This window comes from Anser cygnoides, chromosome 7, assembly GCF_040182565.1.
Source record: "Anser cygnoides isolate HZ-2024a breed goose chromosome 7, Taihu_goose_T2T_genome, whole genome shotgun sequence".
NCBI classification, from domain to species: Eukaryota; Metazoa; Chordata; class Aves; order Anseriformes; family Anatidae; genus Anser; species Anser cygnoides.
Genome location: NC_089879.1, coordinates 18,871,839 through 19,160,196, shown reverse-complemented (window position 1 = coordinate 19,160,196; position 288,358 = coordinate 18,871,839). Strand labels below are relative to the sequence as shown.

General features: G+C 41.1%; 5 protein-coding genes across 20 annotated transcripts in view; 1 reads left to right on the top strand and 4 right to left on the bottom strand.

The window, feature by feature from the left end:
- The window catches only part of ARHGAP22 (Rho GTPase activating protein 22), a 151,310-nt gene extending 105,235 nt beyond the window's left edge, over window positions 1-46,075 (bottom strand). For 4 of the 9 annotated variants that reach the window (XR_010832988.1, XR_010832989.1, XR_010832990.1 and 1 more), the window contains exons 1-3: window positions 45,621-46,068; window positions 29,190-29,389; window positions 16,403-16,490 (exon numbers count right to left, since the gene is read on the bottom strand). Coding sequence is in view for 6 of the 9 variants with exons in the window: in XM_048069290.2 (XP_047925247.1) it covers window positions 16,403-16,490; window positions 29,190-29,389; window positions 45,621-45,654 (322 nt within the window). In the remaining 3 variants the exon portion in view is untranslated. Of the gene's footprint in view, window positions 1-16,402; window positions 16,491-29,189; window positions 29,390-38,502; window positions 39,020-39,725; window positions 39,749-39,881; window positions 40,165-45,620 lie in introns of those variants that run through there. The other 5 variants (XM_067000974.1, XM_048069294.2, XM_067000972.1 and 2 more) reach the window with 5 other exon arrangements.
- Window positions 46,076-61,325: 15,250 nt separating this feature from the next.
- On the top strand, window positions 61,326-196,024 carry WDFY4 (WDFY family member 4). Of its 4 annotated transcripts, none has more exons than XR_010832719.1 (63): window positions 61,326-61,483; window positions 66,145-66,406; window positions 70,813-70,927; window positions 71,518-71,621; window positions 73,012-73,158; window positions 73,780-73,969; window positions 74,457-74,646; window positions 76,327-76,487; window positions 76,837-77,289; window positions 78,923-79,027; window positions 79,894-80,084; window positions 82,444-83,054; window positions 86,056-86,149; window positions 91,835-92,049; window positions 92,907-93,019; window positions 93,749-93,956; window positions 94,234-94,310; window positions 95,041-95,259; window positions 95,628-95,812; window positions 97,738-97,969; window positions 99,727-99,878; window positions 100,417-100,528; window positions 100,654-100,844; window positions 101,916-102,068; window positions 102,979-103,052; window positions 103,854-104,015; window positions 106,962-107,053; window positions 108,071-108,170; window positions 108,943-109,148; window positions 109,695-109,864; window positions 110,435-110,560; window positions 110,995-111,156; window positions 111,267-111,464; window positions 112,995-113,112; window positions 113,656-113,813; window positions 114,255-114,493; window positions 116,794-116,903; window positions 117,849-118,040; window positions 118,574-118,713; window positions 132,597-132,674; window positions 133,576-133,779; window positions 134,601-134,652; window positions 135,909-136,075; window positions 146,397-146,545; window positions 147,666-147,786; window positions 150,102-150,187; window positions 151,647-151,709; window positions 161,112-161,154; window positions 161,962-162,081; window positions 162,728-162,845; window positions 163,532-163,641; window positions 167,920-168,073; window positions 169,691-169,782; window positions 174,707-174,919; window positions 175,432-175,579; window positions 176,350-176,507; window positions 178,279-178,437; window positions 182,249-182,428; window positions 185,744-185,926; window positions 186,759-186,846; window positions 189,175-189,286; window positions 190,380-191,251; window positions 191,814-196,021. XR_010832719.1 is itself a non-coding variant. In XM_048069285.2 (62 exons), exons 2-62 carry the CDS (start codon window positions 66,146-66,148, stop codon window positions 190,444-190,446), a joined length of 9,591 nt encoding a protein of 3,196 aa, XP_047925242.2. In that variant the 5' UTR covers window positions 61,326-61,483; window position 66,145; the 3' UTR covers window positions 190,447-196,023. The 4 variants fall into 4 exon arrangements, 2 of the variants coding, with proteins under 2 accessions (XP_047925242.2, XP_047925243.2); XR_010832718.1 differs by having other exon boundaries at window positions 190,380-191,956; window positions 195,892-196,008; XM_048069285.2 differs by having other exon boundaries at window positions 190,380-196,023.
- LRRC18 (leucine rich repeat containing 18) lies at window positions 152,296-157,415 on the bottom strand. Of its 2 annotated transcripts, none has more exons than XM_013197943.3 (2): window positions 157,276-157,415; window positions 152,296-153,238 (listed from the first exon to the last, which is right to left on the bottom strand). In XM_013197943.3, the coding sequence occupies exon 2, from the start codon at window positions 153,151-153,153 to the stop codon at window positions 152,365-152,367; it is 789 nt and encodes a 262-aa protein (XP_013053397.2). In that variant the 5' UTR covers window positions 153,154-153,238; window positions 157,276-157,415; the 3' UTR covers window positions 152,296-152,364. The 2 variants fall into 2 exon arrangements, with proteins under 2 accessions (XP_013053397.2, XP_047925256.1); XM_048069299.2 differs by lacking the exon at window positions 157,276-157,415 and adding an exon at window positions 154,782-154,917.
- Window positions 196,025-201,863: 5,839 nt separating the features above from the next.
- On the bottom strand, window positions 201,864-235,841 carry VSTM4 (V-set and transmembrane domain containing 4). 3 transcript variants are annotated; one of them, XM_048069230.2, is made up of 8 exons: window positions 235,683-235,841; window positions 229,976-230,374; window positions 223,847-223,915; window positions 222,195-222,302; window positions 219,023-219,056; window positions 213,443-213,549; window positions 212,549-212,610; window positions 201,864-202,078 (listed from the first exon to the last, which is right to left on the bottom strand). In XM_048069230.2, the coding sequence occupies exons 1-8, from the start codon at window positions 235,735-235,737 to the stop codon at window positions 201,953-201,955; spliced, it is 960 nt and encodes a 319-aa protein (XP_047925187.2). In that variant the 5' UTR covers window positions 235,738-235,841; the 3' UTR covers window positions 201,864-201,952. The 3 variants fall into 3 exon arrangements, with proteins under 3 accessions (XP_047925187.2, XP_047925189.2, XP_047925188.2); XM_048069232.2 differs by lacking the exon at window positions 201,864-202,078 and adding an exon at window positions 202,085-205,325; XM_048069231.2 differs by lacking the exon at window positions 201,864-202,078 and adding an exon at window positions 212,042-212,325.
- A 19,724-nt stretch (window positions 235,842-255,565) lies between these two features.
- TMEM273 (transmembrane protein 273) lies at window positions 255,566-276,595 on the bottom strand. 2 transcript variants are annotated; one of them, XM_013197501.3, is made up of 7 exons: window positions 276,365-276,547; window positions 275,988-276,096; window positions 271,021-271,071; window positions 270,089-270,199; window positions 269,466-269,490; window positions 258,618-258,644; window positions 255,566-257,960 (listed from the first exon to the last, which is right to left on the bottom strand). In XM_013197501.3, the coding sequence occupies exons 2-7, from the start codon at window positions 276,040-276,042 to the stop codon at window positions 257,915-257,917; spliced, it is 315 nt and encodes a 104-aa protein (XP_013052955.1). In that variant the 5' UTR covers window positions 276,043-276,096; window positions 276,365-276,547; the 3' UTR covers window positions 255,566-257,914. The 2 variants fall into 2 exon arrangements, with proteins under 2 accessions (XP_013052955.1, XP_013053038.1); XM_013197584.3 differs by lacking the exon at window positions 269,466-269,490 and having other exon boundaries at window positions 276,365-276,595.
- Window positions 276,596-288,358: the final 11,763 nt, after the last annotated feature.

The window sequence follows — 288,358 nt, the reverse complement described above, 5'->3', positions numbered from 1 at the left end:
TTATGATTATGTAAAATGTATTTATATTTACACACTGAGAATTCCAAGTAGGTATTGCCCTATTGCTATAGTAAATAGGGTAGGTATGTTCACACCTCTCCAGCAACAAAACCCACTTCATCTGTGGTAATATGCCAAGACTCATTTCTGTTAATGTACATAACATTCTGCACAGCAGCTGTTCAAAGTGGGATTTCAGTAATTCTCAGTAATTCGACCTTTTAGACGCATGGTTAATGGTGCATGTCTTTGCCTTTAACTGCACATACCAACTTTAGGCAAAGATTTACAAAAGCAGGAGCCCAGAGCTTTATACCTATCTTGAAACCAAGTACTAAGCAATTTGGGTGATCTTTCAAAACCACCAAGTACTTAACAAGTCCCTGTGAGATGAACTGGTACAGACCGAGTGCCCTAAATTTTTCTTAAAAAACAAAACAAAACAAAAAACCATTTACTGTGCACTTCATTCCAGCTACAGCTCTCCAGTTTTGCCATCTGAAATTCTTGATTTAAAGCTTATACCCCCTCCCATTTTTTCAGAAATATGATAGTGCATTGGCTTCTACGCTAAAAAGGAAAGCTGGCTGCTAAACAGTGCTGTGTATCTAATGAACTTTCCTATTTAAGGACCAAGCTGAAGATCTGGAAACCAGAAGTAAAGATTTAAGCCAAACACTTATATTCGGGGGGGGGGGGGGAAGAGTAGGGTAATATACTGTTCTATTTCAGTGATTCATTCCAGATGTGATAGCTCACTGATGGCTGAAGGCATTTATTTTTCATTCTCTTACTAGGAAACAAATGGCTTTTGTGATTCCTAAATCACAAAAGTCAGAGTTGCATCTCTAGAACCGAGCAAAATCTGCTTTTCAAATGTTTAGACACAAGACAAAGATTACAAAATTTTCTCTCAAAACCCTGAAGGCACAAACTGGTCTGAAGAACAAAAATATTGGCAACACTTGGAATCACTAATAACAAAACAGGCGATCTGCACTTGATATAGAACAGATCTCAGCCAGCCAGCGCAAAGCAGACGCACCAGTGAAAAGCTGACCATTTATACTAATATCTATATTCAAAAAAATATGGGCTAAAGTTGTGCCAGGGGCGGTTTAGGTTGGATATTAGGAAGAACTTCTTTACTGAAAGGGTTGTTAGGCATTGGAATAGGCTGCCCAGGGAAGTGGTTGAGTCACCATCCCTGGAGATCTTTAAGAGACGTTTAGATGTTGAGCTTAGTGATATGGTTTAGTGGAGGACTTGTTAGTGTTAGCTCAGAGGTTGGACTGGGTGATCTCGGAGGTCTCTTCCAACCTACACAATTCTGTGATTCTGTGAATCCAGAAGAATGGGGTTAAAATTATTCAAGTTTTGCCAATAAAAGCTTTTATCATTTGAACTGCAAAGTTATTTATACTGTGAATTTCTCCCTATCAAAGATCTCCAGGTCAAGGATTTGATCAACTATAGACTTCCTCTTCAAGCTCTCGTAAAATGGGGAGGTTTGTTGTTTTTTTCTTGTGAAAAGTCAAATTCGAACCAGTTTATTCCTTTAGTTGATTACCCATACACATGGTGAAACTCAAGCAGAACCAGCTTGCCAGGTAACAGAACCCCATTGCTCTCCTTTATTGGATGCACGGGCTAGAGGAGTCAGAAAAGAGCTGTACAGGACTGAATTTCAGCAGCAACATCTAGAAGAGTGTGCTTTGGAAAGCTTTTTCGTTAAAATGAGTAAAAAGGGGTCAAATTAGATGTTTTGCAACAAAGCTAACCACTGTAGCACTGAAAGGTAAAAATCAAAAGCAGAAGATCCACCCTGAATATTAGGCAGACAACCTATGCTGCTGCCTTCAGTGATTCAGGAGAGCTCTGGCTGGATCTGCTCAGGGTAATAGGGAAAAACATTTCTCAACACTTATCCGATTAGAGCATCAATGTCTATTTGATGAAAGCAACAATGCAGCTTACTTTGCCATGTGGATGTCTTTGCAGGCATTATAAACCCATCTCCAACCTACAGACAGGTTTTGCCTGATGAGCAGCGGGCTCCTACTGGGGCAGCAAAAGACATCAGTTGCTTTGGAAAAGACAAAAAACTGAGTAAAGCCAAGCCCCCTTTTGCTTCAGACATCCCTTCTGAGAGAGAACACCGGCATTTTCTTCAGAGCCTGTCACAACTACAGGAAGTCAGGCAAAGAACCAGCATCACTGCACATCTTAGCACACACTCACTCTGGTGCCCCAACACACAGAACAGCTTTGGCAAATCTCACAAAACTCTGTCCCTCCAACTCCTGATCTATGGCTCTTTTCCTTACGCAGCTGCCAAATTCCCTGTTTTCCTCTGGAAACATCAAGATGGCATTTCAAGAAACTCAGGACAGCATTTCTTGTCCACCGCTGGCCTCTCACCTTTTCCATTTGAGTAAGCTTTTTACACCAAACCAGTGTCCTGTGGTGCTAACATTGTAGCAGAGCACTACTCAGTTGGCTAACTTAACAGTTCGTACGCATTTCAAGATGCCTTCAAAAAGGTTAATTTAAAAGCCATTCCAGAAGCTTATTGCTCCACCCAAGAATTTAAAAATATATCAAGCTAGTACAGAATTTCTACTGCTTGCTGGCTCAGGAAGAGTATTTTGGTAATGTAATAGCACACGTAGAAGAGTATATGAGTACATTAAAGTCAACCTTAGCTTATATAAATCCAAATATTAAAACTCACTTAAAGGCATACTTCATCTCTTGTAAGTGCCTAAGACTAGATAGATTATTTAGTAATAAGGTGAGATGCTACCTCCCCCAACACTTCTTTACCCTGAGATGGTAGGAGTCTAAACCATCTTCCCCTTCCAGACCCCATCATCCCCCACCCCTAAAAGCCCAACCCTCTAAATACACACTTCTAAAGCCTTTAACATAAACTGTGAAAGAAATGTTTTTGCAAATTCCATTTCTCCAGCTTGGTAACAGTCTGAAAAATAGCTTGCTGACAGAAGAATCAGATCTTCATGGCTTAAAGGAATTTCCAGTTAGTTTGCTCTTCCACAAAAGAACGTGAGTTAGCACCAAACATATATCACTAGACTGTACGAGGTATTACTGCATGCTAGCTACGTCGTAATTTTGTGTTCACTCATTCCTTTTCCCAGGTGATACAACGCATTCTCTTTAGACAAGCTAGGCCTTTAATACAGCACACTTATGTTAAGAAAAGCATTATGGGCTTAAAGAAATAAGCATTTTAAAACACGAGATCAAAAGTCACCTAACTGGTGAGACACAAATAGCATTTCAGAACATATAACCTGGTCTTATTAAATGGTTTCCAGTCCAGAAAGCCACAAGATACTGAACTTATGAAAAATTATTCTGAGTTGACCGTGTCTATTCCCTTCCTCTTCCTTCCAATCGCTGTACTTCCAAGTGACCTTCAGCACCTGAAGTCATACCAGCAGAGAGCTACAGCTGAATAATTTGCACTGGCATTTTGGCATTTTTTCCCATAGCATTGACCATTTTTAAGAGAGATTCCCAGGTGTCCACCTCCTTTATTCCTTCCATTCAAGTAAAATCACTCTCCAACCTAAAACACTTGTTGAAATGAAAAGGAATCCTATGAAAAAGAAATGAATAGAGTCTGCAAATTCTAATGGACCATCTGGTGTACATGAAAAGCTCACAGCCTTCTAAGCAAATTCAAAACAGAGAAATTTTAGGCGCAAACAACAACAAGCAACGAAAGCTTCACTGTAAATTCCTATATACCTTTAGCCACATTGTGCTACAGGGTAAATCCTGTAACTGTAACTCTAACCCTTCCTCTCTTTAGGGTCTTTGCCCCATAGTCATCAGCATGCTTTTAGGGTTCTGGCATTAAAGTGCTGGTGAAGCACAAAAAAACCCAAGCAGTCAGCCTTGTCCATGGACAAAGTCTCCTTTTTAATGAGTCTTTCACACCTGCTCCTGGCAAAGCTGATGCCCTTACTGTTCCATTTTTGTTAGCAGAAAGAACGGGTGCACTGATTAAAGGAGTATGCTAGGACAGCACTTACTGCCGTGCTTTCATTTCTTTCAGTGGCAGGTAAGCACACTGCCTGACTTCAGCATCTCTCACCCTGCATCATAACCATTTCTCACCAGCGGCCCTGCATCCAGAGCTGCTCTTGCACAATTCGCCCCCACTGACAGCACGTAGGGGAAGAACAGTTAAGCACACAGAGTGGACCTATAGAGACCAAGGCAAAATCTGTGATGCTGTTAGCATTACAACTGAAAGCAAAGTTTTGTCTCTGATTCACATTCAAACTACATGGTCTCAAAGCAGAGCCTTTGGGGCCTCTGGAGCGGGAGAATTCTCACATCAGTGTAGCTAGAAATAAATATTAAATCCAAAACACCAAATCCAAGGAAACACAGCTTGTACAATTGCCTTTCAATACAATGCATATACATTTGGTTACAACACAGCCCTTCCTCATGTCCTCATAGAGGCTCCCCCTTTTAACAGGGTATTCTTTTGATTTCATAGCTCTTTTCTTTATTATCTCACACACACCCTTCCCAAAGTTTTCACAAGTCAGACACCTCATGATTAAAACCAACCCCCAGAACTAACAACAGTATTTCATGAGCTCAGCATGATATACAGCATCTTTGGTACCAGGTGGGGGCATGGATATCAACATCTTAAGTGGACTTCAGTGAGATGAGCAATGGTTTATAGATGCAGAACGCGTTGCCTAATCCTGCAGATACAAATACATCTGCCTCCATTGGCTGAGATTCAAAGCCAGACTTTGAAAGAATGTGTATGCACTGGGCTGTGCACCTGCCAGAACAGAGATGGGAGACAAACTTTGAGAAAGTAAACAGCCTGCTAAAAGGAAGACTTCTATAATAAGTGACCTGAACTTTGTCTTCCTAATGGAAGAAGTCACATTCACTTCAATTACAGTGCCTGAAGAAAATTAGGAAAATTATGCTTATCAGAGCATGCTACACTAAACAGAACATAGTCCTGATCCCAGCTGCCTCACTGCTTTTGTTTTATAAAGTAGTATCTTGAGCAGAACCCACTGCCATAGGTACTGTAGAGATGCTGTGAGGCTTTAGAAAAAACTCCACTAAATTCAACACAAATTAACCACACATCAGTAAGTGTTCTCAGTGCTCACCATGTTCTGCTCCTTTTAATTTTTTATTGAAAATAAGAGGAAAAAGGTTGGTTCAAAATACAGCTTTGGTCACAAGGTGCTTGTGGTCACAAGGAGTACTTTTCTTCAAAATCTGCAATTTTACACCTGTTTAGAAACATACTGCTAAAGTAATAAAGCCAAAGTCATTCCTAGTGTTGATAATATAAACACAGAGCTGAAGGGTTCTGTACTGGCATAACTCAGCTCTGTTAACGCAGTGCAACGTAAAATGGCATGATGTCCTCTACATAATAGAGTGCACATCTAGGCATACCTTAGAAATGACAAGCTCATGCATGACTTACCGAGAAGCTATACACGGGTTAAGAAGGAGTTAAAACTGTTCCCAGAACAAATCAATAGACAGGTGAAATACAGCCATGCTGGTTAGTAACTAGGTCTCAATAAAAATTATAATACCTCTCCTTCAAGCCAAAGATGTTTAAACCAGATCAACAGGCTCTGTTCAAGTCACTCTAATCCAGTGGAACTAACTTCCACCATAGAGCATAAAGCTGTCAGAAAGGAAAAAAATACACCCAATGTCCTGCAATAACATCTAAACCCAATACTCAAGAATCTACAGGATTCTATCTGTTAGGAGAGCTTGCATCAACACACAACAAAAAAACAAAAGCAAAACCAACACCCACACATTCTGGACGTGCCAGAGATTCCACATCCATCCCTCGCTGAATAAATTTCTTTGAATAACAGGAATTGACAGAAAGAGACTGATTCTAATAATTTATTGATTTGAAAACACACAAGTTTCTTTAGTTTTCCAACTCCATTTTCCAGGGACACCTTGTAGTAATAAAATCGCATACGTTTTGCTTTTATGTTGATTAACGTCAGCATCTCTCTTGGCTGTCCCAGAGAAACTAAATTGTTTTGCTTATTTCACATTTTTATCATTTTTTTGTGTTGCACTGGTCCTTCAGAAAGTACACAACCTGCATTGCCAGCATTTCAGCTGTCAGATGAACTTGCTTCCCTGCAGTAATTTGTATCTGTCCTGGTTCCAGTTAGGACAGAGTTAATTTTTCCTCCTAGTAGCTGGTAGGGTGCTATGTTTTGGATTAGGATGAGAAGAGCGCTGATAACATGCTGATGTTTTAATTGTTGCAGAGCAGTGTTTACACCAGGCCAAGGACTTTTCGGCTTCTCGCTCTGTCCTGCCAGCGAGCAGGCTGGGGGTGCAGCAGGAGCTGGGAGGGGACAGACCCAGGACAGCTGACCCAAACTGGCCAAAGGGGTATTCCATACCATCTGGCGTCATGCTAAACAATATATAGGGGTGGCTGGCCGGGGTGGGGGGCCGGCTGCTCGGGGATAGGCTGGGCATCGGTCAGCGGGTGGTGAGCAATTGCATTGTGCATCACTTGTTTTTTACACATTATTATTATTAATACTATTATCATTATCACTATTATTATTATTATTGTTATTATTATATTCCTGTCTTAATAAACTGTCTTTATCTCAACTCACCGACTTCACTTTCCCGTTTCTCTCCCCCATCCCAGAGAGGGAGGGGAGAGGGTGAGCGAACGGCTGTGTGGTGTTTAGCTGCCAGCCGGGTTAAACCACAACAGTATATTTTTAAGTTTATGAGAAAACATTAAGCCCAAGATGGACCTTTTTTATGACGTGCTCTGACTTCCTGCATAACACGAGAGAATCTCATGAACAAGATCCAGTGTGGAATATATTTTGTGGGCAGCCATGTTAATAGGATCCTGCCCAAGTGTAAGGCTAAGCACAGACATGAGCGTAGGATAAGTATCTGAAAATCGTTAATAAGAAGCACATAAGTCACTTTGACACCCAAATCTTCCCCCACTCATCATACCTAATCACTATTTGGAAATAACTGAAGTAGCATTCAAAGGCTAAAGAAAGTTTTTAGAACATAACATTAAGTTATTCTTACTTTATAGCATGGCAACTTATTTAACAAAGAATAAATCTTCAATGTTATGCCCTAAGCAATACATCTTTGCTGTATTTCCTCCTCCTCTCTATGAAGTTTAGATAGCCTGGTGCAAGCTGGTTCTCACTGATAGCACACTGGTTATCCCTAAAGCATTTCAGACAAACAACACTTCACGTTTTGCATGTGAATCCTCACAGCTGTTTGACAGCAGGCCAGCTGCCACTTCAAACTGGTATTAGTGCATCATTCACTAAGAAACAGTTTCATAAACATACCAGATAGCAGTTTACCAATTAGAATTTCTTTTGGATGCTGGAGCAGCACACTATCAGCTTTCTGTTCCTTCCCCCACGCTTTTGTGTGGGCCATGTGAAAAGGAAGTGTGTTTTCTTTTTCTTACCTTTACACCTCGAATGACTTCCAGCTGGTATTTTCAAGTCAGCATATTATCCAGAGCAGTTAAGCTACCAGCACTAACAGGTACCTTAGTCACATCAGCAGTGCTGCCTAACAGGTTTGTCAGTATATAGTGCGTTTTCACTCTCTGTTCTTTAGATAAGGGTTGGTGTGCATGTCAGAATTCCCTTCTGGGGAACAAATACTTCGGTTTCTTACTTACATGCTGTCCAGAGTTGGTTTAAAGACCACTCCTGCTTCTTACCCTATTTTTAAGGAATGTAATGTGACTGATGCAGTTCCACAGTGTGGGGGGGAAGATGTTTGTATATTCTGCATATCCTGAACCTGCTGCATACCACAGAAAATCAGATCCACAGCACCTCAAATCAGGTATGAAACCAGACTAAACCCACAGGTCATTAAATGCTACAGATGTTACAGCAGTTCTGTGATGACAACAGCAGGAGTGAAGCAGGTACACAAGAAATTCAGTTTGTTCTTTGTCCATGAAATTTTACATTTAAGAAGAGATGTTTTCTTTATTCCTGCTATTATACCAAACACAAAAGCAGCATGAATTCCACAAATAGATACACATGCATCTGCTGCCAGCTTCAGGATCCATAGAACATTTAAAAAAAAAAAAAAAAGAAAAACCTCAAAGAATCATCATCCATCACCCCAAAAATCAGCTATTTACTTCTAGTCTCAGAGCTAAAGAAAACACACTCAGCAGACATGCTGACCCTTTAAAAGCTCAAGTGCAGAAAGTCAAGAGGAATGCAGCCACCGGAATAACCTACGGAAAAAGGTGAACAAACCTAACTGCATCTCTAGCTAACACAACCAACAAAAGCCTACACGTTCATGGGTCCTATGAACTACATTGCCATATATTATGCCTTATTTTACTTTACTTCATTATGCTAGTGTACTAGAGTATCTTTATCTGAGGCATCCCAAACATGGCATAAAATGTGCGGAGAACTCACCCATCCTTCTTACAAATGGGAACACAGCTGCTTCTGGCACAGAACATAGCTTAACCTCCCAACAGCAGCATCAAAGCACACAAACTTCTAGACAGCGTTGAAGACTTGATTTCTGACAAATTAGCAAGAAATATAGGGAAGGCACTATATAATTGATCCTGTTGACAGACTGATAATCATATCTTCATGGAACAAAGCTGTTCCTGCACAGAAATGCTAAAAAAAGTATCTCTGCTAACCACACATGCCTTAGGGCTTAATATATTATCCTTAAGGCAGAATATTCAGAGCTTACACTGGAACATCTCAGAAGGAAGAACTCAAAATCTTACCTAATTTGCACTAAAAAGGCCAACCTGATGAGATTAAATGACGGCTTGTACATTCCAGAGACAACATGCCATCATCTCACTGAGCCACATTTCTACACCCAAAGGGCAGCCCACACAAAATGCTGTGCAGACATATTTGACTTTCTTGAATACAATGGGTTAAGGAAAACTGCTCAACAACAGTGAGATTGTGTCTTAATTATCTCCACTAGCAGAAAAAGTTATTCATGAAACCCCTTAAGCCTCATTCTCCTTCCCCAGTAGGCCATATGCTGTTGGAATTGAAGTTGTAAAAACCAGCATCCTTGCTGAAAGCCAGCACTTGCATTCCAGATAGCTAGATGCTACTGATCAGAGATCAGACGCAGAGTTTCTCCTGGAGATGAAGATTCCAGGACAGCACAACACATGCTGTCACAGCCTATTTCCGGGACCACTTTCAACTGCCCAGGGTCCCAGAGCACTGATGGATGTAGACAGCATAACAGAGTAGATCAAACACTTCTAAGGAAACAAAGGAACAATCTTGTTTATTTCACAAAGCAGCGTTTTTGCTTGCCAAATGCAAACATAGGCCTTGGGCATTACATATGGTGCAGGAAAAAAAAATACAACACAAAGCAAAAAAGCAATTACAGGCTGCAGGTGCCTCCCAGTGCCCTTCAAGATGTTTTAAGTTGATAAAATAAGGTAAGTCAAAACATTTGTAACTATCAGAGAGCATCACAGCCCTGAGGTGGAAGAGGAACCTCATAACATCTCTGTACAAAAGTCTGGATGCAGTCTGAAGACCTTAACTAGCAATGAGTCATTGCCTTAAGTAGGCAACAGTGTATTGGTCTAGTTACACAGATACACCACTGGACCTAATACAACATTTCTGAAATCAATAAGGTTATATGAATTCAGAGGACAAAACTTCACTTTTTTCAGGCTCTTTTCAGAAATATGCATCAGTGACATGGTAAGTCAAGCTTTCAGGGAACGTATGGATCAGGCTATCAGTAAGAAGAGACGCCTTGCCTGTGGAAGCTTTGAGTTGCTAGTGTCTAATGTCTGCATGAGTGAAGCCAGGGTCTCCATTAACTTTCCCAAATAAAAGCTGCTGAACTCAAATCAATTTGTAAAGCAAACCTAAAAATACTGGCTGCCCCTTGGTGCTTCTATTGATGTTAAATTGTCAGTGTCTGAACAGGTCATGATTTTTTTTTTTTTTCAGGCAGACAACAGAATTATAGTAGAATAGGAAAGAAGCTGCCCTGAAGAAGACAATTAGTATCTTTCAGACAAATCCCTTAGGTGCAATGCAGTGGGAGGTTTAATCAAACTCCTTCATGCCCACATTCAGGCAAAAGAGGCAAAATGCTGGTTCCTTAAAACTGTAAAAATCTGAAGATATATATTCTGAAAAATATGTTTATCATGTCCAGAAAGGGGTGGTGGTGGTGGTATTGGTGGTGGTGGTCCACAAGAGATGCAACAAAATAGCCAGTATGTCCCAGGTCAGGATGTTAACCTAAAAGAGCCTAGGTTCAAGTGGCTTCCCCATACAGCTATTCCTGTACAGAATGTGCTTTGCTCTTCTGTACACAGGAAATCAACCTAACGTGCAACAGGCAAAAAACATGAACTTGAGTGTTTTCAAGGACTGTTGATTTTGGCACCTGTGAGTGCACCTCTAAGCTTGCAGTGGTATCTTGTGAATCCAAGCAGAGTAAGCTGCTCGTGGTGGGACAAATGTGCAGAAATGTATGTTGTTTTGTATTCTATCTACAGGGCACAGCATTAGCCTCACAGGTAATAGCATTGTTTGGGAACTCTTTTGCTTGTTGCTTTGCTTTTGAGGATACACCAAGGAACAATTAGGAGTGGCTGATTTCCTCTTTCAGGATTAACTCACATTCAGACGATTCAGGACATAATGCCATAACCGTTTCCAAACACAAGGCAGAAAGTACCAGCACCATCTAGTGTTCAGGAGCAGAAGGAGCAAGCAGAACATATGCCAAGGTATCAAAAGTTTCTGCATTTTTTATTATGGAAGTACAGGTTGCACACTTCCAATGAGACTCAGGCTGCACTCATCTGGCATGTAAAAAGAGTCCCTGCAGCAAGTAAAAGCCAAGCAGGTGCATCTGGCCTTATCTTAGTGCTAAGACTACCATGAAGGACTTCAACACAAGCTACAAGGAAAGTAGTAAAGAACAGTTTCCAGATTGTACAACAGCAAAAAAAGACATGCAGTTTTATTGCGCTAGGCATACCTTTATAAAGGCAGTTCAGAGAAGACATCTTAGTTTCTCCCTCCTTAATAAACAAAAGTCAAACATTGGCAATGGTAGCTCCCTGCAAAACCAACACCAATCAACCTATTTCTACAGGTCAATACAGTGCCATAGATGCTCCCTGATGTCCGTAAACTCTCATTTGCTAAGTGTTTCCACAATGTTCCTTTGAAATAATAGTCTCATTCTCTTCAGTAGGTCCCAGAATTACTTTCTTTGCCATTTCCCTAGTCAATATGCAGAGTGCTGAAGCCCAGAAGCCTAAATAAAACCCTCTAATATCAACATCACATATCCAGGTAGGCTGTCAGTTGTGAGCCGTAGGCTTCAGTAGAAGAAATTAATTACCAGCAGCAAACTCAGTTTCCTGCTGTTAGTTAGAACTGCAATTTGCACTGAATAATATAGAATGATCTTTAATGTCTGAATTTCTAATTACCCCTCCAGGTATTTTCATTACACACCATGCCAAAGGGAGCTGAGATAAAAAGGCCACAGAAAAACTTAATTGGTGTTGATCACCTGGGACACAGAAGTGTACTGCAGAGCTCACCCTACTGGGGCAAGACAAAGAAGCTGCCACTCCAACTGCTCGGTAAGACACTACCAACGACCCTGGTGGACTCCTTGCACAACATGTAGGCAACGATAACTATCCCTGTAAGATTCCCATCTTCCAACTCTGCCTTTATTGAGCTCAGTCTTTAAAATTAATTGAAAATCATGCCACAACTCTGATTTCTAAAGCTTTGAAAATAACCTTCTAAATGTGAATCAAACATAGGCAGTCATCTTTTTTCTGGATAAGTCCGTAAAAAGCCTGAGACAACAGGTCTGAAAACTGAATTGCCTCATTAATGAGAGGGCTGGCAGCATTATTCAAAGGGAGCACAAAAAGCAACCCCAAAGTGCATTTTTCATCAAACTTGGTTTGATCGACCAGAAGTCTGATTGCTTTGAGAACTGTTTTTTCAGTCATAACAGCTGAAATGAGGGATGTGGTAGGGTATGGAGAAGAAGCCAAGAGGAAAGGGGAAAAGCAAGATCTAGCCCTTGAGCAGTGGTTTCCAGTGAAATCAAATTACACTTACCACAACACTGCACAATACTCTTATTTTCACATACAGACCTGGCTAAAAGCTGTCACTATTAACCTCAGCAGACAGCACTGTGGCAAGAAACAGAAGTAGCTGCTGTCAGGGACCAGGAGACATGGCAATGTGCACCATGATTTCAGGTCAGGAATTTTTCAGCAAGATTGCTTTCAATCACAACATACCGGTTTGCAAAAAAAACACAAAAGGACACATTTTCTTTCATCAAGAGGAAGGATTGAAGGGCTCTAGAAGGATTTCAGAGTCAAAAATGAAGCAAAACTACCCCTCATCCGGCTCATCCCTGGTAAGTTTCTTTTTCATGTTTCTATCTTTCCTTACTCACTCTTCGTGAAAAGATTGACTGAACCTATTCTAGAGCAGAATAGTAGTATCTTCTTAGGTCATCAAGTTTTCTACAAAGAAAAGCTATTCTCCTTTCAGTTGGTAATAACCCCTGCCCTACTTATTGGAAAACAGCACTTTTCACCTCCTATCTTCTGAACCTTTTTTTATTTTTTTAAACCACTCCCTTGACTCCGAAAATGTTATTAGATCAAAAAATATCTTATTCTGCAGAGGAACTTGAGCATCTCCTCTCATAATGCTGCAGACATCAGAGAACTAAAACTAGGCAGACTATTTGCCACAGAACATTAAAAGCATCAACTTCCTAAAAGATAAGACATCAGGAGCACTTAAGCCACCAATACTTCCCTAAGACATTCTCAAAGATCAATCCCCGTGTGTTTTACACACCACATTTCATCACTCTGATTACTATGGGCTGCAAAGCAACCATGAATTCACATGGGGTTACCCTGCATTTCAGAGTCAGCTGCTGTTTCTGTTACCGGATCTGGACTCCTTGCCCAGGCAACATACAATGGTTATTTTCTTCCTGAAATATCAGCTGCTATGTGTGATGATCACCCCCAATTGATTAAAACTTTGCACCTGACCTCAGACCACCCTGATAATTTTATAGAAACATCCCTCCCCCAACCTGCGAAAGTGCCCTGGAACATGAGAGCAACTGGTGAAGTATCCACAGTTTACCCTACCATTCTCCTATGAATTCTACGAGTTGTGAGGGAAGTATGAACAGCTTTAAAAGGATCTCAAAATGCACAGTTTCTCCATAAAAGACAATAGAAAACATCTCTGCCAAAGGAGGTATTTCAGGAAGTCCTGCCACCAGATATAACACTGGTTTGACTGTAGAACTGTTCTGCAGTCTCTCACGTCCCCACTTAACCCTTCTCCCAGCTGCACTATACGGCTTAGAAATGAACTCAATGAAACATGAATAATACACAATGCCCATCATTAGTTCTTGTTACTGAGCAGAAAATCAATACAGGCTCTCTTACAGTGCAGGACATGCTGTTAATCTAGTCCCTGCACTCTGAGGAAGCAGCTCCAATGGCAGCCTTTACACAACCTGCAGCAGAGAAAAGGTGGTAAGATCCAAGCAACAGTTCTGGCAATGAGGATGCTGAAAGCCCTAACTATCAAACACTAAACAGGTTTTGGAGATAATTGGTACTATAGTCCAAAGCTTGGGACGCTTCCTTGCCAGGAGATACAAGACAGATCTCTGCCTCTCCTTGCCAGCTAAGTTGATAACAGGACACTATGGAAACATTGTTAGGAACACAGCACTGTTCTGAATTTTGTTAAAGCTCAGCAGCTCACAAGCAGAGTAAAGTCTCGTACTTGTATTTACAGCTATAGAATGTGCTTGCATTCACAAGTTCCACAACTTCGTTAAAACAGACTAAAAGATCCTGTCATCCTTACAGAACCTACATAGTCCTAGTTTACACTGGGAGAACTGAGGCACAGTTAGGCAGCAATATGGTCATGGCTATACATACAACACAAGGGAAGATGGGAACTGATGGAAGATGTTATTGGTCCCACAGGATCATTTGTGCTCCCCTTCCTATCTGGCATCCAACCATGAGCTGTGCACTACGTGGGTGTTCTGCAGGCTGGCAACCACACAGAGCACAGTCATTTCAGAAGACGTGCAAAAAGGAAAAGGCATTTATGCCAAAACCAGAATAAATGTACTGTGAAGAGAATAGGAAACTCTTCAGGCCACATTCTCCAGTGACGTCTGTGCCGAGTCACATTGAGTATCGACTGGTTATTTATAGCACTTTTCAATACTTCCTATCCTTGTAGCAAATAAGCTCCCTACATACATGAATAGATTTAGCTCCACAAGGTAGGGAATACATCTGAATTTTGCAGGCAGAACAGTGGTTCACTAAGAGCAAGTAGTTTTTCTTGTCAAAAAGGCAAGCTGAACACACATGTCCTGGGACTCGCAACCACGCTGTGAAGCACTGCTTTTTTCCACCCCTTTGGATACCCTCTTTCAAGTAGCCACATGGCATTGTTTTTATCAACTCCACTGAAGCAACAGCCACTTGTGGTTCAGGACCATTCTTTTGTAGTCTACAGAAATAAAACCTGATGGGCTGGGCAAGAAGTGAAGAATGCCAATTTATCTAACTAGAACCAAAGGGCAAAACGCAAATCTGCAGGATACTCAACTGAGACAGTGAGTCAGTTAACTGTTTCTCTTTACTGCCATAACACATAGGATCATTCACAACCACAAAAACCCAAGTGCTTTCACAGCCCAAGTCCACAGTACTGCTACGATAGTATAGTGCACGATCTTTGTGAAGTGGTGCATAAGATCTGTCACTTTCAAGCCGTGAATACCACTGTCTAAGAGACATTCCACGTAATCAACACTGAGCCCAATGCACGCTGTTTGTGCAGCCCAGGCTATGAAGGCATGGAACAGTATATGAAAAAGGGAGCATTAACAGATAACGTGCAGCGATAAGGAAGAGAAAAAAAATAAAAATCTCTTCTCCCCAAGGAGCTTCTTGTGTGTCAAACAGAATGCTCTGACAGTTATTGCAAAACCCTGCCTGCTGGTGTAATTCAAAGCCTTTCAGTACCACCCATTCTTCTTCCATTGACTGATACTGTGTTAAAAAGAGCGTATAACATGGGCATTTTAAGTCCACCCTGATTAGGTGACAAGAAGAGAGACCCTAACGTGCAAGTAAATGTACATCTGCCTCCTCAACAGCAGCATTCAAATATGGGGACAAGTGTCCCCTGCATTGCCTATTCTGTTTGAAAGTAGTTACATTGAACTGCCTTTTTTAAAAAAAAATAAAAATAAAAATCTATTCCATCAACAGCACCAACACCACGGGGAGACAGACAACATTAAGAAACACAGAAGCTAGTCCATGCAAGAGAAAACGGACATGAAGTGAAAGCATGACTGAATCAGCGCACTCAATTTTTAGCCCAGTCAACTCCATCTCCCACCTTGCTTTCAGCAACTCAGTCTTCAGATATTGGTAGACAGCTGTGGAGAGACTTGCCTGGGCTTGTCTTTGCCACTCCTCTTGTCTAACACTGCTAGCAGTGCAGCAGCTTTCTTCTCTGCAGATCTTACCACCTGAAACTACCCCCCAAAATTTGTTGCCTTCAAGTCTATGCACAGGAACAATCCTCACCCAGACACAATTGGACCTGAATAAAGTGAAGTACAATTGCTTCTAGGCTGCAACAAGGAACTCAGAACATACTCCGGAGCTAGGAAACGTTTACACAAAATAATAACAAAAATATACACATATAATATCATACACAAAAAAAAAACGTTTAGGCAAAATAATTTGAAAAGCTTTGTATACTTTTTGTCCAAAAAAATGGTCTCTCTCTCAACGCTCCTATTACCAATTTGTGAAAGAGCAGGAGAATACATAGAAAAGAAATTACATCCGAATACTGCATACCTCTTTTCCATAAGTTTTGTGCATTAGCTCCTACCACAAAATATAACAATCAGAAAAACACAACAAATTGAGACCACACAGCACCCCAGGCAAGGTGTACCCCTGAAAAATCAAGGGGCACAATGCATCTCAACTACTATTTTCGTGAGGTATCACAGCAGCAGTTGCATCGAAAACAAAGATTACCACAGTAAAGAAGTCTGTCAAGTCCTATTCCACAAATTGGTCTAGACAATTTCACTAGTGTGTCAATACAGTGAGCCACGCAGCTCACTGATGTTAAGTACAAAATAGAAGGAAATGTTGGCCTACCTGGGGCAATTTCAAAAAGATGCTTTCCTGGTTCATCAGGATTAGGTGGCAGCTCGTTCACATGATTGCCTTGCAGTAGAATGAGACCCTGTAAGGAACACAAACACCAGTGAAATTGGAAGATGCATGAAGAGGGTAAAGAAAAAATAAACACAATATTGCAAACTTAAGCCCCCCCCTCTTTCACTAAGTCCTTCGTTTTTCCAACCCCACCCCTCCTGAGCAAGAAAAATACTTGAGCTGGTCATGCACTTGCCTCACCTGCCCCTTCTCTCACACTGGACACTTGTGGTCAAACGATCTTTCCTCTGTAGTAGCACTACTCTGAACTTGCACAGGTGAATTCTACTTGATTTCCTTAATTAATTATCCCTTATGAAAATTTTCTCATATCACATCTATTCTTCCTTCACCTTTTAATTTCTCACTTAACTGAGTTTCAAAACTGAGTTTTAATTAACTCAGAGTGCAGCCTGCAAGCTATATCATCAGGTGTCTTGCATAAGAGGATGCTAACTTAACTTTGACGTTCATCTCAGCTTCCATGAGGTAACTAAAAAAAGCCATAAACTGAGGTAAATTTCAGTCTTTAGTTTGTACCTCTGCCTGTCACATACAAGAAACTCATTTGACTCGCTGGAATTTTTCTAAACCTTGAGGAGTTTGGATGTGAGCAAAACCTGCGCTCTAGGCCCATCTCGGGAAAGTACTTCCAGTTCATAAGTATATAACATAGCAATGATCTTCAGATCAGCTTCACGTTTCAGTCTGCACATTTCAGTGAATTATCGCTTACACTGTAACCATTTTTTAGGGGACAACAAGTTTCTCTAAAGGGTAACAGAGAACCAGCTTACAGTTGTCCAATCTGTCTGACACTATAAAGCACTCTAAATAACCAGAATGTAGAAGACAAAAAACAATTCATAGTCGCAGGAAGGGCGTATCAGTTCTGACAGCTGCTGTCACTAGTAGAAAGACATTACTAAATTTAAACACATAGATGCGTCCTTGCCCAGCAGTCCTCAGACAGCATTAATTTACTTCCCAAGCAAGATCGCTAATGGTGGATTAAATCAGTTTAATTCTCCAAGGTCTAACTTGATATATGCCAAAGCATGCCCCAGAAATAAACCTCAGTCGTGACTAAGTTATTCCTCCCTCCCTGAGGCTTTGATAGCCATCCCTGAGATGACTGGACAGCTCAAGGGATGGGCGAAAGGTTTTATTGCTTCCAGTAAGCTGGAAGTTCAGATCTGGTTTTTGATAATAGCATTACCTTATGCTCTATTCCATAGGAAAAAAGTTTAAGGAGCTAGCATGCTTGAGCTTCGTCAAGCATGGGTCTAGGGTCCAGAGGGGAAGACATATGAGGAGCGGCTGCGGGCCCTTGGTTTGTTCAGCCCAGAGCAGAGCAGGCCGAGGGGAGGCCTCATGGCGGCCTGCAGCTCCCTCACGAGGGGAGCGGAGGGGCAGGTGCTGAGCTCTGCTCTCTGGGGACAGCGACAGGACCCGAGGGGGGGGGGGTCAGGCTGGATGTTAGGAAAAGGTTCTGCATGCAGAGGGTGGTCAGGCACTGGGACAGGCTCCCCATGGCAGCAGTCACAGAACCAAGCCTGCTGGAGCTCAAGAAGCACTTGGACAACATTCCCAGACACGTGGTCTGAGTTTTGGGTGTTCCTGTGTGCAGCCAGGAGCTGGATGCTATGATCCTTATGAATCCCTTCCAACCTGGGATATTCTATGATTCTAATTTCTTATGATTTAGCTTGTCTTTACTGAAGTTGTATGTGCATATCTGGTTTTAATAGCTCCTGTGAAGAGGGGAAGAAATGGGAGTACCGTCTGTTCTTTCATTACATAGCTTTATATTCTGAAAATGTTTTGAGTGACCAGCCCTTCTTGTCTTTGCTGTGCAATCAGCAAAAAAGGCCTGCAAAGTAAATTGTGAATAGAAAGATAAAATTGGTAACTACTTTTGCCTATGTTCAAGCAGTGCCACTGATTGCTTGGTTGCTGGCCTTCTGAGGTAATTGTAAGCATTGCGTTTCATGAATATCCAAGAACACTATAAATAAAACAGCAATTCTCTGGAGCTGTGTAAGTTCATACTGTTTCACAGATTTCAAGGGCAGAAGAGGTTAGTAGGGTGTCTAGCCTCAGCTATACCATTGCACATACAACTACAGCTTTGCTCCTTTGTCTTGCAAAATACACCCTAGATTGGAAAGAGAAAACAGGCAGCAACTAGGTGGCTTTTATTGACAAGAAGTGCTCAGAAGACTTGTGGATAAGCTGAGAGGACAGATATACAGGAACATGCAGACACCTTGGAGATGAGGAAGTATCAAAATGCCCAGCTACCAGGAGGTGTTGGTGTTACCTAACAGCTAGTTAATTTCTGTTACCAACCTCAGTGGCATTCTCCATTTATCCAGTGAAATTAATAAAAATATTTACCAAGTTTTTGTGATAAACCCCCTATGTATTAAACATGCAGCTGCCCTCCTCACATCCCCTTTTAGGTGTCCCATTATCAAACCTTTTACAGGCAGATCACATGGTTGTCATTTCTGTTCAGTGACTGCGTGTGTCTCTAATGTTCTAGCAGGGCCTAGAGATACTGCTGCAGAATGGAGTGTCAGGGCTCAGTTCCTGTCCCCTACATAGTGTAAAGGTTAGACTGTAGAAGGGCACAGTGTTGGAAGGTACCCAAGTTCATACTGAGTAGTTTATCTAGAATAGCTGTGAGATAAAATGAAGAGAAAGCAACAAGTCAACAGAACAGAATAATCTTTCAGCAATTTCCTGCCCAATCCTGTTGTCCTACATTTTTATTCTGAGGTTCACTTAAATTAGATGACGAAGACACTCCAAAAAGAACATGAAAACACTGAAAAGGCAACATGAGTAGAATGCTGGTGCATCACAAATTATTCCAAACTGGGGCAGGACATGATCTTCAGCTTTGGAGCCCAGCAGCCAGAACATGCTGTAGAAAATTCTGCTGCTTTCTGGCATGCACAGTTCAGTCTCACTCCAGATGCGCAAAAGCTTTTTATCATACCAAGTCAATACTGGAAAAAGATCAATGAATTAGATGCAGAGTAGCTTCCCCCCCCCCCCGTGAAACCAGGGATGGGCACATGCCACCTCCTGCCCTGCAAACAGAAGCAAACCTAAGGCTATTTTACAGACCACACATATTAGCAGTTACCAGGAACATCAAAAGCTCTTTGCAGGTCAGTCCTTCCTTCCCCCTTTACTCATGGGAGCACCTAAGAAAATATTCTAGAGTAGCAATAGCTGCAAGTTCACACTAGCTTTCAGCACAGAAGTCAGTCTGATGGAGTGGATTGTGCAGCTGCAACTATGTTTTACAGCACACAAGTGCACACACTTTCAACAGTACGTGATGCACTAAAATTGCTAAGTAATTCCTCTTCACTTCAGGAAGTCCATGGCATTCTCCTGACATCAAATCACAGCTCCATCTTTTTAGCATTGTTTTCAAGAGAAGAGTGTCTATAACTCCCCCTAAGGACCTGGAGGCACATGTTTTCATAAAAATAGGCAATACTACATCCATAAACAAGATGACATTGTTTAAGGTTTCTATCTTGAAGTGTTATAGCATAAATCTCATTTCACCTTGTCAGATAAGCAATAAGAATGTGACCCTCTTCCAGATCACATATAAATAATCAAGCAGGCAGAAGATCAATGGGAATTTCAGTTAAGATAGTTTTAGCTTTTGCACAAGCTCACAGGCCTGATTAATATTAATCAATTAAAACCTCCACATGGTCTGTAACGAAGTTTTCTCAGGGACACAATGTCTTCCTAAGTCATGCAGGCATGCCTGCATCATTGTCCTTTCATTCCCCAGAAGCAGGTCAGATGCAAATCCTAATTTTACAACTGTTACAAGAGTTGTAAGGACATGGTCCTGCAACATGCTATTCAAAATTGCATTCCCCAATAATGAATGTATGGTAACATTTACACTGGATGAAGAAAAAAGTTATTATCCCCAGTAGTTTTCTTCCAGACAGATGGAGTTCACATCCGTGCAACCATTGATATGAACAGCTTGGTGCACTATAAGTGACAGATAACCAAAGCACTGTTTCTGCAGAACTTTCAGAAGACTAAAAAAAAAAGCTAATGATACAATATCTATTAAATAATGTGTTTTAGTAGCCACAACTTGCTCAATGTTACATAGAAACAGAACAGATTCTCCAGGACAGAGCTTAACTAGTAAACTATTACAAGTAGCAGCACAGCAATATCATATTCTGCTAGCAGCCTATTAAAAAGGAAACTGAGAAGGTGGTCTGCCACTCAATAACAAGTAAAAGCCTGGACCAGGGAACTTAAGGCTTCTACAGGATATTTCACCACAGAAGCATTAAGTTCTTGGGCTTCAGCAAAGAGGTTAGCATCACATTCTCAAAAATAACAGGTGGGAATTCAGCTTTACATTGCCCCAAGCTTCTCCTTTCAAAGGGTTACTCCTCAGGGGAGCCTTACAGAAATTCCTGTCACCCAGGGTTAATGGCTTTTTAGCACCCTGGTTGAGTGCAGCTGGCTCTTTTCCCTCCTCCTAAAGCATCATAATCTTGACACAATTTCCACTCCTGGGACAATGACAGTAAGAAATTAAGGTTTCAATGAGTCACAGGTTCTTCAGCTTTGTCCCCTCAAGAAATTCTAGTTCTGCCATCTAGGCAGGATCTACTTCAGCAGGAGAATCAGGCACTTGCTTCTTCTAAGTACCGGCACTGCAAAACCTACTCGGACAAGTCGGGGCAGTGCTGTCTTTTTCTGTCTGCAACATACCTGGCTCCGGTTCCCAAATCCCATCTGTTATGCATACAAACCCCAAGGACCACAGAGACAAGTGGCAAAGCCAGATTTGATTATGAGGGCATTGGCTGCCTGTAAAATCCTGAAGTTTACAGTCTTGAACAGTAGAACAAAGCAGAAACTGGCCCACTGCAATAGCCCCATGAAGAGCTGCAGATAATTTCCACATCTAAGCAAGTGAGGGACAGTGTGAAGAGGAGGCCAGAAGGAATGTGCAGGGGGCAACCAATAAGCAGACTAAGGGTCACAGTTTTACCAGGGGCGTTAAATTTTGGTCATTAAAATCAAATTATCTTGAAGGCAAGAAGTGAGGAATGCAGAAACCTCCATTGCAGGTAAGTATCCGACTTGCAGTCTAGAAAGATTGCCAGTACTTACAGGGTCCTGAGCAACAACAGATTACATTAAGTTCAAGTCTCTCTAGCCTTTACATAGCAGTCTATCCATAACGATGGATCAAATTACTGAGCAGGTAGATGCAGAAATATAAGATGCTGCCAACATCCTCATCCATCTGCCATGGACGTTTCAGGCTCACAGGGGAAAAAACATTTCAGTGCTCAGTATACAATGAAATTTATGTGTAACAGTTTAGCATGCAGCTGTAGCAAGCAGTTTAATAATAGGCTATAATGTGTGTGTGGATGGCAATGGTACTACACAGGCTGTCTGTCACTGTAATGCCTGTACTGACTTATCAGGAGGCAGCAGTACAGGGACATTGTCTGGCTTATTCAATTACATTCCCTCTGTTCAATGACTCTGGTTAGAGGCCTGGCAGTCAAAACAATGACTACATGAAATATGCTGCCTAATATGCTACTTCAGCTAGGAAAGAACTTAGCTCAAATGCTGCAAGGATCTTTTACATACATACTGAAGAACTTGAATAAGAAATTCATCTCAGCTGGAAGCTTTATCCCTGCCTGTAATGCAAAGCATGTACCCACTAGCTCTGTAAATATAGATGGGTAAGAAGCTGAAAATCATCCTGAGTTTAGTAGTGCTTCCAGATTGACAATTAAGCATCTTCAGCACTGTGTTTAACCTAGGACTGCATTCCCTCACTATTACAATTAAATGTGGTTCTCTAAAACAGAAAAGAAATGGATGCTAGACTAGCAACACACAGAAAAAAGCATATGAAGCAGCAAGAAGTTAGTGAAGTATTAACTAATGGAATTCTTGAAGACAGACACACTCGGGCAATGCTCAGTGCATTAAACAATGGTAAGTATTCCCAATCAATAAGTTGCAAGCTAAACATGCTGTGTACACATGCAAAATATCGCATGGTGACTATTACACTGTATCATCAAGGTACCTACTGCTACTCAGCACAGAGTTAATTAGAATTTAAGTCTTCTTTTGCAAGCATAAACACATTTTCTTGCACATATCTGCTGTCCTATGGGCAAACTGATACATCTGACCTAAACATTTTAAGTAGCCCTGCTCTGGCTTGACTTATTCAATTATCATTTAGTAGTTGTTATTAATTCTCCTAACAGCTAGGTGATCTCTTCTCTTTGCAAGCTCTTAAACATCATACTCCCTTCCTCTAGCTACCCTACTGCTTTCTTTTTTCTTTCTGAAGTCTACTTTGGGACATCTTTACCACACTGTCCAATAGGTATTGTACTGTAGAACTTAAATGGTTTCCACAAGGACATTCCCCCCCCCCCCCCATTTATGGGTTGTGTGTTCCACTTATGTGCAAGAAATAATAAATTTGTCAAGTACTATCACAGAATTCGAAAATTCTTGTAACTTCCAGATATACTGTAAATTTTATAGAAGATTAAAGCCCAATATCATCATCTTATGGTTGTAGAACACATCACAGAAGAGCAGCAGGAACAGAACGCCACAGTCCTCCCTCCCCGCTCCTGAAGCATCAGATTGTATACCTCCTTATTCTAGATCATGCAGGCCAGTTCAGACACATCCAGTCTCTGCAGGTCATGTCATTAGGACACTCATTAGTAGCACGCCTCTACTTGTACCATCCAACTTAATACTGTAAAAGCAACTGTTTTAAATGCATGATTTATTTTTAAGAACTTCTTTTATACTCTTATACTAATATTTATTAGTCTTATACCCACTATATACCATCTTACACCACATACCACCAAGAAGTTTAGTCTCCAGTGATGATACAGTGAGGTCCTGAAAGCTTTTCTTATTCCATGGTCAAAGGAGGCTTTCTTTCTTGCCTGAGATCATTTCTTTCTTTGAGCTCTGAGACAGTAACTCAGCCAGAGACATCCCTGGGACAACTCAAAAATCTTTCTGAAAAGCACAGCATTCATTCAGGAAAATGAAACTGATTGCACCAGCCAATACTTCAAATCAAGGCACCCTGAGCAGAGACCCAGCAAGGCTTTTACATTGGTGCAGCAGCTGAAAGCCTCAGCCATAGTTCCTTTGTAATAGATACTGCACAAGCAACCAAAAAACAAAGAAGGATTTAGACCAAGACCAGCAAAGAAACCATACCCTCCCCTTCCTAACAGCTCACAAAAGAGAAATTTAAGCATGCAGCCACTCTAACATCTGCTTGATAAGAAGAAAAAAAACTAGTGATTTCAGCAAATAGTATCTTAACATGTTAGTGAAGTCCTTTCCCCTGCACTTAAAGTGAGTACTGAGCACAAATATTTCTTGCAGAGATCTTTATAGCAGCTTCAAGTGTTAAATTCTTTAGCAATCTTCAACAACATTCACTGAAGTCTATACAAATCTTACTGTAGATCAATAAAAACCAATGCACTACCTCTGCTGCTATATCCTGGGCATCTTTACCCAACAAAATTCTTCACAGGGGGCAACACTTCTGTTCTACATGAAGTTTGTCAGTTTCTTCTGATTCTCTGAGCTTCAGAGAAAAGTAAATGCAACCCACCTCTAAAACATGCATTCTGCTTTCTTGTTGCACTACTAGTATATCTGAACAGCAATAGCAACGTGCTGCAACATTATTTAGGAAAAACGGCTGTCATTTCTTATGTCTGCAGAGTACCCAGTAGCACAGAATTCATTGCTTTCTGCATTCTACCATGGTGCAAAACCAAAATGGCAGGCCTTCTTAGGTCCTTCTCAGAAATTACTCGTTTTCCCTTCATGTCTAACGGAGAAGTTAGTTTGGTACGTCTGGTCTCAAACTCTGACATTTGGGTAGACCTAGATACAGAACCAATAACCATAACTATAGATAAGAGCCATTCTTTAAAAAAAATCAGTCGTTTTGCAGAAGAAGTCTCCTTCAAGTAAAGTTTCCCCATCAACTCCCTGTGTGCTATCTTCCAAAGGAGCACAGAATAATTTCTAGGACATTTGACTAGTGATCAACTAACCTATTCCTCTTAAGGTATCTTCAGGATGTTTATTTGATACAAGAGGAGTCAAGCAAGGATCAATCATTGTCACACTGCTGCGCACACTGCTGCGCACGGTTTACTCTGCCTTGCAGGTGACAGTTAACCTTCTCCTGCATTAGTCCAAGAGCTGCAGAGATTTGTAAGATAGAAATACTGTGTTTTAAACTGCTGTGAACTGAACCAGGGAGAGCCCAAACCTCTTTACATGCAGCTGTGATTTTAACCTGGGAGGGGCTCATCTCAGATGTTATTCAGGGCCTTCAGAAATATCAGAGACTTATGTAAACACACATGTACATACAAACACACCCACACTCCTGTGCTGGAGAAAATCAGTCCTGTGTTTTAGTAGAAACAGCATCATGTAGAAAAGCTTTTAACATGAGTGATTTGTTAGCAGCTGCTTGTACAACATAAGGATAGAGATTTTAAGTCATTTTAGGGTATAATAGTCATCTGTCAAGACTAAGGCTTTCATATACACAGAATTGTTAAAGAAGACTAGAGACTGCTGTCAAGAGCTTCATGGGAGTTCAGAGATAAGCCAGACTGTCTGACATCTGTAGGAAGATAAGGATCCTTGCAGAAGTCTCCCAATCAGCAGGACGTAGAAGAAACTATGCAAGACATCCACCATTTCTAGAAGTGAAGTACAAAAACCATACAGCACTAATGAAGAGTTTTAGCAAGCTGGGGAGGCTGGGCTTAGGAGCTCTGAGCCATACTCAAATATCTAAGGAGATACAGGTCCTATTCTGCAAGAGTTATCTTATGCTTGCATACCCTTGCCTGTCAAATCATTAGCCAACAAGGCTAAAAACCCAGAAACAGCTCACAAAGCTATGCAGACAAAAAGGAAAATGGTGCAGGAGAGAGCAAAACCAGGAGATCATGATGGGAGAGAGACGGAAGAACATGAAAAGCACGTGGCTGCCAGACATACCACTGAGATATCCAATTGGCCCACAACAGGAACAGTACAAGCTGTGTCATGATCCAGTGGAGGAACCCAAACGGGAGAGGACCAATATGAGCCTCTACATAGCTTCAGTCCTTGAGTTCTGCAGACAGTATGCCACAAGGTCACTGGATTGTGGTACTTCTGAGCCAGCAAAATTAGAGAAACAGAAGCCTGCCTCCCATGGCCTCCCTCCCCCTAGAAGAAGGTCAAATTGTTCCCCAGCTTGCTAAATTAATTTTTGCTGACAGATACACACTCCTCCTTCGAGACACAGCACAAATCCTTGCCTAAATTTCTTCCCCTCAAAATTTGCATAGAACAGCAATAACTCCCAGGTGTATATAAAACATGCTAAAACACATTACAGCCCACTCTCAAGTCCTGCATGCTGGCATACAAAACCCATACACTCTACCCACACAGGCTAGCCCTAAGCAGCTGGCTCACCTCTCTCTGCTTAACAATGGATTACTTGGGAGATAATGAGGCCCAGCTGACTAAGCAAGGCTCTTCACTCTTGCCTCAGCAACCTGGAACACGGTAGCTCTTGATGTCAAACTCCAGCCTCACAGATGACCATACGAAGATTTGGAGGTCAGTCTAGGACAATGAAACTGTTTTCACATCAGTGCATTTTCAACAGAGAACTGGTTTAGGTGAATTGAAAGCAGAAAAGACTGAACAGGTTAAATGTCTGCTCACAAAGTACGCTTTTTTCCCCCGCACAGATTGTTGTGGTGCAGCATCTGCATTCATGGGCTTGCCAGAAGATACAACCCTAAAAAGTGGAATTTGAAACCTTTCGTGTGTTGAGAGGACTGTGACAATGCAAATACTGTAGACTAGTGGACATTGTGCCATTAAACTGGCGTACTTTGCAATTTTCTGAGTAAGGTTGCAAAGCAGCTGATTCTAGCTCATCTTTCCCCTGCAGGTCTACAGCAGCCTGAGAGGCAAGGCAGCACCTTCAGGAAAGCAGACTGTACGTTCCACCTCAGAAGACTGTGCAAAGCCTCCTGGAAAGGAACATTCCCCCCCTTCAATACAATCTCTCGTTGTACCCAATGTTTCCTTCACATTTACAATTCCTATAGATTTTCAAAGTTTAAAAAGACTCCCAAAGCATTATCAGACAAAATAATAGTCAGGTCTTGGTAAAAGCCTATCCTCCAAAAGCCTTCTTCTTGGGCTAGTGCATTTTGCCTGAAAAGAGAATGGTCAATCATAAAATTGCTTTCACTGAGACCTGTGTTTGGACCATTAGCATGGACAAGTGCAAAAACTGTTTTGAATGGTCTTCATAGTGCACCTTTCAGCTCCCAAATCTAACCTTAACTGAGCATAGAAGGAAAGCACAGTCCAGACCAAGTAAGACTAAAGTTGTTGAAGTGCTAAATTTGGGAGATGCAGATTCATTTTCCTACTCAGGATTTCTCAAGAATATACGGCCAAGTCACTTAGTCTCTGCATCACAGTTTTCCATGAGCAAATTCAGACTAACAACTTCACCTTAGCTCAAGGCAAGGCTTGCTGTGAGGATAAAACATTAATGCTGCCATGATGTGTATTGTTTTTTTAGTGTCATCCATTTGCATCAATGTCAGCCACTTTCTAGAGAAATACAAGCCTTGTTTCTGGCTTGCAGCTTCTGAAAACAGCAGCTGACAGCCTAGAATTACAGATAGAAAGAATATTCACTAATATTCTGTTTAGCTGTGAAATGTACTCAAATACTGTGAAGACAAGTTGCATTAGCAGAAAGAGACAAAAACAAAATAAAATAACCTGAAAAGCAGACAACTTTCAGTTGGTGAAAAATACTTAACTTTTGCTTTTCATGAACAATCAGCATCTGCTTAAAAGACTTTACTTCCAGATACTTAACAGAGCCTCCTGACAATCGTAGCTTTTACTAGAAGTCCTTACTTGAAGTAAATTGCACTACTATTTATTATGGGGTATTTTGAGTTGTTAACTGCAGTAGAAATAGTACATAAATGGTACTGACATTACTGTGATTCTAAGCAATGAGTTTTCTGTAATTAGATTTCTTCATGAGGAAAGCTACAGAACTGACAGGAAATGTAACTAATTCAGGGAAGATCAAACTTGATAGCACTTAGGGATTTAGTAGGAAACATTGCTGCTCTGTCAAGAGAGAATTAGCAGGTCAATAACATCATATGCAAAACCAAGAATGCCATTGCCTTATGAAATAGAGAAATACAGTCCGGCTACCTAGAGAAAAATTGTCTGGACTGCCTCACTCCACCCTTCTGCTCTTGTTACTGGTCAGGAGTTCATGCTGTGCTTCAAAAGTTGTAAGTCTGGTGACAGCTGAACCAAAGTGGTATTGGCTTCTAGATCATATTTTGACCAGTTTTGGGGGGAGCATCGTGCACAGTGGGAGTGGAGAAAGGGAAACTCTTAACCAATGTTGGACTGACAGCCAGTGGAATATATCGCTGCAGAAAGCAGCTGAGTCTAAAAACAAAGATTTGGAGAGGCACTATACACACAGATAACAAATTTCTTGAATGATTACAGATGAAGTACTGGATACAGCCTTAAGAAAACAGTGTTAGTAGGCTCAATGCTGTCCAGCAGATAACAAGAGTTAATATGACAAACCATTCCCTACGTGCTACTGCAAAGCTGCCACAGCTTCTAACTGCTAGATGCTGTCCTCACTTGCATGGAACATATAAGCTTAGATAGACCTCATATTGCAAAAATAACCATTACATATGATAAAATAATAGTTAGCTCAGTACTGAGCTTTGTTCAGACCTTTCTCCAGTAGCAGACAAGAACTGCAGGATTGCAATGGATCAGGAAAAAAATCTCATGGAGCCAGAAAAAACTTCAGCAAGACAAGATGGTAGCAGCTTCCAGCAATTGCTCATGGTCAAAGGAAAGGGTTACCAGTTCCCAAACTTGGCTACTTCAAGCCATTTACAGCATTATTCCACTAAATAAAGCAGGGTTATGGTAATCCTGTCTTTCATCCTACTTACACACTCCCAACTCTTGTCTTCAATCCTCTTCTCAATACCACAACCTAGAAAAAGGTTCTTCCTTCACTTCTGGGCTCTTACTTTACACCTTTCCAATTACACCTGACAGTGACAGCAATTTCTTTTTCATATTTACAGCTTACAATTCCTACTTTTCTCTCACATAACTACGCTCTTACTAAACTAGCCTCCCTGAAATGCTAACAGTGTACTGTGTAAATGATGCCTTATACTTAACACCTTGCCTTGCATCTGGTGAGATGTATATAGTAATGAAAGTTTTGACTAGTTACATGGCAAATAGTTAACAGGCAGAGGTAATTTGTTTTTTTTTAGAATTTCTCAGCATGCCACAGTAGGTAAATAAATAACTTCTGATGTTCTCCCAAACTCTGCAACTTATCCATGTGGTAACTAAGTCTCCTTGCAACATCTCTTGCTTTGAGCATTCTCAGTGCTAAGAACAACTGAACTGAGGTCTCAAACAAAAGTACCGACTGTGACCCACATAAAGTCACAGCCAATACACTGTACAATTCTAAAAATAGTCTTACCTGAGGTTTAGTTTCTTCCTCATCCTTATAATAAAAGAGCTGGTCCCCACGCAGCACAAACCACCGCTGCTGCCAGTTCTTCATAATGCTCCTCTGTTTCTTCAGCCAGCCACACTTCAGCACACGTTCTTGAGGGTTAGGAGAGGAAGGTCTGGAGGGAGGCCCAATCTGTTCACCCATCACCAAACTCTTTGATCGGGCTGAAAAAGCAATTACAGAGAAAGTAAAATAATGAAATAAGGATGAGAACAAACAAAGAGAACAGACCACTACTTGCACTCTCCTTCTTTCAGTAGGAATTTGCTTTTCAGGGTGTACATTCAAGTTAATGACAGCAAAACAAGACAAACATCAACCTTTTGGTACTGCTCGCTGCAACAATCTTCTAGGCAGCACAGTACCTCCACTGCTCCTACTCCCTCTTCCTTCATGGCAAGTCATTACTTGCCTCCAGCTGTACATGGGAACAACAATATTGCTCTATCCAAAAGAAGAGGATGTGCCTAATGAGGATGTGCAGGTGTTGTGAGGGGGGGGTACAGAAAAGAGAACAGGAGATACTAAAATGACATTCTTACCCCCACTGCCACTGAGATGGTTGGTCAGTGACACCAGCTGCCACAGGAGGAAACAAACACGCACCAATAGAGTCAGAACTGAGAAAGACTCAAAAAGGGAATAGGCACGTAGAGATAACATAGCTATACAGTATGATTCAAGTCACCTGAGTCTTTTGAGCTTTCCAACTTTGAAGCAGAAAAAACACACTGGAAAAATTTCAAAAGGACAAATCTACTAGTCTGGAGTAGCAAATAATCGTATATTGCAAGTAAAAAGTGAGCCCTCTAGAATAGAAAGGTTACATGATCTCATAGGTCTTTTCCATTTCTACTTCCTTTGAATTTATGAAGTTATGAAGTATCTTATAAAAAAAGTTATTTACTATCTGAGGTCATTTTCCTTCATTAGAGCAAGTCTGCTCACCTCTCCTGTAACCACCCCACAGGAGGTCAGCCTGTTCTCTGACAGTTTTCCAGTTTTACAGGAAGAGGGCATCACTTTATTAGGTTTTTTTTAAGTGTAAAACTCAGTGGGAAACCTTGTCTGACATGCAGATTTTTTCCATTTCTCTAAGTTCCTAGGGTGAGTTCCACTACAATAAAGTTTGTCTCATGCCTCCATCAAGAAAAAGTAGGGTTCAACCTATAGCTACTTCCTACTGTAAGAAGTTTGTTTTCAGTTGTATTCTAAAATTTAATTAAGATGTTGAAATGACGTAAGACATGCTGATAGAGAGTTACAGCTTTTTCAGAGTTATCTTTCCCTTATTTTTGGCTAAAATAATTTGCTGAATTTAAGCTGAACTCACATAAAGCATTAGTTCCACATTAGTGAGATCTACCAGCAAACTTTGTATTTGCTCAAGTAACCCAGTACTCCTCAAATACTTATTTTTACATATATATAAAAAAAAAAGCTTAACACAGAATTCACTTAAAGTCAGGCTCTGACGTATCTGGGCTTATTCTTTAAGTTTACTCACTATAGTCTGAGCTCTGATAAGACTTTCATTCTAGCAAAGTATGTAAAGAATCGCTTGCCTTCCACAAAGCTAACTGAAGTCTTCATGCCTTCATACATCCCTTTCTGGCAACACAGTGCCCTCTAGCAGATGATTACAAAAGTACCACATACAACTTTGCCTGCTCCCCCCATCACTCTCAAGAAAAAGAGGATCCCATTTCGTGTGTATGCAGTAAGAAAGCAGACTTCACATTTAAATCTCTACTACAGAGGTACGTAAGGACTTAGTTGAAGGAACAGCCTTTTCCTCATCCCAGGACATGTTTTATAGCAAGGACCAAGCTGTTATCTGTGACAGTCCCAGGTTCCTTTCCACATTCATGTTACAACACACCTTTTTACAAATATCCCAAGAATTTGCTTTTCCAAATGGAACTATGTTTCTTGGACAGTGCCTTGGCTATTAACCTAATTAGTCTAATACCACCAAAATCTATACTTCAGGAAGCACCTCAGTCACCTCCACACTACAGCACCTCAGCACCTTCCAGACCAAGCATGATTCCCAGTAGTTTCCAAATTCCCTGTCTGCATACAGTTATATAAACCCTCTCCTACTCCCCCACTCCTACCCAACAGGAATTAGATTTATTAGATTTAACTGGAAACAAACTGCCTTTATTATATCATCTACATTGACAAAAACCTCACAAAAGACATCACCTAGCTTTGGCATAACCCACGGTAAGCCTTCCTTCACACACCCTTTGGGGTTACTTGCACAGCCCTGCCTAGTAACAATTTATTATAGCAAAGAGTTGAGGCTTTTGCAGTCAGACACTAGAGGATGTATATCCTCATACTTTTATTTTAAGCAGCACCACACGTTAGTCAATTGCTATGGCTGTTAATTCTTCACGCTGTCTTAGCTTTTCATTTCCTTAGAGCTTCTAGTCGTGACTGTAATAGTTAATTTCATTATGGAGATACTTAGCAACCTCATCTGTAAGTCAACAACATGGACCAGACAGACATTTTTAGAAGGAGGAATTATTTATGGCTATTAACGGCATTGACGTTGACATTGCAAGCTTCATGGAATACAATAATTGCATAGAGAGGTCAGAAGAAAGTTTTCAGATGAGTACAGCCTGCCTTTAAAGGAGCTGGTATCTCATAGTACTTGGATCAAAATACCTACTTTGATAATCCAATCCAGTACATCAAGCCCCTTGTTCTTAACAGTAGCTATATAAATAGATGAGCACTAAGAATATATAACAGAATTATGGAAACAGCAAAGCATAAGGAAGAAAACAAATCAATAAATCAGGCATACAACAACTCAGCAAATACTTTACACACTCTAGAGTTCTAATCCAGTAATGCCTTTTCAATAACTCCAAACAGTTTGGTTTTGCTCTCCACATTTTCATGAATTGATTATTGACTCAGCCACACAGAAAAGCATTAAACAGAAATCAATGTAGAAAGGATTCAAGCTCCCCCTGGAAAAAAGGTTTAGGATTCACTTGCACAGAGCAACAGTACTGAAATGCCAGCTACAGGACATACCCACTCAGAAGCAGGAAAAATGACAATAACCACCCAGTAAGTTTATTACAGACCATATAGACCCACATCCTTGCTGCCAACAACAGTGAGCCAAGCCTCTTTTAGGAACCATTAGACGGCAGGAATCATTAAATGGCAAGAACCAGAATTGCAGACATTGAAAATACTCCTGCAGCTGGAAGTGATGCTCCATATGGATGTTGTCATGGCTAGATGAAGGTGGGAGTAGGCACTGTGAGCAAAGACAGTGAGGTGACCAACAATGACTGCTGTACTAACACCTGGGATACACCAAGTAAGCTCTTCAAAACCCCCACACTTGATTGCTATGCCTTTAATAGCAAACTCAAAGATTATCCCAAGGAGTGGACAGACCAACTCAGATGGAGCCATGCTGCCATTCCTTACAGAGACGGGAATCCCTATCTACATCCCAGCTTGTCTAAAGTTACTCTTCAGTTCTCCTCTTCACCCCATTACCAGAACATCAGACACCTACAAGAGTCCTCTGCCACTCAGACCTGCCTCTGAGCAATACATATTACCACTTTCTCATCACCTTGTCTACCTTAAGCATGCACATCAACACATAAATTCCTCTGCTACACTTCTTCCCTTCTCTGTCCACACCATTCCCCTTTTCTGAGCACAGTTCTCACTGAAAACACTTCACAGTTTCTTCTTTCCTTTCCCCGCTCAGACCACTACAGATTTGAACAGTTATTGAGAACCTAACTAAAACAGACATTGAATTGCATTGACTTGATTGATTTCAATATCAATTAAAGTTGTGGTCTTTTGAAATTTCATAGGCAATAAGACTAAATCAATACAGTCATTAAACAGATTCTGGCTGACAAACTGTCCTTCAGTGAAGGCACTTTGTTCTAATGTTCCTTCAACTAATGACAGTGACACCAGCTATTATTTCTGATAGTCTTTATTTAAAACACTAGCCACAAAAGGAAGAGATCTTACACACTATAAACAATATTCTCAGTTTTTACTTAATTCAAACAGTGTCAAAAAAAGCTCCGACAACACAAGAGATACTGCATTTCCTTTCACCAAGTTGTAGGAAAAAATATTTGCTTCAGATTTGTTTAGTCTCTAGTACACATCTGTATTTGTGTTTGCATTTGATTGCTGAGATACCACAGCCAGCAAGCACAAATGAAAACCAAGACACTTCCTCAACAACCTGAGAATTTATCATCTTGAAACACAGTAAAGACATTAATGGAACAATGTTTGAAATGATCGGTGATAAAATGTATTTAGACAACTAGAAGGATATCAGTTTATATCAGTTTAAAGAAACTGGCAATGGCTTTTTGTTCTCTGAAGCCAAATAGAGTAGCAGTCTGCACTGAATCAAGATGCTGCTACACAGCCATGTGCTTGCTCACATTTTGTGACCTGGAAGACACATACTACATTTAGGAGTACTGCCATAACAACAGGTTGTGCTCCATTAGTTGTAGTCAATGAAGTTACACCTCTCTATTCAGAACATTATATAGAATATTCCGGGATTATAGAGACCAAGACAATGTGCTGCATTCTACCACCTTTCCTTGGTTCCTTGTGAAGCACTAATGCAAGCTCATGCCATCAAACTCCAGGAAAGATGTACTAAAGCTGTACCAGGGTGCCTGGCAAACCAGCAGGTTCCTGAACAAAGCAAGTCCTGCCCAAGGGTGCCAGCTGCAGAACAGAAAGGCTGCAGACAGAGTCCAACAGGGGCCTGGCGAGCAGACCCAGCCACAAGGGCTCAGAGATCAGCCAGAACAAGAGGCTGCCCAAAGGATGACTGCATATAAGCCAGCACCCTTGAGCTGGAGGATTTAGAACTTTATTGCAACTACTTGGGACTGCATCATCTCTCCAAACATGCCCAGGCAGGACTGGTGCATGGTTTTACAACTGAAAAATCTCAGATAAAATAGAAAAGCCTGGAGATGCTGCTTTCACAGCCGTACTGTGAAATATTTCACAGCCCAGACTTGGTTTGTTTTTTAAGCCATGCCAGCTGTAAAGATACAATGAAGAAATGCACTGCTGAGCAGCCTAGCTCCTTCACTGATAACAGGGAAAGGGAAGGCAACCACATGCCAAGAAGCTCTGAAGCATTAGATTGCATACATTCTACATACCAGCATGTTTTAAGGGTAAGCATGCTGACAGTACCTGGCAAAACAGGAGGCAAGATTTCCTGCTAGCTAGCAGGTTAGTACACCCACACAACACTGCTGTTCTACACATACTCCTTCAGGTACAGAAAACTATTTAACACTGCCATGCCCTGAGCTCAGGCTTCTTCCAAGGTTTACTAGCTCATGCAAAGCAGCACTCAAAGCTGCCCATAACCTTCCTAGAGTCAGAGCAGGCTCAGATATTTGCATCCATCTTCAATAAGCATGCAGTATTTCCTTTTAGAACACGTGGAACAACTCTTCTCCCTATACTACAGCATTTACTTAACACCATCGGAAACCAAGAAGGCAAGACACACTGGTTTGAGGGCTGCTGCTTTCCGAGTGGCATGAAGGAATTAATCTTGGTCTTCTGTGTAGTTCAAGACAACAGCCATGGCTTTTCACCACTTTACAAACGGTATAGTCAACTCTGTATAAAGCATGCTCTAAATCAGAAAAGTTATTTTATACTCCAGTGACCTGTGCAATATGACCAGGAGAACCGCTTATACTCATCAGTTACTTCGCAAAAGTAGGCAGCTAGTGCACCTAAAAAAGGCATTGGGGCCATCAGGCTGAACAAAAGTAGCAATCAGTTTGAATCTTTGCTATCTTTTAGAGTGACCCAAAGGGTCGTGGCTTCAATGAAATATGCTAACGTTATTTTGGCTAGATCTGAAGCAGAAAGTACAGCACACTGGGAGCAGACAAGCATGGTGGAGCAGCTGGTGTCCCCCATGACCCACACAATACTTATTTCAGAGATTTTCTTTTTGTCTCAGTAGTTGCATCCCACAGAATGACCATGGAAGCACACTGTACATGGAGCACATTTATTCATCAGAAACAATCCAGAACTATGATAAAACACCAGCCAAAGCACAACAGTTGGTTTAATGTTGGAAAAAGCCTTCAAGATCATTAAGTCCTACCAAAATGATTCTATGATTCTACATTAGGGAGAAACAATCAGATCTGCTTCAAAAGCATGCCATTAATACAAACCAAAATGGTTATTTATGTAGACATCCCTAACTACTCCAAATGAAGACACTAGACAGGATCTGCCCACTGACCCAGTAGCTTAGACTAAGGACAGAGACACATGCAGTAGAACAGACAGTAAATAGTGAAACTTTTGGACATTATAGTAACAGAGACTATTAATATAATGGCTCTTCATTGAAGACTTAGTTTAAGCCTTAGCTGTTGCACCCATCCATTCTCATCTTAGTTCTCCTGCTCCCAGTGTATCTGAAGTAACAGCACAGCCCTGTCTGTACAAGGCAAATGAAAATGTGTATCAAACAGGTAAGCAAAGCCCTTGCAAAGAAAAGCCTGTGAAAGGACAAGGAATAAAAACATCATTCACTTAGCACCATAACTACTGGCCTTTTAACCCTCAACACAAGATACAATGTGGGGGCTGTAATGGTTATGTTATATTTTCAGTACCAGCCAGTTTGCTACTGATCATGTAGCAGAAGCATGCATTAGCTTCTCTATAACAGAATGCACAAAATACATCACAGCCCAACCATTCAATTTTGCCTTTCATCACTCTTACAACCTTTTCTTCGCTAACACTGGCCTCCTTTCCCAATTAGAAATAGGATGAAGTCGTTTTGCATAGCTTGCTGCACATCATATTTTAAGCAAGCCATTCAGCATTGCCTTTTGCATGTATGTTCCTCGGCTTGGAGAAGGCTAGGTAATACTCTACTCTTCAGGCAAGGTTAGAGAGCTACAAGCTCCTGCTGTTAACTGAACACTAGTCACTTGAGTAATACTCATATGCTTTATTTATTTGTTAAGCACTGAAAGGGACACAAAGAAGCTGGATAGCCAGTCCATTATAACTTCATGCTATTCTATCCCAGTAGACAGCAGGTTCAGGTTAGTTTCATTACCAAGAGAGATTCAACAATTGTTTTTGTTTGTTTTCAGGAAAAAAAAAAAGAATAGAAAGGAGACAAAAGATATGATCAGCAAGAAGAAGAGGCAAAGATAAGTAAATGCCAGTAGGTCAGAGTCCCAAATTCAACATGTTGTGTCCTTTGTTATTGTTAAAATCACAGTTACAGACCATACCATTGGGCAGCACAAGTACAGAAACCTGTTCCCTCCAGAAGTCTGCATTTTCAGGTCTGCACCATGCACTGACAGTTCCCAACTGGAACCACTGCAGCAGACTGTTCAGAGGACAAAGCAGCACTTAGTTCATATCCATTTGCTGAGTCCGTTTAAAGCATGCCCTTACCACCAAAGAGCACGCAATGGGCTACAGAACCGTTGCAAAGCCAAGCACCAGCTCTCCGCTCCCACTGAACCTTGGCAGCATCTCTTGAAAGCTGCCCATCATCTCCATCTGGTTAGTTAGAACTGCCTACCTGACAAGCACTGCTAAACTCACACCCTACTGCTGGCAAAGCTCTGTAGTTCCTTGGGCAACCACGCTGAGCTACAGCTCACCGCTGCCAGAAGAGGGAAGTCTTACTCCCTTCTCCCTACACCCACACCACTCTTTCCTTCTGATCCACCCAGCCTTATGTTCCCACACTTCACTGACAAGCTCAGACCTTTTTATAAGAATAGTTACTCTCTGGAATGCCAGAAAGTCATCTCAGATTCCTTTTCCCCCGCTATTTTAGTGAGTCAAATCAGGTCACAGAAAGAAGACTGAATAAATAGCTTGTGCCCCCTCCACAATCAGTGAAAACCTCTTGTAATCTTCCCAGTGGGTATGGATTTAAGACTTCATTTTAAATAGTTTTCCTAACCGTGGTGGACTGAGGGGCAAACAAAAAATGCTGGCCACAATCACATTCATGGTGGAGCAGGGACTGTACCTAAACATGTACAGCACCAAGCACTGTGGGATCCTGGTCAAAGCTGCAGCTCTTCAGCACTACAGATACAGCACATAGGTCTGCTGCAGCGTAATAACTTAGTCAGTCATATACCCTGCATTCACCCATGTGTTTATAACAAGTGTCAATACCCATGACGTGCCAAGTACTTAGTCCATATTCTTCAGATACTGCAGTGGCTGCCAGTATCACTGATATCTTATACTAACCCGAGACATTTGTATGCCACTCTCCATAGAATATCACTTCCCCAAATTATTCTGAACTGAAAATGATAACTAGGAGTAGAGAAAACTTCGTCAAGGCCTTTTATCAGTAACACTGAAGTGATAACGTCACCCAGCCACTTTCAAGAATAAAACCTCCCCATATTCAGCAATAACATATTTCTCATTTCTTTTATACAAATATCACACAGGTATTCATTCCTACACTACTCTTAGGGCATTACACCAACAGCTCAATGTACATTTCAACATTTGTTATGGCTGTTTTCAGTGTGCAAACATCACCTGTCCCTTTCTCTGCAAAACAGGTCCCTCAGTGACTTGCCTTAGTGACAGGGTTATTTATTTGGGGGACAAAACTAGAAGAAATCCAGGAATTCTTACTCCTACATGTCTCATACTCTGAACACAAGTACCCAACTTAAATTATTTGGCTGTTTGTAACAAGATGTCACTAGTTAACACCATAGGGAGGGGTCCTCCTAACTTGGAGGTCTGCACAAGGTTAAGCATTAGACTGTGAAACTCCCTGCCTACAGTTCTCCCACAGATCATGATTGATCCAATCCTTTCCCCTGCAGTGTAACCACTTCACCTTAGAACAAGCGTATACAGCTTCCTCCTCATTTAACACCACACATGATAGGTTTTTTTTTCCTCTTTAACTTCAATGAGTTCACAAAACAACTATCCTACTGAAGCATAAGTTGCTTTTAATTACACGCATTAAGAGGAAAGATACTCCGAGCAACTTTTTTCAACTCCAGAGGACACCTAGTATCTCCTTTGTTAAGCTATTCATAAAGACAAATTTACTCTCTTTTGGGCATGAGACACACACAGAGAAGCTCTGTTGAAGGCAAACACATTAGAAGGACTGTCAGCAGCAGCCTCCCTCCCCCATTCTAGTTTTAAATACCTTAAACACATGCAGGCCTGGGCACGGATCCTTCCCTTTCCTCTTCCAGCTCACCAGATGGCTCATACTGCACCCTCATCAAGGGGTTCCCCCCTGCCATCATGGTGTGGGAGGGCCTTCATCATTGCCTCAAACTACCTCTGCCTATTATGCAGGGAGCTGGAGAAAACAAATCAAGCTGTTTGTACTGCTGTGCTTGCCTATTAACTACCACCAATGTAAAGGGAAGCCAGCAAGGAAAAATAACGTATTTCTGGTAGTAGCCTTGCAATGAAAAGGAATACATTTATACAGGCTCTAGGAGGAGCAGGTGACTGACCTCCCAGGAGTGAGGTGCCAGCATTTGTAGTGCTACCACTGTGTTCTTTGCCAGCCTGCACTCACTCAGCAGGTGTTTTACGGCTAAATTAGAAAGCCTATGGCTTTTTCGTTTTTAAATATTTAATTTCCCCCCACACACAGTTTATCTTCCTGGCAGTCCAGCCACCCTTCGAGCAGTGTTATTGCTCCTTCTTAAGGCCTCAATGCTTCCCCGGGAGGTGAGGCCATAGTTCGTTATTTCAAATTCAAATGGCGTGTGCCCAGTAAACTGCTGCTTGCCTGCAAAGTTTCAGGGCTTGTCCTACAGAAGGTGATCTCCTGCCTGAGCCTTCAGGCCAGGACAGAACACTATTGCCAAAAGCTTCACCTAATTCAGCACACACCATGAAGCCCGTGTGGAAAGAAAGAGACATCTCCACATGGACAGAGAGGCTCACCCCTCTGAACAGCCCAGGTCCTTCTTTCATGGATCGTACCACTGAGTAACAGCAGGAAGCTGAACCTCTCTCTCTGGAGTTATGCCCCAGTTATCAGTTTCTCAGACCTTCCTGTACACACACACAGCCACTGAACCAGACAACAGAGACAGAGCATGCCAGCTGATAATGCAGCTCTTTGCGCTGCACACCCCTTACCAAAATAGCAAAGTGCTAGGAGACTGACCACTACCAACAGGGCAGGGATAATCCCCTGCTTCCTTCACCTCCCTAGGGCCAGACACAGCACGCAGTGACACCCACACCCTGATTTGTCCACCCCAAGCTTCCCCCTCCAGCTTGGGGCTGTTCTTCAGGGCACCTACATGCAGCTAGTCCAGCAGCATACCAGGCTCCAGCCCCAATGCCTCCCTCAGCAGCCTACAGCATTTTCTTAGAATTTTAAGCTCAACCCAGCAGCTTTACCTCACGTTTCTCCAAAGCAAGGAGATGAGGCCCAGACCTCAAGCAGGGCTTGCCCCACAGTGCCTCAGAGGCTCCTTCTCACACAAGTTCACAAACCACAGGCCATAAACCAAATTGGTTTTGCCAGCATTTTACTCTAGCCTTTTACCCACATACCTTTCTAGAACACAACTCCTGAAATTGCCTCTTCTGCCTCAAAGGAACACTCTTTCAAGGAAGGGATATAGTAAGCCTCCTCCTTGCAGCTGGGCTCCCCCAGTGTAACGTTGGCCCTGCCATGCCAGCTGCAGCTAGTGACTCTGATTGCTCCACGCCATGGGGGCTGGTGTGCTCCCACCTGTGTTGGTGGGCTCTCAGGGGCTCAAGGAAATTTCTGTAGGAGTACACAGCTTCAGGGCTATTGACTTTGGTTGCAGGAGTACTAGGCTGGGTGTTATTGTTTGCCTGGTGAGATGGAGGTGCCAAGGTGCAGGCCACCCACATGCTTCGGAATAGCTGTGTGCAACGTCAGCCCCTCAAACCAGAGCTGCAGCATTGGGGCTGCAGAGGCCCTCTGAGTTCCTCTCCGCGGAGCTAAGAGGCTGCAGGTGCAAAGCTGTGGTTTGTGAAGGGGACCAGGTGTCTGTGAGAGTTCCCCTTTTCTGCCTCTCACTAGCCAGAGAAACAAGCTTTTCACGCAGCATGATTTTGAAGGGGGTACAGCCTGAGGAGCCTGCACTAGGCAGTCCTTGAGGTCTAGGGCTTGCCTCAGCAGTGTGGTGCTGGCCCCTGCTAAGAGAGGTCGCTGATATGGCAGGAATTGAGGGCAAAGATGCCCCCAGTTTGCCCTGTATGCCTGAGGAAAATAGCAATGTGACACTGAACTGCTCTGCACAGGGCAGCAGGAATGCCTTCTGTAGAGGACTCAGAAAAAAGCCAGAGGGTTGACCCCTCAGTAACCAGAGAAGCCAGATTGCATTTGAGACTGTTTGGCTGCCTCTGGGATATTATGAACTCTATTTACTTCACTGTTCCTAATGTCTTCTCTCTGTCATATCCTTTTTTTTTTCCCCATAAACTAATTTTCACACTTTTTCTTCTCCTTTGTGTTGAAATCTCATTTAATCACTATTTTTTGTTCCCTTGTTAGGCCTCATCTCAGCTTTTCCTGTTGCAGACTGTCTTGCTATTGGCACCTGCTACTGGGCCTATGTGGCTGATTCTTAGATGAGGCCCAACCCCTGGGACCCGAACAGTATCAGTGCTACTGAAGAATTATTAGCTGGCTTAGCCAAATATGACTCTGAATAAGCAGCATCTTCTGACAGAGTCAGAGGTCACCTTCACTGGTGTAAAAATGCCCTATTCATTTTCCAGAGATGTTGCACATCAAAGTTCGTTCCTAAGCCTGGCAAACTCAGGCTAGATGAGACCTTCTGAAAGCCATGACTGGTTGATAGCTTTCTCCTGTCATTAAGGCTTCTTGAAGAAGTGATTAATAACAATTTTCATTTAGACAGGAAATCTTTAAAGGGACGACTCCAATCACTCCATATTTCTGGTACAGAAATAAGTTGCTACTGGCAAACCCCACAATTTCATACCAGTACATTCATGTTATTATCCTGATGTCCTCCATCCGCTCAAGAACTAAGGTTGCAGGGTTGCATTCAGATATCTAAGCCCTTAGCTGGTGAGTTCTTACAGAGTCAGATGTGTCAGTCAGAGAATGGCCAGTTAATAGCTGCTGAATAAAAAGGAAGGATAATTCAGTATTCTTTCACAGTACACTAAACTTCAGGAAACTTGTTTCAAGTCCTAGCTTTGCCTTGGAATGTTCCCTAATCCACAGAATGTAAATGTTAACTGTGAAATGTAGCATATGCAAAGGTAAATCCATTACAAATTGTGAAGTTCTGTGACATGGTAGTGAAGTGTTGGCCACAAGTAATGGATTGAAATAAAATTATCAGTTCCGAATAGGCGTGTTGTGACTGACAACTTTGGAGATGTTTACATTAGCAAATAGTGCAGATCCTTAGGAGTGGGTTTGTTAGACAGTTAATGGCATGTAACTAATATCCTTACTACATATGAATTTTAGGGGGCTCTGTTTTGCACCAGTACTATTTTGATCCTATACAGGATCATCCCCAACAACACAATACATTCCTACATCCCTTAATTTTTTGGCTAACTTGAACATGTGTGTGCATTTACAAGATCACCAATGTGTCTTTTGCATGGTCATTTGGACATTTTCTTTCAGAACATATATTTCTGTTGAGTATTATATGAGAGTTTTCCCTGGGTACACAGATATGGTTATCTTTCCTCTATCCTGCCTCCAATCTTCTTTGAGCTTATAGGAGTCAACTATATTTTGACATGTCTTTTCTCCTTTCAAGTCTGTCTGGATTTAGCCAACCAGCTCACAAATTGCTAGGATGGAGACTGAACAATCATGTATCCTTAGTGCCATAAGAAAGCAGTTTAAGTATAGGGTATCTGTGCTCCGGTAATCAAAGAAACAGCACTTTCATTAAAAATACAATGACACCATTGCAAAAGCACTGAATATTAAAACATAGCTGTCCTCACTGCAAGCACATGAAGCTTACATTGTACATGTGCACACTCCCAGAAGGGTATAATAGTACTTTACCCTCTAAAGTCCCTCCTGGCAAGATTACTATACATCATTCTTAGAAATGTTTTAAGTATGTTAAAGCCCACTTTTCATTAAAATTGAATTATGATGAGTTTCAGAAAATAAAAAAAAGAAAGAGGGGAATAATGCAATTTTACGACAGGCGTGTTGAAGGATACCTGAGGAAAAAACAGCCTGCCTGCAGCAGGCTAGCTAGCTAAAATGTTTCCCATCATCTTTTCCAGTCTCTAACTTTTAATTAAACGGGGAAAAAAAAGTAATTCTTATGACTGTGAATAACATTTTCAACATACTGTAACATATGCATGAATGTGCAGCCAAACAGAAATAATAGATCTGAGAAGTGCAGACAATTCCATAATGTCAGACACCCACTAGTACAAAGTCCTAGTAAGAAGAGAAGGTTAGTTCTTCGTGCCTATGTAACTGAGACAGACTGTGCTGAAGACAGGAATACGGTAAAGAATCTATCATGTCAGCAGTTCTTTTGCTATAGAGAGCAATACCATCATAGCACTTATTAAAAAACAAATGTGCAAACTTGTAGCCAGTCCAGCTTCTATTGCCAAGCACATTTAAATGCAACTGGTCAGGTATAGTCTGTTTAAGAATTTTTGAGAAAAGCAGCAAATGTTTTGCTTCATTTTTTCATACCTTAAGAGCAATGAAACAAAAATGCATTCCTTGAGACTGAAGGATGGAGTCTGAAAACTGCTTTCCCTGCTCTCCATACTTAAAGTTCTCTTGTCTCCACTTTGGAAGACAGCATTTTTATGCCCCATCACAGTAAGTGACAGGAAAGAATGTGAGAATAGGAGATGTTTTCCATTGCAGTCACTTATTTCAGAATCCTGGACTCCGCCAACTGCTGTACATAAAACACTGTAGATGAAAAAATAATGTAAAATCCATTCAGGCCTAACCAGGATGAATGATTTTCCAGAAGGCCCATTTAGGCACATTAAGATTTCCAGGCTGTGAGATTTTACACCTTACTAGGCCTTATGAAAACAATGTACCTCTTAAATGCATGTGTCTGAGTTACAGATGCCAGCTTGCTGATGAAATGGCAGGGACTGCATTACACTGACAGTTACCTCTAGTAAGGCCAATTATCTTTGTTCCTATCACGGATACTGAGAGCTACACCCCAGATGTCAGACTCAACACTCTGAAAAGCCTGAATGTCTTTAAACCCGGGACCTACGTGAACAGATGCAGGGAGCCTGCAGTAAAGAGCAGCACATAGACAAGGTAGCTTGAGTAATTCAGCCACAATAAATCTACAGTAAATACAAGAACATCCCTGGGTTCCACTTTATTACTGCCTCCCATCACACTCCAGTGAACCCAGAGACTGTAGCCAGAGCATTCTTTTTGATCCCTTCTCATCTGCTCAGAGAAGTCATGCTGCCTCCCTTACACAGCTAAGTCCTCACTGGCAGAGCTAACAGCCTGCCACTAACCTGAAGTCAGTAAAGCTCATGCAGCAGCTTGTGGCTCTCCAGACCTTGTTGATGTTCACCATCAGCAAAAGATTCACGCAGCCCTCCTCAATGATTTGCTTGCTCACCTTTTACTACCTGAACCTTCATTAACAACCCCAGCAGAGAGGTCAGGGAGCATGAACAACCATTTTATATTCACTTCAGTCTTGCAAGGCGGGATGCTTACCTTCAAAGAAGCATTCAGCCATCTTCAGCACTGCCTGTTTGCAGCTCCTATGAATAAGAGCTGTAGAAGAGCCTTGCAGGATTAGGCCCTGCCTGGTAACTAATACTTTGCCAAGGCATTAAAAAAGTAGGAAAATTCCTTACATTTCAAAAGGCATCAAGACAGCTCTTTCCATGAGCTCTAAATTTACTCAGAAATAAACCTACCACTGCACAGTTAATAAACCAAACTCAGAGCAAACCCTGAGAGAATGAGATATATTGCTATAAATTGAAATTGAATCACAGAAGTACACTACAGTTTGTCCTCTGAGCATCAGTAACCCACAGGGATCTAGGATATGCCTCATAACTAGACTTCAATATATATTTATATTCTCTTCTAGATGAATTGAAGTGGAAGTACAGCATATAGTTGTGAAAGCCTGTTTCCTTGCTGTGCCACAGATTTCCTGTACCACTTTAGTCACATCAGTTAGCTTGTCTCTCATCAGAGCTACAACAACCCACAGGAATGCTGGATAATAAATGTATTAAAATACTGGAATAAGATCAGGCACCTCTTAGAAGGGGAATGGCAAAGAGGCAGCACCTACAAAAGATTTGCTGAACTTCTACAAAATTGTGCAAGTAAAATATAAGTAGCTATGAATTACTGTGGATGAGATTGTACATATAGAGCCCAGGTAGCAGAAAGCTTCTTTTTTTTTCTAAGATACTGCTATTTAATGGACTGTTGGTATTTTAAGGACTGTTCAGAGCAAAACACTGCTTTTACATAGATATGTATGACCCAAAGTGACATTTAGCTGGAAGTGTCTGGCTCAGAATCACAGCAGTTAGAACCAGTGACGCTTTCCTATTTTATAACGCTGGCATGGCAGAGGAAAAACCTAATCTTTACATACTCTTCTGTGTCTGCTTTTGCTGCTAAATGACATTAATCTGTTTTTGTGTCTGATGGGCGGGAAAATATCCTCCTGAGACTGCCATTAGGCTGTGAATGGCAATGATGCTCAACAAATGCCATGTCAAGCGAGGAGCTGGAGCAGCAGCAGCAGCAGATCACCCAACGCAGCCCCTGCCACAGCATCTCCTCCAGGCGAGCCGTGCCCAGCCCTTGCCGGTCGCTTTTCGAGCACGTCTGGAGGACTGCTCTAAGCAGCTGTTGCAAACCCAGGGCAGGTTTTCCTTCCTTCCTTCCTTTGTCCTTGCCAGCAGCTCCCACCAAGTGACTTTCCCCAGCGCCTGCATCCCGCCCCGGAGGGGCAGCGCGCTCCAGCAGCCTGCTGCTGCGAGGTGCCGCAGGTGAGCCTGCCACACCTGCCGCCAGCAGCAGAATTTCGGCATTACAAGCGCAGCATTAGCAACCCCCACAGGGGTGCAGTGACTCCTCCGAGTCCCAGGACGGAATCCAGCGCTTCAATTCCCCCCCCCGGCACCGCAGACCACGGCGGGGCCAGCCCCCTCCCTCCCACCCCTCACTGCCCGGAGCCTCCGCCGCCGCCGCTCCCTCCCCTCGCCCTCCCGGGGAAGTTTCCCGGTGGGACCCGTGGCCCCCGGAGGACTCACCTCGCCGGGCCTGCCGGATCCGGGGGCTCAGCATGCTCCCTCCCTGCCGGCAGCCTCGCCTCGCCTCAGCGGGCGGCCCCGGGCCCGGCCGCCGCCCTCCGCCACCTCGCTCGGCTCCCAGCTCTGGCTCGGCGGCGACGCTTCACGTGGGGCTAAATAAACCGTCATGCATTATTTATCCGGCCTCGAATTAATTCCCGTCCAAACTCAGCGCTGAGTGCCTCGGCAATTACTGCCGATAAATCACTAGCATGCAGACACGAGGGCTGGACCCGGCTCCTTCTGCTAATTGGCCGTGCATCGGTGTTATTAATATGCCTCTTCCAGGGAGCAGCGTGGATCCCGCATCCCCCCTCCGCATCTTCCTGCTGTCTTGCTCAACAGACGCTTCAACTCGCCAAGGACGGAGAGCTGAATCTCTCCCAGCTCGAGCTGGGGGAAAAAAAGGGCACAAAGCACACGCCGAGGAGCTTGTGCATCTGCTAAGGTTGTGCGCTGAAGGAAACACAAAGTGTGCTGGGCCACAGGGCAGCGGCGTGCGGGGAGCACCCAGGGGCTGCAGCCCTTCTGGGGAGGGAATCCACCAAGCACCCAGGAGCCGGGAGAAATGACAACAGTTACTGCAGCGCAGAACAACAGCTCTTCCCTGCACTGACAGTCTGGTGGGATGGGCACGGGGGAATGCCAGCACTCCATCCTAGCACCCATCGTTTCTATCTGCACTCCTTGCTAAGCTCTCCTCCACCCCATCCTGGGAAGGAGCAAGTCAGCAGTGGGGAGAGGAAAGGACCGTTGACAAAATAGTTAGGTACTATTAACTAGTATCTATAAACTCATAGTTGGATGAAAATCAAATCCAATTGACACATTCTGCCCTTGGGCTGCTCGTAGCATGAACCCCTTCCTCACCATCCCCATCTCTTGCCTAGCAGGTCCTTTTGCAACATAGAAAAAGTGGGCAAACATCTCCCTGGCAAAGTGCATGCTCTGCAGCATCACCCTGCAGGCTTGTATTGCTGAGTTGCACTGACAAAAAGCACCTGAGATTGGCAGCTTCTTTCTTTGCCAAGAAGATCCATCGTATCTTGGATCCTGAACACTGGCCATGAAGTTGTATCTCCAGCAGTGGAAGAGGCTCTCTGGCCCTCCACAGAGGTTGTACATAGTGTACAAGGGTGCAGCAATGGCAAAGATGCTTTGGACCTTTACCTGCTTTAGCTGCCAGTGGAACCAGCTGCTTAGAAGTGATCATAAATCTGTTGAGCTCACAACGGCTGTCTCAGATTTACACACCTGTAAATGAGGCTGGAAGTGGGATCTGTTTTGAATATACAGGCTCCTGAAATTATCTCCCCACTAATTATCTGTGTTAGCTGGGCTTCAGCATGGTGAAGAGCAGCTAACTGGTGATCCCTTGGCCAATATGCTTAGCAAGTACCCTGACACCAGCGGGGGTAACCAGCAATAGCACGAGCTTAGGAAAGTTATGCTTCTGACTTCCTATCCGACCTCAGTGCCTGGATTAAAAGTCATTCTTCCTAACAATTCAGGAGACCTCTTTCTCTCTCGATATTTTCAGCTTTTCTTGTCTGATTTGATGCTGTTTAGATTGCATTATTTTGCACTTTGAGCAGGAAATCAAAAGGTGTGTGCAGTAACACATAGCAAGAAATAAAGTTAACTGAACTTCTAACCTCACGAGAAACTTGTGACACTTCTTCCTGCTAAGTCACTTACCATGAGAGCTTGATTTCATCTCTGGGGAAGGATATTATATATAAATAATTGATTATCATGTTCATGGGTGAAATGAAAACACTCAAATAACAGCCACGTTCAACCCTAGATACTAGCTTTGAAGTCTTTTTGGTTAATTGAAAACAAAGTACTTAGTGTAAACAGAAGCATTCCATTTGATCCTGTTTGAAATGTTTTGCTTTGACATAAAGATTATCAGCCCTTCTTAAAGCAATTTTCAAATCAAACATATTTTAAATCTTTTTTTAGATGTCAAAAAATTCCTATTTTTTCCACAGATTAAGCAGAAGAAATTCATATCTGAGTCTCCCAGATGTACTTTTATGGGAAAATAAACTGTCAGGGAGAAAAAAAAAAAAAAAAAAAGAAGCTATCTCCAGCACTGAAGGCTGCAGTGCTTTGCTCTGACGATTTAAAGTACTTCCTGACAGAAAAACTGAGAATAGGTCCAACAGAAAGGTAACCTAGCAAGTGTCAGGGGTGAACCAGAGCCTATGGAAATGTTTGACCATTGAAGACTGTATACCAAGCTTCATACACTGAGCAGGATAGCTGGAGCAACAGATCTCAATGGTTTGTACCTTAAGTTGCTCGCAAGTTTCGGAGCCAATTTCCATCCTACAGGCAGTTTCTTGGGATGCGTGTCCCTGAACTGCACCACCACCACTGAACCACATCTCAAAGGGCCCCAGCCCTTGAAGTATGGCTGGGGATGCCCTGGCTCTGCCTCAAGTGCTGCTTCATCTGCAGCCCAGGTCACCTCTTCACCTGTGCCTGCCCCACACCTCAGCCAGATGCTCCTTCCACACATGTACCTGGCAATATGGCTTCTTAACAAATACACATACACCCTCCTATATAAAAAGCAACTCTGTAAAAGGCCATGCAGTAGGGGAAAAAAAAAAAAAAAAAAAAAAAACTTGAGTAACAGCTGATTTGGCTTATTCTCTCTGTATCAAGCCGCTTCATTGCTAAATGGAAACTGAGAAAAATGGAAATACAGCTTTATGACATAATCTCTCCCCTCCTATTTGGTGTGGGTATCTTTGAGTAGAGTTTAAGAATAACCTGATCAGAGAATTTGAACAGAGATACCAGAAAATGCATCTGTGTGATCTCCCCAGCTTAAGAGTACCTGAAGTCATATGCTGAGCCTCAGTATAAATCTTAGTACTAGCGATTCTAAACAACATATACCTATTGTTTCTTTCTGAAACAATAGATAGCAAACTATTTGTGCCCTTGCTATGAAAGCCAAAAAACCCCAAACCCTTGCATATGTGTATAGGAAGAGTTCTAAGAGTTACAGAGACCTATATGGTCGTCACAGCACACAGACTTATTCCACAAAGATCATCACAAATGCCTATACCAGGCCCCTGAAGTACATTAATAGCCTTATCGGCCCTGACTAGTCTCACCTGGGGCCTCCACTCACACCCTCCACCCATAGGCCCAGGAGTTCCATTTAAGTTCAGGCCTGGAGTTTTACTTTTAATCTAGGTTGGGTTGTAAGAACGCTGATTTTTAGCTTAGCTATGCTGGCATGTGTGAGGTATTGACTCTAATCTATCAAGGAGCTTCTCAGTTTGAGTACATCTCTGCCTTATGATCTTTGTATTTCATTTGATGTTAGTAATCTTAATCTAAATTTGTGGCCTTCCTGGCTTGACTCTAGACCTGCCTTATCGTTATGAACTTGTTTGATGATCTAGGCTCTTAGTTGAACCTGACCACCACTTTTAGGCCTTGCCCTTGCTTACTCAAGAAATGTGGGGCTAGGCCTAGGTTGATGGGGGAAACACAGTGTTTTGGTTTTCTTCTCTGGTCTTTAGGGATCCTTGCTGGTCCCTGGCAGTCTGAGGCTTATCCTGTTCTAGAGCTAAGCTAAAGATGAACTAGTTCCCCAGGCTTCTTAAAAAGACCAGAGAAGCTGTGTGTTTGTAGGCAATTAAGACAACTATGACTGATCTGAGGCAAGAGGGGCCTTCCTGATGGCTTGAGATAACAACATTCATGTGTGTACCTGTTATTGGAAGTCACTGGTCTAAATACAGAATGGCTGTGTGTCACAGAGCAGTAACCATCTACAGGGCAAGAAAATAGGAATAGGCTGACTAACCAAGCACTAGAGAACTGTTATTATCTGTTTCTTATGTGAATCTAAAAATAAATGTGTTCCTTAATTATCTGTCACCTCTTTGGAATGTGGAAAAAACATTCGGTATGTCACAAGTGTTTACCATTGATTGTTAAGCACATAATGATAGCAAATGATATGGCCTAGGGGTTAGAAAACTTGAGTAGAGTGTGGAGGTGAAGCCTCCAGACTTAATGCTGACTCATTTCCCTTGGTCACATGCAAGACACTGAGCCCCAGGCCCTATCCACCTCCATGCAGTGTTTTGAGACCTGGGATTGGCAAACACTATCTAAATCCAGTGGATGATAATGTTAGTAAGTTATTGCAGTGGGGACACTCACAGAAGATATGATTCATCTGCTGGCGCCAGGGCTGATGGCTAGAGGCTATGAAACATGTCAGGTACTTGTGACGGAAGAGTGCGTGGGCCAGTGAAGTTGCTGAATCTGTGTGGGGGGCATTGAATGGAACTCTATTTCCCCAGGCTGCATGTGCAGCATGCTGTCACCCACCAATTACTACATGGCATATCCTTCTTTCCTCCTCCTCATCTTCTGCTACCATATGCAGGCCAAGGACTTGTTGTAACTAGCTGATTGATATATTCTCTTTACTCATCAGCAAGATGGGTCTGGATCAAAGCCCGAGATCTAATCACCCTGGACTTTGGCACCATTGAAAACCAGATCCAGTTTGTTTAGATTGCAACTTCAGTTGACTAGAATTTGTTCTCTTACTGTATAAAATGAAGTTGACGGAAAAGGGTCCAAAGAAGAAAGGACTCTGGTATGCATTTTCAGATCAATAATTGCAGCAGCATTGCTTTTGCAAGGCAAGCTGGAATAAATATGTGTATAGGAACTGTGGAAATTCTCTGGCTAAAAAAGATTGAGCAGTAAATAGATGTCATCTGAAGTATCTAATGACCAGAAGAAATTTCAATTTGATATGACCTTTGCTTCCAGGCTAAGCGATCGCCAGTTCAAAACCTCTTGAGGATGCTGCCATCTGGTTTTCCAGGCGAAAAGCATTACTGGTCGTTCAGCTGTCAGTAATCAGCACTTTTATTGGCACTCTTAGGAGACACAGCGAGAAATATGTGGACCTTTAAAAATGGCCTCTAGTACTAGGTAAGCTGATAATGCATGATGGAGGATGCTGGGTCAATGTTCCAGATCTGCTCTGGAAACACCTGAAAGCTTGAAGGTATTTTTGTGGTAGGGGAAAAAAAAAAGTCAACAGTTCAGGAAAAACTTCAGAGATTATCTGTGACTAAAACATAAATGGAGCAATTTCTTTAGGTTTGGGTTATTTATTTTTATTTTTTTTTTTTTAAATAAGCCTAACGGCATCTTGGGTCTCCCAGAAGTAATATTTTTCAGATGAGGCAGTGAATGTGCCAAACACTTCTAGGCTACTAAGAGAGGACAGAACTATGATCTTACAGAAATACAATCAGGAACATGGGATAAAGTGGAGACTATAAACAAGAATAACTTTGAATGTTTTGCAGAGTGAAACTAGGCAATTTCTGGGTATCTTTAACAATTTTTTGCAGTCGGTGTTCCTTTCTGTCTAGTCTCATTCTACAAGTAGGTCAAGAACATTCATCTTTCATTTCAGGCTATACGAGCTTCTCTAGAGAGCAGCAGCTACAGCCTGAGAGAAGGCTGTAATACAGCTGTCATAAACCTGAGTAGGGGAAGAAACTAAACAAGCAGCCATAATGCTGATGGCCAAAGATGGCTTCAATTTTTCCTCTTTCTGCAGTGATGAACATGCTGAATGCTTATATCCCTACAAGACCTCTTCTGCTACTGTAGCAAATACCTGAAAACCAGTTGACTTAATTTGGAAGTGTGCCCCTCAAGTAGGAGTATTAGGTATTTTGCTTAAGTGACCTGCAAACACATTTAGAGAATTGTGTTATTCTTCATGGTAGATAAAGAAAACATGAATTTGTATTTTCTTTCCCTCTTTTTTGTTTACTGCTGACAAACATCAAAGATGTTGATGTGCCCTTTTCTGGTCTTGCTATAAGCATAATGGTCTCTGACCATATTGAGGGGGTGTACTATACTAAGGAGAAGGAAAATCTTTAACAGAAATGTCTGACTTCCAATAAGTTATTATGCAATCGAAGAAATAACAAAAGAAAGTCTAGACCATTATGAATTATCTGAAAAAGATTTCTAACTTTGTTTTGTGATGTACATTCATATGTTGGAGGCAGACAAGACACAGATTATTAATGTAAAAACAATATATAAAATCAACACAATAATATAAATAATATAAACACCAATAATACAAAAAATACAAATACAATGCAATAAATACAAACAATAAAAACTTCTGAACAAGTGCTACTCAGATTGTTAGAGAGTTAGGGTACACTACCCACAAGGAAGAAAATGTTGAGGCTTGCTTAATCTGGCAGAGGGACTAACGGGGGGTCTAATATCAGTCCACAACAAGTTAAACGATTTTTCCAAAGACTATGTAACTCAGAGCTTCTCGGTAGTGGCAGATAATAAAACAAAAAGCAATGCCTGCCTGGTTTTAGCTTAGGAATTCAGTTTGGAGACTAAGAAAACTTTTTCACCAGGGCAATGGTGAAATACTGGGACGGATACAAAGAGAGCAGGTATTCAGAGGCTTTCAAGATGGCTAGGCTAGGCTAGTTTTGGTAGTAGGCCTGTTCCAAGGAGAAGGCTGGCCTAGATAACCTCCAAAGATTCCTTTCCTCCCCCATTTTTGTGAGTCTGTCTGAAAGACTGTTTTCTGCTGCTATACCTGTTGGCCTAGCAAAATGCTAGTTCTCTCTCTAACCCTTGCTTCACTGACACCCTCATATCATCACAGGTCTAACAGAACTGCTACTGCGATCACATCTGTCAGATCAGATAAAGAGCAGCTGAGGTTCTTCCCCACATCATTACCTCTTTCAAACAGATGAGTCTTTTCTTGGAATTTCTCTATGAAATTAATTCTGAATTTCCCTGAACTTCAGTGTTTTGCTATACTAGAATCAGGAAATTAATTTTTTAGCATGAAGTATGAGATTAGCATAACTGAAACCATAAGAAACTACTCACTTGTCTTACATCAAAATACATGCTTAACTGACCTGCTAGATCAGAAATTTTTGGAGTAAATCATATTGTTTGGATTTTGTATTATGTAAGCAAAGCATAGAGCCTCAAACTTCATGGTGAAAGGAAGCTGTATGTCTAAGTCCTAGGTAGCTCTGCTGTCTAGCCCAGGTCTCTGATTCTAACTGCATTGTCTATACAGCCAGGCCTCCAGTTGTATCTTGACATCAGTCTGCTCTCACTCAGATCTAAGAAAATTTGTTGGAATTGCTCTGACAGTCCCGGAACATGTCTGGAGAGGTTACTGTATTTTTTTCTCACTCACCTGTTCCTCTACGTGTCCAGATTCTCCCTGCACATTTGAGATCAGTGACAGGAATATACTCTTTAGTCAGGAGCTGCAGAACCTCATGAATCAGCTGCATTAAAAAGCAGAAACATGGGCAGTCACTTATATTTGTGGGCCTAAAAGAAATGAGGTCCTTGATTCAGAGAGGAAATACAGAAATGCATTATTTAAATGTTAACTGCTATTGTTGCAGAATGGATTATTTCTTTTAGTGGCAGGAGCCAAAGAGCAGTGCATGCATATTTTAGACGCTGGGTACTGAGGCTGGCATCCTCAGGAATATGTCTCTTCCTGCTGTCTCAGGCAAAATCATAGTCAGTCTGATCTGATTCAAAATGAAACTAGGGTAAAAACTGGAGGCTAGGTGAAAAATGTTGGGAGCTAAAAATTTCAGAAGTGATGTTATTTTAATAGTGACATTTTTTTCTATTTCAAAAAAATTTAAGCAGAAAGGGAGAAAATAACTAAATTAAAATTGAATTGTAAATATTAATGACGTCTGGACTTGGGTCTTGGAGGCCACATAGTATCTTTGGCTCTGTCACTGGGTGGCAACCTGGCCCTGGTTATGTCACTTCAGTTTTTAATGTCTCTGTTTTCCAGCCTGTAAAATAGAGATTATAATACTGACCACTCAGATGATAATTTTTTAGAGATGTATGCAAATAAAATGCACTATAGAATGGATTTAAAACAAGTAGTTTTACTTACTAAGCAAAACTCTGACCTGAAATTTTTTTCCTGTAAATTCTCTTGAATCAAAATGTAACTGAAAAATGTGAAACACATTTTTGTTTTTTAAATAACAATACCAGCATTTCCATGGGGGAACAATCATTTAGCAGTCACGTTCTTATAAAATCAGCATTCAGTTTAAAGCAGATACAATCCTAATAAAAGTGCTCTTCATTTTGGTAATCAACACCACCTTTTCAACGATTCCTGTTTCCTGGAAGATGACATTTACATCCTTCCGTTCCCTTCCCCAATATCAATATATGGAACATGCCTATTTGAACTACCTAGCTGTGTATTTACACGAGTATCTTCTCAAATATGATCTCATGTGCAGGTTGTCCATGTTTACAGACTCTCAGCAGCTGCAGTGTAATGAGTCTGCAGAGAGATACCACAACTGAATATCAGAAATATTGCAGCACCAAAAAAAAAAAGGTTCTAAATCCTTAGGAAGACAGTTCCTAAGCTAGTGTTACTGCAGGGAATTTACAGCTTGGAAAGTAATAACGCTGAAAAAACCTATTATTGGATTTATAGAAACAGAACTGTGCGAATAGGATTTTTTTCTTTAAGACCAAAAAAATAACCTCCCAAAAATGTGACTACGATTTAACACTCCCCAAATGACATTTGTCTCAGGATACTATTCTTTTTCTTTTTTTTTTTTTTTTTTTTTTGTGGTGCTTTAATCAGCATCTTACTTACATTTAATCAACTTACTTACATTTTTGTTCAATATTTAAATGCAAGTTGCCTTTTCAAAACAATGTCAACTAGGTTTGCTTCAAAAGTATTGGGAAAAAAATAAAAATAAATAATAATAATTAAAAAAAAGCTTCCTTTACATGTCCCTGATTTTTTTCTTCTGAAACTATTTGCCAAAGTTGACCAAGTTTACAAGCAATTTTCTACCACACCAAGCTCCATTCTTTGTTTATAATCTTTTATCTGTTCTGCTACATGCTGACAGCTTCTGTGCCCCTAGAATGGGAGGGTCAAAACAGACCACTGTGTTCCAAGTGGCTTCTCTGCTGGGTGCCCAACCAAAACGTGTCCATTCCAGAAGCTCGAAATGTAATTCTATAAAAGCTCAAATTGCTGAAAGTATATGCAGGAATGAAAGTCATAATATTTTGTTCTATGATGTACTCTCCTATCTCTTTATTTAAGACAGACTGAGGAAAAGCAATGGGAGCTGCAATTATAACATGAAAATGAACTGCCTACTTGCAGCTTTGCATGATTTCTAGGTTTTGTGTGGCACCAGACCTTGAGAGCCCTTCTGCTGTGCTGCCACCTGGTGACACTTGGAGGCGAAGGTGCCAACACATGAAATGCTCTGAATGCAGGCTGCTGATGCTACTACCTCTGAGAGCCAGCAAACAGGTCATGTCTGGAGCTGGGGTGGGGGCTAAAAGGCTGTAAGGTGTAGTTTCACATTTGTGGTCTGCATGGACAGAATAGCTGCGTGGGAAAGGAAGAGCTCTGAATACCTCTTGGAGGCATGCTTGTATGGGGGAAAGACAGGCTGAATTTTTCATCTTCTTTTCTCAAATAAGCAACAATTAAGAAATAAAAGAAATATAAAAGTTCGATGGAAATGATTTCAAATAGAAATAAAAACTACCACTAGAGCCTGGCCTGACCATGTTAAATATTTAATCGTACACTTGTCATCTGTGCATTCAAGAAGGCTCTTCAGATGAGTCCCACCTCTGAGCTACATCTCTAACTGTGGAGAATGAAACACAAGCCATGGGACTGACCTTGACCATTTGGTTTTTTATTTTTTTTGTAATGATGCTGGTAACTCTGTCAGTGCTCTGAGCATAGGTTCTGGTACAAGTTCGTTGCTATGTAGTTGACATGATGGAGACATAAACCTTACAGACTACACTCTGAATGCATGTTTATCCCACACTCTCATGAGGTAGGCCAAAGAACTTTCTGCTTCCTTCAAGAGGAAACTCCACTACCCTCTAAGCTTGTTGTAGTGACTGACTGATGCACTGAGCTACAACACAATGGTTTAAGTTTCACCTCAAGACTGGTCTCTTTTTGTGCAGCTTAAAAACCCTAAATACTGAGTAAGTCTTCTTAGACCCCCATGTGAGCCCTGCCATTCACATTCCTCTGCTCACAAAGAGGCAATAACCTCAAGCAGAAGCAGCCCAAGACCCAGTGTCTGGACTAGCATCCTAACACACAGACATCCAGAAAGAATTTTCTGGGCTGTCAGCTCTGAGCCACTGCTCTCCAGCCCTGGGATGATAGTGCAGCAAAAGGGATTCCTATCATACAAGCAGCTGCTGAGGAGCCTGATGCACTTCCTTTTTGTGGTGAGCCTCTCTGCAAGGTAACTTATTTTACCAGTTTCTCCTCTACTCCATGTGGTAGCAGCCTCTACTGCAAATTTGTAAGCGGTATTTTCAAGGTCTGAATACACTAAGCTAACAAATGATCATGCAGCTAATGACGAGTTTTTTATTGTTCAACTTTTCTCTTTCACAAAGTATTTTGACATGTTCAGCACAAGGATTTAATTTCAGCTCTATTTTTTTTTTTTCTGAGCAGCAGCAGCAATTTTATGTATTCTTATAGGTTAAGCTCCTAGCAGAAAAGAAACTATTAATGTACTATCTGGCTGTAAGTTAAGCAGAGCTTGTTTGATTTTTTTTTCCTATTATTTACTAGCCTAGAACAGTCATCTGAACACCCTAAAAGCAGTCCTTTCCTAGGAAAAGATGAAAACAGTTCCCAGGGACCTACTCAGTTTCAAGGATTGTTTTTAAACAAAAGAATATCAGATAGGAAACCTACTGCTTATATCAGTTTGTCCTCATTGCTTCTGCCCAAAATTTTGTGTGACAGTGAAATCTAGCAATCAAGTGCAATTGCAGTGTTCTGTAAATACTAATACTAAGTACTAACACTAAGTAAAAAGTGGAGAAGGTACATGAGTCTAGTTCAGAGAGCTAGAAGAATGTAGAAAAGCCAGGTTTGCCCATGAATAGGGTCTGAGGACTTGTTAAGCATGCTTATTAGCTATTTGAAGGTACCTGAGTAGTTATCACTGTGGGATAGCTGCCTTCCTGGATATATGCAGAGTCCCTCTGGGAGTGCAGCTTACAGGAGAGCAAGGTCAGGAGCGGGAGTTCATAAATAGAACTGAGAGCTAAAAAGAAAAAAAGGTTGTTAGTAGGGGATACATCAGAGATGTAAAATGTCTGCTTTCGCAGGTGTTTTGCAAGGATTTTGTTTAATTTGTTTAGCCTGAACTTCAGGCTCCCTATTTCTTCTGACAATAAAGAGTTACTGCAGGCTGTGCAAGCTAAAAATCCTTGCTGAGAGCAAATGGGGGTATTAAAAAGGAAGAAAAGATTTCTAAAACTTTAAGAAAGTGGTGTTCGCTAGAGGTTTTGGTGCTGATTCTCCAGACTGGAATAAGTAAATCTTCCTGGAAAAGAGCTCTTGGTCAATAAGTTTATGTAATTATACCTTGTGCTTTTGTCTGAGTCTGAGAGTGTTGTTTTCTGATGAGTGCTGTGTGTTTAAATCTACCTTTATATTTTGTAGATGTTTTGCTGCAGAACGTCTGCATCATGATCCTTTAATTCAAATACTCCTGAAAACAATGAATTCCTTTGTATCATGTAGTAGAATGTTAATCTGAGGTACAGGAAGGGGGGAAATGGTATGCCGTTATATGTTCCATTAGGCTTTTGACTTCCTCAGTCTCATTAGATGAATATACATGCCTTCCAGTGTGAACATCATGTGTTTAGCCAAGCCACCTTAAAAATTTTCATGCACAATGCATTTCTGGTCAGTAGGTGGCATTTAGTGTAAATAGCAACTTCCAGAGGAACTTTCAGATTTGATCCTTTTTACTTCTGGAAAAAAAAGTTTTAAATTTTTGTTACTAAATATGGCTGGTTTTTCCCCCCCCCCCCCCCCCCCCTTTTTTTTTTTTTTAGAAGTTGCTATTGCTTTACTAACTGGAATAACTGGAATAATTTTGGTGGAATATAGTTAAGGACAGAATCCAAATATTAGAGTTTAAATTTGTATTTCTGTGCTTATAGTCCAGTGATATTCCCTTCTTGACCATTCCTGACTACTTTTAAAGGAGCCACAAAAAATAACTAAGAAAAGGGGGGATTTAAAAGCGGCAGCCTTGAATTTGTTCTGTAAGGGTTCATAGGAAACTACTTCAGAATTTCACAGCTTGGAAAAGACTGAAAACCACTGCTCTAGTCTGACTTATGAGACCCAGCCTATTGGATTTACTTTGGTTCATTCTTGTTGAAACAAAAACATACAAAAATCACATTTTGATTTACGGACTTTTGTTGATAGAGGGAATTTTGTACCAATTTCCAATGAAACCCTTTGAAACAACAGAATTTCACATATTTCATATCCATGTTGTGGATATTATCCATGTCACAACACTGCCACTCCAAATCTTATCGCTGCCAAGATCCAGCCTGTACGCTGGGAGGCCCAGGGGGTGGCTCATGGAGTCCCCTAGATGTCTAGGGAAGAAAATGGACAGCTTTTGTGAGAGGAGTCTGGAGCGTGACTTCAGCAAGTTGCTGCTTCTGGTCATCATGGTGTCAGCGTAGTTAGTGGTGTAGCAGCACCTCCTAACTCAGAGCAAGTATGCTCGGGTCAGAGGGGCGCAGGCCGGCCACATGCAGAGGATGGCTGCCTGGCAGCAGCACATCACTACCGCCTTCATGGCTTCATCAGCATGAGCTCCATTTACCTTAACCCTGAACTTCAGCTACCTGTGCAGGCACACAAATATGCAAACTACTGTCTGCGTAGCCCGGCCCTGCTGATTTCCCCAGGGCTGGTAGTGCTGCCCACAGCCGCAGACCCCCTCAGGCCCGGCCGTGTGCTGCAGTGGGCAAGCCTGAGGAGCAGCCTCCTTCCCCACGGCCCAGGCCACCTCCAGCCGCACGGCCACCACCACCCAAGGCCTCACAGGCTTTCTGTTGCCTCTGGCTTTTCTTTTTTAGTGTGTGTGTGTGTTGCCTTTCTCTGCGGTCTCACTGCCATCTTCTGCCACTGAAGAGAGGAGAGGAAAGTGAAATGGAGCAATACCTTAGCAAGAAAGGCAAAGGGTGAAAAAACCTGCAGCTGGCCCAACTTTTGGACACTGCAATGTTGAAAGGCATGTGTCTAACCCACCTTTTTTCTTGATCAAAGGTTATGAATGTGAAGCAGAAAATGTTGCCGGTACTGCACAGGCATGGAACAGGGTTTTTCCTCTTGTGTTTCGAGGCAGGAATAGTGAAGAAAAGTTTCATGTGAATTGGCGTAAGGGATGTTATTTGGTGCTGTAAGACAGGTGGGTCTGGTAGTTATCCACAGACCCTTGCCTCAGATCGTCTGCTGCTGCTTAGTGTTATTGCAAAGGTATATGATCGGAAGGAGCTAGCAGCATTAGGATGACAGCCAGGGGAGAATTTCCTTTTGTACAGAAAAACTTTTTTCGGGTCTGTTTTAATACAGCTAACTTTTCCTTTTTGTAGAACTGAGAGGCCTGCTTTCTGGCATGCTGAACAGGCTCAGGAAATGTTCAGAGATAATTTGGTCTTGTGAGGCCGTCCTGGATTACACAGACTTCGGTGCTTGTATGTGTGTGGGGAAGCTGTATCTAGGTGACTTTCTTGACAGTGCTGGGTGTGAAGTGCAGAACTTCTTGAAAAGAAATGCCCCTATATCTACCTATCTGTCCCCCAAAGTGTACTAATTCTGGATCAGCTCAACTGGACAGAGGGAAGGCCTAAGAAAGGAAGTGTTGTTCCTCCTCTTCCTTGTGGGTGAAGGCATGGTGCAAGGGGATGTAAATGTAAATGGTACAAACTGACAAGGGGAGTTGTGGTGCCGTGACCTACTACATTAGTTTTTAGCTTGTCTTTATTTCTTGAGTTATTTTTACTACAGATAATTTGGTTACAGCTGTTCTGCTCCAGTGAAGCAGAGATGGAACAGGAGGGCGTGTTGAAACTCTCCACTTTCAGCCCCATCAGCAGATAGTGCAGAATGAAAAAGAAATGATGATTCCTCTGCTGCATGAATTAGAAATCTGCTAATGACTGTGTGGCTGCTTGTGGCCTGAGAGCATCCATGGAGAGGGGCACCACTACATAGGAGAAGGCTCCTGGGAAATAAAGCTCTGTGATTGAGCAGCATAGAGGTGCTGCTGCAAGTGACCTCATTTCTTGATTGTGAACTGACAATAAAAGGGGAAATGGAGCAGCAGTGGTAACATTTAGGCTCCTTCTGAGCTAGGAAGGGGAAAACAGTGTTCTCTCTTGGATGGTATTAATATTCTCTTCAGTGTCTCTGTGCTTGTCGTTCATCTCACAACTGGTTTGGGCTAGATTGCAACTGGGGAAGTATTGGTTAATATGTGAACAGCCTAAGGCAGGAAAACAGTGGATACGTTGGCACAACCAATGCAGGCTGCGTGGGCTTGTGCTCTGCATGTGCTCAGAGCTGCCTGGAAGCCTGCATGTGTGGCTCTCAGCTGAGCTTGCCAGTGCCCCAATGTCACATTCACTGGAGCCACCCCTGTGTGCGGGTAGCTCCAAGTGTGACCTTGTGTCACACAAGGAGATTGAGAACGATCTACTGGGACTGTTGTGTGCTAGAAACATCACTGCATTAATGGAGATCCCCATGTTATATAGGCAATCACTTTCCTGTTGTTCTCATGACCTAACCCTGTCCAAGAGTGAAATCAGACCTTTCAGTACTTGGTGCTTATACCATTGGAACCATCAGGAGTCTCCAGTCTGGGTACTGCTCTAGTTTAGCTGGAAGAGAAAGTTGTTCTTCCTCCTGGATAATTTTTCAGGCTTTTGGGAGAAGTATATATTAACAGAAAACTGGTGGCTTTAACTATGTAGAGGAAAATCCCCTTAGGTTTCAGTTACTGTAATGCCACAATCCCACTAATTCTCAAGATCACAGTAAAATTCTCTGGGAGAAACAGTTTAGGAACATTCTTATTTTTCCTCTGTAAAAAATGTTTACATCCCCTGACCTTAAAAAACAATTATAAAGCCTTTCGGGTATGTAATTGGGAAGCACAATAAAAGCAAACAGACAACTGAGAAGTAGTCTTCTCCCACCCCATGGCTAATCAAGACTTCTTTGTTGTCAGTGCAGTTTACAGTGCTCATTTGCCTCTTTGAATAGCTGCCTTGGCCATTTTAGTAGAGAGGTCAAGGGCTTGAATATTTACCTCAGCGTTCAAGTATATTTATTTTAAGGGTACTGCATTTGAGGAAGGACTCAGTTGTTGACAGCGCTTTTTACATATGTTGCACAGAGCGTGAGCTTTGTGGTGCTGTATTCCTGTAGTAGTTTGGCAAAACATTAAACTTAGAAACAAAATTAACACCACCACCACACAGACACACTCTTCATTGTGAATATGGTATGGAGGGGAAATAACTAGTTACTCTTTATCCAGACAGAGGAATGCGATGCCTGCCAGGTTTGTGCATCAACTGAATTGAGTTGCTTTGAGCGCTTGGTGGGTCCTGAACATGAGGTTCATTTGCTCTTTTCCACTTCTGCTTTCTTCAGGAAATAAGTGCAGCAGCTAGCTAATCAAGTGATTCACAGTGGAAAGTTTAAAGAGCGGAGTGGGAGCTGCTGCACGCACCAAGATGCGTAATAGGACAGAAGCAACAAAGCTCACTTCTCTGGATGTGGCTGTTGAATGCAAGAGGAGCTGCTGAATCCAGGAGCCCAGGTATGTCAAGAGACTTTTTCTGTGAAAGTGGAGGGAACAGATTTAGCTGTTGAAGGAAACTGTAGCATGATCTGCAATTGGTTTGTTGCGGTAGGATCATTTTTAAACAGCAAAAGTTTCAGTCAAAGCTCACCCTGAACTGCAGCACAAGGAAGAAAAAGGAGCAGAGCTGTTTGCTTGTATCTTTTATTCTAGGAATGACAATAGGGTGTATCTATTGCTGCTGCTAGTAGAAACTCATTAGATTTGGTCCTTATCAATGAGCTGCTGTTTTGAGATAATTACCCTGGTCTTACTCTTTTGAGTTTGTACAACTGTTTTGTCTGTGACTAACCAGAAATACTCTGTTTACTCTTGGGCTGGGGAGCATTTGCTTCCCTGCCAAGAAGACAATAACTCAAAAGCAATCTTTTTTTGGTATCTGGGCTTCTTTTCTCTTGACTTCATTAGTGGCATATGCAAGTCAGAGAAGAAACTGCTTCCAATTAGATATTTAGAAGCTACTTTTTTAAAACAGAAAAAAAATGATGATTGGGTACATGAGAGATGGTTTAAATTAGTTTTGTGTCCACTTTTGAACTGCATGGAAATGCTCTTCCAACAAAAGCAAAGATAAATGCTGTTACATGTTTGAGACAGAAATAATGATTTTGAGAGGTTGTACTGCACAGAAAGGCCTTGTATAACTTAACATACTCAAAACTAAAAATAAGCTTGGGCAAATTATGTTTTAGCATAAATTAAAGAAATTCCTTTGGCAGTAATAGTGTCATACCTTCTTGAAACAAGCTGAAATTATACTTATTGATGAAAAAGTAAGGACTGTGTCCTACTGAAATACAACTTGTTATTTGAACAGCTTTCAACTTTCTCTAAGCTGACAAGTATTTTAAAACTCCTTTGTATATTACTTTTTGACAGTCCTTGGTTCAAGTCATCACAAACAGATTAGGCCCCCATTGTATGAAGTGCTGTGCCAAAATTTATGAAGAGCGAATTTCTTCCCAAGGAAGGAATTAAAATTACAATTAAAAGGACCTGGCAATGATAGGTAGGAAAATGATAGCTTGAGGGACAGAGGTAAAATAGTAGATAGACAGCCTGGCACAGTGTTTTGTTTCTGAGGAACTGTTGTTAGTGCCTGTAAGGACAGAATAGTGTGAGCCACAAAAAAGGAGGTTGTGGCTGAATTCAGGGTTAACTAGAATTTGTGGGATAAACCAGTTCATAGAAGAAAGGAGATGCCTTCCACTGCTTGGATCATATAACATCAGAGAGCCTTCTGATGTTACTTTACCTGGGAAGTAAAGGAATCCTTGTTTTAAGCATTTCAAAAAATTGACTGGCATGACTGTTTAATGAACAGGCTTATCTTGGCTGCCAAGAAGGGGAAAGGGATATTGAGAGTCATCACCCAGTGGATTTTTGGGGTGCTGTGAGCTGTGCATTTCTGACAGTCACCAGGGTCCTGGGTTTTAAATTACTCTTTTTTTTTTTTGCAGACACTTACTATAAAAAGTGGACCAAACTCTGAAATTTGGTATCAGGCTTCACTGTGTTTTGCTTAACTATCCTAGTGTGAGACCTTTCTCAGATAACAAATGTTTTTTAATATTTAACGAAACTTTTTGATTTGGTGCAATTTGGGATTTTTGTAGCATTATGGGATTATTATTTAGATTTCTGTCAGAGACAAAACCCAAGGTAAATATAAGTAATGCTGAATTAAAAATGAGTCTTTACAAAAATCATGCTTGTTCAGCCATTAAGCTTTTAATATCAACATTATCTTTCTACCAGGTTTGGTCAAGCCTTTCTTCGCTTTTATCCTATCAGTCTGAAAAGGCATAACCCCACTGTAGTGTGATTTCACACAATCTTCATTTAGAACAAAAGGGAAAATACATGAATAAGTTCAACTTCCTCTCTGTTACCTGATACCACTTTCTGAATGATAGCATTAGGCTTCTTTGATATATTTTCACTTTCGGGTCTTTTTTTTTGTTACTCATTAGTATTTAAACTTTACTTTTTCTATTATTGTGGTATTTATAACATAACCAAAACTGAAATATGTCATTAGTTTACAATGAGGACCAGTACAAGTGGTGGGATGTAGCAGAGAATCAGCAGATTAGACCTTTTCAAAAATATATAAATTATCCTCAGTACCAAAGATACTTGAATCCTGGATCCTGTGATATGTTGATCAGTCCAGAAGAATAATTTTTCTTCAAGAGGAATAGAAAACACAAAGGATTTAGAAGCCCAAATGAAATTGTAGATCCAAGCAAAGACTATTAGGAGGCAGAACATGTAAAGTAGAAAGTGCAAGTGGAGAAAACGGACTAACACTAGGGGTCTGATGTTTATTTTAATGTGCCTCTTGTAGTCTGAACAGTTAGAGTAAATAAGGAGGCAAATTGTGATCCTCATTTTGCCATTACATAGCTTTATAGTCTGAAAATGTTTTGAGTGACCAGCCCTGCTTGTCTTTGCTGTGCAATCAGCAAGAAAGGCCTGCAAAGTAAATTATGAATAGAAAGATAAAATTGATAACTACTTTTGCCTATGTTCAAGCAGTGCCACTGATTGCTCAGGTGCTGGCCTTCTGAGGCCACCGTAAGCACTGCGTTTCACCTCCATGCCTCAGTTTCACCGTCTGTAAAATGACTGCCTCTGTCATGGATTTTGAGCTTCTTATACAAATGATCAAGGTAAATCTAGACAGTAGGAGTGTGGGTTACTTGTTACTTAGCATTGTTTCAGGCTTAGCGTGGTAGTTTCCACAGCAAGACACTTCCCTTAGGAAAGAGGATGGTGTCATTTGGGATGTGAGAGCAGCCTTCTTGAAAAAGTGACTGAACTATGCTATCACTGACTCCTAGAACAGTACCCAGGCTTTTTCAGTACATGGTACAGCTTTGTGATGACTGAAGTGGGCTGAAATCCTATACAAGGGCAAAGAATAATGTATGACAAATGTCTCTCCCACACAGTCATGAGGAACAGTGTCTTCCTGTTTACTCAGTGCCAACACAGTCGTCATACTTTCTCAGTTCGCAGAACTGTGTTGTATTGACACAGACAATTAAGGAAAACAACAGCAGTGAAACAAACTATTGTTGAGGTAGGGAGCTCCAGATTGATACCCCTGGAGACTGATTAAAATCTCATAGCCCCTCCATTTCCTAGCCATCTCCTAGTGAAGGACGGTGTATGGGCTATGGTAGAGTTACCCTTCTCTGTAGTGTGAAGGATCAGCATTTGCATCCCAGCGTAGGTGTCTTCTGGGACCATCAGCCTGTTGCGGGTGCTGTGGTGCCCAGTGAAAAGATAGTGTCACCCTCTTCATTTCCGCAGCTCAGAGCTGCTGCATGCTTGTGGAAGTGAAACTGGTTCATCTGGCTTGGAGTGGACAGGGTGCAAGCAGTAAGCAAGCTGCGTAGCTGATTGATGGCAAAGGAAGAGAATCCCAAATATAGTATCACTGTTGGCTCATAATTTCTAAACAAGGCTAATAAGAGTATTTTTATATCAAGGGGTCTATAAATGGGCAGTGCAGGAGAACTGACTCAGTTTTTGAATTACATTGCATTTAGTCATTTTTTATTGACAATCTACAATGGTAAGCAAAGAGCCACTGTACATAGAGAACCTATCTCCTAGAAACAGGTGTATGCTGTTTTTCTTTGAGAGAGTGTTAATGATGGGTTAAAGATTCTTCTAGGCTCTTAAAAAATGATCAATTTGTCAAGTAAAGCGATGGACCATGTTCCTCTTGCTGACAGCTGCCTAGCTGCCTGCTCACACTGTAATAGTTTGTGTCATATCCTTCAATTTTGAGCAGTCAGTGTCCTAGACACCACACAGTATATGGCTGATTTTGACTGAAACTGGAGAAGCCTAACTTCCACTCACGCAAACATAAAAGATTATGACCGCTCTGGGTAGCGGGGTGAGCTCACAGAAAGCTCTGACAAAGGTGTAGAGTTGCTGTGGGCTCAAGGCTGAATCAGTGACCTCCCAAAAGACTATGGATGAAAACAGAACTGGAAGATAGATGAGAGGACTTGGGGTTGAGATGAGTTAATCAGAGGGATTCCTTTACCTAAAGCACAAGATGGACCGATCGTAGGTCAAATTTAATGAACAACCAGTGTTTCCAGCTGGTGCTTCACCCCTGCTCTAGGTGGGGGATGCATCAGACACACAGCTTAGTTTAGCATTCACACTTAATGAAATGCATAATCTGGATCTTGAGTAGTGCTCTTCTGTTGTAAATCTGATGATGGTAATAGTTATGATTTTTCTTTTATAGCTGAGGCAACGGAAAAAGAGACAAAATCTGACTCTTAAAGCTGGGGCTAGAATCCAGATTTCCTGCCTGGTTTATCATTTTGTACATGAGTTGTGTAGAAAATGAATGAGCTCTCTCTTATGAAACATGCATGCATATGATTGCAAGGTAGTAATGCTGCTGTCCAGGAGCCGAGTGCTTAGCCATTAAAAGTGGAAAAGAATCAGTGGCAGCAAGCCTATAAGCTTCCCAACTCCAATAGCTAAGACTGTCAATGTCTGGTTTGGCAGGACAATGGGATGGTATGGGTTGATGATAGCTGTAAATAACACAGTATCTTTAACTTAATTTCTGATTTCAGCATGGACAAAGCAACTGAGCACATGGGGCAGCTGGAGGATTCACCTGGCAAAGCAGGACAGCAAGAGCAAAGCCCTGGTGATGTAGACAAAGCAGAAGCACTGGGACAGCCTGCACACAGCAAGGACGAGCTGCCCCACAGTCATACCCTCCAGTGGGAGACTCTAGGCAGACAGTTTGTAGAATATGAGCAGGTGGCTCCATTTCTCATCCCAGAGGAGCAACAGAGAAGGCTGATGGACTTTCTTCCTCTCTTCCTAAAGGTTTGTTCTTTTTATTGCCTTTGGTGCAGATGCCAAGGTCATGCATTTGATTTTCTGTTGCTCTGTGTTGTGTGGCCACCCTGCCAGCGAAGTTGATTAGTACACGATCTCTTTGGCTAGGAGGTGGGCACTTTTATTCCACTGGAAGCCTAGGGAAACAATTTCTTGTCCATCTCTCCTCTAACTAACCTGCAATCTAAGCACAAGAAAAGTAGATAGGGGAGCACTGCTTTATTTATGTGAATGGCTAAATTCTACCTATTGTGTCAGGGAATATGCTGATGATACAAGCATGTTTCAAAGTGAGTACCCTGTGAAGAGGTTACTTAAGTCACTCTACGCTGTTTTATTTACTTTGTGGAGACTGGGTGCAGTTTCAGTTTGGGGAAAATGTGGTTGTGACATGTTGCTAGCTAGGGGAAATGCAGGGGTATGGTGTGGAAGATGAAATTTTGGGGTTAATGACAGTGCAGATGTCTAATTCCGGTCCTTGAGAAAGGAGTTGTTACAGATGGGGAAACTGCAGCATGTGAGGAGAGGAAGGTCATACTCTGGGTGAGATAGCTCAGGAGTAGAACACTAGTTAACAGGCTGCCATGCTGCATTCCCTACAGCTCCTATCAGACAATAATTTCTGAGATGGCCGTATTGAAAGGTGAACCTGGAAGAGTCCTGTGATGAATGGGAGTCTTGAGGGTTGATTTTGTTTGAGTGCATGAAAAATACAGGGAGCTGTGTGAGTGGATCGTACAGTGGCAGAAGGCAGAGCATAATCCTGAGAGACACAGAAAACCTGGCCTATACTTAAATGTTTTCTGATCATGTAGTACAGCAGGATTGTCTTTCTCCGGAATTATCTAGGGTAGTACAGCAGGATTGTCTTTCTCCAGAATTATCTAGGGTATTTATGGGTATAGAATCTGAGTTTTTACACGCTCTCGTTATGTAAATATTTCAGATTTTTTTTTTGTGAAACCATATTTTAATGATGTTATATTTTATCTGTCTGTACTTGTGAGTTTTTGGTGTTCATGGGTGACCAAACTCAGACCCATCAATTCCCTACCTATCTGAGCCAGTTTTCTAAAAAAAAAAAGTAGTAAGTGGGTGAGAAAAAATATTGCTAGACATGGTCACTCTATGTGGAAGCATTGTGGGACACAAAAAGGGACCCTGTAGTACAAGGAATGTATTGAAATGTGCGAGCAAGGAAATCACTGCGCTCAGTTCTGTGAAATCTTTGGTGTCCATAATAGTAAAGAAGAAATAACTTCCAGACAGTCAAAAGCATTTCACTCAGCTGGATGAAACATGAACCTGTGAAGCCTACACGGAACTTTCCCCACAGAACACAGGGTTTCAAAACTGCTGTAGATGCTGGTGCCAGTTAACAGTACTAAAGCAGGTAACCCTTTGGTGTCAGTGTGATGCAAACAAATCAAGTGCAGTTCAAGTTGCTGATAGGGTCTGGCAAGACCTATGGCAAAGGCTTTGCTATATTTGAGTGCAAGCTTGCCCTGGTCCAAGGCACAATACACTTGTGACACTTGAGAAATAAACTTCAGTACCTGTGAGTCAGAGGACAGCAATTCCTCAGGAGGCAGGCTAAGTGTTGCCAAGGCACTGGAAATTTTGTGCGTACAAAAACCCATCTGTGCTTCCCTTCTGCAGGGCTGAACTTCACATGTTTTAGGGTTGTAAGAAATGATTTCCTGAAATGCAGTAATGATTTCAAATTCCTAAAGGATATCATGGCTACAGAATATATTCAAAACGGATGCTCAGATTTCTCATTAGCTTAATGCTTGCTTTTGTGCTCTATGAGAGGGATTTTTGCCTTCCCTTTTCTCAAGTTTTTTAACAGCAGAGCTTTGTGCTGTTTTGTAGTCTTTTAAGTTCAGATGCATGGCTAGAGCATTTTGTCATTGCATCATTGATTTAGGAGTACATTGTTGAAGGTCTGGCCCATTAGCTTTGAGTCATCATGTCTTTCCCCATACAACTTTACTACCTTCGTGTAAGAGCTTCCTGCTTTGTGTGAAGCCCTTGGTCTAGCCTGGGCAAACACATCTTTGTTCAAGTTCTTAGTTGCATTAACTACCCTGCTTCCTTGTATTTAACAGGGGATTGTGCATAAGTCCTCTTTCTCCCTTGAGGATTTTCATTTGTCTTCCTTTCCTTGTTGGATCATGTAGGTGCCGATGCATCTCTGTCTCCACCTGAGAGCTTTGGCTCTTGCTGGGCTGGCTGGAGAGAGGGCCCTAACCAGCAGCCAGTTGAGATGCAGGGGCTCATTGCTCCCTCACACTCCTTGATGCAGAAGGAAAAGGTGTAGGAGGAAAATGTTAGCTATCTGTTTGTGATCTAGGCATAGGCTGGGAGTGATTTTAATGTGACATCTGGTGCCTGTTGGTGTCTCGGAAAGCATCAGAATGTTCTATTCGATAGATGGCTTTTGAGCTAGCATCTCTCCATGAAGCATTGCTCAAACCTCAGAGGGAAATGTCATCCCCCTTAACTCTGAAGCAGTCTGTTACTCGGCATAGGCAATTCTAATGTAGTGCTCTGTATAAAACAGTTGAGAGTTTCAGTGTGTTGCTGCCTGCTCCCCCTACCCCTGAGCAGGAAGGACAGATGGTAACAGCAGACAAGGAACTTGTGGCAGAATCTTTAACATCTAGAAACAGCCAGGCTTCAGAGGAAGAACAGATTAGGTTGACACCGCATTATTTGAGTTTCCCCAGAAGGCAGACATTCTGGAATGGAGTCAGGTTGGGCTTCTTCCAGATACAGATCTTTATAGACTCATAGACCAATATGGAACTCATTGGGCCTGTTTTTAGAGGAGAGCATTTACTAGAGGTTAGTGTCTGACCCACAGGATGATCACCCAGGAAATTAAATTGGAACACGGGTGGTCTTCTCTGTAATGACACAGGCTTACTGAGCTTTTGCACAATGGCAGTAGCATTGTGCTGACCCTTTGATTAATTAATACTGTTGGTTGATTGAAAATGAATGTTTTAGAATGAATAGGATATATTTGAGAAAAGGAAAGTTTGTCAGACTTGGAGCAGGGAACCATCAAGTCTTGCTAATGATCTTTTTGCCAGTTTTGCATTGAATTGTTCTTCTGTACTTAAGCAAGTAATTTGTAAACTAGTTTATAAATTTGCTTTTCTAGGCTAGCTAAACATTTAGGGTAATACCTGCCTGCTTAGGAGAGTTTTATTACAGTGTAATGTAGGAATTATTTAGAAATTCTGGGCTGGTAAATGTTTACTGTCAAAATCTCAACATTTCAGATGAACATGTTTTCCTATAATAGAATTGAACTGTACTCATGATGTAGCTGGCTTGTAAAGTTGCAAGTTCATAGCCAGGCACAGGTGTCACTTCAGGCTAGGCAGCCCTTGTGTAACCTCATAGCCAGATGAGTTAGGCAACTCACACTGCTGTAAAATCATATCCAGTGCCTTTTGGGCTTCAATATTGCTCTTTTTTTTTTTTTTTTTTCCCTGCTCCTTTTCCTGTGTTTTCTTTTACTTCCTTAGTTTGTAACAAAGATTATTGTGGTTTGGCAAGAAATTCTGGTTTTATGAACCTTACTTTCCTCCCAGATTTGCATAGAATTTTAAGGCAGAAACTTTATATGTGCACAAAATAAAAAAGTGATGGATTTTGCTTTTTTGTTGTTGTTGTTCCGTGATTTTTCTAAATTTATTGACTTCAAAGAAATAGTTTCCAGTAAATATTGCCAGTATACTGCTGCCTTCATTCAGTACTTTATTATCATGGTTTGTTTGTGACAGATCTGTTGCAGTGCTCCATGAGAGCTGCAGCTCCAACCCCATTTCAGTTTCTAAGTATCTGAGGCCATACAATGACTTGCTGAACAGAGAAAATGCAACTTTTATATTTTTATTTAACTCAAAAATCTTTTTTATTTTTTGCTTATGACTATCCTTAGTTTTGGGAAACCAATTTTTGGAGAAAGATATTTAATTAAGTTTTTGGACAACGCTAGCAGTAACCTCTTTAAGGTACAGACTTGTATTTTTAAAATGGGCTAACAGTTATTTTGGTACAAATATTTATTGGCACAGGGGCTGTGACAGACATCTAAGCTGTTTTGATTATATCCATTGGAGAAAATAATGTAAATGCTGTCTGGCCAGTTGCATTACGTGAGTCAAATGTTGCCTGTTCCAGGTTAACTTCTGTATCTGTAGGGTCAGACTTCTGCTAGTCCATTAAACAGCATTTGCCAGACAACACTGTCTGGGGAGGGAATTTTGAAGGGAAATGTTAACTTCAGGTTTATGTGTATTTATTAGTACTTCTCAATCCACCAAACACATGCTGTATCAGAAACTTTTAAACAGTTTTTCACACTTGGATTTCAGGCCTGGGAAGAGTCTGCTGGAGTAATCGTATTTCCCAACGTTCAGCTGTTAGCCAGTGAAGTTTCCAAGCTTCTGACAAAGGAGATTAAGAAGAATCTCAGTGGCAAGCCTGCAGGTAAAGATCCCGTAGCATTTCTACAGGGCGTTTGCTGTTATTCAGCTGTCCTCTATGCTATGTTACACACTTAGCATGACGGAAATAAAGAGAATAGAAAATGCTAAGAATAGCATGCCAGATCTACCAATGCTAGCCCACACCTATTAGGTGTGACTGTGCTGAAGATCTGGACTTGTATGCCACACCAAACTTTATTTTGGAGCTTATAGGTAGAAATGTATAGCACTGCAGCTATGCAGTAAAAGAGTAGGCTACACTTAATATTCTGAAGAGCTTTCTTTAATGGGAAAAGTAGGCCAGTCCCATATGGCTTTCCTGGTGCCTTTTGTACACTCTTTGCACTGGTCAGCTGGCAAACTTCATGAACTGAGATGATATTCCCTGTGAAGCTTGTCAGCTTATGAAAAGTAGTTTACATGAACTGGCCTGAGCCTGTTGTTCGATCAAAATCCTTTCAAGTTTTTCCATTCACCTCTGGGTTTTTGCTAGCGTAATTTTGTAAAATTTGTCAGATCTGTTAAGAAAGGATCAATGCAGTGTTTTCACCTTTCATTAAGGAATTGAAGTTTAATGTTTTGTGGTAACAGAGGAAGCTCGGCTGGCTTTGGAGCAATTGCTGCAACAGAAAGGGGAAGTAGAAGATGGCTGTTTGCTCTTGAAATCAGTGTATCTACTCTCACAGACTGATGTGGTAAGAGAAATAATTACAAAGGGTTTGTTTTGTGATTTATTTTATTTTTATTTTTTAGTTCTGAAAGAGTGGGTATCCACCCCAACAGTGGAACATCTAGGACTTAAAATGTTTGTGTTGTCCCCAGTGCTTTATGCATCAGCATGTCCAGGGTATAGTCAGAGAGAGAACATGCTAGCAGGTTTATAGTCCAAGCTTTTCTAAAATAGGGAAGTAAGTGCTCTGTGATTTCAGATACCCTTTTGTTTTGATAACCAGACAGCTGTTTTTTCTAGTATTTATCTGATTTTTCTCCATTGTCTGTTGCTGCTCTTCAGCCTTTCTTTGTCACTCCAGCTTACGTATCAAGGAGATGACTGGTAATGATCTGTCTGTCTGATACTGCAGTGGTTGCATTCTCATTTTGCAGCATTTCAAAGCATTTCTGTATGCCCATCCTCAATGCAGACTGTCACCAGCAGTACAGCCTGCTGGTGGTGTGTGAGGGTGCATTTATCCCTGGCATTGAGCTGAGCAGTTTGTCTCCTTATTTAGATAAATGAAAACAAAATCTTACTGTTGGCTGCTGGTAGGCATGATCTGTGTCACAGGAAGGAGGTGTGTAAAATTATATATAGTTAGTCACAGTGTGAAGTTTCTTGATGAGGTTTGTGCTTTTCAGAAATGTTGCTATTTTTTTCTGGTAGACTCACAAAAAACTTCGTATCACAAACCCCACTCTTCTTTTTAGTTTGCTGATTTTGGACTTGATTATTGCATGCCAAATGGGCACCCTGGGATGCCACTTCTTTAAGTTGTACAGGGTCGTTAGTAGAGATAGAAGGAAACTAAGTGCTGAGAAACATTGTGAAGAAGCAGAGTGTCTATTTATAAAAGCTATAATTAGAAGTGTTTGTGCACTTACTGAATGAGTTGCAAAAGAAAAGGAATTATAGCTAAGTTGCTGCTATGCTGGGGTCAAGGATGGAATGGAGAACTTATGCTTTTAACATACCAGGCTTCTGTGGTGTCCTTTGAATTTATGATAAAGGAGGCACTGTCTGCCCCTGGATTTACTACTATTTTAGCTGCTAGTTAGTTTGCAGGTTATATGCTTTATCAGCTGTAGGTCTGCTTATGTAGGACACGGTAAGCATCTGTCAAAGCTGTATTTAATCTGGGGAGGGAATTTCTGGGAACAGCTGTGACAATGCATGGTCAGTATGTTTGCTTCTCCCAAGTGGGTCTCTAGAGCCATGGCATGATTGCCATGCTAGTGTGCCCTTGAGCACTCCTAAGAATAAAACACTTAGGTAGCTGGTTCACCTGTTAAGACTCTGCTTGGTGTGTAGAAACATATGGAAAGTGCAGTCAGCTTCTGGAGGGGCTGATTTTGGTTTTTCTTACTTAGAGAACTTTGTGGAACATCATTGGATCTGGCCTTCCAGCTGCTCTGATGCAGTGCCTGTACCTTTTCTTCACTTTTCCTCTGAAGAAAACCAGTGATGATGGAGAGACAAGTGAGAACGAGACTCAAACTCAGGAGATGCTTGTTAAGGTGAGTTGCCCCTCTGGCAGTTTCTTTGCCCAGACGGCTCATATTCATTCAGGCTTCAGAATGGAACTGGTGGTGATTCAAATGTCCAAAGAAAGGAATAAACTAGGACTGAAAAATCATTGAACAAGTATCAGAAGCATTATAAAACAATCTAGGTGATGCAGTTATCTCTTATTTTGTTATTAAGTGAAACAACATGACATATTCAAAAATCAAAAATTCAAAAAATATCCTAGTGGAAGTTACACTTGTTAATTTCACTGCATGTTATCTTCTGGCATCAGTAGCTAAACTGATTTTTTTTTCTTCCCCATTTAACTGCTCAAAAATTGGTGATGGATAGAACAATCACTGATTTTAGATTTATTTTTTTTCAGTTAGACCTGGCTCACTGTATCCAGTTTTCATTTCTTAGTTCCTGTGTTTACGTGTTTAGGAGGGCTTTGTTACTATAGTACTGTGGTCCCTCTATAAGCTCTGCAGTGACCCCACCCAGAGTTTTGTGCTGCTTTGCTTTTCATTGGATGCGTACATCTGTGGTCATGTTGGGTTACTGCTGGACTCTGTCTCCCCAGTATTTGTTGAGGTGTTTGCTGTAACTGATGTTTGTTTTCTTTTCAGATAATGCTTAGCATGTACAGAGAGGAACAAGGTGTAGAGGAACTTCTGGCAGCTGATAAGCTTCAGTCATTAATTATAGCAACTGCTTCCCTCTGGGACCAGTGTAACCGTTCGTGGAAAGTACCCACAGGCCGTGTGCTGCGAACAATTTCAAAGGCTCAGACTAGAAACAGCATCCTATACCTACAAGGTTTGGTTTAGTAATTTGGCTTCTCTTTTTCTCGTGGTTGTCCTGCGAATGAATTCTCAAGAAAATTTTCCCTGGGATAGATTTTTATCTCTACAGTAGCTGATACTCAGTCAACTGAAAACCATGGGCTCTTTACTGTCCAGACAGGAGCTTTATTTAGTGATGATAGACATCTAGAAACTGAGGATTTTTCCACACACAAAAAAAGAAAATTACTGGCAAGAGTCCATCCCACCTGATCACACTTTTGTAAACAAGCACAAAACTTTTTTTCAGTAATGTGAGGCTCATCAACATTTGAAATACAAGATTGATGGCACTGCCAGAGGAACAGTATCTTTTTTTGGATATCATGATTGGTTGTGAGTTATATCCTCTTTTCTTTCTAGACTATTTGTCTAACGTTAAAAACTTGTTCAGTTTTTGTCAGTAACTTCAAAATTGACTGTCGGTTCTTAAATACCTGCTTTTTTTTTTTTCCCTACAGCTGTGGACTGCATTAAAATAGCTATTCAGAATCTCTTTAAACTGGCTGATACCCTACCTGCTTGTGATGCGTGTGAAGCTGTTAGTATCATCTTATGCTTTGTGAAAGATTCCTATCCCATATCATCAGTTTTATTAACAGAGTTTGAAAATAATGATGGCTACCAACTCCTGCTAAAAGTTCTACTCAGGTAAGTGTAGAAGTTTTTTGTGGATTTCTAGAGGATGGTAAAACTTCATTTTCAGAAGGCATGTTGGTCTGCGTTAAAATGTTAGTCATATAAGTAATCTTGTGTGGATGCAAAGCCAGTAATAGTCTCTGACATTGGGTCTTTCATTACTATTTTGGGAGGGGAAGCAGTTCATAACTTCTCCTACTGAAACCATAACAGAAATTAACTGTAGGAGAAGTTAGTTTACAGGTGGGGTAGGGACTTACCAAACAGAAGGCAAAGGTTTTTCATCAATTATTAGGGTTAGAAGGGATCTGGGATGCTTAGAATCTTAGAACCATTCAGGCTGGAAAAGACCTCTAAGATCATCTAGTCCAACCTTGTTTTAGTTACGGTGAACTCTTAATCCAGAAATACACTCAGCTAGGGAGTGAAAGCAGATCTCCTTGCAGTGCAGAAGACAAAAATTCACACAAATTTATATCTAAAAAGATTAAGTTCTTCTGAACTGAGATGAATTTGAAAATATCAGATTAAATTCAAACTAGTCATCCTAATCAAAAGTGCAAAGCAGAATCTTTTAGTCTTCTTGTTATTCTCACTGCCTAAACAAGCTGTGAGTTTGCTACGTCAGAGCAGAATGTTATACCATTTCCCCAGAAGCGTTTAGCTTTTTTTCTTTTTTTCTTTAATATTGTATGAAGGGAGCACTTCCAGATCTTCTCAATACATTGTTTTTTCCATTATGGCTTTGCCTAATCTTGTACTTTATCTCTTACACTCGAAAGAACTTTGGTCCCTGACCAGTATGTCAGGCTTAGGAGGTATTTGTAATTTGAATCTAGAGTATTCATGGATCCAAACTAGGTGGATATTATTTCTGATGATTTTTTGCAGGGCACAAAATTACCGACCTACAATTGGAAGAAGCTTTGTCTCTTTTTCTGGCAGTGTTTTCTTTAGTTACCATGGAGTGTCTAGCTTTCTCTTCTAAATAAGTTGTGTTGAAAGATGGCTATTTCTGAAGAAAATCTATCCACATAAGGGAAGAAACATGATCTTTATCAGCAAGGGCTATGACTGTCTCACTCCTTTTTAACTGATAAAACTAGGCTGGGGAGACAGAAATAGTATACAGATGCTCAGGGCTTCAGTTTTTTGTCTCTTTCCAGCATATACTGGCAGCAAAGGGTAGGCTGAGAGCTTCCACTGAACTTTTTCTTTGCCAGATTTTTTCTTTTCTGATGCTTGGAATTTGTTCTTCAGATAAAGAAAATTCTGTTTACAGGATATTCTTCCCCACCAGGTCACATTCTTCCCTGCTAAAATTGAATGCTAGCATTTTCCCTCGCCATTCTTCTCCTTGCTTATAAAACATTGTTTTCTTTCTGAAAGACTTTCCTAACTTATAGTATCTATTGCTCTGCCACTAACCCATGCCCAGATACTGCAGTTTTCATTAAGAATTAATCCTCTCTATGCGGTACAGAATAGAATGGCATGAAAAGAACATGTCTCTGCCCTTTGGCAGTTGCTGTCTTAGGTCTAAACTATTACATATCTGGGGTGACAGCTCAAACTGTTTCATTACCTAGGAGAGACATGGTATGTTCATGTTTGATTCAGTATATGCTGCTATGTCCAAAAAGTTTGTATTACTAAGGCATGAACACATGACTGTCTCAACTTTGTTGCTAGATGTGAGGGGTTGCAGCAAAATGAAGGAGACCCCTATCTGAATGAGATTCTGGACATGCTGACTTGCCTTACAACCTGTGGAAAAACTGAACTGAAAGTTTCTGGCAATATTGTACACCCGCAATTACCGCACTTTGATTTTGAACGGACACGGTCTTCTGGTACAGTATATACATGTTGATATGTAGGTGGATCATAAAAAAAAAAAAAAAAGGTGGGGGGGAATCTGTTCAGTATGCCTCTTAAGAGCGAGGAAATGCTTAAAGTTTACAAGCTTGAATGTTACCTACATCAAAATGAACTGACCATATCAGTTGGATGGTCTGGTTGTAGGTGGAGGATGTGCCTCCCAGTCTCATTCTTCATATCTGTGATTCCTGTTTCTGGTCTCAGATGTGATTGAACGTTAATAGTTAAAGTGCTTGCAGATGAAAAAGTCAATTCTATTTATGATTAAAAAGGAGAAAAAATAAAAAACACAAAAGGGGATCTCACCTGTTTTTCTTGCAGGAATGACAGTGAAAAATCTCCAGGCTTTTCAGGTGTTGCAGTCCATTTTTCAGAAAAGTAATGATCAGCACCTTTGTGGAAGAATCTTAGGAGCAATTGGTACCATATGGGCCTGGAACATGGTGAACTTCTTTCTTCTGGAATGGACACTACAACCTATCAACAAGTTTACTGACATAATCCATTTCAAACCACACCCAGTCCAGGTCCAATTTTTCAGACTGGTGGAGTCAATAGTGCTAGACCTGTCCTACATCCCCCATGAAATTTTGAAGAAGGTTCAGTATTTGATAAAGGAAAATGTAGTGCCAATCTGCACTTTAACAGCTCTCCGGTGTCTTCTCAGCATGACCAAGAAGGATCCACTATTCAGCGACATATTCCGGGACTCAGGGTTATTAGGCCTACTGCTGGCACTTTTGAGGAAGCAAGCCAAGATCCTGAGGAAGTCAGGTACAACTTCTGTCATTCGAGATGACTGTTGAGGCAGGTATATCAATAAGAAAGAATACATCTTTCTGCAATCAATTAAAAAATATACTGAGTAGCTAGATTTATGTCTGGAAGCCAGCTGGCCTAACTTTAAATTTTAGATGTTTCTGTCATGCTAAGCCAGGTCCTCTCTGAATTCTTAGTGAACAGAATGAAACTATAACTATCCTAAACAGTTCATGTACTGTTCTTCACCGACGTACAGTAAATTACTCTGGAAGGGTACCATTCATCCTGCATTTCTAAACTGGTCTTGATTTGGGATCCTCTGAGATGCCAGCTTGATAGTAGAGAAAGAAAGCTTCTCACGGAACTTAGTTCCTCTGAAAACAGCACTTAGTCCTGAGGACTGATGATGGAAGGCAGTTTCTTGAATTTTGGACGTACAGTACTCACAACTACTACTATCGATTGTAGTGATATAGGTATCCGATATAGCTATCTCCCATATAGTTATTTGACAGGAAGGTAATGGTCCATGTGTGGTAACTGTACGATATAGCTGACTTCTGGTAAAGGCTCACATATTTAAAAGCTTTTTTTTAAACTATTTTAAATCATGTTAAAACTGCCTGTGCTGTATGAATCAGGAAATGCCTTTAAATTTCATTATAATAGTCATTTAACAGAGGAGGGACCCAAAGTACTTGGTATAACTTCTGCAATAATTTATATATGTTTATTCCAAGCAACAAACAGAATAGTAACAGAATAGTAATTGCAACAGAATTTCCAGCGTGTGGATGCCCATTACCTGCAAGGAAACTCAGCTTTGAGTTCTTGATATCAGAGAGTTAGAATTTTGTATGGCAGTACTTAAAGAGTGTCAAGATAAGTTGCCAAGAACGGTTGTATGTCTCTTCCGTTTATCAGCTGGCTGGTGTATTTTACTGCCTTAGATCACTTAGTGATGAAAATTGTACAGAATGAGTGACTGAATAGTTAGGTAATTTGTAACTTCAGATGAAAAGATGAAGAGGGGCAAGTGGGAACACACTGTGTGAAGGGATCACGGATTCCCTCTCTTGGTTTCTAGAAATTGCCTGCAAACTTCAGGGCCTTAGAGCTTAAAACAAAACAGAAACAAAACAAAACCAACCCCCTATCTTACACTGTCTGATTCTGGAAATGCTTGCCTTTAAACATGCAGACGTTTTCTGCTTTGCACTTTTAGTTTAGCTATCTATGTACTATCTGTTGCTATATTTTTCCACTTTGCAGCTCAGAAGCTCTAATGTTCTTTTATTTGTGTGTGCTCCTGCTAGGTATTACTGAACAGGTCACTTTACATCAGCTATATAAGTGGCAAGTAGAAACATAGCTATTACTAGTACTGTCTATAGTTATGCAAGAGTTTGGGATGCAGAGCCTAGAGTCATACCTGTGTTTCCCAATTCCAGACTAAAACCTGATTGCTAGACAGTGCCCTGGTTGTCTTTTGCTGCTCACTTTAGAGTTCAAGTAGTCTGCAAATAATATTTAATTAAACTAGAATTTGCTGGAGAATTGGTTTTATTTTTTTTGTTTATGATAATCTAGCTACAGTTAACTACATCTTGTATAAATTTTATTACTACTTCTAATACACTGACAGCTGGAACCCAACTGCCTGCTCCAGAAGAAGGCACTGAGAAGGAATTAAATGCTGTCATGCTGAAGATGGTGGCTGCACTTACTCTGGGGTCTGTAAGGAACACTGGTAAGAAATGACATGACTGCATTGCCTTTGCGATACTTGGTGATAAGTAGTCACGATGCCTCTTCAGGAACACCAACAAACTTTCTGGCTTTTGTGCTTCAGTGGGAAGTGTAGGGATGACAGTGTTACACCAGAAATACAGTAAAGATATCCACATTCTCCACAATGAGACTTACCCTGGTAGTTGTGCTACTTCCCTCATCCATGTGGATGACCCTAAAACATTTACACAGAAGATGTAAACTTTACTCATGGAAAACAAAATTGTGTGTGAGAGTTTTATGTATTGTTTGTTCATCCATGTTTTTCTTCCATGGTGTCTATTATGTGAAATCTTGACATGATCAGAGACATGATGGGTCACACTTGTACATTCAGTATTGGCACAATTAAGAGAGACGTTTGTATGGGGAGTCTTGTGGAACATAGTAAAATGACGTAGTAATACAGGAGTAAAAACAATCTTCTGAATACTGGAATCTGCTCATTTAATTCACTATTGAATTCTAGAGTCCTCATTTGCAACATCTTACACAATGCAAATGTATCATCACAAACTGCCTCAAAGACAAGTCTGCTTCATAAACTAAAGGAATGTTTAAGCTGAAAACTAATTAGGCACCTTTTCATGCATTATTGAATTGGGAAACTGTCATCTCTGATGGTTAGAGACTGTGATCATCCCGTGATTTTATCCCCTCTTGTCCTCTTCAGTTTGTGTCCATTAGCTTAATAATCTTTTCTTTCCTGCCTCTCGCGCTGTATTTGTAGAAATGTGGCACTGCACACCAACACTGAAAATCTGCTTCTAAAAACTACAAACAAAGGATCCTTTAAGTAACAAATGATAATGTATTTTTCCCCAGTTGTTTTAAAGGACTATGGAATGGTGCCATACATCAAGATATTTTTGGATGATGAGTGCTACAGGAGTGCTACTCTTAGCATCTTGGAGCAGCTGTCAGTCATCAACTATGAAGAATATATGAGCATTGTTATTGGAGCCCTCTGTTCTTCTACTCAAGGGGAACTAAATCTGAAGCTAGATCTGCTGAAGGTAATTAACATGGATTCCAAGTTGGTTGATGTTTTCTTGGAAACTGGTTGGCTTGTGGCAAATTGCTCTTAATCTTTCCCCAGCACTGTGTTTTTCCAGGAAGGTAAGTGCTGAAGAGGAAGGAGCTACGGACCAGTTTTTGATTCTGGTAGATCAGGCGCTTTGACTTTTGGTGGGGGCCGTCTGTGTGGTCAGCACCTTCCTTCAGTATCAGACTGAAATACCGTGAACTCAAATAGTAACACAGGACAGAGAAATGGAAGTGGCAAATATTAGGGCACCGTTGTATGTGCGGTTATATGTAATGTGACAGAAAGGGCAAACAAATGTGAATGAAAATGGAGATGTGAAGGGTGGATGTGGGAAGAGGTAAAAGAGTAAGATTGGAGGGGGCAGGGTAGGCATGAGATGGAACAGCTTGATTCTGATACATTTCCAAGGTTGTAGCTTTGCTGTCCTTAATTTGGTAATCTCTTGCATACACCAGTGTTAAGGGAAAAACAGAGGTGAGTTCATGGTAAGGAGGATTCTTATGGATGTTTATGGAGGGTCTGATCCATAAGCAACTGAAGCAGGGGAAAGAATCAGTGTGCTTTATTCTGGTTTAGGTCATAAACATCAAACTGAAAAGCAGCAGTGTTGTAAGAATTAATTTAAAGTTTCATTCTGCATTCTCTACCAGGTGTGAACAGAATTCACCTTTTAGCACAATATAGCAGCTGTTTTTGTGATAAAAGAACTATGTTACTTTAAATTTTGTCACTTTTTATAGCTTTGATTTGAAACAGTAAAGTTTAACAATGTTTGTGGAGAAGTTGAGTGCAGTGTCCAAACTAATATGAAAATAAATGTAGCTTCGGTGTCTAATTCTGACAAATGATAACTGTATTAAAACATAATGTAAGCAAATGAATTTATTATCTGCATCCATTGGGACTGTGATTGTGTTATACACAAATTCAGATTGATTTGCTAATATATATTTAGCTGTTAAAGCCTGAGCCCAAATGTAATTAGCACTGCCGTATTCCAGGGTGGCACGTGGACAATTATGAGGAATAACAAATAATGGAATGTGAAATAAATTCTGTTAACGTTAACTGAGTTAGGGGGTTTCCAACAGACATCAGTTTTATAGATTCAAGACAGAGGAATACTAACTCATAGGCGATTAAATTCTAACTGAGTTAGAGCTGGAGGAAATGTGGTTACTGTTGACCTTCTCTGAAATGTGTTAAAGCCATCCTGATAACTTCAACTCTTGAGTTATTAAATTTACTCCCTGTTCAGAAGTCTCTGCCTGGTTTGATGCATTATCATACAAAATTGAATGGCAGTAACGGTGTTTCCCTTCCCCCTCTAGTTCTGGCAACCTTTTCTCACAGTCCTAGATCCTCTTTCTGGGAGATACACTTGTTAGAACTGTTCCTCTTCACCAGGTTGTAAAGTGAATTTCTTTCCAATGTGAAAAGATACAGACTCAAATTTGGAAGCTCCCCAGTGCCTGAAAGAGCATCATCTTTACAAAATAAATTGTTGAACGTCTCCCAAACCTGGGGTGGATTGCATTCAAATACACTAGACTGCTTCCTCACAACCTTTTTTTTTTTTTTTTTTCCCACTGACTTTACTTCCACTGCTATAACTCTTAACATCTTTGCTAGATTTGTTTTGCAATGGCAAGCCCGTAGCATTTCAAATTTACAAGTGGAATAGGTTGGGTTTTATACCTGTGTAATATTGTCAAGTGGCATTCACTTATATCCTGCTTTAAGCCCACAGAAGTTAGAGAAAACTTAATAACTTTGTTGTCTTTGGGTTTGACTCTTCATGGCTGTTTCTCTTCTAAAGCGTTGTGCAGACTTTAAAAATAAGTCTACTGAGAATGGGAATTGTTCTTGCTTTTCTTAATGAGGAGAGCCTGCTGCTTGCTGTATTCTTTGGGCTATGCTTTGTCACTTTTTCTTTTTCATCTCAAGATTTCTTGAAAGTGTCTGAGAAGATTGATCAGAGATTAGCCAAAGGTCTGAAACAGTATCTCTGGCCAAACTAGCTAAGCTATGTAATGCAGGAATTTTTTCTTTACTTTATTCCTGTGAGCACCATTCTTCACCTCTCAGGCTGTGTGTTTTCTCCTGAGGGTATGTATGAATCTAGGATGTTTGACTCTGTGGGTACATGGGAGAAGGGAGGAGGAGAAAAGATGTGAGGTGGTGACCTTACCTTTGACTAACTTTTTTTCTGTTCTGAGTGAAATTTCAGTTAAAGAATTTTGCTAAAAACTTGCAATTTAAAAATATTCTATTTTTACCCTTTTTTAAAGTGCTTCTTTTGTTTCCTGTCTTCCCAATGTTTATAGTCACTCCTGAGAATATTGGAGAGTCCCAAAAGTCATTCAGCTTTCAGAACTTGCAGTGGATTCAATGGACTCCTGTCTCTTCTCTCAGACATGGAAGGTGCCTTGCAGGACCCTCCATCGGGGCTGTGGGCAGCAGTTGGACAGAATCGCATAATGGAGCTTGTTTTCTACACACTTCAGGGGATAACAGCAGCCCTGCACTTGGACCCTGTAAACAGTGACTTCTTTCAGAGGAACAGCCTCTTTGAAAAGATGGCAGAGGATCTTGGGTCACTCGGTTGTTTCTGGACACAAAGAGAATGGCAAAACCCTCTGAGCCTTGAGAAGAAAAGGACATTTGCAGAATTCTTGGATGCAGCTTTCTGCTCCTCAGAACCTTTCCCAGCATGGCTGAAGAACTGCATATGGATTTTGAATTTTCTTGATCATATGGTCAAAGGAACCCTCCATCTGGAGAGCTATTTCAAGGAGATAAAACCAGAGGTGGGTGAGCCATCGAGAGATGATCAGGAGGGACCTGAAGCTCAAGAAGAACATCCTGTTGCTTTCAAAAGATTAGTCAACAAATTACCTGCCTCGGCATACAGGTTATGGGAAAACCCTGAGGAGAAGTAAGTCCTGATTTTACTATAGGAAATATAATAGTAAGACTGGTATCTGCATTTTATATGGTAGTAAACTAAGGCAGGGTGTGGCAACATTTCCCTAGACCAAACAAATCAGTCATACAGTCCCAAATTCCAGGCCTTCAGACAGCAGAAATCCCGTTGTTTTGAAAGGTAAATGGTGGTAAATGTTAGGGCATACGTGTTTAGTGGAGCAGTGGGACACAGAAGCCTGAGAGTTGCCCAGTTAGAGCTGAAGGTTCTGGCACGCGCAATGTGTGAGCAGGATTGGATTCTAAGGAGGGTTGTTGGGACTTGCAACTAATAATTAGTCTTTGCTTGAACATCCCCCAATCAATTTTGACTTTTTTAATGATGTGAGTAGCTGTTTCCAGTCACCTCATATATTAAAAATAAAAGCTTTTAAATTGTTTTAAATGCTCCCTGATTTATGTGTGCCCAGGTGTGTGCCCACACATGCACACACTGGCTCATCTAGTTGTACAGCTTAAATAGAGAAAGCTGGGAAAGGAATAGTCATGCTGCATGCCAGATCTAGTGGAGTATGGCAGGAAGGAAAGACTACACCAGAGATCGATGTAGCTGTCAGCTGTGAATCAGTTCTAAATTATTTGCATTTCATAATTTGTGAGATCTGCCCCTTCCTGTGTCTGCAGCTTTATCTTGGATCTCCCAGTCTTTTTCTCAAAAACATTTCTGGTTGGAGTTACACTTAAAAAGGTTGAGTGCAGTGCTTATAACTGGGAGATTTCTTCAGCCCTTGCTTTAGACTATTCCTCAGCCATCACTGTATGCAAACAGCAGAACATATTCTAGCAAGCTGTCAGTTTTCATGATGTACAGCCTGTATCCTTTTCCAGCAGTAAATTTTCTGAAAATAAAACTAAGAAATCAAGTTCCCAGCATTCCTTCAAGCCTGTGGTTCCTCTTATGCAGCTTCCTCCTAGCTGTACTCCACACTCTCACTTCCTCCTGAAAAAGGCTTCAGCATGGAGCTAGACAGTTTGAAAGGAGGAACTTGAGTGCAGCCAGTGTAGGTGGCCTGTGATGCCCTGTCCTGTGACATGGATTTAAGATCCCCTGAAGAGGGAGAAAGGAGGTGATCTGGTAGTTCTAGGAGCCTGTGACTCAGACACGGGAATATCACCATTTTAACTGGGTAGTATTTTAGCCTCTTACACTGTTCTGTGGTGAATGATGCTGCAAGCTGCTGGGTAACAGGGGAATTCACTCTTTCATTCCTGTCTGAAAAATGGCCCTCTGAGTTCCTGCTCTTGTGTTACTGTTTGAACCACCTCCCGTTTTTCCTCTTGCTGCTGGGGATTTGAGATGGTTTGCTGCAAGCTGTGTTAGTGAGGGTGCTCTCTCTTTGGGAGGAAAGCTTCTCTTTGTTCCCACCCCAGCAGGATGGCTGCTGCAGCTGCCGTTGGACAGATTATGCTAATGGCTCTTCAGGTTCTTTGTGGCATCTAGTTTTGTCCCCAGGCCCTCTTTCTTGTCTTGCCATTAAGTAACAGTCAGTGCAGAGTGCATTTGGGATCCACACAGTGACAGTGATGGGGTAAAGGGAGTGGTATCATGGGGCTGACTGGATAGTCCTGAAGCTGGGGTATTTGCAAGGGTGAGGAGGTGGTGCATGGAGGCAGCTTTTCTGCTAAGACAAGCCAGGAAACGAAGGCCTCTTGGAAAACCACAGAGAGGGATGGAGATAAGACTGAAAGGATATGCTTATCTGATATTCTTGAAGGGAGTGAGTGTCCAGTGCTGACAGGGGAGCAGTGTGATGCTGGTCAGGGACACTGGACTCACTGTTTTCTTAGGTATTTATACCAGATCTGATTTTGATCGATTACACAGAAAATGGAGCAAACGAGCAACTGCTTTGAAAGTGTTATTTGGTATTTTCCTTGAGGGTGCAGTGAGAATTATTTGTCACTGTGTGGCAGTGTGCTACATATTACTTGCTGCTCTGATGTATCAGATGAGCCTTTTTCGGTCATGGCTAACAGGTGTTAATTACAGCATTTTACCCTCCTTTCAGGTCCCTCGTACAATTTTTTTTTTTAATGCTTGCTCTTTTACTTATGCCCTTTGATTTATAGAGACTGGAAAGCACGTTGTGCTTTATTTTTTCTGTCTAACTATGGATGTTAGATGTTGCCTGTGCTTTCTTCATAAAATATTTTTGGGATAGATGTTTCCAACAGTGCACATCACAACTCCAGTTCAGAGGTGCACCCAGAAATACTGATGATTCTGTGAACATGCTGATGAACGTGCAGTGCCTGGAGTAGAGTTACTGCTATGAAGTGCCTTTGTCTTAGAGGTACATCTGACCTCTAGCCTGCATCATGGCATAAGCAAGTTTTCTCTGTGGTAGCTTTGATGCCTCAGTTCTTTCCTGTGCCTGAGTGTGCAAAGGTGATGCATGGTGAAAGTGAAAACTGGTGGGGAAGCGCAGATACATAACTTTCTTTTACTAATTTAAGTAGATTCTGGTGTTAGAAGGGAAGGGTGGCATGCTGATTTCATCAAGGCTGTCTCATATTTTCATCTTGCTGTTTTGGTTTGAAAGCACTGAAGTTACTGTCTGACCAAAGTTACAAACTGCTTGGAAATAAAAAATATATGATACCTCTGGGCTGATGCCTCACAGAGACCTCTGGTTGTCTGTTCTCTGTAGTTCAGGTACCTTCAAAGGTAAAGTTTATTTAAAGAGGCTGCTGCACATCTTTCAACCTGCAGGTTCCTGACACATGAGATCATGAGCAGGTTATGCCCTGTCTTTGTTACTCCCAGGAGGCTCCCATCTGCTCCAGGTCATCTGTATTGTTTGCTGAGACATTTTCAAATTTTCTCCATTTTCAAATGCCAAGCCTGGTTACTGCTAAACAGGTTTAATACTGTACTCTGCTGGAACCTTGGTTATAACCTCCTTGCTGCAGTTAATGATAATTATAAGTCTTATGCATCTTTTTTCCTACAGGTGGGAAACGAGAGACTGTGTCATTGTACATCCAGGTGCTGTCTGTGTTATGGTGAGACTGCTGCCAAAGCTGTACAAAGAGGGACACTCTCAGGTAAGTCTGAGAGTGGGTCCTTGTGAATTTTGTTCAAATCAATCAGTGTTTCCTACCTGTGTCTTGGTGTCTTGTGTGTGTGGCTTTTGTTTGCAATCTTGGATGAGTTGGGCTTTGATTTCTGTTATAAATTCAGATAAACAATAACAAGGAATGAACAGAACTAGTCCACTGAAAATTGTTAAAATATTGCTAATTGATCTAGCAACCAGAACAATCTGGCTCTTTAGGTCTAACAGTCCATAAGCTTACAATTAATTTAGACTCTGTTTTGCTTTGTCTGGCCTCCGATACACCCTCACTGAACAAGTAAACTGCCTACATTGCATCTGCTATCTTGTCTTAAATACTTGAATATGGTTAAAATATGTGCAGAGGGATTGAAATAAAACCAGATTTTTCATCCAGAGTTGTGGAAGATGGGAGTGCAACTAACTGCCAGCATGTCCCAACTCTGTGTAGCAGAACCAAGGCAGCAGCTATTGAAATTTTGATAATTACAGTAATGAATTCCTGATAAACAAGTAGAATGGTTAATTGGATGAGAGAGAGTGCCATCAAGAATGTGAATCTGTGTTGGCTCTATGGCTGAGTTGTGTGAGAGAGAGTCTAGTCTGTCAGATCCTCAGTAGATGGCAGTGTGCTTAAAAATTTGAAGGACTGGAGCACAAATTTGAGATACTTCAGTCATGTATTTAATTGCGTTCATCTTTTTCCATCATTTCTTGCTCATTTTTTCTTTGCCAACAAGAAATTATTGTTGATATTTCTTGTTTAGTATTGCTGTTGTGAATAGGATTGCATTGGGTAAATTGGGACAACTGTTACATTGGGTCCTTGGACTTGGAGTAGGAATTAACACGGCCTGAAGATTTTTTCATCAAATGAGCCACAAAAAGGATAGAGGAAATAAGATTTTCTTGGTAATTCTGTTTAAAGGCAGGTGAGAGAATGATTGGAACTTTGTGTCTCATAGTTTGGGCAGCTCATTCATGCTACCAGGTAGTGACACAAAAGGCTGGATTTAAATACCTTTCCTTGTAATGTATGCCACTGCACAAACCCTTGTGAAACAAATTCCTTGGAAAATGCAAGTCAGGCAAGAACTGATGCAACAGGTGGAACTAAGTGTCTTAGTAAAAGAAGGAATTACCCTTTGAATTTCCCTCTGTACCAAACAGTGCTATTCTTTATTTTAGTGCTGCAATGTGGCAGTTAAGAGAGATGAAATAATTTCTTTGTGGATAGAGCTTTCTTGCTGAAGATTTTCATTCAATTTTAAATTAAAAATCCAAAGGAGTTTCTTGCTCTGAGTTTAGGACTGAGTCAAATAGCATATTTTTTTTTTTAGGAGCAATGGTGAAGAACAGTTAGTAGCTCATCTCTTTCAACTTGTTTTAGAGCTATAAATGATCTTTTAGGCCCACCTATTTGGAATTCATCTGGAAAAATCTTCAGAATGTGCAAATCATGTGCAGATCTTTTGCTTTCACAGAAATGGCAATGAGAAAGCACAGCCTTTAGAGAAACGTTAATGGAACTCAATAAAATTAATGTACTTTGACTCTGACCCTCAGAAATAATATCCATTTCCTGCCAAAGTTGCTGTTGCTTGGTGACCTTTGTCAGACCTAAGCAATAATGGGCTGAAGCAACGCTGAGCATGTAGGTATAGAAAAAACAGTGGTAGACAGCAAAACAGATGGTCTTGCAGTTCAACCATTTTTCTGACTGTCCAGAATGACAAGTAAGAGCTGAGAACAGATTTGTGGCTGTTTATTGCTCACATTCCTAGATATGATCAAAAATGATTTGAATGTCATATGGGTATGAACACTTGCTTAAAAGCCTTAAAACCCCCAAGAGACAGTCTTTGAGTCAGTAGTCAGTGTTTAGAGGTTATTGCTCATGTTCATACATAGGGTGAGTACATCTAAGGCAGTTCCCATCAAACTACATACAGTTTAACAATATACAAGGCAGATTTTCCTTTATGTTTCCTGTTCACTGATGAATGATGGCATTATCATGTGTTTCGAAAACTAAGTACAAGTCAGACAGGTTAACATCTACTTTAACTCTGAGGCTCAGGACACTCATAGTTTATTCTACCTTAAAAGTTCCCCTTGGACGTATCTCCTTGTCTGGCATTTTGGACCATGACTTTAAGATTTCCAAGTGTTACGCCAGATATTTTCTTTTTGCAATGTCAGATAAGGAGAGTTCCTAGATCTCACAAGGCCAGGAGGAGAAAGGCAAGAAATTTGTAAACGAGAATCAAAACATGATTCAGTTCTGCGTCATCTTCCTGGCTTGTTTCTTGGGTCTTCTTGTGAATGCAGACCAAAAAAAACCACAATACAAACAACCAAACAAAAAGAACCACAACAAAACTATCGCATCATTCATTATGTAAATTATTTATACACTACACTCTTGCTAAATAATATTCTTTCTGCCACAGCTGGATTTATCCTCTCTATTTATCCATGTCTCTTCTATGATGAACTGTTGTCATATTCACTGTTGTAAAACTAAAATAGTTCAATAAGGACTTAGCAACTTTGTTAGAAAGAGGTCTTTTATCTTTGTCTTAAAGTTAACCAAATCAAGTTGTTCTTACTGCAGATGTTAAGAACATAACACTTTCCAAATATTTACGCTTCCTAAAAATGTAATTCATTCTAACCCTAACAGGTCTCTAACACTGTTATATATGGCCTGCAAAAGGCTGTATGACAGTTGAGATTTGTCGGCCTTTAGACACCTATTAATGATACTACTGCTAATGTAAATGTTAATACCACACCAAGTTCCTGAACTACTGCAGTGAGCTGCACAGGGAAGTTCCTCAAGTTTTTGGCTAGAACTTCATTCCGTTTTGGGTTTCATTGCCAAGGCTTTGGGAGAAAGGGAGAATTGACCAGAACCCTGGCAGGAGAAGGGGACCACAAACACCCTGGCAGCAGGTCCTCTAGCCAGGGTTGGCAGCTGAAGGTCAGCTCTTTCCCCTGAGCACTTTTCTGCAAGCTTTGCTTCAGTCTTGTCCCCTTGAGGATTTTTTTCTTTTATTAACCTATTCTGATTACAGCACAGCTTTCTTTTTTTATTATTATTATTTTTTAAATGCATAGCCTCTCTACATGTTCTTTTTCAAGGTTATTTTTGGGCTTTTAGTAAGAAGTTTGCTTGCTTGTTCCTTGACAGAACAACTTCTGAAGCTTGGTAACAGCAATTTTCCTATTGTGCTTCCAGTCCTACAGCCTGCCACTTTATTTGTACCAATTCTCTTGCTGTGCACTTTCTCCTTAAAAAGCATTCAGTGTCTCTGAAGTTATCCTAAAATCTTGGTAGCATACCTTTGATTGAAGACGTACGGACTCAGCCCAGAATTCCTGACTAACTGTACTGAAGATCATTTTAACTATGGTGAATTTTGGAATGATTTATTTTTGATAACGTTTTAAAGGGTAAAACGCACAACTGATTTTTGGAAGTAGACCCAATCTCTTTATCGCCAATGGGTTTTAAACTCATGGGTGTCTACGTTTTTCTTTTAAAAGCATAATTTGAAGCCCTGAGACACTTCAAACTTCTTGAAAAATCTACTTTTGATGCCTAGTAAAATTAAAACAGTATTGTTAGAACTTAATTCTAATTTTCTTTGGGGGCTGATAGCTTTTCAAGCTTTTCAAGTGAAAGGTGCTCCAAGGTTGAAAAGTGTCGTCTTTTTCCAATTGTGCACTCAATTATTGACATATCATTCTTAATCCTAAGAAAATTGAAAATCCTTTTGAAACTAACCCCCACCACTGAAGGTTCAAAGTTCTTAGTCATCTTACACATCACGTGATCATTTTGAAGAGGAGTAACAATGAATTGAATTCAACTACCAAGTTTTGCAACTATGGGCTCTTAGGAGCAAGAATCTGGGAACTACTTAAGCAGACCAGGCAAATTGCTAGGTGACATTTTGCCCTTTAGCCTCAAATTTGAGGCAGAGCTGTGAGCCCAACTGCATTCTGATTGCACCTTCAATATCCTGATTCAAGTGCTGCAAGTGGTATGTGTTACGAAAATCAATCCATGCACATAGAAACACACAGCCTGGTTTCCTGGCCACCATTAGTATTTCCACTGATATCTCATTTTACTGGAACTAAGATCCATGAAAACAGCACATTTTATTCAAAACAAGGCAATAGTGGTATTGACAAAGCTGCTAAGCTAACGAAAACAATCAATGTTTTGTATGCCATTACGGTTTTATTGGATTTATTTTGGAGTAAACTAGTAGTTTCACTTAATCAAGACTTGTACTATTCTTTTTTTTTCCTTTTCTCATGGCTTTATATATGCAGACACTTTCCTTCATCCAGTCAAAAATGGTGTAAATAATAATTTAAAGTTCCAAAAAGTTACTGAGGCTTTGATACACAGTAGAAATAAATTCCTCCCCTTAGAAGAAGAATGATGTTGGTTTAGTCTGGTGGAGGATTTCTGCATGTAATTAGATGCACATTGAAACTTATGTTACTGGAAATGAACAGTCTGAGACAGGAGAAAAGATTATCTGAAGAACTCTCTCCTCAGGTATCAAAACCAGTAGTTGTGTTTACAAAACCAATGTATCTTACACATGATGCACTACTATTGTTGTCCAGGTGTTGCACTTGATGCTTTTGGTTGTTGAGCACTTTTTAAAAGAAATTACTTTTCAGCTTTGAATTTGTCCTGTACTGGTTTTGAGCTCTTCAAAGTTTGGTCTGCATGGAAAAGAGCTGAATTGCTCTTTACAGTTAATAAACTAGCGTGTGCAGAATCCAGTGAAGTTGCTTCTCTTTTGTGTCATAAAATTGAATCCAAATGTCATAATCTGTGTCTGCCACTGTCTGTTTTTCTTTAAAAATGTGTATAGATATTTCCTTGAAGAGTGTGTGAGAAAGCCAAAGGGCTCTTGAGGATGGGGAATAATGGAAAGATTTGTTTAAATATGTTGCATAGTTACTTTTGAGAGAAACCTAGTCTTGTCAGTGGAGTAGGCTTCTTTCCTAAGTGGGAACTAATTGTTCTAAAGATAGTGAAAATTCAGAAATTCTTAAGGGTTTCTTTAAAATCTTAAAGTAAAATAAATCTTAGAAATCTTAAAGATTTCTTTAAAAACTATTTAAGACCATTAAGAAGCAATAGTGAATTAAAGCATCAATTCAGCAAAATATGTAGACAAAGTGTTTTTGTTTCAGGACTTTGCTACATGTAGTTTTGTTTAAACAACAGTGCTTTCACAACAGTGCAGAAGAACAGAATATGTCAGCATGACTCCCCATGTTAAATACATTCTAAGTAAATGTGTTGGTCTTGAAAATTATGCCTAATAACCTGCCCTTGGTGGTGTTTCCCTCTTTTGCATGAGAGGTGATTGTTGACATCCCTCACTAACATAGTGGTGTTTTCAGAAAGCTCAGCTGTGGGTAGCTGAGCAGTTACTCAGCTGTGGATATATCCAGACTGTTCAGATGCACAGTTTTATAGAACAGCCATGCAGTTGCACTTGAGCCTTTTGCCTTAGAGGTGTCTTTTGGGGCCAGATTTTTGTACCCAGAGACTCAGCAACTGCAAAAACAAATGCAGTCACCATGTACAGTTTTAGTTCCAGGTCACTGACCTCAGTTCCTTGTCTTTCAGCTTTCTCAGGAAATCCAGTGTGCTGTGGCTGATCATATCCAGTCCCTGGTGAAGTCAGAGAAGAGTCGCCAGGTGATGTGTGGTTCTGGCTTGCTGAGCACTATCATAGCTTCCTGTCAGGATGCCTTCCGCAATGAGAGCCATCCACTGCATCTGCCCCTCACGAGAGTTTTTGAGAAGCTTGCCTCACAATCTATTGAGCCAGATGTGTTAAGGTATCAGATTATTTTTAATGGAACAAATTTCCCTTAGTGGTGCAAATTTTTGTAAAGTCTGTGTTTTAATTGGACACTTCATGTAGTGCCCATATTCAGCAAGACTTTTAGTTTCAAGACTCATTTAATATTTCTGACTTGTTAGTCACAGGTTATATGCTTAAATGAATTACTGAAAATGGTATAAGTCTGTAGTCTCCTGAATCATCTCTGCAAGGGTTGTAAAGCCATTTATGAATGGTAACTAAGTAACTGCAAAACACTAGGGTGATTCAGGATTATTCTCCCCTGGAGAAATATATATTCATATATCCATATATTCATATGGAGAAACTTTCCTGAAGAGTTGAAGTAACTGTCTCTTAGCTCAGATCAATAATGACAGATACAGAAATAAAGTATAGTCTTGTTTCTACTTTGAAGATGTGCTTTCTCCTTTAATGCTCACAGATGCTAGGCACGAAGTGTACCTTGTAAAGATAAAAGTGCAGATGAAGTTTGGATATGCAGTGGATTTATTTTAATAAAAAATTGAACAAATTCATTTTTTAAAGAATCCATAGTTTTTTTCCCCTGAAAAAATGGTAGTAATACAAAAGTATTGCTGAAAAAATAAAACTTCTGTTTTTTTTTATTTTTCGATAAGATGTCTTGAAAGGCGAAAGTATTAAAGCAAGACATCTATTTGTGATGATGCAATGGAAAGCATTCATTCTGTTTTATTTCAGATGTCTTTAAAATTTGGTTTCCAATGATAAAGTTGATCTCCCAGGGTCTGAATTGTATTTGCATGGTTGCTGTGACTCCCAAGTATCTGTATTTATTGTATTTTCTTTTTTATTGTTTTGTTTTTCCAGGCAATTTCTTTGGTTGGGAAGGCCTTCATCAATACCTTCCAGGCCCAGCACAAACAGGACTAAAGTACTTTCGTGTCAGGAGAGTGATTCATCTGAAGCAGCTTTGAATGAAGGTAAGCACTCAATGAACAGCCTGTTACTGATACTGTGGTTGGATGATAGATGTCTGTAATGGCAGGAAATTGCTGGTTCCAGCTATGTCTGGCTCCAAGCCAGTCATAGCTGGAAATAGTTAAAAATGTGAAAGAGACAACTGGTTTTTGCAATCCCTAGGATATCCCAGCAGTCTGCTTGCTATGGGCCATTTTCCATCCCAGTCCGTTCTCTGTTCTAACATATTTTGCAGTTGAAAGGCTTCTGTAGTAGTATTTTGCACCTACACCATTCTCATGCTTGAGACACCTGATACAGCATGGTGCAGATTTGGGCCTTAAATTCTTTGCAGTCATTCTTCAGATCTCCTCCCATGTGTTGGTAGTAACCATTACTTTATGGCGCTATTGAATAGTCTGTGTATGAGAAAAACAGAACCAGGGACTTAAGAACCTCTTTTACTAGAAGTGAAGTTTGGAGCTGCCTGAAGAGGTGTGGAGAGAAAATATGGCTCTCTCTTCTGTAAACTCATCTCTCTTGCTAGCCTACTATTCTGAGATTCTTTCAGTGGAATACTTTTGTGTATTGCTGAGGATTTCTGCAGGTTACTGAGGATGTATTAGTTGAAGAGCCAATGCCTCATGCAACACTAGATCTTAGCAGTGAAGAATTGAATATGGGCAAAGCCTGTGATTTTAAAAAAAGTAGTGCAGACACTGATCTCTTTTTGCACTATGTTGATCTTGTAGGTTCAAAGGGGATCACAATTGACAATAAAACTGCTCTTCAGACAGTTGTGCCTCTCAGTACCTCCCCTTGGCTGTCTAAGGGGTCTGCATTGGCACTCCAGACCGCAATGAGTCTCATCTCCATGACATCACCACGAAACTTCCAGCTCTGCAGCACTTCTTTGGCTCCATCGTTTGTGGAATTTGACATGTCCATGGAAGGATATGGGTACTACTGCTATTGCTTTCTTCATTAGTTGCTTTGCAGTCTTCTCAAGCCCTTATTCTGGACATAGCTAGTTACATCTCTCATCTGAGTTCTTCCTTGTGCCCTATAGCTGCCTTCCTTGAAGCAATGTTGCCAGCTTTTCTGGCCTAGAGACATTGCCTTATTGCTGTTAGCATAGACTCTTCCTTGCTGCCTTAACTGTGCAGTATTAAGTCACTGGTGACATTCAGGGATGAGTTTAAGTTTCTGATGAATGGGTACTTCCTTGCTTTTGTAGGTGTTTGTTCCTCCCTACCTTGGCCACTGTAATGGGCCCAGGAGCAGAGCAATCTGTCTCAGGTGGAATTGGCATGGGTAAGAACTTTCTGACTTACCACAGCTTTCTGAATGTACTGTTTTTTTTTTTGTTTGTTTGTTTTTTTTGTTTGTTTTCAGGCCAGTTAAAGGCGTTTGTTTGTAAGAAATGGTAGCAACTAAACTGTGTGTGCTTCAATATGCTTCTGTCTGTGTCCCAGTCCAGCTCTGAGCTGTACAAATCGTTTCTCCAAAATGCAACATCAGGTGCCACTTAATAGTGTGATACATTAACATTAGCAACACAAAGTGCTAAGAAAACAGTCTTAACAAGTAAGAACCACCAGATTTTAGGGTAGTCTCCCACGGAAGGAATAGAAACTGTGTCACTTAACGTTAAATGGGATTCTCCTATAGATGAAAATCCTCTATTTGGTGTACTGGAAAATGGTTATTCATACTGTACCTCTTGCTTCCTGAATTTTGTGGATTCCATAAAACTTGTTTCTGGCTCAGTGCTACCCAAGTGATGAGCTCTGTGAAACAGAGATCTAGCAATCATTTCTCATCAGTCAATTTTAGGTCACTTATATGTGCACACACACTTGCATATGCAGTCTCTATAACATTGAAGATGGGCAGTAAAATCTAGAAAAAAAATGAGAAATTAAACCTCAAATTCTAATGTTGGTTCTTATATGATTTGGGCTACAAATGAAGCAGCAAGCAGTTTGCTAATATCTGCATAGAGAAACCACTTTCCTAATTGCCTTTTGTTTCCTGTCTACAGGCACTAGAATGTTCCCTCCCTCCAGTGGTCTGACTCTCTCCTGCTGGTTTCTGGTTAGCAAGTTTGGTGTAGTGCACAACAGTCACCCAGTCCGTTTCCTCACTGTTGTAAGGCACATGGCAAGAACAGAGCAAGAATTTGTTTGTTTTGCAATAAGCTTCTCCCCTCAGGACCATTCCTTGGTCATTTCCACAGAGGAAGTGGAATTCCAGCCACTTGGTGAGGCTATTCTCAATCAAGCTGCAGTTTCATGTCCTGTGATTATCTGGATTTTTTTCATTAACAAGTTTTCTCTTTTTATAAAAACCTAGAACATTAATGACACTTTCTGTCTCTTTGGTTTTCTTTTGAACTCCTTTTGCATTTGTTAATCATGGTCGTATTTCAGTTTTAAGTTTGCTGTAGGTATTGAGAATTATCTTGTAGTATGCAATATATGATAAAACTCATAGACATTCTAGGAAAACTTTTGAACGTCAGTTATATGGTTGTGCAAAGCTGTGGGGACTGGACTTGAGGAAACAGCTAGTTCCTGCCTGTTCTGTGTGGCAGTAAGTACTGTTGACTGTCCACTGTTCTCGTTACAGATATCATGGAACCTGAGGGTGAGGTCTTAAATCCCTCCCTATTTCCAGGGCAAGTCCAGTTTGGCTGTGGCAAGCTGCTGGTCACTGGCCAGTGGCATCACCTCACAGTGACAGTTGCTAAGGAAGCAAAGAAGAGCTGCACTGTGTCAGCATATATAAATGGTCAGACGCTTGGCTCCGCGAAGGTAAGGACTTTCTACATAGAACGTGTGTCTGACAGCTGAGCGTTTGCCTATCATTGCTTTTCACTTTGGAATCCCTGTACACATACCGTGTCTTCTCAGTGTAATCACAATAGACTCAAAGCATGGTGATTTGCTTACTAAAGATGTATCACACAAACAAATGAGGAAATGTTTGTGCTCAGAAGTATATCAGTGTATACTGATGCTTTGAATTATTATTTTTTTCTTTGATCTCTCTCACCCACCGATAAGGAGATAACCACTCAAAATTGCCAACAGTTACACTCAGTTTGAGAGTGGTGTTTACCTAGTTTACAGGTGACTAAGGGTTATGTTCATGAAATGCAGTTGTACATTTGTTGCTATCTTCTTTCTACATAGAAGTAAAACCACAGTTATCACAGAAAAATGGTGAATTAAAGATTTCTCTGGTTGCACAAGACATGAGAAAACAATACAAAATGCACGTGAAGGGTTTAGAATCTAAAGGACAAATGAGAAGAACCCTTAGTTTATGTTGTCATCATGCTTCTGGTTTTGAAGCTAATCTCAAATAATTACTGAGATTTGACTTATGGATTTTGAGTGCTGGAGCCAGGCAGCTTTAAAAATGTAGCCTGTTTTTTTCGCAGCTCTAGTTGGTGTGGGTTGTTTTTTTTGTTTTATTTTTAAATAGATACCTTTTATTAATTACATCTTGTAACCTTGGTCTCTTCTTTCCAGTTCCCATATTTCAGGTCAGTCTCGACATATGCAAAGCTCACTTGTGTGTTTTATACTTCCCTTGTAAAAGCAACCTGTTTAATTCCAAATATTCTCTTTCCCATACTTGAGAAAAATGATCTGTCTTCTAAATGCCTTTTGGGACCTATATCCATTTCAAGAATGAAAATTTAATTTAATTTGCCTTCCTTCAAATGAGACTGAAAGTCATCAATAAAACTAGGCCTAAGCATTGCAATTGATTAAAGAATTCACAGCAAATGTGTTTAACATAAAGAGAAACAGCTCATAATAAATAAAAAAATGCATTTAGTAAATAAAAGATGGTCCCTGTGCTGGGGTCTCTGACATGATTCACACCTTCTTAATATCTACAGCAAAGAAAAGATTGTGTAAGAAATCAGAATTACACAAAGGCTGTTAAAAATATCAAAAGCTACTTCTGAGTTGACGAGGCTAGGGAGTGGGTGAGTATACTATGTTGTATCAGACATAATATTTGTTCATTCCAGTATCAAGTCCTGCCTCCTAATACTGACCAGCCCTGTCTCCAACATCTCAGCTGTGAGAGAGTGGCACGTGCTAGGAGTCTCTCATCCTAACAGCAAGTTGTTAAAGACTGGGCTAAGCACGAATTTCTATATGGTTTCTTTTCAAAAAAAAAAAAAATCTAGCTACTTCCTACAACAGCTGTTTGCATTAAACAAAATAAGACTCGGTTGAGGAGACTGAATCCTTATTTTGATACAAACAATAAATGGTCCTATTTCCTAGACTACGTAGCTTTCACTACAGCAAATTGAAACACTTGGACACTACGCTCTTCAAAAACTCTTTATTCTCTGAGTGGCTAATACAAGGTGCAATTTGTAACTTGGCTTCCTGCGTTGAAAGTCAGTCTGAGTTACTAAGTTAAGAACAGGAAAAATAAGTCTGGATAAGGTTGTTTGTTGACAACACCGGAAGTGATTTTTACTGTGTTCTGTAAACAAAAGAAGTAGCTTTGACCTTTCCAGAATGCTTATGCTTGTTATACTTCTGAAAGTCCAAATTCTAAACAGTAGATGGTGATAATCATGTTACACAGCTAACTGTGAGGCTTCTTGGAGGGAAGGGCAAGCAGGCAGTACCTTCTAGGGAAAAAGACCTTAAGGAACCCTGAGCGCATTGAATTCTCTCGGTGAATTCTTCCTCTGCTGCAGATGCGGTATCTCCAGCCCTTACCAGGTAGTTATATTTCCATGGAATCCTCTTCCTTTGTTGATGTCTATGGGTACATAGCTACTCCTCGAGTTTGGAAACAGAAGTCCTCCCTGACCTGGCGCCTCGGCCCCACATACTTGTTTGAAGAAGCCATTTCCGTGGAAACCATGGAGGTGATTAATAAGCTTGGCCCACGATATTGCAGCAATTTCCAAGCAGTACAGCTTCAAGGTATGCAATAATTCTTTTCTGGCATTATTTGTTTTTCAGGGCAATGTTCTTTTGATTTTTTTTTTTTGTAATCTGCTGTTAGAATTACAGCTGTGCCTGAAGCTCTCCCTAAAAGTCTGGAACTCTGTGTTAATAGGTGTTGTACAAGATTGTAGGAAGATACCATAAGGGTCTTGTAACATACTGTAAATGGGGCAGGAAAAGAAAGGGTAAGAATCAAGAAGCAGTTTAACCCTGATTTTTAAAGCTGGAGAATAAAAAGGGATAACATTTTGAAATGCAAGATTGCAATTTCTGTTGGACCAATATTAAAAAGGCAGCTTTGTAACTGAGACATTCTGAGACAGGGCAGAAGAAGAAGCATCTGCTTTCATTGCAAATGCCTGCAGAGTAAAGGAGAGGAGAGAGAGAGGAATAAGTTACATTCTGTTTAATGAAGAGGCTTTTTAACTAAAGCATATTGTTAGCTTCAATTATTAAACAGGCAGACAAAACATTTCACTTATTGATTACTGTTCAACAAGTAGCGTATTCACCTCTGGACTAGAAATCAAGGGTGAAATGGGATGATCTCCTGTTTGACAAGAACAGAATAATCTCACCTGGTGAAGCTCTGGCCTAAAACAAAGTGAAAAGACTCTCTGAGAGTCCTCCTTCAGGATGATGTCTGTACAGTAAAAAATAAATAAAAAGTCTCCAAGTCAGTTATCTGGGGGGGGGGGGGGGGGGGGGGGGGTGTTGAAAGAAAATTACATCACAAATATATCCCTAAAATAATAAAAATACTGATAGAAGTCAGATGGGTTTGATTTTTGAAGTGTTGAGTCTTCATGAAGTGTGTGGTACTTGTTCTCTGCACGCTGGTCTTCCTGGATGACTTCAGTACTAAACATGGATTGTGGCCATCTGATTCCAGCAATGCCCTGGTGCTGGGAAGTTACAGGTCACTATATAAGACATAATCGGATCTTTGTGAAATGATTCTTCTCTCTCTCCCCACCCTGTGAGGGAGAGAGGTAGGAATGAGACAATATCTAGTGTCTCCCTATTCCATCAAAACACCTGAAGAAACTTTCCAAATGGAAATTCTGAAGAGTTTTGGCACAAAACCCCCAAATACCATGATAACTGTTTCCCTTTAAGGGCTGTCTCAAGCATTAGTAAATGGTTTCAAAGATCAACTATTTTTCCATTTTATGAAATTATCAAATACAAGATTTGTATTTGTGTACAAGGCACACGTTATTTTTTGAAGTGCAAGCAGGAATAAAATTTTCTTTAAAGAAAAACATGATAATTTCATACAATTGTTAAGCTGCTGAACTTGGTACTTTTTAGAAACTTCCCACATGTTATCAGTTAGCAGCTCTGAACTTTTTCCTCTCTCCTTTTTTCTTTGACATGAATCCTAGCTCCTAGTACCCCTGAGAAAGTTCACAGTAACATGGAAGGCCTCTGAAATGTTTTCTCTGTCCAGACTGTTTGTATTGTGTGAACAGACAAAGTTTTATTCTGGACTTCTGAGCTTCAAGAGATACTGGGAGAGCATGTAGGATCTACACAAAGCAGACACGAGAAGAGACAAGCCAGGCACATCTTCTGGTGCTTGTGCTGGCAAGCTGCCATGGGGTGGGTTGCAGAGTCAGGGATTTTTCTGATTCTAGTTAAGTCCTCCAGTTATTTTTCAGCTGCTTCTCTCCTGTCTTACATGCTGAGTTTGCAAAGTTCCTTCAGAGGTTTATAGTTTCTCGTTTTAGGTGAGGACCAGTACAGTGAGCATAATCCTACACTGCTGGTGGCAGAAGAGAAGATTTGTTTTGGAATCAATGCTATGTGCTCATCTTTCACTACAATTCAAGATATAAAGAACTCCTGCAATGAAGTGGATGGCCGGCTGGTTGCCAAAGAGGTCACACATTCTCCTCATTTGTCTTTAACATAATTTCCCTTGTTTCTCATTAGTTTCCCTCAGCACAGTTTGACTTTTTCTTATTTCCATACCTTCGGTAATTTTTTTTGAGTTTCTCTTCCCATTCCTTAACTCTATTCTATTCATGGTTTTAGTTTTCTTCTGTAGAGAGAAATAGATTGGATAGCGTGAACACAATGCTGAAAGCCTTTTTTGAAACAGCAACAGATGCCATAGTTTTGAGGTCTAAGGATAACTGATTTCCTTAAAGCCTTCACAATGACCTTTCAGATGCTATCATTGCTTTCTTGCCTGTGCCAGGCCTGCTTTTCACATGACAAAGTGATGAATTGTGGGATATTTTAGGTGGGTTGATGTTTGTCCAAACAATCAACTTGGAAGAAAAATATTGGTTTTCATATGCAGAGCACTTTTTTTCATATTCTAAAAGTAAAAAAGAATTGGAGCCTGTGCTCGTTGCTTTTTGTCTTCCTAGTATTTCGACAGTTTTTCCTAGAATGTCTTTGATCTGTTTTAGATTGGGATTAATTCTCGGGACAGTTCAACTCCAATATTCCTGGCTAAAAATATTGCTGGACACCTCTCAGGTTCCTCGCGGACTATTGGATCAGTTGCTGTGGGCCAATATGGTAAATGCACGATGCTTTAATGTTTCGTGTATTCTTTTATTTTGAGAGTTGGGCCTATCTATCTCTGTGTTATAACAGATGTAGTCTGTATAACTTCTTGACCGAATAATATTGCAATTTCCTAGGGGTAAGAGTGTTCAAGTCCTCTCCAGCAGCTACTAGCCTGAACTTCATTGGAGGCCCTTCCATTCTCCTGGGTCTCATTGCCATGGCCTGTGATGATCACACAATGTATGCAGCTGTCAAAGTCCTGAACTCCATCCTGAACAGTAGCCCAATGAGTGAAAAATTGATGAGGCATATGGGTGGATACCAGGTAGGTACCATTTTTGTTCATTCTGGGTATTGTCTTTCCTTTAGGGGGACCTTATCTTAAAACCTGTTAATGGCAACGAACCAAGAATATCCTGGCTATCAGCCCATATGATTGGAACTGTGTAAGTTATGGGATCGCTGAGAGAGGAATATGGAATAGTGTTCTAAATCCTGTGCTTACAATTTCTGGAAACCTCTATAACAATGTGTCTCCTGATGGGAAGGTGAGGACAGATGTATCTTCGTCAGATGTGATCTAATAATGGAAGGTGTCATGCTCCCAATGCTAAGAAGACTATTGTTGGTAAAGTCAGTGCAGCAGATCTGTGAGTTCAGCTTTTGCCACCATACTTTATCCCTCCCACAAGAGACCACTTCTCAGGCAGGTCTGCTTCTTCCCTTTGACTCATCCAACCTAAGATTTTACAGTCTTTACACACTGCATAGTGTAGGTCTGACAGTGAATTCCTGTCTCAGTCTTCACTGTGTATTAGGAATTGTGCTGAGATAAATAAGTGCTGTCTGCATATCAAACAAGATTGATTAGGTCTGTCCTAAATTTGTCTTTCAAACCTGAAAGCTGTGCAGACTAAAGACTTTGGTTGTCTCGGGACTTTGATAGAACCAGGGCAAGTTAAAGCACTATGCATAATACTGGCTGGGTTAAGGCTGAAGTGTGAAGTTGCAGTTCAATATAACTTACTTTATGGCTCTGCTTAGCCTACACAGCGTAAATATGGAACAGAGAGACTTCCAAGCAAGAGACTGTTAACATTAGAGCTTCATTAATGATTAATTATAAAGTTTCCATTTTCCCAATTTGTGAATTGCTCATAATTGTTCATAGATTGATCCTGATTCCTATGAATATATTTATCTTAAGTACTACTTGCCCAAATACTGAGCCTCCTCTTCTCCAGACTAAACAATCCCAGTTCCCTCAGCTGCTCCTCATAAGACTTGTGTTCCAGGCCCTTCACCAGCTCCATAGCCCTTCTCTGGACACGTTTAAAAACAGTACTACAGATTTATACTCAGCAAATACTTGTCTTTTTTTTTTTTTTTTTTCCAGTTGCTAGCATACCTATTGAAGAGGAAAACACAGCTGTTGAACAACAGAATTTTACAGTTAATGTTCTCCCTAGTGGGCACAGCTGAACTTGGTTTTGAGTCTTCAGTCATCAAGAATTTTAGTGCATTCCAGTATATTCTCTGCAACTTTGAGGTAAAACTGTGCGTTTGACTGTATTAAAGATGCTTTTATAGTATGAGGTTTGTTCTTAGCACCTCCTGATTCCAATATTTGGGATGGAGTGGTATGTTATATTCTGCTGCATAGCTTGCTCACATGGTGAGGTGCAGGCTCCTGGAATGGTTGCTGCTCTGGCACTGTGGCTCCGTGTGCCCTGGTCCAGGTTCTGAAGTGTTCCTGCAGAGCCTGAGGGCCTGCTCCTCACAGGGTTAGCTCAGGAGCAGAAATTCTTCACACAGGCAGGGATTCCCCAGTGCCTGACTGGAGATAGCTTGCCTTGGTGAGAAATAGTCTGTGGCTCTGAGCTTCTCCTTATCTGTCGTATCCCTGCAGTGGGATCAGACACTGTTCCCCTCCACCTTTCTTGTTTCTCCCTCCAAGCAATATCTATATGGCACATAATAGTTGGGATTTATTGGGTCTGGAATAAAATCTCCCTTACTTGGGGGTATGTGAGAACTTTCTTCAAATGTGGCCTGGTTTTGGCTCTATATCCTGCAGAAGAGCACTGTGATATTCCTGCTCTCCTATAAACGAATTGTGAGCCCTGCAAGTGGATGTACTTAGGCATCCTTTCCTTCTTTCTTTGCCTCCAAAAATGTACTTGCTGCTCTGTTGTGTTCCCCTTTCCAAAACTGCAGAAACCATCGATACAATATTGTGAATATTATTTGTAGTTTTCTTTACAGTACACTCTTGCAGTATAATTTAATTCTTTTGCATTTACATAAAACCTAGAATTCTGTAGATTGTCATTCAGATGTGACTATGATAGTTTATGATGTTATCCCACCTGAACTATTTGTTACTCATTCTCTGCCACAGGTTACTGTCCCCTCAGCTCACCAGAGCAGTAAAATTTCTGCTTTCCTTTGTCTTTCAGCTTTGGATGAAAGCACCAGAGAACCTTGATCTTGTTCTTTTTTCACACCTTGCGGAGATCTTGCAGTCCTCCAGGTATGCAGCTAGCATCTAAATCAGAAGCACGTGGCTGTGACTGTGAGGTGTATGTGGAGGGCACAATCCTAGTTGTAATCAGTGGACCCCAGAAGTGAATGATTCTTCTGTACTACTCTTAAATTTCAAGACTGGAGTTAGTGATTTGATCAGCCTCTGAAATGACTATGGGACCAGACTAGGAAAAGCTATTTGGTGACCTGGTTCACATGGAACCTCTGATGTACGAAGAAAGTTAAAATGTATGCTGGGGAGAGAAATCTGAATGTTTGAATAGAGCATGGAATTAACTTTCTCTGTTTGTTTGTTTAAAGCCAGAATACAACCAGGAGGATTTTTCTTAGAATAGTATAGTGGTTCTACTGGAGTTAAATGCATCTGAAGAGATGCAGCAAGGCAGAGGGTCTGAATAGAGCAGGTTGCTAGATTCCTTTGTTTTGGCACCAGAAAGATCTCTGCAGAGCTGTCTGATGTCCCTCGCTGCGTTTTACAAGAATAGTGTTTATTACTACCAACTCACTCCTTGAAAAGTCAATAATGTTGTTTTCTTTGAACTCACTGAAATGCAGCAGGTTCCGGGGGAGAGGGCAGATGCAAAGGGTGGAAAACACAAAGAAGTCTTCAGATCTCCATTGCTGACACATATTCAATTTGTGTGACAGCATTTGATCAGTTGCCAAGGCAACATCAGAAGCCAAATGTGCAAAACATCAGTGCAACTTGAGAAACCTTTTAGCTGAAACCCAGCAAGTTTTGTTCTTTCCAGTAAAAGCTTTTAAAAGTCCCTGTTCTTTTATGCAGAGATGGGTGTCGGAATGCTGAAGTTGCCTACCAGGTGCAAATGGTGCCCAAGCTCATTTTCCTCTTCAATGATCCTGAAATCAGTGACTCCAGGATCACTGTGGCCTGCACTATTCTCTCCCACCAGTTGCAAGGATACTTTAACACAAGGGATGTTCTCAGGTAACATTCAAGTCTGCAGCTTTTTCTCTGTTTGCAAATGACCTGTTCTCCTGAGCTTCTCTCACCTTATCTTTGATAGGAACCCCAAGTCTCTATCAGCTCCAAAGTCCCTGGTAATTAATGACTTTCATTCCTTCGAAATAGAGTTCAGTCCAAGCTTGTATTTGTGTGTGAGGATCCTCACAGGTTGGGTGACAACCTTTACAGTGATGGCACAAATAGTTCCAATGCTATGACTGGGACTGCACAATCTGTACTTAATATTTGTTCTCACTGAAGCCTGTCCGTGAAGTATTACAGCATGGCCCTAAATGGCTATGTACTAAATCCCATTGGCTTGGTCTATATCCCAGTAACTATACTTTTTGTTTTTGAATTTTTATCGGTTAAACGTGCAATAGTCAGGATTTCATGGCATGTTTCAATACGTGCTTACTTTCCACAGAATGTAAACAATGCTCCAGTTTATATCCCCAGTCCAGCTGCATCAGCCTATAGCCTACGAACTGAGGAAGGTCCACACAGTGTTATGCACAGCCACTCAGCTCAAGGGAAATTCACTGCACAGATGACAGCTGTTTTATAGCTCTGTCTTTGACCAAATGAAATGTAGAGACAAGCATCTGCAGTAGTTACTGTGGAGTAAAGTAACATGAACTTACTGCTAGCCAGCTTCTTTGTGAAACCGTCTGTATGCATATTCCTACCCTCAGCTCTATGAATTAGCCTATTCTTTTTTCAGAGGTATGAGTAATGGATTTAGTATATCAAATTGGTCTTGTGGTAAGGAGCGTACATGATCATTTTTCTTAAAAGCTCATGAACGGTTATTCCTTGGTAATTTTGGTTGGTTGTCAGGCCCATTGGTGCTCAGTAAGTGGATAGAGATGTCACCATCCTCCCAGCTCCTGAAGAACAGACTATAGCAGGCTCTCATCAGAGCTGAAAAGTGCTGGGGTTTCTATGGGTCCCAGATTTTTAGCACATCTATTGGAGTTTGCTACGTGGACCAGTCCTGCAGAACAAGTGGTATTCTGTCCCTTTAGAAATGCCCTTCTTGTGGGCAGGAGGTCATGCGCTTGCGCTAAGTGTGTATTTCACATTTACCTGTAGAACCAGGTAATTACCATGGATTCATGTATATTGGTTGAATTGCATGGCTTGTTGGAATCATGGTCATGTTCGCATGAAACGCTGCTTGGCCCAAGCTCAGAAAATCCCCTGAATAATCCCCTGTGCATCGCGTGGAAGCTGCCACACTGGAGCTCTGATCCTAGCCCAAGACCTGGAGGGGCTCGTGTAATACAGAACAATTAATTCTGGCCCTGTTGAAGACAAATAGGACCTTGGCAATTGATGTGGCTGGCTGCAGGATGCCCTCTCAGGCAAGAAAGGAGCGTTAATTACTTTTCCTTTTCACACAAGTCAGACCTTTCCAATAGTGATAAATGCAATTGTCAAACCACAATATCTTTTCTGTCCTGACAAGGTGCACTTTACCTAGCTCAGATATGAGGCAAGGTCCCCACTCTGCAACACCGTGACCTTCATGCTTTCCTGATCGTAAACCCTCGATAAGGACGAGAAGTTACAGAAGCCCCTTTGGCCCCCCAGCTCATACATGTCCTCCGAAGCACATATAAATTGTAAATCCATTTTGTGTAAAAGCAATGGCCACAAAACACGTGCAGTGAAAACCTTGTCACACTCAGCTCTCACTGGGGAAACAAACTACTGCAACTCTCCCCAACTTTCCAACTGTGCCTGTGCTTGCCCTAGCTCTGATACACTGCTGTGCTTGGTACAGTTGGGGAACCACTGTTCTGTTGTCTAGCAAACTAACTCCATGGCAATTTGAGCTTCTATTGGATTATCTTGACTGAATAAATAGCTAGCTCAATCTAAGCAATGTGCAAAGTCCATAGCAAGATTACAACTCGATTTGCTTAAATGAGGCCCTGTGGTTGATCCACCTGTCCTCAGTGTGTAAGAACTTAGGTCTGACCCTACAGCAACTTTTCATTGTTTTCCAGCAGCTGCGGGCAGCTCAGGGCGCTGGCTAGCCATTTCCAGCAAGGTCAGCACCCATTTCCAGCTTGGGTCAGGCTCAGAAATTCATTTAGACATATTTCAGCCCACTTAAAGTTAGGGAACTTGTTTATCTTTAAGTAAAGGGAAGTGGTGTCACTGAAATAAATCGAAATATCACTTTCTGAAGCATACCAAACTATTTCCACATGTAAACGTGCCAATTAACTCACATGAAACAAGCTCTGAGAGCACTGTCTCTTTGAGACACTCCAAAAGGGTTTACTTAAGCTGACCTACACAGCAGCAGAGAATTCTTGGCGTAGCGCAATGAAGGGCATTTGTCTTCTAAACAATTAGTCTACCGAGATTAGGGAAACAAGGACTTTTTGCACTCTGGGGTGCGTTAATAGGAATTCTCTCAAACTAGAGATGAAAAGCATTTGCCAGTCCTCCTACCTGAGTAGCTGCTGAGGGTTCTCTGCTTTCCACTGTGTGCTTGGAAACCAAGTGATAATGACAGTAATATCTAAATGCTACAAATTCAGAATCTGTTCCCACCCTCAGCTTTGTATAAATAGTACTTAACTCAGTTTTGCTGTCTAGAGGGTGAAAGACATTTAAAATTAGAAGACAGATAAACAGAAAAACTCTTCCATAGTAGAATAGACATAACTTACATTTATAGGTATCTTTTTCTTTCTTTTTTTGGGGGGGGAGGGATAGTCTCTTTATTTGCTTCCTAGTTTATGAACTTTTGCATTCTTATTTCAAGCCTATTTCTGCAGCCACTAGAATTTCAAGCAGTCATCATTAACAGTCATTGTTAATTACTGTTGAGATATATATGTAACCTCAAATTAATTAAATGAACGTCGTTCATTCTGTTGACCAAAACTGGTTCCTTCTCTCTGGAAGGGTTGCTTTGTTCCTTGTTTACACTTTGAAACCCTCTTCTGTGGATGAAAATCAGCTCTGCCTGGAAGGTGTGGCTGAGACACCCAGTGAAGGTGAGGAACTGCCTTTGGTGTGTGTGTTCTCATGGATGGCTAGGTGCATTCTCTCTTCCCCAGGGCACAATGAACCCTAAATGAAATGTAGTGCTTCTGCCTCTAGTGGTGGGAAGAGACACAATTCAAATGACTGGCAAGGGGCAGGCTGCATGGAGGTGACCTGAAATTGTAGGGAAAACTTATATTGCTACAAAGTCCTCTTGTGAAAAATACTGAAGTGGTAGTTGCTATGTATATTCAGGAAGGCCTGATCTGTAGCACAATCCTCCTACTTCTAAGGGAGTTCCGCTTTTGTCCTCTCTGCTTAGCCAGCAGTGCTTTAACTACTTCGTCTAGAATCTACGCACAACATTGGATTTCACAAATACACACTGAGATGAAGGCCAATTAAATTGAAATTGCCTCCAAAACCAGTATACCATGATGTTAGGACGAATAAATTTTCATTTGGCGTCCTGGATTTTCTAAGAATGCTTTGCTGCACTTGTAGTTGTAGCAAATAATTATGTGGAGCTCTGCACCTTCTAAAAACATCCATCCACTTATGTCTGCTTTGTGGGGGGGAGCTTCCAGTCAGCTGGCTCTTTCATTTTCTGCGATCTTTCAGTTTAGACTGTATTGGTTATTGCACCTCCAAACAATATATTAAGGAGACACTAATAACTGTGGTTTGTACCTACAGACATCATAGCTAGGAAATGCATGTCATTGCCTGTTTACATTTCCCTCTCTAGTTAACCTGAGATTGCTTGATGTGGATTAGTATTCAACATGAAGTCTGGATGAGTTTTGAGAAGCTCTAAAGACAGGACTTTTACAATTTAAGCACTGGTTGTTTCTGATTTTGCAGGAATTCTTAAGACTAAAAGCTGATGTTTGCATCCTTTTACTCTGCATAACGCTGCTATAAGTACTTCCATTGGGCTAATCTGGTGCAAACAAGGTTGTTCATCAAAGCAATGGAACATGTGTTTTGTCTCTTCATTGCTCTTTATTACTTTCTGATATTTGTAGCCTTAAGCCAAACATCTGGGAAGACAATCTGGCTTCGAAACCAGTTACTGAAGATGCTGCTAGATGTAATCTGCTCAGACAAAACTCATCTGTCTGCTGAGTAAGTAGAAACAATTTAGGAAGGCAGGAGTAAGTGACTCTTCTAGGCTTTGTCTTTCATGGTGTTTGATAATGACTAAACACAACGATAATATCTGAGTGTCAATAAAATGGTAAGTAAGAGCAGACTAGATTCAGAATTATGTCTTGGCAGTGATTTGTCTGGGATTCACAGTGATCTCCATTTTGAAAAATGTTGAGTGTTTTCAGAAAATGATCTCAAAGAAGGAACTTGGAGATACTGTTTCTTCTTCAATTGCAAGGGTTGGAACAAAATCACAGCTGTTACCGAAAATCAATTGAATATAACTTGGGATTCCTTGTGTCCCTGTATCACAGTCATAAGCACGCAGTTATAGTTCTACCTTGTGTAACTAAAAGGCAGAGTTCATGCTGTTGGATGCTGTAACTGCACTTCCATCTGTTAAAGTGTCTTTGACTTCAAAATTTAAACTTGAATTCTGAATGTTCTAGGTTGAAAGACCTAGTCTATGACGAATTTTTTATCAGTTACTGATACGCACTCTCAGAGGGAACCTCATGTTAATGAGCTTTTGTTTTGTAATATAAGATTGGATTTAGTGGGAATGAAGTGGCTTGAGCTGTGTATGTCATTAAATCTTCATGATTCTGTGTTGTGGTAAAACCTTAATCAGAAATTTTCCAGAGAAGCTTGAGCTTCTGAACCACCTAGAGATAATTTTAAATAAAATCCTCTCACCGTCTTTTCCTATGTCTCCTTTCGTATTCTTTTATTTCCCTCTCTTTTCCAGGGCACAACAAGAGACATTTTTGGCGCTGGGGTCAGACTGGTTTCTGCTGTTCACACAGAGCTACCTGCACTCTAGCACGGTTGTGCTAGGAATGAAACTACTTCTGTGCTTCCTCCACAATCGTTCACTGCTAAACAAATTCAAGGAAGGGATGGTGGCTGGGCGCTGGCTGGAAAACAGCTCTACAGGGTTGAATATTCTGATGGGTACGTGTTGGTTTAATGCTCCTGAAACAATCCCTTAATCAAGCTCAGTGGATGAATTCCCACTAATCTCAATAGACCAATAATTAGTATTGCTTTCTAGGGCAAGCTTGTCTTGGTACTTCAGGTTTTCTGTGCTGAAGGGTAGAAAACACTGCTGCTTCATTGCACTGTAGTTGGCATCTCTGGTTAGAAGTTGCAGGGAGATGGGTCTTCCTGTCTTACTTAAAATCAAGCTAGTTCGTAAGCATGTGAGAAGTTCAGATGTCAGCTTGTACAGTGAACCCTTCTTTTTCTTTAAGATTTGTTCGGTTTGCATTTTGATAACTAGACCTGTGGTTATGAGAGAGGGAAGAGAAGGGAGGAAAATTCTGGGAGAATCTCCTCTTTGAAGTTTTGTGAAATGTTGATATTGCAGTCTAGAAGAATCCTGAGTGGCCTGGAACCACAGACAAAGGAGGATGAAATTGGGTCAGTAGTCCTTCTTCCAATATGGCATTCATTTTTAGAGACTTTCTCAGAATGTTTTCATTTTCTTTTCCTTTACAGATAATTTAAAAACTCATCCTCCAGTAACTGAGAATGGCCCCTTCTTGATTTTTGGATTTTCTGTGTTGCAAAAATGTCTGACTGATCATGTCCACATCCCTGAGATCTACTTGCTGGTGGCAAGGCTCTTTCTGGCAACTCCACATTGTGAACCACCTGAAACAGCCAAGGTAAGAAAAACGTAGTGGACAAGCATGAAGCTGCAATTACTTTATTACTTTGTCATTTTCTGGCCTTTTCTATAAGAGGATTCCCAGGCAATCTAACCCTATTTAGTTTTTGGGATAGATAAAATTAGCCATCCACACTTAAAAGATGAAGTAAATTAAGTTTGATTTAAGGAAATTTGTGTTCTGAGCAAACTTGTTCATGTAGGTCTTTAGTACAATTCAACTAATGCATGTTAGAAGGTAATTCCAATTAGTTTTTCTGTCTGTTTTTATGTTGTCAGTACTCATTAAAATCTCAGAATCAGTGGTTATGTGTATTTTTCCCTGGTGCCGTGAGAAGCCATAAGGCTTTTTTTCCCCCCAGGAGTAACAAAGATATCTTTCTGAAGAGGACAATCCATTAATGTTATTCTGGAGAAAGACATTTAATAGGATAGGAGAGGGAGGAGCAGGTGGGTGTGAAGATGTTGTGGTGTTTTTTTTTTTCCTGATGTGGGAGAGCAACCATTGTTCTTGATGTAGCATAAATAATTACAATCTCTTCTTGAAATATATCTCTTCCTGTTGTAGGGAGATCTTGACTCTATGTTGCAGTGGATCTTGCAACACCACATTACAGAGAATGTCCTCAAAACTGGATTGTGTGCAGAGGCAGCTGCTTTACTGTTGGAGATGGTTAGAGTCACTGTGGACAAGGTAAGCATTTTATAGCAAGGTCAGTGCAACATGAGTGGCACTACCTGATGTACGTGGTGATCTTCACCTGTAAGCTCTAGCTTTCATCTGCCCTCACAGGCAGTACTAAGTCTAAAAGCGAGCAGGGATTTCAAAGCATCAGCATAGCTCTTGGCCTGGTTGTTACATAGCAGATGATGTGATAGGCTCATGTTTACTAACTGAACACAGAGATGGGTCTTACCCACAGAATCACCTGTTCTACTGATTCTTGGCGATAAGGATATGTAACCTTTCTGTAACCTGGTCTGCAAGCTGGGAGTTAGCTACTTGTGCCTTTTATGACTTCTCTGCGGCCATGCAGTGTTTGCTTAGCTGCTTAGGGAACATCTGGAAAGGACCTTATCTGAATGTGGAATGCAGCCTTGACTAGATGCACATTTGTCTGTGTTCAGCCCATTGCAGATGCAGAAGCCTCCTGGGAGATTAACTATCCAGGGAATGTTATCCAGTTTCTGTGCTTGGTCTATCATAGTTACACTCAAGATCCAGTGTGGCACTGTCCTGACTTCTTGAAAACTTTGGCGATGGTTGCCTTCCATTCTGGAGCACCCAAGGTATGTGTGTGTGAATCAGCCCAAGCCCTTCAGATGTGTTGCCAGGAGGAAAAATCAACTTAAAGGAGGTTATAAATTAAAATCCCTTGCTTGTTTGTCTGTGTCTACAGGGAGGTTCTGAAGGTCTTTTGTCCCCTGAAGGTCCAGCCATTGCTGAAGGGAAAGGCTGTGTTGATTCTTCCTCTCTCCCACTCCTGCCACACCCTGCCAAGAAACAAGTGTGGGATTTCATAGGCATCCTCCTGATGGACAGTCTCCTCAACATCCCAGCAAACAAACAAGGACATCCACTTGAGCTGCTTCTTGAGGTTTCTGTTGTAGTCCTCAGGCTTTGCTGCTCTGCTTTGCTCTGGGGGTGGAAGGACAGGAGATATCCTGCTAGTAGCCTAGTGAAGGGCTAACAGTGATGAAGAATTGTATTCAGTAAGCATTTCCAGCAGTCCAGGATAAGGCTGGATCACAGCTCTTAGCATGCATTACTTCCTGCCAGATCTGGACAGCATACATAATAGAATGGAATTCCTCCTACCTGTTCTTGCAAGGAAGAGACTTCTCTTTCTGCCTGCTCTGCATTCATGCTACACCTAGACTCCAACGAAGGCATTTTTCAGGCAACATTTAACATTAAAGTAAGGCATGAAAATTTTCCCTTTCCCTAGTAATGCCTGCATGTCATTAGAGCAGCCCTTGAATTCTAGAGAGAACAGAATATTTCACAGAGCTTTCCTGTGTACTGTTTTTTAGACAAGAATTTCTTTTCAGTGACCAAATAAACCAAAACCAACCGTCTCTTTGCTCGTTTTTTAGGACAGCTTAATGAAATCTGTAACAACTGAACCTAGGATTTGAATTCCAACCACTCAAAGCACTGGAAAGAGTCAATCGACGAATTGTCAATAGTTCAGGTGTTCCAGACATAATCATGGAATGGCTTGGGTTAGAAGGGACCTTAAAGATCAGCTAGTTCCACCCCCCCCCCCCTGCCATGGGCAGGGATGCCACCACTAGATCCCCACTAGATCAGGTTGCTCAGGGCCTCATCTAACCTGGTCTTGAACACCTCCAGGGATGGGGCATCCACAAGCTCTCTGTTCCAGTGCCTCACCCCCCTCTGAGTGAAGAATTTCTTCCTAACCTCCAATCTAAATCTCCCCTCTTAGTTTAAAACTGTTCCCCTTGTCCTGTCATTATTTGTTTGAGCAAAGGGTAGCTCAGACTTAGCTTAGTAAGACAAATAGTAACAAACACAAGAATCTTTATTGCAATTGTCATCTTATGAGTTAAATCACATTGTGGAGCAGCAGTTCCCTAAAGGCTTACATAATAACTTCCCAAGGCTTAATCATGATACAATTGAAAATAGAGTGGCTGCTATGACTACCTGCATCATTTCTATGACAGTTACTGATTTGCCTTTGCACAGAGGAGTACAACAGTCTTCTGCACTAGTGTTACTGTGGGTTAGCTGCTGAAGATAACTGTTAACCTTGCATCAGCTTTTCATCTGCCCATAACAAAGGCTGAAGTGTGGAAGTGAGATGGAGTTCTTCTCCTCTTTCTTCTTGTGCTGTTTTTCCCCATCTCTTCCTAAAGCAATGCCTAGGGGGTTAAAGGAAATGTTAGGCATTTTGAATTATCTCAGGTTGTGTTGAATTTATTTTGGAATCTCTACTTGTTACCTTGAGCAAAACTTTTACCAAATCCCAGTCTTTGATAGCTATAAACTGCCAAAGATCCAGTGAAATCAAAAGCCCTTGAATAGAGGCTGAGTGTGACTTTCAGAATCTGATTTTTTGCTGTTTTCTTGCTTTAGTAATGTTTATATGGTGACTGTACAGGCTTCTCCAGAGGATGCCACCAGTGAACAGAAGAGAGATTTTCAGACAAAAGTCTTGCTCTCTGCTATGGATGTCTTCCATGTTATCAGCCAAGGCGAGGGGAAAACAAGACCAAGAGGTGAGTGGTGAGATTCAGATCATTAGGTAGCTGATATTTGGCATTTAGCTGTCCTTGTTAGACAAGCCTGGAAACAATAGGTAGAACTCAGCTCGTCAGGCTGGCCTGTCCATTTACTCCTGTCATAAATTCACATACAGAAATTACTGCAGTTTTACTCTGTTTCTAGAGCTTTTTTTGAGAACAGATTCTGAACATTAAAAGGGAGTACTTAACAAGAAAGAAACCTAGGCTTATCTTTAAGTGCTTCTGGAAACAACCCTGGTAACTTTGTTGTTGTTGGTTTACTTTCTGAGTCATTGGTTGGACTAGTCCTTCAGGACAGTGTTTCAGTGGGATTGGTTCTGTCCCTAGGATGGAGCAGTCATACCCAATCTAATTAACACGTTTCTGCTAGACCTAGAGTTTTCTTAGACATGTCCCACCTCTGATAAATTGACTTGATTTTGTTCTTTCTCAACTCTGGCATTCTCAGATCTTACATTATATTTTACTGCATTTCAAGTTGTTGCAGGATAATCAACTCTCTTGTATTATCTCCAGGGAGCAGTGATCCTCGTGGCACTTCAGAATCAACTGCATCTGTATCCGTGATGAATGTTGCTTATTTTGCTCAGAAGCTGATTGAGAAGCTGAGCAGCAGAATGTTTGCTGCTGACCCCAAGCAAATCCTGCTCTTCACTGCTAAACAGATTGTGGGGGTGAGTCACATGAAAGATTTTTTCAAACTGTTATAAACATTTTATCTGTTTCACACTGAGATGGTGATTTGACAAATCTCAAGAAGTTGGCTGCAATCTAATGATTCTGATTATTTCTGTTCTCTTGCATGAGCTGATAATGGCTGTAAATGACAATCAGAGCTAGATTTTGCTGAATAAAGAAGGGAGAGTTAGCTCTTTCCCATGTACCACTCTCTGCTGCCTATGTATATATTGCTGAATGAGAATAAATTAATCCTTTCTACAATTCAAAGGACTTCAGCAGAGCTACAGGAAAATTGAATTTGTACCTAACAGGTAGTTAGGGGGAATATTGCCGAAATAAGTTTAGAACAGCTTAAATGAGGTGAGAGGAGTGAATCCTTGGGGAAGAAGTTTTTTTGAACAAGCCAAGTACACTGCTGTTTTGTATTTTCACAGGTCTTAGAAGGCACGGTTTCTCAAAAGGAAGTTTTCCTCAATACCCTGTACAGCTGTCTAAACAGAGCCATCCTCTACTGCCTGTCCAGACCACAACAGTCACTGCCTGAAAAGTTTAATGTCCTGAACACTCTTAATGTTCTACAGGAACAGTGGGACATTATTTTTGCAACTTACAACTCGAGTAATAATTTTGTTGTCTGCCTAATGCACTGCCTTTGCCAGCTGAATTCATGCAGGTACAAATGTTTGTCTTGGTGTGACGTCTGCTTAACACTCTGTACTGTAATTTATGGCAGTGGGTGCAGCAGGGGAGATCTTGCATGTTTTTTTTATTTTTTTTTCTTCACAATGTTTAAGTAATCTCCAATTTGGAGAGTCCCTAGATGCTGAGATTGAGATGGATACACCTAGACTAAGGATTTTGGTTGTACTGTATCCTAGCAAGACTTTGGCCTATTGGGTCTCAGTGCTCTGGGGATTTAAAGCACCATTTTGCAGCTGTCTGCCTTGGGCAGAGCTTCTTGTCTGAGCTGGTGTCTATTGAAGTTACAGAGTAAAGCTCCCTGGGGAAAGATGGTTGTTTTCCCTTGTACATTTTACCAAAAAAAAAAAAAAAAAGGCAATATTTTATCATTTAATTTCGAGGGAAAGTTTATTCATGTGCTCACTGTTCTGGGGACAAATGATTGGTTTTTAGCAAGAAAGTGGAAGAGGTACAGTTCTTCAATCAGAAAACTGTTTTCTCCTTGAAACACTGGTGAGCAGAAAATTTCCTCCCACCTCTCTGGTTTAGAGGCAGATTAGTATGCATATTTGTGGATGTAATAAGCAAGGCACAGTAGAAGGTAATAACACTCAATTCCATTTCTTTCATTTTGAAAAGGTTGTTTCATTTCAGAGGCACTCAGGCAAGCTTGCAGGTTTGTCTAAGAAGAACCCTTGAATTTGCACAGAGGTTTAATTGCTGCTTTGTATTAACTAAGATATTTATGTGTATCTGTTTTACTCATCCAGCCTTTCTAGCAGCTCACTCACTTTGGAGTAAACTGCAGTTAACAAGTCTCAACTGATTTCAGTGGAGCTAGCTCATGAGCATGCCAGTAAAATGAGAATCTGGAAATTTTGGGGTGTAAAATCATTCCACAAGCATGCAGGTGGCTGTTTTCTGAGCTGTCTGCACTGAGGTAGTTTAGGGAGATGGTTGTTCTGATTCAGGAGTCATTCTTATGTGGGTACACTTAAAACATACGTAAAGTAGTGCATTGATATTGTGAATCTTCTTGTTTTGGTTATCGTTACTTGGATATGAATTACAAAGTCCTGGTTCTGCTGAAATTGTTGGGAGTTTTGCCCTTGACTAAATAGGACTAGAACATTCATAGGTATTCTGTTTGTTATTCTTACAGGTTTTGTGTCAAAGGTACTTTTTTTTTTTTTTTAAATGTAAACTGGGGAAGGTTGGCTTTTGTTGTTTTTTGTTTGTTTTTGGACACTTCTGTTTCTTTAAAAGAAGCAAATAATGGCCAGGGCTTTATTCACTTTGATGTTTGCTGTTTCAATGGAAACCTTCTGTGCTGCTTCGGTGTGCTGAACTGAATGCAGTGGTAAGGTATCATAATAGAAATGATCCACAGTTCCTGAGATTTTCTATAGCTCCATGATTATTCTTATTCCAGTCAGATAATAATTTCTAGACAAAAACTGTGGAGATGGAGTAAGGATTGCTTGTATATAAGAGTATAAATATTGACAACAATAAAAATTACAGAAGTTTGATATTATCCAAAAGCCAAACATAGCAAGTCCTGTGAATCAGAATTGTTGCATTTTAAAGAAAACCAGAAATAGGCAGCTTTGCATACGCAAGAGGCTTTACTCTCCCTTGTAGTGGTGCCTATTTACTCTTGAAATAATGTAGTGTATTATGAGTGGCTATAGTGGGTCAGAACAAGGATCTAGGTGGCTCTGACTCCTACATTGGCTAATACTGGTGCTTAGGGACGAGTGAAAATAGGGCGAACACTAGGTGCTAAAGTATGTGGCCTTGTTATGCTGAGTGCTTTATAAACTGTATGAGACTAAGTGAACAGATCATCTGTAGGATATGGCAACACAGTGTTTCCCAAACAATGGGAGATAACTCTAGTGAAGAAATTCGGAGCAAAGAGACTGCACAAAGCTTTCCTGTATCTCCCCTGAGCACCCTGCGTGCAATCTGGATACCTCAGTACAACCCTGTGCTCGAGCTAACTGAGGTAAATAGTAGATAAAATGCACCAAGGACTGCAGGGATAAGGCTTGTAGAACACAGTGATTCATAGGATCTTGATGAATGCTTTGAGTTTGAAAATCAGACTGACAGGAATTTAATTCCCATTTCATGTAATTTCTGCAGTGTCATGTAATTGATGTAGGCCTTTGAGCCTGGGAATGTGGCCTGCTACATGAATAAAGTAGGAGTGGATGAGTAGAAATAACTAGCTTTTTCATTGTCCTTGGTTTGTTCTACATCTGCTCTCCTTTTCTTTCGTCACAGCTATCCAGAAGGTTTTGGGGTGGATGCCAAACCAAGACTGGCTTCTCATCACCAGATTTTCCTTGCACCCAGTGAAGAGGAGAAAGGCAGCCTACCTACTCCAGATGATGGTAATTTATTGCACATTTGCTTCAGCTTACAGGGTATGAAAGTGCCTGATCTAAACAGCTATCCAAGCAGCTTGTGCAAGTGCTGCTGAATTCCTTCTTCACAGTGTTTAGGCACTGCAGGCACAGCACAGAGGAAGATTGTGCTAAAAACAGCTAGTGTCTTTACACGGTATGTTTTTATTCCAAATTCATACCCCACATCCTCAGGAGTAATGGATATGTTTGGAGATATTTTCCCCAAGTTGTGGCCAGTATCAGTGCCCAACTACCTGCTATTTGGAGTTCTGTTTCTCTTTTCAAGGCCTATGTAGCTTGGTAGCTGAAAGAAACGTGGTTCTTTTTAGAAAAAACAATGAAAACACTTGGGCTGGATTCAGTGTGTGGGCTATCAGCTGAACCTTACTGCAGAGACGTGTGTGTTGTTGTTGTCTTTTTTTTTTTAAATGTATTGGTTTGGGTATGAAGCAGTCAGGTCAGTCTGATTTGCAGGGAAAGACAGCAAAACAGCTCAGCACTTCCTTGTACAGCCCCTGTTGCCGTATCAGATTTTTTCATGACTTGGTTACCTTCCTCCTACTGTTTCTGATGACATTTGACAATATAAAGGAATGGCCTTTATGTGCTTTAAAACTCTGTGTGATAATAAGCTCATCAAACTTCTGATGAGATGGTTTTCCAAGGCAGGAACCAGATAGAATCATCTGTCACTCCTACTCATTTCATTCAGGGAATTGAAATATAATGAAAGAAATGTCCTACTCTTTTCTGTATTAGACTAAATGGTCTGGCTTAGAATGTGTGTAGACACTGGACAGAATGGAGAAACTCTATGCACTCCAGCAGTTATTCTGGACCAGAACTGTTCAAAATTAGATGCTTTTGATTTATCTGCTGCTTGACTTGTTACATAAATTACAAATGAGTATTTTTTCTTTTGCTTCTTAGTCCATCAGGAGATTCTGAGAACAGTAGAAATCATCTGGAAGCAGCTCATCTCTCAGAGGCGGCAGGCTCTGGAGGACATTTACAAGATGGATCTCTCTGTAAAAGGAAGTGACAGAGAGAGGGACATGAAGATAACTGAGATCACTCCTTTATGGGAAGAAATGATGACAAAAGCTTGGCAAAACTTCCTAGGTCTCTGCTCTTTAATTTAACACTCATTGTAGTAACCAAAGATATTGCAGTGCTTAATGGAGAGCTGCTAATTCCTCGGTTGTACTCTTCCTCTGCATGTCACCTGCTAGATGAAACAGGTTCTCATTTTCTGTAATCCAGTACTGTGACTGTTTTCTGTGTCATGCCCCAGCCCTTCTGTAATCATCTGGTGATGGATTAGGGCTGGTGTTGTACCATAAGAAAGAGAGGTGTACTTAGACAAATGTATCCCACAGGAGAATTTAATAAGAGGGAGGATATTTAGGTGAAAAGGGGCATCCCAGTGATGCTGGTATATGGCAGACCTCAGTGAGGCTTTTAAATAAAGGCTTTTGAAAAGCATATGTTAACTCACCTCTCTTGTAAAGAAAAGGACAAGCCAGCTGAAGTGAGGTGCTACCACGTTGTATCTTGTGTAAGACTGATACACATTACACAAAACCTCCCTACAAGCTCCACTTCAAGTCGTACAAGCTCTTTTTCTATTTTTTTTTTCCTTTTTTGGCTCACAGCATCTGAAAAGAGAATTCTCCAGAACAAAGGAGGGCCTGGCTCATCTCAGAGCAAGCACAATTCCTGGAGTGAAAGTCTTTCTTCAGCTATTAGGCTGATGCCTGGCCGGAATACAAAGGAAATGACATACAAATCTGAGGTAACATCTCCTTTTTGTCCTTTCTGTCTCTGTCACCTTCTCTGCCTTTGATATGGTTCTGGAGAGCTTGTCTGGACTTGTGAGGCTTCTGTGTATGTCTGTTGGTGTGTTCCTTTGGAAATTAGACACCCATGGCTGTTAAGGTTCCTTTCCTAGACTTTAAGACTAGAGTGAGACAATTACGAATAATTTTGTCTGATCTCCTGGATGGAAGGGGCCAGAAAGCTTTACTTGGCGTTTGCCTAAAAGTAGAGATTTCAGTGAGTAAGGTGAGACCTTTATTTAATAAGCTGTGCTAGACTCTTGAAGACCAGGTCAGGTGTTTTTGCTTCCGTATTGGGGAGCACTCATCAGCACTGGACAGAGGTGTCAGCTAGGGTTTATTAGGTCAGTTTCAGAACGTCACTGCTGAAGGTGACATGGTATGAAATAGCTTTAGACCAACAGATGGTCTGCCCATGTATGGAGTGATTGTGTAGCTCACATGGAGTGGGAAAACATTTTTTCTAGAAGCCCTTTGTCCTTCTGTGTGCAACAGTAGATATTTCTGCTGGAGAAACTGCATGCATGCCGTGTTGTTTAGGAATCCCGGTCTGTGTAGAAATGCAACCTAAAAAGTTGTGCCTTCAGTTCTACTCACTGGATTTATTAATCTGTCATCTGTATAATGTTCATATTCCTATTGTACCTTGAATTTAGTGACTTAAATCCTGCTTGTCAACATTGTCTGTTAGCAGTGTACTTTTAAACAACCGAGGCCCCAGCATGGCAAGGTGCATGGTAATATCCATAACTTTAAATCTGACTAACTCTGATGTTCAAAAACTCCATCAGCTTTCTAAATATTTAAAATCAAATTTAAAAAGTAAGCCACAAAAGAGAAATGGGGTGGTATATCTTTTTGGTGGCAGAGTGGGGAACAGAATAGCCAGAGAGCAAACTGAAGATTTGGAAGCCACTGAGATCTCATTTCATGAGCTACTTGTGTGGGCAATATTCATGAGAATGGTTAAGCCATATAGGTTTTCCCTGCTTATCTGGGTGGAAACACAATGTTTGTGTTTCCAGGCTGTGGCTCTAATGACAAAATTGGTAGTGCCTGTCTCGAGATACATTTTCACTTTATTTATTTGCAGTAGTCTTTTGTATGATGTTGTGTAGTTTTATGAGTCTTGGTGAATCCTACAATGCTAGCTAGTAAAATACGTATTCTTACAGTACTCCATTTTATGAGTGTGATACCTCAGAAGTTTTAGCAGTCAAGGCTCTGTTATAATTTCTGATGCTATAGTAAGCCATGGTCATAGTAGAAATGCAGAATAAAGAAATAGTCACTGATGTAAAGAACTTAGGTTGACAGCCTTAACAATTTCTGTTTTTCACAGAATGACAGAATTGTAGGGGTTGGAAGGGACCTCAAGAGATCGAGTCCAACCCCCCTGCCAAAGCAGGTTCCTTAGAGCAGGACATTTGTCTAGAATACAAACAACACACCAGTTAGTTGTGTACATTGGGGCTAGAGTAGCTATAGGGTACAGCAGCACTCAATTGACAGAATATTCAGAGCTTTGAACTGTTTCAGTGGGGCACTTCGAACTGGGCATTCTCATCTTACTGCAACGCTGAATGTATCAAGGTCTTTTTTTCCTCCTGTTGAAGAGACAGTCTGTTACAGCATCACTTTAGGGAGTTTTAACCCTGTAGCGCTTAAGCTGCAGCAGGTTGAATCTTTATCCCCAGTGAATTGCTTCAGTTCTAGTAGTGTTAATCGGTAAGGCTATGATACCTAAGTAATACCTAAGTCAGTGCCTGACTGAGCTGTAGTTTTTTTCTCACTATGCCACAGCATCCTTTTCATTCCTTAAAATCACGTTGCTGCTTACAGTGAGCAAGTTCTTCCCAGGTACATATGTAGACTGTGATGTCATACTGCAAGAGCATCTACTATTTGCCCTGGGGTCTGTTTAATTATTTTTTAAAATTAATTTTGATTATTACAGCTGATTACACCTCAGTGAGCAATGTAATTGATATTTGTAAATGTATCCCAAGGAACATTTTGTACAACATGCTTTTTGCTGTTGAAGGTTAAAGACTCCGTTATTGGTTTTTCCCTAAATATGCCCACATCATTAGTTCCTCCAGTGAAAAGGTTGCCATCTGGAAAAGGCAGCACGGAGACATTATTCAGGCACAAGTGCATGAAATTGGTGTTTCTGCATCTTCTGTCTCTCTTCTATAAGGAAGGGGCTTGTAATTAAAGGAGCTGTGTTTGAAGGAAACATTACTCATTTGGTGTTATTCCTTATCATGTCAAAGACTGACAGCTCTGTAGCTCTGATAAATTGTTCCTTTCAATGAGATGCAAAGCTACGGTTCCAAATATTCTTCTCTACTTTCGCTCTCCCTGCTTTTCCCTCCAGCCTATATTTGAAAGGACTTGCTGTAAGTTTCAGAGATAAAAATTGAGGGGGAAGAAAATGAATTCCTTTGCACTTCCACCATCCTTTCTTCACTTTCTTCATACACTTCACAACAAAGATAAAAGGTGAGATTCTCAGTATCAAAGGAAGCTGTGAGCACAAAAATTGAAAGTAAATGGGATTCCTGTCTAATGCAACATAAAGCTTCTGCAAATTTCATATAGTCTTATTTTAGCTGAGGTAGGATTTTTTTTGGATTTTAAGAATGTCTCTACACTGAATAGGATTAGGCTTTTGGTGTGATTGTTGCTGTACCAATATAGAAATAACCTAACTATGGATTACAACTAGGGTTTGGCAAATGAAAATAGTCACTTATTAATAGTGTCAAAATGTCTGTAATGGAAAGCACACAGATAATGTCAAACAATGCTTGGAATTTAATTCAGTATTATATTTTGGCCTCTCATCTTAAATGTATATGTTGAAGGAAAAGATGACAGAATTGCAGAATGGTTGAGGTTAAAGGGGTTCCTGGAGGTCATGTTGTTCAAACCTGTTGCTCAAGCAGGGTCCCTAAGAGCAAGTTGCCAGGGACCGTGTCCAGATGGCTTCTGAGTGTTTCCAAGGATTTAGATTCCACGAGTTCTCTGAGCAACCTCAGTGCTCAGTCACCTTCACAGTAACAAAGTGTTTCTTGATGCTAAGGCAGAACATAAGTGGAGGTGGTTCCCTGCTTTTTGATGGGAAATGTCAGAACGAGCGACCAAATACAGCTGTGTTTTCTCCATATTCCTGGATCTGTTTTGCTGTCTCATGCTCTGCTCAGGTCTCTGACTGGAACACACAAGCATTCAGAAAGCAGAGTCTGATCGCATTTCTAGGAGTGGAAGTGCAATTTGTTCTGGTAGTTGCTACCTTGTGCTTTCTTGGAAGTCTGAATAGCCATGCAGGGGCAAGAGGAGCACTATACAAAGTCAGGTGCTCCTTTAGCACTTAGAGGTGACAGAGTTGGATAAGCTCACCAGCTGGAGGGTCTATAAAACTCTTGAATACAGTACTAGAGGTTTCAAAATCATTGACTTTCCTGTTTCAGAGCATGTCTTCTGATCTCTTGCTCTTCTGCCTTCCCTGTTCCCTACCCTTCTCCCCTCATTTTGCTGTTGGAATCTTAGGCTATGTAATTAGTTTTTAGGTTAGCAATGACCAGTTGTTTTTGTTGTCTTCAACAAGCTGCAAGAGCAGCAAGAGACCATTGTAGCCAACCATTTACAATTTCAGTAAATTGTAAATCTGTCGTCAGCTTCTACCATGTTGAGTGTCTTAAGGTTCTTCCTGAGGATGAATGCCTGACCAAGGTTACAAGCAGAATACTTCTAACAACTGTAAGACACGCTGCCTCAGGGCTGTAGATATAGTTGTTATGCTTTCCAGGAAATGCACAGCCTCCTGAGTGGTACAGCAGGCCTGATCATGCCTGTCCTCTCTCACTTGGGTTCATTAATTACATTCCTTTGCCAAAGGGTGATAGAGTGCTGGGACTTCATTCTCTCCTGGCTGTCAATCTTCCTTCCCATTTTTTGCAGCCATATATACTGGTGTTTTGCATTAAGTGTGAGGGAACACTGAGAAATGACCTGTTTGAAACTAATATTCTTAGATCATATTCGCAAACTATTGAGTCAGACATTTGTGTGCAAAAGTCTGTATTTTAGAGGGTAGTTTTACACAAGACTTTTCAAGCAGAAGTGTTTCATATTGAACTGAAGACTGATGGTGCGCCTACAGACTCTTGTTGGGGTGTAGAATACTTGGCCCCAGCACATAAAATCAGCATTAGCTCAAAATGCTGTCAGTGGGTTTTTGAGTTTGGTAAGAAAGAAGCTTCATGTCAACTTGATGGACATGAATTTAGAGACTTCGCCATGATCACACAAGATGGTTAGTGGTAGAACTTAGCATTTGGTTCAACTGCTAATATTGGATCAGCACTTTCAAACACTAATTGCTTATTTCCTGTATTATTACAACATCTTTCAATAACCAACTGTAAAATCAAGAAAGATGCTGACCAGCCTGGGTTTTCAAACAATACTGAGGCAATTAAATCAGAGAATGTTTAAGGTGTGGAAATACGTGGGTTTCATCCAACACCAAAGAGGTGTTGGATGAAATGAGCTTGTTATTTTAGATATAACAGTAAGGATGCAGGATGGACAAGCTCATCTTAACAGTCCATGATATGTGAAATGAAGTTTAAAATATAGATATATTTGAAGCATAATCACAATTCTTATTTAAACAAATATTTTTCTTACTAATTACTCTGTTGGTCTTTTACCTGCTTTTTGGGTTAACTAAGTTAAAATAAGCAAACATAAAATGGTATTTCTTTGAAAAGTGTAACATCTTTATCTTCAAATAGAAGGATAATTAACATCACTAATTATCTAATTAAGTTCATTAACCATCCACCAACAGTGCACTGTGAAGTTGACATTATGTTCTACTGTCAACAAATGCTTTGATTTCTTAGGAAGTAATTAAAATGTAAATTAGCATGTCATTAAATGCACAAGGGAAGATTGGAATCAAATATTCATTTCAAAACTGCTCATAGCACACATTTTTACTTCAATGAAAGCAGGCTCTTTGCTATTAATGATGTATATTAAACAATTTCCATTATAATATTATTGTCTTGTTTAATAACTGGCTCAAAGCTAAATTACAGTATGCTGCAGCAAGCTGGAAAAAGTTTCTTTAACTTTGAACAAAGAATTTTTTTGTCCTCTTAAGCAGTTATCTGATGCACTGTTCATTTTTCATTTTCAGATGGCTTAGAAGATCATAATGAAATAATCCAATAGGTCAATAGGTTAGATAAGAACTGCATGAAAACATACAATGCAGAGCTACCTAATTTTATATAATACAAATTACTGAAATACTTGAAATATTTGGGATAATTTCCACATTCATTGAAGATACCTGTTTAAAAGTGAAAATGGAATATAAAGGTTGCATAACGATGACTACAAATTATTAGGCTAACTCAGATCCAATAGCTATTCACCCCATTGTCCTCCCCTAAAACGCCAATACCGATTGCTAAAGGAGATGGTGTGTTACAGCACAATGCACAGTAGACAATCTATCCTACCAAAGTTGTTCCTTTCTTGATTTTTATCAGTTATAATTCATCTAAAGCCTGTAACACAAGATCCAATATCCCTTCCAAAACTTTTTATAGGTAACTATTCAAATGCTTTTTTTTTTACTGTTATCCTGTGCTAGTGAAGTTCCTTTATTTAATTACATACTGTGTTAAAAAAAAAAAAAAGTTTTCATTTCCTGCATTTTTATTTTTTATTTTTTTGGAAAACGTGGTGTTGTTTTGTTTTGTTTTTCTTTCAAGTTAGAGACTGTCTGATTCAAGTTTAAGCTTGGATATAGGATTTCAGCCAGTGGAGCTTAAGGCTTAAAGCTGCTAGCATTGTAGTCTCAACTTTCAGCTGCTGGTTGGAGAGTTTTATTTTCACATAACAGAGATCATGCCAAATGAATAGTATTAATGTGGATGGAAGCAGAGCTTTATTTGGATGCAGAGAAACCTTAGAAACAAGTGGTAGCCAGTGAAACAGAATTACTTTTTCTGTGCTGAAAATAGAAAGAAAAATCACTTTTCATACTTCTTGTTTTAGAGATGTCCATTTGCTTCAGGAGTTTTGATGCAACATTTCATTTATAATAATTTCAGGAGGATTATTTGAAGTCAATTACTTCATGACTTATGCTATTTTTCAGTAGAAATCTTTATAAGGAGAAGAATTATGACCAACTTTACTTATCAACAAGTTATGAAAGTATATATGGTGTATCATCTCATTCAAGGAGCAGTATAAAATGTACATAGGAGTTCAGATGCCCAGAAAATTAAGTATGCATTTCCACTAGAGAACAGGGATTTAAAATAGCAGAGTATAATTTGATGACGGTGCATACAAGAACAGGAAATCAGGGGAAGTTCTAGAAATCTCTGCAGGATGAACTTAAAGGTTTCTCTTAAAGAAGGGCATAGGTTACCTGCCTGTGTCCTTATTCCCTTTTGTTATTGTCCTTGCTAGCCAGATTAAAGCTTGGTTGTGCTTGACTGTTCCATTCATACTCTCTGTTGCTATGGAATAATCATGTCACCTTTAAATGAATGTCATTTTAAGAAAACTGTTAATTTTGTGGGCTATGGAGAGATGTTTCTTTGTATTCTGGACTCCGAGCTCTAAGCGTATACTAATATTTACAAATTCCTTTCTTCAGCTAAAGGATTAGAAATGCACATTTTTCTTAAACGAAAGCCATAATTCATATATAATCAGAAAATTCCAATGTGTGAAGCTTTCAGATAAATGTATTGTGATATGTAGTAATAAAGCCCTAAGTTACACACGACTGTAGCACTTGTTAGAAAAATCACCACTTTCAACAGAAATAAGAAAATGGTGAGAAAGAACAAATGAAGGAAAGAGAGACCTTATTGCTATTCCCAATATCGCTGAAGTCTGACCTTCAGTACTCGCTAGAAGTGGTAACACCTCTTCTGTAACTGGAGGGAAACTGCGTGCTCAGGAGGTTGAGTGAGTTATCTCAAAGTCACAGAAGTCATTCTCAGAGACAGGAATAAAGAACAGTTAGATCTCAACTTATATTGAACTTCTTAGCTATTAGGAGGCAACTTTACTGTTCTCACAGGAATTATCTCTTCAGTAGTATCAGCTGTTGAAAAGATGTGTGTGTGTATGCATATATACACAATTTATAAATATATAGTTGCTGTAGGAGTAGGGAAGTTTCTGTGCTGCTCAAGTTTAGCTGAAAATACTGTGTTGAAACCTCAACACATGTACACTGTACTTTGGGTTTATCCTCTTGAAACTCACCCTTGTGTTTGGGTACATTTATGGTGCATTGAAATATGGAGGTTTTTCTCATTAAGCTTGCTATTCCCCAACCAACTGGAGATGCCAGGAATCCATCCATGATCCTTAGGAGCAGTTGGCAGTGTGCATTAGCCTCCTAGCGGGTTGAGGCACGGAGCTTACATGCAACGCTTAACTGCTGGAACTGCAGTCTGTTGAAAAACTAAATGAATTTTGGCAAAGTAACAATAAAATCCACATGGCAATAACAATTTTGTGATTCAAAAGAGCCTGAAAACAGCTCTCAGTGTGGAGAGTATATGCTAAGGACTAGGACAGACTGCTCTTTGATGTTAGAAAAACGCTACCTGCCATAGCTTAATGTTTATTACCTGATGACTAGTGAAACTCTTTTTTCCTCTTATGAAATGAACCTACTTTCTTCCTAGTTCATAGTCAATTACTTGAAAAGCAGTCTGGTTATGAGATAGGTGGCTTATTGTTTGTTTGTACAGGGCAGTAGCATACCTGGCCTCTGATTCACCATGTTAGATTTAGGAGCAGGGGTGGACTTGACTGTCGTTGGAAATGGTAGCCCCTTTTTCTTCTGTAGCTGAGTACAACAGGACTGGTGAATTGGAGACTTCAGACAGCTTTAGCAATTTACTGTGACACTCAGATTCCTCTCTGTAAAATGGCAATGCTAGCTGTAATCCTATCCTCTGCTTGTGAGGCTGATTTATTCTCCATGTTCTAGCAGGAACAGACCAGAAGTATTGGGCTTCAATTGTGTATTTGTGGGGAGGGGGGAGAAAGTCTGGTTAGATTTGTGGAAAAAGGATGAGTATGAGAACTGAAGTAAATACTACAAGATAGAGTTCGTGCTTTGGATGAGTTTAGCCTCAAAACTTAACTGTTGCCAATCTAGCTCTGTAGCTATGTAAATAAGTGTTTCAGGAATTTTCCATTAAAACAATTCTTGGCTTTAGATGGTGACTGCAAAAACTGATACATTTTGTAGAAAATGTCTCCTGCCCAACTAAATCATACCGTCAGTGACAGGAGATCCACACTGGTTAGGGCGCATAGTCCAGGGGACAGAGCTGAGATGTGGGGCTGATGAGAGAGGAGCAATGCTGCACCACAGCAGATGTAATTTAATGTTGAACTACTGAGAAACATACCTGAGTAAAACTGAACAATTTTCCCTTTGTAAAATGACATTTTCTTATAGTTCTGTGTCATTAAAAATGCAAATTCTGTTTGATTCAAGATGAAAAGTGGTTGAAATATAAATCTTATGTTAATAGCATGTGTTTGTCATTCCAATGATGCTCCTTTTCTGTTTACTGCTTTTTCAGTTGTCACCCATAGAGGTTTTAATTACGCTTAACTGTCACTTTTATGATGTCCAAATGCTGTGTATTTATTAAATGTAAGCTTATATCTTAATGCTTGGATTAAAGTCAAATCTGCACCCCACCTTAGTAGCAGAAAACCCATGTGTAAAAGTTGTGAAAGAAAAGGTAATTGATACTGAAGAGAAAATAAGTCTGTTAATACTTGGTCTGTTCTGCAGTATCTGACAGTATCACTAAAGAGATTTTTTTACCTGCAGACCTCTATTACTTCAGATATTTCACGCACAAGTAATAAGTTTGGGGTAATTTCACCTCCGGTGTCTTGTTTGTTTGTAAATGTGGTTGTTAAATGGCCTCATTAGTCAAGCCTAGTTACGAATAACTGTGATTTGACATCCTTGTGTTTTTTATAAACTGGAAGTAGGTTTAGTATTTATTCCTTGGGAACATACCAGCAATCAGTAAGAAGTGTTGCATTGTTTAAATATAAGCGTATGCCTTAACACCTGCTGAAACAGTGAATTTTTGAATGAGCTATCAAATCTGATTCTGCTGTGCACAACCTCTTTGCTAGTCACATATTCTACTTAAATGCACTTTTTTGTCTGTAAGAGCACCTTATGTGCTGTTCTATTTGTCTGCTGTGCCCATAGAACACTTTCAGAAAACCTAGTGATTGCTCAAATATCTGTAATCAAAAGAAAAAAGAAAAAAAAAAGAAAAAAAAACACCTTCCAAATAGAATTGTGAAAGGCATTTTAGAGGAATTAGGGATGTGGACCCTTTCTGTAATATAAGATCTAATATCTGGGAAATCAGCTATATTTAGAAAATGTGGTGGCTCTAGGAACAACATAAGAGCAGCAGAAGGGATTTCCAAATTGGTTGAAGTTGTTCACCCTGCTACTGCATGTTATCACCACATACATCCTCTTTGTGGGTTTATCAGGCTGTTTCAAAGTAATTCAGGTTGGTTTTGTTCCATTACCAACTCCCATTCATAGTGGCAGGATGTTCCAGAAACTCACTTGTCTTAGTTTCTCCAACTGTAAGGTAGAAATAAAGGCACTTACCTCCTTCATAAAGACCTCTGATAGGTACTCTCCTATCAGAGAGAGTACCTGTGAAGAGAGGTTGAGAGAGCTGAGACTGTTCAGCTTGAAGAACAGGAGGCTCAGGGAAGATCTTATTGATGTGTACAAATACCTGAAGGAAGGATGCAATGAAGACAGAGCCACACCCTTTTCTGTGGTGCTCAGTGCCAAGACAAGAGGCAATGGGCAGAAACTAAATCACCAGAGGTTCCATCTAAACACCAGGAAATCCTTCTTTTCTGTCTGGGTGATGGAGCACTGGAACAGGTTGTCCAGACAGGTTGTGCAGTCTTCCTCCTTGGAGATCTTCAAAAGCCATCTAGATATGGCCCTGCTTGAGCAGAGGGGTTGGACCAGAAGAGTTCAAGAGGTCACTTCCAGCATAAACCATTCTGTGGTACAGATAAATATCACTGTGCAAGAGTAGATGTTTTTATTTAATACATCTAACATAGCTGCAGTACTATACAAATGTTCTGTGTGTGTATATATATTTGTTTATAATACTTATTTAGCTTAGAAGAGCAAAAGAAGTAGACTAACATCACTAGTTCTAGTCCTCACCAACAGATGCTAAAAACACATGCTTCAAATTAAGTATTTGGTTATTTTCACTGTCATCTGTGTGACTACTGACTTTGTTGGATTGGACCTGTACGCTTGCCATTGTGAGAGATCTGGATATATGGGCTGTCCTTTTGGCTCTTCATCCTGAAGCTTATTTTTATGTATGAAGAGCTTTGGTGCGCGTGTGATCTGTAATACAACATGCAGCCTGTAATTCCCCAAAGAAAGCCCCAAAGCGCAGAGCTCCAATGACATAATGTTTCTTTAGGAAATATCTGTGGCATTTGTGGAGTCTGTATCAGGCAACGTGAGTTTATTGTGGCAAGCCTGGGTATTTATGGACTGTAGGAGTGTTAAGTGATACATATACACACACGCACATATAACATATACATATAAAAAAATAGACATAAAAACATTCCAGAGCTCAGTAGAGAATTGTTAACTTACAAGTCATACCTCAATCTTTTTTTTTTTTTCGTTAACCATTTCTTATTACAAACAGTCCTTCCATTGCTTTTGTTGAAAGAAATTATAGAAAATCCACACACTGTTTTTTTTGGAGTGCTATTTTTCTCTGCTTGCCAGCATTTTTCTCCTTGCTGGTTTTACTATTCCTCAATGCTAATCATTTTCACTTTTATTTGCATGAGGTCTCCATGCAGCAAGAGGAAAAACGGGTTTGGCTTCTGTGTGTTGTACCCCCTTCCCCCCTGCCATTCCCCTGCCCCCAGTAGAGAAATAGCTTGTAAATTCCATCACCTTTTGAAGCTCTAAATATTGTCTGGGGAATGTGGGCTAGCAAAATGACCTGAGTCTACTTCCAATGCAAGTGCCTAAGGCTGCAAGGTGGACAAGTCTGTATAAGGAAGACTTAAAGTGTGTTACTGTGCTCAGTTTTAGGCCAGGATGGATCAATATGGCCTTTTAGTCTGATCTTCCTTAGAATACATGTTACACTTTCTGCGTTCAGACTTGCTTTTCTGTATATTGAAACACAACCCATACATAACGTCACACAATTCTAACAATTATCAAAGCAAATATACCCTTTTTGTTCAAGAAAAATATTTAACCATAACACTGTGTTCAACCTACTGCACGGAGTTGCCATTTTAAAGGATAACCCCCTACAAAATATGATTTCAGGATGTGTCTTTCTAATGGAATCTGCTTATTTATTAGCAGGTCACAGCAAATGTCACACTAGTTTTTCATTAAGCTTTACGGTATAGTCTTACTTGTTCAGACCAAACATTGGATAGATGATAGCCTGGTCTATACTCTTTTCAGTGTGTGTGTACATATATATATATATATATATATATATATTTTTTTTTCAGTCACAGCAATCTCCAGTCTTGTTAACTGTTCATTTTATTTTTACAGCCAGATGGATTTCTTGTGGGGGTGGTCACGGGGGACATGTTCATCTGGTTAAAACTGACTAGTTAGAGCTCATTTGGAAGCCAAAATGGTTAGTCTTCATTCCACTAAATGTGGCTAGCAGAATTTTTCCTTCAGAGAACCCTCCGTGTGCTTGGAAGGCTCGGAGCTGTGTCAGGGAAGGCAGCGAGAATCTTCGCAACGTGGGCTTTGAGCTCAGGGGTCTGATCAGTGACCATGTCTGAAACACAGAGTGTGCGGAACTGAAACAGCTGCCAGTAGGGCACTGGCTCTGCTTGAACAGCCTGCGGGTATCTGAAATGGCTGCTAATACATGGAGGGATTGGTTGTCTACTCTGAATGGCTTTTACCCTATGTCCACAAAAAGCTGGGATCTCGGCTCTCCTCCTGTACTGGGCCTGGCTCAACAGCATGGAGATTCTGTTGCTTTCTAGGTCAGCCTTTATGGGAGTTTTGCATGAATTATGGAATACTTTTGTGAGGCCGCAACTGTGATTACAGGTTTAATGATGCTTTAAACAAACAAAAATGTAATGACTTTCATCAGTGTAGAACAGGAGCTTCCTGCAGGGAAACAACAATAAATGTGACTTCACGGCAGGGGTACAGACCTGGCTGGCAGCCAGCAGTAATCGGCACACCACATAGACCTTGTGTGTTAACTTAATTAGAGCACAGTGCAAGCAGCAGCTAGGCAGTTTGCTGTGAGGAATCACTGCCAGCGTGGCACAGAGTCCATGCATTTAAAAGTTACCCATCTGATCCATGGCTGTAGGTAGTGAGAGTCTGGGACTTTCACAGCCAGTTTAGGCTTGGGCTCAGAGCAATCTGACTTTCTGACCTTTGTTAGAAACCCTTCAGGGAGACTGGTGGGCACGAGAGCTTTTGCATGGCACTGAGGGCACTCCAAGCTGTCCTAAGTAATCTCTGAACAGCTTCTGCCTTCTCTGCCACCACTAATCCTCAGGACCTTATTAAAGGAACAGAAACTTCTGCTACTCTCTGTAATGCAGTTAATAACCAGCCACCCTGATTCCTTTTCTGTTCATCTTATTGTTTTGGTGTACCTTTTACACATTTGGCTGGTGTATGGAGTAGATATTTGTGGTTTAGGTGGTATTGTGGCTTGTGGGTATCTGTTTAATTCATCAGTGTTTAGCAACATCATTGTGAGTCCCATAGCGATCCATTTGAAAAGTGGGGAACGCAGCAAATAATCTCCTGAAAGCAGTTTATCAGTCTTGTGCTTGCACAGAGACCTTTCCTTAGCTTGAGGAGTTCATTCATATACAATAACAAATGCAGTGACTATTGATGCAGGTTCACTGTTCTCTGACTCTAGAGCATCCTGGAAGGGAAGGTGGCCGGGAAGTTGTGTCAGACTGCTTTGGGGGACACATATTTCCAGAAGCACCTGAGTAGTGCTGGGTTTAAGGCACATCCACACTGTGTAGTGAAGCAGAGGCAGTTACTGCGGGTGTCGTCTCGCATTAGCACAGCTCTACAATCTTCCAGTTCTAGAACTAGCTCAGAGATCTCTGCATCATATTCACATTAAACAGTATATTTATAATGAAAGTCATTTGTTGCCGGTAGATCTAGGCTCCTAAATATCAAAAATATTTTTAGGAGCACTTGTTTTCCTGCGTGCAGAATGGGGACATGGACCAGTCCTTTGTCTGTGCTTTCTGCTTATACAGCAAGGAGCAGGTGTATAGTTAGAAATCCCAGATCCTTACCTCAGTTGGAGTCTTGACAACAGCAAATTGTTGTTTTTTGTTTGTTTTTTTTGCTACTTGTAGTACTAAATATCTCAGGTCCAAAAGGAGAAGCCTTGCAATTTTATTTATTGTTTTCTTTCTCCTTCTTGAGTAATTCCACTAATGACCCTTGTTAAGATCATGGATATGTTCATCTCCCTTGTGTGAGTGTGCAGCTTGCTCTCAGATGATTGCCTCATCACTGTACTGTCTGGAGAGCTGTCAAGCTCACAGACACAGGCCATATTCCCTAATTATTTTTCAGAAGACAGAGAAACTAATGCTTGCTTTTGTCCCTCGGGGCTTATACTTGCAGCACCTTGTATTGGTGTAAGTGTTCTGATGTTTCTTCTAGGGGTTTGTGTCATGTATGGAACAGTACCGAAGAACTGGGCAGGAGCTGTATGCCTCTTTGTACAAGGATCATGTACAGGTAAAGAACAGGAATGTTGTATGACACCTTTCTGATTTTGAAAGGTTGCTCTTGGACTACTCTGAGAATCAGGCATTTTAGAGGTGAGATAAGTGTGCCTGTAATGGGCAGTGAACTCCATTGCTGACCTCATCACTAACGCATGATACAGCATCACTCACCAAATAGTTTGCAGATCCTCACTTTATCTTCAGGAACCTTTTGTTGTTTGTTTGTTTGTTTGTTTAAATGAATTATTCCACTCATACAGTGGCAAAAATGAAAGTGAGGGCTTTGAACTTTTTTCTTGGCAGCCAGTAAAACTTTTCAAGAGAATTCAAACTCACAGTCAGTAAAATCTCATAGGTATGTTTCTTTTTCAGGATTGTCCATCAGGGACCAACAAGCTTCTAATTCTTTGAAATTTGAAATTCACCTCTCCTTTAGATTAATGTTTTAGTGTGTTCTTTCTCACCTCCTCCCCAAGTAGAAATATTTAAATTTATGCCACATTTGGAGGGAGTATAATATATTTCTGAAACTTTCAGACTCTGTTTTCATTGAGCATGGTTGTTGCCATTAAACATGAGTTTTGGCCAGAAAAGCTGGAGTTGAATAAATCCTCTGTGATGCTGCTCTCTTGGATCACTGCTTTTGAGCTAAATATCTAAATGAAAGCAGCTGTTCTCAAGGAGACTGAAGTGTGCTTCATTCTTATATTTGTCGCTATTACCTGATTAGTAGCATCTCCCAGAGCACTCTTTTGGTAGTCAGTCAGACCTGTGCTGGGTCTGCAGCACTTGCTCTGCTGTGGTCCCACATGGCAGGTTGGTTAGATCCCTTTGAATCACTGGGGTGGTGCCATCACTGGGTGGCAGGAGGGAAGCGTGGAGGAGTGACACAAAGTGGTTCTGTCCCACAGATGCTGCAGTGTGGTTACAGCAAAGCAGCCAAGGACTGGATGGTACTTGAAGAGCAACTGTTCTACAGAAGGGGCCCGTGGGGAATTGCCTCACAGTCCTTAGAGCAGCAATGGATTCTTGACTGCTTTGAAGGGCCTTCACGTATGAGGAGGAGGATTCAGCATGGGAGCACCCGAGCAACGATGATGCGAATGAAGAGTGAGGTAAAAAAAATTTGTAGGAGGTGCACAAATTCTGTTACAGTTGCTGGTGTCTTTATAATCCTCTCTTTCTACTGGTTCCTTATCGCCTGACTTACCCTTATGCTCTGCTGTGCATATGGAATCCACTGAATGGGTCTTTGTTTGAGAGAGAGATTAACAGCAACTGCAATGAATTTGGCAGCCACAGAATGATTTTCCATCTCTTCTGATACAAAATCTAAAATAATTGAGAGTATAACCCAGACATATTTTTCTGCTTGTAATATCTCATGGGTATAGTATTTTGCAGCGTATCCAGCAGAGTCTGGTTAGAAAGCTGCACCATCCTGTTAGTCTTATGCATATTAGGGCTGCTAGAACTAGTGAATGATCAAGAAGGGGAATTAGAGTGGTTTGAACTAAGCATTGACCTGTGTATATGGGGAATTTAGTACTGTCTGTCTCCATAGATTCTAAGTGCCAAATCCTATCAGTCAGAAGCTGAAGCAATTAATATATCGAGGTTTCCATCTTTAGGACATTTTCAGCTTTTATAAAAAGTTTGAATTCTGACAATTTTCTGCAGTCTGGGTTATATGATTTTATCCTATAACAGGCCTCATACAGGTTCATCTTTGAAAAGACAATAGACCTTTTGCTTAATTGTTGACACTTATTATTCTTACATCTAGTTCTTTTTTTGGGTCCTTTCAAATGCGTTTATTTGATTTTCCAAGGCACTTATCTGCAACATAGTTCCAAATCTGTGCTTTGCTCTGCAGCAGGGTTTTGAGTTTACCTGACAGCATATTCTTCTGTGATCATACCTAGTCTCTTTTCAGGTTCTCCTGCCAAACAGAAATGAAACAACCCCCACTGCTGAAGTGGATTCAGGTAATGATTTAGGGCTAAATTACATTGTGGTAGTGGGTAGATACAAACAGCCAAAGAGAGCTGGAGATAGTGGACAAAGCTCCAGGTCAGAATTTGGTCTAGGTAAAAAACTTAGTGTCAGTGTTCTGGGCTAAAAAAATAAAAAAGTAAATTTGAACATCTGTTAAAAGATTAGCACAATTATTATAGGTGGTATAAATACCTGGTGATAAATGGCTCAGGGAAGTGGTTATAGGAAATGTGAGTTTCCAAGAATGTGGACAGAATAATGGAGAATGTGAGGAAATCTCCAAGAAAATTAACATGTCAAATTTATTTTTCAGTGTTCAAAATGGAGCCAGATTTTTCAAAATATGGTAATTGTCAACATTTTTAATTTTCCAAGGCCAGGCTTTCTGTTACATGAGACATTAAAAGAATGAAAACAACAGACCAGTGAAATATGGTACAGAGGTTGATAGGTTTTCAGAGGGAGGAAAAAATTAAGAAGTTTGAGTTCAGAAATGTCAGCCAAGTCTAAGGCTGTGGATTTCAGCCGTTTGTATGACTGCTCCAAGTCCAGCTTTTAGTGTACATTGTTGGATATAGGCAGTATATTGTTGTATACTTCTTAGCGTGCTAGGGCCCAGGAATCGAGGGAGAATGGAGCCTTTTGTTTAGGCTTGGAACAAGACTGAAGTACTACGTAGTTTCTTCATGGAAGTGATTACAGTCTACTTCAATGAGAAGGAGTAAGAGAAGGCTGATCACTCCTTCCCTAACTGTGTGTACAGTACAAATTCCCCAAACCTGGGGCAAGGTAGGGGCTTGGGCAAGATATGAGTGCGTTATCTCTCCTTGCGTTCTTTTATGATCCTGCTCATTGCATGTTCATGGGAGACTGCTATTTTCAATTCTTCCTAATTTAATCTGAGTATGTAGACAGAGTCTTTTTAAAATTATTTGGTTATCATATGATCGGCCCAACACAGTGCAAAAATGTGAATAAATATGTTTGTTCAGTATGTTTGAATCTTCAGTGATTATAGGGATTTGATTTGAATTATGACTGAATGTGGGGGCCTGGTTTTAGTTGAACTAAGCATCCTGCTTTAGCAGTCACAGATTTTACTTCTCTTGCCTATTTTTTGCTGATCTGCAAAATCTGATAATGCTATTTCCCAAAGTAGAACAGATTGGGTGAAAGTCTAAATTGCAGATTCTTTTGCTGTCATCTGGCTGCCACTAAAACTGCCATCTCTTTCATACTCATATAGGAGAGCTGACGTTAAATGGAGCAGAGAGGGAGATGGATGAGAAAAGATCAGACTGTAACCAGCTAACGTTCTTCCCTGCTCTACATGAAAGTTTCCATTCAGAAGACTTCTTGGAGCTATGTGTGGAGAGACAAGTTATACTGCAGGAGTTTGCAGAGTGTGAAAAGGTAGCAAAGATGAGCTAGAAAATTTTCTCAGGGGAAATGGCTTTTAGAGGGTGAACTGGATGTGGAGGCCTACCTGTTCCTCTCAGTTTTTATTTCAGGTGGACTCAGTCTACAGTAGATATCGATATCCGTCTCTTAGGAGCACTTGCAATTTTCCAGCCTCTGTACAAACTCCTATATAGGCTTACTTTTGAAGAGCATTTAACACTAACTCTTTGAAGTAGCAGCAAAAATTTTGGGCATGTGACCAAGGTATTCTGGTACATGTGAGACAATATTGTCTCAATTTGCCTGAGGCATGGCAAATTATACAGACCTGAGATTCCAGCTTCCCTACCTTTACTCATGCCCAGAGCAGTGTCTAGATCCAATTTATTACCTGTGGAAGGTTGTGCTAGATTTATAAATATGCTAGTCCAGTGATGTTTAAAATCTCTTCCTGATGAATACCAGTAAATATTTTTTTGTCCCTTCACGTGCCCTTTTTTTTCTCCACCTCCCCTTGAATGCTGGACAGATTCTTCCCCTTGAAGCCATAGAAACCTCTGCTGCTTCCTATTTGTATGATGCTTCTGTTGTCTCATCTAGTCAAAACTGTGCTATTACTTCTTGGATGTTGTGCTGGACTGGTTACCCTTCTCCCATATTTCTTCGCAGTGTCTTCTGTGTCTAAGAAAGAGGCAGGTTCAGGAATGCTGTGAGGACAGGAACTGGGGAGTAAATAAGGGTGACTGTTAGCAGGACAGTAACTTCACTCTGGTGTTCTCAATTTAATCCCTTTGCTCAAAAGCTGGCAACCTGCCCTTCACTTCTGGCATACTCCCTGCAATGGTGTCTTTGGGTCAAATCCTTGGTGTTGGATATGCTCTGCACATAGCCATTTCTCCCAGGATTGTGAGATTTTTGTCGCAAAGAGTACACCTGGCCTCATTCTCTGATCTTCTACACTGTACATTTTACTTGCAGTGGCATTGTTCCCCCTGTTGGCCTAGGAGTTAGCATCCCATAGTGGAACCCAAGAGTTAGACTTAAGCATTTAGACTCTGCTGTTACACTGTTTTGTGATGGTTGTATTAGGTATAGTTATTTTATTTTTGCCTCAGTATCTTAGCTGAATTTTCTTGGCATTTTGCCAGGGGTCACATTTGTGTTCTCCAGTGTGATGGCTTCCTTAAGCTATTAAAGCTGTTGGTACGTTATCTATACAACATACTTCATTCCCCTGCTCCCCCTCCTCTTCCCTGCCCCCACATACCTCTCCAAAGCAGAAGAGTCAGGCATGAATATGTGAGGCATGTTTTCTGTGTGCTGATCTCATTTTGAGCCTTTAGGCTGTCTGTCTCTTCTCCATGTAACTCCACAGGAAGCCGTCAGAAACGCCAGGCATGCTTTTTCCAGCAGCAGTCACTGTGCTGCCGAGCTGACAGAAGTATTAAAAAAAGCAGTAGGGGGTGACATTAGCTGTCCTGTGCTCACTTAGTGCGCTGCAGTCCTGCCTTGTAAATGGCTGCCTCGTGAGCTGTTTGCACTTTAACCAGGCAACTGGAACCATCTTACCTACTGCACTGCACAGAGAAGTCACTGCGATGCCTTGGCAGCTACTAGATTGATTTCTGGAACACAGGGATAGCTCTAGTCTGGAAAGTGGTCCTCGTTTCATATTGTCACCCTCTGCTATTTTTTCCTGTATTGCCATTAAACAGGCGCCTTTGTACATATTCAGATGTGCAATGGCTCTTTGCAGAAGTAGCAGATCAAATGCTGTTGACATTGTTGGCTCAGAGTCTGTTTTCAGCAAGTTAAATACGGAAAATATTGGTGCAGGTGGGGTATTGTCATGCTAATACAATCTACTCTTTTGTTTTATCCTGCTTGTAAAATAGACTAAAACATTTCTAGGCATTCCTGTGAAATCATTTTAAGTATGCATTTTAAGTATGGTAGGCTAAGGAAGGAAGTTTGTGAGCATTGCGAAGGTTAGTCACTGAGTGGAGACAAATCACAAGCGGGAGCAGTCATGCTCTGTGTTTGAACAGGACCCAAACCATGACAAGTTCAGCCTTTAGACGTGTTCTTTTCATTGCCTTCTTTTTTTTTTCTTTTTTTTTCTTTTTTTTTTTCTTTTTAATGCATTAAACTAACCATAGAGGAACATATTTCCCAGATTTCAAGGTCAAACATTCTGAATTTAGGAACTTACAGAGATCAAGAAATTAATACCTGATTTGTGCAACTGTAGCCTTTAACGACATAATCATTTGCTAGTTTCATTTCTTCTGCGCTACCAGTGCATAGGATGGGAAGGTATGTATGTACAAATCCATACCTTCAAAGCAGCATTTAGTTATACTGATCATGTTTTTTCTCCTCCAGCCAGGGTCCTTGTAATACATACTGCTTTACCTTCAGCATTCTGCAGCAAGTAGGGTTGCTATAGGCCCCACTCATCTTCCTTGCACAGTGGTAACTTATCACTAGAATTGCCAGATGTATGAGGCTGGCTGTGTGCTGTTCTTTTCCCATTTCTTTACGTACCCTGCACCATTTTCCCTGAGACCTCATCAACTTTCAGTGATCTAGATCCAAAAGGCAAAAGTCTTATATGTGGCACTGGTGAAAAGCAAGATGCAGAGGGTGTTGTGTTTGGCTCTGCGGTGGTACAAAAAGAAGGAAGTGGCTGGTAAAAGGAATTGTACGTGCCCACAGCTTGCCCCCTTGATGAGTCTGGGCACAAGGAATGGAGGTTCAGGGCAGATTTTTGGCAGGCTATAGGAGAACGGTGGGTGGGTAGCTGAGACATTTTGTTGCTTTGCCTCCTACTTTACAGATAGCCCCAGCATGGACCACTTGTGGAAACTAGGCAAAAGGACTGCTCTCGGTGGGCTCAGGCGAACTGTAGCAAAGCAGTGCGTATACAGCCTAAGATTGTATTTTGCTTGGCTTCAGTGTAGGCATGGAAGGAGAGGTAATGTGCATTGTGGGTGATGTTATGCACAATTCCGCAGCTGTGCATGCAAGAGAAAAACTGCAAAATTGTGCAAGAGAAATGCGAATAGGAACCTGTTCTGATCTAATCTATCAGTTTGCCTACCAAAAGCCAGGGCCAGCCCTTTAAATAACCCTGGTTTACCAGCAGAGACAAGAACATTGGATTCGTGTATCTGCAACCTGAGCCCCCAACTGTGAGGTTGCCTCCCTGATCTTTACAAGCCTGAAGCAGTCCTGCCAGGTTGTTAATGTGCAGTTAACATGTAGTAGATGAAGAAAGAGTAGAAGGCTTGGGAAATGATTTTCGTGTAGAAACTCTGAATTTTGGAGAAAAATAAAGCTCTGTTTGCCAGCAAGTCATTTGAGACAGTAAGAAATCCAAGCAGCTGGGGTAATGAATCTGAAGTTAACAAGAGGGCATGGCCTAGCAGAAATCTGGGCACAATGCCTTTCCTTAAAGGAGGGGCTGGGAGAGAGCACAGGAGATGCCAAGGACAATAATAGAAGTGGCTAGCATAAATCAGTTAGAAAGGGAGAGGGATCCATTGGCTGGAAGAAAGGAACTGATTAAAGAACGAGTTCAGTTGAAGGAGGGAGCAGCTGTGAGGTTCAGCATCCGGGACAGGCAGAAGCGTGCAGCAGCTCTGCATGCACTTAGTGGAGCCAGTGGTTTTAGGGGCATTGCACAAGCTTCACAGCTGTGTAAGGCACCGAGACAGTTTGTTTTCATGGGAGCACTGTTACAGTTCATCCTAGTTCAAGGATGCAGCAGTTAAGAACTTCACATGTGCTGATGTGCAGCATAAACAGGCACTAGCTGTTGGGATTGAAGCAGGAGAATGGGAAGCCAGGTCTTGGCACAAGTCATTTGGCCTTTCTATGCCTCAGTTTCTCCTCTTTCCTCCCTGCTGCACGAGCAGAGGCTGTAATGGCTGCCCCACTGCAGGAAGCAGTTCTGAGCGTTAATAAAGGTTTTTGATGTGAAACTCTTCTGTGTTCAGCCAGGACTGCATGAAGAAGGACAAGGCTTTACAGGTGATTACTCCTCTGTCTTGTCCTGTCTAGGTTTCTGCTGCAGTGGAGAGACTGCTGGGAGCCCCTTCCCAGCCCATGCTCCTGCATACCCACCCAGCTCAGTCAACGACTGTGCTACTAGGTGCAAAGGGCAGGGTCTGACTCATGCTGTGTCACAAAAAACAAAGTATCTTCAGCCAGTTCTCTGCTTTTCTGCATGTGCTCCTTCACCATGACATTTTGTACTCCTTGGATATGTACTTGTGTCCCCCTTCATATCTGCTTCTGTGTTTTTTTGGTGTTTGCTTTGAAAAATGTCTTTCAGTTGTGAAGCTGTAGCTGCTCCCTGGATCTCTGGAGAGCTCCAGACAAACACCAGGGCCCTGACTGCCACCTCAAGTTAGCACAACTGATGATGCCTTAACAGTTGCTTTCTGTAGAGTGATGTAGCAGGGTATGGCATAGGCAAGCTTTGCTGTGGTTATTCCCGAGAGTCATGGGGAAGGGCATGAACTTGAGTGAACTGACCTAAGGGAAAATTAAAGGGCTCATATTAGTTTTTGGCAGCATTTTCTGTTTGAGTGGAGCCTGGAGTGAGACAGAGATGTCTGAGTGTGCAAGAGGTATGAGCACAATCCTATTAGAGCTGGCTTCCAGATGCTATCATCAGCTAAAGGATGCCAGCCTCTCAGGCTGGCGATGGGCCGGGACAGATGGCAGCTTTCAGCACAGAAAGCAAGGACAAAGAGCAACACCAGTGCCCATGACCATGTACAGACAGAAACCTTCTTCCACCCCTTTTCTCCTGAATATCTGATATTCTTTCCCTGTAGCATTTGGGAAGTTGTTAAAACCTGGTAAGTGCACACTGAAGGAACAACTCCTGCACATAGGGTTTTTGCTCCAGCAGATTATGGGGGAGAGAGAGAGGAAGGGTGGATAGAGGCTACCTGAAAAAAAGTGTATATGTTGTGGGTCTTCCAAAGCAAAATTGTCACCACAAGGCTTGTTGCTATCTTTCTGGCATTAGAATAGTTTCACTCAAACCCAGGCAGAAGGAATTTGAGCCAATGTTTTTAACAGTTCAGATGGGATCAAACTTGAGCCTAGAGCCCCTACCATGAAAGACTAGGTCAAGTGGATTTAGTTTCCTTTGGTCATTGAGCAGCTGGGGAGAATGAAGCAACCTGTCACTTATTCTTAAGTTGTGATTAATGAGGTGCGTGTGTGACAGTTTCAAAGTAAGATGAGTCTTCAACAACAAGCAAACTAACAAACATTGCAGGAAAGGTCTTGTGAGTGGCATTAAAAGATGGACCTATATGCCTGTCACCATGAAAGCATGTATCTGTTTTCCTAGCAAAAATTTTGAAAGCAACGTATTCTGTTTCATATATTCCTAGTCATTTTAAACTCTGTGGCATTGACCCTACTTTACTGACAGATCTGTTGTAGCTAATACACCCTGATACACAACAGAAAGGACAGAAATAGTATATAACCACAGATTTCATCTCTGAGCAAATAATTAGAGTTGGCTTTGAGTGTTTATAGGGGAATACAAGATGTGGCAATAAAAAGGAAGAAGGGGCTTCAGAATGTCCCTAAGCCACTGGTTGCTGAGAAGATACATAAAGATCAAGAAAGATGCCATACCTAGCATGTTTCTTATACTCTTTCATTAAGCTTCTGCTACTAATAATCAGGATAGTTATTCAGACTGATCTCCAAACTGACTCACGAGTAGCCGTTCTTTTGTCCTCACGTTGTAAAAATGTTGTGCTCAGTAGGGTGTGTGACATGGGTAAGCATGTTCCCTTGACATGTTTTTGTGACTTTAATTTCCTTGCATTAGATTTTTCCCTGGAAGGGCAATACTAACACTGCCAGGGTCTCTAGGAATAGATTTAACCTCCTCTGGTGTTTTTGTAAACCTTGTAAAGACTGCTTGCATCTTCAGGAATGTAATTCCTTTGGAAATCTGGCTCCTGAACTCCAGAGCAGGTGTGGTTTTATTGCTGTTTGTTTAAATGCAACTGGATGCCTTTACAAACAGCTCTTCTGAAAAACAAGAGAAAGGGAGAGAAGACACATGTGTGCACACACACACAAAACAACATGCCTTTAGCTTTAATTCCTTTGTACATACGAATGAACAGAGCAATCAAGAGATGCAGAGCTTCAGGCAATACCTTAGAAGGTAATTATTCAATTATTTTATGTCACCTTTGCATCATTGATTAATGATTCCAGTAACTGGTAAACTGGATTCTGTTCTGTTTTGACAGAAAATGAAAGTTTTTATTTAATCTGTGGTAATTTCAAGCTGCCTGGTATTTCAATGCAAGACTTTTAGGTACAAGACTGTCCTGGTGGGGGTTCTCTAGTACACCTCTGTCAGATCTTTATTAGTCACCTGGAAGAAAAATGAACCCTGTTGTCCAAATGAGAAGAACTGACTCAGCCCAAGGACTCTACTATTTCTAACAGTGCAAATATATTTAATTCTGTTGGGGGTGTTAACACAAAATGAAGAAATGGATTTGGCACCAGTGACTGTTAGTGGTTTGACAGTGCAGAAGGCAGGAATGTACTTGGGCTTAGAGTTTAATAGGCCTTAAAGGGGCTTAAAGGAGAAGTATATGCTCTTTCCCTCTCAAGGCCTGCTAATGTGTCCCAATCCTGCCTTAGGTGGAGTACCATAGTGGTTATTTGTGCCACACCATGTTAGTGATTGCGTGCAGGCCCCCTTCACAGTCCGTGTGCCTCCCAAACACACACACGTGATCTCTGTTATCTCTAGTTTGAATTTTTCACTCTGGCAATGTTTTCAGTACAGCTCTGAGACTGTGGTTTTGTGGTGCTCCTGCTGTGCTGGAAACACTTTCTGAGGCGGACCTCCTCCTTGCACATCGTGCAGCCTTTATCCAGGATAAAGGTCCAGGAATTGTAGGTAGAGTTTGACCACTGTCACCTGCTGCAATTTATCTAGGCTGTCAGCTGCAGGTTTTCTAAGGTTTTCAACCTATCTCATGGCTCTGCCTGGGTCTTCCCTGCTAACTGTTCTTGACTTGTCTCTGCTGTTTTCCAGCAGCAGCTTTGCCTGCTGCCCTGTGCTGGCCAGCATGTGGTTTTATGCCATGCATACAGACAAAGGGGTCTCACTGGAGTGCTTTACCTGACTGCTCTATCTATATGGCTAAGAGTCAACCTGCTGTGCCTCGTGTCTTACACTGGTATTCAGATTAGTATAAGCTGTAAACAGGACAGCTGGATTCACATGAGTGCTTTTAGCTTTATTGGCATGTTAGTCCTACTCCAAACTGCACAATTTTGGGACTTACCCAGCTGCTTCCCAAGCTTCACCCTACACGCTTTTCAGTTCCATATTTCTGGTTTGAATTGTCCCATATCCCTATTCCTGTAGGCTCTTTGCTCTTCCCTATTCATATTCCACATTAAGAGGGTTAAAGACGTAAGTCATATTTGCCTTTGTTTTCCTTTGCTGTTTTTCTTACTACCTTTCTGCTCCCTTTTTGCTCTGCCTTTTTCTCCCTGCCCATTCCCCTTTACCCATGCTTACCTGCCTAGATCTACTTGAGAATCTCCTTTCTTATTACAACACTTCCGTCTGTCCCTGCCTTCTGCTGTCTGCTGAGAGTCCCATGATAGCCATATATGCAACTGAACAAAATAAATAAAATTTAAAAAGCAGCAGAGTTAGAGTGAAATTGGTCAAATGGCTCTTTGATGTGGATCAGAGTGCTGGATTTGCTGAGGCAGATTTCTTAGAAGTCTGGATTTCAACTTTGTGTCCATTTAGCTATTTTATGCAACTGCCTGATGTTTCATTATTCAGTTACCTTCCATTTGGGAAGAAGCAATCTTTCTGCTATTTAATTACTTCAGGAAGCCCTGTGGTTCACTAATGTGAGCAGAATTCCCCAGCACTCTCAGTGCAAGCATACATACCTCTAACCACGTAATGGCCTGCGCACACGTGGGTACGGTTCAGAGAGTTCTGTGGTGGCATATCCCTGCGGAGGCAGGCATTCCTGTGGGATATGTGGGAGAGGTGACTGGAAATGCTAGATTCCTCTTAAAAATAATTTGGAGTGGAAGGAGGAAGAGAGTGAGGGGATTTTCATCAAAAATTGCACACAGTAATCTTCCAAAGTTGTTGGTTTTACCCCAGAATGTAACCAACCTTCTGTTCCCATCCAAGTGATTTTAAAATGAAACCCCTCCATTTTGTTGGTGAAAAGAATTGCTTTTCAGTAAAAATAAAATAAAATGTCGAAGCAAGGTTTTATTTGAATTATTAATGAATTTATTTATTATTGATGTCAATTTTAAATATTGATCAAAATAGTAATCACCCTTTTGAATTCTTGCATCTTTCCACTTCATACTGTTTTCATTCTGTACTGAATTTTAAAACAGAAAACTTCTAATAGTTTCACCAAGTTATGCTGGCATCCAAGACTGAAAGCTTATATAGCTGTGCAGGTCTGTTTCAGCTGACCTGAGTCAGCCCGTTCTGGGATGGAGGCAAGGAAGACTGTAGGTTTGCTTCCAGAAATAGTGTACAATAGGAACAAAGGCAGAAAGCCAGTTGAAACGTGCAGACTCTAGAGAAGCAAACCTACTCTATATATTTTTATTATAGTGATATTGAGACTTCATATGATTTTCTAGAACCCCTGCTATTTCTGGGTCATTTTTGCATGTGCAAAAAATGAATACAGGACCCTAGTTCTGGTGAAGTTTGGTAGAGGTAAGAGTATTGAGATTGTAAGAATAAACTGCTTTGTGCTACTTCCCATGCTTGTCAATCCGTTCTCTCAAAAACATTGCAATAGATTTCTGAGCCAGCAAAGTTCTTGTTATGTAAATACTTCTCAGATCTAATCCTTTTTTAGTGTGTAATGCAGTATTAGGATTTTAAAGTTTGGGGAATTTCACAGTTTTGTAGTATTATGAAGGGATTTTCACGGGTTTTTCACCTGTGAGTAGGCTAATAGGATGGTGATTAGCTTCTGCATCCTTTCTTGGGAATGTAGAAGATGACAGCTCAAAGTTCATGTCCAAACCTGGAATAGCAGTGAGTTGGCTTTGATCATCCTCCCAGTTAACTCTGCTAGTCAGTAGACTGTTTGCTTTTCTTGAACTGAGTATATGTAGAAGATTGAATCAACACACAAGAAGAACAAGGAGCGTCTTGCCTCTAAATGTTAGGAAAATTCCTTTCAATGAAGTACTGCTTGATTTAAAATCAGAACTTGTTCTCAAGTTTCCCACAACCCACATAATTTTTCAATTCATTAGGCTCTTCTAGTCTATCTGTTGGTCTGTTGTGTTTTTTTATTATATTTTTTTCTGCACCATCTCAGCCATAAAAATTGTTCCAGATGAGTCTTTTTTTCTCCATCAAAAGTGGTCAAATCCCAAGAAAACTTTCTATGAACTGGCATATATACTGAAGAACTATTTTGTTGAAAAATTCCCAACACATCTAAATTGTGGGTTAGAAATTCCTCCATTTTTAAGGCCCAAGTTAGCTTGCTCAGGAGTAAGGAGGTGAATCTTAGGGATGCCAAGGAAGGTGTGTTTTTTGTTTTTGATTGTTTTGTTTTTACTATTCCAGAATGTCTAACTAAATCTTTATTTTAAAGCAGCTAGAATCATAGACTCATATATTTTGACTGGTATCCTGTATAATATAGGAAGGAAAAATGCTAATGCAAGGAGTTTTGTTACTCAGATTTGGAGAGATAAATACCAAAAATATTAGATTCTTTCCTTGCTTTTGCTCCTTGGAATCAATTTGGAGGATTTTTTCAAGTGTAGATTTCATTTTCAAAAGTATTTGCCTTTTCTCTGCATTGTAAATATATATTTGTTATATGCCACTGTTCTTATGCATGGTGCTGTGTAAGTCACTCTTTCCCCAGCGCTTCAACTCTCTGTCTTTGTAGAGTCACTGTCGCTGACAAGGCTTTGCAGTGCTGACTTCCACATTTGTAAGCCCCTTATGTTCTATAGTGATGTTGTTAAATACAGCCCCAGATAGATGGGGAAGGGGCACAGTTACTGGGGGGGGGGGGAAGAACATCAGACTTTGCCACTACTAGTGCCAGAGAGGCATACACTGTCAATCATGTGCTGATTTTGTGGCAGCATCTGTATAGATTTGCCAATCAAGAGGGCAGCTGTTTTGGTACAAATATGTCATTCTGCATCATTGGGTTTTGCTCCCTGCTGTCCCTGTCTCTTGTGTTACCCACTCCTGGCTTTGTTACGCTTACTTCCATACTAGGTTACTTTCAAGTGCTCTGTGGCAGTTGTGCAAGGACATACAGCTTTGGAAGGGGTGCTGCTCTTTGGCAAAGAGCACTTCTACATCTGCGAGTGCTTTGTATTATCCCCTCTAGAAGAGGTCTACTGTACGCGACACTGCTTGTCCAGGTGAGTCATTCTTTCCTCCCAGAGATCTGCTTGGTTAACTACAGAATTGACACATGCAGCCCTAGATTTCTCACAGACTTTGGGGGATTTCAAAAACAATATTAGCACAGCAAGAAGTTTGCCATTGTTTCCATATTTGCAGAATTGTTTAACCTAATTCACTGTAGATGGTTGTCCATAGTCTTTGGAGGTACATTAAGGACTCCCAACTCCAACAGATGGAGATGGTGAGCAGTCTAACACATTTCTTTTTTTTTCAGTTCTTTTAAAGTGTTGTTAATGTTCCTTTCTGGCTGGCTCCCATCTTTTATTCATATGGAATAGTCGTTACAAGAGCCTTTCACTTCATTGTCTAATAAGTTTTTGCTTGTTTCTCCAAGACAGAGAGAATCATAATTAATATTTGGCACAATGCTATCATCTTTGACTCATGATTTATTGATACTGATCAATATTGAAAATGAGTGTGTTAGACTTAGCTCTTTGCTCATACTGTGTGTTCATGTGCAAAGCCCAGTGGGACAGTGAGTAACTCAGTGTTTTTATTCCATGACTGTCTGTCTGCTCTACATCCGATTCTTACTAAGTCCAATAACAGTCAATCTGATCGGGTGACTTACATATCGATTGGACTGAATCTGATAAAATGACTTGGGTTGATTTTTTTTATGGGACTTGCTGTGGGATAGATTGTAGATATCAGTTGTAGTACATGTACATACCTAAAGTAATAATGAATTAAATGCTTAATTATTAGTTCCAATTATTAGCTGTTTATAGCAGCAGCATGTCCACATGATGCTTGTCTTTGACCCACCGAACTCCTTTCATTGCTACTTTTTAGACTTAACTGTGTGCAAAACATTGCTGTCTGCGTATTTGCATACATTAAAATAATTCCAAATCTACCCTCAGCCTCCACAAGTTGTTTTTTTTATTAAGTACTAGTACAGAATCTTCCTTCAGTATTTGCCTTTATCTTTGATTCATCTATACCTCAGCTGATCATGCTATCTCTTAGTATTTTTATTTTTCTTTAGAGAGAGGACTTGCCATGTTCACAAAGGTTTTTCTGCTCTTTGTTTGAAATTCATTTTTCTTATTTCTCCTTTTTTCACAGCATCAGTGATCCATTCATTTTCAACTTATGTCATAAAGATCATGCTGTGGGAGACCAGGTGTGTTCCCGTTACTTGTATCATGATATAAAAGAGATTCGTCTGATGCGCTTCCTTCTGCAGGTAGGAACTAACATGCCTGGTCATTCGAATGAAAGCTGCAGCAGCAGTAATGGCATGTAATTGAAAACTACTTACATAATTTTCACTAATTCTGCTGAGATTTCTTTCAGATAAAAAACACCCTCACTGGAGTGGTAGGCCCATTAGGTGTTAGGCTGATAATGTTCTTTACAGTTTATCTCAATATTTTTGAAAATAAGTCTTGAAGTCCTGTTTTGATTGAAGATCTCAGTAAGTGTCTAATTTTTCAGTAATAGTTCCCATATACCAGTGGAGGTGGACATAAGTGGGCTACAAGTATGTGTCACTTACCTACCCTGAGCCTCTTGGAGTAACTTGTGCATATGAGTCAGTATCTGAATCATAATGCAGCCTTTATCTGTGTTACCCAGAACTTACTCATTACCAGTGGCTTGGTACCCTTTTAGCTTTGTCTGGTTTAGGTAAGCTTATGATGAGAATCACAGAAGAAGCATAGCTAGAGCTCCTTGCAACATCAGAGCCCGTATTTTGCTTTAGAGCATTTTGGTACAGTCTAAAGAGTAATGCACAGGTATTGTTTTACAAAAATACAGTGCTTTGAAACAGCCATAAGCAGGTACCTGTTCGTTTAGTCCATTTTTGGAAGGTAGTTCAACAGAAAAGTAGGAAATCATTCAGAAAATTTGAAAACTGAGAGAGTGGTGCTGATTAATGTCTTAAGTCATGCAGTATGGCACTCATCCTTGTTTTATTTTATATTTAATTATGTATGCAAAATGGACAATTTTAGTAGATCAGACCTGATTCAGGGCATGTTATATCTCAGTGGTTAGGTCACTCTCCAAGCATGTACAGGAATGTTAAATCTTGCTCTGAGTAACTGCATGAAGATTATTTTCTTACATCATTGATGAGCAACCGGAGTAACAGAACTGTCACCTCTTCCTCCATTTTGTGAATAAATTCAGAGTTGCCAGTGGAATCTTGCTTTCTTCTCATGTATTTGTATGCCTTTGAACTTTTTAAAACGTGAAATGGAAATGTTTTGTGTGACTTAAAGTGAAAAAATGGAGATGAGTAAAAGTAGTCATTGAATGAGCCTCGGACAAAAAAAGGGGTGGTGGGAGGGGGAGGATATAGGTGGTTCTATGTGTGTGTGTTTTTTTTTTCAGTTGTGTTTTGTGTGTGGTTTTATTATTATTTGTTTCTATTAATGACCTGAAAATTCAGTCATCTGTAGCACTCTCAAATTCTTGCACCAGGACCCAATGCCAAAAATTGCTCTAAAAAAAAATAGTACAGAAGAGAGAAGAAAGCTAATTCTTTGTGCTTTCCCTAGAGGACAGGTGGATCAGTTGTTTAGGCAGCAGCAAAGCAGCAGAGAGCTGATGTCCTATTCGTGCACATAGCCAAGCTAAGAGCAACACACTGTGAAACCACACAGCCTGATTCTGTAATGGCCACACTTTGAGCAGACTTGGTTTGGAAAACCAAGCTTCAGATCCAACGCTTCAAGCTGTTTATTGTCATAGCAGCTCTCACATTGCCTTTCTGCTTTATACTTAATTTATGAAACATGTATGGGCTGTTGCCATTTAGTTATCTTCTCAGGTTTGTATTACACCTGCCATATTTGGACTGAAACTCACGTCTGGGTTCCTAGACACTACGCATCATTTGTAGTTATACTTGACTGGCTTTGGTGGGGTGGAAAAGGGACTGATCACTGAGTAAATTACAGGTTTATATGCAAATGCCCAACATAATGTGTGTGAGGACATGGTGGAAAAAGAGGCTGAAGGTTTCAATTTTGCTTATTTAAAGCTTCAGTAAGAAATGTCAAACTTCCCTTACTCCTCCATTTCTAAACTAAAATTGTTTGGTTACTTCCATCGAGATCACTATTCATTGAGGAAGTAGTACATGTGCTGTTTGAAAGGGGCTCTTATTTAGCGTCTCCCCTTCATGTGATTGTCTTCCTCAACTATTTAGAAGTTAATGCTACTAGTCTAATGTTAATCACACTGAGATTTCAAGACAAAAATGCTTCAGAAGTGGCAGGAGGTGGTGGTTGATAAAACCAATATCTGGAGCTTGGTTTTGCTTCGCAGGAGCATTTGCACTCTTGGTCATCCCAGTATGACCACTCCTACAGTTGGAGAAATTGGGAATATTAGGCCTATTTTGCTATGCTTCACACTTAATACCAAGTCAAGGCCTTTTTTTTTTTTTTTTTTTAAAGGCCTTAAGAATTGGGCAGGCCATAGTGGACTCCTTGCAGCACTAGGATTAGCTCTGCAATTCTTCAAACTGTAAATGATTTACCTTTCCAGGAGATCGCCTTGGAAATATTCTTCAAAAATGGCTACTCCAGATTTCTTGTATTCCATGACAACGACCGAAATAAGATATTTAAGAGGTAATCACTACTTCATAATATCATATGAACACCCAGGTTACACTCTTTGTCTATAGTCCCTGTTTATCCCAGCTTCAGATGTCTGTCTTTGTGCTGCCCCAGGGGCTCTTTCTTCAGTTCCAGCTCTTGTTCTTTAATGGATTAGACATAAAGCTATGAAAATTTCCTTTTGCTGACTTGTGAATTCTTTGGAGCATTATATAGCCATTGATTTGTCAAGGGGACTAATGCATTTGTAAAGCTCTTCTAGCACCCAGCGGTGTGTTGTGGTGTACGTCCCTGTATCCCAGGGAATTGCAATCTCACTGAGATCAGAAAGCTGCCTCTGCCTCACTTTACGGTACTGTGGGAAAGAAGGCTTCTTCCTTCTTTATTCCAACACACAAAGTACCATTACATGTTTTAGGAATAAACTGATTTTGTATCAGTATTTTGTAGTCTGACTCTGATTTTGTATCCTTAGTGTGGTGTTAAATTTTAACAATAGAATTTTCATATAGGAAAGACTTTTTTTCCTTACATGCTTTTTTTTTATGGAATTTGTCTGTAAGAATACAAAGTGATATACACTTTTTCTTGCCTTTTTTTCCCCTTCACTGCAGTTTGGGCCATTACATTAGATTCACTTTCACTGTTCTTTATGCAGGAAAAATACCTCAGTATGTAGTATTTCCTTTGGTAAATTCTGCAGCCTGGACTGAGGACTGTTACTGTTAATTTCTAAGTAATCATAGAATTTCCTTGTGCTCCTGAAATCACTGAACAGTTTCTAATGGAGAATTGCTTAAAAAGCCAATAAAGATTTATCCACTTTTGCTTTCTAAACTGGCTGCCTAGTGTGGCTACTTAGAATTACCAGATCCTGCTCCAGAGCCAGCCGCTTTGTTCAGTGCTTACCTTTGCTGTCTCTTAGCTCTGAGATGCATCTCTTGAGGTTGTCTTGCTGAGACAGTTGAGGATAATGTTTTCATCCTCAGCTGACTGTCTTGCCGCTTGGGGGCAGGTACTAAACCTATGTATCTCAGGGGCTTTATATCTGATACAATAAACCCCCAGTGACGGTAAACAGGAATGACTGAGACATGAGTTGGTATTCCTTTCTGCCTTTTTTGCCAAGAGGCTGGTAAATGTCTGAGAGGGTTCTCTTTCTCTGGGTTTAATTAATACCATCTTAAACCACCTGGTATAGCCCTGTATATCAATTCAAGGCCCTGTCTGGGAAACAAACTTTTTATCCAGCCTATAGGCACTTTCTTAACATTACATGTATGCTTTTGCTGTATTGTCTCACAGTTTTGTTGTGGGTAGGTGAAATACTGTGACACCCTTCAGGAGGAAAGTTGCTGTTAGAATATGACATTATTTAATAGATCATATGTATATAAAATTATATATGCATATATAATGTGTAAAGATAACTGTTTAAATGATTGTAATATTATCTTTCATATCTCTGTAGATTTTGCTCTTTCCAACCTGCTTTGAAGTCAAAGGGGGTAACAGAAGACTCCCTGAATATAAGGTAAAACCCAGGGAACATTGGATAACAGTAGATAACAAATGCAACTGTGTGAATAAGTCTTACCTTAAAAAAATGCATCTAGAAACTTACCTGTTTGTTCCCCCTATTTTAAAGACTCAAATGTGTCCCCAGAATTCTGAAAAGCATTCCAGTGTACAGCATCCACAATATGAAGGCAAGAGGAACGTGCTAAGTAGCTGACTGTGCATATTTAATAATTATTACCTCCTTAATATGACTTTATTGGTAAAGTCTACACAGATGGTTACTGTGGGAAAGAGAGTCAGTGTGGTGAGGTTAGAGAGGTAATCCATAATGTTCCTACATAATGGCCTCTTTATTGCATGTTTAGAGCAGACAGTGACTGATGTGCACACAGACGTTTTGGCATGTTATAGTAATTGCGCAGTGGAGATTCCAACTTGATGTCCCTCTGTTTTACCACTGCAGGAAAAGAAAGCTTTCTTCCAATGGGAGGTGACAGAGCATGTTCTGTGCTGACCTTGAGTTACTTAGTTTTAGAGACTATTCAGATCTGGTTCTAAAACTGGGTATCTTTAAATGAAGAGAACTGCAGAAAAAGGGAGGAGGACAGCTTTTTTATTAGTTTTCGCTGGATTGTATGGGATGTGGCCTGTGGAGGGCTTGGTAGATTTCAGGGATCTTCACCTTTTAATCTCCATTGCTCTTGGTTATCCTTCGCAGTGGAATTGGGCGTAAGGAGTAAAGGGAAGCTGAGCTCCTTTGAGGGGCTGGGTATTATGTTCTTTAACTTGTTCATCTTGTCCTTCTCATCCTGACATGTCTTCAGGCAGGAACAGCACAGGTCTTTCTCTTGTACTAAGTAAAGCGTTTCTATGCGTTTGATGGGGTCAACACACTCTTCTTTTTTTATTGAATCAGGGAAAGGGTTTCTTTCTGCATTCAGTTTCTTGAGCTTGGGGAGCTTTCTCACACTGTTTGGGATGGTGGTCAGTAAGTTGTCAAAGAGACCTAATTCCTTAAGTTCCTGCAGGGCCCCAAGGCTGGTGGGGATGCATTCAAGACAGTTCAAGCCAAGGTTGAGAAAGCGAAGGTTCTTGAGAAGGTTCAACTCCTCTGGCAGACTTTTAGTTGTCAGCTTGTTATTGCAAATATTCAGGTAGAAAAGGTTCTGTAGTGTACCTATTGTCTTGGGCAGCTCTTCGAGCTGATTACTGTGCAGGTCCAGCCAGCGCAGTTTCTGGAACTTCTCGATGCTGTTTGGGATCTTTTTTAGCATGTTTCTGCTCAAATCAAGCTCATCCACATCAGCCAGTTTCAGAATGCACTTGGGAAAGGTGGTGATACCCATCTTGCTTAAGTCAAGACGGCGCCCTCCATCATAAGAGATTCTGATGGAATTTTTGGCAATTTTCAAGGTAATTTTTTTCCCTTTTGGTCCTTTTGCTTTCCCCTTGGCCATATTTCTTCAGAGAGGGAAACACACCAGAATCTGGATGAAGTGTGGGAATCCCAGCAAAGCCTTTGAAACCAGTGGCTGTGACTTCCTAAATAAAAACAAAATAATGACTTAGTCATGAATTAACATGTGACCACAAGACTCTTCAGAAGTTGTTTTTTATTTTAAGGCTCAGGACTTTTCAACCCTGGGGCTGCAGCTCTAAAAGGTTTTCTTGAAAGAGGTATTTTGAGTAGGTAAAGTTCTAATTATTAAAAATGTTATCTTATTTCATCATAACACTTGCATTGCACTATGCAGCAATATAAGTATTACAAGATGAAATTAGAAATATTTTAAGTGGGAGAAAATTGCTGTCTTTCATCCCTAGGTTCAGGTTTGAGCCCAGCACGTAATGAAACTGAACAAAATGTGTTGTTATCCATTCACTGTTTGAGGACCTGGCTGAAATGTACGGGTCTCAATTCAGCCCTTGAGGACTGCATTAAAAGAAGCCATCCAAAATTGTACTTATTCTATCAGACCAATGGGTTGCCTTCTTTTCAGGTCTGGCCTCTGAGGATAGGTTGGTTAAACGTCCTGTTTAATGGACCTGAGACTTGAAAACTGAAATGTTTAAAATGAATGATTAAAGGTTTTTGTTTGTTTGTTTGTTTTTCTGCAACTGGGACCTCAGAAGCTTAGTGGGCTCCCAGGTTTGCCAGGGCTGCTTGCAGTTCACACATTTTCTGCAGGGCAGACTGAACAGGGAGGGGTCAGTGTCTGTGCTGCTTTATGTTAAACAAGACCTCAGTTAAGTGTCTCTGCGCTCTCAAGGACAGACTGTGGATATTCTAACCTTGTCTTTCCAGACATGCAGTGGGATAGATGAACTCCCGTGGTGATGGTGCCCTGCCCTCAAAAAATGTATGTAGGTGTTCTGGTCAGAATTCTGGTTATTACTGATGCTAAGCACATGCTATGTGCTTTGAATTGAGGCCTGCATGAGTAGTAGTCCACTGTAGTCTTATGGTTGGTGACCTGTCTGTATAATTGAAGGTCATCAAATACAGCCAATAGTTAGAGCTAGTGACAAAATATCCCCTAGAAATGGACGACAATGTCTCTATCAGCCAGAGAGCTGAGAGGAGCATGGGTTAGACTGGCTAATCACAGGGATGGTCTGGGTGCTCTGACATTTAGTTGTGAAGAGACAAATCACAGCTTTGATGAATGATTGCAACAAAATATGGATTTGTCTACAATACATTTCCATATTAGAAAGACTTCATTACAAACCCTTCAGGCTTTTTGGCTACTCATTAATCATGTGCAAATACATGATGGGGAAGCTGAGGCTACAACTATGGTATTCAGCTCCTTTCAATTACATGCCATAGCCAAAAATGATGCAAAAACAAGGGAGATCTCTGCCAGTTACTATCTGTCCTCCTGGGAGCTCTGTAATGAGGCAAGTGCTTCTAGAAACATCACAGTGGGGTCGGTCTTGCCCTGAGGGTATGTTCCAAAATTGAATCTTTCTGTTATTTATAAAAAGACTTAAACACAGTTAAATCTTTTACACCCACATGTTTCTGTCTTTCACCAGTAATTACAGGGTTATATTACTGTTATATCTCAAGGCCTCTCACCTTTTGCTATGTTTAATCTTACAGTGCTCCAAGGGCAGTATCTATGCTATTCCTTCCATAGTGTAGACTGGGAACTGAAGCACAGAAATACTCTACTATGGAAAATAATGCAATTCTCCATCTTTGTGGATGTTAGCTTAAATAATTTGACCAGGATTGTGCAGGAAGTTCTGGAGACCAAAACAATAGGTTGTTTTAATCACAATTCTCATATTTTAAGGAGTTGATGGAAAAAGATTTTCAGGTTGACTGCCTTACACTTTGGCAGGAAATACACAATTTTTTTCTAAATTCAAAATGATAATCTTTTTAAATATTTTTTAAAACATCTTTAAAACTCTCAGAAAACATTTTGTTCAGTTTCTATTGATTTTTTTTTCTGTAACTTTTCACTGAAAATCCAGGGGAAGGGGACGGGAGGATTGCTCTCCTTGATCCCAAACAGTTTAATTTAAATAGATAAATAAAATCAGCCTTTTGCGCAGCTCTCTTAATGCTGGTTCCCAGTCCTGGTATTACTCTGTGCTGTGTGTACCTGTGAACACTAGAGGGAGTCTGGTGCAGAAGATTGAATGCTGAAGGTAGGAGGCTGGTAAGAAGTAGCAGTACAATTTAACCTTTTGGGTACTTCTCTGTCAATGACCCTTTGCTGACTTGTTATAAAATTTGAACCTAGGCCCTTCAGACTTTTAGAAGTCCAGACAGATTATTAATTTTCCTGAAGACAGATCACTTAGTATGATGCATGGCGTAATGCCCCAGATTTTAAAATGATTTAACTAAAAATCCAACTAAAAGAGACATGACCCAACTAAAAATCCTACCTTGGACCTCTAAGATGTACTCATCAGGAAAACATGTGTCCCTGCAGTGTGCTGACACTTTCTAAGGGCTATTTCCTTTGGGTTAAAAGTAGTATTCAGGTTTCAAATGTATTAAAAAAAAAAAAAAAAAGTTATTTTCATTCCTGGAGACAGGGATTAGCATTAGAGTTCTGCAGGAACACTGCAGCGCACCAGACAGCTTGAAGGGTATGAATAGCTCTCTTGTCTCTGTATGCTTGTAAACTAATTATCAGTGTTTCGCAGGGCTGTAGCTGGAGATAATGGAGCTTACTTAGCCGTGTCTCATTTTCTTTAGCTCCATATAAGAAGGCTCCAGTTCTGTAGCCACTGGTATTAAAAATTCAGGAATTGCAGGAGCCCTCCTTGCTGTAAATTTTAATTATGCCTGTTCAATCTCATGCTCACAGTGCATCTCCGGTGCTAGCAGACAGAAAGGTACATGTGTGCCCCACTGCCTAAGAAATGGTGGTGCCAAGAGGAAACTCTACTTGTAGTTTTCTCTAGACTGACACTCCGAGCTGCTGGCAGGCCTTTGCCCAAGGGTGAGGGTGCTGCATTTCTAGGTTGATAAGGTTTTGGTAAAGAAGATCTTGACCGGGAAACTCTTTCCCTTTATATCCATACCTGGCAAAGTCTTTGGTCTGGATTGGACTTTTAAAAGCCTAGAGCTTTAGGAATGTTTCACAGGTCCAGAGCTTTGAGGCTGACCTGACAGAGAAACTACGAGAAAATCTACGTCTATTGTATCACACTGCCTGTGGTGCTTTGTGTTGCTGGGAACAGACCTTGAGCGTCAGGACTAGGGCTGTGAGCCTAGGACTGTGAGGCAAGGAAGGCTTGCACAGGGCCCTGCCATGACCCACTGTAGCTTAGGCCTGCCCTAAGAAGGAGATCCAGTGCTGGAAGAATACAGATTAGGACCCTGGTACACAATCTTCCGCCTGAACCTTTCTCTTTCCTTTCTCAGCCTAGTGCTGGCAGGAAGAGACAGGCCTTCTGTCCGTGACACTGGGGGTTTCAAGATCTCCTCTGTGGTTCTCCCTGTTCTCTTCCTCCCCTAGGTTGCTGCTTCCTACTTCACTGCACCCAAAGCTGAACAGAACCATCCTGATCCCTTCTTAAACTAGACTGTGAAGAAAGTTTTCTCTCTCTCCCCTCACTCTGGAAGTCTGCATGTTGCAGAGTGGGCTTGCCTGGTCCAGCAGCACTGCTCTGGGATCAGGAGGTCAGCGAGGTGACGTGTTCCAGCTCTATGGAGATACTTTCGTGTACAATTTAAAACCTGCATTCATACAGTGAATGATTTTACATGAAGCCAAGCAGTTCTAACCAGGGGAGGATTTTATTTCCTTCCTTACAAGCCTGTTACCACTTCTTTGTTGTTGGATACAACCTATTGTGGAAGAGAGATTAATTCACTGACTATCTTAGATGTAGTCTCTTGCTAACAGGCTGTTTTAGACTAAATTCTACCATGAACAAATAGATACTGGGGGATTTCTTTCTTTCTTACTTTTCTAGATGACTTCAGAGCCACTGTGCTATCACACAGTGCAAGGTCACTTATAAAACCAATGCCCACCAAGGATAAACAAAAATATTCTCATCTCAGCAATTCTGTCAGGCTGCCCCCCTGCATGAGGTCTTACCGGCTAGCAGCTAGGAGGACTTTAAAAGCCAAGGTACAGATGTCACAAGCTGATAGTATTTTTCAGTAGTGTGGGATGAGCCTTCATGGTCTGTTACCGTGCAGTTGTCCTCTGGTCTGCTCTTCCTTGAGTAATGAGTCAGTTTTTCAGCTTGTAAAACAGGAGAGCGCAGGACAATTTCCTTTCAGAGGCCTGTAAATACTGAATCGTACTTCCTTGAAGGAAAATGGCAGCCCTTCAAGGAACTGTTGTGTATGTGAGTGTTGAGGGGAAGAGAGTGGTAAAAAGGACTTCCCCAGCTACAGTGCCTCTATTCAATTCTCTGTCCACAGCCTGTGAAACTTTTGTTCCTAAGCAACAGCAGTGCCAGGTCCTTGGAGATCATTAGCATAATGTTTGGTTCCAGCATGCAAGTTCAAGCTGGAGGGAAAAGAGCTGAACTGCATGTAGTGCCTGGAAATGTTAGATTTCAAATTATGCAGAAAGAAAAAGCATCTGGACCTGGTTAGAGGCTGTTCATCAGCTTTGTTGCCTTAGCTGTCCATTTTAGTCATTTGGCTATTTCATTTTACTTGGCTGTAGCACAGTGTGAAATGCCTGCATGTTTATGTTTGAACTCACAACGTTTGTGATACCATCCTTAGGACATACCAGACTGCATAGATACAGACTAGGAGGAGGTTTGTCCAGCAGTGCAGTGAAGAGAGGCTATGAGCTGCAGTTTATGTTTGTCTATCTGGGACCCTTCAAAAGTGCAGCTGTTGCAACGATTTTCTCATGTGCCATGTGAATTTACTAGATTTTGTCTTTGTGGCTGCAGCTACCAAGCTCTTGCTTTTAGTAACTGGTTGCAATAATTTCAAAATATCTGGATAAAAAGAATTATTGAAGAGAAATGGGCTTGTGTACCACCCATGGCCAAGAAGTACACAGAAATTATTTACTCAGTGTCCTACAGAAATGCCTATTGTTCTCAACTGTAGAGAAGAAATGGTGTGGTCCTACTGTAATATGTCTGTGTATTCTTGCTCTGTGCTACAAGAACAGAAGGTAAACTGGTACAATCAGATAAAGAGGGCCCTGCACCTTTGTTCAAAAGTAAACTAACCCAAGACTTCTGAGATTTGAGAGACTGGATTGCTTCACAGGGAAAGATGGTGTTAGAATAGTTTAGAATAGAATAGAATAGTTTTGGAGGGGACCTACAGAGATCATCAGTCCAACTGACAGACCACTAAAGGGCTAACTAAAAGTTAATGATGTTATTAAGGGCACTATCCAAATGCCTCTCAAACACTGACAGGCATGGGGCATCAACCACCTTGCTTGGAAGCCTGTTCCAGTGTTTGACAACCCTCACAGTAAAGAAATATTTCTTAATATCTAGTCCCTGTTAACCTCTGATTACGTTGTTTAATAATAAGGCTTGGACCTAGAATGTGGTTTGCCATGAAGGAGATTTTCATAATATTTTTCCTAATTGCAGACATTCTTTAAGGAAGCTGGGTTTTAGGAGAGCCTTGGCTCTGGGCACTGTTTTGTAGACTTCAGAAGTCTTGAGGATGGAAGACAAAAAGAAAATGGGAAGTAGCATTGGGAAATCTAAGACCCCAATGAAGTTTATTAGAATTTTAGTTTTAATTTCATTGGGGGCAAAATCTTATCCTTTGAGATTGTCTCATCTGCAGTGAATCTTCAAATGGGTTGAGGTTCACCTGTCTCTAGCAAATGGAGGGCGCTTGCTATCACAAGAGTGAGATCATAGTCTGATGTTAATGGAAAAAAGGGATTAATAAATCACTTACACATACTGTAGCCAATGATCATCATTAGTACATATGCTTATATTGTGCTATGGCTAGTGCCCTACAAATACGTTATAGATTTAGATATGAGTGGATATGTGAGTACTTCTGTTGGGTTCACATAACTTCACTTTCTCTTGAAGTTTAGTTATTTACATTTAAGAAGCACTTTCCTATTTCTTTTTCAAACCAGACTTTCGTTTATTTATTTCTAAATGCACTTACGGTGGTTGGATAGCTGTTGTGGTTGGATAGCTGTTGATCTACTTCGAGCTTTTGCTGAGCTTCACCTAATGCAATTAATGGATGGGACCACTGGGAGTTGACAAAGGAGATCTTGGGACTTGGAGGGGGAGCATCCTGTCTGGACCCCTGAGACCCAGAAGGGTGGCTCTTTCAGGGAGGATGACTACACTTAGCCTTGTGTGTTTTTATGAGGTGTTGAACACATCTGCCTCTCTGTTATATAGAAGCTTCCACTGAGAGACATTTGTTTTGGCTCTTGTGGAGTCCTTATTAGTGGGCTAGGGCGTGTGACAAACTAAGATAATGGTTCATGAGGGGTTGTTTACAAGAATTTACTACTGCACATTCAGTAAAACTGTAATGATCATAGACAATGATGGTGTTTTATTTAGGTCTTTGAGGCTGCTTTAAGACTAGCTTTGTAAACTTCTAGTGTGATCCAGTACAGAGCACAAGAATGCAAAATAACAGCTAGTTATTCCTGTAGCAGTTTTATAATCTATGGCTGAACTGATTGCTTTAAGCTTCAGGAAGTTAGTAACTTCGTCTCTGAACAGACACCTTAGGGTTAGTGTAGAGCTATATACTCAAAGGGAAAAGCATCTTCTACTACTTATGTCGTATCATGCCATTAACCCTGTTTACTTTGGCAGGTCAAAAGTTTCTTTAATCCAGAAGCTGTCACTTGACTCAGTTTGGTCTCTTGCAGTAGACATGAGCAAATCTGTAGTCTTCAGATACTGACATACCTGGTTCAGTGTAGTTGAAATGTTACTTCTGTTTGCACAGACCTTTGACTCTTTCACCTTTTCAAGTGAATTTCTCTGTTTAGTATCTGCCTTCGTCTGGTTTGTTTTTATTTAAAGTTTCAGTAAAAGTTGCTCTGTATTTTGAGAACAAAGAAAGGGCAGAAAAAAACTATTTACTCTTGTTTTGTTTTTGTTTTTTAAAATTTTTAAAAACAAAAGACTCCACCCTACTTTATCAGAACTACATCCATTTAAAAGTGCTTTATACACAAAGAATATCTTTCATATGGAGACTAAGACACCTTTGTTTTCAAGCTACTGTTTTCAAAAAGCATCAGAAAGATACGAGCTTTCAAGAATAAGGCTTCAGAATACAGACAGCCTTAATGGTACCTGTCACTAGTGTGCTAGCTCTGCAGTGGGATGCAAATGAGATCACTGAGAGTTCAGCAGGATGGCTTGTCTCAGAACAGCTGAGAAGGTTACTATCCCCCACTGTCCCTCTGCTTCTGCTGCAGGGTTGCTTTCTCTCCCTGTTAGTCAGCTTCTAAATTTTTTCAGCTTACTATTTGTCATTACTGCCACCATTTGCAGTGATATCTTAAGGCAAACAGAATTCATCTTCCACACCACTACCCTAATTTCTCTTTTTCTCTATTAAATATCATACTTCAGGTGGTGCTTCATTCAGGAGCAGGCTAGTAAGTAGCTTAGCCCTCCTTGTATAGGTAGGGAGAGTGACTGCCAGTGACAATCTCATCAGTAATCTGAAGCTGGCCAGCCATGTTCTGGCCAGACAGAACCTTGCCACCTACTGAAAGCAGTAATAAAACTTTGATCCTGCAGCACTAACCTATTGACACTCTCTGATTTTGGAATGATTTGGTCAATGCTGAAACCTCAATATTCCTTAGTGTTGGTGTTCTCTTGTTTCCATGGGATGATAGCAGGGGCTCAGGGAGCACAAGCATTAATGTATTGACTTTCTCTTATTGTTCTGAAGCAATTATTTCAATCAAATGTCTGTTCCATACAGGAAACACTCAGGAGGGGAAAAGACAATGCTCCAAAAGTGGCAGGTAAACTAAGTCTTGGCTCCACATGGTTAAGCAAAGAATTTCATCACCTGTGTGTCCACCCACAGTTATATATGTGTGTGTGTGTGCATGCACGCGTGCACTTCCAAGCATAAGCTGCTCTCTCACTGCTGGAGGTGAGGTTATTGGCAAGAGGAGAACAGAATTTACATCTGGTTATTGCAGGGATTTTGTTCCTGCTGTGAAACATATGGTGTGACTGGCAGATTAAGTGTGATCTTACACACATTTTAAAGCAGAGACCAAAGAGAGCCACCTAGTCAAATGATTATTCACAGATCTGTACATCTAAATCAATGCACCTGTCTTGATTTCATAGATTTTATACTGAGCTGAGAGATGCATTCACTTTCCTCTACCCCTGATCTTGGTGGCCCAAGACACGTCGAAGAAATCTATACCCTCTTATTTATATGTAGCACTTTGTGCAGCCTTTCTGTACAGGCAGTTGTCCAGGATTTGCCAATGTACAGATTGCATGCATTTGGCTCTTTTAAATTGGGAAAAAGTTCTCTGTTATGCAAATACAGCATAAAAGCACTGGGTGATTATAGATGAATGCAAATGGCCTGTCTGAAGAAGAGCCAGAAAGAAGACTCAGATTCTGTTGAATGGACTGTTGTAAAAGAGCTATTGTGCTGATCTGCATGGCAGTGGGTGATTGATTACACTATTTATAATTTTTGTCCTGGTGGACAAGGGAACCACAGAGCTCTGAGGCTGCTTTTCAGGCATGTTTTTCATGGCTGGAGTTAGGAGATTTTAATGTCTGTTTCCTTTCCCTGGCAGAAGAGGGAGATCAGCAACTTTGATTATCTCATGTACCTGAACACACTTGCTGGCCGCAGCTACAATGATTACATGCAGTATCCTGTGTTTCCATGGGTCCTTGCTGACTATCACTCCCAGGTCAGTGCATGCCGCTTAACAGCATTCTGTACTTTCTGTGATAGCAACCATGTGAAGGTTTGTTTTGTGATACCACTGAAGTAGAGTGGCCTAAACCAAGGGTTCAAAGTTTGAGACAGTTAAGTTGAACTGTATTGATTCTTTTGTTGAACTGTATTGATTCTTTATAGATTAGTGTTCTCTTCAAGTTAGCATGCTGAGGTGAGGTTCTGCCTTGGTAAGGTGGATAAGCATCTGTCAAATGCATACCTAAGGAATAAGGAAAAATTGCACTGGCTTAGCAAATAGGCAGGGGCAGGCCTGTAACCTCTTGGCAAGGAGGTCTGGACAGAAAAGTCCTTGAGAACAATCCTTGCAGTCATTGAAAGCAGTCCTTGAGACCTTCCAGGTCCTTTATTCAGGACCTACCATGTCCTTTATTTATGAAGCACCTTGTACATGCTGTCCTTTCAGAGGCACATGTTGCCATTCTGTTTCCAAGTCCCTTCCCAGTTCTGAAGATGACTATTTCTGCACTGAATCTGTGGCAACCTTGTATATGTGAAACTTTGAACACAACTTTACCACTGACCAATGACACAGAGTTGGTCATAATGCCTGAGTCTGCATTCTAAAAATTCCCATCTTTGCTGTTTTTGCTTTTCAGACTCTGAACCTTAGTGATCCTCATACGTTTCGGGACCTGTCAAAGCCCATGGGAGCACAGACTACAGAGAGGAAACAAAAGTTCATCCAGCGCTACAATGAGGTGGAGAAGAGTGAAGGTGAAGGTTTTAGGAACCTAACAGGCAGTAGAGGCTTTAAGTCTCCTCAGGCCTTTGGGGATACTGTTGAATCCCTTGGAAAAGACACCCAAAGTCTTTCCACAGCTGTAGCTAAGGGAAGCACATGCCAGGGAGATCCTCTTGCTTTCGGTTACAAAGTGGTTGAGGATTGAAAGAGAAATGACTCCCTTGCATGCATTTCCTTCTTATGTGCCTTCTACTGCTGTGTTCTCTCCTCTTCACTTGGGCAGGAAGAGATGCAACAGCAAAAAGCAGTGTTCCTCAGAAAAGGCTGTTCTTGTAGGTAAGCTGCATGCAGCAGTCTTTGTTAGCCAAACTGTATGTAGAAGACTGCTGGATGCAGCTTAGCTAGGAGCTACGTTAAGAAAAGGAAACAGCATTGAGCTGTTTGACCTCTAGATATCAAGACTTTTTTATTACTAATGGAGAAGAGGATGTTCTGGCAAGATAAAGGTCTTATTTTTCAGAAAATGAATGTGGAAGGGAAGAAAAAAGAATATACAGACGTGGTAGTAACTGCACATTCAATGCAGATATGAAAAGTGTGCTTTTGCATGTCTTTGAACACGTCTGCCTTAAAGACTTATTGTGCTGTAGTAACTAGATGTTATGAACTTGAGATAGTGGAATTTAGCACTGAAATCTGATTTGTGTCAAATTTCCAGGAGACCTGTCAGCCCAGTGTCATTACTGTACGCACTATTCATCAGCAATTATAGTGGCATCTTACCTGGTCCGATTGGAGCCATTTACACAGACCTTCTGTTCTCTGCAGGTAAGGGGACAAGATAACTTCCCTCCTACACCTCGTTATGGAGCCCACTGCATTGGCTGTGCAGTGAAGAGGAATTCATTCTCTTGACATTTTTTTGTATGCTCTCTGTGGACTTTGGGCTAACTGAAGGCTCTATGTTGTGTCTGTTGATTTCAGCAGAAAAATTTTAATAGGAGTAGAACTGATGTCTGATTTTTTTTTTTTTCCCTGAGGGGGAGGGATTATTTAGTTTTTGTTCTATGGTGCATTTTGTGAGAGCTGAGCATGTAAACACCAAGATAATGTTTTACTACCACTCTGAGTGTTAGCTTCTGACTTTGGGGTAAATGCGCTTAGAATATCTGCTGTTGAAGTCTCAAGAGCTCGTGCAGTAATGTGTCTATTGGCAAGCTCTTGGAGATGACTGTGCTAATGTGAAGAGCATCCCTAGGCTGGATGGGGACCTGTAGGTTCTGGTGGGTTGGGAGCATGAGGACTCTGGGGCACGACAGGGAGGCATGGGCTTGGCTCTCTGAGGGTGGGGTGAGACTAGGTCCAGTGCCCTAGAAGGAGTATTTTGATTTTGCTTGTTCTGAACTTGGCACCATTTTGTTGGTGCTGAAAGGACTCTCCATGGAATTGAATTTCACAGAAACTGAGCCTCGTGTTTACGTTTCCTAGCCAGTCAGCATAGAGGGACACCAAATTACCTGTCTGCCCTTTTCAAGCAGTTGGCAACACACAAGCTATGCTCTGCTGTTGTGCTGGTCTCTTTCTTTATTATTATTTTTTTTAATGGGCTGGTATAAATAAAGCACTGTGCTAATTAAGTAATGAGCCCTATGATATCAGCTGTTACCAGCAGTAGATGATGGGTTAGTGAACTACCTGAGGCAATACTTGCCATTGCATTCTGTGAGCCATATGTTAGCTGCAGTCATGAATGCCTGTGGAGCAGCTATTTCTTCCAGTAAATGATAATGGCTGCCGTGTCTCACTGGCACACTTTTATGCAAAACGTGCTCCTAGACTGAGTACCTGCTTTGTGTTTATGTCTGTGTGATTAGCAGGTAACTGGTATTTCATGTGGATGTAAATATTCAAACACTGCTGAGATCTGAAGAACTTGAAATTTTGTCTGGATGTGGATCCCCTAAACTGCTGAACTTTCATTCTCATTCCTTTGCTCTTTTTTTGCTGCATGTTCGGCTGAGATTGTTGCTCTCATTTCTCCTGCCTGACTGGTCCTACTGTGGTTTAGGAGTTGCAAAGTGTGAGATGCAGTCAGGCAAACAGCAGATCTGCAACTCTGATATTCAGTCAAGAACAGATTGGAGAAGAACTCCCAAAGTTAAGACCTTGGAAAGGTGCTGACTTGGGAAACGCGAAAGATTCTCAGCATCTTAAAAAGTGGAAAAGCCATGCTTATAACCCTAAACCACCTGTCTGAATGCACATGACAAAAAAAAAAAATAATAATGTTGCATAACATCCTGTTTCTCACATCAGATATGTAATTTACACCTGGCCAAAGAAGAAGGCAGTGAGGAAGCAATACCCCTCTACTAAGGCGACCATACAGGAATTTACAAAGCCTTATTATTTCACATTTTATTTAAATGTGTTGAGATCTGATTCTGGAGGAAGGCATGTATGTGCTTTGCATATTGTACTAGAATGGATCAAAGATTCTCTCATCAGATGGGTATTTGGATGATACCTCCTATTTCATTGGATTCCTTCACCTACCCTTAGGTACCTCATAGAAATCCTTTCAGGAATAGGTTTCTGTGCTTAGTAGCTCTGTTGGAAAGGCATTCTAGGACTTCATGCTCCTAATGATTTGTACCACTTGCTCGTGGTTCACCTTGTATTTTATTCCCTTTTGTTCTTACCCCACTGTTGCGTTTCAGCTAGCAGGCTATTCTTCCTTCCTGGTGTTTGCCTCTCTGAGGTACTTGCAGAGAACAGGGTTCTTACTCTTCATTGTGTCATTGACTCTGGAGCTGTCATTTAAGCACTGTCTATAGGCAATTGCTTCTCAGCATCTCTGAGGGTATGGTAAGTCTTTGCACTTTGTAAACATCTTTTAGAAACACTTTGTCTTTGGGTTTAAAACACAACCAAGACTCAGTGCTGATTAGTTTTATAAACATAGGGAGTTCTAACTCCCCTCTAGAGATCACTTTGACCAGCTGCCTTTTATATACCCTGCTGAACCATAGTTTTAAAAAGCATGTTTTTTACCAGTATTCCTGATCCGTAGTAGAAGGCCTCTACTGAAAGGAAAGAAACAGACTTACTGTATCTAGCTATACAAAAGCTGTAAGAGTTTGTTGAATTGGAATCTAAAGGCATAAAGCAATTCTTGATTCTGTTTTTTTTTTCTTTTCAGTGTAGTGTTTGCATTCATAGAGAGAGAAAACTCATTAATTCTGATATAAATATATGCAAATAAATTTATTAATATAGGAAATGGGAAAATCAGTTATTGCTTCCTTTATAAATAATACAGGCTTAAGTTTTAAAGATATTACTTTTCCCTAAAATGAATTAGACAGCCAGGGAAAAAATCACATTTTTTCGTGGTGGTAATATCTTTAACCAGATTTGTCGCGCTAACAGCATTTCCTATGTATATATTATTTTTATTTAATACAGGTAATCTTTTTATTACAAATCATATTGTTTCTCAGGAGATTACCATCAGCTCTCATAAAAGCTGCAAAAAAAGATGAAAAAGCATCAATCACCACCAGACACAGTGCGCTGTGTGCAGATTAAATATACAAAGCCCTTTAATATGCTTCAATGAGATACTTGTTAACTGTTGATTTATTTATAGTGCTTCTTCTACTCCGTTTTAATTTCAATTTGAATCTGACTCCAAGGGTCCCTCTCTAATAATGATCAAGAGCAAGATGACCTTGTGCATCAAATTAACTCCAGCTAGGCTTACTCATGTGATTTTAGCCACTTTTTCACTCAGTCCCTTGAGTGGGTTTGGGAAGGCTTCACAGTTGTCAGTGGGATAAGGAAGAAGGACATAAGATGCAAGGAGGTGTACAAGAATTATGCAGTCATTTTGAGATAAAGCAGGACCAAAAGTCCTGTCAGAGTTCATCTCAGGGGAAACAGAGATGAGGTCTTTATGTCTGGACTGTCCTAGCTTTTGGTTGGAGTCTATCTCAAAAGACAAGCAAGGAGATGTGTCTGGTTTATTGATTTCTGTGTTTTGTTTGCTTATCTGTGAGGGTAGTTTCTTCTTAACAAAAGATAAGGCAAAAGTTACTTCTTGACCTGAAGTTCGCAGACTTAAGAGATTGTAGACTTTAGTTTAGCCATTTTACATCATTTAAAAAGTCAGCTTTCTTCTGAATCAACATGTTCGTTCCGAACGGCTCATTCAGATGATCTCCAAAAACTGTCTGTTGGGTTATTTCTGTTACTGTAGGACTTCTATGTTAAAATAAATCCTTTTCTCAGTGTAGGGATCCCTATGTAAATGTGCACCTGATATTTTCACAAATCCATACTGTATCTAAAATCCCATTTAAAAATAGTGTAGGAAATATAGTTGCAATATAACGCATACACCCTTCATCTAGTTAGTGATTTATTTTTATCTAAAAGCCTTGGTTCAGAATGATACTTAGGGCTAAGAAGGCTGCTATTTTCTAGTGCTATACTGTCATTAAACTAAACATATTCAAATGCTCTCAGGATTTGAGGTGTTTTGTTTCTACTTCCTCATATACGAATTCAGTGTTGGGCTCAGACATTCTTCCCTTCTTCCCATCTTTTTGCTGTGCCTCCTTCCCTGCTGTCCCCTGGCCAGTGGACCTTTCCTGTTTGCCCAGATCTGATTACAGTTATTTCAGTGGTACCACCTTTCCCCAGGGGCCTTTCTCCAGAGGACTGCACATAAGATTTTGCACAACTATTTGGTTTACAAATGTAAACACCAAAGCTGTGTCTACTGCTTGCAAGTCGCTTTGGGATATTAAACAAATGAGTAACATTGAGAAGCATTAATGTCGAGTATGCTGATATTCTTAAGCTGTTTTTGATCGTTTCTGCTTGTTTCTGTGTTATTGCAACCTACTCAAAATCTCAAGCTGTATGATATTCTTAACCTACATATATACAATTCAGCACTGAGACAGTAAATAGAGCTGGGACATTCTGAGATATCACCTAATCAAATGTGTGATGACTATTGCAGAATTGGCTAAGATTCTGCATCTGCTTCTTATTTAACAGAATATTCACAATGCAATATTTTTGTCCATTTAACAGGGTGGGAGTTTTGATGTTGCAGACAGAATGTTTCACAGTGTCAAGAGCACGTGGGAATCAGCATCAAGGGACAATATGAGTGATGTCAGGGAGCTCATCCCTGAATTCTTCTACCTGCCAGAGTTCCTCACCAATGCCAATCATTTTGAACTTGGTAAGTGCCAGAAGGGACTTCACTGCTCCCCTCCTGCTCCCCAGCATCACACCAAGAGAGAAGTTCTAGATCGCATGTTGCTATTTGGTCACTGGACTATGCTGACTGATGAGGCTCTCCAATCAAGTGAGATTTTTTTTTTATTAAAAGAAAGCTTCGAAAGTATAACCTTTCTATATCCACATGACACATTCAATAAACCATGTTTCTAGCTCAGAAGGGGTTGTTGTTCCTATTAGTTGTTCCTATTAGTTTCTGTGTAAAGAAGTTGTGCATTTTGTCAAACAAAGGCAGATTTTGGTATCAACAGGCTAAATGGCCGATTTTGAAAAACTGATCTCTATCGTCATACGTATGTGGCTATCAACCATATATTAATTTCACTTTTGGAGATGGATCAGTTACTAATTGGTACTGATGAAAGGTTGGTGTATGTTTTTTTTAAATCTGCTTTTTCTGGTGCTTAATGTTGCCAAACGTGACCTCACTATCATCTTGAATGTCTCAGTGCAAGTTGTATGAACCAAATACATAATCCCTGGCATCAAGCAATATCACCGTCCCCTCTGAATGTACACTGTTTCTAAACCTTTCTCCATCAGTGATGGAGGGCCAGAGAGAACCCAGAAAAAAACATTTTTCAGAAATAGGTATGGCAGTGTACCAGTCCTAATCCATTTCACTTTACAGGAAACTGATATCATTTGCAATACTAAGCTTCTTTTTCTAATGGATGCTGGTTGGTTAACAATGAAGGCAGAAGAGACCGCTTAAGACTCATCCTAAATTGATAATAGCAAGGGCACCTAACCAGTGATTTTGAAATCTAGTCATAAATTGTACCTAAGATCTCAGTGAAATGAGACATGCTATGAAAAGGGCAGTGTAGGAAAAAGATGTTAAAAGGTTGGTAAAAGATAGTAAAGAATTAGGTTTATTTAATCTTTGAGAGGAGATGAAATAGCAGAGCCTGCCTGAAATCAGGATTCAGAAATTGACCTGAACACAGTCAAGTGGAGGGATCTAAAAAGGGCACCAGAATCTCAATGATAAAGAACAAATATACAGAAAGATTTTACAGTAGGTAAATCCAATAACCTGAATCTGTTCACTGCTACACTGTAAGGAAATTTGTAGTCACAAACCTGAGCCTTAACTTAGATCATCCAGTAGTGTAACACTGTGCCCTGATTTGAAAACATATGCATATCTTCTGAAAGGAATCAGATAGCAAAGGACTTGACAGTGAAATCCTTCCCAGAGGCTGCTGTAGCAGAAATATCAGACAGTGCAATGGGATTATGTATGAGAAGAAAGTTATGCCAACAAGTTTGTGTTGCCTGAGTTTGCATTCAGGGCTAAAATGATTGTACTGAGCACATGCATTATTTTACTGCATTAATTACAGTTTGTAGAACATCCCACTGCTTTATTAACATCAGAAATCCAAGGAGAAATAAATTCTGCAGTGTTCTATGACATTATATTCAATGTAGAACCTGAAATTACATGTGTGAAAATCACTTGAATTTCCCTTGACTTCACTGTTTTGGAAAAGCCGTTCCTATTTGCAATGTGTGTGATTCTTGTTTTTATTTTTTCCTTTAATTCCTGCAGGCTGCATGCAGGATGGAACAGTGCTGGGAGATGTGCAGCTCCCACCATGGGCAGATGGGGACCCCCATAAATTCATTCTCCTGCACAGACAGGTTAGTGAATATCAAGTTTTGGGACATAGTGCTGAATTGAAAATGGAATCCCAAAGGCCAGAGTCACAAACTAAAATATTTATGACTGGGTGTTGTCAGTAATCTAGGTGTAGTCCCATGTTTGGCAATACCATTTTTATCCATCTTTAAAGAAAAAAATCCTTTATGAGCTGGTTTACAGTCTGTTACTTCATCCTGAAGTAAATTTTCTTGTATGAAACCAGGTTTAAGAGAACAGGCTCCTAATAATGTGCATCTTCTGTATATCTTGCAAAGAATGGGTTGTTGCTAAAACATTATATTCCAAAGAAGTCAATGCTTTGTAGTATCTGCATCACACACCATCTCCCTGATTCCTGATGTTGTGAACACTTTGACTTGTGAATAGCTCCGAACATGAGAGTGAGCCTGTTGAAATTCGTGGATTTATTCACATGTGCTCAGGTTACTCCTGTGAGTGATCATGAGTACAATCTAAGCCTGTGCTTACCTACTTCTTTTTTTTTTTTTTTTTCTCAGTATTCTTGCCATAGTTTCTATTTTAGGACTGTTGAGGATTGTTAATGAGGTATTTCATTTTTAGTTTAATAATTTAGTAGGCTCCCTTTAGGCTCTGGTGTGAAATCATGACCTGAACAATTCACTTAAAATCAGTGTCAGAACAATAAGTGCTAAAAACTACTTCGAAGAAGCTAAATTTCTATCTTGCTACTTTTAACTGTTTTGAAATGGTTAACTATTGTATATACTTTTTAAAAAAAAAAAAAGTTTTCAATCATTTTAAAAATGTGATTGAAAACAGTCATTTATTGCTGTTTTCCCTGGAGATGATCTTCGATACAAAAAAAACCTTGTGAATTAATGATATTCCAAGTTATGTGGTGGGGGAAAATAGCTACTTGCTGTTATTAGTTAGTCTCAAGTGTGTCTCCATGCTTAGTAGCTAGACTCCATGGTGTGTTGCCACACATTTTAGTAACTTGAACCAGTATGTTGAATTTACAGCGTATTCAGATATTCATCAGTACCATTACAGAAGCTGCGTTAATCTTCTTCTTTGTTTTACCTTGTATTTCTGTAGCAGTTAAATATGTAACTCCCATCACAGCCCAGTGTTTCTGGGTTGACAAGCGCACAGTGAGTAGAAATGTCTGGGAAAGAGATGTATGGAACAGCTTTTCACCAGAAAAAAAGTCTGGTTGAAATGAGAGTGTGTCGGTAGTAACAAGGAAATCTCTCAATAAATAATTTTGGCTTTCTGTCTTTGTTTTCAAAATGCTTCAGAAATGATCTTTTCATTGCAATAGTTATGTTAGATTACAGGCTGAACTAAAAATATTTTATTTTCAAGAGGTAGTTGCTATAGCTAATCTTGTATGGTATATAGCTTCATTATTAGTAAAATAAAATGATGTTATTTTTCCAAATATAGAATTTGGGGAGGGGGGGATTTTGATACATGAGAAAATTTGATAGGCTTTTTGTTCTGATTTGGAAAGAAAACGCTATTCAGTATCTGAACAGCTTCCATTTTTCAGTCAGACTCTGTCCCCTCTCTTTTTACAACTTTGTAACACGAGATGGATGAAGAAAGGAGATGACTTTTTTTGCCAAAACAAATAACTGAGATGAAGAGAGATTGAGACACTTTGAGACTGCTTAAGCTCCTGTATGTACACAATAACAGGTATTACTGAGTGAGGCATCACTGAAGGTGCCTAGAGAGTGATTTAAAGGCTCAGAGCTGCAGATACACTGAAAGGTAATGGAAGGGACAAGTGACCTGAATTTCGATCACTGCTCATCAGCACATGACAATACATTTACTGTGAGGAGGGAGATTCTTGTTATAAGTGTTGTGTGCATTGCAGGCTCACTGGTTGAAGTACAGTCCTTTCCAAAGTGAAGAGTTGAGCCTAGGGACTGCCCAGCCCTATCCCTTGCAGGGAAGCAACTCAGTGTTACCCACTGCAAGTAGGTTTTGCCCACCTCAGTCAAACATGTAACTGTTCCCTGTTGTTCTCCCCGGACTCCAAAGAAGGCATGTAGGCTTTGGGGCTTTCTGGTTTCTTTCTAAACTCTGTCTCATGCTCCCTCTTGTAACCTTACAAGGTGCTTAGTCTCTGTCCACCAGTTTGCTAAACATGGGAATGACAACACTTCTCTAACAGAGGTGCTGCAGACAGAAATCCATAGACGCCTGAGAGCTGCTGCAATTTTTTACTGATGTTCTTTAAAGAAAAGTGTAGGGAGATATGCTTTCTCTTACATCCTGTCTTGTTTGGATGTAAAGTATTGGGCTTTGCTCCTTGCTGCTTGTTAATGCTGGGCACTGTGAGGGCACTTAAATTCAATGGGAACATCTGCTTTAGCCCTGTAGTTTGGAGTAAGGGTTTAGTTTTGAAATGATCTATCAATCATCCCTGCGTAGCATGGTTTTGTTCTCACTGCAAAGTGATCTCAGATTGTTAGCTAGATTCGTTTTGAATGAAATGAAACCAAAAGCTGCACTCCAGTTGTGCACCTAAGCTATGCTCCTGCCACTGATGGCATTCAGACTGGGGGAGCAGACTAGATCTAGTTTGAAGTAAAGCCCCCACAGTGCATATAATGTGGATACTGGGTCCTCTCTACCAGCTGTTGTGTTCAGCAGACCTGCTTCCACTGAGCTGAACTATTTGATAGCATTGGCACAGCTGATTAAACCATGCAGCTTGTACAAATGAATTGGAATCTCAAATAGGAGCAGTTTAGCAAAAGGAAAATCATGTTTATAGACTCATGTTCTTAATGACTTGCTAGGCCTGAGCAGACCTTGAGTACAGTCAGTCCAGTATTTTATCTCCAACCACTAATAGCACCAGGTATTACACAGGAGGGTGCAAGAAATCTTGCCATGGAAAGTTAGTTGATTAACATACCTGGGAAGGTTTCATCTAATCCTGACGAGGTAGAGATCTTCAACTCTGAAATGTGAAGACTCCTCTTTCCTCTGAAATCACCTGCAAGGCTAGATGTATTTGTTACTGGTATCACGGTGCTTTTCAGGAGGCTTCACAGAGTTTAAAACACTAAACAGATACAGGTCAACACTGTTGTGAAACCTGGCTATTTCTTTAAGGAATATGGGAGCAAAGAATTGTTCTTGAGCTAAAACTGTGAGTAGCTCTCTACTTCATGTATAATAAGCTAAGAATATGGTCTACATAATTTCTTTACTCTCTTCTTAGACCTCAGTTCTCCCTGCCTTGCTGGGCATGTCACAGTGCTCAGTGAAATACTGAGTGGCTGCACAGTCTCATCTCGGTTGGTTGCTTTGTTTTGCTCTGGCGGTGATGCCAGGCAAAATTTACAGTTTGTAATTCGTTCACTAACTGCTTTTATTAATAAGAATGAATTCTGAGTCTGTTCATAAGTGTTTTCTTGTTGTTTGCAGGGGACAAATTGTATACTGTGGTTGTTCTCTGCCCTGCCCTGTGATCATTTTAGCTGTGGGCAGGGTCATTTAAACCAGTATTGGGCTCACTGTCTGCTCTGTGAAATGAGCCATTGTTCTGGATCCCATTAGCGTGTTTATTTCTGCTGTGCTTTGGGTAGGATGGTCTACTTGGGAGACCTTTAACTGAGCATCAGGGAGTGTTACACAGTCAAATGATTTGGAGAGACGAAATTAGTTTTAATAATGCTTAACACTGATGCTTGAATCATTGAGCAAGGCAATTGTGGTATGCACAAACAAAGATTTGGTGATGCAGGTGATGGCAGAGACAATTTTATGTAGCAAAGCTTCGTAGATAAGGCTGACTAATCTGGAGGTGGGCAAAGGTTTGACTCAAACTCGCATCCACTGCCCTTGAACTTGTTGTCTGGGTCTTCCAAGCACAAGTTTTCTGCTATCATGTTGAGCCTTTTAGGGAGTCCACGTTTAGGATGGATGTGCACTACCTTGTAGGATCTCTTATGGTCTTCTCTTGTAGTAATTGTTTCTTCTGGTTGTGTTAATCCATGTGCCTGTGACTGTGGGTGGCAGATCTAGTCAAAGAGAGACATTTCTTGTTTTGGGGGGGAAAAGTTCAGACCTTGAGCTTTTCCAAGATGAGGGAATCTGGGGGCTGCATCTGTCTCTGCTTGAACCTTCTGAGGGTTGTAAAATGTGTGTGTTGATGAAACTCAGGCAGTCATGAAGCTTCTTCATAGGGCTGTCCTGCTGTACCCCAACTCTGCTACTGCAAAGCCCTTCATGCTCTGCCTGTCTTGGCTTGTGGCACCTCTTGCCATTTCACTACAAGCTCTGCATTTCCTTAGCTGGTTCATGGCATGTACCTTCTCCTACCATAACCTTCAGACCCAACTTAAAGCTTCTCTGCTAGTTCCTTCCTTTCCAATATATACTTACATTATCTTCTCAAATCAAGTGTCTGCCACTCTAAGGCCTGTTTCTACAAAGAGAGTAGTACATTAAATCACCTGTGGATTGTCTACAGAGCCAAAAGGTAGTACTAAATGCTAAATAAAAAAATGTCTTATTCATTTAAACCGTCTTGTATCAGTGACAGTATTGATGAAGAAATCATAACACAGGTCTTAATACATGCTCGGAAACCAGAGGATGTGCCAAAACCTGTGGAATGCTTGTGTTTTGCTTAGTAGAACCTGCCTGAGTTTTCGCTAAAGATACTGTAACTGGTGTCTGCTATGTCAAGCATGCCTCACTCTGTCCTTCCTTTTCCTGTGAGGATCTCCCCTACATCTATTTGGCCTCATTTTGTGAGGACGTGCTGTGAAAGATTGTGCTGGAAGAACTGAAAGTGTGAAGACTTGCTTTCAGAGAGTGCTGTGGAGAATTTGTCTCCAGCAGGGAACAGGGAGTAGTAACACATCTGCAGTGGATGAACTCTAATGAATTAATTTTCTTTGGTTTCAGGCACTGGAAAGTGACTATGTCAGTGCACACCTCCATCGCTGGATAGACCTGATTTTTGGCCACAAGCAACATGGCTCAGCTGCTGTGGAGGCAGTTAACACCTACCACCCTTACTTCTATGGAGACAAGATGGACCTCAACAACATCAAAGATCCTCTAATTAAGAGCACCATCCTGGGTTTTATCAGCAACTTCGGACAGATACCAAAGCAGGTATCACTTGATTATGAGAGTATAAAGCGTGATTTATTTTGGTCTTGTAGTATTTCAGTTGGAAATCAAGAGAAGAAACTTAAATCACAGACAGTCTCTGATTTAAATCTGCTAAAAGATGGGCTGTAGAGTTCTCCTGATGGTGTGACTCCACTCTCTAATTATGCTGTTCTTGTCATATACCATACAGCTGTGGTATCAAATCTGGGTTCTGCTCTCTCAGTACTTACATGAGTAACCACTAGTCTGGGGCTGAGTACAAGCAAATGAAGGCAACTTAAATTCTCACCTATAGTTTTCTCTCTTCTCCTGAATCACTGGGAGTAGCTTCCTATCCCTGTAAGGGATGTAGTCTGATGAAAATGTAATGATAAGGATAAGATGGTCTCATTTTAATGAAGAGGTTTGTTTGTGACGGTTCTGGAGTCTATGATTAATGTTTTAAATAGATGCTTCTCCTGCATGATCTGGCTGGTAGAGATGTGTTTTTCAATGCCATTCCTTTGTTCTAGCTCTTCACTAAGCCACATCCATCCAGGAATGCCCAGGGTAAAAGTTCATCAGGAAGAGAAGCAGTGCTGTCTTTTCAGTCAAGTGGAATTCTTCCTCCGTTCATCAGCAGTCTGCAAAACCTGAAGCTCTCACCAGTTACAGTAAAAGGTGCAGCAGGGGCTGTGCTCCATTTTCTGAGCTACTAAGTGTAGAATTCTTGGATGGGGGTGAATCTGAACTTTGTGTGAGTTGACGTGAGTTGGTACCACCAAGATCCCTTCAGACAATTGTTATTTGCATGTGTGTGTATTGTGAGGGGGCATTGAAAGTGTACTCAGACATTCAGGAGAAATCTTGAAACTTCTTTTGTAGAGTTCAGAACAGATTTATGTACAACATCTAAATTTTTTCTGTCTTCTTCGTTCTGGATATTTCAAGTTAAAGCGTAAAGCTTGCTCTTTCCCCTTTTCATTATTCATCTTTTTCTTAGTCTATTTTTCTTAACTCTAACAAGCCTGGAAAATTTCAGTGTATCTACTTCTTTTCATCCCATGATGCTGGTATGTACATTGCACATTTTTATGTGGCCAGCAGACTTCTGTAGCTGTACTACAGAGGCTGTTGGTGACATACCCTGCATCGTGTAGTTCATGGCATAAGGCTGCCTGCCAGTGAAAAGGAGCTTAATGATACTGCTGTCTCTTTCTTTGGAGCCATTCTCCACCTCTGCATGGACTTACGTGGTCTGCTGGAGAGGGGAGTTTCCACCATTGTCTTGGAATCTCAGTGGCAGAGTGGATTTCTGTCTGTGGACCTGGTCCCAGCGCACTGAGACCAGTTGTGGGGCATGCCAGCCCCACCACAAAGCCATGTAAGGCAGTAAGTTAATGTTAGTGTTCTAAAAACAACAGAATTAAATATGTTCTCTGTCTTGTCAGACTATCCCAAGGGAGCTATTGGACACATTGTTCATACTGAGAAGGGCATTCTGGCTGTTGAAAAAAATAAAGTTTTGATTCCTCCTCTTTGGAACAAAACATTCTGCTGGGGATTTGAAGACTTCACCTGCTGCTTTGGCAACTATGGGTCTGAAAAGGTAAATAGAAAAAGTCTAAGCGTTTCAGAAATGGATGTTATGTTGTGGTCTGTCTTGTTTAGGGACCCAGTTGAGAGGCTGTAGGGGAGCTGATTTTGGAGAGTGCTCTGCATGACTTTTTGCAATCAAGTTTTCTGAGGATTCTCAAGTTGGATGTTCCAGTGGACTACAAAATTATTTCACTGCTGAAAAATGTGACTTTTTCCCTCTAAATGACCTTGAGTTTTCCTTCAAGTGACTTTGTTGTCTGTCACAACGAAGGAGAAACCTCATTTCATAGGTTGTAAGGACAATACAAGGTCTTCTGGCCCCCAATTAGAAATTTCATTGTGCAGAACTTTCTGCTGGAATTAAGATAGGACCATCTGTCAATTCCCCTCTGGCTCCCAAGCTTAGCCCAGTGCATTCATTCAACGTAATAATGTCCCCTAATCTAGAAAGTTAATACTCTTACTTCTTTGCTGTTAAAAATCAAGGGTCTGTGTCACCACACTGCTGGCTAGGGCACTGGATAGATTCAGTTCTCTACCACAAACACACTGATATTGCATGTGTTTGGGACAACGTTATGATGTGCGAAGACATCCAAGTTTGCTTGGGTATCAAAATAGCAGAATTAGTCATTCAGCAAAATACTAGCTTGGGTATCAGAGCATACCATATCATTATGTTTTTACAGACATATCCGCAGTCACTGGGCATGAGAAAAACATGAGATTTATTTTTACTTTCTGATTTCTGTAAAATCACAGAGTTTTTCTCCATTGATTTTCAATATAGCAAATTAAAATTGGTGCTCAGTAATTTACAGTGCTGCTATAGGTGTAAACTTTTTGCTTTATCTCTACTGGTTGACTCAGAAGCAAGGAAGTTACAGAATGGTGGTTATTCTTGGTTTTTTTTTTGTTTGTTTGTTTTTTCTCCTCCAAAGATCAAGGTACCATAAAGTGTTCTGGTATTGCTCAAAAGTCAGGGTGTCACTGAGCCTCTTGCAGTGATTATACAGTTACTGTAAGTAGTTGAGGGTTCAGCTTGAATCTCTATTGGGACAACAGTGCCTCTGTTGAAAATATATTGGATATACTTTAAGTATATTGTTGCCTTCATTGAAGTAGTAAAGGTTTGTTTTGTCCATGGTATGATTTTTGTAACTGTGGCATCCAGGTTCATCAGAATCATTAGCACTGTGCTGTCATCCACATTGGGTGTAAGAGAGCTAATGCAGAATGTGAGCGGAGGGATGTTTGTGCTGTAAGTGCAGCAGTGTAGAGTTGTTTTAGCTTGGTACTGCTAGCAGAGCGGTTGGCCAGAACGGAATTCAGTAAGCCTTGGCTATTCAATCCAAGTATGACAAAGGTGTAGCTGAGCCTGGCACTAACTCTCTTAACAGTGGCAGTCATAACCTGAGCTTTGTTATTAATCTACATTGAATGTTTGCATACTGTTGCTATATGGTGGCAGAACAAACTTGCCTGAAGCTATGTAGGAAGTCTGTAGCACAAGAGGGGCTGGAACTCTGTTGTCCTAAGACACTGACCTTTATCCAGCCTTCCTGTTTGGTCCCCAGAGTCTGGCACAGCTGCATGCAGCCACAGTGTGTGCTTATACATAATATACAGCTGTGCTGTCAACATAGAGACTTGGGATAAGATGAGCTTTTTTTCCTGGGTTAAAACAGGCTCAATTCTCAAAATTAAATCTGCCATTTGGTATTAATAAATGCGTGGTATCACCAGATGAGTTTTTGGCTGAAAGCTGCTTTCTCGTACAGAACATGACTACGTTTGAGTGCATGGCAGACTGGGGTAAATGCCTCTGCGCTGTGTGTCCTTCAGCAACTACCATAATCACATCTGGAACAAGCTCGGTTGTGTGTGTCTGGGAACTTTCTTTGGTCAAGGACAAAGTGAAACATCTGAACTTGAGACAGGTGAGTACTGTGACTCTTGGTACAGAAATTTAATAAAAAGCAAAGAGAAAGTTTTTTTCTGTCAGAAAATTGGAAGAGAAAACATGCTACAGTGAATCGAAAAGGCAGAAAAAGGTGATAAAGTAAAAAAAAAGAAAAAAAAAAGGTATAATGTGAAAACTTGTTGTCAGGTCAGGAGCTGATTATATGCCTTATACCCATACCTTATGTATTATGCTTGGTGGGTTTTGTTTGTTTGTTTTGTTTTTTTGCCTTGGTAGCATTTCCTAAGTTTACAATGATAGAAGAAACAGTGACAATAAGGCATGTCCTCCCTTGTAGTGCAGCCAACCCTTGGATTATTTTCAAAAGCCAATATTACCTGGAGATAGTTCTAGTTCTTTTTTGGCTGCTAGAGCAGTGGGCAGGATCTCCAAAACACCCTGTCAACTTAGCTGACGGAGATGAAGGCTTGGCTAGGCAAAGCCCTTGATACTTCTCCCTCAAACAGAAGTCAGAACTTAAAAAGTTTGTCTATCACTCCACAAGGTAGGGAAAGATCCCTACAATGATATAGTTTGTGACCTTGCTGTCCATGGTCCTTTAGTGTTTGTTGATTTGGAACTCATCTATAGTCACCCAGCAGCTGTATAAATGCTATTTCATTTGCAAAAGTGAACAGTGAGTTCCCAGCTTTACAAGAAAATCTGGAGTACTATCATATCTCAAAGGCAGTGTGCGACCTCTCTTCCCTAAGAATTCAAGAGACAGAAAACTCTCTGCTATTCTTAGGCAAACTAATGATGGGTTCATTGATCAGCAAGGAGGTCTCCAAATTCTTGTTCTAGAGTCTTGTTCTGTTCATATGCTCTGGAGATATTCAGGAGATATTTCAGTGCTTTCTAGACCTGGAGCGAAAAATATTTTATTTGTCATTTAAATAATGTGAAAACATCTATGTCTGCTGGGAGGCCAGAGAAGTTCCTAGACCTTCACTTATCTGATGTTTTTGGGCATTGAAATTAGGAAGAAAACTGTTTAGAGCAGCTTCTCTTCCGAGTTCTGTTTCTTTCTTGAGAAGCCAAAACTAGGAGACAAAATCTTGAGTGACGACCTTTTAATCCCTCTGCTTAGTATTCCAAGCCAAGAGGTGGACATAGAAATGGAAGAAATAGCAGCAGAGAAAATGTAAGCAGTAATCTTCATAAATATCAAAATGATACCAGTCTGGCGATCTGTTCAAGTTTCAGGCAGCTGATTGAAGAGGCTCTTTCATCTTCAGTACCTTTCCCTTTAGCAATATAAAATCAGCTTTGCTGATGTGTTCCGCTGTGATTAATCTGATATTACCCAAGGTCCTCAAAGTGGCATGAGGTCATACAGTGACAAATGCTGTATTTTTTTCCTTCTCTTTGCTTGCAGAGACCTTTTTTTTTTGATGACTGGCATAGATGTAAATTCGAGTTATGGTTCTAAATGTCTTCCAGTGAATTACATGCTGCTTTCATGTAATTCACTATTTCTTGGTGGCTGTTTTTTTTTTTTTTTCTGAACAACAGAAAAAATTGTATCATCTTTCCTGAGAGAGTGAACTTTGCTTAAGTAAAGCTGATGTGCTATAAAGTGGATGGTATTCACTTATCAGCTGTCTCATGGGACTGACACGTTCTGGTTTGGAATGTAGTAAAGTGCAGAAACTATATTTCAGCATAAAAAGTCACTTTTCCCTCTCTAGCAGGGACCGCTCCCACAGTTTTGTGGAATGCTAAAGATTGAGCATAATAGCCTCAGTATTGATCTGTGCAATTTACCAGTCCCCTCAGTGTTCATGAACACAGCAACCCATGCAATCCGCCCCCCAGAATTTCTGGGCCGAATGAAACACCAGGCTGGGAGAAGCATCCAGGAAAGCTGTGTTGTGTGTGCTGTGCTGAACTGTCAGGAAGGTACTGAGCATAGCTGTGAATTATCTGTGCCCATGTCAGCCAGTTACATTGGATGGCCAGAACATGGTTCAATTTTTCTGGACTGAGCATTCCTGCAGTGAAGCTGATAAGCTTTATTTATTTATTTATTTGTGAATTTACTGTGGAGACAGGCCTCACAGTTCTTTTCCCCATTAAGGGAAAACCTTCATGAGGAATAACACGAAGACATTAGAGAGCTATCAGCACTTGCACTTGACTGTTTTTGCATTAATACATATCAAAATACTGGTAGATCAAAGCTGAAATTTTAACTGAGCTCTGATCTATCCTTCTCTTCCACACTCAGCTTGCATTTAAAGTACTTCACCAAGTCTTTCTGAGTTAAAAAAGGAGAAGAGAGTTGATGAAAATTTTTGTAGGACCTTAGACTGTCTCGGCAGTGCGAATGTTGTCACAGTGGGTACATTTCCTTTCCTTCTTCAGAGGAATGAGAAGGAATTTGGAGTGCTTGAACCTGCCTTGTCAGAGGCCGTTCTGTAGAGGTCTTGTGCAGTTCTTGAGCACAGGCATTAGGTTATGCCCAGCCCTTTGTAAAAAGACAGTTGTAAGCTACTGCTGAGTTGGGAGTGCTTCCAACCTCTGAGGACTGCTGATGGAGATGCCATTTTGTGCCAGTATTTTTAGCTGATGATTCTCTTCAATGGAATACATCGCAAGGTGGAATTCATCCCTTGCAGTTGCAGGTCACCTTCAGTAGGTCGTAGCTGCAGCTCAGCGTCTTCTCCAGTGGATTCATGTTTGAATACTGTTGTCCTAATAACATTGGCGAGTGGCAGCGCATGTTAGCTAAAAGAGTTCAGTTTGATATTCACAGACTGGAAAAGAATATGAGATGTCTTCACAAAATTCATTCGGGACATGTGGCTATCCTGCTCTGTGACACTGTCTCTGAACTGAGACAAACCCTGAAAATGTGTTAATTAAGTCATGTAGGGACAGCCAGCAGGGAATATGCATTTACTGTTAAAACCAACATTAAAACTGGTGGATCAGATTTTTCACAGTAAGGCAGTTAATAATTGAGCCCTGAAAGGCTTTTCAGGAAATCTGTGAAGGACTCTTTCTCTGTTGCCCTACAGGCTTTAATGTCGTTGGTGGTTATGCAGCAGAAATGTATGCTGCTGTTACTTGAGAGTGCTGCATTACACAATTGTCATCAGTATATTCCTGTTCATGACTTCTGTGACGTTAAATTGCCTAAAATATAGTCTTTTTAAATGAAACTGTTTAAAGCTAAATCAAACTGGATATTCTGTATATCTCTGGAATCTAGAAAACAGAGGAAGGATGATGGATAATGACGAATGAGAGAATTCATATATAGCTTTTTAAAGCAAAAATAAAAACAAATGCTGTTTTTATTCCGATTAAAAATTGGAAAAATGTTAGTACTTGTTCAGAAAAACAGAAAGAAAAGTCTGGGAAGGTCACTGAAATATATCTTAAGTTTTATTTCAAAATGATTTAAAATATTTGAGAAATAATTCTCAAGTCCAAATTTTACTTGCTTAAGACTGCGTTGACTGAATTTATTGATGATTTGCATACAAACCACTGTGGTAGAATCTGAAACATATGCCAAGGGCCAGAGTTGAGTTGTTTTACCTGACCTACCATGCAACTTGGGGCAAGTCATGTAATCTCTTAGATATTCGACTTTCCTCAACCACGAGTTGAGGAAAAGGATGGTTCTATAAGAATCTTTGGGATTTCTACTTCATACACCTTTTGGCTCTCCAAAGTGTGACTTGGTTGCTTATTCTTGCTAAGTAAATGGCCGTAGAACTGCAGCTCCCTAGTAAATCAGCCACACAGTTGTGTTTTGTCGCTTTTTTCCCCACCAGGCTCTGTATGGGCACTCTCAGGCAGTGACCTGCCTTGCTGTGTCTGTGACCTACAGCATAATCGTGAGTGGATCTGATGACAGAACCTGCATCATTTGGGACCTGAACCAGCTGACGTACATAACCCAGCTTCCTGCCCATGGGGCAAGTCTCTGTTCTGTTGCCATCAACAATTCAACAGTAAGATCTTCATTTATCATCTTTCTTCTGATGCATCCATGAACATTTCATGATAATTTAATGGGTGCTCTTCACAACATAAAAACATCCTGAGTCTGATACATTGATTTTTTTTTCTTTCTATAGAGATTGCTAATAGTGTTCTTAATGATAAGAGGGGAGCACTAAAAGCAACATTTCAGACTGAGTAGCTAAGCAGAAACATCTTAGGTGGATAGCAGGATTAAAACTCTTTTAGTTTGCAGAACATGAAGTATTACCTTAGTAGCTCCTGGATCTGGCTAACCCATAATCTTATTGCTTTCATTATCCCATTAATTTCTCTTGACATTCATGCAGCAGACCCATGTCAGCTGAGGAATGCTGGACCTCAGTCTCCCACCTCAGCTGACAACCTTCTTACACCCTTGCAGTGATAGTGTTTGTGGTTTGTTTTTTTTTTTTTTTTTTGGTGTTTTTTTTTTTCTCTTTCTTTCCCTCCTACTGTCAGCTGAGGGGTGTGCTCTTGACAGCAGTGGCTGGGTTTTCGTTTACCAGCAGTGGAAATAATCCTGTTGTGGTCTGGGCCTGGCTGCAATTGCATGCATGTTGATAGGAAAATATTTTCTATTGGATTTAACTGTAAGCACTCTGGATATTATTTTTTCCAACCTTCTACCTCCCAAGAATGTTGCTTGTATATTTGTATTTTCAGTGCTAATATACCATAGCAAGGTTCTAGCTGCTCAGACAATTTGCGAGTACATCCAGTACTGGAGTTTGTACCAAGAGAGGCAAAACTGAATTCATAGCAGTGGGAAACCAAACAGACGTTCTATAGTTAGTCTGTGCCAAAATAGCCATCTCATATTAGAGCTTCACTAACCATGCAGTCTGATGACTAGTGATTGAGGGCAGGAATTAAGTAGTCTGTTAAGTACTAGCTTGGCACCCAGCACCAGGGGTCCTGGTTAGTAGTAATATATGGCCAGTAGCTTCAGCTGGCCACCTCACAATACCTGGTGGCCCCTTGAGAAGGCAGTTGAAATAGTGCCAAGCATTCAAAAATGAGTGGGTGGGATAACATGGGCTTCATACCTCAAGAGCATAGAGTCCTCTTTGTCTTACACACCAACCTACCATTAATGGTAGCCATTTCAGTTGGGAGCTCCTCTCCTAAACTGTCCAAAAATTAAAATAGTTAAACTGATCAGACAATTGTCTGCAGAAAGGTTCATTTAAAAGAAAGAAACCTTAAGAAAATATGTTTGATTTATTTATTTCATAATTTGATAATATTTATTATAACATGAAGATAAAAGCAATGCTGCTTCCATTGTGCTAAATTAAATATGTTGTTTGATACAAAGTGACATTTTTGGTAATGAGTTTTTTTTCTTGGAAAATTCAGAATGTTTTAAAGCAAAGATTTGAAGGAAACAAATTTCTGAATCACTTTTCTGTGAAATAAGAGCCCTTTACACCTGTTCATGACATGATTGGTTTTATATTTGCTTTAGCATCTGGAAGCTCCATTTATAGATCCAAACTTCATGGTGTTTGTATGACTTAGGCACCAAAAAAAAATGCTTTCCCAAAGAGTTTATAAGCTAGGCAGGATTGTAAAAGCTTGCTCTAACTAATGATTTCAGTTTTAAATCTCTGGTCTAGACCTGAAAAACACTGTAGATAATTACCAAATGAACAGACATGTAGATGAGGTAGCTGACATTCAATATCTTTAATTATTGGCAACTGTGTTTCAATGTTTCAAACAAAATCTTCTGTTTTATCTACAGAATCCTGTCCTCCAATGTGAAGAACCCTTTCCCCAAATCAGGGGTGACATACAGTGTTAGTTGATTTAAAACAGATGCGCACTGCTAATTTAAGGGCACACTGGCCTTCGCCAGAATCAGATGACTTGGCTGATGCTGTTCTGTTTAACTGGCTCTTAGTATGCATAAAGGGTGAAACGTTTGGGTGAAATTTCAGTTAGTATCTTGATCAAAGGGCACTTCTGATAAGATTATTTAAGACTGCAGCATCAGCTTTTGATTCTGTGCATTCCTTGCCCCAGAGATACCTGTGTATTTGCTCCTTATATGCCGTCCCTGGTAAGACTATCCACCTGTGCTGAAGGAGTAGGAGAGATTCAATTGCAAAGGATGTTTTCTGCATTGGAAGTGCCGCTCATTGAATGCTGAGCTGGTCATTGGTCGAATGCAAAACAGTTTAAAAATGCGATGACATTAAGCTCCCTGTGAGGGGCAGAGGAGGATTGTGAAATCACCAAAGGTTTCACAGCTAAGGAGGTAAACTCCTTATCCTCATTTAAGAAAATGTTTATTTGTGTATCAGTAATATTTAAAAGCACTAGTCCTGTCCCAGAACTTGTGTCAGGCACTGACTGTGCACAGTCCCTGTCCCTGGCAGTAGCTGAGGTTCAGTCTGTGCTCTGCTGGGCTATGCACTGACTAAAAGGTAAGGGCAGAGCGTAGCAGTCAGCCTTCTGTCCTCTTTTCTGTGTTTGCCTTTTTTCTGTGTTTCTTTGATTCCTTTGCCATGCTTAAAAAATGGGTAGCTTGATGGGCAAGAAAGAGGATTCTTTTGACTGCCTAATCCAAAGCTAACAGGCTGTTATCTCAGGGTGTAGCCTAACATTTTGAGACCTGGTCTGTCTGCAAGCTGCCTGCCTGTAGCAGGTGCCCAGGACTGCAGAACAACATTGAGAACCTCCTTGGTCTCCCCCTGCTCAGTTACAGGAAATGGATGCCAAGGCTGCATTTCCGGTTGGCATGAATCAAGATGTTTCTTTACCCATTTTTTGACAAAGCAGCAGGCTAACTGTATCTGACCCGTCTCCACATTCTTTTCCACCAGTTGGAATCAAGGTAGTTTTGTCAGAACACAACTTGGACAGAACTGAAAAACAAGTGTTGAGTCTTGCCTGTTTAAAAGGAGGTTTGAAGAGGTTCTGGGGCACTTAGAACAAAATATGTTAAGTAATTACATGATTTAAAACCAGCCAGACTACAGGAGGGGGCAGGTGGACGTGAAGGCATGATGTTCTGCAGATCTTTGTAGCCTTGTATTATTTTGCAATGGGAAGTGTCATTCAAAATATCATCAATTTCTTTTATTTTATGGATGGTCACCGTTTTTTCTAGTGCAATTTAGTAAATGCTTTCTGCAGAACACATGGATTCCTCCTCAGTTTGAACCAAAAGTTTACTGCTAATTTGGTTCCTTCTACATCCATTCTGCATCCATTATGCCCTCCTGTGAGGAGGATGAGTGTAGGATCTTGAAACATTGCCTCTTGCTTTGTTACAGGGTGATATTGCCTCTTGTGCTGGATCCTACCTATGCTTGTGGACAGTCAATGGCCAGCCTCTTGTAAGCATTAACACCACCTGCAGCCCTGAAAGCCGTATTACTTGTTGCTGCTTTGCTGAAGTGATGGACTGGGACACACGCAGCGTCGTCATCACAGGAAGCACAGATGGAGTGGTGAGGGTAGGTGGGCAGGGGAGAGAAAAGACACATCCTAATTTAGTGTAGACCAGAAGCAGAAATTTTGCATCCTGAATGGTTGGGCAGAGCTGCTAAAAGCCTGTGCACAGGGCAAAAGCTGAAGATTGGAGTAAAAGGTTTGCTTCCTATCAGCTTTTATCCTCCTGAATGAGGAGTATCTGTCATTCAGGAAGGCTTTTGAAAATATACTTTTCATTCTGGTGTGTTTTTGAAAGGAAAAATTATATTGCCCATTAGAAATATGTTTGATGGGAGTTTCTGGGAGAAACAGTTCCTCGGGGGAAAACCTCGTACCTGGCTCTTCTGCAGCACTTGTTAGTGAATGGCAGCGCATTGCTTAAAGAATTTGTTATGCGTTGCCTTTGTTTTATAAATGGAGACACTGAGGTGGTGGTGGTGAGGAAATCACTTAGGTTCACTTTTGCATAGATCAATACCACAGAACTCTGCAGGATCCATAGCTTCTGAGAGTTGGTTCACAGCTTAGTTCATTAAATCATACCTTCTCAAGAGCAGGAGTTTGCTGCTGGTTCCACCTCCTGTCTGGTGGGAGAGCTCCCCGGGTAATTGGTATCCTGGCTAGCACGTCAGACCTGCAACCTTGCCAGCTACATGCATACGTTTCTCCAGTGTGACAACATTTCTCCAGTGTGACACCCTACAGCATAGTGGCAGAGGGAGGGAGAACACTGCCAAGCCCTGCTCTGATGATCGAAATCCAATTTTCAGCGCTTTCTGGGAAGCAGACATCCACATCTCATGTCATTGTGTTGTTATAATCCATGTTATTCTCCTTTTTCCCTCACTGGCACAGCTGTGGAAGACTGAATACAATGACAGCCCAGGCCAAGCTGCTGGACTGAGCTCACAGAGAGGCGCCGTGGAAGAGGTGAACAGCACAGGTATGACCCCAGGGTGGACTGTGAACTGATTTGGGACTGTTGCAAACCTAGTTCTGTTGTGAGGAGGAAAAGGATGTGGGAGCACAGTGGTGTGAATGGGAGATGGTTTGGGAACCGGTATGGTAGTACTGTAACCAGCAGCGGTAGTGGGTAGCCTCTGTCCTGTCTTAGGGAGGCAGAACAGTGCTCAGCCACCAGTCTTTTGGGTAAATCCTGTCTGGATGAAGCTGGAAGGTTCTTTATAGGTTCTGTCAAGTTTGACAGCTTGATAGGGGTTTTGAGCAATCTAGTCTGAAGGTGTCCTTGCCCACAGCAGGTGGGTTGGAATTAGATGATCTTTAAGGTCCCTTCCAACCCAAACCATTCTGTGATTCTATAACCACCTTTCTGCGTATGAACCTAATGAACTCCAGAAAGCCCATTCCCTTAGCACATCTACTGATGGCCTATACTAAAGTGTCCTGGGATGTCAGAGTGGGCAGTGCCACATTCTGTCCTGGGATGAAACAGGGAAGCTTGTTCTCTTTGCTGTCTTAAACGAGGTCGGAGGTCCTCCAGACTTGTGGGAGCCCAGCAGCAGGCCTTATTGCATGGTGCTATATTTTCAAGGCTATGCCAAGCTGAAGCTGATGCCCTCGAGTTCTTGCAGAGCAGCCAGGATTAACAAGATGATGGGGCTACAGTGCTGACTGGTATTAAAAACAACTCAAGCTCACTACTCTGTTCTAACAAATACAGGAGCTGAAACCTGCCAGGGAGCTTTAAAGGCATGTTCTAATAGCACAGCTTGCTTCTGTTCACAGCACATTTTATAAAAGAAAGGAATTGTGTTGTTAGTATGTATAATTTACACCACTTATTTGCTGTGATCCTCATTAGGCATTCTCTATTGCTTCAATTTTAGGCACACAATTTGCATAAAGATAGAGTTGTAGATGTAACATCTGCATAAAAAGATATTATACGGTAATTGGGCATTACCACTGAGATCTTCAAAAGTGCTCTTCATGGAACTTGGCAACTTGGCATCTACATTACTTAGATTGCTATGTGAAAATATTTATATGTACAAAGTCATACTGGAAATGCCAAACCAGATGCCCATCCTACCTTTTGTCATGTTTCTGAGAGTAGCTAGAGCCAGATGCTTCTAGGGAAGGAGCAAGAACACCAGAGATACCAGATGTGAGGCAGTCTGGCTCAGTAGCTGTATATTTGGTTTCATTGTGGTCTCTAACCAGAGATTGCTGCAAGTCAAAATATGAGATTTAACATTTCTTCCAGAATATTTGTAGCATTCGGTAGTCACTCTGCAGATTCTTTTTACATCTAGAAGCATCTAATTCATTTTAAGAATTTCCTAGAATTTGTTCCTTAACTTCCTGTGGCAGATACTTCCATGTCTGTTTTACTCAGGTACAATTGCATAGCAATTGTCTTTGAGCAAACTGAGACCTTGGCTACTTTTAAAACATCAGATCTTAAACAGTATTCCAAACAAGGACTTAAAAGCTGCCCATGGGAACAGAGCAGAATACTCCTGTTTGTGCCATTTTAAGAGAGGATCATGAAAGAAGACATGCATTGACATCTGTTGATGTGTACAGCCACACCTGTTCTCATACAAGTGTAAGAAAGCATGTTCTCAGATGCATACAGCAACAGTGTTCTTTAGTAAAGAGTTGAGAAGTATGATCAGAGCAGTGATATGCTCCCTCAAAGTATTCAGATGATTTCAGAATTACTTTAAATGGCCAAATATTCCCACATGTCATTCTACATGTTAAAGAAAATAAAATTAATACAAAACACAAGTCATTAAGAAGACCAAAGTAACTATGATTGAATTATTTTGTTAGGTGTGTGTGAGTGTGTATGTATGTGTGTATGTGAAATGTTCTCAGCATTTAATTATTGGTTCTGTTATGAGCAGATTTAGATAAGTTGATAATACCAGGGCTTTATGTAATTTCTTTTTACTAGGCAATTATGGGCTGTATTATATCCTGGCAGCAAGGTATTGTGGGGCATCTTATTAAGCACAGAGCCAGTGAAAACTGATGAACAATTTTGCTGAACTAGGCATGCAATTTAGAAAGCAATAATACACAAATCCAATTTAGCACACAATTGATACAGCCGCACGTCAGCACATGTAACTATCATAGCCACAAATTAAATTGGGATGGGCCTATTTTGCAACAGCACAGGCTGAGATTAAATATATTTGTTCTCAACTTAACAACTTGCTGACCGTAAATAATAACAATCCCTTCCATGCTGCCCCCCAGACACTTTCTAAATATTTATTTTTAAACCACATAACAGGTAACAAGTGTGGAAAACATCTTGTTCTCTGTCGGGAACTGAATCCCAGCCTTGCCTTGACTGGAAAACCAAGTAAGAACAGCCCAGCAGTGACAGCACTTGCCATGTCCAGGTACGGTCCTGTCCTTTGCATTGTAGCATATGCCCGGCAGAGGGCACCGCATGAGCCTCAGTGTCTCCACTGATCTGTCCTAAATCCTCGGGTTATTTTAAAGTTTGTATTTCTGCTGGTTTTTGTATGTTTGTGTGTTTTGTGTATGCATGTGTTTTTTGTTGTTGTTGTTGTTGTTTGTTTTTTTAATGTCGGTCAAATGCAGTCATTCTTGGAGCTGGCCTGGCTGATGGTATTAAGTGAAGGGTGTTGGGATACTCAGTGGTCTGAAAAGGAACAGCAAAGAAGAAATAGCAACTTTCAGGTGGAATAGTTGTATAGATCAATAGCTCCTGCACTGTCTCTACATCATAGAAAAAACAGTGTCCTAGGAGTTTCTGGAGATGCTATGTCCTTAATGAAATATAAACTGGAAGTTTTTGGCTAATGGACAACTTTGTTGTTGAACTCAGTTGGCACAGCCAGCAGTATTTTAGTTTACTCAATCCCCCTCCCGCGGTGTCATCTGGCTGTAATATTTGTTGCTATCTTCTACCCCACAATGTTGCAATGTACTGTAAAACAGCTGCTGCCTTTCTCTCTAGAAGTGCTGGCATTTTGATAGTTGCTAAAATGATTCCTATACTGTCTGTGCTGAGATTTAGAGCACTCAGTGTGATACTTATATGCATGGAAAGTGGAAAAGTTTTTTGGGGGGGTGGAGAGAGGGGCGTGGTTACTTTCATCAGTGTTGATGACACTGTGTGCAGCAGAAATTTCAGCGGCTGAAGCCATTAGATTATGTGCTGACAAGCCTGAATTCTGAAGCTGGCCAACAAATTTAATTAACATTCACAGATTTTCAGGATCAGAGGAGGGTAAAAGCTCCTGATTTGGCAAGATTATCTGCAACTAACCCCTTGAAATACAGGAAGGTTTGGATCTGTTTCTAAATTCAGTCTTTTGTATAGTCTAGACCATTGTTCTTCAAATTTAACGTTAGAGATTGATCTGCTCCCCTGAATGTTGCATCCTCCTAATTGCTGCATATTCAGAAGAAAGTCTTGATCCTATTTGCATCTTGTTCTTAAATATTTTTTCTCTCTTTCTCAAGAAATTCCTCCAAGCTCCTAGTTGGTGATGACTGGGGAAGAATCTGCTGTTGGTGTGTGGATGGGTAGGAAGAAATAGTCAGGCCTCATGTTTTCAGCCTTTTGGGTGGAGAGAAAAGTGCCCATCAGAGCATGAAAGAGTTGAAGTCAGAAGATTATTACTGGGGACTGAATCTCAATGGAATTGTTGGAATGACCATGCAGTCAGCTCTGATTGAAATCAAAGACTGGACTCCAAAGGTGCAGGAAAGACACTGACAGACATACACATAGACAATGAGAATTCACAGTATTTGCCCTGGGAAAACTTCTGTATTTTAAATGTTATTTTAAATACTGGATTTTGCATAATTCTTTGTATTTCACAAATAATTGCTATCAAATAAAGCAGTCTAGATTTCTGCAAAAGAGCAATGTAGCTTAATAAAATGAATATATGCTAATTTTAATACTATGAGGTCAAAACACACTGAGGCTTCAAACTGATGTTAACTGTGTTCACAGCAGAATCTTTGTTCTAACAAACACAGAAATATGTTAGTATCTCTGTTCCTGCTATTCCTCATTCCCTGAGAAATGTATGCATGCCATCAGAAAAGCTTTTTTTTTTTTTTTTGCAAAGTGAAGGTAAGAACTCCTAGATCCCAGGTTGACAGTGGTGCCTTCATCCAGCTCAGCTGTAAACATGCTACAGCATAGTCTTTAGTTTCCTAATCTGACTTAACTGTTTTTTTTTTCCCCACAGTGATCTGACACAGCTGTTCAATGTATTTTCTTTCACTTTCGCTCCTGCCTTCTTTCCTGTCATGATGCCATCTGGAATATTAGCAACATACATCAGGATTTACCTTCATAATGACTCTGCATAATAGAAGTGGGTATTGGTAGTATAAGAAGGTTGAGGCCATAATCTAATACATTTAAATGCCATTTATGTCCCTAGCTGAAATGAAGAAAATGTGAAAAATCAAGGTCCTTCTCATTTTTTGAGAATTTGAAGGAGCTATATTGGTGATATCTGCCCCTCTCCTCCCACCTTACTTTACAAAGGGAACTCCTGAGAAGCTGCTTAGGCAGAGTGGCTTCCTGAACACCACAGCCTGGGTCAGGGCAGAAGGACCCTGTATGCATGAAGGCACTTATGTTCATAGCACCAAACGCAACCCCTGAACAGCCAGAGCCACAGGAGTTCCATGATTTCCATTGCACTGGGAGTGTTTGGCAATGCAGAACTGAAGCCCTGTGTGTGCTGTGCAGGACAGACTGCAGAGTCTTCCTCAGTCTTCCTCAGAGTCTGAGGAATACGAGGAACTGGTGTATGCCAAAATCTTGGTGCTTAGAAACTTGCCAGCATTATTAGGAGGAATCTGGAGTAAAAAAGATGAGTTTTTTTTTACTAGTCTCCTCTAACTGTAACAACTTTCTTCTTCCTGTAGGGTACTACTTTGTTCACATCTTGTCTTCGAATTATGTTGCTGAATGAGCAAGACTTCCTATGGCAAACAGCTGCTTTCCTCACAGAGTGCTGAGACAGCCCCCCCACCCCCTATGCTCTGTCTAACCTCCATCAAGAGTTGAGGTAATTGCCTGTGGAAAATGTAGTAATTAGAGGTTAGCTCATGATGCAGACATACAAGGAAGGCTGCATTATGTCTACACCGATGACCTGGCTGGTTATCTTTCCTATCCTCCAAGTACCTGACTTGATGATTCAAATTCCATCCTTTCTGTGCTTGGAGAAACAGACCCTGAAACTAGGGTCTAGGGTTTTTTTTTGCAATCAAAGTAACCCTACGTTGCAAAGGTTGGTTGTGCCCATCTTTCCTGAGAACTGGGGAAAGGTCAATTGCCATAGAATTCAACAAAATTAAGTACATTCCTTCTTTGCTCTTCCATCTCTCCACGTTCCTTAAAAATAAGCTGTGGTTTGGCTATGTAGCAGGATATGTACTCCTGTCAACTATGAATACAGCTTTGCTGATCCATCATCAAGGTGATTAAGAGCCATGGAAAAAGCTCACTACCCATGCTTTCATTTTACCTAGCAGGCATCTTGATAGCTGGCTAATTATCTGCTCCTTTAGCATTTTCATGCAGCCTCTTTTTGCCAATAGTTGATACTTCACTTTTTTAGAGCTGGCATTGGCATCTACTTTGCTGCCTGGGTAGCAGCATTAATGGTTCCAGTGCTCTGGACACCAGTCTGGCTTTGTCAGGTATGAGAAGAGACCACTCGAAGCTGTGGGTTAACTGTGCGTGACTTTGACAGGCTTATCTCCTTGTGCTTTACATCAGTTCTCTTGTGCCTCTGAGAGAAGGATGAGGTGCATTAGCTGTTGTTTTGGATTGCAGAACAAATCTAGAATGTGCATGTGAATGTCAGTCAGTAGGTTAAGAATGAAAGTCTTCATGAGTTAAGGTTGTTTAGCAACAAGTCCTTTAAAAAGTAGTATCTTTGAGACTTGCATCTGTCTAGCACCTGGGCAAGTTCTGCTCTGCTGCTGCACTCTTCAGAAATTTAGTCTGCTGAAAAAAACTCTGAATTTTGGAGTATAGGCTCTGGGCCATCATCTCATGAGGCTGTTGGTGTCTTCCAATTTATTGAGAAATTCTTTGTTTTTCTTCTATCTCCAGAGGACTTTTTCCAGTCATAAGTCATGGAAAGAAATGCATGCTATGGGTACCAAAAGCACCACTCCTTGCTTGGCAGAGCTGAGGCACATATACCACAGTCATTTCCTAGGTTTGATGTAGCCGGTGTCTACGTGACAGTGGTACAATGCCACTGATCATTTTCCTGCAGGCATAAGACATGAAGTAATAGTTAGAAATTTCTAATACACTGTTGAACAATTTTCTGAAACCTATCCTTCTGCAAGTATCTTCTTTTATATTTGCGCTGGGCTCCTGTGTATTTGGTAAATGATGAATGTACATGAAAGTCTGTCAGCTCTGCATGTGGAGATAGCTTTCACTACATGCGGACAAGGCCTGCTTTCTGTCTTATGATATGATACTGATTCTCTAATGGCTGCATTGAATCTAGGGGTGGCAGATCTAGAATGTGCTTGAAAATTTAGCAGGTAGAGCTATTTCACAGCAAATGCTTTCAGCATAACTCCATCACTACCGTAAGTGGCACAATGCAAGCATCACCAGAGTGTTGTAATTATCTCGGAAGCAGCTTTTGCAGGGGGTAAGTAGTTCAGGGTGAGAATTACCCTTGAAAGAAATCCAATCCCATTAGGATAAGAAATGCAGAATTAAGGCATTAATTAAGGCAGAGTTTTAACTCTGCCCCATAGGGAAGCCAAGAAGAGAAATATGGAACAGCACAACTTTTATGTGACTTTAAAAAACAGTTTAATCGGGGACAATAAACCCTAAAATGCCTTAATCACACTTCTTTGGTTATTGCACAGACCATGCGGCTTCCTTGTTTGGCAACAGAAGTCTTATAAATGCTACAGTGAGCATTAAATACTGTCTGATTTCTGTTGCTTTCTATTGGCTAATAAACACTAGTGAAGCAATATTTGCAGAGCTGCCTGTGCACTGCAAGGCCTTTGTATGCTCATAAAAAAAGAATTTGCTCAAACCTTTTTCGAAAAATTCATGCAAACCAATCTGTAACTACAACAGAAGTTCCCCATGACTATCACCATGTGCTAGAGCTTCCAGGTCCTTTTCATGCATGGATCTCAAAGCTTGTTACAAGGGGGAATTGGTAAACAGATCATCTTACTCAGGATCTCTTACTGCTGTCACAAGGGAAGTATCTGAGAGCCTTATGAACTAAAATCATTAGCAGCAATATGCTAATGTCTTATGGGAACCTGTTATCCAGAACCAAGTAGGCTTCAGGAGTACATCAGGATCTTGGCAACCATCAGCAGTATTTGCTGCAATGAATACTGAGCAAATTGTGAGCACTTACACAGCCATCTCTGGGTGAATGCAACAGGCACGTGGGAAGCTAACCCTGTTTCAGGTCAGAAATTGTCTCCTTGCTCAGTTTGGACAGGAGGCTTTAAGGACTGTGTTTCTTCCTCCTACATCTGTTCCCTGGCCAGGTGGGACATGGAGGAATTATGCTTCCCTAACCACTCCAGTTTTTGAGGGATGGGGGTGAGCACAGGGATTAAACTGCTGGAATGAACAGTGAGAGTGCTCTGTAGACACTTGTGTGTTCAGTCCATTCCCTGTGGTCTCCTGGCTGTGGAGGTCTCCAGTGGAAAAATAGTAATAGGTTAAATTTCTGCCAGTGTCTGTGTTGAGACAGACAGACACACACTTAATTTTCTTGCACTATGGGACTAACCAAAGTAAAATACAAAGTGTAGTCATGTACGGTGTCATCTTTGGATGTCACAGTTGCAGAGCACCAGATCTGGTAAGCAAGCAAACGTGCTATCTATTGCAACAGTGGGACCACGCATGTTTTAAACAAGGGATTCCAGTAGTGTTGTTGAAATAACCAGAGCTGCTGCCAGCCTAAAAATTAATTTGGTTAGAAGGTGAAATCCTTATTTGCTCCAAAGTCTTTGTCTACCTAGCAAGCTGTCCTCTGCCTGTAACCCGTTTTTTGTTGACTTTGGTTGTGTAAGGACTCGATCGCTGCCTTAAGGGATTTACCATCATGTGGTTTTCATGGTGGGTGTGAGGCTCTGTGCAGCTTTTGACTCTTCAGAGTCTGATTATGAGCTGAATATGTACTATATGTTTGGGCTGTATATTTACAGGCCCTTCCCTGTGGCAATGCTGGGACTATGATAAGTGGGAGGAAGCCCACTAGAAATCTACTCAAGCAGGTCTAATTGTACCAAATAGAACGGCTCAGTAGAGTGGAAAATAGTCCTCATATATCTACTCGAAGAAGATAATGACCTTTTAAATAACAGAAGCAATTTTATTTCAATACCCCAATTACTTCGAACTCTCAAATGTCAAAGTGCTGGGCACTTTCAAAATAACTTAATTTAGACATTTATAGCACTTAGACACTGCTAGTTTCTTATCTAACCTAATTATGGGTTGTACAGGAAATTGCAAAGCATCCCAATTAATGTTATTTTTTATAGTGATACATAGAAGTGGCCTTTGCCATTTGCTGTTGTCATGTGCACAGTGATTTACTCATTTTGGCTTTTCAGTTAGTTTCCTGGCAGGACACAGCTCTTCTATTCTCTGCTCTTTGAGAGCAAGCAAGGAGGAAGCAGAGGTAGAAATGTGTGTAGCTATGTTTTTTCCCTGGGGGATTTGAAGGGCACATGTTGCAGTGAAAGCAGAGTGCCATTGCAAGGCAGGACTATTTAAGGGATAGAGGTGCCTTATAGAATAATAACAGCTGGCTAACAACTTTGTTCATCCTCTCTGCTCTGAGTACTTAGGCCAGGATTCTCCATTTGCCTCTCTGCCACAGGGCTAGTACAGTGGAAATGAGGATTGTAAAGCTGCTTAACTGCCTGCCTGAAAAACCTCTTCACAGACAGTGCTGTGCAATTTCCCTTCTAGTTCCTACACTTGGAGAGGAGAATTGGACGTGGAGGAAGTGGTGTAGCACCTCTGAGCGGTATTCACCAGCTCCTGGCTCCTTGTCTGCTTTTATGGTAGGGGGAGGACACATCGCCAGTTACCATGTTTGAAATTGATAACTTTCCCATCCCCCTCCTCTCCTCTCCTCTCCTCTCCTCTCCTCTCCTCTCCTCTCCTCTCTCCTCTCCTCTCCTCTCCTCTCCTCTCCTCTCCTCTCCTCTCCTCTCCTCTCCTCTCCTCTCCTCTCTCCTCTCCTCTCCTCTCCTCTCCTCTCCTCTCCTCTCCTCTCCTCTCCTCTCCTCTCCTCTCCTCTCCTCTCCTCTCCTCTCCTCTCCTCTCCTCTCCTCTCCTCTCCTCTCCTCTCCTCTCCTCTCCTCTCCTCTCCTCTCCTCGAGTCTCCTCTCCTCGAGTCTCCTCTCCTCGAGTCTCCTCGAGTCTCCTCGAGTCTCCTCGAGTCTCCTCTCCTCGAGTCTCCTCTCCTCGAGTCTCCTCTCCTCGAGTCTCCTCTCCTCTCCTCTCCTCTCCTCTCCTCTCCTCTCCTCTCCTCAAATCTCCTCTCCTCAAATCTCCTCTCCTCAAATCTCCTCTCCTCAAATCTCCTCTCCTCAAATCTCCTCAAATCTCCTCAAATCTCCTCAAATCTCCTCAAATCTCCTCAAATCTCCTCAAATCTCCTCTCCTCTCCTCCTTTTCCTGTGGTGTCCTGGTCCTTGTGCTGTGCTTCCCTCCAGTGTCAAGAGAAAACTGTTAGCAGTCAGAGAATTTCCTGGAGGCCTTATTTTTCCTGAGGATAATCCAAAAGTATCGATGTTTAATTTCTTAAGGAAAAATTTGGACCTATGTACTGTATCTGCTGTCAACTGTGCCCAAATGCCATTCAGAGGAAGGCAAAAGCCCCCAAAGGTTGTCTTCTCATGTGGGGTTCTCAATGTACAGAGCCATGATGTGCTGTAGTGTTCTCATTCACTTCCTTATTGTGAAATATTACTGCTGTATTTTAACTTGGCTTAACAACTCAAACAAAATCCAAGAAGGAAAGTTTGAGTTGAACTCAACAGCTTGTGTTGAAGAGGGCCACACACAGCAGGCATGCAGGGAGGTGAGAAGTGCCTTTCCCCAGGGTTTTTCTCTATCCAGGCCCAGAACGCAGCTGAGCTTCCACACAACCTCCAACTTCCCTGGTGGTAGATGCAGGAGAGCCCCAGGCTCTGCGCATCAGGGAGAAATGTGACTGTAGTGACTAGCTGCTAGCTACTGAAATGAAATACCGAGCAGATACCAGCTGGAGGCTTTACAAGGGCTTAATTTCTGACTGGGGCTGTCAAAGACTGAAAAGACTCTGAGGATTTTGCAAACTTCCCTGCAGTGCTGGTGAGGAACGCCAGAGTTAACATAACACGGCGGCAGGACTCTCGGCCTACCTATTGTTATTCAGTCAGAGCACATTGCTTCAAAATTTAGCCTCTTAGCAGAAATACTGGAGTATGCAATAGCTGCCAAATTTACTAAAAGGGGCTGAGATAGCCAGAGAGAGGGGTTGTTTTGGAGCTATGGCATGTTTTGTGCGGGTGTTTCAGCAGGCTTTTTCCTTTGTGGCTGGTACTCCAAATGGGATTTAGAAGCAAGCTCAGAACCTGACCTACCCATTTGCCTGAATTTCCAGGGCATGGTGTGTTAATAAGCATTTCCTCTGGAATAATTTGGTTACTCGTTTCCAGAAAAGTAGTGTCAGGAATCATTTGTTCTTTATATGAAGAAAGCCTGACAGAATTGAGGTTGACAGAGTTGAGAGAATTCTTTTTTCAACCTTCCTTACACTAGACGTAGCAGTCTTCAAATATGAAGGAGGCTCGTAAAAGGAAAGAGAGAAGTTCTGTGTGTCTGCTGCAGAAAAGGCAAGGAGATATAGCTTATATGCTAGGAAACATTTTGAATGATTAGGGCTGTGGAAACAGTTCATGAGGAGAATATGGAACCCTATCACTTTAAGGTTCAGAGAACAGGTCAGAGCAGCCTTTACCACACTGAGTCAAGTTAAGTCAGGCTGAGTTGGTCCAAGCTTGAGAACAAGTGATGGACTAGCTGACACCTCAAATTCAGTTTCATCTTTACTTTACTTTCTCTCTTTCTCTCTCTTTTTTTTTTTTTTTCTGTGAGAAATAATACAAACTTGGTGTCTTCAGTTCTTCAACTGACATGCAGTCTTTCTATCTGCTTTACCTCACAACCAAGGTAAATAAAATGGAGACATACTAAGTGTTGAACAAAGCATACCAAATAAGAATATTTCAGATGTGCAAGAAACTCCAAAGAACAATTGCTATCTGCTAGAATTTAGGATTTCTTATGTTTTCACCCTGGCAAGTTAGACTGAAGCCCCAAAAGATTTTTGCATCCTGATATTGCTCACCAGAGGTGTTTTGGAGAAGTCCTAAAAACAAACACACATACACAAAAAAACAACCAACCAACCAAAACAAAACAACACAAAGCAAAACAAACCAAAACAAAATAAAAAAAAAAAGAATTTGATCTGCGTATCAAATAACAAATAAAACCTCATCTGGTTAAGTCCTGCTATGGCCAAACCCTAGCTAAGGACACAAGTTGATTGAACTTCTTAATGAAGAGAACCCCACAATTAAGTTACAGTTATTCTAAACCAAATAATTTGCTTGTAATTACAGATATAACATTCCAGCCACACCTACCAATTAGAAAGTTGTAATAAAGAGTGATAAAACACCCCTTCCCTGGGCTGCAGAATCAACCCCCACGCAGCCTGCGACACTAATATGATTTACTCCTATTTGCTGATGGAGAATTCTGGCAATAAAATTTAATGTGGAGGAACAAGGTGCATTTAACCAAAGCTGTAAACATCTCTAATTCTGTTTAAAGCTATAGGGTGCAGTACATTAACGTTTAACAATCTTACACTAAGTCTGTGTGAAGCTAATAGAGCTGTATTTGTTAAAATTTCAGCACTGGGCCATGTTTTACCAATGACAACAGAAGGAGTAACCAAAATTATGTGACTCAGCAGACTCCAATTGTTACTAAATATGGTATTAAGAGTCTTCATGGAAGCTCCTGTCATAAAAGAGCAGTGGACCACATTCAGCTCTGCTGCTGTTCTGCTATAGCCAGAGGGAGTTAGGCCAGAGTGAATTCTGCCTTGTGTTTCCTGCTAAAAGGAGCTAAACCCAACTCATTCTACATTTCTTCCATTAAAGCCCGTTACACTTGGTGAAAATTTCTTCTCCGTATTCTTTCAAGTGAGTTGGTTTTAAACTTAAAGGTGTACAATTAATTTTAAGGGACAGGATGATGTTTTACTTTCTCCAACAATATGACCCTCCTTTCACTTGGATGGTCTGTTGCCTTTCTGGATTCTGTTGTCATCTGAAGTCAGTCACAAACTTTTTAAAATCTTGGGATTTTCTGCAGAATGAAAAAGTCAATTACCATCTCCTTGGATTGTCTAAATGTCAAGTATGAGATGAAAACATGTCTTCGTATCATTCTCTAGCAAGTAATAAATCCTACAAAGACTGAGAGAACTTATCTCAGCAAAAAAGGTAATTTATTTAGTTCAATTAACTATTATTACGGGGAATTAGATATGAAGCATAAACAAGAATATATAAAATATTAATACACAAAGAATAGTATTCATTAAAATACTGGCTATAAACATACAGTAGTGGACTTTTCTGAACAATGGGCATATTGGCCAGTTGTATGTAAAAGCAATGTTCATATTACCAAACTTTAAAAAGTTTTTACAACTAAGTGATCAAATTATTAAGGTGTTAGGGTTGTATTTTTAATTCCAAAGGAATTCCTAATAAGTTCTATACCTTTCTAAGTTCTTCCTTATAGCTGTCTACCTAACAGATGCTGTTTTCTCTGAATATTCAGTCAAACTCTGTCTGGTCCCTGAATGTTTGATGACTTTTTAGCACCAATTTTTTGGTCAATGAGTTGATTCCTCTTGCCAGTGAGAGCTCATCAGAGAATAAGGAAAGACATTATGCCATTTTGTTGGGTGATTAAACTCCTGGGATAATGAGAAGGTGAAACAAACCCAAATATTTAAAATGCAAATAATTACTAGCAACAAACCTATTGATAAAAACTGGCTTTAGTTTGGAAAGAACTGCTTTGATGAGGAGGTAAGAATGGAATTAGTACTATGCATAATGGCCAGCCTGCCAAGCCTTTCTTAAATTCTTCTTTTATAGAAGATGTTTTTAACTAGCATGGAAGCAAATGACTACATTTTATATCTACCACCCTGACTGCAAGGTAACTTTTTATATATGCCACGTAATCTGCACCTCCATTCAAGAAAAGTTAAAAAGCAGTTTATAGAGATTTGCTTACTCTGGGGGAACCCTCCAAAAGGCAGGGATGTGCTCTGTCCCTTTGTCATGTGTCCCCCTTCCTGCATTGCTACTGCTGCCCTCTGCTCTCACATGCTAATTGAGAGTAGCATCATGAGCGCTACTGTAAGGGTTCCTAGCTGTGCTCTGAGCCCTGGAATGAAGTTGCTGTATCGCTAAATAGCTTGACCTGTGAAGGAGGAACCTACTTGGATCACCTTGATTAAGATTTTCAAAATGCAAGGGCTGCAAGCACTATTCCAAAATCCATACTTATGCTGCTGAATCTGTGGCCTGTCAAGGGGCTCGGCACATGCTGAACATCAGATCTTGAGGAGCTGATAGTAAGATAAAGAGCCCGTGCTTTTCTCTTTCCCGCATTAACTCTGTGGTTACTCAAGGGCTAAAGCTTCCCGAGGGCTGAAAGGCGTTGGGTGTCCAATCCCTGACCTTGAGTGGAAATTGGGCATTGCAAATTTAGGAGCTTGAAAATACCAATCCAGCTATCCTTCATGGCTGATGTGCCTGGGATGCCAGAGAACATCCCATTTTCATGAATGTGTATCATAGGAAAAGGAAAAATCCCTTCTCAGTTAACAAGAGGGGAAGCGAGAGGAAGAGTATCTTGTGCTCTCACGGTAGACTCAGTTCCCTATCTCCCAAGCCCTGGCCTTTCGAAAGAAACAGCTCCAAGATAAGTGAGCAGGGTGTTACAGAGTCTGCTCCATACTAAAGGAGATGCTCTGTGATTTTTCCTCCATGTCACTTCACATCATAGCAGCTCACTAAGGTAGGCCACAGGAGGACTCTTTTGCAGGTTTAGAAGCACCAGTCTAGAGCAAGGCCAAAAAGCGTCCCGGTTCTGTGGAAGTCTCTTGCTATCAAGTTTTTCCTATCCCCAACCAGAACTTAAAAAAAACCATCAAATCCTGGAAAATGTTCCCAAGCCATAAATATTCTTCCTCAAATTGATATGGTTTACCTAGGAATGTTTCCTTTGGATTATTTTGAAGTGTTTGATTTTAAGCACTGAAGGAGGGCTTTATTAAAGGTAATGTAAGTTGTTAAATGCAATGTCATTTAGAAAGAAAATATAGAAACCAAACCTTTTGATAACTATTTTGGGGGGATAGAAGGCAGAAAAAGTAATTCTAGCTTTCCTTTTACTGTGAAAAAAAAAGTCGCAGCTTTACTGAATTATTATTTTTTATGGGATAAACAGCAGCAATTTGATGAATTTCCTGATGAATGGTCCTCATCTTGAGAAGCAGGTTGATGTGCATGGATCCTGCCACTAGTCCTTCTGAGGCTTGCTCAGATGTCCATGTTTGCAGCTGGACTTGTTGCATTAGTGTCAAAGAAGGAATAATGATTAGCATTGAAAATGCCCCAGGTGGAACTTAGTTCCCTTTTCAATGGGGGAGAGGAAGGGCAAACACTACAGGGGTGGGGTGTCTCTGGGTGTCACTTGTAGACCAGCTGCTTTTTCTATGATTACTTTCAACTACATTTTGTATAAAAGTCTCATAGAATTATAGAAGCACATGAACGGCAATAAAAAAATATGGACATTTGTATGATCTTTATAAATAAACAGCACAGCAAGAATTAAATAGAACACAGACAAAGGACATTTATACAGGCATGAACTGTTACAGCTTGTTCTCCTCAAAGAGTATCTGTGCGTAGACTGTCGTACTGGGAATGCCTTTGGCTTCCTGAATTGGCTTCATAAGTTCAAGTTCAGCGTATGTTAAATTCTCCTCTGCAATTTTTGGCTAGGAAACAAACAACAAATTACAGTTACAATGTCATTATCGTTGAATGTAAAAGTCACTTCAAATATTCTATAGAATGGGGTGTATTTCTTCTCTCACACATGCTAGTTCTACTCTGCTCATAATAAGCTTACTCTGCACCAAAGTTAGTTCAAATATGATGAAATAAAAATATTTTTTAAAAAGGAAACATTTAAGGAAATAGGAGATAGGATTTTTAGCTTCATGTCCAATTTCTCCTTGTTTCTTAAACATTGATTGCTTTAATTTGACAGTTCAAATAGTGCACATTTGAAAGATGTCTATTAGCAACATGTTTGGTCACTTTTATCTTACATTTCCCAATTTAATTTTAACTATTCACAAATTCCACAATTTGAAACATATGTGCCAGGTTTGCTTGCCAGTTACATCTTTAATCACTGACAGTCACAGTACCTCTCATTATGTTTCTTAACAGAAAAAGTGTATTAATGTTCTGCATAAGGTGGCAAAAAAAATGGGTTGAGTTGTTACTGTCATTCCAGGGGGATTTCTTCACTTTCGTAAATTGCTGTGGCTCTGTTGTCCTCAAATTTAAGACTAAAATGGACTATTTAAAAATACATATATACAAAAAAATCAGCCATGCAATTTGTTGCAGTCACAAAATTCTACCTTATAGAAAAGTTTGTATTTCTAAGACCAAGAAAGGCTTTGCCAGTTGTAAATTGAAAACTAACTCAAAGTTCATAAACCAAGGTTTCCATACAGTATTTAAGCCTTATAATGAAAAAAAAAAAAAAAGTATTTTCCAATGGCAAGTTTCCTTAAGTTTTATTTACCGCTATTTATTCCTTTCTGATTTAACATAAATGATTTCTGTTTCCTTGAAATGTGCTTGAGTAATTATTATATTGTCTTCTGGCTAAAAAGATAAACATCTAATATCCTCTGAAATCAGTCCCTGTGCTCCCCTGCTTCCTGTCTTTTGCACTTTTCTGGAATCCTTTCATTTTGCCTTGACGGTTGCTGACTCTCTACATTTCAGATTGTTTCCCTCTGGGTGGATCAGCTTACAATTTTCCAGCATGAATTTAATCTTATTTCTTCTATGTAGATCTGATCCTGAAATACTTTGTGCAGCTGCTGCTGCAAGGAGTATCACTGAAGTCAGCTGATTGTACATGTGAGTAAAGACCATCTGCAGGGCTCTGTGTCTGCAGGACTGTAATCTATGCAATTCTTCACATTGTCTTCCCCACCTTGCATGGGTAGTCCTATTTTCTCTGCGCTTCTGGTCCTCATTCACTACTAAATGCTCCACTGTTAACCACACAAAACTTCCTGTTTTTGTGGATTTCTCTGCTGTTATGATGTAAAAAGACTTCCTGTAGACTGCAACCTGATCTCATATGTAACACAGAAAGAAAGTCACATTCCTTTGTTCAAATAATCGGAGTGAACTAAAACACATATAGAAAGACATCCATGCTATCCTGGCTTAGAGTTAAAATAAAAAGTTAGAGAAAATCTGTCAGCTGCTCCGATTAATTATTTTTTTTACATCTCTCTTCTTTATAGCCTGAAAGTATCTAGGCATTTGGTTTTGCCTTTTTGATATGTTAAAGATTCCTTTTAAGACTTCAAAGCTATATCTACCTATCTTTCCAGTAGGAAGTATGCCAGCTAAATGTAGAAGCTGAGTTGATGCTGGACATTGCAATAAAAACAGCAAATACTGAAGATTTTATTCTCAGTGTGAGATAGCAGATCTAGCCTCTATTTGAAGGTAACAGTAGTTTTACTACTGACTTTAGTGGAAGTCATCTCAGCCCCTGAACATCATGATATGATGCACACAAAAAGCATCCTAAAAACATATCTGATAAAACTTTCCAAACAACTATTGATCACTGCCAGAGTAAAACTCCACATTTCCTAGGACTGACCCAGTACACCTTTTGAAGTAGAACTATTTTCATTGTTCTGTAGAAATCAGTTGCTCAGGGCATGCTAAATCTGTATATGCTTTCTTCTTTGCTGTTTAATTGCATTTCATATTATGTTTCCATTTAGAAAATGTCACATCCTAAAATAGCCACCTCAACGCCCAGCTCATGTAAATTTTAGAACTAAGATTTATGAAATCATATTGGCCAGGTGTTTTATTGTGTTAACTCAAAATTGCATTGTTTTCCAGTGTAGATTATCTCTTTATTCTTACTTTATTCTATTTATGTTTGGATATGAAAAATAACACTAGATTCCCCAAAACAGGTCATTGGGCAGTAGTGGCTGATGTGTTGTTTTCATACATTTTTATGATGTTCCTATAGTAAACATAATTTAATAAAACCAAAACACACTAAATAAATAATTGCATCTAGAAAAGCAATAAAACCAAATAAAATTAGTACTTTCATAAGTGGAAAAGGTACTTCAATTACTGCTACAAGCAACAGCAAACCATAAAATGTGTAGAATAATTTCCCTTATGCATATTTCTAGTATGTAATAATTTGATTGAAAATATGAGGAAACACACAGGAGGTTCAAAATTGTGAAGGGTATACAGTTTTCAGCGAAGGATGTGTAATAACAGTGCATGGAAGCCAACACTACTATAAAGTACGTATGGTAGCCAGGGTTGTTTTTTCGTGCGCTTTTCTGTACTTCATTTATCAACCATATGTTTAATTTAATTTTGATAGTTTGTTTGTCCAAAAACAATTTTTTTGAACAGGCAGGGAAAGAAAACTAATTCTATGATTTCATCTCTCATTTGGATTGGATACCATTTTGGCAATGTCAGCCTGGAATCCTGCCACCACCTCCTTTTTAGAACAACAGGGTGACTTTAATAACTGATCTTAGAGGTGGGACTGATACTAGGACAGAAGAGGAAGAGACAGCAAATGACTGGCTGTTCGCCTCTTTCTTTCCATCCCAGCTCTTCATCTAGGGGGTCATTGGGATTTCTATGGCTACAGTGTCGTTTCCTGAAAAATTACATCATTGTTCTTAAATTATATGGAAATGATTTATTCAAATAGAGTTCTTTTCCAAAGTGGCATTTCTAGATGTAGACTTCTATCTTGTGCATCTGTTTTCATCTTGTCTTGGGATCATACCCTTTGAAGAAATATAAATTAGGAAGAGTCATCATTTTCCAGTGTATCTTCTGGCAAATGCAAAATGATTCTTCTTCCAGATCTCTTCCAGTTTAATTTTAGTTTATTCCAGTCACAGGGCTTCCCTTGGGCAACTGTGTGAAATAATTCAGTTATAGGAACATTTTCTCAAAAAACAATCTGCAAAGTCTATCACGAGAATATCTAAAAGAAACTTAAATGTGTGTATACTCAGTTTTGTTTTTATTGGGTTTGTCCAGTATATAAATGTGTTAGAAAAGACCTGGAAGGGTTGAGATTTTAATGAAAATTACTCTGATTTTTATGTCATAATTACCAGGAATGTCAATTTTGCTCTTCCTTGGCTTAGCTGGGTTGTTTCTTGGCAGCATCGAGGATGTTTACTGTGAGAACTGTCAGACTGAAAGTTTTTAAGTTTTAACTAAAACCACTTCTATCCACATTTGTAAATAGGTATAGATAAAACAAGCAAATAATAACCTCATAATTTTAACTTGTCTGGAAAAACAACTGCTGCCAGCTTTCACTCATGGATTGCTGTAGTCTTTGCTCTTCCATGACCTCAACAGTTATTGTGAAAATGACAAAATGAATGTGAGTTTCTAATTTAAAAAAAATAATAATCCCCTGATTCTAGCTTACTATCAAAATAAGCAGACAAGGGCTCGCTTGCCTATTCACTTCAGTCTTAAATACTTAATTGACTACTGCTGCAGATATTTGCCTTGGAATTCAGTGTCTATATGATTGCACGTGATGGAGTTGTTTGGGATATGATGCAGAATGACTTTAATTAGGGATGAGAGTAAGAAAATTACACTTATAGACCAAATTGACTTGTCACCTTTTACGTTTTTGGGGTTTAACAGGCATATTTCAAGAAAGTTCCAGTCAAGAGTTTAACAATTCCTGCAGAATTCCTGCAGAAACATTAAAAACGAAACCCTACCCTCACTGCCAGGTCCCGTGTTTGTGGGTGAATGGATTAGGTCAAGCCTTGCCAATTATGCATGTTTGCTGCTCTGAATACCGGTACAGGGGAAATTGTCGCCTATGGGCTAGCCACACTGCTGTTGGGTGCACGCTGCAAGAAACGCAAACGGGAAAAGTATGGAGTCAAGAGGTGGTGGTGAGGTTTGTTTGGCACAGTCTCTAGCAATTGTGCCTTTCTCCAGGTTACTCCACAGCCCGCTGCAGTGACACGATGTAGGTCTCTCTTAGCAACAACATGCTGCAACTACCATTTTCCCTCTCCCTTTCTTTTGCATAGTCCAAACTCAGAGTTTGGGCCTTTTCCTTTTCATATCTGAGACACTGTGTTTTGTATTCATGCTATGCACATCGCTCCCCAGGGAAAGTGCTGATACTGTCCTGATGGCACGGCTCGGGAACGCCTGAGCACACAGAATCAGACCGTGCCCAGGCAGAACTCTGCAGGCCAACGGGGTGGGCTCAGGCATCGGGGCAGACTGTTGCTGCTCTCTGTGGGAATACCCTGATGGGAGAGAACTATGTGCTGCCTAAGGAACAGGGGCTAGCTTTGGAAGAGAGGGACTTCAAAATGACTTCTGCAGACTTTTGCGAAAAACCGAAGCTAGATCTGCAAGATGAATTATTCCTCAGAAATGCAACTGCTGGCTAGTAAGAGCTCTGGAATATCAACAGAGCCATTGTGCTCTCTGTGCCAAGGCTGAAAAATATGACATTGGAAAATCGTGGAGTAGGAAGTATGATTTTTGGTGGTACTATCAGTTAAAAAGGATAGTTTCTTTCCTCTAAGATGTCTGGTTTTTAATCCCTAGAAGAGGCTTCATCACTGGAAACAATGTCTGTGTCGATTTGTGAACCCTCTTTCAGCACTGCATCTAAATTTTGCTTTTAAATCCCACAGAAGTTACGATAACAACATCAGGGACAAAGACAAAGGTGATTCACTAAGGCCCATTGAATCATTTTATTTTAAAGAAACAGAATCCCATAAATATAGAGCTGGTAGTGTTTATATGGAGTTAGTCAGTCCATCTTTCTTCATTAACAGAATTAAATGTACCTAGCAGAAGTTTGTCCAGCCTGTTTTAACAGCTTTTGCAGAATAGTCCCTTTGTTAATGCTTTATTCCTTTTACAGCTGCAGAATTACTCCTAGATTCTGAACCAAACCAACATTGCTGGAAATCAGGATTATTTCTCTTTATCCTTCAGAAAGGTTCAAGGACTTTAGTTTTCTAGTGAGACACATTTTTTACTCCAAAGGTGTTATCGCACAAAAATCATCTGCTGTGGGACTTTGTAAATACACAATCCTTGGCTCAATTCAAGCAAGAGCTTTTCTGTATTTACACAAACTGTTCCTTCTTGGGGCTGAAGATAGCAATGCAGGATCTGAATGTGAATGCAGGCATAACTCAGATGTTTTGAATATGTTGTATTCTGAGTTTCAACTTGAATGTGTAAATGATATTCGTGAAGAAATATTCCTAAGGACTTCTCACATCCTAATGAAAGACTGATAAAAAAGGATTATTTATCTGACAGAGAAAAGAATTATGTGGACTGGATGAAAATATTCAAGAATCGCAGGGAGTCAAGAAAAAAAAGTTCAATTCTTCTTTGTATATCATATGTAAAATGTTACTTGAAGTCTGTGGAGATCAATAATGCCTTGAGAAATTGAGGACTTAAATCACAGATTGTTACATGTTGTGGAGAAAACAACTCTTCTAACAGAGGGTGGCATAGCTTTTAATTTAAAATCATGCAGGCGAAAAGGAGACCCGATTGTTCTCAGATCTGAAATATATGAGGTTACTGAACAGTATTTCACTTTCTTTGTTTTTCTTAAGGAAAGGGACAGTGGAGTGGTACCTGCATGTTAAGACTATTCAGGAATTCTACTAGTCATGCAAAAAGCTGACTAGCCTACCTTTCCTGGCTAGATAGCTTGGTGAATAGGTATAAGACTGGCTTGAATGATGTAGTACTTAATTGTAAGATGAAAAAGAGATCATTCACTTGCACATCTAGACCCTTCCCCAGAAGGACTCTAAGTCACTGGTTCTGGTATACAGTGGGTCTGCTTGCTTATTTGTACTCCTGAAACCTAAATGTTGAAACGATTTTTCTGATGAAGGAAACTTCAGCTTCTGGGCAGCTCTAGGAGCACCCTTCTTCATTGCTTGATTCAGGAGTATACACTGATGTAGAACAATGAGCTAAACATGAAATAAGCTTAATTTTGCTGAATACATGCAGAAGAGACCAAATCATGTCTTTCTCAGTTCCACAAGTGTCAAACACCCGTCAAGCTCCTGCTCAAAACAACACCCTTCTGCCTCACAGACACAGGACAGCTGTGCTTTGGTTGAATGCTTGCAGATCCCAGGCTTTCACACGCTTTTCTGCTGAGTAAGCGCTTCCAGTGCAGGGACTGTCCTGACATGCACTGGCTGGCACTCAGCACATTGTCAGCACTTAGCCTATAATGATAAATAAGGATGGGATTTTTCAAAGCTGGGGTGGGTGGGGAAGAGAGAGAGAGAAAAAAAAAAAAAAAAAGAAAAAATCTGAGTGTTTCATTTCTGATACATCTGTAAAAGCTGGGAATCCAGATCTCTGAGCTGTCACCAAAATGACTTCCAGAAATTTCCCTCAATCTTAGATAACCATAAGCTCTTCCAGTTTCTCAAGTAGCTTTTACATAATCATCATCAAAAGAAAATCTCAGCAATCATGTAGCACCAGGCCTCCAGTGATCCAAACCATGCTGAGACAAACAGTGCTGTCTGTGGTGCATGAGCTGTGGGTAGTGGGATGCTTCTCAGAAATAGCTCCAATATGGTCTCTGGAAAACCTCTGATCCAGAAATCACACAGGACCAATGCATATTCTGTGCTGGGTAACAAGAGAAACCAGATACGCTCTGGTAAGGAGATTCGTCAATGCAGGAGCTGCTGAAGCCAAATTGTATGTACTGTGTGCTTTACATTTACAACACGTTGAAAGAACTAGACCCAAGGGGATCATTTATAATATGGGATGCATTTATCTGATTTCAAAGTGGGATGATTTCTGACTTGGCAGAGGCCGCAAAAGTCAGAGGCAGAATCAGGAAGATTCCCTGTATCCTGCCTTATCTGTGCAGGTAGTCTTTCCCTTAAAGTTTAATGTGAAGATGATGAAGTCAACAAAAATTTTGCATACGTAAAGATTGCAGAATTTGGTCTGACTTGAAATCAAATTATTTCCACTAGCTCCACACAAGATCTTCTAAAAGTTTGGTGATGCAAACCTTCATGAAGACACTGAAACCTTTTCATTTAGATGTTCTGCACCTAAAACTCTTGGACTATGACAATGAATCTCTAGGAGGCAATGAAAGGCTTACCAGAAAATTCGTTTGAAGAAGTATAAGATTTGTCTCTACCAACTCAAAGGGCTAAGTACTTAAGGCTGTGGTGGAACAGCCCTTAGAGAGACAGATTTGTGAGCCCCTAGAATTTTCGTCTTCCTAATGACTCTCTGTGCTTCTTACATGCTATAAAAACCATCCCTTTTTGCATTTCAGCATCTCTATTTCCTTTGATCTGTACACATTTCTCATTGATGCTAATAGAGAATGACACTGATGGGGAATATTTTTGCAACAAGGGGAGCATAGAATTCTTGTTCTGGCTAAAGCAAAAGCAATATGACATAAGCGGAGTTTTTAAAAGACTTTACTCAAGGCTGTGCAACTGAACATGATATTAGGCTTTCTCTTTTTTTTAATTTTCATTGAGATTATGTCCATATTTTATCCAGGTTATTGTATTCTTGTAAAATTATACTGCAATCCACTCTAGCATGTTAACAACAAAAGAAATTCTCTAGCTTATTATAAACATCTTTCAGGAAACCAGAAGCACATGTCCTCTGGAAATAATTTTGCTGGTATTTAGGTTATTACAAAAATTTTCCCAAAACACTGGAATTATTTTGTAATGTTCCCTTATAATCAAGCTTGTTTGCTTAGGTTTTCTAGAATATTCTCCTAGTGTGGTATCTTCTTTGGATTGCAATGGGAAGCTGCAGAAGAAGTCCAGATACTCAGCAATTTGAGTCTGGCTTTCCAAGGGCTATTACCTAGCAACTATGTAAAATCTGTAAAAAAAAAACTAGTGCAGACAGCAACTCTGAAATAATTGCAGTTGAAAAGAAAAAAAATCTCTTATCCTGCAGAAAGTTGGCAGGGTGGCGATAACATTTTTTCTTGCCCCAAAGCAGATTGAAAATTTTAAATCTGAGAAATTTTTGTGAATTAAGAAAATGAGGAGACATGCTGAAACCAACAAAATGTTCCATTTTGATGAATTTGAATTCTGTAATTGTTACCATTTCATATCTTTGTTGATTTTTTTTTTTACTTCAGTTAGTTTAGGTTTCTCACTAAAAGAAAATTTAAAAGAGAAAAGAATGATTTTTTTTTTTTCCCTGAGAATACTAAAACATGGGGGTTTAAACAAATGGGTTGTGGAGAGAGGCAAGAGAAATGGGAAACAGCTCTGGGGAGTGTCCTGCTCAGCTTCTGAATGTGCCTTATGGACTGTCTTGGGTTTAGTTTTCTGCCTTTTAAGTACCACTAGGTGAGTTTGTGTCTTGAAAATCCCTTGGACAACATTTGTTGAATTATTTTTCAACTAAAAGCTAACTCTCACCCATAGATTGTGTGTTTTCTGCAGGCTGTGATGTTTCTTCAGGTGCACTCCAAGGTAATGTGTGAAAGGGAAAAGAGCCACGTATGGAAGCAGCTGCCAGACTCGAGTCTGACAGCGAGGCACTAACACTGAGGCTGCTGGTGGCACACGGGTGCTCAGTCATGCTAGGGAAAACAAAGCAGATCTCAGGGTTTGAGAAGGGTTTATTGCTGCTCTCCTCCAAAGAGCTTAAACCTTGTCTGGGGTTCCATGGTGGGAAGGGAAGAGTAAATAGCTATTTGTGGCCCCCATCCCTGGATTTATTCCAGAAAGAAAAAGCATCTGGAAACAGATTTACCTCAAGTTCAGTGTGTTGATGTGCTTTATTGACCTGCAGGCAGAGTCTGAGTGCTTTAAGCGATGAGAGCTTTTCCTAGGAGGGCCGAAGGTTAGCGGATCTCTGGCATAGCCATGCGCTGGGACACAGTGGCTAACACAGTTTTGTTTGTTTTTTTTTCATGGGCTTTTAAAACTTTACCTCTTCCTTTACTGATACCTTACTGGTACAAATGGAGGCTGGCCAAGGCACAACCCCTGTGTGACCAGGGAGGAGAGGTGAAGCAGCATCACACGAGATTTAAGCTGAGCTGGAGCCACCTGGCACTGTGCCCAAGTACCCTGGGCTGTACCCTGACCATGTTAAAAGAGCAGAGAACATTTGCTGACAATTGGTGGGAAGGTTCCCAGTTCCAGTCCTCATCTGAAAGTGAAGCCATCACAGAGGCATTTGTGTTATTCACACCGCCTAACTTTAGACAGCCACCTTCACTCAGGTGCCAAAGTTAGGGAGTTAGTCACCCTGGGCTCTGCATCGCCAGCAAAGGGAGAAAGGATCCCCCCGAAAGGCAACATGGAGCATCTCATCAGGCTCCTGCTCTGACTCACCTCTGCCTATTGACTGCACAGGGAGCCCTGCAAGCCAGCCTCGTTATAGGGCAGCTGAGGTTAGTTGGTATAAAACTGTCTCTGTTACCCCAGATGTCTTGGCCAGGTACTGCTTTGTTACTAAAGCAGAGAAAAATCTGCCCATCTATCTGATCTGTCTGGCAAATACCCGCAGGTTTGGGGGTTTGTTTTGTTTTTTAACAGAAACTCATATCCAACAGAAACCACATCTGAGTTTTTCTTTTCTTTCATACAAGCTCTATACATATATTCATTCCTGCAACTTCAGCTATTGCTGACTTACACCACTGTGGGGCGGAATCAGGGCCCTGGTTTTGACCTGAAATGTCTCAAAGGCAGTGTGATGGTGTGGTTGTGCTTCTGCCAGTAACGGATGTTTTTTTTCCAAAGCGCCAGCTCCCAGCAGCATGTGAGAATCAATAGCAGGTTTCGTTTAAGAGCAGGCTAAGTTTGTAGACACAATGACTGCAAGAAAGCTGGAAAACATAATCCACTGTAACCTAATGCTCCAAATGAAAAGGGCCAAGACAATTTATCACTTTAAGAAATATTACTTTATAAAAAAACAACAACAGTAAAAAAAAACCACTTGTGTAATTTTTATGCTAATTTATAGCTTCTGAACCTGGAGTTCTGGCAACATTATGGCAATTATATTGAGAGAATAGTATGGAGAAAATGTTATAGAAAATTACTTACCAGGATCAATTTTCTTTGAGGTTTCAAGAGCTTGGGCTTAGGAAAATTATTGGCTATTGGAGCTGTGGAAATAAATATTAAGGGGTCATTTCATGTTATTATAATTCACTGTCATTTTTAACATATGCATTAGAAATTTATAAATTACAGATTTATAGCAGATTAGGAGTAAATAAATATATGTAGTTACACTTTTATAAAGCTTAACTGTATTTCAGATAACTTGCTTTACAATGAAGCATAGGGCTTATGAATCGGAAAAAATCATGATTAAAGAATCTGATATACAAATCATGCTGTCGTGTGCAGAAGCCAGAGAGCAAAGACACCTCTTGAGGACTGGTCGCTTGTGATCTGATGCACAGAAAACTTTTGGCTCCTTTCCTTCCCCTCTGCCAGTGGGTCAGCACTGGTGGCAGTGCTCAGAAAGCACACCCAAGACTTTGTGTGATTGACCCCAGAGGCAACCCAAATCCTCTTTGAAAATGAGATTCCCAAAAGGTTGATCTTTATCTGCTCATCTTGCTTGACCGCTCAAGTGCACCCCCACTTTTTAAGAGAGCAATGTGCTGGCTTCCCTCACCAAAGTGAGAGTTCTTCTTGCCTACCTCTGATCCTCCATTTGAGTGTGAATGTTGTGGCAGAGGTCCTGCTCTCCCCTCCTTTACAGGGGTCTGAGGCCTCTGGCCTAGACTGGGTGACAACCCTTCCGTACCTAAGGCCACGGGGGTGCGGGCCTGGTCCCAGAAGCAGGCACTGGCCACGTCTTCCCCCACGGACGCGTTGCCCACAGGCGGGGTGGTTGCAGAGTGCCGAGGCCTGACATCCCGCACACTGCTCTCCTCTGTGGCTGTGCCTGGGGTTTGAAATACCCCTGCCTCTCTGTTTTCATACCTTTTGCTGGGATGGCGGGCGGCTGCTCCACTTTCTCTTTCTTCTTCTTTACCTTCTTGGGCTGCAGAGGGGACATGCTTGTCACGCTAGTAACAGTCTCCCCGGAGCTGCAATGCAGAGACCCAGGTGTGAGGGACAGGTGAAGGCAATGCAGGGAAAGATGCCTTCTCCCAACGAGTTCATGCAAGCAGACACATCACCTTCCACTTGAGAAAGCCCCTGCCCAACAACTTGGATTTTGACCTGGGGCTATGCTGAAAAACCTCTTACAGGGGGCTGCAAATGCTCTGGGTCCTGCATTTCTTCAACCGTGCAGCCTGGCTGAGAAACTCAGGAGCCTGATCTTTCCTGACATAGAAAAAGCAAAGTGCCCTTAAACCAGGTTTACATAAGACTCAGTTCATTGCAGCTATTCCTTAAAAACACGCATGATCCTGCTGCTGTCCCCAGGTTATGCCTGTACCCTTTTGTTGGCTAGGGCCAGGGCCATGGGCGGGCTGGAATAAGATCACACAGGCAGCCCATGGCAAAGCAAAATCTTAGGGGCTAAGCCGGGCTGAGTGGTCAGCAGGACAGGAGAGTGTGCAGCGTGCCTTGAGGTAGCTGGTCCTTCAGATGGCTCACAAAGCCACGTTTGAAAAAGGCAGCTTTTTACAGGAGGTTCAGTGTGTATAATATGTGCTGCAGTCTCTTAACTCCGGCAATTTGCATGCTCCAGTACGTCCATGCTGAGAAAGCAGTGGTAGATGTGAGGGAAGAGTACAACAGTTGTATTATAAACAGGGTCCTAAAAAAGGGCTTCTGTGTCTGGACTATTATAGCTCATCACCCTGTAGCAGCTGTTTTGTTATGCTTTGTCTCATTTTGTTTTACCCTTAGCATGTCCCAAGCCTGAGGCAGTATAACCTGCTCTGAACATTTAGAGGCTCGGATATGCGGCCAGGCTGCAGAGACTTGATCTTGTCACCGTGTGTCAGCTGTGCCAACTGACTGTGCAGGTGCTCCTCGCTTGCAACTAACGTGAAATAAAATTGTATTGGCTTAACTGAGAGTGAAAGGAATCTTATCTTACAGCTGGGGTGGGAGGACAGTGTATAGGGGTCAGTTAAATGATGGAGGGGGGGGTGGCAGGCAGCAGCAGTTGTTGGGTGCACCTGATGTGGGCCAGCCCTAGGAAGGGCACAGGGTGGCTGTGGGGATCATCCTGGGGAGCTGCACCATGCAGTGGGACCCAGCTGGGGGCTTTGTGGTAATAACACTGGTGACATTGAATTATCTGAATTTTAAATCATTTGTCCCAAGATGCTGTTCCTCTCTAGGTTATTTTGTATCAAGAAACATTTTCTTTTTATTAATAGAATTAAATATTCAAATTAGGCCAAAGTCTCAATGAAAGTTAAGATGTCTCAGCTATTGCCTACATAAGAGTAACAAAATAGGAGCTGTTATCATTTTACACAGCAGTACATCCAAATGAACGCCACTAGCATTGGTGAAATCACTCTGGATTTACATGTGAGTAGATTAAAAAAACCTCTGGTTTGCTGATTATGCTAAATTCTGTTCCTTGTATTCAGCTGAAGACATAGGTTTGCTGCCAAACTTTTAAAAAAGTGTTTAAGAGGTAAAATATTTTCATGATTTATAAATAAATCACATCAATTATGTAAACTGAGGGTTGCATTAAAGTGATTTTAAAGTGTGCCTGCACAATTGTGAAACTCTCCCACAACAACCATTTGTTTCTATATTAAAATCAAAATGTTAAATTGTTTAAAACCAGCAGGAAATGAAACTGTCCTGCCTAGCTCCATCACTCAAACACAGCAAGCTGCAAAGGACAGAGAAAAGGGGGGGGGGGGGGTGATTTTTTTAAAAATGTTTTTGGTCATTAAGACAGATGTGTAGCTTAAAGATATTATTGTCCTGATATTGTTACTTTAGGTGCAATATATTAAAAGGCTTAGTGTTAGTTCATTGCATTAGTTTTTTGCACTGTTTTGCCACTGAAAAAGTGAAGCTACAGAACACTGTATTTGTGGCTTATGCTTTACTTTTAAGTGCCAGGCCTATACAGGGTTAACTGATTCTGGGAGATAAAATAACTGTACTTGCTGTCTCCAAACTGAGCTCCTCAAACTAAACAAGGAGGCTCAGAAATAACTCCTTGGCTCTGAAACACTGTCTCTTTGTGAGCTTGTCTTGTTCTGGGTTGAAGAAGAAAGTTACTTTTTTATCTGCAGCTCCTCCTCCAGCCTCCTGGCTTCTTTTCTAACAGTGTCACATTGTGCCTTTCTTGAAGGATCTGATGAGTTTTGAGAGAGCGAGAAAAAGACAGGAGTTTGGGGAAAAGGAAGCCTGTGGAAGGTATCTGACAACCAGGGCAATTTTCCCTGGACATAGTGGCAGCTCTTTCAGGAGCATACTGTCCCAAGAGCGGGCAAAGTGCTACAATTTGGGCATTACTATCCTTACCAGAGTCAACGATGTGGGACTCTTCCTGTGGTTGTCTAGGTCAGCTATTCCCTCTTGTCAAGGGTCTGTGGGTTGGGGTGACAAAAGTGCGAGTGGCTTTAGAACTGTGTTGATATTTTCCAAATGGGGAGCTGTGCAAGAAGGTGCCTGGGGTGGGCTGGATGCCTGGTTCTGGTTCAGTCTGGCAGAACTTGTTCCTACACCGTTAGAGTGGTGGTGTGGGACCAAGGCATTGGGACAGACAGCTTTGCGAAGTGTGTGCTTTTTTCACTTCAAATTATTTGTCTCCAGAAGAGCAGTCACTGAAGGACTGGAGTGTTCAGGCCAAAACAAACAAATAAAATACAGGGAAAAAAAAAAAGTCCTGTTTTCAAAGCTACATCTCCTGTGGGTTTCTGGATCTGAAAACTGACAAAATGATCTAATAATAAGGCAGATAATAAAAAGGAAGATATTTAAAGGAAAGAAAACCCCAGAAAAGAAAACTAAGTGGTTTGGAAAACCCATGATGGCTGTACTTTTTATTTAGTTATTTATTTTTAGAAATGGGTTTTGGTTAACTCATTTCCCCCTTTATTTGTTGTTGGTCAAGCAGTGAACCAAAACCCAAACATTTGTTTCACGTTGTTCTACTCAGGCATTTTCTTTTCTACCAAGGCCATTTTGTGAGACCTGGGGCAAATCACTTAGCAATTTGTGCTTCAGTTTCCAATTAAGTAAAAACATCATTATGATGTCAAGACATGAAATATTTTAAGATGCTTAGGTATTACTGCAGTGGGAGTGCTGACGGTTCCCAGACACCAGACTATTAATGTAATTTGGAAACTTGATTCTGCTCTCAGTTTGAAATATCACTGAGGGAGTTGGAGCTGAGCAAGGCTGAGCCATTTTGACTGGCAAGAATCTCATGCAAATTTGTTCATCACATTGACCTAATGGGCATTTAGACACTGGGTTTGAGGCCTGAACATTTTGAATTAAGTTCCAAGACAAGCTAACAAATAGTTCTAAAGGAATGGGCAGGTAAAGGAAGATGGTTTGAAATGCAGCCCTTGTGCCAAGTGCACAAATGAGATCTGGTCAAGCTTTTTAGATTCTGGTTTGATCTGGCAACACTGATGGGGTTCCTCGGGTTTTGCAGTATAGGTGGATGAAGCCGTCACATACCTCTCATATCCTCTAACACTTCAAACTGTCTCCAAGCTTCTGAATTCTGTCATTGTGTGACCATAGCACTGCTGGCGCACCGCTGGCATTCAGCTAGAAATAACCAGTGCCCGGTGCCAGCTTATGCAACTGCATTTCCTTCCTTTCAGTGGGTTTACCTGTTAGCAGTAGCACATCTGGATAAGCCAGAATACCAGGTTTACTTGCCATTCAGATTTTGTGATGCCTTGAAGCACAAGAATGGAAACAACTGTTTTGTATCAGACGTGGATCATAACATGTTTAATATCAATTCTGCTTAACTTCAAGTATAGAGATAGTCCTAACAAGTTCAAAGGAATTAATGGTTTATGTTTTTAGTAGAGGGTAGAAAATAAAAGGTACTAATTGTGAAACACAGCAGAAAGCATAATACTGGTAACACATTCATAGGTACTTATTTTAAATCCCTGAAGTCAGTGCACTTGTAGGATCTTGTAGGACTTGACATGCATTTGTAGGATCAGGGTTTTCACTAGCATACCTTGTCAGACTAAAATACATTAAGCCACATTTTTTATCCATATAGAGCCATGCACTTCTTTCACTTCCTAAGATTCCATTTTAAGGTGAAGAAATCATGTTGGCTTGTTTCCTCCCTGCTATTCAGCTCCCAAGTTTAGCATTTTTAGTGGTATCACTACCACATCACGTATGCCCAGACAGGCAGATTCTGTATAGTATAATGAGTCTTTTTATCTGACTGCCATGTTCAATTTTTTCACCGGTTTTGACTGTCATCTTTTCAATCAGTCTCATTTTTCTCCTATCTTTTTGTTCTCTAACAATCTTGATTTCCTTTGATTTCCTCCCCCACTTTTTTTTTCCTTAGTTCTAAGTTTGTCCTAGTAGCTAATAAAGAAGGAAAAGGAAAAAAAACATTCAGGGAAAAATGAAAACTGCTGAGCTGTCTCTGTAAACTTTTGGTGTGGTGCAATGGCTGGTCAGGGTCACAAAACAAAGATCTTTCAAGAATAACATGAAAGTTTCAGTTTGTACTGACCTCGCCTGAACTCTCTGTAGCTTTATTTTGACTTCGCTTACATCCGAGTGTTGGTTAGAACGAATACAGTGATTATCCCATGAGAATGCACCAAAAATTACACTAGTTTAGGATCTAGGACATGCTATACTTGGCAATGAATTGGTGCTAAAAAGATACTATGAGGAATAGTATCTGTGATACCAAGCGATACTGGATTTAAACTACAAGGCCAGAAACATGTTTTATGTCACTGAAAACTGGGAAACAGATGTTCTATTGCATTATGAGGCGTCCCTCTTTACTCCTTTTTTTTGTTTGTAAAATACTTTTGTCATCTTTCTTTTACTGCCATTCCAGCACAGTTTATATCTCAAGAAGCTCATACACTGGACATCAGTTTTATACTACCACGCAATCAAAAACTTTTGGCAGTCAGTGGTATTTAAAGGGACAGTGATTAATGACTACAGCAGAAGTAGAGTTTTTCCCATCACCCGGAGTCTTCGGCTAGGATTAGACTGTGGGCCGAGAAAATATGCTTCTGAGCCCCACTCCCAGTTCTGGGTGCAGGAATTATTGGGTAACATTGTGTGCTTTATGTAGTTGGATGGCTTATGTCATTACCATCTGGTTAGGTGTTGGGAAACCCAACAGGATTCTCCAGAAAGCAATTCAGAGCCTCAAGGAAAGGCTTGTCACTGAAGCAGGACCTACAGCAAGACAGCACAGGTGGATCTCCCCTGTCATGCACGGCAGATGTTGGCTTTCAGGCACATCCATGAGTCATGGACCTGGGACTCTTTATCGTCATGCAGGCATTTTGGAAAACATTACTCATCTTCAATATACACAGCAAAACCAAAACAGAACTGGTGCCTTGGGTTATAGTAAAGAGAACTGTAATCTCCTACCTGTTCTGGGGGCATTTCACCAGGTAATGCTTCGCTGTTAAAGAAAAGAAAGAAAGAAAATGTGGCTTCACACTGGTACAGTTTATGGATTACAAATGGACACTGCAGGTAGACCTGTGCTCCTGGGACTGTGGAGGAGCCAGGTTGTCACACTGGGAGAGCTGCTAACGATCACCATATTTTGTGAATTAAAATGTAGTCGGTTTCAAAGACAGCTACGCTTGGGAGAGGGAAATGTATCAAACAGCAAAAATCTGCTGTGGAAGTGCTGGGCAGCTTACATTCCAGTGGTCAGCCCTGGTCAGCCCAGACAAGAGACATCTTGCTAAGGAAAAGCACAGCAGGCCAGTAATTTTACTCTGAGGACTTTTATTTCCCCTGTGGTGCCTCTGTTTATTTCCAGAAGCCTGAAATATACCATGCAGCTACAGGAGCCGCTGCTGTTCCTAATGTAGGCTAGCCTGAAGCCTCAGGCATTTAGGGGTTGCCTCCTGGGATCAGACTGGAGGTCCAGTCTGGCCAGTGCCATCTCTGACTGCGTGTGTGTGAGTTGTTTAAATCCTCCCACTTCATACTGCTTTGAATCAGTAGCCCGAGCAAGGGCAGCTTCCCTCCTGCAGCCTTTCAGGAGCCAGGGTTATTAAGATGCTCTTCTGTGGCTTGGCTCTGCCCAAGCTGTGCCGCGTGGAGAGATGCAGGCAGGAGGAGAGGCTTTGGCTCTTCTAGTTAAACTACAGCCAATTTATATCTTTAAAAGAAAAGAGGGAGCAACCCTGGGCCATGGTGTGAAGTGTAATGTAACATAGGTAACCCCCTGCATCTTAATTTTCTCCATTCTTTAAAAGACTTTGAAAACCAGACAATGGTGCACTTAAAAATTATGCCCCTCTGTGCAGGAAAACTTTCACATTTGGTCTTACCTAAATTTTCCATTCCAAGGAAGCTGAACAGCTCCTCACGGGGTGTATTTTGGACTTAAATAAATAAGGTGTTAGGGCTGAGGAAGCGAGAGGAAGCTGGAGAGGGGATGGTGGGAGAGTGGACGGAGCTGTTGGTGTTTCCATGCTTTGCTTCAGATGTGTTCCCATGATGGGTGGGGTGACTGGAAATGGTAATTTTTCTGATGGAAATTTACCCAGCAGGTGAGGTATGGAGATGGTTTTGGTTGTCTTGGGCCCCTGACAACCCTGTTCCGTGAGGGTCAGGCTTCTCTTGGAGGGCCTCTGAGGAAGATGGTGTGGCAATCACCACACCGAAGGTGGAAAAAGCTGTGCCTGGAGCTGGCCTGAAGGCTCAGGGTGAAGCTCTTGGAGGTTGCTATGCTGTGCCCTGCTCCCTTCCTTAATGACAGGCTTCAGGATTTTGCTGAAGGCTCCTTTCACCTGAACACTAGGATCTGCCTACTCCAGCCCAGGATGGAGGTACAGAGTACCACGGATGGAAAGAAGGTAAGATAACGCTTTTTGAGGAGAAGTGCCTTATTCTAACAGTCTGAATGAGAGAGCACTGCTGTTTTAATTCCCTGCTGCTTAACTGAATGCTGAGCTGATTAACGTTGCTTTGGGAGAATGCTCTGACCAGGTGGCCCTGGATGAAAGGCCTATAGATAGGTATAACCTGTTGAATACTGAATGCCTGTCTATTAAGCTTTATTCTGTTACATTTCAATTGAAACCATAAGTTTAATGCTGACGGTGTTTACTGGATAGTGTACAAAATCTAAATAAAAATTTAAGACTACAATTATTCAGATATTAGAGTAGTGAAGAAAGGGTTTAGCTCAGAATAAATTATTTTTTATCTGTTGTATATGCTTATTCTATATTCTTTTTATAATTAACTTGTGTTGATTTGATGTGAAGAGAGTTTTTCTCTAAGCTGGTCATTCACTTATGCTACTACAAATAAATACAAACAGAAGCAAAACCTAGCCCAATGTCTGCCAGAGAGTGTCTAGTGCTTGTGGCTTCAGGGTGACTCACCATGACCAACACACTTAAGTGTGGGTACTCCCTTGGCACAAAGCACTTGTCATCACTTACCAGGGTAGGAAGAATAACATTGATCTTATTTCTTCCTCTGGGCAAGCACAGTTCTTGGGTTCAGATAGAACTGGAGTTACTCTACTGAGGGCACTACCAGGAAAACAGAGCCACAGCTTGAAATACTGTTGTGGTCAGGCAAGGACTTCTGTGCACATCCATGTTTTGGCTTATGTGTCTTCTTTCATGTGTATCTGAGTCATGCATTCCTTTGTGGTACGTGTGTAGTGCTGAAGAGGGAACAAGTCACGATTCTCTCCTGTCATTCACAGGACAAATCACTAACCAAACTCTTTTTCAAAGCTTCTGTTCAGAGATGGTCCTTATGCTCTCCTCAAGCATGGTGGCTGCTAAACATGATGCTATTTTAATTATCACAGTGTGAGGTCTCCAAAAAATACCATTCTTAAACTGAAATGAAAGTAGAGTCTGCACTGGTTACTCCACAGATCTGAAATAGCACTTTTGGTTACAACAGGGCTGCTTTCATGCAGGTTTAGCCTCTTTGAAAAACCCTCTCTGAGGAAGAGAAAGAGAAGGATGAAATGGTAATCCTTGGTCTTGAAAGACTATAGTGAATATACATATCTGAATGACAAAATGATGCTTTAGGTTCAAAGTACGCTACAAATGAGAGAGTGCTAATAACAGCCCCCCTTTCTCAAGAACACTGACAGCTTAGTAAGGAAGGGATAAGAAAATGGAACACAAGAAAATTGCTTTGAAGCCCCTCTAAACATGCATGCAGAAATGTCACTCCTGCAAAATGTTGGCTAGATCTGGTCAGAATGCAATTTAATGATATAGAACTTGGTAGTCTTTGAAGAAAGTCCTAACAACCTGCAATTTATGTTTAAGAAAAGTTGAAGGGTTCTGAAAAAGTACAATGCAAATTTAAAGTGAAATAGCTATTCAAAGGGAGCAAAAGGCCTTTGTCCTAGTTACTCTCTGGAGGAAAATTCCATTTTTTTCTGGCAGAAATAAAGCAGTCTTTCCTATCTTTTTTTTTTTTTTAGTTTAAAATAAAAGCAAGGAAATATTTTTATTTCATGCATTTTCTCCATTCTCCTTGTCCCCCTTTCCCTCTTTGGTAAAGGTCTTGCAGCCAGCAAGAATGACATTTCACTCACCTGTGGATCTCCTCTTGTTCAGAAGCGACTGACAGAGAATGACGAGCGTGAAAAGGAGAACACTGATAATTCCTATTGAGCACACAAACACTGCGTACACGTACAAATCTGAAAGGCAAGCACAGGTGATGCTCAATGTTGCTGCTGTGTGCTTCATGCTTACAAGATAGAAAAATGTTATTTCAACAAGACCTAAACAGAGCGTGACCCAAAAGAATTAGGTAACAGTTCAGAAATAATTAACATTCTTGAAATTTTCATATGGCATCCTGCTCAGTTTAAAATTTGGGTGAAGTCTCTATAAGCACTAATAGGTGTATTTATGAGGGCTTGCTTTTGGGAGGGAGGAGAAGGCTGGTTTGGTTTCTTTGGTTGTTGTAGTGGTGGTGGGTTTTTTTGTTTGTTTGTTTGGGTTTGTTTTTGTGTGTTTTTGGTGTGGCTAACAAAACCAGAAGAACTTCAGTTGGATTATTTCCCAGTTCAAACAGCTGTACTGGTTTAAAAATAAAGACATGAAAACAATTTTTAAAAGTGGCAGTAGGGAGAGTTGGGGGAGTGCTGAGTGGCTGAGGAAGAAGGAAGGAAGCCTGTGATTGCTGTTTAGGTTTTTTTTTTTTTTTTTTTTTTTGGTGGCAGCATTGGCTTGAAATTTTTATCCATACATTTTCTGTATTTTTCAAACTACAGCCTCAGTCTCTCTTTGTGGCTTTCAGTCAGGTCCCATAACACATTCCTGCTTGGGGGGGGCAGGACTTCTACCACAGCAGATCAAGACAGAGTATTTTATTCAGAAGGACAAGTCTTTGATGACTTATTTCTGCTTTTACTAGAACTCTAAATAGAGCACTTCAAGGATGCTCTACCCATTAATGCCTTGAAATGTCCTTAGGGATGTATATTGGCTTCTTTCCCACTTTACAGAGAGGAAACCAAGCCTCAGAGGTCAAGTGTTCTTGTAGGAAATAGCGTTGCTGGAACCAGACCCCTGACCTACAGTTCTGTGCTTCGTTTACAACATCTCCCCATACACAGTACAACAATATAGTTTGTAAATTGTGGTTTGAGCAGCAAGGCTCTCCGCAGAACTGAGCAAGCAGTGCTGCCTGTCAGGCAGTGCAGCACAGCGGCTGCAAATGTTGGGCTGGTGCTTCACTGGTGCCCCAGGTTGGGGTGGGAGGAGGAGGAGGGAATCCCAGCTGCGTGCAAGTTCTGGATTTCAGTCTCTTGGAACAGATGTGCCCTAATACACACAGAAAGTACTGCTTGCCTTGAAACTCCAGGGGGCTTTAAGCTGCTCCCGCAGTGCAGAGCATGGTTTGTGAGCAGTTTCTAAGGCCAGTGGGAGTGCACAGGGCTTGGTACCTCATGCTCAGCACCCTCCTGGATGAGGGTTTGCATTTGCATTGCATGATCAGCCAGGTGTAGGCCACTTTCCCATTGACCATAACAAATGTATAGGAAAGTGGAGCTGAAGCCTTCTGTTTTCTTTTTGCCAGCACCCCCTGTAGTCTGTGGGATGCCTTCTGAGGCAAGGCCTGAGTTTGTACAGGAACGTGCAAAACTCGGCCTGTTGGGGGGCACTTGAGTTGTACTGTAGAGTTTGGCCAAACTAACATCTTGTATGCAACCAGTAGCAGTTAGATGTGTCTTACCTTCAAAAAACTTCCAAGCTTCATGGTTTTTCTTGAAAGTGGGATCATCGGAAGTTTTTGATGAAATCACTGAAAAAAAAAAAACAACAAAGAGGACATAAGAATTGAAAATACACAGAAGAAAGTGTTGGGATCTCTCAGAGTAAATGTAGTTCTGCCTTACACATCAGTGCATCAAGATCTTACTTTAACTAAGAGTTTTATTTCAATGAAACACTTCATTTATAAAATGGCATTACTAAAAATGTCTTCCATCAAATCTCATCTGGTTGTTTCATAACAACTGTACAACCTGGTACTAGAATCCAAATGCTCTGACTGCTGGATCACCCACTGTTCAAAACCCTCTCTCCCAGTCAGATTGTTTAAGCATGCTGACATATTTTGATGACATCAGATTAGATGATCTCACTTATGTTAATCCATGATTTCTTATGCTAGCTGTCATTACAATGGAAAAGGAGTCTGGTGATGTCTTCCAGGTTGCCTCCAAGAGAGGTTCGTGTGGCAAATCATTACAGAAAAGTATCCCATTAAAAAGGAAATTAAGGCCTGTCCTGTAGGGATGTGATGTGTGGGCCTAACTCAGTGGATATGGAAATACTTTCAGAAGTAACGAAATCTGCTGTTTAGTTGTAATGGGAAGCTTATCCTGAACATTTTTTTCACAGGTCTACTCATTTGTTGGGTGAAAGCATCACACGAGTGGCTTTTTGGCAAGTATTTTAGAATACATTCCCTGAAAAAAGGGCTTTTGTTTATTTTTGGGGGGGAAAAAGTTCTTGCATTCCTTTATCTTGCAACATTTTTACTGTTAGGAAACAGCACAGGCTACTAATACTTAATAGAATTCAGAGTCTTTTCTGTAGGAAACTCTGATACACAAACTTCTCAACAAGACGTTGTGATCATCTCTACTTGTTGTCCATGCCAGTAGGATTTTAGTTGGACTGTCTAATTTTCTCTGTCCTCCTACATATAATCTCTTCTCTTGGATCATAAACCATTTAGAACATGTACTGTTCTTCCTAAGCCATGTGCAGTACCTGGGATGGAGGGATTACCCATCTGTAAATGGTGGTTTGGAGGTGTGGCATATTGTTTGTAGAAGACCACTCACTTTTTTGAGTTTTCTGATAGGAAGGCAGTGGGAGAACCATCTTTATGATGTCTTTTTTTTCCTCAAACTGTTTTCTGGTGTATTCAGTACTACAATGAAGATGATTAACTTGGTTTTAGGCTAATATTGACCAGACAAACCCATGAAAAGATCATATACTTTTCAGGAGAAGATGCAGGGAGGGGAAAGAGATCCACCTTAGCTTAGGGAGAATATGTTGTATGGCTGAAGTAGGAGACACTTCTTGACAATGTGAGGACATGGATTTACTACCAGGATTTAAGAATATCCTTCCTGTGAATTCTGTTTGCTGTCTTGTATTCATTACACCTAAAGGGGCAAACTGCAGCATCTCAAATTTCAGCTGAGCTTTCTAAAAGACCACAAAGTTGCTGTAGTTGACAAGTGAATTCACAAATGTAGGACTCTCCATCCCCATCAGATGAGGCTCCATTTCTGAAAAATTTATTCAGCCCCTAGAGGAGAAGCCAGATGTGTAACTAATCTTTTAATTGCCATTATTAAACATTAAGGAACTATAGCCTGTAACTCTTTTTTTTTTGATTTTCCACAATTCCAATATGTCTATCTGTAAAAAATGGTGTTGCAAAAAAAATGCATTTGCAACCTCTTTGTGGACTACACAAATTTATACTAGCAAACTTGCTAGCAAATAACAAAATCCGAACAAAAGTTAATAGTGTTAGATACTACAGACCCAGGCTTAATCTATCAAGTTCTGTTGATTGAAATAGTGCTATGCTTTGTGGCTGACAAAGGCTACATACTGAACTGCCTCTGTTTTTTTCTGCTTGCAGTGCAAGTTAGATTTTGAAGGTGCAGAATGACTCTTCCTTCTGCATTTCCCCCGCAGTTTTCTATCTTACGCACTGACCTCCTCTTCCTGTGTTAACAAAAATAATTCCTATTTCTGCATCCACCTGATGTGCAAGCTTGTAAGAAATTTATCTGGTGCTTTAGCATAAAGATACCACTTTGAATTTGTGCGTAATTGCAGACACATTAACTGGAACAAAATGTTACAAAAGACAGCAACTGTGATGTGTTTGAGCACTGCTACCTTATTTGATAAAGCACAAACAGTACTGTTTAAGTATCCATGTGCTTCAGGCAATTTGTATTGCTCCTTTTTTTTTTCCAGGATCTAACTGCAATAAAACCAAATCCCTTTGCAATAAAAAGTGTAACTGATCATAATATAAAATACAAAATGTGTTTGGAAGAAAATTTCCTTGAAAAGCCCAAGTGTTACCACGGGGGAAACTGGAGACTTTATCACCACTCTGAAAATCGTTGCCTTCCCTCCTGTGTGTAGCAAGGCCTGTCCAATCACAGTGTTTTACCTGACGCTAGCTAAGGCAGTTATTTTCCAGTAAAGGGGCTTTTAACACTAAAACAGTGGCTATGACATTTAAAGTTATGTGACTTTTCAAGTGTCTCTTAGTATCTTAGTCCCTGCCCTTAGCAGAGGGGTTGGAACCAGATGATCTTTAAGGTCCCTTCCAACCCAAGCCATTCTATGGTTCTGTGATTCCACGATCTTTTAACCTGGATTTGGAATTAGAATAGATATTTCTTCTGGGGGTGTCGGCCTGAGATCCCCATGGAGTGTTGTTAGTGTGTGTACTCTACAGGTGGCCTGCCCTCCTTCCTTATCTCAAGTTTCCTGCCCTGCTTTGGGTTACACTGGAAGCAGAGAGAAGCAATACAGATGACCAGACAGTTTGAGAAGGATGAATTCATGAGCTGCAAATCCTCACCCTGATCATGTATTTATAAATAGTACTAGAAATCAGAAAAATAAGAGCTAATTTAGCATTTAAGGAACAGACTGATAAATTCTCATTTTTCTTCTTTGCAATAACTAAATTAATCTGAACCCCAGATTTTGGCTAGGAAGAGCAAAGAGACATTTCTGTGTTATAGTTTTCAGTAGCCTGTGCAACAATGCAACATGCAGAGTGACATCTGTGAGAAGAGTTTTGACAGGTGGTCCATCAATATTTTATATTGCTTTTTCTTCTGTTGCCATTTACCTGCAATATGTTGTTCCCCTAACAAACACTCCAGATAAATCCATATGTTTCAGTACAGGCATTTAGGAAATTCTATCCTTCACTGAATGTGAAAACATTTTAAACTACTGACTTGACTTATGAAATTACACTATCACAGGAAAATCCTAAAAATGATCCTACATCCGATTTCCTCTCTTTTTTCTTCTTCCCTTTTTTTTTTTTTCCTTCATTTTCCTGAAGTACTTGTTCTGCACTTCTTGTGTTTATGTTCTGGTTTATTTTGCAAGTTCTTTGTGCAAGAAATGCACTAGTTGTTATCCTTCAGTGTGCCACCCTTGAAGATAGCTACTGGTCTGCTGCGGATGATCATAGGCAATGGGGCAGCATAGTTCCCTCAGTGGAAATGATACTCTTCTCCTTCACTGTCTCTCTGCATCAGACCTGGTTCTCTCTAGCTTTCCTCCCTCGAGTAATCCTCAGCATTTTTTCCCCAAAGCATTGGAAAACATGAAGAGAGGATTTCAGTGTTTGAAGCAGTGTTTTAAGCTCTCTGATGTGAGGGACAGCCTGGCATGGGGATGAAGGTGTAGTCTAAGACTCTGGGATTGTGTGCTGACCTCCTTGCTCTACCTGTAGGTCTGCAAGTTTCAGCCCTGCCTATCCCTTCCAACCACCAGGGGAAGCCTCCTCATTGTTACTCAGACTCTCCTCCTCTTCCCCTCCAGCACAGCATTTGAACCACCATGTTTTTGTAGGTTGAGACTCAAGCCCTGGCTTCTGTCCCCTGCATCATTTGCCAGCTTTGCCCCTTCCCAGAGGTGGCTGAGGCAGTTGGGATGATCAGGCCTCCTTCTTCCCAGTTCCTTTTAGCCAAATCTGGAGGGGTGAAGGAGGAAGAGAGAGGGAGAGGAGGAGGAGTCCCCGTTCTTAGCCAAGAGCAGGAACAGCAGGGAAGAATAACTGCTGAGCGTGAAGCAAGCTAATGCCTGAAGTCTGCAGGGCTAAATCACGCATACCATAAAGTTTCATTTCAGCACAGATCCCTGTGTGGTTGTGAGACTAACCACTGTGCCTTGGCTCCAGCCACCCAACATGGGGTCAGTGCTTGTAAAATTTAATGATCTCCAGAGATGCAAGATGGCTGAGTTCAGGGGATGTTGGGCCCTGGTAAGTTTACTCCTCCCCATTTGAAAACAACAGAGTGAAAGCAACAACAAAAACCAAACATGAAACTGTTCTTTGAACTGTGAAGCTAATGAATTCTGTGTCCTGTATCCTAGTGTGTCCTCTCTCCACGATAACCTTAGTGCTGGCCACCTCCTCCTGTGGCATGTCCAGGAGCCCCAGTCATTGACTGCAATGTGGAAGGTCACTGGCCACAGGGCAGAGCAAGAACAACAGTTACCAGCTTTGAGCTTGGAGCTTTTCTTCAGAGAGGGACAAATTTTACATAACCAGTAAGACCAAAGATTTTCTTATGGTTGTTTAAAATTGACCCATGGCCTTTGTTACCAAAACAACCAGAGATTCAGCTTTGGATTGTTAGTGTCTTTCATCATTGCTAGTAATAATCAGCTAATTGTATTATATTAATGTCATAATTTCTCAAGGCAGATTTAAACATTGCTGGTCAAAGTGAAATTGCTGTTTATCTCATTATATTGTTTTTCCACCTTTGCTCTTGTAGTGACACCTGAGAGCTTTCCAGAGGAGATCATGCACTCAAAGATTATTTTTCATTATGTGTGTATAATCCAAAAGTGATACAGAAACCTGAATGATGCTAATGAAGGTGGCACTAAGGGAATGTGCTTTGAATTAAGTCTACATAAACGTGTTTGAATCTGTCTGGAAAAAGCTTGTAGTCAGTGGAGTCCCCTTAGTGCAAAATTGGTTTTAGAAAAGAGCTAGGGCCATTTTCCCCAAAACAAAAATTAGATAAATGGGATTGGGATTTCCCAGCTATGGGAATAACCTGTGCAATCTAAACACAACAGTAAATTTAGCATCAACAACAATGGCAGAAATTTCATGAAGTACAATTTCCTCTTACAAGTTTTTCTGTGATTGCTAGATAAACCTCTGGAATTTCCAGACCTATGGACCAAGCAGTCCCCCTTGATTTTTGGCATTATCTTCAGAGCTGGCTCTGTGGGAAATCAATTTTTCTGTATGTAAAACCACATGCAGGGGGCTTGTTTGTCAGCTAGCCCTGACAGCACAACTGCTGAGCTCAGCCAGCTCTTCAAAGGAGTCTGTTCTCTAAATCCAGTTTCACCACGCGTGGATGTGGTGGTGTTAGGTTTGAGCTGAGCCACCCCAAATAGAAGGCCTGTTTTCCAGCTGAGATGTACGGTTCAAAACCCTCACTTGTTGTTGGTCATTTCTTTATCTAAGTCAGGCTGTTCGCTGCTTTTCTAGATCTGCTTTCGGGCTACAAATTGTATAAACAAAAGTGCAGGAGTGATACTAGAAATGCAACTTGTAAACTGCTTCTGGATTAGAACTAAAAGAAATGAAAACACCAAGACACAAACCAAAAAACACAGATCTAAAATATCTTCTATTTCTGGCTGACCCACTTCATATTCTTTAGAAAATAAGTTAATTTCTGTCTCTTTCTGTCTCTTTGTATTTAAATAATAATGACATTTCTTTGTTCCCACTGGCAAAGTTGTAGAGACCCATAGCTGAATGTAACAGAACCTTAATTGCTGCTATTCTGGTGAAAGGCAAAGGAAATAGACCATCTTCTACAAATATACTAATCTCGTTTGTTTACATTTTATTATGGGCTGAATAATGTTTAAATTGTAATGTGTAAGTAAAGAAGCAGGGTATTAGATTTTCTTCTAATATCCACAGATAACATGTAAAAAAATAACCTAACTTCAAATATCTTACGGATGAACTTGACAGAAAGATCATAGGACAAGAAAAATGATAGAACTGAAATCAGTGATTTCTCACCTCGAATTTCAGTAGCTGCTGTGCCATTTGACCATGCTGTCCACTTATTCCTGTGTTTGCCAATTTCCTGCACTTTGCATATATAGTGTCCTTGGTCTGTTTGCTGGAGGCTTAGGATAAGGAATTTGTACAGAGTTCCATGTTTCTCCTTAAGAAGACGAAGTCTTTGCTTGTGGAAATGATGAGTATAATTTCCATAATACTGGACAGACCCAAACTTAGTCATTTTGATCATCAGATACTCCTGGGTAGGTGATACAGCAAAGACCCACCGCACAGCCAGCAAATTGTCTGTCTTTCTCTTTTGAGAAATGTGGCAGTAAAGGGTAGCATTATCTCCCTCGGAGTATCGTACTGTCGGTCCTGGAGAGACTGTCACGTTTAAAGCCTCACAAATATCTGCAAAGGAAAGAAAAGATGGTGAGAATCCTCCCTGCCAGCACAACAGCACCATAATCTGTCCCAGCATACAGATCCACAGCAGATAAACCAACAGCATGAGTTCCTTGTGCAGCAACTCAATGAGCTTCTAGAACCTGACATATTCTGTCTCTCTGTGAAAGTTAAGGATGGCATTCAGTCAATCTGCTCCAGTATTCTTGTGTCCTCTAATAAATAAGATAAGGCTGAGGTAGACACTTTGCTGTCGCAGGCCCAATATCACATAATCTTTCATCACCTTGAACAAGCCTTGTCTAGAACTGGCTTGGAGTAAGAGCCCGGAATATCTTTTGGAAAGCTGTTCCCTGACCAGCTGACTCGCATCTTCCAGTGACTCGCATCCTTCTTACAATTTCCAAGCTAACTTTTTTCAATAACCAGTTTGTGCCCATTTGCTCCTGTGCGAACTTTACCCTTTACATTTAAATGTCATTTACTTCCTGACTCCATATAGAAAGCAATTATCTGGCCTCTCAAATCAGCACTTTGTTGAGCGAAAGAAGCCAAGCTTTGTTAGTCTCCTCTGGTAAAGTAGTATTTCCACTTCCCTATTCACCTTGGTAACCCTTCTGTGCATTGCTTCCTCCTTAAATTTTTGTTTTGATTGTAATGTTTTTGTTATTTTTATTATGGGTGCCTGGAATTATAGACAAGCTCTGAAAAGCAGCTCTCCAATGTCCTGTGAAATAGTCATTGTACATTCCAGGTTTGATTAGAAATACTTTGTATATCCAGAATTCCATTGTCCTTTTTCATCATAGTTTCATATGGGATTATATATCAGTTTATATTTAGATACACTTGAGTGTTTTACCTCCTTTGTCATTTGTGGTTCAGTTCCTAGTTCATCAGAGAAATTCTTACTAATCCCCAAGTGCATGACTTAGCTTTACTAAGTTCTGCTCCACTTTTGTTACTTGGTACTCAGTTTTTCCACATGCTACCACAATCGTATGCTGACTTGATAAAGTCACGTAATTTCAATGTATATGCTTCTGTTTCTTTCTTTTGGACATAATTTGTGCAAACCTTACATGCTACTGTTCCCTAGATGAGTCACTAAAGGACTACTAACCTCCCTACATTCCTGTAACTCCTCAGATGAGAGTAACTCCTCACTTTACAGTTCCCTGTGTCCTCTGTTTTAAGTAATATTCTCCTTGTCATAATCACATGATCATCTGGATTAAATCTGTCAGATCAGTCCTTCTGACTACAAATTCAATTTAATATGACATTACTTGCATGACAAAGTGTGATATGCGGTTATATTGGGGCAAATGGTTATTTCGTTTTTCCATTCATTTCTGACTCTTTTTTTTCCTGTTCTTCATCATGAATCTAGTTTAGACTAGTTGTCTCTCTGCTTTATTTCTAACAATAGTCAGTATAGGTGAAGGTTGAAAGAAGTCCATAGCTGTTCATTAGTGCAAGATTTTTCTTTCCTGACCTTGCTGATTTATGCTTAACAGATTTTCTGAGGCATGGGAATCAACACCCATTTTATTTCCTTCCCAACGTATATTATGTCCTTGGTAGTCATATCACAGACTGATCTATTTTTGACCTGATCTATTTTTTGGTATATTGTGGCAACGTGTTTCCTAAGTTACTTGTAGTGTGTAATCTACTGGTCTGATGGCATCCACTAGAGAGAAGCATATTTTAACAGTGAGAAAGCACTCCCTGCAAAATGCTGTGCAAAGCATGAAATGTCCTCTAAAATGTGAATATTGAGCTTCCTGTTATGTGAGTATACTGTACTCAAATACCAGTGAGAATTACAACTCTGGGAGAAGGATTTTTTTCATTTCTGGACACTTTTCTAGCACATCAGCTAGGAACATTTTAACAAAAGGGATGAGCATTTTGGCAGACTCTTGTCTGACATCAGCTCCTGAAACACAAACATATATTTATCTCAAAATAAGCAAGTAAAGTATTTCCATCTATTTCTGAAGGAGTACTGAAGGCAGAGATGCTGCTTCTGTGGCCTCAGTGAAGCTGTGAAATGGAGTGACGAAATTTATCACCTTACTTAAAGTAAATCCCACTGAATTTAAAAAGTTACATTGCAGTTGTTTGAGAGAAGAACCCTCTGAAAATAAATAGTATAATTACTTTGTGTTATTTTAATAGAAAGTTTTACTGATTGGTATGATTTTTTCCAAGTAGACACCATGAAGTATACATTTTGTACAAGTAGACGTTTTGTGAAGGAAAAAAAGTAGTGTGATGAAAAGATTTATTCAAGAAAACACAGTTAAGAATGGTCTAGGTTATTGATATAATTATCTGTGCATTATGTTTGTGTGTGCATTATGTTTGTGTGAGTGTGCACTTCATGTGAGTGCCAAAGCAAGAGATTATTTTGGATCATAGAAAGCACACAAGTAGAACAGGATGTTGAAATTTAAAATTAAGTCTGAATACCACCAAAGATTTCCAGGCATGAAACTTCATTTACTACATGCTGGAGTGACAGGGCCTCAGTGCTTTACAGGCAGATGTGAAGACAAAGTGGCTGCCTCCGCCATCAAAAGGAGATTAAAATTTTGAAGGCTCAGAAAATAAGAAATAAATTTAGGAATTTCAGCACTTTTGGGAGTTCTCAGAATTATTTATGCTATAAAACTTTTAAGAAATTGATTATAAAAATGTGGTTTGGGTAAATGAAAAACATGAGCTTTCTCTACTGAAATTATGAGCATATCATGAAAAGCTGTAAAGAAAAACAATTATGTCATTTTCCTGACATGTGAACTTCTTGTTTGAAAAAGCTGGCTAGGATTAATTGTGGAATACTATCCCAAAATAAAAAGCAAAAGAATCATTGCTTAACTCGAAACTAGGCAGAACACATTGCCAAAAAGTACCCCAGAGAAAATACTGAGGAATTCAGATATGGTGCTGATGGAAGCCTCTGCGAGAAGATAAAGAGGCATTGTATGTGGAGTCTCTGGTTCCCTTCTAGCTGCTTACACTCATACAAAAATCGGTATTTTATACCTAGGGCTTCTACTTTTCCTTGGGGGATGTGCTTTCTGTAAGGAAATACCAAATTTTGCATCCTTTGTGTAGGAAAGCTCATTTACTTCAGAGGGCCAGTTGCCTGAAGGTTTGTCAGAGCAGTGGAAATATGTCCTATCTTCTACACCTCGAACCGGGGCAGCTGTACAAGTGCATAAGAGGGAAAAGCTTTGGAAATTTTCTGGTGACTGTGACCTCACCTCATCTTATGTTGGGCAGGGTGAGGTGATGCTTTACGTGAAACAAGAAAATGGTGTCCATTTGACTTTATCCTCCCACTGCCACTGGAGCAGGAGCAGTGGTGGATGGCTGGGGGAGAGGTCATCTACCTCCCATGTGGGAAGGACAAGCCTCAGTGAGGGCCTCCAGGCGCTAGTGGAAATGTTTCCCTTGTCTTTAGCGGCCGCTGGACCAGCCCCAACACGAGGTTTATCCTTGTAGTGGGCTCTGTGCCAAGACAGGAGACTCCTCCACAACTTGAGATCAGGCTTATGTGCCAGCACAGCACTGAGTTTCTAGGCTTCAGATTGCTGCTCCAAGTGAGGAATCACTTGTTTTCTTTTCCTGGCTTCCCAGTATAGCACGATGTTGCTGCTCAGGTGGAGCTCACCACAAGAGTTTAGTCTTGCTTCTGCTTGAAAAGGGAAACTATTTATAGAAAAAGGGAGGAGAGTGAGTCAAAGGCTTGAGGATTCCTTTGGAGTGTGCTTAATCATCAAACGTGTCTCTCTTTCCCATCTGCAACCAGCTGATTTAGTTGCCCCCATCCCCAGCCTTTAGCTGCTTGTTTCTTTGGTCCCTTCCACCTGCATGTCTCACCGGGGCTGTTGGGAGTCACAGAAGGGTAGTCCTAAAATTAAACCCCGATTTGAAAAATCCTAATCCGAAAATAGCCCACTTGTGCCTACACATGAGTTCAATCCCAAGTATTAGCTAGGTTTGGACCTTTTGTCTGCCATATTACATACCAAAACAGTTTTATGGCACTGTCAGGAGTAAGGAACCACAGTTTCAGCAGCCAGAAACCTGTCCATGCCAGGGCCTGCCCCACTGACTGTGCTGGAGCAGCAGCAAAAGACCAACAGTTGCTGCTGGGTTCTTGGGTCTGGGGGGCAGTTCCAGTGGGGCTGTGTTCTTGTGAAGAGGCCCAGCTGCTGCGGTGGAGATCCCACACCGGTAGGGTTGCTCCTGTAACTGCTGCAAGCATCTGGGTTTAGCATTACTTACAGGTCCCTCTCCCTGCTTCCATGGAGACTGAAGGACAGCGTCTACAAGCCACCCTTTAGGGCTGGGAGAACTTTTTCCCCAGCCCCTGCTGATAGCCAAGGGACTGAAGAGGCATGCCATCAGAGCAGCTGCCATCTCAGTAGTTCCCATCTCATCTTGGATTTGCGGGAGCAGAAGCAGACGGGGTGGCTTCTGTCTGCGTTGTAGTTTGTTCTGTGAAACCATGTTGCTGTCAAAGCCTGCTTTACTTTGATTTCGCTTCAGTTAAGAAGTAAGAAGAGCAGATGAGCCAGGAAGAAGCAAAGCTCTTTGTTTAAATGAAAATAATTAGGAGCTGGCTAGAAAGATCACCAAAAGCAACCAGCTGCTTTCGGTTGAACGGATGTCTGCAACTTTCACAAGTCAGAGGCTCCTTCCCTTGGAAAGCTCCTGCAGTGACTGAAGATGAACTTACACCAAACCTCTGCCACCTCCTGCGCTGCTGAGGCAGAGGTGCAAATCCAACTCTGGTTACCCTCTAAGGAGCCGGGCTTCCCCACCCTCCTAACCCTCCCCGCGCCTTGAAGTTCAGAGCCGCACTCGTCCACTGCTGCAGCTGCGGGACGCAACACAGCGCTGCCCGATGCGCTTTTCATTTTGGAAGCGAAGCAGGCAGGAGCAGGGGCTGCTCTTAGCACCAAGCGACCTGGGGGCCCCATGCCCACCGGCTGCCTAGGGGATCCAGGCACCTGTGGGACTAAAACTCCCGAGGGAACGCTTCCAGCGGCTCCTGCGTGGGCAGCGGGGTTTCCTCCCGCACCCACGGCCCCGGGGGAGGGGGGGGGGGCGCAGCGGGCCGGGCACCCCCGAAAGGGGTCGGCGGGGCTGGGGCTGCCGGCGGCCGGTCCCCCCCCCACCGCACACATCCCCGTGCCCGGGCTCCTGCCCGCCGAGCCCTGCTCTCCCGGCTCCCCACCATCGGCTCCCCACCATCGCCCCCCCGGCCCCGGGTGCCCTCGGTGCCGCTTACCTGGGGCCGGGGCCGAGGCCAGCAGGGCGGCCAGAGCCGCGGCCAGCAGCCGCATGGCCCGCGGGGCGCCGGGGCCGTCCCGTCCCGTCCCGTCCCTCCGTGCCGAGCCGACTGCCTCCTCCCCGCCCCGTCCTCCCTTCTCCCCTCGCCTTTCATCTCCTCCCCTTTCTCCTCCTTTTTTTCCGCTTTCTCCCTTCCCTCCCCATTTCTCTGCGCTTCCCACCGTCCTGCCCCCGCTTCGACTCCCCTCCTCTTTTTCTCGCCTTCTTCCCCTTTCTTTTCTCCTGGTGGCACTAGGGCTAGGTAGGGCTGGGGGCCGCTCCACCTGCCATCACTGCAGCCCCCCGTGCGCGCACACCCTGCCCAAAGGACGGGGATCTGAGCAGAGGCGAAGCAGGGAGCTCCCCTCTCCAAGCACGGAAATCCTTATTGTGAGCCACCACGAGAGCCCAGCAGCTCAGGGAGGCTGCGCAGGGTGTCGGGGCTGGGCAGACTGTTACGCACCCTCTCTGCTTCCCTGGAAGTGTTTGACATTTGCAGGTCCTCACACCCGTTGCCCACAGCCCGCTCTTCAGCTAGAGCAGGAGCCCCATTTCCAAGCGATTCCAGATAACAGCCATCTCCCTTTCTGTGGGCTCTGCTGGTGGCAGCTTGGGGGTGAGGTGGTTTGGCAGGCAGGAGTGGCCCTTGGGCAGGCATGGGGATGGATGCCTTAGGCTGTTTGGGTGCCTGTGCTGGGACATCACACAGTGCTCTGGTGGTGACAGGGTTTTGCTCTGCTGTAGCAGCACAACTACCAACCATGGACATTCACCCTCTGCCATAAAAAGTCCTGAATTAATAGAGAGACCTGCTTAAGGTGCATCACTCCAAGGATACTATTCTTATTTTGCCAAGTGATACAACACCCTAGAGCCAGACAGGACCAGTTGGTTTAACCCCTTTGTGAAGTACTCCAAGGCCACTGACCAAATACACCATGGGGCTCCTTTACATTGCTACTGCCATCACCCCCTCCAGTTGCTTGGTGTCTCTGTGCCAGGCAATGTGGCAGCAGTGGTGGTGGAAAGTGATGTGTCCCTGCCTCAGCATCTTCTGTGTGCAGTCTGATAACCCAGCCTTAACTTCAGCGAGGATGGCAGTCACAGTGGATGAGGCTATGGGAATGCCTTATGCTTGTAAAAATCTAAAACCAGTGAGAACAGTGTTTGCTGAAGGTTGCAGGTCACTACCTTGAATGGTATCAGAGGGCAGGAGTTAACCGAACTGGTTTTGTAGTGAAGGTCTGTCCAGAATCTGCCCCCTGAGAAGGCAGAAGACGAAGTACTGCAGTGCTGCATTGCTTCTATGTCTATTAATGGCAGGGTTCAGCCTCATAAAACGGACCATAATCACCACTTCATTAATTATCTTAATCCAGCACTTTCATCTTGTGATGGCTTCTGCATTCAATCTCCATGGCATAAGGTCTTTTGGGGAACATGGTACTAGGCAGTCTACCTCTGCCCTTCCCCTTTGCTTCTTTTGATGATATTTATCATTTTAAAGCCCACAAATCTCCAGAGAGGGGGACTTAATCCTTCTACCAGCAGGTATGATGGATTATGCCTGATTTCAGTATTCATCTTGTGTGAAGTGTGGATGATACAAACACATTGGCATTCCTGCTTTCATGGATAGTGCAATTAGTACCAATATAGCTACTCCACCCCTCTCCTAGTAATCCCTGAGGCAGGATAATACATGTCTGCTTTTATGCATCACAGAAAAATTAGCATGTGCTTCATCTGATCCTTTTGAGGCTGAACCCTGCCTTTAATAGACATGGATGGAAGCAGAAGGTGCAGGAACATGACTTGATGGCTGCATGGCTTGTTCGGACCATTGGGCAATTCTTTTACTTCAGGGACAGGTTTTTGCGTCTGTTCAGCAAACACTCCTCACAAGAGAATGCCAGGTCTGCGTTATGCACAGATCAGCAGACCTGAGGAAACAGACAGAGTTGTTAAAAGATGTACTGCCTGGGGAGCTAATTAAGATCTGTAGATTCAAATCTACTCTTTTAACTCAGGAAAGGAACATCCTATCAAAGAGAGAAGTTAATTCATAAAGAAGCAGACAAATTCACACACACACACAAAAAGGTGCACCAGCAATTATTTAATTTGATGGTCCTGATTGAAGCTCGAGCTCAGGAAATCCTGGGTCTGCTGGCTGAAAGGTGAAGCAGGGATGACTGATTTTGCCTACTCTTTTCCAAAACATTTTCTGCATGCCATGTCTCGCATAGATTCCTTCAGTCTACTAATCTTTTAAGGGTGCATACAAAATTCTGATCAATAAGGACTGCCTAAGCTCTCATGTGAGTGCCTGGGCCCTGGATAGCTTAATGGTGCACTATGAGAATCGGTATCGGTATTTGTGTCTTTGCAACCACTCTGGTTACTGGTGGCACTAACAGTTCCTTCAGTTGCATCACCCTAATGAGCTCTGGGGCAGAGCTGGATCAATCAGCTGGGGAGAAGGCTTCCTAAGAGGTATTTGCCCATGACAGAAAATAGATAGAAGACGTCAGAGGCCCACCTGGGCTTCTCCAGCCTTGTGTGCCTGCCAGCTTACTGCCACATGTTGTTTCTGTTCTGCAGCTTGTGATCTCTGTGCCTTTGACATTTCCCTGTGTTGTGGGTTTGCTGTTTTGCATAGAATCATTTAGTTGGTTTCTCCCCCACTGAAACACCTTTGTTAACGAAAGAGCATGAGAAGTGCTCTTTATTCTCACAGGAGTGTTTCTTTTAAATTTCAGAAAGTACTTTTAGAAGTGGTTTAGGCTGAAATTCTTTTGTACTTGTCATGATACAAATGAGCTCAGGTGATGCTGACCTTGTGTGTTCTTTACCAAAGGAGAGCTCTCCGTTGCACAGCTAGGAACAGGACCCATGAGCTCCTGTGCTTGGGCCTCTCTCTTGCCACTAAGCTGGATCTCCAGCCGCATTTGCTAGGCAATGCAGCATGTAACCTATCTTTACCAATGTTTTGGGATATACTCACGGGCCAGACAGCACTAGTCAGGCTACTGAGCAGTGGAGAAACACAAACTGTTGCCTCTCATCTTCTCAGATGTACTGCAGGCTTCTTGGATGATTTTATGCAAATGGGTCCCAACTCCTGGACTGCAGCTGGGTGATCCGTAAACTTATTTGGCCTGGATTGGGAAGGGCTGCTGACGGGACTGGAAATATTTTGGCAACCTGGATGAAAGGTTGCAATGATATGGTTTGCATTCTTTCACTCTTAAAACCTTTCACCCCTTCAACCCATTTGTAACAGCTGAGATGCTCCTGCTTTTGCAAAATGTTTATTCCAGCTTGTCCATGCCTCCCACCTGGTAGGGTCACAGTTGGTCTGCACACCAGAAATCCCAATTCCCCTTCTCTCTCACCCGCAGGGCTGTCAGCCCATGCACCTCCCCTCGCTCTGCTGGACGTGTGCTGATGCAGGCGAGCTGAGCCTCTGCCCCGCAGGATATGGCTTCCTCAGCTTTGGCAGCACGTACGTGTCCTGGTTTCCTGTCAGAACGGGTCTGCTCGGAGCTGGAAAGTGCCTGCTCAGCACTTCGGTGCAGCTGACACAGCTCAGCTGCCTTTTCCCGCAGAGCCTGGAGCCCCTGCTCCCTGGGGTTGTGTTCGAGGAATCACACGCCTCAGGGGGCCAGACCAGCTGTGTGCGTGTACTTCAGTGCATACAGGGACGCAGTAACATCTGCCACAACGCGGGGTTGTTTCAGCTGTGCTGTAGCACTGAGAGAAATGTCAGTGCAGGTGGACTGGGGTGGGCTGACTGCTGGCTTTCATATGCGATTGCTGAGGGGAGTTGTGCTTCTGCTGAGTGATGGATGAAGTTTGCTAGTGATAAACTCTGTCTCTCTGGACTTCTCCTCTGTACCTGGACTGATCGGGGCAGCTGCAGCCTCTAACCCTCCCACACCTCCTGCAAAGATGCTGCCTGCCTGCCTGAACCTTACAGCAGAGACAATTATAGCCAGCTCTGCTAAGGATCCAGCAGCAGGTAGCTCCCATGGCCCGTGCAATCTTAATTGTAAATGAATGTTCAGTGATTAGAGATGGATAAAATCCAGACTGATTCAGTGTTGCCAAGCATGGATGGAGTTTGGATCTGTATCCAGACTTTACCATCCCTTTAATGGGCAAAATTAGTTTTGAATTGTAACAGCCCAGAGCTGCTGAATAACGCGGTTTGGGATTAAAAATTCTACTCCTGTATTTTCCCCTAGCTACTTTGTGGACTTACTTATGGCAACCAGCTCTTCAACAACAGGACAGGCACTACTGTAAGAGCTCCTGTGTCTTTTCCTTTTTTTTTTTTTTTTTTTTTTCAGAGTTATGAATGATAGTGATATACCTGGGTAGGATCTGATTTTTTTGTGGGATGTTTCCTGGACAGGTGAAATCCCATCCTTAAAATTTGATGCTGCAACAAGCATTTTTTCCATTTTCTTTCCATTCCAATGAGAGCACATTATTTAGTCTCCAGGGAACTTCCTTTTGTTACTACTTTTATGATTATGTTTGGGACTGCATAAGAGGAAAGGAGATTTATTATGTTTTTCTTAGCTCCTGCTTCAAGTTTGGTCATTCCAGTTTGCAGGGCACTACTAATCCCCCCAAACATGAGACTTTGGGATGTTTCGCAAGTGTTAAGAGCCTCTGTAATGTGAGACATCCTTTGTATTTTCTGCTTCCTTAGATGTGTGCAAGATGTTGAAATCTGTTTAAGTCTTATTGTGTCTTACTGTGCATCATCATGCGCAAAGGTATAGCCTCAGCTTCATATAACTGTAGATAAGAGCGTCATTTAAGGCTTGTTAAAAAGTCTATTACATTTCCAGCTCTGTTCTCCAAATATATTAAAATGTAGCTTTTAGATGTCCTTATTTCTGGCAGTAGCTGAGCAAATGTCATGCTAAGATGGATTTCAAAGCCTTTTCAGTACATTAATATGTTCTGGCTCCATATTCTCATTAGGCTCATGTCCCAGCTAAAACATTCCTGACTGCTTTGCCCTGAGCTGCTCGCTGGGAGCCTGCTCATCCCAGCCTGCCTGACTTTGAGGGGGTACAGACTCCAGCACTGCATGGCCAGTGAGAGCTGCCCTGTCATTGCACTGTGCTGGCCCATTTCTGCTGATCTGCCTCCCCAGGAAGTGTGTGACTGAGCCTGGGGCAGCACAACCGCCTCCTGAAGCCTGCAGCGAGCATGGCTTATCTGTGAGGTCTCCTGCCTCGTGGGGTCTGGGGTGTGCTTTCTGCACGGCCTGTGCTGGCAGTGTATTTAAAGCTTTGTGTTCATAACTTGTCTTTGGATCATCACTCTGAGACATCCTGTGGCCTCTTTGTCACGTGGAAGAGTGTCAGAATTGCTCTCTTGGGACAGCGCAGTGATCCTTCCAGCTCAGTGCCCTCTTCCTGGCTGTGGCTGTTAGCAAATGCTTAGAGAAGAGTAGTACGAGCAGGGCAAGCAAACAATACTGTGTTCCTAGGGGACTTTTCCAGCTTCATACGATTTACAGCACTTGCTTTCTCGGCAAGATGTTATGCTAACATCAAGCAAGATGAAGTTTGCCAGCGTACCCCTCCTCCCTGTTCAGGGTGGCTCAGGGTGATACTGGCTGTGGCCCTGACAGGAATAAAGCATTGTAGAGGGAAAGCTTTCTGGGGTGAAGCAGATCATGAAAGAGTCACTGAACCCACATGGGGATTCTCAAACAGCCATTGCTGTCAACTGGTGCCACGTGGTTCGTATGAAAAGTCACACTGACAAAAACAGAAGGTTCTACGTATGTGTCCTCCTATGTATGTGAACCTCCTATCAGAAGGTTCAATGTATGTGTCCACCATTTGTCTGGTTATGTTTGGATTTATTGTCTTAAACTTTCAAACTCCTGCGCAGCAAATTGCACAAATTAGAAAATTTATCCTGGATGGGTCTTAAGAACAAAGGCCTCCACATGAATTCCTTCTCCAGCCTGCTTCTGCTCAGGCCAGAAGTATCACAAGAAATGCTCCCCTTGCCTGTGCCTGCTGTTTCTGACCGGGCCATACCCCACCATGCATTGAGGAGGAAGATGGAGGTAGTGTCCAGCAGGGAAATGAACGGTTGTGAAATGCAGGTTTTGGATGAAGGGGAATTAAGGTGAAGAATAGTTGTGATATGAACCAAAACTTCTCAAGTATTGCTTCTGATACTTTTTTTTTTCCTCCTATGCATTGTATGCATTAGCTATTATTCCCCCTACCTACAGAGCTATGACACATTCAGAATCTGCCTTTTTCAAGAAGTCGGGAAAATTGTCTGTGAAGCTCTTATTAACTCTGTTGTCTAGCTAGTGGAACCAAACTATTATTGGCACTTCAGAAGTTGCTAACTCACCTTGGAAAGACCTGAAGGTCACAGCTGGAAAGCAACTACAAACTGGAAAAAAACATATGCACCAACTGGAGAGCTCAGCAAGGAAGGTCACAGCTCTAGCAAACGTGGCCTGTGAGGAAACACTGCAAAGCTGGGATAGCTGAGGATTAGGAGGTGTAATAAATCTTCAGGTATTCTGGGGCTCTTGCAAAAAGAGAGAATAAACAACTATCCATGTCCACTGACAGTAGAATGAGAAACTACAGATCTAAATTGCAGAAAGCAAAATAAGATAACAGAAAATGCTTTCTAACCACAAGGTTAATCAAGGGCTGGAATAGGGAGCTTAGGGGCCCTCCTTATGGGAGGTTTTAGGTATAGATTGCACAAATATCTGTCATAAGTTGTTTAAGAATAGCCAGCCAGCTTTTCAGAAGGATGTTGGACTAAATGAGATCTGAAGAACTCTCCTAGCCTTTTCTTCGTTGTTATTGTTTTGTGCTCTCTGTATTTTTTCTCCCATAGTAGAAATACTAAATCCTTGAACATTTCATAGAAAAGTTATTTAAGCTTTTCACATCCCAAGGAATAACAATGCTTCTGACCTACTTTGCCCTATTCAGGCATAGATAGCATCTTGCTCTCTTATCTCTATTTTCTACCATGTTCCCCAAGACTTTCTTGTGCTTCTGCTTTTATTAAATTTGGATAATAAATCCTGCATCTTTCTGTTTTGCATTTTTAAAAACATTCCAGGCTGGAAACAAAGTACCCACACACATACCCACAGCACAGAGCTTGTTGTCAGAAAAGCAGGGAATCTTTCCCTAACCTCAGGAATGTCCCTGGAAGATGTGCTCTCCTTTTGCTCTGTTGTCAGGAATGGTGTTGCTACACTTTGGCAGCTGCTAACTTTAGAACTGATTCTCTACACTTTTAAACAGAAGTAAAAACCTACTGTTTCTTAAAGAAATCTCCCAGTAAAGAGCTTTACCAGAGATAGTTCAAGCCACAAGCTCCAGTCAAATTTTGCATGCTATCTAGGGTTGAGTAGTGGTCAAACATGGACCTCTGAGCTTCAGGAGGAGTTGTGGATGAGATGAGTTGTTATGTTTCCTGCTGAGCAGAGAAATAATAAATATCCATCCAAATATCCAACAGGTCTATGAACTGCTCAAACAGTTACCTCATTTGTGTTCCTAGGATGATCTCTCTGAAGAATTTTTGGCACAGCTGTGAATAAACAAAATTATTGTCTTTCAAGTCCTTCAAGTATTGAAAATTTTAAGGTATAGTCTCTTGCATGTTGTAGATATGGATGTATACTGCCTGCCTTTAAGTGAAATAAAAGTTGGTCCTGTAGCAAGTTAAAGGCATCTTCTTCACATAGTTGTCAGTTGCTGAATGTTGTGTGTTCTTCACCCTCTTTCCCTTAAAGGTAAAAATAAGCAGCAAAAGAATTGCTTTATATGTTCTTTTTCAAAGTACAGAAGTTCAGGTGCTATTTGTTAAATGATTCTTTGCAGAGAATATGAGAGAAGCCACATCTTGCATACCGTACATACCGTATGCTTGGATACGTCCCTTAACCAAACATAGACGTTTTTCTTAGCAGTGTTGGAGCCACATGGATAAGATGCAGGGCTGCCATATCACCGAGTTAGCTTGTATTTCTGCTCTCTTAAAAGAAACTAATCCTTTTTTTTCTCATTCCTCTCCATATATGACAAAGCAATAGGCAAAAGTTCCTCGCATACCTCCTGAAGCAGGGAGAGGACAACTGCCTCAGCAGTGGGCCTTAGACAGGCACCACATTACCTGCACTGTTTGGTGGATGAGGGGAGATCCCAACCCAGTCGATGTAGTGATTTTGATGTGGGGAAGCAACAGCCAGCTCCCTTTTGGCTGTGTCCTGCCTGGTTTGCGGGCTCCATGGCTACGTGGAACAATAGTCTGTGCAGGGCAGCAGGAACGTGGGCAGAATTACAAGTGAGCATCCGCAAAATTCCTCTGAGCAAGTACAAAAAGGGGCTTTCCTCTGCACTTTCTAAATGACAGAAAACCTATATGAATGTTTCTCTACGACTTGGTTAAGAAAGCTCTGAACTCCAGATTGTTCCCTGGAAATGACTTTTTCCACCTATGATTTCACAAATGATTTTTTTTTTTTCACCTATGAAGATTAGAAGTTTATTGTGCTGATTTAAAGTCAGATGTTGGCAAAGCTCCCCGTTGTTCAAACAGATGACTAATATTTGCTCAGTTCTTTTTAAAGAAAAAAGAAAAAAAGAAAAAAGAAAACAACTCCTGGTGGAGAGCCCATGCATAGAACATTTTTGCACTGATGGTTAAAGTCTGTCAAAAGTTATTAATAGTAGGAGTCGAGGGTTATGATGGAGATTGCTGATGGAAAGTACCATAAGCAATGGCTGAGTGCAGTGACAGAGGCGATACAGCTTTAAAACGTGAAATTACAAAAAGTTCAGAAATTAAAAACTTTGGGAAATTGCCAGCAAAGGCTACAACAGCAGTGCTGAGAGCAGCAGCAGAGCTGACACATGCCAGCTTATCCTGTTAGGCCAGTTATCCATGGCTTTGCATCTCTGCTGCCTGTTAGGGGTTGCAGCAGGATGGGGGCTTCTCCTCATGCTTTGGGAGTTTCGGGACAGCAACTGGGACAGATGGGTGCCATTTACTGATTTGCCACCACAGTGCTTTGCTATATCCTTGAGAAGACGGCCCATGACAATACTTCATCCTCTTTTTATTTTGGGGATCTGGCAGGAGAAAATGGAAGAGGGAGGGTATCAGAGGATGAAACTTGTGCTGCCAAGTTCAACCTATCACTTTCAGGTGAAGCACTTCAGGCTCTCCAAATTAATATTCCCTTGGTCAGAGGAAGGATTACTTGGTAAGCATAGTCAATACCTCTCTGTAGCATTTGAAGGGTCTGTGGGATTATATTTCAAAATCAATGCTTTTACTTGGAGCAGCAATTTTATCGGAATGTTTGTTGTCTGCAACGGACATTGAGCAAAGGCCTTCCAGCTGGGAAGGTTATTGCTGGAGGGGGTAATCTGGGTGTCCCGTGCGTGGGGTTGACTTCACAGAGCTAATGGAGGTGCTCAAAAGTGTGTGTACACCTGCGTGGCCATGCAGACACAAATGGAAACAGGCAGGACTTGGCGCCTTCGCTGGGATTCACAACAGACATCATGCCAATCTTTTATGGAAGTCAGTATCTGAACCTAGGGAACCTCAAATATTAAAGAGGAAATGTGGGTGAAAGTACCTAAATTCTGCCTGGGTGGCACATGTAGGTTATTAGTAGCTGTTGAATGTCTGCCAGTAATTCTGCTCTTGAAGTCCTATTTTATATTTTATTATATTATATTTTATTTTATTTTATTTTATTTTATTTTAATTTTATTTTATTATTTTTATAGAGACTCCTCTCTGACTGTCCGTGCAAAGGCAGCCAACAATTTGAGTGAAAAAAAAAGCTAGCCGGACTGTAAAATGACCACCACTAAATAACCATAATACGGGCTATGGCATATGCAAGTAATTTTCAAAAAGGAGTACATTTGAACATTGCTCTAAATAAAGAGATTGTAGGGGGAAAAAAAGGGAAGTGGGATACTATCTTTTAAAAGTCACGGCACACAATGAAAGCTCCAAAATGTTCCATAATTGTATGTGGTATATCCCCAGGGTAAGGAAATATTATCATTAGGAAGAAGTAATTTTAGTGAAGCTGGAGATCATAACATTCCACTTACCAGTTGCAAACGCGTACCATCAAAACACAGGTTTCCAATAATACACAGAGACTTTCTCTGGTTTGTTGGTTTTTTTTGATCAGTTAGCATGTAACAACTATACTTTGCCTCTCCAACACTGAGCTTAGGAAAGTAAATGAAATTAAAACCATACTTAAAGAACTGAGTCACTGAAAACATTATATATAAAAGGCATATGTTCTATTAGTCATTATAATTAAAATAATACCCATATGTTTTACGATGAAATGTGAGTAATGTGCCACTAATTACTAACATCTGTAGTTCTTTCTAGCTATGATATTTCCATTTTTAAATGCTGCACATTCTGTGGATTAATAAAATGTGCAAAAGTACTTTTAACATTTAAATGTAAAAATGATAATACCCTGAGCCATACTGTGATTTCTGTTACACCAGCATGTATTGTTAGGGGCTTTCTGGCTTTCCAGGAGTTGTGTGTGTGTTTTCCCCTCTGCAGCAACCAGACAGATGTTCAGCAACTGGGCTGGTCCTTCTGCCCTGTGTTCCCAGAGAAGCTGGAAGTAGCTTTCCTGGGGGCTTGTGCCTTGAAGCAACGTGTTCTTTCAGCTCTGCTCAGCACATAAAGTCTTCCTTAGTTGTTTTGATTTTCCAATGAATGTTCTGTCTTGATCACACTTGCCACATTAAGATCATCAATAAGATTTTCCTTCTTCACCAAGCCTCAGAAAACCATCATTTCTATCTTGTTAACTGTCAATACATCTAATTCATATGGTTCTTTACTGGGGCCTTGACTTTGACTTATTTTATTGTTACTGTAGTGCAAATACAACCATTTCTGGCATATTGCCTTGTGCATCAGAGACAAAATTAGTAAGCATCCCACAGCTGGCAGCCAAATCACAGTTTGTAGCCATGCTGTCCAGACGTCCACAGAAGTATCAGTGTTGGTGTTGCCATTACTGAACTTGCCAGACTTTGCTTGCAAACTTATCAAAAATTATGGCTTTTGCATCTTTTTAAGCTTTGAGCATGGTTATGGCTTGTGTGCTGAGTCACGTACTGATGTGTTGGACTTGGAGCTCCATGGATGGGCCCTGTTGATTTCTTTACTTACGGTGTTTTTAATGTCCTGTCATGGTCGCTGTATCAGAGCAGTCTGCACTCTGTAAGCTTCAGTCGAGTCTGGGTGACTTCCTTTGCTTGGCAGATTCCAGATGTTTTGCCAGAGTTTATTTCTGGATCTTTCGTTAGTCTCTCTGACTATGTGTCTGTGTGTCTTAAATGCCGATGGAGAACTGGTCTCTTATCAGGGACTTGGTTAGTCAATTCCCTTCCTCCCCGCTCCAGAAAAAAAATGTCCAACTTTCAAGTCTTAGGCCAGTTGCAAACACTTTTTGCATTTTATCCATGTTGTTCCCCTGCATTAAAAAATCTTGGTTGTATGTTCCATGGACTGCAGTACTCCGTAAGTTTCTGCAATCCATTTCTGTTGTGAGCATCTTGGCTATCTTAATTGAAAACTATTAAAAAACCTCCAGTTCAGATCCAACTTCTATCAGGAATAAATTGATGTTCTGCCCAGTATCCTTCTGATAGCACGCATTGTTTGTAGCCGTAGAGACTGTGAAGGTCTTCTCCAAGTTTTCTTTTTTCACTGGAAGAGAGTTTACTCACTCCTTTCTGTATTCCTGCAGAATAGTTTTCTAGTTTGATTCTTCCCCAATACTGTACTTTGTCCTGAGATAAAGCCAAGTCTGTCAGTCTGACAGATTGTAAACGTGATGTCCAAACTTGTCAGCATTGCTCTGCATGAACCTTTGTCAAGCTGAACATTTCCTTCTGTGCATCTCATACCAGCACAGCTCCACAAGTGCTGTGAACACTCCTTTCTCCCCATGGGACTTACCTTTCTACCCCTCTTTTCCATGCCCTACAATGGCACTGATGAGGAGACAAATTAAAGGGACTTAATGCACCCTGCAGGACAGAGCCCTGCATTCCTCCAGCTGCTTGCAGAGTGTTAATGAACACTGCACAGGCCAAAAAGGGACAGAGGGAATCTGTCCCAAGAGTTTTAAAGCTTCACCCCTGCTGCTAATGACACCTTTGAGAGTTAATGAAATACTTTTCAGATACAGGTCTGGGTTCTGCTAATGCTCATGAGTGGGAGCATATGAGTAGTATTGCATGCTCCAATGGGAAGTTTATTCAGGCAAAATTCCCACTGAGGTCAGCTGGGCTTTCTCCAGAGCAATCCTTGCCTAATAGATCCCTCAGTGGTAATAATTATTGAGTTTGGGGTTGTAGTTAAATATAGGAATTCTTTAAATTAAAAAATACATGGGCTGTGCTCTCCTTCTGTCCGTACTGCTCTTTCCTGCAGTAATTCCATCAAGTTGCTCCCAGTTTTTGTTGGTATAGCTGAGTGCAGAATCATGCCTCCTGTTACCACTTGAAATAACTCATGAAAAAGCCTCAGTTTTACACAATTTATTTCAAATACAAATTTATGGCTTTAAACTAGTGAACAGCATGACATCTAATAACTCCTGGAGTATCCTAACCATAAAATAAAATTAAGGAAAGTTTTTAGTTTCCCTAAATGAGGCCATGATGGCAGAGTGGTTACAACATCTGGCTCTTTGCCAGAGGTGTACATTCCCTTATGCTAGCAATGAGTGTTTTCCAGACAGGTAGAGAATCAGATCATGCTGCTCCGAGGCTTTTCTTGGTCACCTCAGATGTAAATGAATACCAGTCATCCAGCTGGGGAGTCAAAAAGGCAGCTGCCTGCGATAAAAAATCTCTTCTTATATGTGGTTTACCACAGAATTGGCATGAATTGGCTAGGCCAGCCTGACAGGCTGAACTGCCTTGTCTTAAATTGTGGCCATTTTCCTACTGTGTGTGCTGGGAGATGTGTATGTCAAGTGTACGCAGGGCAGCAGAACCAATGGCTCTGGTTCCCAAAAGATTTGTTTCTGTGCTTCATTGATGTTTTAGCTAAATAAAGCTGTATCTATTCTTAGGTGTTGAGTAATTTGTAAAGAGTGATCTAGAGAACACAACAGCCCTGGAAAAAGCTTCAAACAGGGTTTTGTGTCATCTTAGACACAAGATCCACTCTGTATAGAGGACTAAGAAGAGCTTTTTTCTCCCTGCTTGACTTCATGGAAGTTACAGGAATGTTTTGCTAGGAACTGGCCAATCTAGTCAAAAGTTGGTGGGAGGAAGCTGCCTTGGCTGGAGCTCCATAATTCTCTGAAAGAACAGATTCTAGAAATCCCAGCATTTCATAGTGTGTCCTTGCTTTCAAACATGAAGTCTAGAAGGATCTGCCATGGGCAGATTACCAGTGGGCGTACCAGGAAATACCCTGAGTTCAGCTGCTCCAGTACCCAGTTATGATGCTCCCAATCCACGCTAGAGTCAGGCTGCAGCCAGCAATGTGTAGGGATGCATCAGCCTCAGCTGACTCTTCACTTTAACTTTGGACGAAGTCTGTATGACCCTGCTATGATAAAGTAATTAACATTGCTTTAACACTGAATCTACTTCTGTTACGCCTTTTAACATCCATGCAACTCAATTGCTTTGATTTGCTTATGATTTCCCCCAGCATGAGTGGAGCCAGGAGTTGGACTCAATGATCCCTGTGGGTCCCTGCCAACTTGGGATATTCTGTGATTCTATGAAAGAGGCTAGTTTTTACCCTCAGTAGCATCAACTTCTTTAATGCCACAACATTAGTATCAACTGGCAGTGTCCAAAAGGACTCACCAGCATAACCCCTTTTTAGGTTTTCCTCCAAACTGAAATGGAAAACACATTCTCAGCTGACAGGCCACTATCAGCTACTACGGCTAGATACTAGGATTTTCCTAGGGAACTGCACTATGGGAAATAGGAACTGTGAGGGGAGGTAAATCCACGTATAATGTGAAAATCTGTAGTATGTAGAAGCTTTGCAAACAAATATGCAAATATTTCTCTTTCTGGCTGAGTTTTTACCCAGTTTTCTCTTTGGCCAGAGAAAACATCCTGTTCTCCAGAGTCCTTAAGCATGTGCTCAACTCACGGAAGAAGGGATTTTAAGGAGAATTTCTGTAGAGCCCTGTGTACTTCCTATCAGCAGCTTCCATGTGGGAATGAGGCCATTTATGTATATAGTTCCTGACTCTGGGGCAATTAAAATCTCAGCCATAATGTTATATTAACACAGAATTTGGTGTGCCTAATGACATATTAAATCTTCCTAAATTATAGTTAAATTACAAAAAGGACTAATTTACCAAAACCGGTTAATAAATGTTTAGAAAAGGAAGCTAATTGAATTATCCCTTGTTTGTCAGAGACAGATAATCTCCTTGTGAGAAATCTCATTTTTTCTGAAGCATGATTAATTGGCCTGACGAGTCAGAGATTATGACAAATTACGCAGGAGCAGATAATAAATAAGTCAGTAGGAAGGCTTGGGAGCAGAGAACTGGCAGCTGTTGCTTGGTCTGAGCCTGGTACCACTTCTGGCTTCACCCTGACCCATAGGTGGTTTCCTTGGTCCTGCTGGGGACAAACCATGCAGCAGCAGCAGCAGCCACCCTTTGTTCCTCTCTGTTCCAGATCCATAGCATCACCTCCCCGCGAAAGATGCCTGAAAAGCCACATTCCTCCAGGCCAATGACCTTTTTTTACTTCATGAATAATCAAGTCCATGAGATGAGGTTTTTATTTTTCCTTAGTAATGGTGGGAAGTCATTTATGGCTCACACAGAAGGTCCAGTCATCTTGCTCTCAACAAACAGTTGAAAAGTTGAAACCAGCTGTAGCTGTGACAAGATCTGAAAGCGAAGCATGTCTAAACCCTTCAACAAAACCTGCCTAAGGGACTGCTGGTGACTGCACTGTATGAATCTACGCTTCTATGGGAGAAGGCTTCACCACAGCTCTGAGACTGCTCAGGTTTTGTGCATGTTGTTGGGCCACGGCGCTGTTGTGGCTCAGACTCCAACACTGAGAAGAGAGGAGCCAAGGTGGGATGTGCACTGGTGCACTGAGCTGCAGGCTCTCAGCCTGGCCTGGGTTGGCCTGTCCGGGCAGACATTTGGATCCTGAAGTCATCAAGTCAGTTCTTCACAAGCATTTTTTCAGTAGAAACAAAGTGCTGCTCATCCCAGTGGGAGAGGCACACAGGTTTATTTATGATCCTATAAAGAGATTTTTTTTTTTTTAGTGCAAAAAGTTATATTCCTCATTTAGACCTGGATTTAAAGCCTTTCCCCAAAGTTAATGAGCATCTGTGATCTGACAGTCTTTCAGTCCCATTCATGAACAGCATAGGGCAAGGATGTCAAATGTTGATCTTAATGTTTGAACTCTATGTACAATATTGTCTTCTTTTATCATCCTGCTTGAAAAGCCTGGTAGGTGCTAGAACTGATTTAAGGGTTTATTTGTTTTGTCAATGTTATATCAAGTGGGCTTCCATTTGCACCTTCTTGCATGTGTAGATCATGGTATTTAACAGGAACTAGATTTGAATTTTTGACTCATAAACATTATTTGGAAAATGTTACAAATTACGAGTTAGATATAAATTATTTATTAACATGCTGCTTTCATATATGGATGATAGTATTCAGGGAAACTGACCTTGGGAATCATTTCTGGGCAGTGGATGCAGGACTGAGGCAGTGATCTTGTCGGGTAAGTTTAAGAGAGGTCTCAGCAGAGTGGGGGGAAAGAGAATGGGGCTGGGCAAACATTATTGTTGGGACTGCCTCATAGATGGACATAGAGGAAATATTTATATTTAAACACAAATGTATACATTTCATTTACTGTACACCTCTAATTCTGAGCAATATGCACTGGGCTTTTCTTTCACCTCATCTTGGAGCAATTTTGAGAGGAGAAGCAGGGGTAGATGATAGTAACTACTTAGGCTTGGTATGTGTCACTGGGAGGGGACTGCCTCTCTGGTAGCAAGCAGGTATGGGCCTGCCATTTACTGAGCTTGTGTTTGTAACCCTGAGAATTCAAAAGTTTGTAATCAGGCCCCAAATAATCTTGACAGGTTTTTGTTTTGTTTTGTTTTGTTTTGTTTTGTTTAAAACTATTATTATTATTGATCTCCTGGTTTCTGAGCGTGTGTGATGCAGCAGTGATCAGAGCTTCCAACTACTCTCTACAGCCTCAAAAGCAAGGTATATTTTAAGTTAAAATGGGGGTTGCCACAGCCGCATACTTTGAGGACCTAGTGTCTCGAGTAAAGTATCAGCCAGTGCAAAACTCTGAGTTAAAAAATGACTGTTGGCAGCACGCTCTGTTGTTCCTGAACCTGTTAAAGCATTGTCTTGAGGTGATTGTAAGTTCACGTATCCTGTCTGTTCCTGTGCAATCACTTTTTCCCTCTTCCCAGCATCAGTCTGGTCTCTTTTATATTTATTTCTCCTTTCTGTCATCAGTTTGCTTATCAAAAAAAATCCAGTTCCCCTGGCATCCCCTGGCCAAGCCCCTTGACTGCTGTGCCGACCTGCCCCTATCCCCAGGACAAAGACACCAGTAGTCTCCCACAAAGAGGCCTGGGTAGGGACAGTGAGGTCCCAGAGGCAGCAAGCTGGTGGAGATGGCTGGCGTGTGGGGGAAGGATTCACCAGCCAGCCTGCCCGGCCTTCACAATTGCTTTGCCCATTGCTGGTAGAACTGCTTGTCCTGCGAACATGCAGCAGCCTTTCCTTCTTAGTAGCTGTTTTGTGTTTTATATTCATTTCAAGGTGGCACCTCTTTTGGAGGGCTCCCTGCAGGAGCCCTTGTGCACTCTCCCCAGGTTTCCCTTCATTCCCTTGTGCTGCTCTAATGACTTAAATGTGAGGCAGCTTAAAAAGTACGGAGGGTCCCCCAAAGGGCTGAATAGTCACTGTTTTATAGCCATTGGCACATCTCAGCCAGTTTTAATCACAACAGAATATCTTTGCATCTGGTCGCAGTCCTGCGAGTCTTCCCTCGGTACTGTGGAGTAATTGAAGAATATGATTAAAGGTAATTATTTTAATTGCCTATTGACTCAGAAAGATTTCTGTTAGCAATGAGTGGAATCTGATCTATAAAGTGAAATGCCGTAAGGATTCCCTGCCTGAGGACAGTCTGCCGTTAGCAGCAGTGGGAGGGATGCAAATGAAACATTGCTGACCTCCAGGGAGCGTTGCATGGATTATAGGAGGGACCCTATTTTCCCTATTTTTTGAACTGAATGCAGAAGACAGGTCCTGTGCACTGCTTCAGTTTGCCTGTGAAGCATTTGGGCTTGTTTTTGTTCCATGCAGTGTTCAACCCCGGAGCAGTTTCACTGACTTTGCTGTCAGTAATTGATAGAGCTGTGAGTGAAAGCACAGGGAACTTATAGGGCCTAAAGCCTGAAATATGAGAATCAAGACCATATATATTCAATAAGGTGAAATACTTAACACCTTACCATTCCAAAAGCAGCATTTTTGTTGGAGGCAGCAGGAAAGAAGAATGATGGTCTCATAATAATAATTAGGTCACCCACGTTGGACTTGGAAAAAGTTGTCTGTATGCTCTGTTCTGCTGAGGCTGCATTGGCCTTTGGCACAGCACTTTGGCTCCTCCATGTCTCATTTCCCCTCTCTATGAAGTGTGATCATTTCTTCTTAGGAGTATGGGAATTGCTTTCATACTCGGGGAATAGGGACCATGCAAATTTATCGATGTAGTGACAGGGAGGGCACTGTGGGTTTTGTATTACGTAAATATACAGTATCTTCAGAATCCACTACTTCTGTCTATGGAAGGAAAGTACATCAGAAGATAGTAAACTTAGTGATGCTAAGCAGAAGTGTGCTGGAGGCCCCTGGTATCTTCTAAGAAATTAGTGGCACATGTCTGCAGTGCTCTTAGACATGGTGCAGACATTTGCTATTAGCCACTGTGGCAAAGCGGCTGTTGGAGATGACAAACTTTTAGGTTGGCTGTCCTAATATTCCTTGTATGTACTGAGTGTGGCTTTCAAAAGTCTAGAGCCTCTATAGGTCCTTTTTGTTTCTTCTGCATTAACAGACACTCGGTATTTCAGACCTGGTCTATGCCATCATAGAGTGTTATACTTCTTTGCCCTTTCTTTAATTAACACTTCATTTCTATTTCTGTTTGTAGGTGAGTATGAACACTTTTTTTTTTTTTTTTTAAATCAAGTTTGTTAGGTAGGTTCTTTCCTTTGCTTCTGTTTTCCCATTTTTTTGTTTGGTTAGTCAAAACATTTTTAATTATCTTTATCTTTTCTTTTTTTATTATTAGGTGTAGTTAAAACAAACAAAAAAAATAATACTTGATGAAAACAACCTGATTTTTCACTTACAGGCATGAGAGAGACCAAGCAAACTCAGGTTGCAGCTTTTGACTATTAAGAAATTTCCCTTCTCTTCTGTTTGGGAGGACTGAATGAGGCTCTTCTCTTACATCGCCCAGAGCAGATTTATGTCAGGACTCTTCCCACAGGCATGTCTTTTCTACTCGTGCAGCTCCACAGAGCTCAGTGGAGTCTGGCCTGATTTATTACCATGTGAGCGAGCTGCACCAAACTGTGTGACTCCTGCAGTTTGTCCCCATTTGCACTGATGCAGTTGACAGCAGGACTTGCCCTAGGTGATCCTTCTTGCTGTGGCACATGCGTTGTAACTAAAGGCAGCGCTGCATGGCTGTCTCTTTAGAAATGCATGCTGTGTATGTACCTCTTAGCTCACTCCTTGTGTCTATGACCATCTCCTCTTCTGAATAACTCAATTCAAAAGCATCATTATGCTGCTGTGCATCTGCTATGAGGAGACCACAGGCCCAGCATGACATAACTGGGACATGTGTCCAAACCCTGCCCCTGAAGACCTTCCTGCTGTTACCCATTCAGGAGATGCCACTGAGCTCTGGGAGAGCTCAGGGTGTTCAGCAGGGGCAGGAGGAGCCTGTGCTGGACAGACAAACAGGTGAGAGCAGAGATCCCATGGATGCTGGTCATGCAGTGCCTGGGCTGTACCCTTGATCAAGCATTAACGGAGCTAACAATGTATTTTGTCTTTTGACTGGATGCCTCCAAAATGCTCTCCTTTTATCTAGTTTTCCTTCACTGATTATTTCCAAACAGGGGGGTGGCAAAGTGGGGTGGCAAAACGGTCATGGCAGCATGATCTGTCTGTGCAGAGCCAGCCTGGCTGCTGGAGCTGTGCGGTGGGACAGTCAGGCGTCATGGGGCACTGGTGGCTGTGGACACCACGGCCCCTCGCAGCAGGGACAGCTGCTAAAGGTAGCAGCGCTGGGACCGCTTGCTCCAGCTTTTTGGCTCTGTGTTGCCCATCCTTTTCCTCTGCTCAGGGAGCCAAGCACACCCCAAAAGGTTTTAGGAACTCTTAATTTCCAGCCCAGGGCCTTTGCCTGATCAAGATTATTAATCATAATTCTCCAGGCCTTTCTCCTCTACTGCTTGCAACTTACTCTTTTTTGTTGTTGTTTTATTTTGTTTATTTTCATCTTTATTTCCTGTAGTGTACTGAAATGATGCAAAAGAAACATTTATTCACACAAATAAGGGAAGGTAATAGCTTCCCTCCCTGACCACATGCTCTCTTCTGTTCCAAGTGTTAATTAAAATGGTACTAAAGGAAGCAAATCAATTAACAGATACCTTACAAGATGGTTTATTCACTTACACATGTACATATACACAATTACTTGCAAGTATCACATTACTGCTTTAGTTTATCTGTTTGCAAATGCCGCTAATGAACTGGAGTGTTACAGAACTGGGTAACATACACCTAGGGAATCCAGGGAAATTATTCCAATATATCACTTTTCTCTGAAATAAGCCTTACATTTTGTTGTTCAAAATGTGCAGAAAAATTACAATCCGAATAAATAACAAGGTTTCCTTTGAACATTTGGGAAATTACCTGGTTTGCTAAGGTCAGAACAAAATTATATTCAAATCCTTTCAGTTACAGTTAGAATTTAGCACAGTAGCTTATTCTTCATAAAAATATAATTCTAATATTTCTGCTCTGACTGTGTGACTCAGCTTCTGACTCAGGGCATCAGCTCTAACTTCAAAATGTGGGGCTAATTGTAGCTGCTCTCAGTCTGAAAGTTGATTAATGGAAAGGGGACACTGGTATCCAGGAATCTTTCAAGTTACATTTGTTAATAAGACACAGACTTTCCAGGTCGGACTCCGGATTCGAGTCTAATATTTGCCTTTCTTTTTCTTTCTCTTTTTCTCTTCACTTTTTCTTTTCTTTTTTTTTTTTTTACTTTTTCTTCCTTTTTAAAAACTTTTTCTTTTTTCTTTTTTCTTTTTCTTTTCTTTTTTTTTTTTTTTTTTTTCCAAGTTGAATAGTTTCAGCTGTATTACAGTACTGAAAAACTGGAAAGAATTTCATTTATTCTGATCAGAGACTAGCATGGCTGAGAACAGAAACTGGCTTAAAAGTTTAACTGGCTTAAAAGCTAGCAGAGAATGGCTTTGGGAATGGATGTTAGATGAGAGTTTAACAAATCCATATGTCTACAGACTTCGGCCTTGGATAAAAGTTTTGCAATATCCACTTTATTTATTTTGTGGTCTGGTTAGTAATTATTTGTAAGCTGCAATAAAATCAAGTAACATCCTGTTTGGAGTCATCCTGTAATGCTGTGATGTAACAACTATGCCAGTGAAATCCCATCACATTATTTAATGTCACATGTGCCATCTACCTGAGTCTCCCAAGCCTTTGATTCCTGCTGGGTTTCCCGAGAGGAGAGGATGCCCAGCACACAGTCGCTGCCAGCCAAGTGTTCACAGAGCACCCAGAGCTGACATTTGCTGCCTGTCTTTACAAGCTGAAAGTAAAGCCTGGTTTGAAATACAAATATCTGCCTGCTTTTCTTGCACCTTGTGATGACAATATTCTTGCTTTAAAATGAGCAGAATAGAATCCAGAGCATTATTTTCTTAACTACGACCACAGGCTCACAACTTTTGCAAAATTTGGGATGTTTTTACAAAATAATTGGGGTTTAAACAATTATAATTATTTAATTTCTTTAAAAATGTTCTGAGACGAAGCTCTTCTTGTCACTTGCACTGTAAGAAGCTTATAATTAGAATTAGGCAAACATTTTTGATGACTACAAATTTAACAGCATATACAAGGCTAGAACAAGAATGGAGGGATAGGAGACTGAAATTATTCACAGACTGATTGAACTTAGTGCATTGTTTTACAGTGAAAAAATAGGGTTGGGTGGATTTTGGAAACAGCAGATTAGCTTGTTTGTAGAAAGCTGAAACAAAATATTTCATTTCAGGTGTCCAGAAACTTTTTTTTTGGGGTATACAACACTGTTTTTATTTCAGTGTTCTAAAAATAAAACACGGAAAACCGTTGAACCGTGGTTCATAACCGACCACAATTCATTTAAAATGGCTGAAATTAACATTACCACCTAAAGCTAAAGAAAAGGTATTGATCCTAAAGCTAAACAAGATTTACCTTTAGTGAATTATATGTTTTTGCATTAACACAAAACATACTTTTCCTGAAAACCTTGAGAAGCCTTGTTGGCTTCAAACTCAAATGAATAATTTTTAAGTTACTTTAACCATTATTTACCTAACCTGAAATATGAGTGTGACTATGAATTCTGCTGCTGAAACGTATTGCTAGCTTTTTGAATACCCTGTATTTAATTGATTTTGGAAATCAATCATACATTTATCACCAACTAAACAAGATCTATTAATGAGCAGAGTTCATCTTTTTTATTTTCCTCAAACGTTTCCTTCATGTGTGCATGCTGTTAGAGACTGCAGGCATTTTGGTACAGGTGGTGGAAGTTAGCATGCATTACAAGCTCTTCCTGTAATCAATCAATCAATCAGTCTTTCAATTAAAGAGCAAAGAAAGGAATTGTTACTGGTGAGATTCCTGCTCATCCACAAAAGACTTCTATTAAGCCTCAGACCATGTAGCTGTCAATTGCAAAAGGATTATTGATTATTTGTACTTGGTTTTCCTAGTACATTGATGTCATCTCTGGAAAGAAAAGAAAACATCACAGGTTAGCAATAATTTTCTGGCATTGCTTTTATCTAAATAGATCCATAGCATTGTTGTAAAAGCTGAGATGGGTGCTACACAGATAAAAATTACAGGGTTCCTATAAAATTATGATTGGAGGGGCTGTAGTTACATTCATGAAGTTCCTCCCATTTAGTTTATCTTTCCTAGATGTTCGTCTCTTTGAAGGTACCCATTTTTCCTCAGTGAGCTAACAGGATGAATGTATGATTCGGGCTGTGGTGGTGACTTCCACATGTCCCCTTTGCTGCCAGTAGGGAATCCCCCAGCAGGCAGCAATGTGCTGTAGGGCAGTGTCCTACTAAGAGAATTTCTCACTGCATTACAAACTCTGGGTCACTGTTATTTGGGCTTCTTCCCGGGACCCCCTTCTCACATGTGGAGCAGCTCCTGGACCCTGATAGTGGCTTCAGCTCTAAGAGCTTACTGCTTGGAGGAGCTGCTTGTGCAGGACAACTGCACTGCAACACAGTCATACTGTCACAACTGGGATGCAGGAGGATGAGGCAGCTAAAAGACTTGCCATAGGCCGTGCAGGGTGGAACAAGGTGGATGGGGATAGGAACAAGGTGGGTGGGGATTCCCCAGACCTACATGTACCCAGCAATGTACCTGTTCTGACTGGATCCCATATTTGACCTGCAAAGTATAAAGAAAGAGTTATTAATGGTGACTTTCAGTGCATTAATCAAAATAATCATGCAAAACATCAACACATTAGGAGCTGGTGAAACGCAGGAACTTTTCCTCCTTTCTCTTTGCTTCACCGCTCTTAATCTGTTATTCAGCTTTACTCCATCTAGCGTCAGTGCTTGGAAATAAGATGTCATCTTGCCTTGCAGCCCTCAGCTATTTATATTCTTGGATCTCATGACTCAACTGGGAAATGGTATTCAGGTCCCCCACCTTCAATACTACTTAAGCATTTTCTGATAACTTTGCTAAAGAAAGACCTCACAGGAGATTTGTCAGCCAGGGACCGGCTTCTTGCAATTTGTCTCAGTCTTCTTCTCTCTCTGAAACTTTTTTGCACGTGTTTTTTGGAAAGATGTGCTGAATTTTTCTGTTAACATGTAATTCACTGCACTAACAGTTCATGGCCATAAGAAATAGTTAAGCGCTCATTTGTATCTTTCTAGCTTGAACTGGGCATAAAGTCCACTGGAGAGCATATGGTGGGCATATATAGGCTGGAATCAGACGAAAATCTGTGCTTTTCCAGCTCTGTTTTTTCCCCTTGTTTCTTTCTCCAATTTGGGGCTAGGGTGTGTCAGCACTGTCCTGTGGTGCTTTTATGGTTGCACTCCCTCCTTGCTCCCTGCTTCGCACAGCCCTGGGGGAGCTTCCGGGGCGTCCAGAGAAGGGGTTTGGCTGGGGCAAAAGGAGAGGTGCCCATGGGCCATCATAGAGGCTTCTGGTGGCTGTCTCAGCCCTCTTTTGCCTGCACCAGGCTGGCACTTCACAGACAAAGTAATTACAGGTAGTGACACTGCTCTTTTGGGTCCAGCAGCAGTATTTTTCAGCTTGCTCCTAACAGATCGTGTCAGCTCTTCTCAGAGAGATGAGGGAACTGAAAACACAATCAGAAGACCCGATATGCACCGTACTTTTGAACTTGTCAACGTTTCTTCACACACACAAAAAGAAACTCACAGGTTTAAGCATGTGAACTAAGTTACACAAATTTCTGCCTGTCTGGAACTGTAGTCATTTAAACAAACAAACAAAAACCTAACAATTTCCCCCTCTTGTTCTGACTTTGACAACAGATCAATAACAGATTAATGCAGAATGAGGCCAGTGCAGAGTGATCTGAGCTAACTGGAGTGAATCAGCAACTGATTAGGTTTGGGGATGCTCACCTGATCCCATCCCCTGCCTGTGTTTGAGAAAGAAAGCGGCAGGGAGCTGCTGGGACAGGCCTTGTCTTTCAGCACCATTCCTAAGAGACTGCCTGCCTCACCCTAAGTAACTAATGCTCCACATACAAAAAGAGCAGAGAATACACTGCTTGAGAGGCTGATGCTCCTCTCCATATAGCCCTGTATAATTGGTAAGTCACTTAAAGAGAATGGCTTTCTTGCTGATGCTCTCAGGCTGCCTCCCCACAATCAACAATGCCAGCTGCACCACGGAAGGATGGTCCAGCCTTCTCCAGCACCTTGCCCATAAAATCCCACCACTTCCCTTGTACTGGATGTCCTTGAACAGGCAGATCTCTCTGAAAATGATTTTTGTTATGCCATGAAGTTTTTGGCCAGGCCTGTTCCCTGAAAGGAAATATGTGGCTGCCTGACCAGAGCATGCAGCCACACTGGGAGTGACTGGGGAGCAGAGCAGGACTGACTCTGGGAATGGGACCATCCTTTGGGAACAGCTCATACTTTCCTCTCCTCCAGGGAGCAGTGGAAGCTCACTTAAAGTAATGAGTTCACAAAGACTTGAAAAGCAGCATTGTCACCTAAACTGTAGCTGTTCCCAGCTCCCACCCTGCTCCTCCACCTCTCCTGTGTCAGTACAAGCATTGCAATGCCTGTGTAGTAAATCAAATTTGGGAGTGGGTCAGGTGTTGTTTTTAATGCACCAAAAATGACCTTATTACTTTTCAGCCAGTGGTTTTCTGTCTTTTTCTATTTACAAACCCATACGAATTTTCAGTTGAAGCTGTAGGTCTCTGTGAAATGTATTTAAGCTCAGTTTAAACCTGTATGAAAATTCTTTAGGCCCTTAAACCTCTGTGAACCCCTCAGAAACAGTCCACAGATCCCCAAGCATTTGCAGCCTGCAAGGCAGAGGTCAGCATTACATTTTGTGATATTGCTCACTTCTTTCAGCTCTCTGACACCAGGCTGTAAAGTTTTGGTACCTAGCCAGACCCGGTACGAAAGTGCACATGGAGAATGAAGGTGGGTGGTTATAAGCAGCAATCAGAAGAAAGACAGACTTAGCTTTGCTGATACTTGGTACTGGTTCTTCAGGGCAGAACTCTTGGAGATTGAGAGATCAGGGAATGGAAATAAACTGACCCGACATACTATATACATGATCTTAAAAAAGGACTTATAAATAATATTATTTTCTCATAACTCACTGAGAAAAGTTTTGTAGGAATCCATCTGAAATTAGAGAGTCCTCTTCTGATGTTCAGTATGAACTTTTCCAGAAATTCGATGGGATATAGTGCCTCCTGTGAGTCGGAATATGCAGGAGCTCTGAGTGATGCTGTTCTTTTCTGGTTGAGACCTCTGGCACACTGAGCCTCCTGCTTCAGGAGGCCTTGTTTCGGTTTGTTTTTAAATCTCTCTCTAAGCTATGACAGCAGCTTTCATTGCTAGCTAATCCCATGTTGTCACCTCTCTGCCTGGCCCTAGTCAGCACAAAGCTGCTCCGTCTGGGTGGTGGACGGGCTCTCCCTGGGAGCAGGAGCCCTCTGCCCTGTGGTGTCCGGGGTCTGAGTTACTCCAGGTGCATGTTGGCAGCAGCCAAGAGACTGGCCTTCCAGAAACACTTCTGAACTTTTATCCAGATTTGCAGCAGCTCCAGGGAAAGGCAGAGTTACTCAGTTATTGCTGGAGTCAGTGGCACCAGCGAGTTTGACAGCAGAGACCACGATGGCTGTGGAAGGAATTGCCTCTGACAGGTGTCTGAATATTACCAGGAAAGCATTCTCCTGACTCAGCAGGTTTGGGACCAACTCTTACAATCAAATGACTTAGAGCTATTGAAGACTAGCCTCAAACAGTTGTGCAGAGGAGGAGGAAGGAATAAGGATTCCTCCCCATTTGGCAGCTGTGAAAAGGTCAACTGCAAATGCAGCCCCCAGATCTGATGAGAGCACAAGCGTCCTGGGGCAGATGCTCTCCCAGAGAATGTGGAAAGTGGCCAGGAAGGAGCAAAAAATAGCCAGAAGTGTGGCTCTGCCCATCAGGCTCATAGCTGGCATCAGTGCTGTATCCTGGAAAGGGGCTTAATGAATTAATCTCACCCGAACAGTCTGGGCTATGTGTATGTGTATATATAACACTGCCTCTCTGTCTATGTGTCTATATATGAAGTAGACCTGCCATTCAAAAATGGTGTTGAAAGGAATTGAGGGCCTGAAGAGTACCTATAGATTGGCTTAGCGCTGCTTTTTAAAGCTCGGTGTTCTCAGCACAGTGTAAAGCGTAGTGTCCTTGCTTTTGAAGTGTGCAATAATAAAGATTAATTTCATTTTATGGAAAGGGTAACCTGAGCTAAAGTAACCTGCCCAAGGTTGTTCAGAAGAACAAATCCTGCTAGACAGGACAGTGACAGAACAAGGTAGAAAAGCCAATTTATTGTCCTGTTTATTGGTGACCATTGCCTTAACACAGAACAGGTATTTACAGTTTGTTTCTGAAAATATATGTTTGCAAGAAAGTTGAGAAAGCCATTTTTGCTGAGGTCGCTTTTTTGTGTCTTTGCTGGCTTTGTTTTTCCTCATTTGTAAACCTCTAATTATTTATGAAAACTATATATTGACCTAATGATTGGGTTCTTTGGAGAATGTATTAGTTGGGACAATGAAAGGATTCTGGAGGAAAAAATGAGTGGTAAGGGAAACAACAGTTTAGGGTATATATCGCTGAGGGATGAAAGAAAACATTCAAACTGGTGACCCCAGAGGTGTCAAAGATTTTACTGAATGACTGATTTTCTCCAGAAAAAGACACTGGGTATTAGAGTTTAAAAGGAATATTCCTGGCAGAGGAAAAGAGGGGCTTGTTTTAGGAAAATAAAAGAGATGCAGGCACCTCAGGGACTCTAGGGAAGTTAGGCCTGCCTGGATTACTGGCAATTCAGAGAAAGCAGGGGTAGATGAAGGTTATGGCTAATTCCTTTCCCTCTGATGCGTCACTACTGTTGTTACAAGATGTTTACAAACATGCATGAGAAAGCTACTTTGAAGTGGTCTCAGCTTCTCTAGAGAGGAACTGCAGCACTGATTGGTAACATCTACAAAGATGTCCGAACAAATCCTATAATAACTTCTTAATGTGAGCCTTAGCAGAAGGGCCACAGCTTGAATGGAATGTTGCGAATGAGCTAGCCTTGTACCAGGTATCACTAGGCTGAAAAGTGAAATACCTCACTAGTGGGAAACGTCCTCCAAATGTCAGATCAGTGTAAAGAAAATATCTACCTCCAAGCTGACATATTTCCACAGGAGAAAATTACTTCACTGAAAAGTAATAAAAGTTCACAAAAGTTGCTGTAGTGTGGCTTAAAACAACCAGTACCCATCCCTGTTTCATCTTCTCTTTGTATAAAAATCTTCTCTGGAGAAGACATCGTAGTTACTCTGATCAGTAACTATATAAAAGAGAGTTGCTTTGCAGATGTATTTTTAGCATCTTGCTATTTCATGTACTTTTTCCTGTGAACTTGCCTATAGTACAGCAGTGGTATGTGTTTGCATCTTAAGCAGATACAATTTCAATGGATAGTAGAGCGACCGAGACAGTATCCCTCCCTGGCTGCAGAGCGAATGTATAGTGTTACGTGTGAATAGCTGATGCACTATCTGAGTTGCTGCGATGCATTTCAGCGCCCGGCATCTTGTGTAGCGTATGTTCTAGGTCTTAATCCTTTTTCCTTGAGCACTGCTCTTTCAATGGCACATTTGGACAAGGGCAAGGTCTCTTCTCTTAAATGTGTATTTACCTAACAATTTTGATTTGTGAACTTTGACCCCGTCTTCCAAAGGTCTCCTCCTTGTGGCTTTCTCACAGAGGCTTTCTGTACCCTAACATCAGAGCAAGGTCTCCAGTTAAGTTTGTGAGCTCAGACTCCAGTGATTAGCGTATCTTTGATTTGCAGCTAATAGTATCTGTGGTATGACTCATGTCTACTTGATTGGCTTCCTGTCTGGCAAAAGATGCATTCTGCAGTTCACAGCATTATAGGCCAATCTGGACTATTTAGATCAAAAGGAAACTAAGAACTGCTCTCCGCTCCTAATAGGAGGCTTTTTGTTCTGACTCTCAGCCTGCTTGAAAGCTCTGAAATGGTTAGATCAGCTTTGTTATGTGTGCAGTTTCTGCCTGTCTGTGCAGCTGGGTATAGGTGCAAACATGACAAAATGGTGGGAAAAAGCTTCTTGATTCAAACTCAGGTTGTGATGGTTCTGCAACCTATACATTTTCTGTAAGAAACTGCAACTCAACATTCACACTTGCACTTAATTGTCCAAACCTAGATTTTGTCATGCCATCCATCTCTGATATTTATATTTTCCAAGTGGATGGTTTCACCTCCTGTTAATCCATAGCAATATTTTTAGAGTTAGACAGTGTGGAGACCAGAGGCTTTCAAGATGAGATGACTGTTTCTCCTTAGTTTCAGAGAGGGAGTTTAAATGGAAGCAATGAGCCATGACTTTGAACTCTGTATCAGCCTCAAAGGTTATCATTTCACAGGGGCTTCAAGAGTTACCTCAGCTGAAGGCCCTTTGCAGATTGCTGGCAGTCTGGAGAGTTACACACAGTTTGTATGAAACACTTGTTGCACTCTTCAATTGTCTTTCTCTTGTTAAACAGGAATGTCCAGTGAAGGATGGCAGGCCCGTCACTGTAGGCTCCACTCATTGAAGTGAAACTGAGGTGGCTAAAATTAAATACGATGTTCTGTACGTTGTCTTCTATAGAAACACCTTTGGGCTGGAGATGCAAGTGGTTGTGGGCTGCACACCAGCATCCTGGATTTCCATGGGAACTGTGGTTAACCCTCATGCACATGGGGAATACACTGTCATGTGCCATTATGAAATCTGCTACTGGTGAAGGAACATCCTGTTTCATGAAGATGTGGGAAGAAAGGAGAATTTCCTTTCACAGAGCTGTTTTTAATTATTGTCTTTAAGTATATTACCATCCAGATCTTGCTCACTGCATGACTCTTGGTTACAAAAATCTGACGTGACCAGAAAGGTGCATTGCTCGTGCCTGGAGTGCACAGATATTCCATGGTCAGGATAAGGAAAGAAGAGGGCTTTCCCTGTCAATAGGCATGGCCTGCTACAACCCACTGGGAGAGCTCCACTAGCTGAGAATAATGCAAGGGCTATAACACTCAGCTGAGTTGTTTTCATTCAAAAAGAGCCTAGGAGATGTACCTAGTTTAGTTCCAAGCCCTCTGCCATTTGTTTAAAGAATGCTCTGACTCACAAGATTACCTTCTGTTTCACAAGACAAGTCCAGGAAAGGAAAAAAAAGTCAGTCACTTGGAAGAAATTCAGTGGTAAAACTCAAGAGAACATCTAGATATCACTTCAGATAGCAAAAGAAAATCAGCACTATACTTGGCACTGGGCCTGTGCAGCTCCCAAGCTTCTTCTGTCCTCTCATATGTCAGTATGCCTTGTGCATTGCATTTAAAACTTGATCTTATGCTGAGTGACTTCCATGGGGGCCTGCAGAACCCAGAGAACTGCATGAGGAGTTTTGGTATGTGTTGTTCCCCAGGACGTATTGAGGCAATAGATTCGTTTTTGCTACTACAGCAAGCTTAAAATGCATGCCTTTTCATTTTTAGTATACATTCTCTGTCTCTCCATCCTTCTCCTTGTCTATGTATGCCTCTTTCTTTGTCTCCTTCTGTCAAAATAAATCTGGCTGCCATACACTGTAGTTAACTCAAAATATTGCCAGCATTAAATGTGCCCAGACATTTTTATTAATACATTAAACTTGCATGAAATTTTAGGCATTATAATTTACCAAGCTTACACCAAGATGGCATTTGAAACTGACATGAGCTATTAATTAAAAAAAAGGACATTAAATAATAGTCAGTTGACATCTAAATTACTATTTTGTTAGCTGACAGTAGCTTGCCTCAAGGCTCTCTCTCTTCTCAAGTGTTAGTAAATATCCCATTGAGTTTAAGGGCATCCAATTATGAATTGATTGTTTAAATCACAATGTTATATACCTGGATAGAGTGGTGAATGTTAATTATTTCACAGTGAGCTGACAGTACGATTTGGGTCTAGAAACACTTCTGTTTTAAGGATTTGGGAAAGCGTCAAGGGGGACATAAAAGGATGTTTATTTCAGTGGAAAACGTGATCTTGCAATGTGTTGGTTAGGTTAGGTTTCAGCTAATGGGGGCTTTAGCATAAATGGAGACTCTCTGCGTGGAGGCTTTCAACTCGTATGTGGCTGTGAGACTCCCATTCAGAGTATATCCCAGTTAGAGGGAGAAATTGAATGACTTGAGGCACTTATGGGAATAATAGTGTGAAATTTAAAACAAAATTTAGCTTATTATGAATTCAGCAAGTGCTCTGTCAGGTGGATTAAGGTGGTGGAGTTTGTTTTGTTTTTCCCTGAACAAACACTAATAATCATCAGTGGTGAAGTAGAAAATTAAATTGATTGTGGATGGTATGCCAGCTTTCCTTTCCAGTCCTAAAGGGGTGATATCCTGATTATCATTGAGGGATTCAGGTTGCCTGTATAGCTGAGGGATTCAGGATGGTTTTATGATTGATTGGAATAAATCTAGGACTAAGTAATTTCTGATAGAGGACTTTGCATTATCAAAAGGGTTTCCGGGATGAGCCACTGTCCTAAAAATGCCATGAATTAGAATCTCCAGGGTAGTGAAGCAAGTAGTGAAAATTAGGTTAGATCTAATTATCACTTCTCTCCACTGACCTGAATAAATGGGAAGCTATCCCTTTGACCTATGGGGAAAAATAAATCAGATAAAAATGAACATATAGGTTGGATATTCTTGAGGAAACCCGTTAGTATTTGTGACACTGTAGCACTTAATCATGATGAGTACTTATCAGGTAATATTTCAATGCTGTTTTCAGGAAATCGATGTTTTCAGGTTGGAGGGATTGTGATGTTTTTGTTGGAGGGTTACTTTTGCTTGCTTGTTTGTTTTTGTTGTTAAGAACATCTACCTCCCATACATCTCATTCCAGAGGTATACAAGCAACCTCAACCATTTAAATGATGAATGCTGGAAACTGAAACATGTCATTTCCCACCGTTCTCTGGTTAAAGTTTGGTCCTACAAAGAAGAGATGCCAACGTGGATGAGAGTCCTATGGAAAAGCCTACCTCTAAAGGTTAGGAGGAAAGATGAAATAGGACATTGGATCTTGTATACTGTATTTCCCTTTGATTTCTGCGAGTAGGTTGCTTGGATTTAAAAATGATAGTGCAAAGAACAAATAGGTTGGGTTTGCATCCTCTGAGATGTGGAATAGCATATATTTGTTTATAGAACAAGCCACCATACATACTTCCTTCCTAAAAATTGATGCTATTACAAGGATATCTGATTTTCATATGTAATTTTGATAACTTTCTCATATATAATCTCCCTGTAAATTCTTTAGAGTCTAATTTATGTGTTTGCATTATTTGCAGCGTTGTTGTATCAGTCATACTACTCCATCCTTACAGTACGTAAACAAGAATTAATTATGTATTTGTTAGTTACTGAGGATCACATTATGTATTGACTATTTTATACTACAAACCAATGGTTTCCTTGAGACCAGTAAACGACTATTTTGTTTTCTCAGTTTAGCATCTGTATTATAGAATCCCTTAAAAATCCACTAAGAGGTAGTACATAGATGCCTTGAAGTGAACAAGAACAAAGATTTGTTAATAAACTACTCAGTGCCACAGTAGCGTTGAAAAGTACAATGGACTAAGAAGAGATGGTGGATTTCTAGTTGTTTTCCACTACACAGAAAAAAGGTCATCTTTAGGATACCTAGTTCTGCTCCCAGATATTGTGGAATTACAACTTTTTTCACTAGTTGGTGTCAGCATTTCTAAGGCAAAGTGTGCTGTGTGTACTGCGTCATGCTTCCAGCCTTAAGACCCCAATTTTAACGTGCAACTGGGAACCTTACAGATAGTGCCATCTGTATTTGATCCAGGCAGTAAATCCACCGCCTTCCGTGTCTCTCCTTGTCTTTGTCCCCTTCCTCCTCTTCTCCTAACTCTGGTCTCTGAGATTTCTGTTTTGGTTTAGCTCTTTCTCTTTCCCCATTCGTTGCTGTGTCTTTACTGTCCCTACCGCACCAGAAACAGCTCACTGGGTGCTCTATGCTCTGCCTTTTGGCTGTACGATAGTCCTAATTTATTTTAGGCTGATACACAGAAAGCGAGAAGGAGTGTCTTGTAAGAGAAGAGACTGAACACAGTGTGTGATGAGAAAGGAAACGGGTTTTGTGACGGTTAGCTGTGTGAGGCTGTGGAAGCGTCTCCTTGGGCAAACAACAGATGCTCCATGCTGGGGCCTTTCTCTGTTAGGCAAAACATTACAATAATTTCTGCAAAGAGTGTCCTTGCCTTCATGTTAAACTGAGTGTTTGCATATGTTGTGTTGCCTCTGTGAGGAATGACTGATGAGGACGTGCCTATTAGCACTTCTATCCACCTCTCTGAAAGAGGCCAAAAGGCTTTTCTTAGGTCACTGAGAACAGCTGTTGCCTTCAGTTCGTGAGAATGCTGATTAATTCATGTAATCTCATTTTTTTTTACTCACATAAAATGTCTTAGGGAGAAACAAAACATTGTCTACCCCCACTCTACATCTCCACCCTATTGAATGACCTCAGATGAGGAGCAGTCATCCCCTAAGCAGTCTGACACTCTGTGCCTGTGAGCCCATAAGGTGCTCAAAACCTAAAATGGCCAGAAGCTTACTGGTTCTGGGTAGTGGGAAAGAGAGTGGAGGGTAAAAATACATACTTTCCAGTGGGAATGGTCACCGCATGACCTTGATATGAAAGGACTTTGGGTGAAAGGAATTCTTGGAACTGAGGTCCAGTCACAGTGACTGGGAAATTTTTGATGAAGCCATTTGCTCTGGTTTATATCTTTCTGGCCTTTTTTTTTTTTCTTGTCTCCTTTTTTTTTTTTTTTCTTTTTTTCCCAGACTCCTCTTTTTTGTCTCTATTTTTTTTCTGGAAATCTAAAGGGCTTGTGAAAATATATCAGTATAGTAAAAGCTCTGTTGCAGAGAAAACATGGAAAAATTCTACCAATGTCAAAGAGAATCTAACTTCAGCACCTCTGAAATGAGACCTTTGGCTTTCATCCAAATCTAAGGCTTTTTAATTTTTTTTTTTTTTTTTTGAGCTTGCTGTTAAATATAGTGCAAAATAAAAGGGCAGAATCAAAAGCTTTTGAAGTATTTTCTTTTGAAAATGAATCTCAGTTTGCTGGGATTTCTTTCCTAGTTCTTAAATGTCAAACCCTTGTTATGTGGAATTTCCTTTTCCATGCAGCTCCACTAGATGTACTGGGTATCATGGTCCTCTAGAGACCTAACTGTACATTATATTATCATTCAAATCACAGTTGTGGGGAAGTATAATATGTAAAGAAAGAGAAATTTATCATTACAGTTTGCATATCATGCTGCCTCTCAGAAAACCCTGGGAGCAATGATTCTTACCTTCTATCCATTTTGCCATCTGACTCTAAAGAGAGAACAGGAAAATGCAGTTAGTTAAGAAACCAGGAAAAGAGTGATGATAGGCCTGTTCACATGCCGTGAGAATGCAACCAGGAGAACATAAGTACAGCTGCTGGAGGAGGTAAAGGTCAGCCATCCTTTCCGAGGCAAAACTCTAATATTAGTAGTGCCATGCAACCTTTCTAAAGCCCTTCTTAATTCTTGCAGCTGGAATATCTCACAACAACTTTCTCAAAACTATTTTTGCTAATGTTTTGGCTATTTTGAGATTTTGTGTTTTTTGTTTGTTTGTTTGTTTTGTTTTGTTTTGTTTTGTTTTGGTAGTACATATCCAGAGTGTAATGAGAAACAACTTCAAGTGTAGATGCTTGATGAGAATTAGGAGGAAGCAATTTCCCCTTAGGGAATGTGGTGCCAATAAAGAAAGCATCAGCTGTTTGTCTTTCAGGAAGTAGCATTACGCCATCATTTGTATCCTCACAGGGTACCTGGGGAGTCTGTTTGCAAAACTATCCTTTAAGAGACAAGCATTTACTGTAAATAGCATGAAACACAAGGATATCTAAATCTCTGGATAAGAAATCAGGAGTATTTTCTCTTACCTCCAAAGACATTGTCAAGCATTTGTTTTTTGATCATGCAAATTATGACTGCTATAAAACCAATTGCTAGAAAGGCTCCCAGAGTAACTCCTATAATAAGATATGTGAAATCTGCAAAAATTGAAAACAAGACAGTGAATATATACCAATAAGTAATAGATACAGCTGTTTGTTTCAGATGTGGTAACACAAATTTGCCAAAGTTAAAATACATCTTTTTTTAAAGTCATATCTATTCTTCAGAAGTGGCTGATGATGCTGAGCCAGACCAGGTAGGTGAGGATATTCATACACCAGACTACCCCTGTGCAGCAAGAAACCATATGAAACTGTGGCTAAGGGGCTCAATGCAGTTATATGACAATGAACAAGTTTAGCTTTTTGTGTGTGCAGGTCTCAGCTGAGTTTTACAGCTAGGATTCTAACTTTTTTGCCAACGTGGATTCTACTACCCCCACTCCCTCTCCGCTCTGTATCCTACCAATCTCCCATTCCTGCTGCCCCTACCTGCACGTGCACAGCTTCATCTCCTCCTCCCAACCCCATCATCCTGCTCTGCCTGACTACTCTGCCTGTAACTCTTTGCAGGGAGGAAGCAGGAGAATTTTAAGTGTAAACTATGAAGCATATTGTGATTTTGCATCACTATGTGTACATAGGATCCACCTTCATCTGTCAGGCTGGAGACTGCAGGATCTGTGATACTCCTGGCTCTGTCCTCCCTATGCTCATTATATTTAGTTAAAATTCATTTTAAGGCTCCAGTCACATGACAGAACTCTGCTGTGCTAGGCAAAGTACAAGCACACAACCAGATAATAATTTTTTACACATAAAAAGTTTTTAAATTCTTCTATGTGTATTCACTCCCAAAGCCTCCCACCCTCCCCCCGACCTTCTGCCTGAAAGTGAAAATCTCCCCATAAACTGACCTATTTCATCCTCTGAGTTTTCAGAAGCATAGACCTTTGCTCTCCAAGAATCTGAAAAGGAAATATTTTTGTCTGTTAAGACATTAGGAAGAATGTGCTGTATGCACCTGGTCTAAAGCTAATAATGCTGTATCATGCTATTCCCAAAGGAAAGGAACATCCAGGTAAAGGTTAAGAAAGGACCTGAGGCTTCCTGCAGTAGCAAAGTGTTAGCAAAGTTAATTGGTAGAATTAATGAGGAAATCTTAGAAATTTGGAACAAATCACTGAGTGCTAATTTTTGGACAGAATGGAAAATATAGTTTTAAAAACTTCTATTGTAGCACTGTTTTCTTTCTAAGGTTTCCTCCCTGCAAGCCCATAAGCTGTGTGCAAGAGTTGAAACAGAAGTTCCTATAAATCACAAAAAAGACTACAGATGCAGTAAAACTAGTAAGACATGCTAGCAAAAGAGGACACAACACATCCCTCTCCAGAAAACCCCAGTCCTACCTGTGCTGTAGCCCCAGCCTTCTAAAAGAAATTTAGAGAAGAGTCTTTTCCTCTTGTGGGCAAGAAAACATTGTGAGCTGGAAGCAACCTTCCCAGAGATTCCCGTGCCAAGCTGCCTGTTCATCAAAAGGCCCCGCTCCTGGCCCTGCTCTCTTCCATAAAGCCACTGAGCTGGGCTGCCTGATGCTTGGAGTGTGCAGGGTCCCTCAAGATAGAGTGGCTTTGAAGAAAACAATTCTTTCCCATGTAGTTTTTGAAGGAGATGGACTCAAAACTTTCCAACAACAAGAAGTAGATTTTTTTTTTTAACAACAACAACAAAAAGTCATATTTGATGTTGCTTGCTTATTGCAGGAAATTGCTGAAAATGTACAACTGAATGTTTCCCAGTGATGGGCATGCAAGGGTGTTCCCACCAAAATCTTTTCAAGCAGCACCAAATAACCTAACTGTTGCACAGCTGCATGAGTTGCTTGGAGCATGAGAAGGCTTAAAGGCAGATATATCCCCTGCATTTTAAAACAATGTGCTATTAAATTTCTGTCTCTGGCAAATTCTTCAGGTGGAACTCAAAGTCCTCTCCAGCTATTGCTGGGCTGACAACAGACATTATTTGGCTGACAACAGACATTATTATTTCCAGAACCAAACCTGTGTTGTGGTTGGCAGTGGACTGATGCAGATGGAATTAGTACCTCTGCACCAGAGTACTTATCCTATAAAACTTCAAGGCCTACATTAAGTGTTTACAGCACGTGAGGTTACTAAACCTACCCTGGCAGACACAGGATGATCTGCTCCTCTGTGGCTGTGCTGGACCTGCATCCCTGAGGGTGCCCTCCTCGGCAATCCGCTGCCTGGGTGATGGTACCTCTGGTTGGTCATACGGGACCTGGCAGGATGACTGCTGTTCTGCACCCCACGTTGTCTTTTCATAGGCATTCCCCACTTTAATGGGGATTTCTGACTGAAACTCAAGTGGGATTTCAAGGTCTTAAATGCATCCAGCTTTCCTTTAACTAAAATGCCCACATAGTAAAGCCCAGATTGCCTCTCCTCATGGTGAAATAATCCTGCCTTCTTGAGGTTTTGGGGGCTGTGCTTTCATTTCTTTCCCGCTAAAATGAATACTTAAAAATGAGATTGTTTTTAAATTTCAGGCATAATCCTCTCATTCTCCAAAGCCACCAAACCAGCCATTTCTGTCCCATTAGAGACATCAGTGTTGAGTCTGCTTTTCAGATTGCTGAAAATCTCTTGAGCTGAGTCTGGGCTCTGGGGCTTCTGCCATTACGTCAGAAAAATCTGATACATTGGGTGACTCTGAACAGATTTGTTTTTATTTCCTGGCCTTAGTCACATTTCTAATCCCAAATTTTCATAAATTACGAACCATGCTTCAAAACCCTGGAGACAAGCTTAAAAAAGTCTTGAGTTTTAAACCATATGTATTTAGTGAGCTATAATTCTGAGCTGAAAGTCCTTTTTTTTTCCCCAAATTTTTCTTCATAATCGAAATATCAGGAAACTTATTTTATACAGGCAGAAATGTTTTCTTTCCAAAAATCCCATGACACTCAGAGATGGGAGTTGGGAGGGGTAGGGAATCCAGTTGCAGATATGATCACAAAAGCTGACTTCTCTACATGACCAAAATCAATGTAAAAAACAAACAAAAAGGAAATTTAAAAACAAAAAACAATAATCACAAAAGTCTAAGAGTACATAAGTGTAGAAAGCAATGCTTCTGATTTTCCAGATTAAAAACCAGTCTCTTTGCTCTTGCCTGTGAATTTATTTCATTATAAATTTAAAAAAAAAAAAAACTTTCTTCCATCCCCTTAATTATTCTTTGTGCTCATATGAAGAATGTTTTAAATTCAAACATAATAAAAGTGATATTGTATTACTTTTATTATCCTAATGGTCATAATACATAGACCTTAATGTATGCTTTCTAATGGAATTAAACCAGTGACAGATTATGTGTTTTATGGCAGAAATAATATTTTACATGGAATATTTTATGTAGGTCACTTTAATATATTGAGATTTAATTATTAGTTTCTTTTTAAAATGGGAGGGTGGGAAATCTCTGAAAACCCACAGGACTGGAGAGAATGTTTTCAATTCATAGTTTCAATATGGTTTTAATTAACGTTTAATATCATTTACTGGATGCTGCTTAAATACCCCTTGCTTTTGAGGACTGCATGTTAGGTAGCTAGCTTCTGTTTGTTTTCCTTTCTCCCTAGGTGGAAAGAAGGGGATCAATACAGTCAAACACGTTTTGCTGTTTGATCTAGGTCCCATCGTCAGTTCAGATCTCCTGGGGATGTACACAGCCCTCCCGGGACAGGATGATAGAAATGATTCCTAATGCTCTGCAGCTCCCTAGTCCCAGTTCTAGCTTTCTGTCTGGCCCGCATCTCTGCAAACTGGGCTCAGACTAACTCCCACTCTTGAATAAACCCTCTGAACTTGGACAGGATTTTCTTCTGGGTCATAGAGCCTTGCAGATGAATTTGGTATCTATACCGGAGTGATTTGTGATCTCTTTCGAAGGGTCTTGACGTAACTGATGGTGTTTTCCCAGCCTTTCTGCGCGCCTGACTCATGCATTTGCACTGTGATTCAGACAGATTGCATTGCATTGATCATTCATGTTGTGGTTAAACCAGGAGGCGTGATTTACCTCTACCAAGGCAGAGCAGCCAGGCAGGCAATTAGCCCATACAACATATGAACAAAACAGGCTCTGAGGGGACCGGGAGCCCCTGGTGCATGATCTCTGTGAACCCTGGGCAGGATTAGCCCTCCTGCCATGGGCAGAACTGGGTGAAGCAGAACACAGCTCCTGAGGCCAGCACCCCATGCTGGGAGCTGCCCCACCAAGGGATGTCCTGTTCTCTGTCTGCTACCCATGGGTGCTCAGACAGTGCCTTGCCCGTGGGTCAACACAGGGAGAAAAGTGGTGCAGAATGCACTGTTAATACATATATATATATATATATAGGTAGGTATTTAGTGTAGCAAAATTCTCAGTTACATCTAAATTTTGTAAGATAAGCACTGCTGGCATGCAGGCAAATGGGTCATTCCTCAGTCCTTTTCTGTAGTAATAGGTGAGGACAGGAGTCACTCCCACAAGGAGACAGGAATTTGGTGAACTCTAGCCCTTGCCAGGCTCCTCTCCATCTAGGGCCTATGGATGTGGCATTGCCTGCACCTTTCTTTGTGCCACTTGGAGTATGTTAATGTATTTACCTTGTATCTATTGCAAAGTTACCTTTTGCACCTCTTTGCTCCAGGGAAATGGTATTGAATTAATGGGACTTGTGCCATTTGCTTGCTGAGCAATAGCTAGTCGGTAACTAGGGAGCAATGGCTGCACTTTCTCTTTATTCCTGTAAGAACAATTGGTTATCCATGCCTTACGTGGCAGACAGTCTCCATTTCTCTGGGCTCCTGGAAACATCTATAGGAAGGTTCAGAGATCTTCAAGAGCCAACAAAAGGACAGTGAGAGCAACAAATTCCTACATATACTCTGAGAAATATAACAAGAGGATAGAGCACTGCTTTAGACTTACGGATAGTGCTGCATGCAGGAGCAGAGGCAGGAGCATATATGCAGTGGGTGCAAGCTGGAAGAGCTGAGCTGTGTGCCTCAGGTGGGGCAAACTGTCTTGTGGGATTCCCCAAGGTAAGTGATGATTTTTGGTGAATTTCTGCTTGAAGTAGGGTGATATTGGAAGCGTCCGTTTGGTGACAATGAGATTTTTGCCACCAGAGGGTGCCTGCCCCCTTACCTAACCTCTCAGAGATCACAGCATCCACGTACCTTTCTGTGTTTTAGCTGCTGCCAGCTCCATCCTGAATTAGTCCACCTTAGTCCCAATGTTATATTATAAATCCTGCTGACACTTCCTATCTGCGTGACCCACTTCTTCCTTGTGCAGACTGGAGGTGAGAAACCATGAAGGAAAAGGCAAGTTGTGAGGGTGACAAAGCTCTGCTTTGGGTTGACAGGAAGTGTTAGAGCATCAAAGTCTAAGAGATGCTGAGAGCAAAAGCGGCTCGCAGGTAACATGCACACAGATCAACTTCTTCCTTATACTCCAGCGAAGTAGTTTCCTACATAGTGCCAAACAGGAAGTTCAGCAGCTTTGACATCTAATATGCAAAGATGCACGTACTTAACTTCAGGGTGTCTTCTGGATGACATGTGGCCAATCCCTTAGCACTCAAGGTAGAAAATTTTGTTTAGAAAACCCAGCAACCTATACCCCACTGCCTCAACAAACTTTTCTTCTCTGAGGAAGAGAGTTCTAAACAAAGTTTAAAACAACATACATGTGCATGCAGTCAGACTGAGAAATAAATAACCCCAACAAAGACCAAAGTCAGAAAAAAAAAAAAAAAGCTCTCTAAAAAGATGGAAAATAAATAAAATAAATATGATCGATCACTTACGTAAGAGAAGAAGAAATGTTGTTGGGACTGATATCCAGCTTGTTAGTGAGATCATAGTGAAGTTTTGACAACAGAGTGATTTCACCCAAATTTTCTGAATTTTGCTCTTCTGTGGTGAGAGAAAAAAAAAAAAAAAAAAAAGCTAAGCCAGGTCACGTGGCTATATTGGGAAGCAACAGTCACATCCTGAGTAGTTACACTTACAAACAGAAGTTCCCTTTTTTGGGTTTAAGTTCAACATATAAATAAACTACGTGCTTGAAAGCATTTTGAGGAGAAGATGGACAGCCAACAGTCAGAGCCTAGTTTGGCTACTTTTTTCTCTGAGGGAACTTTAAATACTAATATTTATTTTTACCAAATTGAAAAGGTCCTACCACAGTGAGTCGGTCTCTGCTGAAGTCTTCTAAGCCTGGAGTGATGCAAGTGGCTTTTCTTCTTTAGAGAAAGAACGTTCTTAATAATTCCGCCCATAATCATTTTTTTGGGGGGAGCAGAGTGGAAGAAACTCACCACAGCTGCAAAAAGATTGCAAGCCAGTTCCTGGAAAAGAAAGCCACCATTGCCAGCTTCTGCCTTAGAAAAATGTCTGGGCACAGTAGGAACTAAAAAGAGTAACTTACTGGCAGATCACAGAATCACAGACTGGTTGAAGTGGGAAGGGGCCTCTGGAAGTCATCTAGTTCAACCTCCCTGCCTAGCAGTGTCACATCCAGATGATGCCACTGATAAGAGTACAGTTTATTCATTAGACCACGGTAAAACCAACCAACCAACGACAACAATAAAAAACAGATTTTTCTGTTTTTCAAGAAAATTCCCATTTTTTCTTCCTTTTCCTTCTCTTGATGAGGGTATATCTCAGCAGAATTGCACATCTTAAGGCTGGACAAAACCTCTTTCTTGCTGAGTAGCTTACAGCTATAAAGCCCTCCCTCCTTCCAGAAGTCTGTTTTTAATGGGACCACTGTAGTCTATAGAGAATGCTGGTGACTGCAGGTGTATGACCACCTTGGCAGGAAAATGGCTGCAGATGAGCAAGATGTGTTCACAAATGTTTAGTTGCTCTGACAAGATGTGCGTGAAGGATCATGTTTATGTCTTCCAGGTGTTCGTGGAGGGATGTGCACAACATGGTGTTAGACAACAAATAAGACTCTTGAGGCACTGAAAATGTAAATAAAGATGACCTATAAACTCTCTGAGGTGGCCTCAATTCCTGGCTTGTTTTGCTTTGTGAAGCATAGGTAGAACAGATTGAATGTGGTAGCTGTAACAAAAAGTATTTGTTAATGCTCTGACCCATTGTGAGTGTATGGGTTGCACAAGTGTGTAATTCTCTGCTGCTCTTTCACTGTTCCTGGCTCTCCCTGGGATCAGAGTTGAAAACACCAAAACCAGACAAAGTTCTCTGCACCAGATGTAGGGAAAAGATATCAGGATCCTAGTCGGAAACCCTCAAAGTTTTTATATGGCATGTGTTTCATCTGCTAATGATCCCATGCTCCAAAGTTGCTGAGAATCTCTAATGGAAGGAATAACATGAATGCTAACATTCTTTTTTTTTTTTTCTTTTTTTTCCCTGTCCTCACCACCACCCCACCACCCCCCTCCCCGCCTAACTCAGTGTCCCAGGGGCCTCTCCTACTTCAGAGAAACAACTGAGCATTTAAATATCCAAGTGTTTGGCTGAAGTCTCCAAACTGCTTGATTTATTCTGTTTCTACTTCTCCGCAAAATGCTTCAGCTAGCTCAGCCAGCTGGCTGTGCACTGCTGAGTATGTATGCTTCGCTATTCTCATTCGCTGCATACCTCCAGTGAGGATGAGCACTGGTCAGAGTAAGCCAGGCTTACTGAACTCCTACTTTGTCGTAGGTTTATTCTGGTTCTTAACCAAACTGGGAAATGTGGTTTCAAGCACAGTCATCATCACCAGACCTCTATTACCCACTCTCTGCCATCCAGCCACTGGACAGGATATATATGTTTAATTAATTCTGCTTTTACCTTCGACCTGTAAATAGTGGGAGTAGTGTCAGATTTATACGTTATATGAATAACAAGGATTTCTCAGGAGACCCTATCCTGGTGAAAGGGCTAACTGTAATTTTCAGCTGTGAGTAATTGTATATAATATAATCCTAAATGATTTTTCTTCTGTAATTTCATTAGAGTTTAGAAATTTAATTAGATTTTGAATCACTCTGAAATAAAGTAGCAAAACACCCAGAGACTAAAAGCAGTGGTTATTTTGTCCTCTGAGGCCAGAATTCTTGGTCTCAAATTGGCATGTGTTCATTAGGAGGAAGTTTGCAGAAGTTCTTGATATATTATTGTCTTTCAGAATGGACTCTGAATAGGTCTTTGGAGAGCATTAGAAGAGCACACAATTATTATACAGACTCTTTTTGAGGTTTAAGATCATCTGCCTTGCATATACTTAATAAAAATATGCCTCTAAAGTTGTTTAAGAAACTGTGGAGATAGGAAAGATGCTCCTCCAGTGCCTCAGTGCTCTCTTGGTTTATTAGCAACTCCAGTACCTGTGTATGATGATACAGAGAGGAGTTGTTTACTTTACTTTAATGATTAGGTAGGTTTATGGTTATTTTTATTGCTACACGTATGAACTGTCATGGTGGCTGTAATTAGAGGCACACTGTAATGTTGTTCCTTCTCTTCCACCTGAGGTTCAAAGAAAACTCTGTCCTTCTGGCAGACTTTGATTCTCTGTGGAATATGTCCCAAAGTGCAAAAACCAGAATCAAACTCCACAAAACAGTGCGCAGTGAAATCCAGTGCAGCAGCCTGCAGTTGTGTGAGGTCCCAGGGCAGTTGTAGTGGGTTCAGAAATGGGATCTTCAAAAAAGACTCTGAGGGCCTAGATAGGCAAGTGTTTGTTCCCCTTTTGTTTTAACTGGTGTAACATCATTTGTGTCAGCGGACATGCCCTGATTTATACTGCTTAACTGAAAAAGGGATTTGGGTGTTTTGGAGCACTTCTCCAAAACCTTTACCCAGGTGGCAGGGCCTGTTTTCTCACTGGGAGTAGTTGCTTGAGCCAGGACTATCTGCATGATTTTGTGAGATTAGGGCAAAGCATGTAGTAAATGGAGGCCTTAGGTAGAGAGAACGAAATTCAGATTGTCACTTTCAGCATGGCAACAATATAAGGAACCAAAGCAGAGCCACAGACAACGTGAATGTAAGAGTCTGACAGGAGATGAGCAAGGTAGGACAGACGACAAGTGCTGTGAAATGAAGAATTTCAGCAAAACAAATCAAATGGAAAAAAAAATGTTCTTTAAGTAATGGTAATCCAACCTATTTGAAGAGAAATAATGAACTCTGATGCAGTGGGGTGCATGTCAGTCCCAAAGTGAGATGTTGAAAAGAAACCTCCAGGCTGACCAAGATGTTCTGTCACCGGCTGATGCATGCCACCATTGACAGCATCCTTTGTACTGGCCACTGCAGGCAGAAATGGGGTGAGGTTGTTCACTGTCTGATTCTTTTGTTCCATTCAAATCCAGTCCTCAGGCTCAAAATCTGCTTTCAGAGTGTGGCCAAGTGTTAGAGTCACTGTAGGAAGAGAAAGATGGAAAGTGTTTATGTACTTGGCTTGATGGATATCAATGGATATTAGGCAACCTCAGGGTGATCTGGTGTGTATGGATGTGCTGCCTTCCACTAAAGTGTCACATCATGGAACAAATTGAGGAAAACATGTTCAGGCTGGTTACTGCCAAAAATCAAGGGTCTTTTGCTATGGGCATCCGGAACAAATTGAAACTATGCTTGAAAACTCACAGCTGCTCTTCCTTTGCTATTTTCTCCAACTCCTCCTCTGTCAGGACTCTGAGCTGCTGGAACAACTGGGAGGGATTCCACATCTCAGCAAGCAACAGAACCACAGATGTCGGGTGTGTTAACAAAGGGAAACACGCCTGCACCAATTATTTAGTGCCTTCTTCCCTTGATGTTAAGGAATACTATGGGAAACCATTCAGCATTTCAGTGTTCCTCTTTTTTTCCTCCTCCCTTTTTTCCCCCTCACTATGAAGGAACGTGCTTGTACGTTTTAACGTGTTTTTTTTCTTGATTTTACTTGTGGGACACTATTGCTCAGTGCTATTGCCAACTCAGAGAGGTGCAAGGAGACAAAAAAAAAAACTTAGGACATGTCTACTCAAGTCTCTTCCATGCAACATCAGGAAAGAAAATGCCATAGTTCAGCTGAGCAGACTTTTCAATTTGCAGATCTCCTGTCCCAAATCTTGCTCTATTTTCACAAGGTTTATAAAATTGCGTAGTGTCCCTCATGGAATTTATAACTTTTTTCTGAGCTTAATTTCTTTTGTACTAGGTGGATTTGGATTATTTGTTCAGTTGGTCTGTATCAATGTGTTGTTATTGCTCATTTCCCTGTAAAAAGCATTTTTTACATTTCTACCCCAGATTGATTTTAAGTTATGCTGGCAGCAGGAAAGAACGGTATAGCAGAAGGCAGTTTCTTCTCTGGTGAAGGAAAGCACCTATGCATCTCTTTGTGAAGCTGTTTATCTTTGGGTTGACACCTACCAACTAGCACATTAGGAGCTGGGATGAAATGGAGTCCCTGGGATGAAATAAACATCCCTGGGGGTGTTTAAAGAAAGCTTGGATGTGGCACTAAGGGACATGGTTTAGTGGGTGGTATTGGTGGTAGGGGGATGGTTGGACCAGATAATCTTGGAGGTGTTTTCCAACCTTTATGATTCTGTGATTCTATGAAATGCAGCTAGACAGACAAAAATTTGGGTTGAAAAATCAACATAGCAAACTATGTGGCTAATGTTTTTGCTTTAAAGGTGCATATGTGTTGTGTGAAAACAGTCCAGTTCATTCTAGATGGGGTTTCGGACTCCTGCTGCTATGCCATAGGTAAAGTTTTGGATCCTGGAACACCTGATGACCCTTTTTCTGGAATGATGCTTTACTCCAAAGAATTTCAATTCCTTTTTGGTTTTGAACAGCTAAAAATATTCCAGGAAAGGTGTAAAGCTCCAGGTAGTGCATTTAGGCCCACAGATTTGTTCTTAGGATTACCTTTGGTGATTCTTAAACATAACTCTCGTGCAATCAACATCATGCGCATTTGTAGCCCACAGCTCAGAGGGCAGAGACTTGTATTCTTATTTGTCTTTAGACAACCCTAATCTGATCTGGAGCCCATTGTATAACATGTTTATAAACATTGGAGACAAATTGTCCAGTATGAAGTAGTTTATTTAGGTTAGAAGATTAATAAGAAAGAGTATTTCAGGCTTCTCATAATGCCACCAGCTAGCCCGTCAGTTAGCTGCCAGCGTAGAATGAGGAGGATGTGTTGCTGCTTGAGATGACTGGGAAGTGTTTCACTTAGCTAAGGAAATAGGAAAGAGGTCAAGATCCTGCCTTCGACAGAGCAGTCCATGAGTCACTGGGAGGGACGTGTGGGAACACACGGAGCATAAGTTTACCAGGTTAAAGGAACTGAGGAGACAGCATAAGGCCTGTGTCCCTCCAAAAGCAAGGCTGCAAACAGTTGTCACTGGAGACAGCAGCTCTGTTTGTTTTTGTAGCTTGATCTTGTTTTATTTTCAATAGAAGCAGCTCACATTTTATTAGCAACTTGAGACCATCTGACCTGACTTGCTTTTTCCCTGAAAGGGGAAAAAAATATTTTTCCACACCAATATCTTTCAGAGGGCCAGCAGGTGGGAAGTTTCTTTTAAAACTACAAAAACTTCACCAACTGGTAAATACCTCAACCCTCTCTCAAATTTAGTTGAAATTGTTCAGTAAATTCTGGTACCTTTGGGAAGACTGAGGAACACACACAGGCAACACTGATCGTGTCAGCCTTGTTGCTATAGGAAAACATGACATAGAGAATCTACGGATCCTGCCTGTCACCTACACTGCTTTTTGGAGATATCCTGAAATATTTTTGGCTTGGTTGTCTTAAAAATGTGTATACTCCCACGTGGATAACCTGTTGCTTTTTGACTGTATGTCCTCTACCGCATGGATGGATTTCTTGCATTGAGTAGAAAGTATTTATTAGAGTATGGAAAGAACCTAATCTGAATTTTTCTTTCTTTATTAAAACAAAAACAAAAATAACAAACAAAAAACAACAACAACAAAAAAAAACACCTAGAAAACACTACCAAAAATAACAGTAGAAGAACTCTATTGCCCTAAGACAAGCTTTTTGGAAATGTTATTTTGTGCTACCATGGGAAATGTCAGAAATAAACTCTGTTAATCCAAGCTGCTGCATATTTCCATGGCTGTCTTTAGTAACACAGTGCTATGGTGCGCGGTCTTTCCTGTCCCCTTTTCCCTGTCCTGTTCCCACCTGGCTTCAAGAACAGATCCTCTCCCCATCTCAAACAGACAGTGAATGAGGCAGAGTGAAGAAGGCAGTTGTTCAGCATACCTCTTTATTCCCATCCTTCTGTGGGAGTAGCGGGCCTTATTTATTGTCTAACCGCCGTGCTGAACACAGAACAAACTTGTATAATCCCAGCAAAGCTGCCTGTATGCATAAGCAGGTGCTTTGGCAGATGAGGACCAGCAAGCTCGGGCAGCTCCTGAGGGTGGGCATGCAGCAGAGAGCAGCACTTCGGCATTGCTGAGCCCTGGCCCCATCTGTCACAGGCAATGGCTTTCACCACTTGATCCAACTCTACCAGAAAGGTTAGGCTGGTGAGGGAGGTGTCTGCTAGTTTTTTTCATCAGGCTTCAGCTAACAGCTCCTCTGCACAGGTCAGCTCTGCACTGGAGCTGTGAGTCTGCTCAGGGAGAGCCAGGACCCTCTTCTCAGATCCCGTGGATTTCCATACATGCAGCAGCCCATTGGAAAACCTCTCTACGTTGCATGTGTCTCATTGCTGAGGTCTGTCTGAGTGAGCTGCTGGAGGAGGAGGTTCCTCCACGTACTGCTTGTTCTCTGAAGCACTGTGAATCACACTGGGGATGCTGTGGAATTTGGGAATGATGCTACAGGAGCTGGGAAGCTGTGGGTGAAGCAATAGTGCCACAAAGCTGTGCTGCCCCTACTCATTAAAGATGTCCTTGGGGGCGAGCTTGTCTCTCTGCTCTCTGTGCAATGAGTTTAGGCTTGGGTGACCTTAAACTAAGGCTGCAGTACTCACTGGATGATAGTGTCTGCTCCTCTGCTTATCAAGTGTGTCTCGGTTGCTGGCGAGTGCTGTGTTGATAAAGTTCCTTTAGTGCGGCAGCATTGCTGGAATTTTTCCTGCGTAGGTTTTCATACGACATGAGCAAAACATCCAAGGCAGCCCAGCTTTGTCATTGTTGCACACTCTGATACACCCAGCTGTGTCTTAAAATACCTTTGAAGTGTTAGAAAGCTGCTAAGCAGCCTCTGAAAATGGCTGTTTACTCTTTGCAGGTGGCATGCACAGAGCAAAATAGAAGGGCCAGGAAAATTCAAAGCAGGAGAATGAAAGGGTAAAAGCATGCCCAATTCCCACCAATATTCTTGCATCTCCCATCCACCTGTACTCTGTGTAAGCAGAAAAATACAGGTGTGTTGGACTTTGTGGACAGTGAGGACACTGTGAGTAAAATGCTTGCAAGGGCATTGTGGTTATTGGAAAAAGGCTAAACAATAGAGAGCCTGGAAACCTGGCACTGGAGTTAGACTTCAGAGGAAGCTAAACAATCATAAATTTTGAAGGAACTACAAAGGCAAAAGGTTTTGCATTAGCCCGCTTCAAACACTATGTGATTCTAATTCAGAGGAAAACCTGTGTGTGTGGTTTTTTTTTTGTTTTTGTTTTCAAATTCTTGAGAGTTTTGCACCTCACGGGGGTCTAGGACTGGGAGGCAGATCCCAGCCATGCTCAGGCTATGTCGGGCTCACCTTGAACTGCTGCTGCTGTCAGGATACAGAGCACCAGCATCTTCTGCTCTCCGGAGGTGCTCTGTTCTTCTGAAAATCATCCTGTTCATTTTACTGTTAACTCAGGAAGCAAAGCACAATCTTTAGCCAGTGTTTATAAGAATGTAAATGTAAATAGCTGTGTTAATGGTAAACCTCAGGGTACCCAGGAAAGAAATGAGGAAGTCAAATGATATGAAGATAATGGTACCATTGCCAAAACCGAGTGCCTCTATTGTTTTTCTAAAACACATTTCTATATATGTGTTTATATATACACCTTATTTAAAACAATAAAAAAAGGGGCAAGATAGGATAGCCAGTGCAGTCAGAGTTCCCGGTGTTTAACTTTGCCTTTTCTTGACATGTTTGACAGCTTCTTAAGGTTTTCTGGCTATTAACAATTTCTAGAGGTACTGAGCATCCTTTTTCTTTAGGGTGAACAATAAGAGGATGACCAAAGTAAACTGCCCACCTGTAATAATACTTATTTTTAATGGATCAATTAGGCTTTGAAGGAAAGAATCAAGGGAGGTAGATGGGAGGAGAAGGTGGCAGAGCTGACAGATTTGTTCTTGCTTTCAATTGCTGTAGTGGAGGTGATTTGGTGCTTTGCTCTTGTCTTCATGTGTGAGTTCTTGTTTTAACGATGCTGGTGTCAGGAAAGTTAAATAGGTCCTCTGAGTCCTGCACAGGACAGCATGCAGTGTTGGAGGTGATGGGAGAGCTGGGAAGCAGGAGAGATTTTGTACAACTGGTGGTCACAGTCTCATCAAATGCAATGAGAGCTGTGTTAGATTGTGCAGCAGGCCCTTTTGTGCTGACGGCCAGCACATTAAGGAGCCAAGGAAAAGATAGGCATGTGGTAATTGGAAGTGGCACTGTGGGGGAGCAAGAAACAGAGACTGCTGGGTTGACTTTAGCCCTCATAGCCTCTTTTTACCCTGGAAAGTCTGCATTTGCCCTATTGAAACGGTATACATGTGCTTATAAACACGTGGCTTACACCTCCGGAGCAAAAGAAAGAGCTTTTATGTATGTCAGGTACTTTTATGCTGATTGAACTGTTTTCACAGTGAATCTTGAAACTATAAAGACAGAAAATTGCCTTTTGTTACATTTTAAAATCAGGCCAAAATACCAATGTTGGTTCAGTTGTGATAAACCCAAACTTAATCTAACCATTTTTGCTAATGCAGCCGGAGAGACCATTTCTTTCCCTGCAACAGCTGCAGCCTAGGGAGGCATTAGAATCAACGGGCTCATTGTTTGCAGAGGAAGGGCAGGGAATGAGGATTTCTTCTCTGGCTTCTCCCCACGCTGGTCTGAGGGAATCTGCATCTGCTGGCCTCTGCGGGTAGCGAAAAGGTCACTTGCTGTGCTGGTTGGTGAATGTGGGGGAAGCAGCATTTTGCTGCGTGCTGATTAAGTGGTTTATTAGTATTTCAAGAGTAATGGTGTCAAAGGTATGGCATCTAGCTCTGAAGGCAGAGGATTTGGGGAGCAAATATGTCTTTCAGTGAGATATTGTTGATCTCTGTCATAAAAATTGTGCTGACTGCAGTCCTCCCTAGTACCAAGGTACCTCTCAGAAAGCACAGCTGTCCTTACGTATCTCCAGCAGAACAGGAAGGAAACTGTGTATAATTTGCCTGCCTAGCTCATCTCAAATCCAGAAATTCATTACGATAAGAATTTGTGTAAGTGGCCGTGGCTGACATCACCACTTGTCAGACTAAAACCAATGATCTAGGAAATTTTGGGACAGACTTAAATACAAATGTGACAAATGCATTAAGTATTATGCATCTTCAGGAATTAATAAAGTATCATAACACACTGCTTATAGCTACTACCTGCTGCTACAGGTACGTAGCAATCGGGTACATGATGCTCTTCCAAAAGTCAATACGCAGCGTTAGTGGCTGGGCAATGTATGGAGGCCTAAGGGTCATTGCTGCTTTTGGCCTCAGAAGAAGTCAATTTCTCTATGGCCAAATGTCTGCAGCTTGGTTCTTCTAAATGACCAAGTAAGGAATGTGGTGTTCACCTGGATGAAACATTTTTGGTCTCTTCTGTTCCTAGGTGTCAAACAGGGTTTCCAACAGAATAAGTATTTCTATAAAACATGGCAAGGTTGAGCTTCTATCAGAAATGAAGAATCAGTGGTTCCTCTTTGACAATGAAGATGCTGTGCCCAATATGAGTTGTAATTCAGGTAATTCATATCCCTCTTATCCTCTCTTGGCTGGTTCACCAGCTGAATGGCATTCTCATGATGTGCTGTAACCAGAGCACAGAATGATGCATTGCACTGGCACAGCAAAGATTTGATGAATCCCAGGATGTTTTTTGGCTAGTGAATTCAGCCATCAAAAAGGGTGCATAACGTGTGATATAATGCTTCCACAAGAAAACATTGCAAGTTTCTGAGTAGTGATGTTCAGCTTGGATTATTATTATTTTTTTAATGATAAAAAGACTTAAGAAATCCCGACCAGCTCTGGTTATGTACCAAATGATAAGGGAATCATCTGATGTCACATCACTAGTCAAGAGCAGCAATGACTACTGAATAGCAAACTGGGTCCCACAAGACAGGCAGCATTCTTATGTTTTTCCTCAAATGTACGACTATGTTGCACTTTACTCTTGAAATCCTGTTGCTGGAGGCAAATTTTGAATGCTCATAAAGGAGAGCTACTTGAACAAACAACCCAGTTCTGCCTCAAAGTAACTGTCACTTATTTTGTCTGTAATTTGAGCAATGCTGGTGACATGACATTAGACTTTGCTGCATACCATTTTGGTGCTAATATTTGCCCTAACACTAAGCATAAATAAAATGGGACTTCTCTTGAGACAAAGTAGATAGATAAAGTAGATACAGCATCTTTAATGGAATATAACAGATATAAACAATCCAGTTGCCCTGCTTTGGGATTGGAATTATGTGATTTTTCTCCTTCTCCATTTAACAAACACTGAAAAGCACTAGAAGTCACCAGGCAATCTTCATAAACACTAAGTTTAAATCAAACAACCATTTATCATTCATTTCCATGCAGATTCTCTTCAAGTACATTGTCTGCCTGTGAAAGTAGTCATTTTGCTTCTCTGCTTGGTATTGTGGAAGGCTGAAAAATTTCAGAGGCTCCCCAAAAATCTGTTTCTTTGCATGGTGGGGCTGTGCCTGTCTCACGCTGGCATAACAAGCAGAGTGAGTGGAGAGCTGTTAATGGACAAATGAGGAAGAAGGGCACCAAAGTCCAAATTTGAATGCCCCAAATGAGATATATGTATGTTTCTAGTTGCTTCCCAGTTTTCTTTAAGCACTTATATATAGTTTTAAGTAAGTGAAGATCTGTTTTAGCTTCTTCAGTGGGAATTTATGCACCTACATTAGGGTTTAAATACTTCAGTGAGGTTAGAAAATCTAACCAGTGTTGTCTTTCTGACTTATTAGGTCTTAGATCTTTCCCATGGAGACAGTGTTAATGATGGGCAATAAGCAGAAACAGCATCTCAGTGCACAGTCACTTTGCTAGTAAAATCATCACTATGCATGATCAAGTGACAGCCAAAGCATTCAACTTTGAGTACATTGCTAACTTCTGCCTGCATCACAACACTAATTAATCTTATGGGAGGGATCTGAACAAGACTGCCTTTCCCACTAAATCCTCGAAGCACCACAAATTCAGGCAAATACCATTCCTCTGTATTGTCCATCAGTAGTTAGCCCACAGTCTCCCAGTGCCCGTCTTCCCCTTAATATAGAGCACCCTGTGAAACAGATTTATTTGAAGAAGTCTCTAAAAGCCCTTATGTGATGTACAACAAATAAGAGGGGACCACTGATGACAGCTTATGTCAAGTAATGCGTTCTCTGGTTTTCTTTTCTCTGTGGAAATCAAGCTTGTGGCCATAATAACTTTCTTGTTTTCCTTCCCCCTTATTTGTCACTGTCCTCTTCATTCAAGAGTGTATCAGACACGCCAGTTCGGGGGCAATATGGGGTTGTTTTAAGGTGTTGATGTCTGGGGAGGAAGAAGCAGAACCACTATGTGAAGTATTCAAGGGCTGACTTTGAACTATGTGAATTTGTACTATGCAGGCTGCACCAGAAAAGGGAATGTGAGGTTACTGCAGTCACTCAAGCCTGGGCAGTCAGTCATCCCAATTTTTATTAGTCATCCCAAAGCTATGTTGTTGAGGACTTTGGTGGAGGGGTAGCATCAGAGAGGGGAAAATAGAAAGTGGAATGTAGGTTCTCAGGATTACAATCCACTGAGGCAGAAGTGCAGTCATCACAAACTCACCTATTTCTCACTGAGGGAAGAAGTGCAAACCATACAGATAACATTTCCTCAGGTCTCTAGGAGTGATTGTTGTATGTTTCTGGGTCAGTGTGCATGCACGCATCTAAATTTA

Coding starts and splice junctions, on each gene's coding strand:
- LRRC18 (XM_013197943.3), bottom strand. CDS start 153,153: ATGGCCAAGGGGAAAGCAAAAGGACCAAAAGGGAAAAAAATTACCTTG.
- TMEM273 (XM_013197501.3), bottom strand. CDS start 276,042: ATGATCTCACTAACAAGCTGGATATCAGTCCCAACAACATTTCTTCTT. Junction 270,200..271,020: donor AAACTCAGAGGATGAAATAG/GTCAGTTTATGG, acceptor CAATTTTTGCAG/ATTTCACATATCTTATTATA. Junction 258,645..269,465: donor GATGGCAAAATGGATAGAAG/GTAAGAATCATT, acceptor TATACTTTGCAG/GTCAAATATGGGATCCAGTC.
- WDFY4 (XM_048069285.2), top strand. CDS start 66,146: ATGGACAAAGCAACTGAGCACATGGGGCAGCTGGAGGATTCACCTGGC. Junction 111,465..112,994: donor CACTTGAGCTGCTTCTTGAG/GTTTCTGTTGTA, acceptor GTGACTGTACAG/GCTTCTCCAGAGGATGCCAC. Junction 175,580..176,349: donor CTCACCAGTTACAGTAAAAG/GTGCAGCAGGGG, acceptor CTGTCTTGTCAG/ACTATCCCAAGGGAGCTATT.
- VSTM4 (XM_048069230.2), bottom strand. CDS start 235,737: ATGCGGCTGCTGGCCGCGGCTCTGGCCGCCCTGCTGGCCTCGGCCCCG. Junction 219,057..222,194: donor GAACAAGAGGAGATCCACAG/GTGAGTGAAATG, acceptor TTTCTTTAACAG/CGAAGCATTACCTGGTGAAA. Junction 202,079..212,548: donor CTCAAAGAAAATTGATCCTG/GTAAGTAATTTT, acceptor TTTGTTTCCTAG/CCAAAAATTGCAGAGGAGAA.